Here is a 288358-nt window from a genome sequence, read left to right as displayed (position 1 = left end):
GAAACCTCCAGATGTGCTTCGGAAAGTACTACTGGAGTTCCAGGAATCGATCAAAGAGTACACAGTTTGAGACATTACTCCCATGGAGCAAAGTCCGCATGTTGCCCGTTATATTCAATCCCGATGCAATTTCTGTCTTTCATCATAACTATGAACGTCCACAGATAACAGGAAGCCTCCAGATGTGCTTCGGAAAGAGTAGACAGTTTGAGACATTACTCCCATGGAGAAAAGTCCGCATTTGTCCCGTTATATTCAATCCCGATGCAATTTCTGTCTTTCATCAAAACTCTGAAGGTCCACAAATTACAGGAAGCCTCCAGATGTGCTTCGGAAACTACTACTGGTGTTCCAGGAATCGATCAAAGAGTAGACAGTTTGAGACATTACTCCCATGAGGAAAAGTCCTCATGGTGCCTGTTATATTCAATTCCGATGCAATTTCTGTCTTTCATCAAAACTCTGAACGTCCACAGATTACAGGATGCCTCCAGATGTGCTTCGGAAACTACTACTGGTGTCCCAGGAATCGATCAAAGAGTAGACAGTTTGAGTCATTACTCCCATGGAGAAAAGTTCGCATGGTGCCCGTTATATTCAATCCCGATGCAATTTCTCTCTTTCATCAAAACTCTGAACGTCCACAGATTACAGGAAGCTTCCAGATGTGCTTTGGAAACTACTACTGGTGTCCCAGGAAGCGATCAAATAGTAGACAGTTTGAGACATTAATCCCATGGAGAAAAGTCCGCATGGTGCCCGTTATATTCAACTGCGATGCACTTTCTGTCTTTCATCAAAACTCTGAACGTTCACAGATTACAGGAAGAATCCAGTTGTGCTTCGGAAACTACTACTGGTGTCCCAGGTATCGATCATAGAGTAGACAGTTTGAGACATTACTCCCATGGAGAAAAGTCCGCATGGTGCCCGTTATATTCAATCCCGATGCAATTTCTGTCTTTCATCAAAACCCTTAACATCCACACATTACAGGAAGCCTCCAGATGTGCTTTGGAAAGTACTACTGGTGTCCCAGGAAGCGATGAAAGAGTAGACAGTTTGAGACATTACTCCCATGGAGAAAAGTCCGCATGGTGAGCGTTATATTCAATCCCGATGCAATTTCTCTCTTTCATAAATCCTATGAACGTCCACAGATTACAGGAAGCCTCCAGATGTGCTTCGGAATCTACTACTGGTGTTCCAGGAATCGATCAAAGAGTAGACAGTATGAGACATTACACCGATGAAAAAAAGTCATCATGGTGCCCGTTATATTCAATCCCGATGCAATTTCTGTCTTTCATCAAAACTCTGAAGGTCCACAAATTACAGGAAGCCTCCAGATGTGCTTCGGAAACTACTACTGGTGTTCCAGGAATCGATCAAAGAGTAGAGAGTTTGAGACATTACTCCCATGAGGAAAAGTCCTCATGGTGCCTGTTATATTCAATCCCGATGCAATTTCTGTCTTTCATCCAAACTCTGAACGTCCACAGATTACAGGATGCCTCCAGATGTGCTTCGGAAACTACTACCGGTGTCCCAGGAATCGATCAAAGAGTAGACAGTTTGAGTCATTACTCCCATGCAGAAAAGTCCTCATGTTGCCCGTTATATTCAATCCCGATGCAATTTCTGTCTTTCATCATAACTATGAACGTCCACAGATAACAGGAAGCCTCCAGATGTGCTTCGGAAAGAGTAGACAGTTTGAGACATTACTCCCATGGAGAAAAGTCCGCATTTGTCCCGTTATATTCAATCCCGATGCAATTTCTGTCTTTCATCAAAACTCTGAAGGTCCACAAATTACAGGAAGCCTCCAGATGTGCTTCGGAAACTACTACTGGTGTTCCAGGAATCGATCAAAGAGTAGACAGTTTGAGACATTACTCCCATGAGGAAAAGTCCTCATGGTGCCTGTTATATTCAATCCCGATGCAATTTCTGTCTTTCATCCAAACTGTGAACGTCCACAGATTACAGGAAGCCTCCAGATGTGCTTTGGAAAGTACTACTGGTGTCCCAGGATGAGATGAAAGAGTAGACAGTTTGAGACACTACTCCCATGGAGAAAAGTCCGCATGGTGAGCGTTATATTCGATCCCGATGCAATTTCTCTCTTTCATAAAACCTGTGAACGTCCACAGATTACAGGAAGCCTCCAGATGTGCTTCGGAATCTACTACTGGTGTTCCAGGAATCGATCAAAGAGTAGACAGTATGAGACATTACCCCCATGAAAAAAAGTCATCATGGTGCCCGTTACATTCAATCCCGATGCAATTTCTGTCTTTCATCGAAACTCTGAACGTCCACAGATTACAGGAAGCCTCCAAATGTGCTTCGGAAACTACTACTGGTGTCCCAGGAATCAATCAAATAGTAGACAGTTTGAGTCATTACTCCCATGGAGAAAAGTCCACATGGTGCCCGTTATATTCAATCCCGATGCAATTTCTGTCTTTCATTAAAACTCTGAACGTCCACAGATTACAGGAAGCCTCCAGATGTGCTTCGGAAACTACTACTGGTGTCCCAGGAAGCGATCAAAGAGTAGACAGTTTGAGACATTACTCCTATGGAGGAAAGTCCGCATGGTGCCCGTTATATTCCACCCCGATGCACTTTCTGTCTTTCATCACAACTCTGAACGTCCACAGATTACAGGAAGCCTCCAGATGTGCTTCGGAAACTACTACTGGTGTTCCAGGAATCGATCAAAGAGTAGAGAGTTTGAGACACTACTCCCATGGCGAAAAGTCCGAATGGTGCCCGATGGCGATGCAATATCTGTCTTTCATCAAAACTCTGAACGTCCACAGATTACAGGAAGCCTCCAGATGTGCTTCGGAAACTACTACTGGTGTTCCAGGAATCGATCAAAGAGTAGAGAGTTTGAGACACTACTCCCATGGCGAAAAGTCCGAATGGTGCCATATGGCGATGCAATTTCTGCCTTTCATCAAAACTCTGAACGTCCACAGATTACAGGAAACCTCCAGATGTGCTTCGGAAAGTACTACAGGAGTTCCAGGAATCGATCAAAGAGTACACAGTTTGAGACATTACTCCCATGGAGAAAAGTCCGCATGTTGCCCGTTATACTCAATCCCGATGCAATTTCTGTCTTTCATTAAAACTCTGAAAGTCCACAGATTAGAGGAAGCCTCCAGATGTGCTTTGGAAACTACTACTGGTGTCCCAGGAATCAATCAAATAGTATACAGTTTGAGTCATTACTCCCATGGAGAAACGTCCACATGGTGCCCGTTATATTCTATCCCGATGCAATTTCTGTCTTTCATTAAAACTCTGAAAGTCCACAGATTAGAGGAAGCCTCCAGATGTGCTTCGGAAACTACTACTGGTGTCCCAGGAAGCGATCAAAGAGTAGACAGTTTGAGACATTACTCCTATGGAGAAAAGTCCGCATAGTGCCCATTATATTCAATCCCGTTTCAATTTCTGTCTTTCATCAAAACTCTGAACGTCCACAGATTACAGGAAGCCTCCACATGTGCTTTGGAAACTACTACTGGTGCTCCAGGAATCGATCAAAGAGTAGCCAGTTTGAGACATTACTCCCATGGAGAAAAGTCCGCATGTTGCCCGTTATATTCAATCCCGATGCAATTTCTGTCTTCCATCATAACTATGAACGTCCACAGATTACAGGAAGCCTCCAGATGTGCTTCGGAAACTACTACTGGTGTCCCAGGAATCGATCAAAGAGTAGACAGTTTGAGTCATTACTCCAATGGAGAAAAGTCCGCATGGTGCCCGTTATATTCAATCCCGATGCAATTTCTGTCTTTCATCAAAACTCTGAACGTCCACAGATTACAGGAAGCCTCCAGATGTGCTTCGGAAACTACTACTGTTGTCCAATGAATCGATCAAAGAGTACACAGCTTGAGACATTACTCCCATGGAGAAAAGTTCCCATGGTGCCCGTTATATTCAATCCCGATGCAATTTCTGTCTTTCATCAAAACTCTGAACGTCCACAGATGACAGGAAGCCTCCAGATGTGCTTCGGAAACTACTACTGGTGTCTTAGGAACCGATCAAAGAGTAGACAGTTTGAGACATTACTCCCATGGGGAAAAGTCCGAATGGTGCACTTTATATTCACTCCCGACGCAATTTCTGTCTTTCATCAAAACTCTGAACGTCCACAGATTACAGGAAGCCTCCAGATGTGCTTCGGAAACTACTACTAACGTTCCAGGAATCGATCAAAGAGTAGACAGTTTGAGACATTACTCCCATGGAGAAAAGTCCGCATGGTGCCCTTTATATTCAACCCCGATGCACTTTCTGTCTTTCATCAAAACTCTGAACGTCCACAGATTACAGGAAGCCTCCAGATGAACTTCGGAAATTACTACTGGTGTCCCAGGAATCGATCAAAGAGTAGTCAGTTTGAGACCTTACTCCCATGGTGAAAAGTCCCCATGGTGCCCGTTATATTCAATCCCGATGCAATTTCTGTCTTTCATCAAAACTCTGAACGTCCACAGTTTACTTGAAGCCTCCAGACGTGCTCGGAAACTAGTACTGGTGTTCCAGGAATCGATCAAAGAGTAGACAGTTTGAGACATTACTTCTATGGAGAAGAGTCCGCATGGTGCCCGTTATATTCAATCCCGATGCAATTTCTGTCTTTCATAAAAACTCCGAACGTCCACAGATTACAGGAAGCATCCAGATGTGCTTCGGAAACTACTACTGGTGTTCCAGGAATCGATCAAAGAGTAGACAGTTTGAGACATTACTCCAATGGAGAAATGTCCGCATGGTGCCCGTAATATTCAATCCCGATGCAATTTCTGTCTTTCATCAAAACTCTGAACGTCCACAGATTACAGGAAGCCTCCAGAGGTGCTTCGGAAACTACTACTGGTGTTCCAGGAATCGATCAAAGAGTAGACAGTATGAGACCGTACTCCCATGAAGAAAAGTCTTCATGGTGCCCGTTATATTTAATCCCGATGCAATTTCTGTCTTTCATGAAAACTCTGAACGTCCACAGATTACAGGAAGCCTCCAGATGTGCTTCGGAAACTACTACTGGTGTCCCAGGAATCAATCAAAGAGTAGACAGTTAGAGTCATTGCTCCCATGGAGAAAAGTCCGCATGGTGCCCGTTATATTTAATCCCGATGCAATTTCTGTCTTTCATGAAAACTCGGAAAGTCCACAGATTACAGGAAGCCTCCAGATGTGCTTCGGAAACTACTACTGGTGTCCCAGGAATCGATCAAAGAGTAGACAGTTTGAGACATTACTCCCCTGGAGAAAAGTCCCCATGGGTCCCGTTATATTCAATCCCGATGCAATATCTGTCTTTCATCAAAACTCTTAACGTCCACAGTTTACTTGAAGCCTCCAGATGTGCTTCGGAAACTAGTACTGGTGTTCCAGGAATCGATCAAAGAGTAGACAGTTTGAGACATTACTCCATGAGGAAAAGTCTCCATAGTGCCCGTTACATTCAATCCCGATGCAATTTCTGTCTTTCATCAAAACTCTGAACGTCCACAGGTTACAGGAAGGCTCCAGATGTGCTTCGGACTACTACTACTGGTGTCCCAGGAATCAAAGAGTAGACAGTTTGAGTCATTGCTCCCATGGAGAAAAGTCCGCATGGTGCCCGTTATATTCAACCCCGATGCAATTTCTGTCTTTCATCAAAACTCTGAACGTCCACAGATTACAGGAAGCCTCCAGATGTGCTTTGGAAACTACTACTGGTGTCCCAGGAAGCGATCAAAGAGTAGACAGTTTGAGACATTACTCCCATATTGAAAAGTCCCCATGGTGCCCGTTATATTCAATCCCGATGCAGTTTCTGTCTTTCTTCAAAACTCTGAACGTCCACAGTTTAATTGAAGACTCCAGACGTGCTTCGGAAACTAGTACTGGTGTTCCAGGAATCGATCAAAGAGTAGACAGTTTGAGACATTACTCCCATGGAGAAAAGTCCGCATGGTGCCCGTTATATTCAATCCCGATGCCTTTTCTGTCTTTCATCAAAACTCTGAACGTCTACAGATTACAGGAAACCTCCAGATGTGCTTCGGAAACTACTACTGGTGTTCCAAGAGCCGATCAAAGAGTAGACAGTTTGAGACATTACTCCCATGGAGAAAATTCCGCATGGTGCCAGTTATATTCAATCGCAATGCAATTTCTGTCTTTCATCAAAACTCTGAACGTCCACAGATTACATGAAGCCTCCAGATGTGCTTCGGAAACTACTACTGGTGTTCCAGGAATCGATCAAAGAGTTGGAAAGTTTGAGACATTACTCCCATGGAGAAAAATCCGCATGGTGCCCGTTACATTCAATCCTGATGCAATTTCTGTCTTTCATCAAAACTCTGAACGTCCACAGATTACAGGAAGCCTCCAGATGTGCTTCGGAAACTACTACTGTTGTCCAATGAATCGATCAAAGAGTACACAGCTTGAGACATTACTCCCATGGAGAAAAGTTCCCATGGTGCCCGTTATATTCAATCCCGATGCAATTTCTGTCTTTCATCAAAACTCTGAACGTCCACAGATGACAGGAAGCTTCCAGATGTGCTTCGGAGACTACTACTGGTGTCTTAGGAACCGATCAAAGAGTAGACAGTTTGAGACATTACTCCCATGGGGAAAAGTCCGAATGGTGCACTTTATATTCACTCCCGATGCAATTTCTGTCTTTCATCAAAACTCTGAACGTCCACAGATTACAGGAAGCCTCCAGATGTGCTTCAGAAACTACTACTGGTGTTCCAGGAATCGATTAAAGAGTAGACACTTTGAGACATTACTCCCATGGGGAAAAGTCCGCATGTTGCCCGATGTCGATGCAATTTCTGTCTTTCATCAAAACTCTGAACGTGCACAGATTACAGGAAGCCTCCAGATGTGCTTCGGAAACTACTACTAATGTTCCAGGAATCGATCAAAGAGTAGACAGTTTGAGACATTACTCCCATGGAGAAAAGTCCGCATGGTGCCCTTTATATTCAACCCCGATGCACTTTCTGTCTTTCATCAAAACTCTGAACGTCCAAAGATTACAGGAAGCCTCCAGATGAACTTCGGAAATTACTACTGGTGTCCCAGGAATCGACCAAAGAGTAGTCAGTTTGAGACCTTACTCCCATGGTGAAAAGTCCCCATGGTGCCCGTTATATTCAATCCCGATGCAATTTCTGTCTTTCATCAAAACTCTGAACGTCCACAGTTTACTTGAAGCCTCCAGACGTGCTCGGAAACTAGTACTGGTGTTCCAGGAATCGATCAAAGAGTAGACAGTTTGAGACATTACTCCCATGGAGAAGAGTCCGCATGGTGCCCGTTATATTCAATCCCGATGCAATTTCTGTCTTTCATAAAAACTCCGAACGTCCACAGATTACAGGAAGCATCCAGATGTGCTTCGGAAACTACTACTGGTGTTCCAGGAATCGATCAAAGAGTAGACAGTTTGAGACATTACTCCAATGGAGAAATGTCCGCATGGTGCCCGTAATATTCAATCCCGATGCAATTTCTGTCTTTCATCAAAACTCTGAACGTCCACAGAATACAGGAAGCCTCCAGAGGTGCTTCGGAAACTACTACTGGTGTTCCAGGAATCGATCAAAGAGTAGACAGTATGAGACCGTACTCCCATGAAGAAAAGTCTTCATGGTGCCCGTTATATTTAATCCCGATGCAATTTCTGTCTTTCATGAAAACTCTGAACGTCCACAGATTACAGGAAGCCTCCAGATGTGCTTCGGAAACTACTACTGGTGTCCCAGGAATCAATCAAAGAGTAGACAGTTAGAGTCATTGCTCCCATGGATAAAAGTCCGCATGGTGCCCGTTATATTTAATCCCGATGCAATTTCTGTCTTTCATTAAAACTCGGAAAGTCCACAGATTACAGGAAGCCTCCAGATGTGCTTCGGAAACTACTACTGGTGTCCCAGGAATCGATCAAAGAGTAGACAGTTTGAGACATTACTCCCCTGGAGAAAAGTCCCCATGGGTCCCGTTATATTCAATCCCGATGCAATTTCTGTCTTTCATCAAAACTCTGAACGTCCACAGTTTACTTGAAGCCTCCAGATGTGCTTCGGAAACTAGTACTGGTGTTCCAGGAATCGATCAAAGAGTAGACAGTTTGAGACATTACTCCATGAGGAAAAGTCATCATAGTGCCCGTTACATTCAATCCCGATGCAATTTCTGTCTTTCATCAAAACTCTGAACGTCCACAGATTACAGGAAGGCTCCAGATGTGCTTCGGACTACTACTACTGGTGTCCCAGGAATCAAAGAGTAGACAGTTTGAGTCATTGCTCCCATGGAGAAAAGTCCGCATGGTGCCCGTTATATTCAACCCCGATGCAATTTCTGTCTTTCATCAAAACTCTGAACGTCCACAGATTACAGGAAGCCTCCAGATGTGCTTTGGAAACTACTACTGGTGTCCCAGGTAGCGATCAAAGAGTAGACAGTTTGAGACATTAATCCCATGGAGAAAAGTCAGCATGGTGCCCGTTATATTCAACTCCGATGCACTTTCTGTCTTTCATCAAAACTCTGAACGTTCACAGATTACAGGAAGAATCCAGATGTGCTTCGGAAACTACTACTGGTGTCCCAGCAATCGATCGAAGAGTAGACAGTTTGAGACATTACTCCCATGGAGAAAAGTCCGCATGGTGCCCGTTATATTCAATCCCGATGCAATTTCTTTCTTTCATCAAAACCCTTAACGTCCACAGATTACAGGAAGCCTCCAGATGTTCTTCGGAAACTACTACTGGTGTCCCAGGTATCGATCATAGAGTAGACAGTATGAGACATTACTCCCATGGAGAAAAGTCCGCATGGTGCCCGTTATATTAAATCCCGATGCAATTTCTGTCTTTCATCAAAACTTTGAACGTGCACAGATTACAGGAAGCCTCCGGATGTGCTTCAGAAACTACTATTGGTGTTCCAGGAATCGATGAAAGAGTAGACAGTTTGAGACATAACTCCCATGGAGAAAAGTCCGCATGGTACCCGATGCCGATGCAATTTCTGTCTTTCATCAAAACTCTGAAAATCCACAGATTACAGGAAGCCTCCAGATGTGCTTCGGAAACTACTACTGGTGTTCCAGGAATCGATCAAAGAGTAGACAGTTTGAGACATTACTCCCATGGGGAGAAGTCCGCATGGTACCCGTTATATTCAACCCCGATGCAATTTCAGTCTTTCATCAAAACTCTGAACGTCCACAGATTACATGAAGCCTCCAGATCTGCTTCGGAAACTACTACTGGTGTTCCAGGAATCGATCAAAGAGTAGACAGATTGAGACATTACTCCCATATTGAAAAGTCCCCATGGTGCCCGTTATATTCAATCCCGATGCAATTTCTGTCTTTCTTCAAAACTCTGAACGTCCACAGTTTAATTGAAGACTCCAGACGTGCTTCGGAAACTAGTACTGGTGTTCCAGGAATCGATCAAAGAGTAGACAGTTTGAGACATTACTCCCATGGAGAAAAGTCCGCATGGTGCCCGTTATATTCAATCCCGATGCCTTTTCTGTCTTCCATCAAACCTCTGAACGTCTACAGATTACAGGAAACCTCCAGATGTGCTTCGGAAACTACTACTGGTGTTCCAAGAGCCGATCAAAGAGTAGACAGTTTGAGACATTACTTCCATGGAGAAAATTCCGCATGGTGCCAGTTATATTCAATCGCAATGCAATTTCTGTCTTTCATCAAAACTCTGAACGTCCACAGATTACATGAAGCCTCCAGATGTGCTTCGGAAACTACTACTGGTGTTCCAGGAATCGATCAAAGAGTTGGAAAGTTTGAGACATTACTCCCATGGAGAAAAATCCGCATGGTGCCCGTTACATTCAATCCTGATGCAATTTCTGTCTTTCATCAAAACTCTGAACGTCCACAGATTACAGGAAGCCTCCAGATGTGCTTCGGAAACTACTACTGGTGTTCCAGGAATCGATCAAAGAGTAGACAGTATGAGACATTACCCCCATGAAGAAAAGTCATCATGGTTCCCGTTATATTCAATCCCGATGCAATTTCTGTCTTTCATCAAAACTCTGAACGTCCACAGATTACAGGAAGCCTCCAGATGTGCTTCGGAAACTACTACTGGTGTCCCAGGAATCAATCAAATAGTAGACAGTTTGAGTCATTACTCCCATGGAGAAAAGTCTACATGGTGCCCGTTATATTCAATCCCCATGCAATTTCTGTCTTTCATTAAAACTCTGAACGTCCACAGATTACAGGAAGCCTCCAGATGTGCTTCGGAAACTACTACTGGTGTCCCAGGAATCAATCAAATAGTAGACACTTTGAGTCATTACTCCCATGGAGAAAAGTCCACATGGTGCCCGTTGTATTACACCCCGATGCACTTTCAGTCTTTCATCAAAACTCTGAACGTGCACAGATTACAGGAAGAATCCAGATGTGCTTCGGAAACTACTACTGGTGTTCCAGGAATCGATCAAAGAGTAGAGAGTTTGAGACATTACTCCCATGGCGAAAAGTCCGAATGGTGCCCGATGCGATGCAATTTCTGTCTTTCATCAAAACTCTGAACGTCCACATATTACAGGAGGCCTCCAGATGTGCTTCGGAAACCTCTATTGGTGTTCCAGGAATCGATCAAAGAGTAGACAGTTTGAGACATTACTCCCATGGAGAAAAGTCCGCATGGTGCCCGTTATATTCAATCCCGTTTCAATTTCTGTCTTACATCAAAACTCTGAATGTCTACAGATTACATTAAGAATCCACATGTGCTTTGGAAACTACTACTGGTGTCACAGGAATCGACCAAAGAGTAGACAGTTTCAGACATTAATCCCATGTAGATAAGTCCGCATGGTTCCCATTATATTCAATCTCGACGCAATTTCTGTCTTTCATCAAAACTCTGACCGTCCACAGATTAGAGGAAACCTCCAGATGTGCTTCGGAAACTACTACTGGTGTTCCAGGAATCGATCAAAGAGTACACAGTTTGAGACATTACTCCCATGGAGAAAAGTCCGCAGGTTGCCCGTTATATTCAATCCCGATGCAATTTCTGTCTTTCATCATAACTATGAACGTCCACAGATTACAGGAAGCCTCCAGATGTGCTTCGGAAAGCGTAGACAGTTTGAGACATTACTCCCATGGAGAAAAGTCCGCATTTGTCCCGTAATATTCAATCCCGATGCAATTTCTGTCTTTCATCAAAACTCTGAACGTCCACAGATTACAGGAAGCCTCCAGATGTGCTTCGGAAACTACTACTGGTGTCCCAGGAATAAATCAAAGAGTAGACAGTTTGAGTCATTGCTCCCATGGAGAAAAGTCCGCATGGTGCCCGTTATATTTAATCCCGATGCAATTTCCGTCTTTCACTAAAACTCTGAACATCCACAGATTACAGGAAGCCTCCAGATGTGCTTCGGAAACTACTACTGGTGTTCCAGGAATCGATCAAGGAGTACACAGTTTGAGACATTACTCCCATGGAGAAAAGTCCCCATGGGTCCCGTTATATTCAATCCCGATGCAATTTCTGTCTTTCATCAAAACTCTGAACGTCCACAGTTTACTTGAAGCCTCCAGATGTGCTTCGGAAACTAGTACTGGTGTTCCAGGAATCGATCAAAGTGTAGACAGTTTGAGACATTACTCCATGAGGAAAAGTCTTCATAGTGCCCGTTACATTCAATCCCGATGCAATTTCTGTCTTTCATCAAAACTCTGAACGTCCACAGATTACAGGAAGCCTCCAGATGTGCTTCGGAAACTACTACTGGTGTCCCAGGAATCAATCAAAGAGTAGACAGTTTGAGTCATTGCTCCCATGGAGAAAAGTCCGCATGGTGCCCGGTATATTCAATCCCGATGCAATTTCTGTCTTTCATCAAAACTCTGAACGTCAACAGACTACAGGAAGCCTCCAGATGTGCTTCAGAAACTACTACTGGTGTTCCAGGAATCGATCAAAGAGTAGACAGTTTGAGACATTACTCCCATGGTGAAAAGTCCCCATGGTGCCCGTTATATTCAATCCCGATGCAATTTCTGTCTTTCATCAAAACTCTGAACGTCCACAGTTTAATTGAAGACTCCAGACGTGCTTCGGAAACTAGTACTGGTGTTCCAGGAATCGATCAAAGAGTAGACAGTTTGAGACATTACTCCCATGGAGAAAAGTCCGCATGGTGCCCGTTATATTCAATCCCGATGCAATTTCTGTCTTTCATCAAAACTCTGAACGTCTACAGATTACAGGAAACCTCCAGATGTGCTTCGGAAACTACTACTGGTGTTCCAAGAGTCGATCAAAGAGTAGACAGTTTGAGACATTAGTCCCATGGAGAAAATTCCGCATGGTGCCCGTTATATTCAATCCCAATGCAATTTCTGTCTTTCATCAAAACTTTGAACGTCCACAGATTACAGGAAGCCTCCGGATGTGCTTCAGAAACTACTATTGGTGTTCCAGGAATCGATCAAAGAGTAGACAGTTTGAGACATAACTCCAATGGAGAAAAGTCCGCATGGTGCCCGATGCCGATGCAATTTCTGTCTTTCATCAAAACTCTGAAAATCCACAGATTACAGGAAGCCTCCAGATGTGCTTTGGAAACTACTACTGGTGTTCCAGGAATCGATCAAAGAGGAGACAGTTTGAGACATTACTCCCATGGGGAAAAGTCCGCATGGTGCCCGTTATATTCAACCCCGATGCAATTTCAGTCTTTCATGAAAACTCTGAACGTCCACAGATTACATGAAGCCTCCAGATATGCTTCGGAAACTACTACTGGTGTTCCAGGAATCGATCAAAGAGTAGACAGTTTGAGACATTACTCCCATGGAGAGAAGTCCGCATGGTGCCCGTTATATTCAATCCCAATGCAATTTCTGTCTTTCATCAAAACTCTGAACGTCCACAGACTACAGGAAGCCTCCAGATGTGCTTCGGAAACTACTACTGGTGTTCCAGGAATCGATCAAAGAGTAGACAGTTTGAGACATTACTCCCATGGTGAAAAGTCCCCATGGTGCCCGTTATATTCAATCCCGATGCAATTTCTGTCTTTCATCAAAACTCTGAACGTCCACAGTTTAATTGAAGACTCCAGACGTGCTTCGGAAACTAGTACTGGTGTTCCAGGAATCGATCAAAGAGTAGACAGTTTGAGACATTACTCCCATGGAGAAAAGTCCGCATGGTGCCCGTTATATTCAATCCCGATGCAATTTCTGTCTTTCATCAAAACTCTGAACGTCTACAGATTACAGGAAACCTCCAGATGTGCTTCGGAAACTACTACTGGTGTTCCAGGAATCGATCAAGGAGTACACAGTTTGAGACATTACTCCCATGGAGAAAAGTCCCCATGGGTCCCGTTATATTCAATCCCGATGCAATTTCTGTCTTTCATCAAAACTCTGAACGTCCACAGTTTACTTGAAGCCTCCAGATGTGCTTCGGAAACTAGTACTGGTGTTCCAGGAATCGATCAAAGTGTAGACAGTTTGAGACATTACTCCATGAGGAAAAGTCTTCATAGTGCCCGTTACATTCAATCCCGATGTAATTTCTGTCTTTCATCAAAACTCTGAACGTCCACAGATTACAGGAAGCCTCCAGATGTGCTTCGGAAACTACTACTGGTGTCCCAGGAATCAATCAAAGAGTAGACAGTTTGAGTCATTGCTCCCATGGAGAAAAGTCCGCATGGTGCCCGGTATATTCAATCCCGATGCAATTTCTGTCTTTCATCAAAACTCTGAACGTCCACAGACTACAGGAAGCCTCCAGATGTGCTTCAGAAACTACTACTGGTGTTCCAGGAATCGATCAAAGAGTAGACAGTTTGAGACATTACTCCCATGGTGAAAAGTCCCCATGGTGCCCGTTATATTCAATCCCGATGCAATTTCTGTCTTTCATCAAAACTCTGAACGTCCACAGTTTAATTGAAGACTCCAGACGTGCTTCGGAAACTAGTACTGGTGTTCCAGGAATCGATCAAAGAGTAGACAGTTTGAGACATTACTCCCATGGAGAAAAGTCCGCATGGTGCCCGTTATATTCAATCCCGATGCAATTTCTGTCTTTCATCAAAACTCTGAACGTCTACAGATTACAGGAAACCTCCAGATGTGCTTCGGAAACTACTACTGGTGTTCCAAGAGTCGATCAAAGAGTAGACAGTTTGAGACATTAGTCCCATGGAGAAAATTCCGCATGGTGCCCGTTATATTCAATCCCAATGCAATTTCTGTCTTTCATCAAAACTTTGAACGTCCACAGATTACAGGAAGCCTCCGGATGTGCTTCAGAAACTACTATTGGTGTTCCAGGAATCGATCAAAGAGTAGACAGTTTGAGACATAACTCCCATGGAGAAAAGTCCGCATGGTGCCCGATGCCGATGCAATTTCTGTCTTTCATCAAAACTCTGAAAATCCACAGATTACAGGAAGCCTCCAGATGTGCTTTGGAAACTACTACTGGTGTTCCAGGAATCGATCAAAGAGGAGACAGTTTGAGACATTACTCCCATGGGGAAAAGTCCGCATGGTGCCCGTTATATTCAACCCCGATGCAATTTCAGTCTTTCATGAAAACTCTGAACGTCCACAGATTACATGAAGCCTCCAGATATGCTTCGGAAACTACTACTGGTGTTCCAGGAATCGATCAAAGAGTAGACAGTTTGAGACATTACTCCCATGGAGAGAAGTCCGCATGGTGCCCGTTATATTCAATCCCAATGCAATTTCTGTCTTTCATCAAAACTCTGAACGTCCACAGACTACAGGAAGCCTCCAGATGTGCTTCGGAAACTACTACTGGTGTTCCAGGAATCGATCAAAGAGTAGACAGTTTGAGACATTACTCCCATGGTGAAAAGTCCCCATGGTGCCCGTTATATTCAATCCCGATGCAATTTCTGTCTTTCATCAAAACTCTGAACGTCCACAGTTTAATTGAAGACTCCAGACGTGCTTCGGAAACTAGTACTGGTGTTCCAGGAATCGATCAAAGAGTAGACAGTTTGAGACATTACTCCCATGGAGAAAAGTCCGCATGGTGCCCGTTATATTCAATCCCGATGCAATTTCTGTCTTTCATCAAAACTCTGAACGTCTACAGATTACAGGAAACCTCCAGATGTGCTTCGGAAACTACTACTGGTGTTCCAGGAATCGATCAAAGAGTTGGAAAATTTGAGACGTTACTCCCATGGAGGAAAGTCCGCATGGTGCCCGTTACATTCAATCCCGATGCAATTTCTGTCTTTCATCAAAACTCTGAACGTCCACAGATTACAGGAAGCCTCCAGATGTGCTTCGGAAACTACTACTGGTGTACCAGGAATCGATCAAAGAGTAGACAGTTTGAGTCATTACTCCCATGGTGAAAAGTCCACATGGTGCCCGTTATATTCAATCCCTATGCAATTTCTGTCTTTCATTAAAACTCTGAACGTCCACAGATTAGAGGAAGCCTCCAGATGTGCTTCGGAAACTACTACTGGTGTCCCAGGAAGCGATCAAAGAGTAGACAGTTTGAGACATTACTCCTATGGAGAAAAGTCCGCATGGTGCCAGTTATATTCAATCCCGATGCACTTTGAGTCTTTCATCAAAACTCTGAACGTCCACAGATTACAGGAAGCCTCCAGATGTGCTTCGGAAACTACTACTGGTGTTCCAGGAATCGATCAAAGAATAGAGAGTTTGGGACATTACTCCAATGGCGAAAAGTCCGGATGGTGCCCGATGGCGATGCAATTTCTCTCTTTCATAAAAACTCTGAACATCCACAGATTACAGGAGGCCTCCAGATGTGCTTCGGAAACTTATATTGGTGTTCCAGGAATCGATCAAAGAGTAGACAGTTTGAGACATTACTCCCATGGAGAAAAGTCCGCATGGTGCCCGTTATATTCAACCCCTTTTTCAATTTCTGTCTTTCATCATAACTCTGAACGTCCACAGATTACAGGAAGCCTCCACATGTGCTTTGGAAACTACTACTGGTGTCCCAGGAATCGACCAAAGAGTAGACAGTTTGAGACATTACTCCCATGTAGATAAGTCCGCATGGTGCCCATTATATTCAATCCCGATGTAATTTCTGTCTTTCATCAAAACTCTGAACGTCCGCAGATTACAGGAAACCTCCAGATGTCCTTCGGAAACTACTACTGGTGTTCCAGGAATCGATCAAAGAGTACACAGTTTGAGACTTTACTCCCATGGAGAAAAGTCCGCATGTTGCCCGTTATATTCAATCCCGATGCAATTTCTGTCTTTCATCATAACTATGAACGTCCACAGATTACAGGAATCCTCCAGATGTGCTTCGGAAAGAGTAGACCGTTTGAGACATTACTCCCATGGAGAAAAGTCCGCATTTGTCCCGTTATACTCAATCCCGATGCAATTTCTGTCTTTCATCAAAACTCTGAAGGTCCACAAATTACAGGAAGCCTCCAGATGTGCTTCGGAAACTACTACTGGTGTTCCAGGAATCGATCAAAGAGTAGACAGTTTGAGACATTACTCCCATGAGGAAAAGTCCTCATGGTGCCTGTTATATTCAATCCCGATGCAATTTCTGTCTTTCATCAAAACTCTGAACGTCCACAGATTACAGGAAGCCTCCAGATGTGCTTCGGAAACTACTACTGGTGTCCCAGGAATCGATCAAAGAGTAGACACTTTGAGACATTACTCCCATGGAGAAAAGTCCGCATGGTGCCCGTTATATTCAATCCCGATGCAATTTCTGTCTTTCATCAAAACCCTTAACGTCCACAGATTACAGGAAGCCTCCAGATGTGCTTTGGAAACTACTACTGGTGTCCCAGGAAGCGATCAAAGAGTACACAATTTGAGACATTAATCCCATGGAGAAAAGTTCGCATGGTGCCCGTTATATTCAACTCCGATATACTTTCTGTCTTTCATCAAAACTCTGAACGTTCACAGATTACAGGAAGAATCCAGTTGTGGTTCGGAAACTACTACTGGTGTCCCAGGAATCGATCATAGAGTAGACAGTTTGAGACATTACTCCCATGGAGAAAAGTCCGCATGGTGCCCGTTGTATTCAATCCCGATGCAATTTCTGTCTTTCATCAAAACCCTTAACGTCCACAGATTACAGGAAGCCTCCAGATGTGCTTCGGAAAGTACTACTGGTGTCCCAGGAAGCGATGAAAGAGTAGACAGTTTGAGACATTACTCCCATGGAGAAAAGTCCGCATGGTGAGCGTTATATTCAATCCCGATGCAATTTCTCTCTTCCATAAAAACTGTGGACGTCCTCAGATTACAGGAAGACTCCAGATGTGCTTCGGAAACTACTACTGGTGACCCAGGAATCGATCAAAGAGTAGACAGTTTGAGACATTACTCCCATGGAGAAAAGTCCGCATGGTGAGCGTTATATTCAATCCATATGCAATTTCTCTCTTTCATAAAAACTGTGAACGTCCTCAGATTACAGGAAGCCTCGAGATGTGCTTCGGAAACTACTACTGGTGACCCAGGAATCGATCAAAGTGTAGACAGTTTGAGACATTACTCCCATGGAGAAAAGTCCGCATGGTGAGCGTTATATTCCGTCCCGATGCAATTTCTCTCTTTCATAAAAACTGTGAACGTCCACAGATTACAGGAAGCCTCCAGATGTGCTTCGGAAACTACTACTGGTGACCCAGGAATCGATCAAAGTGTAGACAGTTTGAGACATTACTCCCATGGAGAAAAGTCCGCATGGTGAGCGTTATATTCAATCCATATGCAATTTCTCTCTTTCATAAAAACTGTGAACGTCCTCAGATTACAGGAAGCCTCCAGATGTGCTTCGGAAACTACTACTGGTGACCCAGGAATCGATCAAAGTGTAGACAGTTTGAGACATTACTCCCATGGAGAAAAGTCCGCATGGTGAGCGTTATATTCCGTCCCGTTGCAATTTCTCTCTTTCATAAAAACTGTGAACGTCCTCAGATTACAGGAAGCCTCCAGATGTGCTTCGGAAACTACTACTGGTGACCCAGGAATCGATTAAAGTGTAGACAGTTTGAGACATTACTCCCATGGAGAAAAGTCCGCATGGTGAGCGTTATATTCCGTCCCGATGCAATTTCTCTCTTTCATAAAAACTGTGAACGTCCTCAGATTACAGGAAGCCTCCAGATGTGCTTCGGAAACTACTAATGGTGAACCAGGAATCGATCAAAGCGTAGACAGTTTGAGACATTACTCCCATGGAGAAAAGTCCGCATGGTGAGCGTTATATTCCGTCCCGATGCAATTTCCCTCTCTCATAAAAACTGTGAACGTCCACAGATTACAGGAAGCCTCCAGATGTGCTTCGGAAAGTACTACTGGTGTCCCAGGAAGCGATGAAAGAGTAGACAGTTTGAGACATTACTCCCATGGAGAAAAGTCCGCATGGTGAGCGTTATATTCAACTCCGATGCACTTTCTGTCTTTCATCAAAACTCTGAACGTTCACAGATTACAGGAAGAATCCAGTTGTGCTTCGGAAACTACTACTGGTGTCCCAGGAATCGATCATAGAGTAGACAGTTTGAGACATGACTCCCATGGAGAAAAGTCCGCATGGTGAGCGTTATATTCAATCCCGATGCAATTTCTCTCTTTCATAAAAACTGTGAACGTCCACAGATTACAGGAAGCCTCCAGATGTGCTTTGGAAACTACTACTGGTGACCGAGGAATCGATCAAAGCGTAGACAGTTTGAGACATTACTCCCATGGAGAAAAGTCCGCATGGTGAGCGTTATATTCAATCCCGATGCAATTTCTCTCTTTCATAAAAACTGTGAACGTCCACAGATTACAGGAAGCCTCCAGATGTGCTTTGGAAACTACTACTGGTGACCGAGGAATCGATCAAAGCGTAGACAGTTTGAGACATTACTCCCATGGAGAAAAGTCCGCATGGTGAGCGTTATATTCAATCCCGATGCAATTTCTCTCTTTCATAAAAACTGTGAACGTCCACAGATTACAGGAAGCCTCCAGATGTGCTTTGGAAACTACTACTGGTGTCCCAGGAATCGATCATAGAGTAGACAGTTTGAGACATTACTCCCATGGAGAAAAGTCCGCATGGTGCCCGTTATATTCAATCCCGATGCAATTTCTCTCTTTCATAAAAACTGTGAACGTCCACAGATTACAGGAAGCCTCCAGTTGTGCGTCGGAAACTACTACTGGTGTCCCAGGAATCGATCATAGAGTAGACAGTTTGAGACATTACTCCCATGGAGAAAAGTCCGCATGGTGCCCGTTATATTCAATCCCGATGCAATTTCTCTCTTTCATAAAAAATGTGAACGTCCACAGATTACAGGAAGCCTCCAGATGTGCTTTGGAAACTACTACTGGTGACCGAGGAATCGATCAAAGCGTAGACAGTTTGAGACATTACTCCCATGGAGAAAAGTCCGCATGGTGAGCGTTATATTCAATCCCGAAGCAATTTCTCTCTTTCATAAAAACTGTGAACGTCCACAGATTACAGGAAGCCTCCAGTTGTGCGTCGGAAACTACTACTGGTGTCCCAGGAATCGATCATAGAGTAGACAGCTTGAGACATTACTCCCATGGAGAAAAGTCCGCATGGTGCCCGTTATATTCAATCCCGATGCAATTTCTCTCTTTCATAAAAACTGTAAACGTCCACAGATTACAGGAAGCCTCCAGATGTGCTTTGGAAACTACTACTGGTGACCGAGGAATCGATCAAAGCGTAGACAGTTTGAGACATTACTCCCATGGAGAAAAGTCCGCATGGTGAGCGTTTATTCAATCCAAATGCAATTTCTCTCTTTCATAAAAACTGTGAACGTCCACAGATTACAGGAAGCCTCCAGATGAGCTTTGGAAACTACTACTGGTGACCGAGGAATCGATCAAAGCGTAGACAGTTTGAGACATTACTCCCATGGAGAAAAGTCCGCATGGTGAGCGTTACATTCAATCCCGATGCAATTTCTCTCTTTCATAAAAACTGTGAACGTCCACAGATTACAGGAAGCCTCCAGTTGTGCTTCGGAAACTACTACTGGTGTCCCAGGAATCGATCATAGAGTAGACAGTTTGAGACATTACTCCCATGGAGAAAAGTCCGCATGGTGCCCGTTATATTCAATCCCGATGCAATTTCTCTCTTTCATAAAAACTGTGAACGTCCACAGATTACAGGAAGCCTCCAGATGTGCTTTGGAAACTACTACTGGTGACCGAGGAATCGATCAAAGCGTAGACAGTTTGAGACATTACTCCCATGGAGAAAAGTCCGCATGGTGCCCGTTATATTCAATCCCGATGCAATTTCTCTCTTTCATAAAAACTGTGAAAGTCCACAGATTACAGGAAGCCCCCAGATGTGCTTCGGAAACTACTACTGGTGTCCCAGGAATCGATCAAAGCGTAGACAGTTTGAGACATTACTCCCATGGAGAAAAGTCCGCATGGTGCCCGTTATATTCAATCCCGATGCAATTTCTCTCTTTCATAAAAACTGTGAACGTCCACAGATTACAGGAAGCCTCCAGTTGTGCTTCGGAAACTACTACTGGTGTCCCAGGAATCGATCAAATAGTAGACAGTTTGAGACATTACTCCCATGGAGAAAAGTCTGCATGGTGCCCGTTATATTCAGTCCCGATGCAATTTCTGTCTTTCATAAAAACTGTGAACGTCCACAGATTACAGGAAGCCTCCAGTTGTGCTTCGGAAACTACTACTGGTGTCCCAGGAATCGATCATAGAGTAGACAGTTTGATACATTACTCCCATGGAGAAAAGTCCGCATGGTGCCCGTTATATTCAATCCCGATGCAATTTCTCTCTTTCATAAAAACTGTGAACGTCCACAGATTACAGGAAGCCTCCGGATGTGCTTTGGAAACTACTACTGGTGACCGAGGAATCGATCAAAGCGTAGACAGTTTGAGACATTACTCCCATGGAGAAAAGTCCGCATGGTGAGCGTTATATTCAATCCCGATGCAATTTCTCTCTTTCATAAAAACTGTGAACGTCCACAGATTACAGGAAGCCTCCAGATGTGCTTCGGAAACTACTACTGGTGACCGAGGAATCGATCAAAGAGTAGACAGTTTGAGACATTACTCCCATGGAGAAAAGTCCGCATGGTGCCTGTTGTATTCAATCCCGATGCATTTTCTCTCTTTCATAAAAACTGTGAACGTCCACAGATTACAGGAAGCCTCCAGATGTGCTTTGGAAACTACTACTGGTGACCGAGGAATCGATCATAGAGTAGACGGTTTGAGACATTACTCCCATGGAGAAAAGTCCGCATGGTGAGCGTTATATTCAATCCCGATGCAATTTCTCTCTTTCATAAAAACTGTGAACGTCCACAGATTACAGGAAGCCTCCAGATGTGGTTTGGAAACTATTACTGGTGACCGAGGAATCGATCAAAGAGTAGACAGTTTGAGACATTACTCCCATGGAGAAAAGTCCGCATGGTGAGCGTTATATTCAATCCCGATGCAATTTCTCTCTTTCATAAAAACTGTGAACGTCCACAGATTACAGGAAGCCTCCAGATGTGCTTTGTAAACTACTACTGGTGTCCCAGGAAGCGATGAAAGAGTAGACAGTTTGAGACATTACTCCCATGGAGAAAAGTCCGCATGATGCCCGTTATATTCAATCCCGATGCAATTTCTCTCTTTCATAAAAACTGTGAACGTCCACAGATTACAGGAAGCCTCCAGATGTGCTTCGGAAACTACTACTGGTGACCCAGGAATCGATCAAAAAGTAGACTGTTTGAGACATTACTCCCATGGAGAAAAGTCCGCATGGTGAGCTTTATATTCAACTCCGATGCACTTTCTGTCTTTCATCAAAACTCTGAACGTTCACAGATTACAGGAAGAATCCAGTTGTGCTTCGGAAACTACTACTGGTGTCCCAGGAATCGATCATAGAGTAGACAGTTTGAGACATTACACCCATGGAGAAAAGTCCGCATGGTGAGCGTTATATTCAATCCCGATGCAATTTCTCTCTTTCATAAAAACTGTGAACGTCCACAGATTACAGGAAGTCTCCAGATGTGCTTCGGAAACTACTACTGGTGGCCGAGGAATCGATCAAAGAGTAGACAGTTTGAGACATTACTCCCATGGAGAAAAGTCCGCATGGTGAGCGTTATATTCAATCCCGATGCAATTTCTCTCTTTCATAAAAACTGTGAACGTCCTCAGATTACAGGAAGCCTCCAGATGTGCTTCGGAAACTACTACTGGTGACCGAGGAATCGATCAAAGAGTAGACAGTTTGAGACATTACTCCCATGGAGAAAAGTCCGCATGGTGAGCGTTATATTCAATCCCGATGCAATTTCTCTCTTTCATAAAAACTGTGAACTTCCACAGATTACAGGAAGCCTCCATATGTGCTTCGGAAAGTACTACTGGTGTCCCAGGAATCGATCAAAGAGTAGACAGTTTGAGACATTACTCCCATGGAGAAAAGTCCGCATGGTGCCCGTTATATTCAATCCCGATGCAATTTCTCTCTTTCATAAAAACTGTGAACGTCCACAGATTACAGGAAGCCTCCAGATGTGCTTTGGAAACTACTACTGGTATCCCAGGAAGCGATGAAAGAGTAGACAGTTTGAGACATTACTCCCATGGATAAAAGTCCGCATGGTGCCCGTTATATTCAATCCCGATGCAATTTCTCTCTTTCATAAAAACTGTGAACGTCCACAGATTACAGGAAGCCTCCAGATGTGCTTCGGTAACTACTACTGGTGACCCAGGAATCGATCAAAGAGTAGACAGTTTCAGACATTACTCCCATGGAGAAAAGTCCGCATGGTGAGCGTTATATTCAATCCCGATGCAATTTCTCTCTTTCATAAAAACTGTGAACGTCCACAGATTACAGGAAGCCTCCAGATGTGCTTCGGAAAGTACTACTGGTGTCCCAGGAAGCGATGAAAGAGTAGACAGTTTGAGACATTACTCCCATGGAGAAAAGTCCGCAAGGTGAGCGTTATATTCAATCCCGATGCAATTTCTCTCTTTCATAAAAACTGTGAACGTCCACAGATTACAGGAAGCCTCCAGATGTGCTTCGGAAACTACTACTGGTGACCGAGGAATCGATCAAAGAGTAGACAGTTTGAGACATTACTCCCATGGAGAAAAGTCCGCATGGTGAGCGTTATATTCAACTCCGATGCACATTCTGTCTTTCATCAAAACTCTGAACGTTCACAGATTACAGGAAGAATCCAGTTGTGCTTCGGAAACTACTACTGGTGTCCCAGGAATCGATCATAGAGTAGACAGTTTGAGACATTACTCCCATGGAGAAAAGTCCGCATGGTGAGCGTTATATTCAACTCCGATGCACTTTCTGTCTTTCATCAAAACTCTGAACGTTCACAGATTACAGGAAGAATCCAGTTGTGCTTCGGAAACTACTACTGGTGTCCCAGGAATCGATCATAGAGTAGACAGTTTGAGACATTACTCCCATGGAGAAAAGTCCGCATGGTGCCCGTTATATTCAATCCCGATGCAATTTCTCTCTTTCATAAAAACTGTGAACGTCCACAGATTACAGGAAGCCTCCAGATGTGCTTCGGAAACTACTACTGGTGACCGAGGAATCGATCAAAGAGTAGACAGTTTGAGACATTACTCCCATGGAGAAAAGTCCGCATGGTGAGCGTTATATTCAATCCCAATGCAATTTCTCTCTTTCATATAAACTGTGAACGTCCACAGATTACAGGAAGCCTCCAGATGTGCTTCGGAAAGTACTACTGGTGTCCCAGGAAGCGATGAAAGAGTAGACAGTTTGAGACATTACTCCCATGGAGAAAAGTCCGCATGGTGAGCGTTATATTCAATCCCGATGCAATTTCTCTCTTTCATAAAAACTGTGAACGTCCACAGATTACAGGAAGCCTCCAGATGTGCTTCGGAAACTACTACTGGTGACCGAGGAATCGATCAAAGAGTAGACAGTTTGAGACATTACTCCCATGGAGAAAAGTCCGCATGGTGAGCGTTATATTCAACTCCGATGCACTCTCTGTCTTTCATCAAAACTCTGAACGTTCACAGATTACAGGAAGAATCCAGTTGTGCTTCGGAAACTACTACTGGTGTCCCAGGAATCGATCATAGAGTAGACAGTTTGAGACATTACTCCCATGGAGAAAAGTCCGCATGGTGCCCGTTATATTCAATCCCGATGCAATTTCTCTCTTTCATAAAAACTGTGAACGTCCACAGATTACAGGAAGCCTCCAGATGTGCTTCGGAAACTACTACTGGTGACCCAGGAATCGATCAAAGAGTAGACAGTTTGAGACATTACTCCCATGGAGAAAAGTCCGCATGGTGAGCGTTATATTCAATCCCGATGCAATTTCTCTCTTTCATAAAAACTGTGAACGTCCACAGATTACAGGAAGCCTCCAGATGTGCTTCGGAAAGAACTACTGGTGTCCCAGGAAGCGATGAAAGAGTAGACAGTTTGAGACATTACTCCCACGGAGAAAAGTCCGCATGGTGAGCGTTATATTCAATCCCGATGCAATTTCTCTCTTTCATAAAAACTGTGAACGTCCACAGATTACAGGAAGCCTCCAGATGTGCTTCGGAAACTACTACTGGTGACCGAGGAATCGATCAAAGAGTAGACAGTTTGAGACATTACTCCCATGGAGAAAAGTCCGCATGGTGAGCGTTATATTCAACTCCGATGCACTTTCTGTCTTTCATCAAAACTCTGAACGTTCACAGATTACAGGAAGAATCCAGTTGTGCTTCGGAAACTACTACTGGTGTCGAAGGAATCGATCATAGAGTGGACAGTTTGAGACATTACTCCCATGGAGAAAAGTCCGCATGGTGCCCGTTATATTCAATCCCGATGCAATTTCTCTCTTTCATAAAAACTGTGAACGTCCACAGATTACAGGAAGCCTCCAGATGTGCTTCGGAAACTACTACTGGTGACCCAGGAATCGATCAAAGAGTAGACTGTTTGAGACATTACTCCCATGGAGAAAAGTCCGCATGGTGAGCTTTATATTCAACTCCGATGCACTTTCTGTCTTTCATCAAAACTCTGAACGTTCACAGATTACAGGAAGAATCCAGTTGTGCTTCGGAAACTACTACTGGTGTCCCAGGAATCGATCATAGAGTAGACAGTTTGAGACAATACTCCCATGGAGAAAAGTCCGCATGGTGAGCGTTATATTCAATCCCGATGCAATTTCTCTCTTTCATAAAAACTGTGAACGTCCACAGATTACAGGAAGCCTCCAGATGTGCTTCGGAAACTACTACTGGTGACCGAGGAATCGATCAAAGAGTAGACAGTTTGAGACATTACTCCCATGGAGAAAAGTCCGCATGGTGAGCGTTATATTCAATCCCGATGCAATTTCTCTCTTTCATAAAAACTGTGAACGTCCAGAGATTACAGGAAGCCTCCAGATGTGCTTTGGAAACTACTACTGGTGTCCCAGGAAGCGATGAAAGAGTAGACAGTTTGAGACATTACTCCCATGGACAAAAGTCCGCATGGTGCCCGTTATATTCAATCCCGATGCAATTTCTCTCTTTCATAAAAACTGTGAACGTCCACAGATTACAGGAAGCCTCCAGATGTGCTTCGGAAACTACTACTGGTGACCCAGGAATCGATCAAAGAGTAGACAGTTTGAGACATTACTCCCATGGTGAAAAGTCCGCATGGTGAGCGTTATATTCAATCCCGATGCAATTTCTCTCTTTCATAAAAACTGTGAACGTCCACAGATTACAGGAAGCCTCCAGATGTGCTTCGGAAAGTACTACTGGTGTCCCAGGAAGCGATGAAAGAGTAGACAGTTTGAGACATTACTCCCATGGAGAAAAGTCCGCATGGTGAGCGTTATATTCAATCCCGATGCAATTTCTCTCTTTCATAAAAACTGTGAACGTCCACAGATTACAGAAAGCCTCCAGATGTGCTTCGGAAACTACTACTGGTGACCGAGGAATCGATCAAAGAGTAGACAGTTTGAGACATTACTCCCATGGAGAAAAGTCCGCATGGTGAGCGTTATATTCAACTCCGATGCACTTTCTGTCTTTCATCAAAACTCTGAACGTTCACAGATTACAGGAAGAATCCAGTTGTGCTTCGGAAACTACTACTGGTGTCCCAGGAATCGATCAAAGAGTAGACAGTTTGAGACATTACTCCCATGGAGAAAAGTCCGCATGGTGAGCGTTATATTCAATCCCGATGCAATTTCTCTCTTTCATAAAAACTGTGAACGTCCACAGATTACAGGAAGCCTCCAGATGTGCTTCGGAAACTACTACTGGTGACCGAGGAATCGATCAAAGAGTAGACAGTTTGAGACATTACTCCCATGGAGAAAAGTCCGCATGGTGAGCGTTATATTCAACTCCGATGCACTTTGTGTCTTTCATCAAAACTCTGAACGCTCACAGATTACAGGAAGAATCCACTTGCGCTTCGGAAACTACTACTGGTGTCCCAGGAATCGATCATAGAGTAGACAGTTTGAGACATTACTCCCATGGAGAAAAGTCCGCATGGTGAGCGTTATATTCAACTCCGATGCACTTTCTGTCTTTCATCAAAACTCTGAACGTTCACAGATTACAGGAAGAATCCAGTTGTGCTTCGGAAACTACTACTGGTGTCCCAGGAATCGATCATAGAGTAGACAGTTTGAGACATTACTCCCATGGAGAAAAGTCCGCATGGTGAGCGTTATATTCAATCCCGATGCAATTTCTCTCTTTCATAAAAACTGTGAACGTCCACAGATTACAGGAAGCCTCCAGATGTGCTTCGGAAACTACTACTGGTGACCGAGGAATCGATCAAAGAGTAGACAGTTTGAGACATTACTCCCATGGAGAAAAGTCCGCATGGTGAGCGTTATATTCAACTCCGATGCACTTTCTGTCTTTCATCAAAACTCTGAACGTTCACAGATTACAGGAAGAATCCAGTTGTGCTTCGGAAACTACTACTGGTGTCCCAGGAATCGATCATAGAGTAGACAGTTTGAGACATTGCTCCCTTGGAGAAAAGTCCGCATGGTGAGCGTTATATTCAATCCCGATGCAATTTCTCTCTTTCATAAAAACTGTGAACGTCCACAGATTACAGGAAGCCTCCAGATGTGCTTCGGAAACTACTACTGGTGACCGAGGAATCGATCAAAGAGTAGACAGTTTGAGACATTACTCCCATGGAGAAAAGTCCGCATGGTGAGCGTTTTATTCAATCCCGATGCAATTTCTCTCTTTCATAAAAACTGTGAACGTCCACAGATTACAGGAAGCCTCCAGATGTGCTTCGGAAACTACTACTGGTGGCCGAGGAATCGATCAAAGAGTAGACAGTTTGAGACATTACTCCCATGGAGAAAAGTCCGCATGGTGAGCGTTATATTCAACTCCGATGCACTTTCTGTCTTTCATCAAAACTCTGAACGTTCACAGATTACAGGAAGAATCCAGTTGTGCTTCGGAAACTACTACTGGTGTCCCAGGAATGGATCATAGAGTAGACAGTTTGAGACATTACTCCCATGGAGAAAAGTCCGCATGGTGCCCGTTATATTCAAAACCGATGCAATTTCTCTCTTTCATAAAAACTGTGAACGTCCACAGATTACAGGAAGCCTCCAGATGTGCTTCGGAAAGTACTACTGGTGTCCCAGGAAGCGATGAAAGAGTAGACAGTTTGAGACATTACACCCATGGAGAAAAGTCCGCATGGTGAGCGTTATATTCAATCCCGATGCAATTTCTCTCTTTCATAAAAACTGTGAACGTCCACAGATTACAGGAAGTCTCCAGATGTGCTTCGGAAACTACTACTGGTGGCCGAGGAATCGATCAAAGAGTAGACAGTTTGAGACATTACTCCCATGGAGAAAAGTCCGCATGGTGAGCGTTATATTCAATCCCGATGCAATTTCTCTCTTTCATAAAAACTGTGAACGTCCACAGATTACAGGAAGCCTCCAGATGTGCTTCGGAAACTACTTCTGGTGACCCAGGAATCGATCAAAGAGTAGACAGTTTGAGACATTACTCCCATGGAGAAAAGTCCGCATGGTGAGCGTTATATTCAATCCCGATGCAATTTCTCTCTTTCATAAAAACTGTGAACGTCCACAGATTACAGAAAGCCTCCAGATGTGCTTCGGAAACTACTACTGGTGACCCAGGAATCGATGAAAGAGTAGACAGTTTGAGACATTACTCCCATGGAGAAAAGTCCGCATGGTGCCCGTTATATTCAAAACCGATGCAATTTCTCTCTTTCATAAAAACTGTGAACGTCCACAGATTACAGGAAGCCTCCAGATGTGCTTCGGAAACTACTACTGGTGACCGAGGAATCGATCAAAGAGTAGACAGTTTGAGACATTACTCCCATGGAGAAAAGTCCGCATGGTGCCCGTTATATTCAAAACCGATTCAATTTCTCTCTTTCATAAAAACTGTGAACGTCCACAGATTACAGGAAGCCTCCAGATGTGCTTCGGAAAGTACTACTGGTGTCCCAGGAAGCGATGAAAGAGTAGGCAGTTTGAGACATTACTCCCATGGAGAAAAGTCCGCATGGTGAGCGTTATATTCAATCCCGAAGCAATTTCTCTCTTTCATAAAAACTGTGAACGTCCACAGATTACAGGAAGCCTCCAGATGTTCTTCGGAAACTACTTCTGGTGACCCAGGAATCGATCAAAGAGTAGACAGCTTGAGACATTACTCCCATGGAGAAAAGTCCGCATGGTGAGCGTTATATTCAATCCCGATGCAATTTCTCTCTTTCATAAAAACTGTGAACGTCCACAGATTACAGAAAGCCTCCAGATGTGCTTCGGAAAGTACTACTGGTATCCCAGGAAGCGATGAAAGAGTAGACAGTTTGAGACATTACTCCCATGGAGAAAAGTCCGCATGGTGCCCGTTATATTCAATCCCGATGCAATTTCTCTCTTTCATAAAAACTGTGAACGTCCACAGATTACAGGAAGCCTCCAGATGTGCTTCGGAAACTACTACTGGTGACCGAGGAATCGATCAAAGAGTAGACAGTTTGAGACATTACTCCCATGGAGAAAAGTCCGCATGGTGAGCGTTATATTCAATCCCGATGCAATTTCTCTCTTTCATAAAAACTGTGAACGTCCACAGATTACAGGAAGCCTCCAGATGTGCTTCGGAAACTACTTCTGGTGACCCAGGAATCGATCAAAGAGTAGACAGTTTGAGACATTACTCCCATGGAGAAAAGTCCGCATGGTGAGCGTTATATTCAATCCCGATGCAATTTCTCTCTTTCATAAAAACTGTGAACGTCCACAGATTACAGAAAGCCTCCAGATGTGCTTCGGAAAGTACTACTGGTATCCCAGGAAGCGATGAAAGAGTAGACAGTTTGAGACATTACTCCCATGGAGAAAAGTCCGCATGGTGCCCGTTATATTCAATCCCGATGCAATTTCTCTCTTTCATAAAAACTGTGAACGTCCACAGATTACAGGAAGCCTCCAGATGTGCTTCGGAAACTACTTCTGGTGACCCAGGAATCGATCAAAGAGCAGACAGTTTGAGACATTACTCCCATGGAGAAAAGTCCGCATGGTGAGCGTTATATTCAATCCCGATGCAATTTCTCTCTTTCATAAAAACTGTGAACGTCCACAGATTACAGAAAGCCTCCAGATGTGCTTCGGAAAGTACTACTGGTATCACAGGAAGCGATGAAAGAGTAGACAGTTTGAGACATTACTCCCATGGAGAAAAGTCCGCATGGTGCCCGTTATATTCAATCCCGATGCAATTTCTCTCTTTCATAAAAACTGTGAACGTCCACAGATTACAGGAAGCCTCCAGATGTGCTTCGGAAACTACTACTGGTGACCGAGGAATCGATCAAAGAGTAGACAGTTTGAGACATTACTCCCATGGAGAAAAGTCCGCATGGTGAGCGTTATATTCAATCCCGATGCAATTTCTCTCTTTCATAAAAACTGTGAACGTCCACAGATTACAGGAAGCCTCCAGATGTGCTTCGGAAACTACTTCTGGTGACCCAGGAATCGATCAAAGAGTAGACAGTTTGAGACATTACTCCCATGGAGAAAAGTCCGCATGGTGAGCGTTATATTCAATCCCGATGCAATTTCTCTCTTTCATAAAAACTGTGAACGTCCACAGATTACAGAAAGCCTCCAGATGTGCTTCGGAAAGTACTACTGGTATCCCAGGAAGCGATGAAAGAGTAGACAGTTTGAGACATTACTCCCATGGAGAAAAGTCCGCATGGTGCCCGTTATATTCAATCCCGATGCAATTTCTCTCTTTCATAAAAACTGTGAACGTCCACAGATTACAGGAAGCCTCCAGATGTGCTTCGGAAACTACTTCTGGTGACCCAGGAATCGATCAAAGAGTAGACAGTTTGAGACATTACTCCCATGGAGAAAAGTCCGCATGGTGAGCGTTATATTCAATCCCGATGCAATTTCTCTCTTTCATAAAAACTGTGAACGTCCACAGATTACAGAAAGCCTCCAGATGTGCTTCGGAAAGTACTACTGGTATCACAGGAAGCGATGAAAGAGTAGACAGTTTGAGACATTACTCCCATGGAGAAAAGTCCGCATGGTGCCCGTTATATTCAATCCCGATGCAATTTCTCTCTTTCATAAAAACTGTGAACGTCCACAGATTACAGGAAGCCTCCAGATGTGCTTCGGAAACTACTACTGGTGACCCAGGAATCGATCAAAGAGTAGACAGTTTGAGACATTACTCCCATGGAGAAAAGTCCGCATGGTGAGCGTTATATTCAATCCCGATGCAATTTCTCTCTTTCATAAAAACTGTGAACGTCCACAGATTACAGGAAGCCTCCAGATGTGCTTCGGAAACTACTTCTGGTGACCCAGGAATCGATCAAAGAGTAGACAGATTGAGACATTACTCCCATGGAGAAAAGTCCGCATGGTGAGCGTTATATTCAATCCCGATGCAATTTCTCTCTTTCATAAAAACTGTGAACGTCCACAGATTACAGAAAGCCTCCAGATGTGCTTCGGAAAGTACTACTGGTATCCCAGGAAGCGATGAAAGAGTAGACAGTTTGAGACATTACTCCCATGGAGAAAAGTCCGCATGGTGCCCGTTATATGCAATCCCGATGCAATTTCTCTCTTTCATAAAAACTGTGAACGTCCACAGATTACAGGAAGCCTCCAGATGTGCTTCGGAAACTGCTACTGGTGACCCAGGAATCGATCAAAGAGTAGACAGTTTGAGACATTACTCCCATGGAGAAAAGTCCGCATGGTGAGCGTTATATTCAACTCCGATGCACTTTCTGTCTTTCATCAAAACTCTGAACGTTCACAGATTACAGGAAGAATCCAGTTGTGCTTCGGAAACTACTACTGGTGTCCCAGGAATCGATCATAGAGTAGACAGTTTGAGACATTACTCCCATGGAGAAAAGTCCGCATGGTGCCCGTTATATTCAATCCCGATGCAATTTCTCTCTTTCATAAAAACTGTGAACGTCCACAGATTACAGGAAGCCTCCAGATGTGCTTCGGAAACTACTACTGGTGACCGAGGAATCGATCAAAGAGTAGACAGTTTGAGACATTACTCCCATGGAGAAAAGTCCGCATGATGAGCGTTATATTCAATCCCGATGCAATTTCTCTCTTTCATAAAAACTGTGAACGTCCACAGATTACAGGAAGCCTCCAGATGTGCTTCGGAAACTACTTCTGGTGACCCAGGAATCGATCAAAGAGTAGACAGTTTGAGACATTACTCCCATGGAGAAAAGTCCGCATGGTGAGCGTTATATTCAATCCCGATGCAATTTCTCTCTTTCATAAAAACTGTGAACGTCCACAGATTACAGAAAGCCTCCAGATGTGCTTCGGAAAGTACTACTGGTATCCCAGAAAGCGATGAAAGAGTAGACAGTTTGAGACATTACTCCCATGGAGAAAAGTCCGCATGGTGCCCGTTATATTCAATCCCGATGCAATCTCTCTTTCATAAAAACTGTGAACGTCCACAGATTACAGGAAGCCTCCAGATGTGCTTCGGAAACTACTTCTGGTGACCCAGGAATCGATCAAAGAGTAGACAGTTTGAGACATTACTCCCATGGAGAAAAGTCCGCATGGTGAGCGTTATATTCAATCCCGATGCAATTTCTCTCTTTCATAAAAACTGTGAACGTCCACAGATTACAGAAAGCCTCCAGATGTGCTTCGGAAAGTACTACTGGTATCCCAGGAAGCGATGAAAGAGTAGACAGTTTGAGACATTACTCCCATGGAGAAAAGTCCGCAAGGTGCCCGTTATATTCAATCCCGATGCAATTTCTCTCTTTCATAAAAACTGTGAACGTCCACAGATTACAGGAAGCCTCCAGATGTGCTTCGGAAACTGCTACTGGTGACCCAGGAATCGATCAAAGAGTAGACAGTTTGAGACATTACTCCCATGGAGAAAAATCCGCATGGTGAGCGTTATATTCAACTCCGATGCACTTTCTGTCTTTCATCAAAACTCTGAACGTTCACAGATTACAGGAAAAATCCAGTTGTGCTTCGGAAACTACTACTGGTGTCCCAGGAATCGATCATAGAGTAGACAGTTTGAGACATTACTCCCATGGAGAAAAGTCCGCATGGTGCCCGTTATATTCAATCCCGATGCAATTTCTCTCTTTCATAAAAACTGCGAACGTCCACAGATTACAGGAAGCCTCCAGATGTGCTTCGGAAACTACTACTGGTGACCGAAGAATCGATCAAAGAGTAGACAGTTTGAGACATTACTCCCATGGAGAAAAGTCCGCATGGTGAGCGTTATATTCAATCCCGATGCAATTTCTCTCTTTCATAAAAACTGTGAACGTCCACAGATTACAGGAAGCCTCCAGATGTGCTACGGAAACTACTACTGGTGACCCAGGAATCGATCAAAGAGTAGACAGTTTGAGACATTACTCCCATGGAGAAAAGTCCGCATGGTGAGCGTTATATTCAATCCCGATGCAATTTCTCTCTTTCATAAAAACTGTGAACGTCCACAGATTACAGGAAGCCTCCAGATGTGCTTCGGAAACTACTTCTGGTGACCCAGGAATCGATCAAAGAGTAGACAGATTGAGACATTACTCCCATGGAGAAAAGTCCGCAAGGTGAGCGTTATATTCAATCCCGATGCAATTTCTCTCTTTCATAAAAACTGTTAACGTCCACAGATTACAGAAAGCCTCCAGATGTGCTTCGGAAACTACTACTGGTGACCGAGGAATCGATCAAAGAGTAGACAGTTTGAGACATTACTCCCATGGAGAAAAGTCCGCATGGTGCCCGTTATATTCAATCCCGATGCAATTTCTCTCTTTCATAAAAACTGTGAACGTCCACAGATTACAGGAAGCCTCCAGATGTGCTTCGGAAACTGCTACTGGTGACCCAGGAATCGATCAAAGGGTAGATAGTTTGAGACATTACTCCCATGGAGAAAAGTCCGCATGGTGAGCGTTATATTCAACTCCGATGCACTTTCTGTCTTTTATCAAAACTCTGAACGTTCACAGATTACAGGAAAAATCCAGTTGTGCTTCGGAAACTACTACTGGTGTCCCAGGAATCGATCATAGAGTAGACAGTTTGAGACATTACTCCCATGGAGAAAAGTCCGCATGGTGCCCGTTATATTCAATCCCGATGCAATTTCTCTCTTTCATAAAAACTGTGAACGTCCACAGATTACAGGAAGCCTCCAGATGTGCTTCGGAAACTACTACTGGTGACCGAGGAATCGATCAAAGAGTAGACAGTTTGAGACATTACTCCCATGGAGAAAAGTCCGCATGGTGAGCGTTATATTCAATCCCGATGCAATTTCTCTCTTTCATAAAAACTGTGAACGTCCACAGATTACAGGAAGCCTCCAGATGTGCTTCGGAAACTACTACTGGTGACCGAGGAATCGATCAAAGAGTAGACAGTTTGAGACATTACTCCCATGGAGAAAAGTCCGCATGGTGAGCGTTATATTCAATCCCGATGCAATTTCTCTCTTTCATAAAAACTGTGAACGTCCACAGATTACAGGAAGCCTCCAGATGTGCTTCGGAAACTACTACTGGTGACCGAGGAATCGATCAAAGAGTAGACAGTTTGAGACATTACTCCCATGGAGAAAAGTCCGCATGGTGAGCGTTATATTCAATCCCGATGCAATTTCTCTCTTTCATAAAAACTGTGAACGTCCACAGATTACAGGAAGCCTCCAGATGTGCTTCGGAAGCTACTACTGGTGACCGAGGAATCGATCAAAGAGTAGACAGTTTGAGACATTACTCCCATGGAGAAAAGTCCGCATGGTGAGCGTTATATTCAATCCCGATGCAATTTCTCTCTTTCATAAAAACTGTGAACGTCCACAGATTACAGGAAGCCTCCAGATGTGCTTCAGAAACTACTACTGGTGACCGAGGAATCGATCAAAGAGTAGACAGTTTGAGACATTACTCCCATGGAGAAAAGTCCGCATGGTGAGCGTTATATTCAATCCCGATGCAATTTCTCTCTTTCATAAAAACTGTGAACGTCCACAGATTACAGGAAGCCTCCAGATGTGCTTCGGAAACTACTACTGGTGACCGAGGAATCGATCAAAGAGTAGACAGTTTGAGACATTACTCCCATGGAGAAAAGTCCGCATGGTGAGCGTTATATTCAATCCCGATGCAATTTCTCTCTTTCATAAAAACTGTGAACGTCCACAGATTACAGGAAGCCTCCAGATGTGCTTCGGAAAGTACTACTGGTGTCCCAGGAATCGATCAAAGAGTAGACAGTTTGAGACATTACTCCCATGGAGAAAAGTCCGCATGGTGAGCGTTATATTCAACTCCGATGCACTTTCTGTCTTTCATCAAAACTCTGAACGTTCACAGATTACAGGAAGAATCCAGTTGTGCTTCGGAAACTACTACTGGTGTCCCAGGAATCGATCATAGAGTAGACAGTTTGAGACATTACTCCCATGGAGAAAAGTCCGCATGGTGCCCGTTATATTCAATCCCGATGCAATTTCTCTCTTTCATAAAAACTGTGAACGTCCACAGATTACAGGAAGCCTCCAGATGTGCTTCGGAAACTACTACTGGTGACCGAGGAATCGATCAAAGAGTAGACAGTTTGAGACATTACTCCCATGGAGAAAAGTCCGCATGATGAGCGTTATATTCAATCCCGATGCAATTTCTCTCTTTCATAAAAACTGTGAACGTCCACAGATTACAGGAAGCCTCCAGATGTGCTTCGGAAACTACTTCTGGTGACCCAGGAATCGATCAAAGAGTAGACAGTTTGAGACATTACTCCCATGGAGAAAAGTCCGCATGGTGAGCGTTATATTCAATCCCGATGCAATTTCTCTCTTTCATAAAAACTGTGAACGTCCACAGATTACAGAAAGCCTCCAGATGTGCTTCGGAAAGTACTACTGGTATCCCAGAAAGCGATGAAAGAGTAGACAGTTTGAGACATTACTCCCATGGAGAAAAGTCCGCATGGTGCCCGTTATATTCAATCCCGATGCAATCTCTCTTTCATAAAAACTGTGAACGTCCACAGATTACAGGAAGCCTCCAGATGTGCTTCGGAAACTACTTCTGGTGACCCAGGAATCGATCAAAGAGTAGACAGTTTGAGACATTACTCCCATGGAGAAAAGTCCGCATGGTGAGCGTTATATTCAATCCCGATGCAATTTCTCTCTTTCATAAAAACTGTGAACGTCCACAGATTACAGAAAGCCTCCAGATGTGCTTCGGAAAGTACTACTGGTATCCCAGGAAGCGATGAAAGAGTAGACAGTTTGAGACATTACTCCCATGGAGAAAAGTCCGCAAGGTGCCCGTTATATTCAATCCCGATGCAATTTCTCTCTTTCATAAAAACTGTGAACGTCCACAGATTACAGGAAGCCTCCAGATGTGCTTCGGAAACTGCTACTGGTGACCCAGGAATCGATCAAAGAGTAGACAGTTTGAGACATTACTCCCATGGAGAAAAATCCGCATGGTGAGCGTTATATTCAACTCCGATGCACTTTCTGTCTTTCATCAAAACTCTGAACGTTCACAGATTACAGGAAAAATCCAGTTGTGCTTCGGAAACTACTACTGGTGTCCCAGGAATCGATCATAGAGTAGACAGTTTGAGACATTACTCCCATGGAGAAAAGTCCGCATGGTGCCCGTTATATTCAATCCCGATGCAATTTCTCTCTTTCATAAAAACTGCGAACGTCCACAGATTACAGGAAGCCTCCAGATGTGCTTCGGAAACTACTACTGGTGACCGAAGAATCGATCAAAGAGTAGACAGTTTGAGACATTACTCCCATGGAGAAAAGTCCGCATGGTGAGCGTTATATTCAATCCCGATGCAATTTCTCTCTTTCATAAAAACTGTGAACGTCCACAGATTACAGGAAGCCTCCAGATGTGCTACGGAAACTACTACTGGTGACCCAGGAATCGATCAAAGAGTAGACAGTTTGAGACATTACTCCCATGGAGAAAAGTCCGCATGGTGAGCGTTATATTCAATCCCGATGCAATTTCTCTCTTTCATAAAAACTGTGAACGTCCACAGATTACAGGAAGCCTCCAGATGTGCTTCGGAAACTACTTCTGGTGACCCAGGAATCGATCAAAGAGTAGACAGATTGAGACATTACTCCCATGGAGAAAAGTCCGCATGGTGAGCGTTATATTCAATCCCGATGCAATTTCTCTCTTTCATAAAAACTGTTAACGTCCACAGATTACAGAAAGCCTCCAGATGTGCTTCGGAAACTACTACTGGTGACCGAGGAATCGATCAAAGAGTAGACAGTTTGAGACATTACTCCCATGGAGAAAAGTCCGCATGGTGCCCGTTATATTCAATCCCGATGCAATTTCTCTCTTTCATAAAAACTGTGAACGTCCACAGATTACAGGAAGCCTCCAGATGTGCTTCGGAAACTGCTACTGGTGACCCAGGAATCGATCAAAGAGTAGATAGTTTGAGACATTACTCCCATGGAGAAAAGTCCGCATGGTGAGCGTTATATTCAACTCCGATGCACTTTCTGTCTTTTATCAAAACTCTGAACGTTCACAGATTACAGGAAAAATCCAGTTGTGCTTCGGAAACTACTACTGGTGTCCCAGGAATCGATCATAGAGTAGACAGTTTGAGACATTACTCCCATGGAGAAAAGTCCGCATGGTGCCCGTTATATTCAATCCCGATGCAATTTCTCTCTTTCATAAAAACTGTGAACGTCCACAGATTACAGGAAGCCTCCAGATGTGCTTCGGAAACTACTACTGGTGACCGAGGAATCGATCAAAGAGTAGACAGTTTGAGACATTACTCCCATGGAGAAAAGTCCGCATGGTGAGCGTTATATTCAATCCCGATGCAATTTCTCTCTTTCATAAAAACTGTGAACGTCCACAGATTACAGGAAGCCTCCAGATGTGCTTCGGAAACTACTACTGGTGACCCAGGAACCGATCAAAGAGTAGACAGTTTGAGACATTACTCCCATGGAGAAAAGTCCGCATGGTGAGCGTTATATTCAATCCCGATGCAATTTCTCTCTTTGATAAAAACTGTGAACGTCCACAGATTACAGGAAGCCTCCAGATGTGCTTCGGAAACTACTACTGGTGACCGAGGAATCGATCAAAGAGTAGACAGTTTGAGACATTACTCCCATGGAGAAAAGTCCGCATGGTGAGCGTTATATTCAATCCCGATGCAATTTCTCTCTTTCATAAAAACTGTGAACGTCCACAGATTACAGGAAGCCTCCAGATGTGCTTCGGAAACTACTACTGGTGACCGAGGAATCGATCAAAGAGTAGACAGTTTGAGACATTACTCCCATGGAGAAAAGTCCGCATGGTGAGCGTTATATTCAATCCCGATGCAATTTCTCTCTTTCATAAAAACTGTGAACGTCCACAGATTACAGGAAGCCTCCAGATGTGCTTCGGAAGCTACTACTGGTGACCGAGGAATCGATCAAAGAGTAGACAGTTTGAGACATTACTCCCATGGAGAAAAGTCCGCATGGTGAGCGTTATATTCAATCCCGATGCAATTTCTCTCTTTCATAAAAACTGTGAACGTCCACAGATTACAGGAAGCCTCCAGATGTGCTTCAGAAACTACTACTGGTGACCGAGGAATCGATCAAAGAGTAGACAGTTTGAGACATTACTCCCATGGAGAAAAGTCCGCATGGTGAGCGTTATATTCAATCCCGATGCAATTTCTCTCTTTCATAAAAACTGTGAACGTCCACAGATTACAGGAAGCCTCCAGATGTGCTTCGGAAACTACTACTGGTGACCGAGGAATCGATCAAAGAGTAGACAGTTTGAGACATTACTCCCATGGAGAAAAGTCCGCATGGTGAGCGTTATATTCAATCCCGATGCAATTTCTCTCTTTCATAAAAACTGTGAACGTCCACAGATTACAGGAAGCCTCCAGATGTGCTTCGGAAAGTACTACTGGTGTCCCAGGAAGCGATGAAAGAGTAGACAGTTTGAGACATTACTCCCATGGAGAAAAGTCCGCATGGTGCCCGTTATATTCAATCCCGAGGCAATTTCTCTCTTTCATAAAAACTGTGAACGTCCACAGATTACAGGAAGCCTCCAGATGTGCTTCGGAAACTACTACTGGTGACCGAGGAATCGATCAAAGAGTAGACAGTTTGAGACATTACTCCCATGGAGAAAAGTCCGCATGGTGAGCGTTATATTCAATCCCGATGCAATTTCTCTCTTTCATAAAAACTGTGAACGTCCACAGATTACAGGAAGCCTCCAGATGTGCTTCGGAAACTGCTACTGGTGACCCAGGAATCGATCAAAGAGTAGACAGTTTGAGACATTACTCCCATGGAGAAAAGTACGCATGGTGAGCGTTATATTCAACTCCGATGCACTTTCTGTCTTTCATCAAAACTCTGAACGTTCACAGATTACAGGAAGAATCCAGTTGTGCTTCGGAAACTACTACTGGTGTCCCAGGAATCGATCATAGAGTAGACAGTTTGAGACATTACTCCCATGGAGAAAAGTCCGCATGGTGCCCGTTATATTGAATCCCGATGCAATTTCTCTCTTTCATAAAAACTGTGAACGTCCACAGATTACAGGAAGCCTCCAGATGTGCTTCGGAAACTACTACTGGTGACCGAGGAATCGATCAAAGAGTAGACAGTTTGAGACATTACTCCCATGGAGAAAAGTCCGCATGGTGAGCGTTATATTCAATCCCGATGCAATTTCTCTCTTTCATAAAAACTGTGAACGTCCACAGATTACAGGAAGCCTCCAGATGTGCTTCGGAAGCTACTACTGGTGACCGAGGAATCGATCAAAGAGTAGACAGTTTGAGACATTACTCCCATGGAGAAAAGTCCGCATGGTGAGCGTTATATTCAATCCCGATGCAATTTCTCTCTTTCATAAAAACTGTGAACGTCCACAGATTACAGGAAGCCTCCAGATGTGCTTCAGAAACTACTACTGGTGACCGAGGAATCGATCAAAGAGTAGACAGTTTGAGACATTACTCCCATGGAGAAAAGTCCGCATGGTGAGCGTTATATTCAATCCCGATGCAATTTCTCTCTTTCATAAAAACTGTGAACGTCCACAGATTACAGGAAGCCTCCAGATGTGCTTCGGAAACTACTACTGGTGACCGAGGAATCGATCAAAGAGTAGACAGTTTGAGACATTACTCCCATGGAGAAAAGTCCGCATGGTGAGCGTTATATTCAATCCCGATGCAATTTCTCTCTTTCATAAAAACTGTGAACGTCCACAGATTACAGGAAGCCTCCAGATGTGCTTCGGAAAGTACTACTGGTGTCCCAGGAAGCGATGAAAGAGTAGACAGTTTGAGACATTACTCCCATGGAGAAAAGTCCGCATGGTGCCCGTTATATTCAATCCCGAGGCAATTTCTCTCTTTCATAAAAACTGTGAACGTCCACAGATTACAGGAAGCCTCCAGATGTGCTTCGGAAACTACTACTGGTGACCGAGGAATCGATCAAAGAGTAGACAGTTTGAGACATTACTCACATGGAGAAAAGTCCGCATGGTGAGCGTTATATTCAATCCCGATGCAATTTCTCTCTTTCATAAAAACTGTGAACGTCCACAGATTACAGGAAGCCTCCAGATGTGCTTCGGAAACTGCTACTGGTGACCCAGGAATCGATCAAAGAGTAGACAGTTTGAGACATTACTCCCATGGAGAAAAGTACGCATGGTGAGCGTTATATTCAACTCCGATGCACTTTCTGTCTTTCATCAAAACTCTGAACGTTCACAGATTACAGGAAGAATCCAGTTGTGCTTCGGAAACTACTACTGGTGTCCCAGGAATCGATCATAGAGTAGACAGTTTGAGACATTACTCCCATGGAGAAAAGTCCGCATGGTGCCCGTTATATTGAATCCCGATGCAATTTCTCTCTTTCATAAAAACTGTGAACGTCCACAGATTACAGGAAGCCTCCAGATGTGCTTCGGAAACTACTACTGGTGACCGAGGAATCGATCAAAGAGTAGACAGTTTGAGACATTACTCCCATGGAGAAAAGTCCGCATGGTGAGCGTTATATTCAATCCCGATGCAATTTCTCTCTTTCATAAAAACTGTGAACGTCCACAGATTACAGGAAGCCTCCAGATGTGCTTCGGAAACTACTACTGGTGACCCAGGAATCGATCAAAGAGTAGACAGTTTGAGACATTACTCCCATGGAGAAAAGTCCGCATGGTCAGCGTTATATTCAATCCCGATGCAATTTCTCTCTTTCATAAAAACTGTGAACGTCCACAGATTACAGGAAGCCTCCAGATGTGCTTCGGAAAGTACTACTGGTGTCCCAGGAAGCGATGAAAGAGTAGACAGTTTGAGACATTACTCCCATGGAGAAAAGTCCGCATGGTGCCCGTTATATTCAATCCCGAGGCAATTTCTCTCTTTCATAAAAACTGTGAACGTCCACAGATTACAGGAAGCCTCCAGATGTGCTTCGGAAACTACTACTGGTGACCGAGGAATCGATCAAAGAGTAGACAGTTTGAGACATTACTCCCATGGAGAAAAGTCCGCATGGTGAGCGTTATATTCAATCCCGATGCAATTTCTCTCTTTCATAAAAACTGTGAACGTCCACAGATTACAGGAAGCCTCCAGATGTGCTTCGGAAACTACTACTGGTGACCGAGGAATCGATCAAAGAGTAGACAGTTTGAGACATTACTCCCATGGAGAAAAGTCCGCATGGTGAGCGTTATATTCAATCCCGATGCAATTTCTCTCTTTCATAAAAACTGTGAACGTCCACAGATTACAGGAAGCCTCCAGATGTGCTTCGGAAACTACTACTGGTGACCGAGGAATCGATCAAAGAGTAGACAGTTTGAGACATTACTCCCATGGAGAAAAGTCCGCATGGTGAGCGTTATATTCAATCCCGATTCAATTTCTCTCTTTCATAAAAACTGTGAACGTCCACAGATTACAGGAAGCCTCCAGATGTGCTTCGGAAAGTACTACTGGTGTCCCAGGAAGCGATGAAAGAGTAGACAGTTTGAGACATTACTCCCATGGAGAAAGGTCCGCATGGTGCCCGTTATATTCAATCCCGATGCAATTTCTCTCTTTCATAAAAACTGTGAACGTCCACAGATTACAGGAAGCCTCCAGATGTGCTTCGGAAACTACTACTGGTGACCGAGGAATCGATCAAAGAGTAGACAGTTTGAGACATTACTCCCATGGAGAAAAGTCCGCATGGTGAGCGTTATATTCAATCCCGATGCAATTTCTCTCTTTCATAAAAACTGTGAACGTCCACAGATTACAGGAAGCCTCCAGATGTGCTTCGGAAACTACTACTGGTGACCGAGGAATCGATCAAAGAGTAGACAGTTTGAGACATTACTCCCATGGAGAAAAGTCCGCATGGTGAGCATTATATTCAATCCCGATGCAATTTCTCTCTTTCATAAAAACTGTGAACGTCCACAGACTACAGGAAGCCTCCAGATGTGCTTCGGAAACTACTACTGGTGACCGAGGAATCGATCAAAGAGTAGACAGTTTGAGACATTACTCCCATGGAGAAATGTCCGCATGGTGAGCGTTATATTCAATCCCGATGCAATTTCTCTCTTTCATAAAAACTGTGAACGTCCACAGATTACAGGAAGCCTCCAGATGTGCTTCGGAAACTACTACTGGTGACCGAGGAATCGATCAAAGAGTAGACAGTTTGAGACATTACTCCCATGGAGAAAAGTCCGCATGGTGCCCGTTATATTCAATCCCGATGCAATTTCTCTCTTTCATAAAAACTGTGAACGTCCACAGATTACAGGAAGCCTCCAGATGTGCTTCAGAAAGTACTACTGGTGTCCCAGGAAGCGATGAAAGAGTAGACAGTTTGAGACATTACTCCCATGGAGAAAAGTCCGCATGGTGCCCGTTATATTCAATCCCGAGGCAATTTCTCTCTTTCATAAAAACTGTGAACGTCCACAGATTACAGGAAGCCTCCAGATGTGCTTCGGAAACTACTACTGGTGACCGAGGAATCGATCAAAGAGTAGACAGTTTGAGACATTACTCCCATGGAGAAAAGTCCGCATGGTGAGCGTTATATTCAATCCCGATTCAATTTCTCTCTTTCATAAAAACTGTGAACGTCCACAGATTACAGGAAGTCTCCAGATGTGCTTCGGAAACTACTACTGGTGACCGAGGAATCGATCAAAGAGTAGACAGTTTGAGACATTACTCCCATGGAGAAAAGTCCGCATGGTGAGCGTTATATTCAATCCCGATGCAATTTCTCTCTTTCATAAAAACTGTGAACGTCCACAGATTACAGGAAGCCTCCAGATGTGCTTCGGAAACTACTACTGGTGAACGAGGAATCGATCAAAGAGTAGACAGTTTGAGACATTACTCCCATGGAGAAAAGTCCGCATGGTGAGCGTTATATTCAATCCCGATGCAATTTCTCTCTTTCATAAAAACTGTGAACGTCCACAGATTACAGGAAGCCTCCAGATGTGCTTCGGAAACTACTACTGGTGACCCAGGAATCGATCAAAGAGTAGACAGTTTGAGACATTACTCCCATGGAGAAAAGTCCGCATGGTGAGCGTTATATTTAACTCCGATGCACTTTCTGTCTTTCATCTAAACTCTGAACGTTCACAGATTGCAGGAAGAATCCAGTTGAGCTTCGGAAACTACTACTGGTGTCAATGGAATCGATCATAGAGTAGACAGTTTGAGACATTACTCCCATGGAGAAAAGTCCGCATGGTGAGCGTTATATTCAATCGCAATGCAATTTCTCTCTTTCATAAAAACTGTGAACGTCCACAGATTACAGGAAGCCTCCAGATGTGCTTCGGAAACTACTACTGGTGACCCAGGAATCTATCAAAGGGTAGACAATTTGAGACATTACTCCCATGGAGAAACGTCCGCATGGTGAGCGTTATATTCAATCCCGATGCAATTTCTCTCTTTCATAAAAACTGTGAACGTCCACAGATTACAGGAAGCCTCCAGATGTGCTTCGGAAAGTACTACTGGTGTCCCAGGAAGCGATGAAAGAGTAGACAGTTTGAGACATTACTCCCATGGAGAAAAGTCCGCATGGTGAGCGTTATATTCAACTCCGATGCACTTTCTGTCTTTCATCAAAACTCTGAACGTTCACAGATTACAGGAAGAATCCAATTGTGCTTCGGAAACTACTACTGGTGTCCCAGGAATCGATCATAGAGTAGACAGTTTGAGACATTACTCCCATGGAGAAAAGTCCGCATGGTGAGCGTTATATTCAATCCCGATGCAATTTCTCTCTTTCATAAAAACTGTGAACGTCCACAGATTACAGGAAGCCTCCAGATGTGCTTCGGAAACTACTACTGGTGACCCAGGAATCGATCAAAGAGTAGACAGTTTGAGACATTACTCCCATGGAGAAAAGTCCGCATGGTGAGCGTTATATTCAATCCCAATGCAATTTCTCTCTTTCATAAAAACTGTGAACGTCCACAGATTACAGGAAGCCTCCAGATGTGCTTCGGAAACTACTACTGGTGACCCAGGAATCGATCAAAGAGTAGACAGTTTGAGACATTACTCCCATGGAGAAAAGAACGCATGGTGAGCGTTATATTCAATCCCGATGCAATTTCTCTCTTTCATAAAAACTGTGGACGTCCACAGATTACAGGAAGCCTCCAGATGTGCTTCGGAAAGTACTACTGGTGTCCCAGGAAGCGATGAAAGAGTAGACAGTTTGAGACATTACTCCCATGGAGAAAAGTCCGCATGGTGCCCGTTATATTCAATCCCGACGCAATTTCTCTCTTTCATAAAAACTGTGAACGTCCACAGATTACAGGAAGCCTCCAGATGTGCTTCGGAAACTACTACTGGTGACCGAGGAATCGATCAAAGAGTAGACAGTTTGAGACATTACTCCCATGGAGAAAAGTCCGCATGGTGAGCGTTATATTCAATCCCGATGCAATTTCTCTCTTTCATAAAAACTGTGAACGTCCACAGATTACAGGAAGCCTCCAGATGTGCTTCGGAAACTACTACTGGTGACCGAGGAATCGATCAAAGAGTAGACAGTTTGAGACATTACTCCCATGGAGAAAAGTCCGCATGGTGAGCGTTATATTCAATCCCGATTCAATTTCTCTCTTTCATAAAAACTGTGAACGTCCACAGATTACAGGAAGCCTCCAGATGTGCTTCGGAAAGTACTACTGGTGTCCCAGGAAGCGATGAAAGAGTAGACAGTTTGAGACATTACTCCCATGGAGAAAAGTCCGCATGGTGCCCGTTATATTCAATCCCGATGCAATTTCTCTCTTTCATAAAAACTGTGAACGTCCACAGATTACAGGAAGCCTCCAGATGTGCTTCGGAAACTACTACTGGTGACCGAGGAATCGATCAAAGAGTAGACAGTTTGAGACATTACTCCCATGGAGAAAAGTCCGCATGGTGAGCGTTATATTCAATCCCGATGCAATTTCTCTCTTTCATAAAAACTGTGAACGTCCACAGATTACAGGAAGCCTCCAGATGTGCTTCGGAAACTACTACTGTTGACCGAGGAATCGATCAAAGAGTAGACAGTTTGAGACATTACTCCCATGGAGAAAAGTCCGCATGGTGAGCGTTATATTCAATCCCGATTCAATTTCTCTCTTTCATAAAAACTGTGAACGTCCACAGATTACAGGAAGCCTCCAGATGTGCTTCGGAAAGTACTACTGGTGTCCCAGGAAGCGATGAAAGAGTAGACAGTTTGAGACATTACTCCCATGGAGAAAAGTCCGCATGGTGCCCGTTATATTCAATCCCGATGCAATTTCTCTCTTTCATAAAAACTGTGAACGTCCACAGATTACAGGAAGCCTCCAGATGTGCTTCGGAAACTACTACTGGTGACCCAGGAATCGATCAAAGAGTAGACAGTTTGAGACATTACTCCCATTGAGAAAAGTCCGCATGGTGAGCGTTATATTCAACTCCGATGCACTTTCTGTCTTTTATCAAAACTCTGAACGTTCACAGATTACAGGAAGCCTCCAGTTGTGCTTCGGAAACTACTACTGGTGTCCCAGGAATCGATCATAGAGTAGACAGTTTGGGACATTACTCCCATGGAAAAAAGTCCGCATGGTGAGCGTTATATTCAACTCCGATGCACTTTCTGTCTTTCATCAAAACTCTGAACTTTCACAGATTACAGGAAGAATCCAGTTGTGCTTCGGAAACTACTACTGGTGTCCCAGGAATCGATCATAGAGTAGACAGTTTGAGACATTACTCCCATGGAGAAAAGTCCGCATGGTGCCCGTTATATTCAACCCTGATGCAATTTCTGTCTTTCATCAGACTCAGAAGGTCCACAGATTACAGGAAGCCTCCAGATGTGCTTCGGAAACTACTACTGGTGTCCCAGGAACCGATCAAAGAGTAGACAGTTTGAGACATTACTCCCCTGGAGAAAAGTCCGCATGGTGCCCGTTATATTCAACCCTGATGCAATTTCTGTCTTTCATCAGACTCAGAACGTCCACAGATTACAGGAAGCCTCCAGATGTGCTTCGAAAACTACTACTGGTGTCCCAGGAATCGAGCAAAGAGTAGACAGATTGAGACATTACTCCCATGGAGAAAAGTCCGCATGGTGCCCGTTATATTCAACCCTGATGCAATTTCTGTCTTTCATCAGACTCAGAACGTCCACAGATTACAGGAAGCCTCCAGATGTGCTTCGGAAACTACTACTGGTGTCCCAGGTATCGAGCAAAGAGTAGACAGATTGAGAAATTACTCCCATGGAGAAAAGTCCGCATGGTGCCCGTTATATTCAATCCCGATGCAATTTCTCTCTTTCATAAAAACTGTGAACGTCCACAGATTACAGGAAGCCTCCAGATGTGCTTCGGAAACTACTACAGGTGACCGAGGAATCGATCAAAGAGTAGACAGTTTGAGACATTACTCCCATGGAGAAAAGTCCGCATGGTGAGCGTTATATTCAATCCCGATTCAATTTCTCTCTTTCATAAAAACTGTGAACGTCCACAGATTACAGGAAGCCTCCAGATGTGATTCGGAAAGTACTACTGGTGTCCCAGGAAGCGATGAAAGAGTAGACAGTTTGAGACATTACTCCCATGGAGAAAAGTCGGCATGGTGCGCGTTATATTCAACCCTGATGCAATTTCTGTCTTTCATCAGACTCAGACCGTCCACAGATTACAGGAAGCCTCCAGATGTGCTTCGGAAACTACTACTGGTGTTCCAGGAATCGATCAGAGGGTAGACAGTTTGAGACATTACTCACATGTAGAAAAGTCCGCATGGTGCCCGTTATATTCAATCCCGATGCAATTTTCGTCTTTCATCAAAACTCTGAACGTCCATAGTATTACAGGAAGCCTCCAGATGTGCTTCGGAAGCTACTACTAGTGTTCCAGGAATCGATCAAAGAGTAGACAGTTTGAACCATTACTCCCATGGAGAAAAGTCCGCATGGTGCCCGTTATATTCAACCCTGATGCAATTTCTGTCTTTCATCAGACTCAGAACGTCCACAGATTACAGGAAGCCTCCAGATGTGCTTCGGAAACTACTACTGGTGTTCCCGGAATCGACCAAAGAGTAGACAGATTGAGACATTACTCCCATGGAGAAAAGTCCGCATGGTGCCCGTTATATTCAATCCCGATGCAATTTCTGTCTTTCATCAAAACTCTGAACGTCCACAGATTACTGGAAGCCTCCAGATGTGCTTCGGAAACTACTACTGGTGTCCCAGGAACCGACCAAAGAGTAGACAGTTTGAGACATTACTCCTATGGGGAAAAGTCCGCATGGTGCCCGTTATATTCAACCCTGATGCAATTTCTGTCTTTCATCAGACTCAGAACGTCCACAGATTACAGGAAGCCTCCAGATGTGCTTCGGAAACTACTACTGGTGTTCCAGGAATCGATCACAGAGTAGACAGTTTGAGACATTACTCACATGTAGAAAAGTCCGCATGGTGCCCGTTATATTCAATCCCGATGCAATTTTCGTCTTTCATCAAAACTCTGAACGTCCATAGTATTACAGGAAGCCTCCAGATGTGCTTCGGAAGCTACTACTGGTGTTCCAGGAATCGATCAAAGAGTAGACAATTTTAGACATTACTCCCATGGAGAAAAGTCCGCATGGTGCCCGTTATATTCAACCCTGATGCAATTTCTGTCTGTCATCAGACTCAGAACGTCCACAGATTACAGGAAGCCTCAAGATGTGCTTTGGAAACTACTACTGGTGTCCCAGGAACCGATCAAAGAGTAGACAGTTTGAGACATTACTCACATGTAGAAAAGTCCGCATGGTGCCCGTTATATTCAATCCCGTACAATTTTCGTCTTTCATCAAAACTCTGAACGTCCATAGTATTACAGGAAGCCTCCAGATGTGCTTCGGAAGCTACTACTGGTGTTCCAGGAATCGATCAAAGAGTAGAAAGTTTGAGACATTACTCCCATGTAGAAAAGTCCGCATGGTGCCCGTTATATTCAACCCTGATGCAATTTCTGTCTTTCATCAGACTCAGAACGTCCACAGATTACAGGAAGCCTCCAGATGTGCTTCGTAAACTACTACTGGTGTTCCAGGAATCGATCAGAGAGTAGACAGTTTGAGACATTACTCACATGTAGAAAAGTACGCATGGTGCCCGTCATATTCAATCCCGATGCAATTTTCGTCTTTCATCAAAACTCTGAACGTCCATAGTATTACAGGAAGCCTCCAGATGTGCTTCGGAAGCTACTACTGGTGTTCCAGGAATCGATCAAAGAGTAGACAGTTTGAGACATTACTCCCATGTAGAAAAGTCCGCATGGTGCCCGTTATATTCAACCCTGATGCAATTTCTGTCTTTCATCAGACTCAGAACGTCCACAGATTACAGGAAGCCTCCAGATGTGCTTCGGAAACTACTACTGGTGTCCCAGGAACCGATCAAAGAGTAGACAGTTTGAGACATTACTCCCATGGAGAAAAGTCCGCATGGTGCCCGTTATATTCAACCCTGATGCAATTTCTGTCTTTCATCAGACTCAGAACGTCCACAGATTACAGGAAGCCTCCAGATGTGCTTCGGAAACTACTACTGGTGTCCCAGGAACCGATCAAAGAGTAGACAGTTTGAGACATTACTCACATGTAGAAAAGTCCGCATGGTGCCCGTTATATTCAATCCCGATGCAATTTTCGTCTTTCATCAAAACTCTGAACGTCCATAGTATTACAGGAAGCCTCCAGATGTGCTTCGGAAGCTACTACTGGTGTTCCAGGAATCGATCAAAGAGTAGACAGTTTGAGACATTACTCCCATGTAGAAAAGTCCGCATGGTGCCCGTTATATTCAACCCTGATGCAATTTCTGTCTTTCATCAGACTCAGAACGTCCACAGATTACAGGAAGCCTCCAGATGTGCTTCGTAAACTACTACTGGTGTTCCAGGAATCGATCAGAGAGTAGACAGTTTGAGACATTACTCACATGTAGAAAAGTACGCATGGTGCCCGTTATATTCAATCCCGATGCAATTTTCGTCTTTCATCAAAACTCTGAACGTCCATAGTATTACGGGAAGCCTCCAGATGTGCTTCGGAAGCTGCTACTGGTGTTCCAGGAATCGATCAAAGAGTAGACAGTTTGAGACATTACTCCCATGGAGAAAAGTCCGCATGGTGCGCGTTATATTCAACCCTGATGCAATTTCTGTCTTTCATCAGACTCAGACCGTCCACAGATTACAGGAAGCCTCCAGATGTGCTTCGGAAACTACTACTGGTGTTCCAGGAACCGACCAAAGAGTAGACAGTTTGAGACATTACTCCTATGGGGAAAAGTCCGCATGGTGCCCGTTATATTCAACCCTGATGCAATTTCTGTCTTTCATCAGACTCAGAACGTCCACAGATTACAGGAAGCCTCCAGATGTGCTTCGGAAACTACTACTGGTGTTCCAGGAATCGATCAGAGAGTAGACAGTTTGAGACATTACTCACATGTAGAAAAGTCCGCATGGTGCCCGTTATATTCAATCCCGATGCAATTTTCGTCTTTCATCAGACTCAGAACGTCCACAGATTACAGGAAGCCTCCAGATGTGCTTCGTAAACTACTACTGGTGTTCCAGGAATCGATCAGAGAGTAGACAGTTTGAGACATTACTCACATGTAGAAAAGTCCGCATGGTGCCCGTTATATTCAATCCCGATGCAATTTTCGTCTTTCATCAAAACTCTGAACGTCCATAGTATTACAGGAAGCCTCCAGATGTGCTTCGGAAGCTACTACTGGTGTTCCAGGAATCGATCAAAGAGTAGACAGTTTTAGACATTACTCCCATGGAGAAAAGTCCGCATGGTGCCCGTTATATTCAACCCTGATGCAATTTCTGTCTTTTATCAGACTCATAACGTCCACAGATTACAGGAAGCCTCCAGATGTGCTTCGGAAGCTAAAACTGGTGTTCCAGGAATCGATCAAAGAGTAGACAGTTTTAGACATTACTCCCATGGAGAAAAGTCCGCATGGTGCCCGTTATATTCAATCCCGATGCAATTTTCGTCTTTCATCAAAACTCTGAACGTCCATAGTATTACAGGAAGCCTCCAGATGTGCTTCGGAAGCTACTACTGGTGTTCCAGGAATCGATCAAAGAGTAGACAGTTTGAGACATTACTCCCATGGAGAAAAGTCCGCATGGTGCGCGTTATATTCAACCCTGATGCAATTTCTGTCTTTCATCAGACTCAGACCGTCCACAGATTACAGGAAGCCTCCAGATGTGCTTCGGAAACTACTACTGGTGTTCCAGGAATCGATCAGAGGGTAGACAGTTTGAGACATTACTCCCATGGAGAAAAGTCCGCATTGTGCCCGTTATATTCAATCCCGATGCAATTTTCGTCTTTCATCAAAACTCTGAACGTCCATAGTATTACAGGAAGCCTCCAGATGTGCTTCGGAAGCTACTACTGGTGTTCCAGGAATCGATCAAAGAGTAGACAGTTTGAGACATTACTCCCATGGAGAAAAGTCCGCATGGTGCCCGTTATATTCAACCCTGATGCAATTTCTGTCTTTCATCAGACTCAGAAAGTCCACAGATTACAGGAAGCCTCCAGATGTGCTTCGGAAGCTACTACTGGTGTTCCAGGAATCGATCAAAGAGTAGACAGTTTGAGACATTACTCCCATGGAGAAAAGTCCGCATGGTGCCCGTTATATTCAATCCCGATGCAATTTTCGTCTTTCATCAAAACTCTGAACGTCCATAGTATTACAGGAAGCTTCCAGATGTGCTTCGGAAGCTACTACTGGTGTTCCAGGAATCGATCAAAGAGTAGACAGTTTGAGACATTACTCCCATGGAGAAAAGTCCGCATGGTGCGCGTTATATTCAACCCTGATGCAATTTCTGTCTTTCATCAGACTCAGAACGTCCACAGATTACAGGAAGCCTCCAGATGTGCTTCGGAAGCTACTACTGGTGTCCCAGGAACCGACCAAAGAGTAGACAGTTTAAGACATTACTCCCCTGGAGAAAAGTCCGCATGGTGCGCGTTATATTCAACCCTGATGCAATTTCTGTCTTTCATCAGACTCAGAACGTCCACAGATTACAGGAAGCCTCCAGATGTGCTTCGGAAACTACTACTGGTGTCCCAGGAATCGAGCAAAGTGTAGACAGTTTGAAACATTACTCCCATGTAGAAAAGTCCGCATGGTGCGCGTTATATTCAACCCTGATGCAATTTCTGTCTTTCATCAGACTCAGAACGTCCACAGATTACAGGAAGCCTCCAGATGTGCTTCGGAAACTACTACTGGTGTTCCAGGAATGGATCAGAGAGTAGACAGTTTGAGACATTACTCCCCTGGAGAAAAGTCCGCATAGTGCCCGTTATATTCAATCCCGATGCAATTTTCGTCTTTCATCAAAACTCTGAACGTCCATAGTATTACAGGAAGCCTCCAGATGTGCTTCGGAAGCTACTACTGGTGTTCCAGGAATCGATCAAAGAGTAGACAGTTTGAGACATTACTCCCATGTAGAAAAGTCCGCATGGTGCCCGTTATATTCAACCCTGATGCAATTTCTGTCTTTCATCAGACTCAGAACGTCCACAGATTACAGGAAGCCTCCAGATGTGCTTCGGAAACTACTACTGGTGTTCCAGGAATCGATCAGAGAGTAGACAGTTTGAGACATTACTCATATGTAGAAAAGTCCGCATGGTGCCCGTTATATTCAATCCCGATGCAATTTTCGTCTTTCATCAAAACTCTGAACGTCCATAGTATTACAGGAAGCCTCCAGATGTGCTTCGGAAACTACTACTGGTGTCCCAGGAATCGAGCAAAGTGTAGACAGTTTGAGACATTACTCCCATGGAGAAAAGTCCGCATGGTGCCCGTTATATTCAATCCCGATGCAATTTTCGTCTTTCATCAAAACTCTGAACGTCCATAGTATTACAGGAAGCCTCCAGATGTGCTTCGGAAGCTACTACTGGTGTTCCAGGAATCGATCAAAGAGTAGACAGTTTGAGACATTACTCACATGGAGAAAAGTCCGCATGGTGCCCATTATATTCAACCCTGATGCAATTTCTGTCTTTCATCAGACTCAGAACGTCCACAGATTACAGGAAGCCTCCAGATGTGCTTCGGAAGCTACTACTGGTGTCCTAGGAACCGACCAAAGAGTAGACAGTTTGAGACATTACTCCCCTGGAGAAAAGTCCGCATGGTGCGCGTTATATTCAACCCTGATGCAATTTCTGTCTTTCATCAGACTCAGAACGTCCACAGAATACAGGAAGCCTCCAGATGTGCTTCGGAAACTACTACTGGTGTCCCAGGAATCGAGCAAAGTGTAGACAGTTTGAGACATTACTCCCATGTAGAAAAGTCCGCATGGTGCGCGTTATATTCAACCCTGATGCAATTTCTGTCTTTCATCAGACTCAGAACGTCCACAGATTACAGGAAGCCTCCAGATGTGCTTCGGAAACTACTACTGGTGTTCCAGGAATCGATCAGAGAGTAGACAGTTTGAGACATTACTCCCCTGGAGAAAAGTCCGCATGGTGCCCGTTATATTCAATCCCGATGCAATTTTCGTCTTTCATCAAAACTCTGAACGTCCATAGTATTACAGGAAGCATCCAGATGTGCTTCGGAAGCTACTACTGGTGTTCCAGGAATCGATCAAAGAGTAGACAGTTTGAGACATTACTCCCATGGAGAAAAGTCCGCATGGTGCCCATTATATTCAACCCTAATGCAATTTCTGTCTTTCATCAGACTCAGAACGTCCACAGATTACAGGAAGCCTCCAGATGTGCTTCGGAAACTACTACTGGTGTCCCAGGAATCGAGCAAAGTGTAGACAGTTTGAGACATTACTCCCCTGGAGAAAAGTCCGCATGGTGCGCGTTATATTCAACCCTGATGCAATTTCTGTCTTTCATCAGACTCAGAACGTCCACAGATTACAGGAAGCCTCCAGATGTGCTTCGGAAACTACTACTGGTGTTCCAGGAATCGATCAGAGAGTAGACAGTTTGAGACATTACTCATATGTAGAAAAGGCCGCATGGTGCCCGTTATATTCAATCCCGATGCAATTTTCGTCTTTCATCAAAACTCTGAACGTCCATAGTATTACAGGAAGCCTCCAGATGTGCTTCGGCAGCTACTACTGGTGTTCCAGGAATCGATCAAAGAGTAGACAGTTTGAGACATTACTCCCATGGAGAAAAGTCCGCATGGTGCCCGTTATATTCAATCCCGATGCAGTTTTCGTCTTTCATCAAAACTCTGAACGTCCATAGTATTACAGGAAGCCTCCAGATGTGCTTCGGAAGCTACTACTGGTGTTCCAGGAATCGATCAAAGAGTAGACAGTTTGAGACATTACTCCCATGGAGAAAAGTCCGCATGGTGCGCGTTATATTCAACCCTGATGCAATTTCTGTCTTTCATCAGACTCAGACCGTCCACAGATTACAGGAAGCCTCCAGATGTGCTTCGGAAACTACTACTGGTGTTCCAGGAATCGATCAGAGGGTAGACAGTTTGAGACATTACTCACATGTAGAAAAGTCCGCATGGTGAGCGTTATATTCAATCCCGATTCAATTTCTCTCTTTCATAAAAACTGTGAACGTCCACAGATTACAGGAAGCCTCCAGATGTGCTTCGGAAAGTACTACTGGTGTCCCAGGAAGCGATGAAAGAGTAGACAGTTTGAGACATTACTCCCATGGAGAAAAGTCCGCATGGTGCCCGTTATATTCAATCCCGATGCAATTTCTCTCTTTCATAAAAACTGGGAACGTCCACAGATTACAGGAAGCCTCCAGATGTGCTTCGGAAACTACTACTGGTGACCCAGGAATCGATCAAAGAGTAGACAGTTTGAGACATTACTCCCATTGAGAAAAGTCCGCATGGTGAGCGTTATATTCAACTCCGATGCACTTTCTGTCTTTCATCAAAACTCTGAACGTTCACAGATTACAGGAAGCCTCCAGTTGTGCTTCGGAAACTACTACTGGTGTCCCAGGAATCGATCATAGAGTAGACAGTTTGGGACATTACTCCCATGGAAAAAAGTCCGCATGGTGAGCGTTATATTCAACTCCGATGCACTCTCTGTCTTTCATCAAAACTCTGAACTTTCACAGATTACAGGAAGAATCCAGTTGTGCTTCGGAAACTACTACTGGTGTCCCAGGAATCGATCATAGAGTAGACAGTTTGAGACATTACTCCCATGGAGAAAAGTCCGCATGGTGCCCGTTATATTCAACCCTGATGCAATTTCTGTCTTTCATCAGACTCAGAAGGTCCACAGATTACAGGAAGCCTCCAGATGTGCTTCGGAAACTACTACTGGTGTCCCAGGAACCGATCAAAGAGTAGACAGTTTGAGACATTACTCCCCTGGAGAAAAGTCCGCATGGTGCCCGTTATATTCAACCCTGATGCAATTTCTGTCTTTCATCAGACTCAGAACGTCCACAGATTACAGGAAGCCTCCAGATGTGCTTCGAAAACTACTACTGGTGTCCCAGGAATCGAGCAAAGAGTAGACAGATTGAGACATTACTCCCATGGAGAAAAGTCCGCATGGTGCCCGTTATATTCAACCCTGATGCAATTTCTGTCTTTCATCAGACTCAGAACGTCCACAGATTACAGGAAGCCTCCAGATGTGCTTCGGAAACTACTACTGGTGTCCCAGGAATCGAGCAAAGAGTAGACAGATTGAGACATTACTCCCATGGAGAAAAGCCCGCATGGTGCCCGTTATATTCAATCCCGATGCAATTTCTCTCTTTCATAAAAACTGTGAACGTCCACAGATTACAGGAAGCCTCCAGATGTGCTTCGGAAACTACTACTGGTGACCGAGGAATCGATCAAAGAGTAGACAGTTTGAGACATTACTCCCATGGAGAAAAGTCCGCATGGTGAGCGTTATATTCAATCCCGATTCAATTTCTCTCTTTCATAAAAACTGTGAACGTCCACAGATTACAGGAAGCCTCCAGATGTGCTTCGGAAAGTACTACTGGTGTCCCAGGAAGCGATGAAAGAGTAGACAGTTTGAGACATTACTCCGATGGAGAAAAGTCCGCATGGTGCGCGTTATATTCAACCCTGATGCAATTTCTGTCTTTCATCAGACTTAGACCGTCCACAGATTACAGGAAGCCTCCAGATGTGCTTCGGAAACTACTACTGGTGTTCCAGGAATCGATCAGAGGGTAGACAGTTTGAGACATTACTCACATGTAGAAAAGTCCGCATGGTGCCCGTTATATTCAATCCCGATGCAATTTTCGTCTTTCATCAAAACTCTGAACGTCCATAGTATTACAGGAAGCTTCCAGATGTGCTTCGGAAGCTACTACTAGTGTTCCAGGAATCGATCAAAGAGTAGACAGTTTGAGACATTACTCCCATGGAGAAAAGTCCGCATGGTGCCCGTTACATTCAACCCTGATGCAATTTCTGTCTTTCATCAGACTCAGAACGTCCACAGATTACAGGAAGCCTCCAGATGTGCTTCGGAAACTACTACTGGTGTTCCAGGAATCGACCAAAGAGTAGACAGATTGAGACATTACTCCCATGGAGAAAAGTCCGCATGGTGCCCGTTATATTCAATCCCGATGCAATTTCTGTCTTTCATCAAAACTCTGAACGTCCACAGATTACTGGAAGCCTCCAGATGTGCTTCGGAAACTACTACTGGTGTCCCAGGAACCGACCAAAGAGTAGACAGTTTGAGACATTACTCCTATGGGGAAAAGTCCGCATGGTGCCCGTTATATTCAACCCTGATGCAATTTCTGTCTTTCATCAGACTCAGAACGTCCACAGATTACAGGAAGCCTCCAGATGTGCTTCGGAAACTACTACTGGTGTCCCAGGAACCGATCAAAGAGTAGACAGTTTGAGACATTACTCACATGTAGAAAAGTCCTCATGGTGCCCATTATATTCAATCCCGATGCAATTTTCGTCTTTCATCAAAACTCTGAACGTCCATAGTATTACAGGAAGCCTCCAGATGTGCTTCGGAAGCTACTACTGGTGTTCCAGGAATCGATCAAAGAGTAGACAGTTTGAGACATTACTCCCATGTAGAAAAGTCCGCATGGTGCCCGTTATATTCAACCCTGATGCAATTTCTGTCTTTCATCAGACTCAGAACGTCCACAGATTACAGGAAGCCTCCAGATGTGCTTCGGAAACTACTACTGGTGTTCCAGGAATCGATCAGAGAGTAGACAGTTTGAGACATTACTCACATGTAGAAAAGTACGCATGGTGCCCGTCATATTCAATCCCGATGCAATTTTCGTCTTTTATCAAAACTCTGAACGTCCATAGTATTACAGGAAGCCTCCAGATGTGCTTCGGAAGCTACTGCTGGTGTTCCAGGAATCAATCAAAGAGTAGACAGTTTGAGACATTACTCCCATGTAGAAAAGTCCGCATGGTGCCCGTTATATTCAACCCTGATGCAATTTCTGTCTTTCATCAGACTCAGAACGTCCACAGATTACAGGAAGCCTCCAGATGTGCTTCGGAAACTACTACTGGTGTCCCAGGAACCGATCAAAGAGTAGACAGTTTGAGACATTACTCCCATGGAGAGAAGTCCGCATGGTGCCCGTTATATTCAACCCTGATGCAATTTCTGTCTTTCATCAGACTCAGAACGTCCACAGATTACAGGAAGCCTCCAGATGTGCTTCGGAAACTACTACTGGTGTCCCAGGAACCGATCAAAGAGTAGACAGTTTGAGACATTACTCACATGTAGAAAAGTCCGCATGGTGCCCGTTATATTCAATCCCGATGCAATTTTCGTCTTTCATCAAAACTCTGAACGTCCATAGTGTTACAGGAAGCCTCCAGATGTGCTTCGGAAGCTACTACTGGTGTTCCAGGAATCGATCAAAGAGTAGACAGTTTGAGACATTACTCCCATGTAGAAAAGTCCGCATGGTGCCCGTTATATTCAACCCTGATGCAATTTCTGTCTTTCATCAGACTCAGAACGTCCACAGATTACAGGAAGCCTCCAGATGTGCTTCGGAAACTACTACTGGTGTCCCAGGAATCGAGCAAAGTGTAGACAGTTTGAGACATTACTCCCATGGAGAAAAGTCCGCATGGTGCGCGTTATATTCAACCCTGATGCAATTTCTGTCTTTCATCAAAACTCTGAACGTCCACAGATTACTGGAAGCCTCCAGATGTGCTTCGGAAACTACTACTGGTGTCCCAGGAACCGACCAGAGAGTAGACAGTTTGAGACATTACTCCTATGGGGAAAAGTCCGCATGGTGCCCGTTATATTCAACCCTGATGCAATTTCTGTCTTTCATCAGACTCAGAACGTCCACAGATTACAGGAAGCCTCCAGATGTGCTTCGGAAACTACTACTGGTGTTCCATGAATCAATCAGAGAGTAGACAGTTTGAGACATTACTCACATGTAGAAAAGTCCGCATGGTGCCCGTTATATTCAATCCCGATGCAATTTTCGTCTTTCATCAAAACTCTGAACGTCCATAGTATTACAGGAAGCCTCCAGATGTGCTTCGGAAGCTACTACTGGTGTTCCAGGAATCGATCAAAGAGTAGACAGTTTGAGACATTACTCCCATGTAGAAAAGTCCGCATGGTGCCCGTTATATTCAACCCTGATGCAATTTCTGTCTTTCATCAGACTCAGAACGTCCACAGATTACAGGAAGCCTCCAGATGTGCTTCGTAAACTACTACTGGTGTTCCAGGAATCGATCAGAGAGTAGACAGTTTGAGACATTACTCACATGTAGAAAAGTCCGCATGGTGCCCGTTATATTCAATCCCGATGCAATTTTCGTCTTTCATCAAAACTCTGAACGTCCATAGTATTACAGGAAGCCTCCAGATGTGCTTCGGAAGCTACTACTGGTGTTCCAGGAATCGATCAAAGAGTAGACAGTTTTAGACATTACTCCCATGGAGAAAAGTCCGCATGGTGCGCGTTATATTCAACCCTGATGCAATTTCTGTCTTTCATCAGACTCAGACCGTCAACAGATTACAGGAAGCCTCCAGATGTGCTTCGGAAACTACTACTGGTGTTCCAGGAATCGATCAGAGGGTAGACAGTTTGAGACATTACTCCCATGGAGAAAAGTCCGCATGGTGCCCGTTATATTCAATCGCGATGCAATTTTCGTCTTTCATCAAAACTCTGAACGTCCATAGTATTACAGGAAGCCTCCAGATGTGCTTTGGAAGCTACTACTGGTGTTCCAGGAATCGATCAAAGAGTAGACAGTTTGAGACATTACTCCCATGGAGAAAAGTCCGCATGGTGCCCGTTATATTCAACCCTGATGCAATTTCTGTCTTTCATCAAACTCAGAACGTCCACAGATTACAGGAAGCCTCCAGATGTGCTTCGGAAGCTACTACTGGTGTTCCAGGAATCCATCAAAGAGTAGACAGTTTGAGACATTACTCCCATGGAGAAAAGTCCGCATGGTGCCCGTTATATTCAATCCCGATGCAATTTTCGTCTTTCATCAAAACTCTGAACGTCCATAGTATTACAGGAAGCCTCCAGATGTGCTTCGGAAGCTACTACTGGTGTTCCAGGAATCGATCAAAGAGTAGACAGTTTGAGACATTACTCCCATGTAGAAAAGTCCGCATGGTGCCCGTTATATTCAACCCTGATGCAATTTCTGTCTTTCATCAGACTCAGAACGTCCACAGATTACAGGAAGCCTCCAGATGTGCTTCGTAAACTACTACTGGTGTTCCAGGAATCGATCAGAGAGTAGACAGTTTGAGACATTACTCACATGTAGAAAAGTCCGCATGGTGCCCGTTATATTCAATCCCGATGCAATTTTCGTCTTTCATCAAAACTCTGAACGTCCATAGTATTACAGGAAGCCTCCAGATGTGCTTCGGAAGCTACTACTGGTGTTCCAGGAATCGATCAAAGAGTAGACAGTTTGAGACAGTACTCCCATGGAGAAAAGTCCGCATGGTGCCCGTTATATTCAACCCTGATGCAATTTCTGTCTTTCATCAGACTCAGAACGTCCACAGATTACAGGAAGCCTCCAGATGTGCTTCGAAAACTACTACTGGTGTCCCAGGAATCGATCAAAGAGTAGACAGTTTGAGACATTACTCCCCTGGAGAAAAGTCCGCATGGTGCCCGTTATATTCAACCCTGATGCAATTTCTGTCTTTCATCAGACTCAGAACGTCCACAGATTACAGGAAGCCTCCAGATGTGCTTCGAAAACTACTACTGGTGTCCCAGGAATCGAGCAAAGAGTAGACAGATTGAGACATTACTCCCATGGAGAAAAGTCCGCATGGTGCCCGTTATATTCAACCCTGATGCAATTTCTGTCTTTCATCAGACTCAGAACGTCCACAGATTACAGGAAGCCTCCAGATGTGCTTCGGAAACTACTACTGGTGTCCCAGGAATCGAGCAAAGAGTAGACAGATTGAGACATTACTCCCATGGAGAAAAGTCCGCATGGTGCCCGTTATATTCAATCCCGATGCAATTTCTCTCTTTCATAAAAACTGTGAACGTCCACAGATTACAGGAAGCCTCCAGATGTGCTTCGGAAACTACTACTGGTGACCGAGGAATCGATCAAAGAGTAGACAGTTTGAGACATTACTCCCATGGAGAAAAGTCCGCATGGTGAGCGTTATATTCAATCCCGATTCAATTTCTCTCTTTCATAAAAACTGTGAACGTCCACAGATTACAGGAAGCCTCCAGATGTGCTTCGGAAAGTACTACTGGTGTCCCAGGAAGCGATGAAAGAGTAGACAGTTTGAGACATTACTCCGATGGAGAGAAGTCCGCATGGTGCGCGTTATATTCAACCCTGATGCAATTTCTGTCTTTCATCAGACTCAGACCGTCCACAGATTACAGGAAGCCTCCAGATGTGCTTCGGAAACTACTACTGGTGTTCCAGGAATCGATCAGAGGGTAGACAGTTTGAGACATTACTCACATGTAGAAAAGTCCGCATGGTGCCCGTTATATTCAATCCCGATGCAATTTTCGTCTTTCATCAAAACTCTGAACGTCCATAGTATTACAGGAATCTTCCAGATGTGCTTCGGAAGCTACTACTAGTGTTCCAGGAATCGATCAAAGAGTAGACAGTTTGAGACATTACTCCCATGGAGAAAAGTCCGCATGGTGCCCGTTACATTCAACCCTGATGCAATTTCTGTCTTTCATCAGACTCAGAACGTCCACAGATTACAGGAAGCCTCCAGATGTGCTTCGGAAACTACTACTGGTGTTCCAGGAATCGACCAAAGAGTAGACAGATTGAGACATTACTCCCATGGAGAAAAGTCCGCATGGTGCCCGTTATATTCAATCCCGATGCAATTTCTGTCTTTCATCAAAACTCTGAACGTCCACAGATTACTGGAAGCCTCCAGATGTGTTTCGGAAACTACTACTGGTGTCCCAGGAACCGACCAAAGAGTAGACAGTTTGAGACATTACTCCTATGGGGAAAAGTCCGCATGGTGCCCGTTATATTCAACCCTGATGCAATTTCTGTCTTTCATCAGACTCAGAACGTCCACAGATTACAGGAAGCCTCCAGATGTGCTTCGGAAACTACTACTGGTGTCCCAGGAACCGATCAAAGAGTAGACAGTTTGAGACATTACTCACATGTAGAAAAGTCCGCATGGTGCCCGTTATATTCAATCCCGATGCAATTTTCGTCTTTCATCAAAACTCTGAACGTCCATAGTATTACAGGAAGCCTCCAGATGTGCTTCGGAAGCTACTACTGGTGTTCCAGGAATCGATCAAAGAGTAGACAGTTTGAGACATTACTCCCATGTAGAAAAGTCCGCATGGTGCCCGTTATATTCAACCCTGATGCAATTTCTGTCTTTCATCAGACTCAGAACGTCCACAGATTACAGGAAGCCTCCAGATGTGCTTCGGAAACTACTACTGGTGTTCCAGGAATCGATCAGAGAGTAGACAGTTTGAGACATTACTCACATGTAGAAAAGTACGCATGGTGCCCGTCATATTCAATCCCGATGCAATTTTCGTCTTTCATCAAAACTCTGAACGTCCATAGTATTACAGGAAGCCTCCAGATGTGCTTCGGAAGCTACTACTGGTGTTCCAGGAATCAATCAAAGAGTAGACAGTTTGAGACATTACTCCCATGTAGAAAAGTCCGCATGGTGCCCGTTATATTCAACCCTGATGCAATTTCTGTCTTTCATCAGACTCAGAACGTCCACAGATTACAGGAAGCCTCCAGATGTGCTTCGGAAACTACTACTGGTGTCCCAGGAACCGATCAAAGAGTAGACAGTTTGAGACATTACTCCCATGGAGAGAAGTCCGCATGGTGCCCGTTATATTCAACCCTGATGCAATTTCTGTCTTTCATCAGACTCAGAACGTCCACAGATTACAGGAAGCCTCCAGATGTGCTTCGGAAACTACTACTGGTGTCCCAGGAACCGATCAAAGAGTAGACAGTTTGAGACATTACTCACATGTAGAAAAGTCCGCATGGTGCCCGTTATATTCAATCCCGATGCAATTTTCGTCTTTCATCAAAACTCTGAACGTTCATAGTGTTACAGGAAGCCTCCAGATGTGCTTCGGAAGCTACTACTGGTGTTCCAGGAATCGATCAAAGAGTAGACAGTTTGAGACATTACTCCCATGTAGAAAAGTCCGCATGGTGCCCGTTATATTCAACCCTGATGCAATTTCTGTCTTTCATCAGACTCAGAACGTCCACAGATTACAGGAAGCCTCCAGATGTGCTTCGGAAACTACTACTGGTGTTCCAGGAATCAATCAGAGAGTAGACAGTTTGAGACATTACTCACATGTAGAAAAGTCCGCATGGTGCCCGTTATATTCAATCCCGATGCAATTTTCGTCTTTCATCAAAACTCTGAACGTCCATAGTATTACAGGAAGCCTCCAGATGTGCTTCGGAAGCTACTACTGGTGTTCCAGGAATCGATCAAAGAGTAGACAGTTTGAGACATTACTCCCATGTAGAAAAGTCCGCATGGTGCCCGTTATATTCAACCCTGATGCAATTTCTGTCTTTCATCAGACTCAGAACGTCCACAGATTACAGGAAGCCTCCAGATGTGCTTCGTAAACTACTACTGGTGTTCCAGGAATCGATCAGAGAGTAGACAGTTTGAGACATTACTCACATGTAGAAAAGTCCGCATGGTGCCCGTTATATTCAATCCCGATGCAATTTTCGTCTTTCATCAAAACTCTGAACGTCCATAGTATTACAGGAAGCCTCCAGATGTGCTTCGGAAGCTACTACTGGTGTTCCAGGAATCGATCAAAGAGTAGACAGTTTGAGACATTACTCCCATGGAGAAAAGTCCGCATGGTGCCCGTTATATTCAACCCTGATGCAATTTCTGTCTTTCATCAGACTCAGAACGTCCACAGATTACAGGAAGCCTCCAGATGTGCTTCGGAAGCTGCTACTGGTGTTCCAGGAATCGATCAAAGAGTAGACAGTTATAGACATTACTCCCATGGAGAAAAGTCCGCCTGGTGCCCGTTATATTCAATCCCGATGCAATTTTCGTCTTTCATCAAAACTCTGAACGTCCATAGTATTACAGGAAGCCTCCAGATGTGCTTCGGAAGCTACTACTGGTGTTCCAGGAATCGATCAAAGAGTAGACAGTTTGAGACAGTACTCCCATGGAGAAAAGTCCGCATGGTGCGCGTTATATTCAACCCTGATGTAATTTCTGTCTTTCATCAGACTCAGAACGTCCACAGATTACAGGAAGCCTCCAGATGTGCTTCGGAAACTACTACTGGTGTTCCAGGAATCGATCAGAGAGTAGACAGTTTGAGACATTACTCACATGTAGAAAAGTACGCATGGTGCCCGTCATATTCAATCCCGATGCAATTTTCGTCTTTCATCAAAACTCTGAACGTCCATAGTATTACAGGAAGCCTCCAGATGTGCTTCGGAAGCTACTACTGGTGTTCCAGGAATCAATCAAAGAGTAGACAGTTTGAGACATTACTCCCATGTAGAAAAGTCCGCATGGTGCCCGTTATATTCAACCCTGATGCAATTTCTGTCTTTCATCAGACTCAGAACGTCCACAGATTACAGGAAGCCTCCAGATGTGCTTCGGAAACTACTACTGGTGTCCCAGGAACCGATCAAAGAGTAGACAGTTTGAGACATTACTCCCATGGAGAGAAGTCCGCATGGTGCCCGTTATATTCAACCCTGATGCAATTTCTGTCTTTCATCAGACTCAGAACGTCCACAGATTACAGGAAGCCTCCAGATGTGCTTCGGAAACTACTACTGGTGTCCCAGGAATCGAGCAAAGTGTAGACAGTTTGAGACATTACTCCCATGGAGAAAAGTCCGCATGGTGCGCGTTATATTCAACCCTGATGCAGTTTCTGTCTTTCATCAAAACTCTGAACGTCCACAGATTACTGGAAGCCTCCAGATGTGCTTCGAAACTACTACTGGTGTCCCAGGAACCGACCAAAGAGTAGACAGTTTGAGACATTACTCCTATGGGGAAAAGTCCGCATGGTGCCCGTTATATTCAACCCTGATGCAATTTCTGTCTTTCATCAGACTCAGAACGTCCACAGATTACAGGAAGCCTCCAGATGTGCTTCGGAAACTACTACTGGTGTTCCAGGAATCAATCAGAGAGTAGACAGTTTGAGACATTACTCACATGTAGAAAAGTCCGCATGGTGCCCGTTATATTCAATCCCGATGCAATTTTCGTCTTTCATCAAAACTCTGAACGTCCATAGTATTACAGGAAGCCTCCAGATGTGCTTCGGAAGCTACTACTGGTGTTCCAGGAATCGATCAAAGAGTAGACAGTTTGAGACATTACTCCCATGTAGAAAAGTCCGCATGGTGCCCGTTATATTCAACCCTGATGCAATTTCTGTCTTTCATCAGACTCAGAACGTCCACAGATTACAGGAAGCCTCCAGATGTGCTTCGTAAACTACTACTGGTGTTCCAGGAATCGATCAGAGAGTAGACAGTTTGAGACATTACTCACATGTAGAAAAGTCCGCATGGTGCCCGTTATATTCAATCCCGATGCAATTTTCGTCTTTCATCAAAACTCTGAACGTCCATAGTATTACAGGAAGCCTCCAGATGTGCTTCGGAAGCTACTACTGGTGTTCCAGGAATCGATCAAAGAGTAGACAGCTTGAGACATTACTCCCATGGAGAAAAGTCCGCATGGTGCCCGTTATATTCAACCCTGATGCAATTTCTGTCTTTCATCAGACTCAGAACGTCCACAGATTACAGGAAGCCTCCAGATGTGCTTCGGAAGCTACTACTGGTGTTCCAGGAATCGATCAAAGAGTAGACAGTTATAGACATTACTCCCATGGAGAAAAGTCCGCCTGGTGCCCGTTATATTCAATCCCGATGCAATTTTCGTCTTTCATCAAAACTCTGAACGTCCATAGTATTACAGGAAGCCTCCAGATGTGCTTCGGAAGCTACTACTGGTGTTCCAGGAATCGATCAAAGAGTAGACAGTTTGAGACAGTACTCCCATGGAGAAAAGTCCGCATGGTGCGCGTTATATTCAACCCTGATGCAATTTCTGTCTTTCATCAGACTCAGACCGTCAACAGATTACAGGAAGCCTCCAGATGTGCTTCGGAAACTACTACTGGTGTTCCAGGAATCGATCAGAGGGTAGACAGTTTGAGACATTACTCCCATGGAGAAAAGTCCGCATGGTGCCCGTTATATTCAATCGCGATGCAATTTTCGTCTTTCATCAAAACTCTGAACGTCCATAGTATTACAGGAAGCCTCCAGATGTGCTTTGGAAGCTACTACTGGTGTTCCAGGAATCGATCAAAGAGTAGACAGGTTGAGACATTACTCCCATGGAGAAAAGTCCGCATGGTGCCCGTTATATTCAACCCTGATGCAATTTCTGTCTTTCATCAAACTCAGAACGTCCACAGATTACAGGAAGCCTCCAGATGTGCTTCGGAAGCTACTACTGGTGTTCCAGGAATCCATCAAAGAGTAGACAGTTTGAGACATTACTCCCATGGAGAAAAGTCCGCATGGTGATCGTTATATTCAACCCTGATGTAATTTCTGTCTTTCATCAGACTCAGAACGTCCACAGATTACAGGAAGCCTCCAGATGTGCTTCGGAAGCTACTACTGGTGTCCTAGGAACCGACCAAAGAGTAGACAGTTTGAGACATTACTCCCCTGGAGAAAAGTCCGCATGGTGCGCGTTATATTCAACCCTGATGCAATTTCTGTCTTTCATCAGACTCAGAACGTCCACAGATTACAGGAAGCCTCCAGATGTGCTTCGGAAACTACTACTGGTGTCCCAGGAATCGAGCAAAGTGTAGACAGTTTGAGACATTACTCCCATGTAGAAAAGTCCGCATGGTGCGCGTTATATTCAACCCTGATGCAATTTCTGTCTTTCATCAGACTCAGAACGTCCACAGATTACAGGAAGCCTCCAGATGTGCTTCGGAAACTACTACTGGTGTTCCAGGAATCGATCAGAGAGTAGACAGTTTGAGACATTACTCCCCTGGAGAAAAGTCCGCATGGTGCCCGTTATATTCAATCCCGATGCAATTTTCGTCTTTCATCAAAACTCTGAACTTCCATAGTATTACAGGAAGCCTCCAGATGTGCTTCGGAAGCTACTACTGGTGTTCCAGGAATCGATCATAGAGTAGACAGTTTGAGACATTACTCCCATGGAGAAAAGTCCGCATGGTGGCCATTATATTCAACCCTAATGCAATTTCTGTCTTTCATCAGACTCAGAACGTCCACAGATTACAGGAAGCCTCCAGATGTGCTTCGGAAACTACTACTGGTGTCCCAGGAATCGAGCAAAGTGTAGACAGTTTGAGACATTACTCCCCTGGAGAAAAGTCCGCATGGTGCGCGTTATATTCAACCCTGATGCTATTTCTGTCTTTCATCAGACTCAGAACGTCCACAGATTACAGGAAGCCTCCAGATGTGCTTCGGAAACTACTACTGGTGTTCCAGGAATCGATCAGAGAGTAGACAGTTTGAGACATTACTCATATGTAGAAAAGTCCGCATGGTGCCCGTTATATTCAATCCCGATGCAATTTTCGTCTTTCATCAAAACTCTGAACGTCCATAGTATTACAGGAAGCCTCCAGATGTGCTTCGGCAGCTACTACTGGTGTTCCAGGAATCGATCAAAGAGTAGACAGTTTGAGACATTACTCCCATGGAGAAAAGTCCGCATGGTGCCCGTTATATTCAATCCCGATGCAGTTTTCGTCTTTCATCAAAACTCTGAACGTCCATAGTATTACAGGAAGCCTCCAGATGTGCTTCGGAAGCTACTACTGGTGTTCCAGGAATCGATCAAAGAGTAGACAGTTTGAGACATTACTCCCATGGAGAAAAGTCCGCATGGTGCCTGTTATATTCAACCCTGATGCAATTTCTGTCTTTCATCAGACTCAGACCGTCCACAGATTACAGGAAGCCTCCAGATGTGCTTCGGAAACTACTACTGGTGTTCCAGGAATCGATCAGAGGGTAGACAGTTTGAGACATTACTCACATGTAGAAAAGTCCGCATGGTGCCCGTTATATTCAATCCCGATGCAATTTTCGTCTTTCATCAAAACTCTGAACGTCCATAGTATTACAGGAAGCCTCCAGATGTGCTCTGGAAGCTACTACTGGTGTTCCAGGAATCGATCAAAGAGTAGACAGTTTGAGACATTACTCCCATGGAGAAAAGTCCGCAAGGTGCCCGTTATATTCAACCCTGATGCAATTTCTGTCTTTCATCAGACTCAGAACGTCCACAGATTACAGGAAGCCTCCAGATGTGCTTCGTAAACTACTACTGGTGTTCCAGGAATCGATCAGAGAGTAGACAGTTTGAGACATAACTCACATGTAGAAAAGTCCGCATGGTGCCCGTTATATTCAATCCCGATGCAATTTTCGTCTTTCATCAAAACTCTGAACGTCCATAGTATTACAGGAAGCCTCCAGATGTGCTTCGGAAGCTACTACTGGTGTTCCAGGAATCGATCAAAGAGTAGACAGTTTGAGACATTACTCCCATTTAGAAAAGTCCGCATGGTGCCCGTTATATTCAACCCTGATGCAATTTCTGTCTTTCATCAAACTCAGAACGTCCACAGATTACAGGAAGCCTCCAGATGTGCTTCGGAAGCTACTACTGGTGTTCCAGGAATCCATCAAAGAGTAGACAGTTTGAGACATTACTCCCATGGAGAAAAGTCCGCATGGTGCCCGTTATATTCAATCCCGATGCAATTTTCGTCTTTCATCAAAACTCTGAACGTCCATAGTATTACAGGAAGCCTCCAGATGTGCTTCGGAAGCTACTACTGGTGTTCCAGGAATCGATCAAAGAGTAGACAGTTTGAGACATTACTCCCATGGAGAATAGTCCGCATGGTGCGCGTTATATTCAACCCTGATGTAATTTCTGTCTTTCATCAGACTCAGAACGTCCACAGATTACAGGAAGCCTCCAGATGTGCTTCGGAAGCTACTACTGGTGTCCCAGGAACCGACCAAAGAGTAGACAGTTTAAGACATTACTCCCCTGGAGAAAATTCCGCATGGTGCGCGTTATATTCAACCCTGATGCAATTTCTGTCTTTCATCAGACTCAGAACGTCCACAGATTACAGGAAGCCTCCAGTTGTGCTTCGGAAACTACTACTGGTGTTCCAGGAATCGATCAGAGAGTAGACAGTTTGAGACATTACTCATATGTAGAAAAGTCCGCATGGTGCCCGTTATATTCAATCCCGATGCAATTTTCGTCTTTCATCAAAACTCTGAACGTCCATAGTATTACAGGAAGCCTCCAGATGTGCTTCGGAAACTACTACTGGTGTCCCAGGAATCGAGCAAAGTGTAGTCAGTTTGAGACATTACTCCCATGGAGAAAAGTCCGCATGGTGCCCGTTATATTCAATCCCGATGCAATTTTCGTCTTTCATCAAAACTCTGAACGTCCATAGTATTACAGGAAGCCTCCAGATGTGCTTCGGAAGCTACTACTGGTGTTCCAGGAATTGATCAAAGAGTAGACAGTTTGAGACATTACTCCCATGGAGAAAAGTCCGCATGGTGCGCGTTATATTCAACCCTGATGCAATTTCTGTCTTTCATCAGACTCAGAACGTCCACAGATTACAGGAAGCCTCCAGATGTGCTTCGGAAGCTACTACTGGTGTCCTAGGAACCGACCAAAGAGTAGACAGTTTGAGACATTACTCCCCTGGAGAAAAGTAAGCATGGTGCGCGTTATATTCAACCCTGATGCAATTTCTGTCTTTCATCAGACTCAGAACGTCCACAGATTACAGGAAGCCTCCAGATGTGCTTCGGAAACTACTACTGGTGTCCCAGGAATCGAGCAAAGTGTAGACAGTTTGATACATTACTCCCATGTAGAAAAGTCCGCATGGTGCGCGTTATATTCAACCCTGATGCAATTTCTGTCTTTCATCAGACTCAGAACGTCCACAGATTACAGGAAGCCTCCAGATGTGCTTCGGAAACTACTACTGGTGTTCCAGGAATCGATCAGAGAGTAGACAGTTTGAGACATTACTCCCCTGGAGAAAAGTCCGCATGGTGCCCGTTATATTCAATCCCGATGCAATTTTCGTCTTTCATCAAAACTCTGAACGTCCATAGTATTACAGGAAGCCTCCAGATGTGCTTCGGAAACTACTACTGGTGTTCCAGGAATCGATCAAAGAGTAGACAGTTTGAGACATTACTCCCATGGAGAAAAGTCCGCATGGTGCCCATTATATTCAACCCTAATGCAATTTCTGTTTTTCATCAGACTCAGAACGTCCACAGATTACAGGAAGCCTCCAGATGTGCTTCGGAAACTACTACTGGTGTCCCAGGAATCGAGCAAAGTGTAGACAGTTTGAGACATTACTCCCCTGGAGAAAAGTCCGCATGGTGCGCGTTATATTCAACCCTGATGCAATTTCTGTCTTTCATCAGACTCAGAACGTCCACAGATTACAGGAAGCCTCCAGATGTGCTTCGGAAACTACTACTGGTGTTCCAGGAATCGATCAGAGAGTAGACAGTTTGAGACATTACTCATATGTAGAAAAGTCCGCATGGTGCCCGTTATATTCAATCCCGATGCAATTTTCGTCTTTCATCAAAACTCTGAACGTCCATAGTATTACAGGAAGCCTCCAGATGTGCTTCGGCAGCTACTACTGGTGTTCCAGGAATCGATCAAAGAGTAGACAGTTTGAGACATTACTCCCATGGAGAAAAGTCCGCATGGTGCCCGTTATATTCAATCCCGATGCAGTTTTCGTCTTTCATCAAAACTCTGAACGTCCATAGTATTACAGGAAGCCTCCAGATGTGCTTCGGAAGCTACTACTGGTGTTCCAGGAATCGATCAAAGAGTAGACAGTTTGAGACATTACTCCCATGGAGAAAAGTCCGCATGGTGCGCGTTATATTCAACCCTGATGCAATTTCTGTCTTTCATCAGACTCAGACCGTCCACAGATTACAGGAAGCCTCCAGATGTGCTTCGGAAACTACTACTGGTGTTCCAGGAATCGATCAGAGGGTAGACAGTTTGAGACATTACTCACATGTAGAAAAGTCCGCATGGTGCCCGTTATATTCAATCCCGATGCAATTTTCGTCTTTCATCAAAACTCTGAACGTCAATAGTATTACAGGAAGCCTCCAGATGTGCTCTGGAAGCTACTACTGGTGTTCCAGGAATCGATCAAAGAGTAGACAGTTTGAGACATTACTCCCATGGAGAAAAGTCCGCATGGTGCCCGTTATATTCAACCCTGATGCAATTTCTGTCTTTCATCAGACTCAGAACGTCCACAGATTACAGGAAGCCTCCAGATGTGCTTCGGAAACTACTACTGGCGTTCCAGGAATCGACCAAAGAGTAGACAGATTGAGACATTACTCCCATGGAGAAAAGTCCGCATGGTGCCCGTTATATTCAATCCCGATGCAATTTCTGTCTTTCATCAAAACTCTGAACGTCCACAGATTACTGGATGCCTCCAGATGTGCTTCGGAAACTACTACTGGTGTCCCAGGAATCGAGCAAAGTGTAGACAGTTTGAGACATTACTCCCCTGGAGAAAAGTCCGCATGGTGCGCGTTATATTCAACCCTGATGCAATTTCTGTCTTTCATCAGACTCAGAACGTCCACAGATTACAGGAAGCCTCCAGATGTGCTTCGGAAACTACTACTGGTGTCCCAGGAATCGAGCAAAGTGTAGACAGTTTGAGACATTACTCCCCTGGAGAAAAGTCCGCATGGTGCGCGTTATATTCAACCCTGATGCAATTTCTGTCTTTCATCAGACTCAGAACGTCCACAGATTACAGGAAGCCTCCAGATGTGCTTCGGAAACTACTACTGGTGTCCCAGGAATCGAGCAAAGTGTAGACAGTTTGAGACATTACTCCCCTGGAGAAAAGTCCGCATGGTGCGCGTTATATTCAACCCTGATGCAATTTCTGTCTTTCATCAGACTCAGAACGTCCACAGATTACAGGAAGCCTCCAGATGTGCTTCGGAAACTACTACTGGTGTTCCAGGAATCGATCAGAGAGTAGACAGTTTGTGACATTACTCATATGTAGAAAAGTCCGCATGGTGCCCGTTATATTCAATCCCGATGCAATTTTCGTCTTTCATCAAAACTCTGAACGTCCATAGTATTACAGGAAGCCTCCAGATGTGCTTCGGAAGCTACTACTGGTGTTCCAGGAATCGATCAAAGAGTAGACAGTTTGAGACATTACTCCCATGGAGAAAAGTCCGCATGGTGCCCGTTATATTCAATCGCGATGCAATTTTCGTCTTTCATCAAAACTCTGAACGTCCATAGTATTACAGGAAGCCTCCAGATGTGCTCTGGAAGCTACTACTGGTGTTCCAGGAATCGATCAAAGAGTAGACAGTTTGAGACATTACTCACATGGAGAAAAGTCCGCATGGTGCCCATTATATTCAACCCTGATGCAATTTCTGTCTTTCATCAGACTCAGAACGTCCACAGATTACAGGAAGCCTCCAGATGTGCTTCGGAAACTACTACTGGTGTCCCAGGAATCGAGCAAAGTGTAGACAGTTTGAGACATTACTCCCCTGGAGAAAAGTCCGCATGGTGCGCGTTATATTCAACCCTGATGCAATTTCTGTCTTTCATCAGACTCAGAACGTCCACAGATTACAGGAAGCCTCCAGATGTGCTTCGGAAACTACTACTGGTGTTCCAGGAATCGATCAGAGAGTAGACAGTTTGAGACATTACTCATATGTAGAAAAGTCCGCATGGTGCCCGTTATATTCAATCCCGATGCAATTTTCGTCTTTCATCAAAACTCTGAACGTCCATAGTATTACAGGAAGCCTCCAGATGTGCTTCGGCAGCTACTACTGGTGTTCCAGGAATCGATCAAAGAGTAGACAGTTTGAGACATTACTCCCATGGAGAAAAGTCCGCATGGTGCCCGTTATATTCAATCCCGATGCAGTTTTCGTCTTTCATCAAAACTCTGAACGTCCATAGTATTACAGGAAGCCTCCAGATGTGCTTCGGAAGCTACTACTGGTGTTCCAGGAATCGATCAAAGAGTAGACAGTTTGAGACATTACTCCCATGGAGAAAAGTCCGCATGGTGCGCGTTATATTCAACCCTGATGCAATTTCTGTCTTTCATCAGACTCAGACCGTCCACAGATTACAGGAAGCCTCCAGATGTGCTTCGGAAACTACTACTGGTGTTCCAGGAATCGATCAGAGGGTAGACAGTTTGAGACATTACTCACATGTAGAAAAGTCCGCATGGTGCCCGTTATATTCAATCCCGATGCAATTTTCGTCTTTCATCAAAACTCTGAACGTCCATAGTATTACAGGAAGCCTCCAGATGTGCTCTGGAAGCTACTACTGGTGTTCCAGGAATCGATCAAAGAGTAGACAGTTTGAGACATTACTCCCATGGAGAAAAGTCCGCATGGTGCCCGTTATATTCAACCCTGATGCAATTTCTGTCTTTCATCAGACTCAGAACGTCCACAGATTACAGGAAGCCTCCAGATGTGCTTCGGAAACTACTACTGGCGTTCCAGGAATCGACCAAAGAGTAGACAGATTGAGACATTACTCCCATGGAGAAAAGTCCGCATGGTGCCCGTTATATTCAATCCCGATGCAATTTCTGTCTTTCATCAAAACTCTGAACGTCCACAGATTACTGGATGCCTCCAGATGTGCTTCGGAAACTACTACTGGTGTCCCAGGAATCGAGCAAAGTGTAGACAGTTTGAGACATTACTCCCCTGGAGAAAAGTCCGCATGGTGCGCGTTATATTCAACCCTGATGCAATTTCTGTCTTTCATCAGACTCAGAACGTCCACAGATTACAGGAAGCCTCCAGATGTGCTTCGGAAACTACTACTGGTGTCCCAGGAATCGAGCAAAGTGTAGACAGTTTGAGACATTACTCCCCTGGAGAAAAGTCCGCATGGTGCGCGTTATATTCAACCCTGATGCAATTTCTGTCTTTCATCAGACTCAGAACGTCCACAGATTACAGGAAGCCTCCAGATGTGCTTCGGAAACTACTACTGGTGTCCCAGGAATCGAGCAAAGTGTAGACAGTTTGAGACATTACTCCCCTGGAGAAAAGTCCGCATGGTGCGCGTTATATTCAACCCTGATGCAATTTCTGTCTTTCATCAGACTCAGAACGTCCACAGATTACAGGAAGCCTCCAGATGTGCTTCGGAAACTACTACTGGTGTTCCAGGAATCGATCAGAGAGTAGACAGTTTGTGACATTACTCATATGTAGAAAAGTCCGCATGGTGCCCGTTATATTCAATCCCGATGCAATTTTCGTCTTTCATCAAAACTCTGAACGTCCATAGTATTACAGGAAGCCTCCAGATGTGCTTCGGAAGCTACTACTGGTGTTCCAGGAATCGATCAAAGAGTAGACAGTTTGAGACATTACTCCCATGGAGAAAAGTCCGCATGGTGCCCGTTATATTCAATCGCGATGCAATTTTCGTCTTTCATCAAAACTCTGAACGTCCATAGTATTACAGGAAGCCTCCAGATGTGCTCTGGAAGCTACTACTGGTGTTCCAGGAATCGATCAAAGAGTAGACAGTTTGAGACATTACTCACATGGAGAAAAGTCCGCATGGTGCCCATTATATTCAACCCTGATGCAATTTCTGTCTTTCATCAGACTCAGAACGTCCACAGATTACAGGAAGCCTCCAGATGTGCTTCGGAAACTACTACTGGTGTCCCAGGAATCGAGCAAAGTGTAGTCAGTTTGAGACATTACTCCCCTGGAGAAAAGTCGCATGGTGCGCGTTATATTCAACCCTGATGCAATTTCTGTCTTTCATCAGACTCAGAACGTCCACAGATTACAGGAAGCCTCCAGATGTGCTTCGGAAACTACTACTGGTGTTCCAGGAATCGATCAGAGAGTAGACAGTTTGTGACATTACTCATATGTAGAAAAGTCCGCATGGTGCCCGTTATATTCAATCCCGATGCAATTTTCGTCTTTCATCAAAACTCTGAACGTCCATAGTATTACAGGAAGCCTCCAGATGTGCTTCGGAAGCTACTACTGGTGTTCCAGGAATCGATCAAAGAGTAGACAGTTTGAGACATTACTCCCATGGAGAAAAGTCCGCATGGTGCCCGTTATATTCAATCGCGATGCAATTTTCGTCTTTCATCAAAACTCTGAACGTCCATAGTATTACAGGAAGCCTCCAGATGTGCTTCGGAAGCTACTACTGGTGTTCCAGGAATCGATCAAAGAGTAGACAGTTTGAGACATTACTCATATGTAGAAAAGTCCGCATGGTGCCCGTTATATTCAATCCCGATGCAATTTTCGTCTTTCATCAAAACTCTGAACGTCCATAGTATTACAGGAAGCCTCCAGATGTGCTTCGGAAGCTACTACTGGTGTCCCAGGAACCGACCAAAGAGTAGACAGTTTAAGACATTACTCCCATGGAGAAAAGTCCGCATGGTGCCCGTTATATTCAATCCCGATGCAATTTTCGTCTTTCATCAAAACTCTGAACGTCCATAGTATTACAGGAAGCCTCCAGATGTGCTTCGGAAGCTACTACTGGTGTTCCAGGAATTGATCAAAGAGTAGACAGTTTGAGACATTACTCCCATGGAGAAAAGTCCGCATGGTGCGCGTTATATTCAACCCTGATGCAATTTCTGTCTTTCATCAGACTCAGAACGTCCACAGATTACAGGAAGCCTCCATATGTGCTTCGGAAGCTACTACTGGTGTCCTAGGAACCGACCAAAGAGTAGACAGTTTGAGACATTACTCCCCTGGAGAAAAGTCCGCATGGTGCGCGTTATATTCAACCCTGATGCAATTTCTGTCTTTCATCAGACTCAGAACGTCCACAGATTACAGGAAGCCTCCAGATGTGCTTCGGAAACTACTACTGGTGTCCCAGGAATCGAGCAAAGTGTAGACAGTTTGATACATTACTCCCATGTAGAAAAGTCCGCATGGTGCGCGTTATATTCAACCCTGATGCAATTTCTGTCTTTCATCAGACTCAGAACGTCCACAGATTACAGGAAGCCTCCAGATGTGCTTCGGAAACTACTACTGGTGTTCCAGGAATCGATCAGAGAGTAGACAGTTTGAGACATTACTCCCCTGGAGAAAAGTCCGCATGGTGCCCGTTATATTCAATCCCGATGCAATTTTCGTCTTTCATCAAAACTCTGAACGTCCATAGTATTACAGGAAGCCTCCAGATGTGCTTCGGAAGCTACTACTGGTGTTCCAGGAATCGATCAAAGAGTAGACAGTTTGAGACATTACTCCCATTTAGAAAAGTCCGCATGGTGCCCGTTATATTCAACCCTGATGCAATTTCTGTCTTTCATCAAACTCAGAACGTCCACAGATTACAGGAAGCCTCCAGATGTGCTTCGGAAGCTACTACTGGTGTTCCAGGAATCCATCAAAGAGTAGACAGTTTGAGACATTACTCCCATGGAGAAAAGTCCGCATGGTGCCCGTTATATTCAATCCCGATGCAATTTTCGTCTTTCATCAAAACTCTGAACGTCCATAGTATTACAGGAAGCCTCCACATGTGCTTCGGAAGCTACTACTGGTGTTCCAGGAATCGATCAAAGAGTAGACAGTTTGAGACATTACTCCCATGGAGAATAGTCCGCATGGTGCGCGTTATATTCAACCCTGATGTAATTTCTGTCTTTCATCAGACTCAGAACGTCCACAGATTACAGGAAGCCTCCAGATGTGCTTCGGAAGCTACTACTGGTGTCCCAGGAACCGACCAAAGAGTAGACAGTTTAAGACATTACTCCCCTGGAGAAAAGTCCGCATGGTGCGCGTTATATTCAACCCTGATGCAATTTCTGTCTTTCATCAGACTCAGAACGTCCACAGATTACAGGAAGCCTCCAGTTGTGCTTCGGAAACTACTACTGGTGTTCCAGGAATCGATCAGAGAGTAGACAGTTTGAGACATTACTCATATGTAGAAAAGTCCGCATGGTGCCCGTTATATTCAATCCCGATGCAATTTTCGTCTTTCATCAAAACTCTGAACGTTCATAGTATTACAGGAAGCCTCCAGATGTGCTTCGGAAACTACTACTGGTGTCCCAGGAATCGAGCAAAGTGTAGACAGTTTGAGACATTACTCCCATGGAGAAAAGTCCGCATGGTGCCCGTTATATTCAATCCCGATGCAATTTTCGTCTTTCATCAAAACTCTGAACGTCCATAGTATTACAGGAAGCCTCCAGATGTGCTTCGGAAGCTACTACTGGTGTTCCAGGAATTGATCAAAGAGTAGACAGTTTGAGACATTACTCCCATGGAGAAAAGTCCGCATGGTGCGCGTTATATTCAACCCTGATGCAATTTCTGTCTTTCATCAGACTCAGAACGTCCACAGATTACAGGAAGCCTCCAGATGTGCTTCGGAAGCTACTACTGGTGTCCTAGGAACCGACCAAAGAGTAGACAGTTTGAGACATTACTCCCCTGGAGAAAAGTAAGCATGGTGCGCGTTATATTCAACCCTGATGCAATTTCTGTCTTTCATCAGACTCAGAACGTCCACAGATTACAGGAAGCCTCCAGATGTGCTTCGGAAACTACTACTGGTGTTCCAGGAATCGATCAGAGAGTAGACAGTTTGAGACATTACTCCCCTGGAGAAAAGTCCGCATGGTGCCCGTTATATTCAATCCCGATGCAATTTTCGTCTTTCATCAAAACTCTGAACGTCCATAGTATTACAGGAAGCCTCCAGATGTGCTTCGGAAGCTACTACTGGTGTTCCAGGAATCGATCAAAGAGTAGACAGTTTGAGACATTACTCCCATGGAGAAAAGTCCGCATGGTGCCCATTATATTCAACCCTAATGCAATTTCTGTCTTTCATCAGACTCAGAACGTCCACAGATTACAGGAAGCCTCCAGATGTGCTTCGGAAACTACTACTGGTGTCCCAGGAATCGAGCAAAGTGTAGACAGTTTGAGACATTACTCCCCTGGAGAAAAGTCCGCATGGTGCGCGTTATATTCAACCCTGATGCAATTTCTGTCTTTCATCAGACTCAGAACGTCCACAGATTACAGGAAGCCTCCAGATGTGCTTCGGAAACTACTACTGGTGTTCCAGGAATCGATCAGAGAGTAGACAGTTTGAGACATTACTCATATGTAGAAAAGTCCGCATGGTGCCCGTTATATTCAATCCCGATGCAATTTTCGTCTTTCATCAAAACTCTGAACGTCCATAGTATTACAGGAAGCCTCCAGATGTGCTTCGGCAGCTACTACTGGTGTTCCAGGAATCGATCAAAGAGTAGACAGTTTGAGACATTACTCCCATGGAGAAAAGTCCGCATGGTGCCCGTTATATTCAATCCCGATGCAGTTTTCGTCTTTCATCAAAACTCTGAACGTCCATAGTATTACAGGAAGCCTCCAGATGTGCTTCGGAAGCTACTACTGGTGTTCCAGGAATCGATCAAAGAGTAGACAGTTTGAGACATTACTCCCATGGAGAAAAGTCCGCATGGTGCGCGTTATATTCAACCCTGATGCAATTTCTGTCTTTCATCAGACTCAGACCGTCCACAGATTACAGGAAGCCTCCAGATGTGCTTCGGAAACTACTACTGGTGTTCCAGGAATCGATCAGAGGGTAGACAGTTTGAGACATTACTCACATGTAGAAAAGTCCGCATGGTGCCCGTTATATTCAATCCCGATGCAATTTTCGTCTTTCATCAAAACTCTGAACGTCCATAGTATTACAGGAAGCCTCCAGATGTGCTCTGGAAGCTACTACTGGTGTTCCAGGAATCGATCAAAGAGTAGACAGTTTGAGACATTACTCCCATGGAGAAAAGTCCGCATGGTGCCCGTTATATTCAACCCTGATGCAATTTCTGTCTTTCATCAGACTCAGAACGTCCACAGATTACAGGAAGCCTCCAGATGTGCTTCGGAAACTACTACTGGCGTTCCAGGAATCGACCAAAGAGTAGACAGATTGAGACATTACTCCCATGGAGAAAAGTCCGCATGGTGCCCGTTATATTCAATCCCGATGCAATTTCTGTCTTTCATCAAAACTCTGAACGTCCACAGATTACTGGATGCCTCCAGATGTGCTTCGGAAACTACTACTGGTGTCCCAGGAATCGAGCAAAGTGTAGACAGTTTGAGACATTACTCCCCTGGAGAAAAGTCCGCATGGTGCGCGTTATATTCAACCCTGATGCAATTACTGTCTTTCATCAGACTCAGAACGTCCACAGATTACAGGAAGCCTCCAGATGTGCTTCGGAAACTACTACTGGTGTCCCAGGAATCGAGCAAAGTGTAGACAGTTTGAGACATTACTCCCCTGGAGAAAAGTCCGCATGGTGCGCGTTATATTCAACCCTGATGCAATTTCTGTCTTTCATCAGACTCAGAACGTCCACAGATTACAGGAAGCCTCCAGATGTGCTTCGGAAACTACTACTGGTGTCCCAGGAATCGAGCAAAGTGTAGACAGTTTGAGACATTACTCCCCTGGAGAAAAGTCCGCATGGTGCGCGTTATATTCAACCCTGATGCAATTTCTGTCTTTCATCAGACTCAGAACGTCCACAGATTACAGGAAGCCTCCAGATGTGCTTCGGAAACTACTACTGGTGTTCCAGGAATCGATCAGAGAGTAGACAGTTTGTGACATTACTCATATGTAGAAAAGTCCGCATGGTGCCCGTTATATTCAATCCCGATGCAATTTTCGTCTTTCATCAAAACTCTGAACGTCCATAGTATTACAGGAAGCCTCCAGATGTGCTTCGGAAGCTACTACTGGTGTTCCAGGAATCGATCAAAGAGTAGACAGTTTGAGACATTACTCCCATGGAGAAAAGTCCGCATGGTGCCCGTTATATTCAATCGCGATGCAATTTTCGTCTTTCATCAAAACTCTGAACGTCCATAGTATTACAGGAAGCCTCCAGATGTGCTCTGGAAGCTACTACTGGTGTTCCAGGAATCGATCAAAGAGTAGACAGTTTGAGACATTACTCACATGGAGAAAAGTCCGCATGGTGCCCATTATATTCAACCCTGATGCAATTTCTGTCTTTCATCAGACTCAGAACGTCCACAGATTACAGGAAGCCTCCAGATGTGCTTCGGAAACTACTACTGGTGTCCCAGGAATCGAGCAAAGTGTAGACAGTTTGAGACATTACTCCCCTGGAGAAAAGTCCGCATGGTGCGCGTTATATTCAACCCTGATGCAATTTCTGTCTTTCATCAGACTCAGAACGTCCACAGATTACAGGAAGCCTCCAGATGTGCTTCGGAAACTACTACTGGTGTTCCAGGAATCGATCAGAGAGTAGACAGTTTGTGACATTACTCATATGTAGAAAAGTCCGCATGGTGCCCGTTATATTCAATCCCGATGCAATTTTCGTCTTTCATCAAAACTCTGAACGTCCATAGTATTACAGGAAGCCTCCAGATGTGCTTCGGAAGCTACTACTGGTGTTCCAGGAATCGATCAAAGAGTAGACAGTTTGAGACATTACTCCCATGGAGAAAAGTCCGCATGGTGCCCGTTATATTCAATCGCGATGCAATTTTCGTCTTTCATCAAAACTCTGAACGTCCATAGTATTACAGGAAGCCTCCAGATGTGCTTCGGAAGCTACTACTGGTGTTCCAGGAATCGATCAAAGAGTAGACAGTTTGAGACATTACTCATATGTAGAAAAGTCCGCATGGTGCCCGTTATATTCAATCCCGATGCAATTTTCGTCTTTCATCAAAACTCTGAACGTCCATAGTATTACAGGAAGCCTCCAGATGTGCTTCGGAAGCTACTACTGGTGTCCCAGGAACCGACCAAAGAGTAGACAGTTTAAGACATTACTCCCATGGAGAAAAGTCCGCATGGTGCCCGTTATATTCAATCCCGATGCAATTTTCGTCTTTCATCAAAACTCTGAACGTCCATAGTATTACAGGAAGCCTCCAGATGTGCTTCGGAAGCTACTACTGGTGTTCCAGGAATTGATCAAAGAGTAGACAGTTTGAGACATTACTCCCATGGAGAAAAGTCCGCATGGTGCGCGTTATATTCAACCCTGATGCAATTTCTGTCTTTCATCAGACTCAGAACGTCCACAGATTACAGGAAGCCTCCATATGTGCTTCGGAAGCTACTACTGGTGTCCTAGGAACCGACCAAAGAGTAGACAGTTTGAGACATTACTCCCCTGGAGAAAAGTCCGCATGGTGCGCGTTATATTCAACCCTGATGCAATTTCTGTCTTTCATCAGACTCAGAACGTCCACAAATTACAGGAAGCCTCCAGATGTGCTTCGGAAACTACTACTGGTGTCCCAGGAATCGAGCAAAGTGTAGACAGTTTGATACATTACTCCCATGTAGAAAAGTCCGCATGGTGCGCGTTATATTCAACCCTGATGCAATTTCTGTCTTTCATCAGACTCAGAACGTCCACAGATTACAGGAAGCCTCCAGATGTGCTTCGGAAACTACTACTGGTGTTCCAGGAATCGATCAGAGAGTAGACAGTTTGAGACATTACTCCCCTGGAGAAAAGTCCGCATGGTGCCCGTTATATTCAATCCCGATGCAATTTTCGTCTTTCATCAAAACTCTGAACGTCCATAGTATTACAGGAAGCCTCCAGATGTGCTTCGGAAGCTACTACTGGTGTTCCAGGAATCGATCAAAGAGTAGACAGTTTGAGACATTACTCCCATGGAGAAAAGTCCGCATGGTGCCCATTATATTCAACCCTAATGCAATTTCTGTCTTTCATCAGACTCAGAACGTCCACAGATTACAGGAAGCCTCCAGATGTGCTTCGGAAACTACTACTGGTGTCCCAGGAATCGAGCAAAGTGTAGACAGTTTGAGACATTACTCCCCTGGAGAAAAGTCCGCATGGTGCGCGTTATATTCAACCCTGATGCAATTTCTGTCTTTCATCAGACTCAGAACGTCCACAGATTACAGGAAGCCTCCAGATGTGCTTCGGAAACTACTACTGGTGTTCCAGGAATCGATCAGAGAGTAGACAGTTTGAGACATTACTCATATGTAGAAAAGTCCGCATGGTGCCCGTTATATTCAATCCCGATGCAATTTTCGTCTTTCATCAAAACTCTGAACGTCCATAGTATTACAGGAAGCCTCCAGATGTGCTTCGGCAGCTACTACTGGTGTTCCAGGAATCGATCAAAGAGTAGACAGTTTGAGACATTACTCCCATGGAGAAAAGTCCGCATGGTGCCCGTTATATTCAATCCCGATGCAGTTTTCGTCTTTCATCAAAACTCTGAACGTCCATAGTATTACAGGAAGCCTCCAGATGTGCTTCGGAAGCTACTACTGGTGTTCCAGGAATCGATCAAAGAGTAGACAGTTTGAGACATTACTCCCATGGAGAAAAGTCCGCATGGTGCGCGTTATATTCAACCCTGATGCAATTTCTGTCTTTCATCAGACTCAGACCGTCCACAGATTACAGGAAGCCTCCAGATGTGCTTCGGAAACAACTACTGGTGTTCCAGGAATCGATCAGAGGGTAGACAGTTTGAGACATTACTCACATGTAGAAAAGTCCGCATGGTGCCCGTTATATTCAATCCCGATGCAATTTTCGTCTTTCATCAAAACTCTGAACGTCCATAGTATTACAGGAAGCCTCCAGATGTGCTCTGGAAGCTACTACTGGTGTTCCAGGAATCGATCAAAGAGTAGACAGTTTGAGACATTACTCCCATGGAGAAAAGTCCGCATGGTGCCCGTTATATTCAACCCTGATGCAATTTCTGTCTTTCATCAGACTCAGAACGTCCACAGATTACAGGAAGCCTCCAGATGTGCTTCGGAAACTACTACTGGCGTTACAGGAATCGACCAAAGAGTAGACAGATTGAGACATTACTCCCATGGAGAAAAGTCCGCATGGTGCCCGTTATATTCAATCCCGATGCAATTTCTGTCTTTCATCAAAACTCTGAACGTCCACAGATTACTGGATGCCTCCAGATGTGCTTCGGAAACTACTACTGGTGTCCCAGGAACCGACCAATGAGTAGACAGTTTGAGACATTACTCCTATGGGGAAAAGTCCGCATGGTGCCCGTCATATTCAACCCTGATGCAATTTCTGTCTTTCATCAAAACTCTGAACGTCCACAGATTACAGGAAGCCTCCAGATGTGCTTCGGAAACTACTACTGATGTTCCAGGAATCGATCAGAGAGTAGACAGTTTGAGATATTACTCACATGTAGAAGAGTCCGCATGGTGCCCGTTATATTCAATCCCGATGCAATTTTCGTCTTTCATCAAAACTCTGAACGTCCATAGTATTACAGGAAGCCTCCAGATGTGCTTCGGAAGCTACTACTGGTGTTCCAGGAATCGATCAAAGAGTAGACAGTTTGAGACATTACTCACATGGAGAAAAGTCCGCATGGTGCCCATTATATTCAACCCTGATGCAATTTCTGTCTTTCATCAGACTCAGAACGTCCACAGATTACAGGAAGCCTCCAGATGTGCTTCGGAAACTACTACTGGTGTCCCAGGAATCGAGCAAAGTGTAGACAGTTTGAGACATTACTCCCCTGGAGAAAAGTCCGCATGGTGCGCGTTATATTCAATCCCGATGCAGTTTTCGTCTTTCATCAAAACTCTGAACGTCCATAGTATTACAGGAAGCCTCCAGATGTGCTTCGGAAGCTACTACTGGTGTCCCAGGAACCGACCAAAGAGTAGACAGTTTAAGACATTACTCCCCTGGAGAGAAGTCCGCATGGTGCGCGTTATATTCAACCCTGATGCAATTTCTGTCTTTCATCAGACTCAGAACGTCCACAGATTACAGGAAGCCTCCAGTTGTGCTTCGGAAACTACTACTGGTGTTCCAGGAATCGATCAGAGAGTAGACAGTTTGAGACATTACTCATATGTAGAAAAGTCCGCATGGTGCCCGTTATATTCAATCCCGATGCAATTTTCGTCTTTCATCAAAACTCTGAACGTCCATAGTATTACAGGAAGCCTCCAGATGTGCTTCGGAAACTACTACTGGTGTCCCAGGAATCGAGCAAAGTGTAGACAGTTTGAGACATTACTCCCATGGAGAAAAGTCCGCATGGTGCCCGTTATATTCAATCCCGATGGAATTTTCGTCTTTCATCAAAACTCTGAACGTCCATAGTATTACAGGAAGCCTCCAGATGTGCTTCGGAAGCTACTACTGGTGTTCCAGGAAATGATCAAAGAGTAGACAGTTTGAGACATTACTCCCATGGAGAAAAGTCCGCATGGTGCTCGTTATATTCAACCCTGATGCAATTTCTGTCTTTCATCAGACTCAGAACGTCCACAGATTACAGGAAGCCTCCAGATGTGCTTCGGAAGCTACTACTGGTGTCCTAGGAACCGACCAAAGAGTAGACAGTTTGAGACATTACTCCCCTGGAGAAAAGTCCGCATGGTGCGCGTTATATTCAACCCTGATGCAATTTCTGTCTTTCATCAGACTCAGAACGCCCACGGATTACAGGAAGCCTCCAGATGTGCTTCGGAAACTACTACTGGTGTCCCAGGAATCGAGCAAAGTGTAGACAGTTTGATACATTACTCCCATGTAGAAAAGTCCGCATGGTGCGCGTTATATTCAACCCTGATGCAATTTCTGTCTTTCATCAGACTCAGAACGTCCACAGATTACAGGAAGCCTCCAGATGTGCTTCGGAAACTACTACTGGTGTTCCAGGAATCGATCAGAGAGTAGACAGTTTGAGACATTACTCCCCTGGAGAAAAGTCCGCATGGTGCCCGTTATATTCAATCCCGATGCAATTTTCGTCTTTCATCAAAACTCTGAACGTCCATAGTATTACAGGAAGCCTCCAGATGTGCTTCGGAAGCTACTACTGGTGTTCCAGGAATCGATCAAAGAGTAGACAGTTTGAGACATTACTCCCATGGAGAAAAGTCCGCATGGTGCCCATTATATTCAACCCTGATGCAATTTCTGTCTTTCATCAGACTCAGAACGTCCACAGATTACAGGAAGCCTCCAGATGTGCTTCGGAAACTACTACTGGTGTCCCAGGAATCGAGCAAAGTGTAGACAGTTTGAGACATTACTCCCCTGGAGAAAAGTCCGCATGGTGCGCGTTATATTCAACCCTGATGCAATTTCTGTCTTTCATCAGACTCAGAACGTCCACAGATTACAGGAAGCCTCCAGATGTGCTTCGGAAACTACTACTGGTGTTCCAGGAATCGATCAGAGAGTAGACAGTTTGAGACATTACTCATATGTAGAAAAGTCCGCATGGTGCCCGTTATATTCAATCCCGATGCAATTTTCGTCTTTCATCAAAACTCTGAACGTCCATAGTATTACAGGAAGCCTCCAGATGTGCTTCGGCAGCTACTACTGGTGTTCCAGGAATCGATCAAAGAGTAGACAGTTTGAGACATTACTCCCATGGAGAAAAGTCCGCATGGTGCCCGTTATATTCAATTCCGATGCAGTTTTCGTCTTTCATCAAAACTCTGAACGTCCATAGTATTACAGGAAGCCTCCAGATGTGCTTCGGAAGCTACTACTGGTGTTCCAGGAATCGATCAAAGAGTAGACAGTTTGAGACATTACTCCCATGGAGAAAAGTCCGCATGGTGCGCGTTATATTCAACCCTGATGCAATTTCTGTCTTTCATCAGACTCAGACCGTCCACAGATTACAGGAAGCCTCCAGATGTGCTTCGGAAACTACTACTGGTGTTCCAGGAATCGATCAGAGGGTAGACAGTTTGAGACATTACTCACATGTAGAAAAGTCCGCATGGTGCCCGTTATATTCAATCCCGATGCAATTTTCGTCTTTCATCAAAACTCTGAACGTCCATAGTATTACAGGAAGCCTCCAGATGTGCTCTGGAAGCTACTACTGGTGTTCCAGGAATCGATCAAAGAGTAGACAGTTTGAGACATTACTCCCATGGAGAAAAGTCCGCATGGTGCCCGTTATATTCAACCCTGATGCAATTTCTGTCTTTCATCAGACTCAGAACGTCCACAGATTACAGGAAGCCTCCAGATGTGCTTCGGAAACTACTACTGGCGTTCCAGGAATCGACCAAAGAGTAGACAGATTGAGACATTACTCCCATGGAGAAAAGTCCGCATGGTGCCCGTTATATTCAATCCCGATGCAATTTCTGTCTTTCATCAAAACTCTGAACGTCCACAGATTACTGGATGCCTCCAGATGTGCTTCGGAAACTACTACTGGTGTCCCAGGAACCGACCAATGAGTAGACAGTTTGAGACATTACTCCTATGGGGAAAAGTCCGCATGGTGCCCGTTATATTTAACCCTGATGCAATTTCTGTCTTTCATCAAAACTCTGAACGTCCACAGATTACAGGAAGCCTCCAGATGTGCTTCGGAAACTACTACTGATGTTCCAGGAATCGATCAGAGAGTAGACAGTTTGAGACATTACTCACATGTAGAAGAGTCCGCATGGTGCCCGTTATATTCAATCCCGATGCAATTTTCGTCTTTCATCAAAACTCTGAACGTCCATAGTATTACAGGAACCCTCCAGATGTGCTTCGGAAGCTACTACTGGTTTTCCAGGAATCGATCAAAGAGTAGACAGTTTGAGACATTACTCCCATGTAGAAAAGTCCGCATGGTGCCCGTTATATTCAACCCTGATGCAATTTCTGTCTTTCATCAGACTCAGAACGTCCACAGATTACAGGAAGCCTCCAGATGTGCTTCGTAAACTACTACTGGTGTTTTAGGAATCGATCAGAGGGTAGACAGTTTGAGACATTACTCACATGTAGAAAAGTACGCATGGTGCCCGTTATATTCAATCCGGATGCAATTTTCGTCTTTCATCAAAACTCTGAACGTCCATAGTATTACAGGAAGCCTCCAGATGTGCTTCGGAAGCTACTACTGGTGTTCCAGGAATCGATCAAAGAGTAGACAGTTTGAGACATTACTCACATGGAGAAAAGTCCGCATGGTGCCCATTATATTCAACCCTGATGCAATTTCTGTCTTTCATCAGACTCAGAACGTCCACAGATTACAGGAAGCCTCCAGATGTGCTTCGGAAACTACTACTGGTGTCCCAGGAATCGAGCAAAGTGTAGACAGTTTGAGACATTACTCCCCTGGAGAAAAGTCCGCATGGTGCGCGTTATATTCAACCCTGATGCAATTTCTGTCTTTCATCAGACTCAGAACGTCCACAGATTACAGGAAGCCTCCAGATGTGCTTCGGAAACTACTACTGGTGTTCCAGGAATCGATCAGAGAGTAGACAGTTTGAGAAATTACTCATATGTAGAAAAGTCCGCATGGTGCCCGTTATATTCAATCCCGATGCAATTTTCGTCTTTCATCAAAACTCTGAACGTCCATAGTATTACAGGAAGCCTCCAGATGTGCTTCGGAAGCTACTACTGGTGTTCCAGGAATCGATCAAAGAGTAGACAGTTTGAGACATTACTCCCATGGAGAAAAGTCCGCATGGTGCCCGTTATATTCAATCGCGATGCAATTTTCGTCTTTCATCAAAACTCTGAACGTCCATAGTATTACAGGAAGCCTCCAGATGTGCTTCGGAAGCTACTATTGGTGTTCCAGGAATCGATCAAAGAGTAGACAGTTTGAGACATTACTCCCATGGAGAAAAGTCCGCATGGTGCCCGTTATATTCAATCCTGATGCAATTTCTGTCTTTCATCAGACTCAGAAAGTCCACAGATTACAGGAAGCCTCCAGATGCGCTTCGGAAGCTACTACTGGTGTTCCAGGAATCGATCAAAGAGTAGACAGTTTGAGACATTACTCCCATGGAGAAAAGTCCGCATGGTGCCCGTTATATTCAACCCTGATGCAATTTCTGTCTTTCATCAGACTCAGAACGTCCACAGATTACAGGAAGCCTCCAGATGTGCTTCGGAAACTACTACTGGCGTTCCAGGAATCGACCAAAGAGTAGACAGATTGAGACATTACTCCCATGGAGAAAAGTCCGCATGGTGCCCGTTATATTCAATCCCGATGCAATTTCTGTCTTTCATCAAAACTCTGAACGTCCACAGATTACTGGATGCCTCCAGATGTGCTTCGGAAACTACTACTGGTGTCCCAGGAACCGACCAAAGAGTAGACAGTTTGAGACATTACTCCCATGGAGAAAAGTCCGCATGGTGCCCGTTATATTCAATCCTGATGCAATTTCTGTCTTTCATCAGACTCAGAAAGTCCACAGATTACAGGAAGCCTCCAGATGCGCTTCGGAAGCTACTACTGGTGTTCCAGGAATCGATCAAAGAGTAGACAGTTTGAGACATTACTCCCATGGAGAAAAGTCCGCATGGTGCCCGTTATATTCAACCCTGATGCAATTTCTGTCTTTCATCAGACTCAGAACGTCCACAGATTACAGGAAGCCTCCAGATGTGCTTCGGAAACTACTACTGGCGTTCCAGGAATCGACCAAAGAGTAGACAGATTGAGACATTACTCCCATGGAGAAAAGTCCGCATGGTGCCCGTTATATTCAATCCCGATGCAATTTCTGTCTTTCATCAAAACTCTGAACGTCCACAGATTACTGGATGCCTCCAGATGTGCTTCGGAAACTACTACTGATGTTCCAGGAATCGATCAGAGAGTAGACAGTTAGCGACATTTCCCACATGTAGAAGAGTCCGCATGGTGCCCGTTATATTCAATCCCGATGCAATTTTCGTCTTTCATCAAAACTCTGAACGTCCATAGTATTACAGGAAGCCTCCAGATGTGCTTCGGAAGCTACTACTGGTTTTCCAGGAATCGATCAAAGAGTAGACAGTTTGAGACATTACTCCCATGTAGAAAAGTCCGCATGGTGCCCGTTATATTCAACCCTGATGCAATTTCTGTCTTTCATCAGACTCAGAACGTCCACAGATTACAGGAAGCCTCCAGACGTGCTTTGTAAACTACTACTGGTGTTCCAGGAATCGATCAGAGAGTAGACAGTTTGAGACATTACTCACATGTAGAAAAGTACGCATGGTGCCCGTTATATTCAATCCCGATGCAATTTTCGTCTTTCATCAAAACTCTGAACGTCCATAGTATTACAGGAAGCCTCCAGATGTGCTTCGGAAGCTACTACTGGTGTTCCAGGAATCGATCAAAGAGTAGACAGTTTGAGACATTACTCCCATGGAGAAAAGTCCGCATGGTGCCCGTTATATTCAATCGCGATGCAATTTTCGTCTTTCATCAAAACTCTGAACGTCCATAGTATTACAGGAAGCCTCCAGATGTGCTTCGGAAGCTACTATTGGTGTTCCAGGAATCGATCAAAGAGTAGACAGTTTGAGACATTACTCCCATGGAGAAAAGTCCGCATGGTGCCCGTTATATTCAATCCTGATGCAATTTCTGTCTTTCATCAGACTCAGAAAGTCCACAGATTACAGGAAGCCTCCAGATGCGCTTCGGAAGCTACTACTGGTGTTCCAGGAATCGATCAAAGAGTAGACAGTTTGAGACATTACTCCCATGGAGAAAAGTCCGCATGGTGCCCGTTATATTCAACCCTGATGCAATTTCTGTCTTCCATCAGACTCAGAACGTCCACAGATTACAGGAAGCCTCCAGATGTGCTTCGGAAACTACTACTGGCGTTCCAGGAATCGACCAAAGAGTAGACAGATTGAGACATTACTCCCATGGAGAAAAGTCCGCATGGTGCCCGTTATATTCAATCCCGATGCAATTTCTGTCTTTCATCAAAACTCTGAACGTCCACAGATTACTGGATGCCTCCAGATGTGCTTCGGAAACTACTACTGATGTTCCAGGAATCGATCAGAGAGTAGACAGTTTGCGACATTACTCACATGTAGAAGAGTCCGCATGGTGCCCGTTATATTCAATCCCGATGCAATTTTCGTCTTTCATCAAAACTCTGAACGTCCATAGTATTACAGGAAGCCTCCAGATGTGCTTCGGAAGCTACTACTGGTTTTCCAGGAATCGATCAAAGAGTAGACAGTTTGAGACATTACTCCCATGTAGAAAAGTCCGCATGGTGCCCGTTATATTCAACCCTGATGCAATTTCTGTCTTTCATCAGACTCAGAACGTCCACAGATTACAGGAAGCCTCCAGATGTGCTTCGTAAACTACTACTGGTGTTCCAGGAATCGATCAGAGAGTAGACAGTTTGAGACATTACTCACATGTAGAAAAGTACGCATGGTGCCCGTTATATTCAATCCCGATGCAATTTTCGTCTTTCATCAAAACTCTGAACGTCCATAGTATTACAGGAAGCCTCCAGATGTGCTTCGGAAGCTACTACTGGTGTTCCAGGAATCGATCAAAGAGTAGACAGTTTGAGACATTACTCACATGGAGAAAAGTCCGCATTGTGCGCGTTATATTCAACCCTGATGCAATTTCTGTCTTTCATCAGACTCAGAACGTCCACAGATTACAGGAAGCCTCCAGATGTGCTTCGGAAACTACTACTGGTGTCCCAGGAATCGAGCAAAGTGTAGACAGTTTGAGACATTACTCCCATGTAGAAAAGTCCGCATGGTGCGCGTTATATTCAACCCTGCTGCAATTTCTGTCTTTCATCAGACTCAGAACGTCCACAGATTACAGGAAGCCTCCAGATGTGCTTCGGAAACTACTACTGGTGTTCCAGGAATCGATCAGAGAGTAGACAGTTTGAGACATTACTCCCCTGGAGAAAAGTCCGCATGGTGCCAGTTATATTCAATCCCGATGCAATTTTCGTCTTTCATCAAAACTCTGAACGTCCATAGTATTACAGGAAGCCTCCAGATGTGCTTCGGAAGCTACTTCTGGTGTTCCAGGAATCGATCAAAGAGTAGACAGTTTGAGACATTACTCCCATGTACAAAAGTCCACATGGTGCCCGTTATATTCAACCCTGATGCAATTTCTGTCTTTCATCAGACTCAGAACGTCCACAGATTACAGGAAGCCTCCAGATGTGCTTCGTAAACAACTACTGGTGTTCCAGGAATCGATCAGAGAGTAGACAGTTTGAGACATTACTCCCATGTAGAAAAGTACGCATGGTGCCCCTTATATTCAACCCTGATGCAATTTCTGTCTTTCACCAGACTCAGAACGTCCACAGATTACAGGAAGCCTCCAGATGTGCTTCGGAAGCTACTACTGGTGTTCCAGGAATCGATCAAAGAGTAGACAGTTTGAGACATTACTCCCATGGAGAAAAGTCCGCATGGTGCGCGTTATATTCAACCCTGATGCAATTTCTGTCTTTCATCAGACTCAGAACGTCCACAGATTACAGGAAGCCTCCAGATGTGCTTCGTAAACAACTACTGGTGTTCCAGGAATCGATCAGAGAGTAGACAGTTTGAGACATTACTCACATGTAGAAAAGTACGCATGGTGCCCCTTATATTCAACCCTGATGCAATTTCTGTCTTTCACCAGACTCAGAACGTCCACAGATTACAGGAAGCCTCCAGATGTGCTTCGGAAGCTACTACTGGTGTTCCAGGAATCGATCAAAGAGTAGACAGTTTGAGACATTACTCCCATGGAGAAAAGTCCGCATGGTGCGCGTTATATTCAACCCTGATGCAATTTCTGTCTTTCATCAGACTCAGAACGTCCACAGATTACAGGAAGCCTCCAGATGTGCTTCGGAAGCTACTACTGGTGTCCTAGGAACCGACCAAAGAGTAGACAGTTTGAGACATTACTCCCCTGGAGAAAAGTCCGCATGGTGCGCGTTATATTCAACCCTGATGCAATTTCTGTCTTTCATCAGACTCAGAACGTCCACAGATTACAGGAAGCCTCCAGATGTGCTTCGGAAACTACTACTGGTGTCCCAGGAATCGATCAGAGAGTAGACAGTTTGAGACATTACTCACATGTAGAAAAGTACGCATGGTGCCCCTTATATTCAACCCTGATGCAATTTCTGTCTTTCACCAGACTCAGAACGTCCACAGATTACAGGAAGCCTCCAGATGTGCTTCGGAAGCTACTACTGGTGTTCCAGGAATCGATCAAAGAGTAGACAGTTTGAGACATTACTCCCATGGAGAAAAGTCCGCATGGTGCGCGTTATATTCAACCCTGATGCAATTTCTGTCTTTCATCAGACTCAGAACGTCCACAGATTACAGGAAGCTTCCAGATGTGCTTCGTAAACAACTACTGGTGTTCCAGGAATCGATCAGAGAGTAGACAGTTTGAGACATTACTCACATGTAGAAAAGTACGCATGGTGCCCCTTATATTCAACCCTGATGCAATTTCTGTCTTTCACCAGACTCAGAACGTCCACAGATTACAGGAAGCCTCCAGATGTGCTTCGGAAGCTACTACTGGTGTTCCAGGAATCGATCAAAGAGTAGACAGTTTGAGACATTACTCCCATGGAGAAAAGTCCGCATGGTGCGCGTTATATTCAACCCTGATGCAATTTCTGTCTTTCATCAGACTCAGAACGTCCACAGATTACAGGAAGCCTCCAGATGTGCTTCGGAAGCTACTACTGGTGTCCTAGGAACCGACCAAAGAGTAGACAGTTTGAGACATTACTCCCCTGGAGAAAAGTCCGCATGGTGCGCGTTATATTCAACCCTGATGCAATTTCTGTCTTTCATCAGACTCAGAACGTCCACAGATTACAGGAAGCCTCCAGATGTGCTTCGGAAACTACTACTGGTGTCCCAGGAACCGACCAAAGAGTAGACAGTTTGAGACATTACTCCCCTGGAGAAAAGTACGCATGGTGCCCCTTATATTCAACCCTGATGCAATTTCTGTCTTTCACCAGACTCAGAACGTCCACAGATTACAGGAAGCCTCCAGATGTGCTTCGGAAGCTACTACTGGTGTTCCAGGAATCGATCAAAGAGTAGACAGTTTGAGACATTACTCCCATGGAGAAAAGTCCGCATGGTGCGCGTTATATTCAACCCTGATGCAATTTCTGTCTTTCATCAGACTCAGAACGTCCACAGATTACAGGAAGCCTCCAGATGTGCTTCGTAAACAACTACTGGTGTTCCAGGAATCGATCAGAGAGTAGACAGTTTGAGACATTACTCACATGTAGAAAAGTACGCATGGTGCCCCTTATAATCAACCCTGATGCAATTTCTGTCTTTCACCAGACTCAGAACGTCCACAGATTACAGGAAGCCTCCAGATGTGCTTCGGAAGCTACTACTGGTGTTCCAGGAATCGATCAAAGAGTAGACAGTTTGAGACATTACTCCCATGGAGAAAAGTCCGCATGGTGCGCGTTATATTCAACCCTGATGCAATTTCTGTCTTTCATCAGACTCAGAACGTCCACAGATTACAGGAAGCCTCCAGATGTGCTTCGTAAACAACTACTGGTGTTCCAGGAATCGATCAGAGAGTAGACAGTTTGAGACATTACTCACATGTAGAAAAGTACGCATGGTGCCCCTTATATTCAACCCTGATGCAATTTCTGTCTTTCACCAGACTCAGAACGTCCACAGATTACAGGAAGCCTCCAGATGTGCTTCGGAAGCTACTACTGGTGTTCCAGGAATCGATCAAAGAGTAGACAGTTTGAGACATTACTCCCATGGAGAAAAGTCCGCATGGTGCGCGTTATATTCAACCCTGATGCAATTTCTGTCTTTCATCAGACTCAGAACGTCCACAGATTACAGGAAGCCTCCAGATGTGCTTCGGAAGCTACTACTGGTGTTCCAGGAATCGATCAAAGAGTAGACAGTTTGAGACATTACTCCCATGGAGAAAAGTCCGCATGGTGAGCGTTATATTCAACCCTGATGCAATTTCTGTCTTTCATCAGACTCAGAACGTCCACAGATTACAGGAAGCCTCCAGATGTGCTTCGTAAACAACTACTGGTGTTCCAGGAATCGATCAGAGAGTAGACAGTTTGAGACATTACTCACATGTAGAAAAGTACGCATGGTGCCCCTTATATTCAACCCTGATGCAATTTCTGCCTTTCACCAGACTCAGAACGTCCACAGATTACAGGAAGCCTCCAGATGTGCTTCGGAAGCTACTACTGGTGTTCCAGGAATCGATCAAAGAGTAGACAGTTTGAGACATTACTCCCATGGAGAAAAGTCCGCATGGTGCGCGTTATATTCAACCCTGATGCAATTTCTGTCTTTCATCAGACTCAGAACGTCCACAGATTACAGGAAGCCTCCAGATGTGCTTCGGAAGCTACTACTGGTGTCCTAGGAACCGACCAAAGAGTAGACAGTTTGAGACATTACTCCCCTGGAGAAAAGTCCGCATGGTGCGCGTTATATTCAACCCTGATGCAATTTCTGTCTTTCATCAGACTCAGAACGTCCACAGATTACAGGAAGCCTCCAGATGTGCTTCGGAAACTACTACTGGTGTCCCAGGAATCGAGCAAAGTGTAGACAGTTTGAGACATTACTCCCATGTAGAAAAGTCCGCATGGTGCGCGTTATATTCAACCCTGATGCAATTTCTGTCTTTCATCAGACTCAGAACGTCCACAGATTACAGGAAGCCTCCGGTTGTGCTTCGGAAACTACTACTGGTGTTCCAGGAATCGATCAGAGAGTAGACAGTTTGAGACATTACTCCCCTGGAGAAAAGTCCGCATGGTGCCCGTTATATTCAATCCCGATGCAATTTTCGTCTTTCATCAAAACTCTGAACGTCCATAGTATTACAGGAAGCCTACAGATGTGCTTCGGAAGCTACTACTGGTGTTCCAGGAATCGATCAAAGAGTAGACAGTTTGAGACATTACTCCCATGGAGAAAAGTCCGCATGGTGCCCGTTATATTCAACCCTGATGCAATTTCTTTCTTTCATCAGACTCAGAACGTCCACAGATTACAGGAAGCCTCCAGATGTGCTTCGGAAACTACTACTGGTGTTCCAGGAATCGATCAGAGAGTAGACAGTTTGAGACATTACTCACATGTAGAAAAGTACGCATGGTGCCCGTTATATTCAATCCCGATGCAATTTTCGTCTTTCATCAAAACTCTGAACGTCCATAGTATTACAGGAAGCCTCCAGATGTGCTTCGGAAGCTACTACTGGTGTTCCAGGAATCGATCAAAGAGTAGACAGTTTGAGACATTACTCACATGGAGAAAAGTCCGCATGGTGCCCATTATATTCAACCCTGATGCAATTTCTGTCTTTCATCAGACTCAGAACGTCCACAGATTACAGGAAGCCTCCAGATGTGCTTCGGAAACTACTACTGGTGTCCCAGGAATCGAGCAAAGTGTAGACAGTTTGAGACATTACTCCCCTGGAGAAAAGTCCGCATGGTGCTCGTTATATTCAACCCTGATGCAATTTCTGTCTTTCATCAGACTCAGAACGTCCACAGATTACAGGAAGCCTCCAGATGTGCTTCGGAAACTACTACTGGTGTTCCAGGAATCGATCAGAGGGTAGACAGTTTGAGACATTACTCCCCTGGAGAAAAGTCCGCATGGTGCCCGTTATATTCAATCCCGATGCAATTTTCGTCTTTCATCAAAACTCTGAACGTCCATAGTATTACAGGAAGCCTCCAGATGTGCTCTGGAAGCTACTACTGGTGTTCCAGGAATCGATCAAAGAGTAGACAGTTTGAGACATTACTCCCATGGAGAAAAGTCCGCATAGTGCCCGTTATATTCAACCCTGATGCAATTTCTGTCTTTCATCAGACTCAGAACGTCCACAGATTACAGGAAGCCTCCAGATGTGCTTCGGAATCTACTACTGGCGTTCCAGGAATCGACCAAAGAGTAGACAGATTGAGACATTACTCCCATGGAGAAAAGTCCGCATGGTGCCCGTTATATTCAATCCCGATGCAATTTCTGTCTTTCATCAAAACTCTGAACGTCCACAGATTACTGGATGCCTCCAGATGTGCTTCGGAAACTACTACTGGTGTCCCAGGAACCGACCAAAGAGTAGACAGTTTGAGACATTACTCCTATGGGGAAAAGTCCGCATGGTGCCCGTTATATTCAACCCTGATGCAATTTCTGTCTTTCATCAAAACTCTGAACGTCCACAGATTACAGGAAGCCTCCAGATGTGCTTCGGAAACTACTACTGGTGTTCCAGGAATCGATCAGAGAGTAGACAGTTTGAGACATTACTCACATGTAGAAGAGTCCGCATGGTGCCCGTTATATTCAATCCCGATGCAATTTTCGTCTTTCATCAAAACTCTGAACGTCCATAGTATTACAGGAAGCTTCCAGATGTGCTTCGGAAGCTACTACTGGTTTTCCAGGAATCGATCAAAGAGTAGACAGTTTGAGACATTACTCCCATGGAGAAAAGTCCGCATGGTGCCCGTTATATTCAACCCTGATGCAATTTCTGTCTTTCATCAGACTCAGAACGTCAACAGATTACAGGAAGCCTCCAGATGTGCTTCGTAAACTACTACTGGTGTTCCAGGAATCGATCAGAGAGTAGACAGTTTGAGACATTACTCACATGTAGAAAAGTACGCCTGGTGCCCGTTATATTCAATCCCGATGCAATTTTCGTCTTTCATCAAAACTCTGAACGTCCATAGTATTACAGGAAGCCTCCAGATGTGCTTCGGAAGCTACTACTGGTGTTCCAGGAATCGATCAAAGAGTAGACAGTTTGAGACATTACTCACATGGAGAAAAGTCCGCATGGTGCCCATTATATTCAACCCTGATGCAATTTCTGTCTTTCATCAGACTCAGAACGTCCACAGATTACAGGAAGCCTCCAGATGTGCTTCGGAAACTACTACTGGTGTCCCAGGAATCGAGCAAAGTGTAGACAGTTTGAGACATTACTCCCCTGGAGAAAAGTCCGCATGGTGCGCGTTATATTCAACCCTGATGCAATTTCTGTCTTTCATCAGACTCAGAACGTCCACAGATTACAGGAAGCCTCCAGATGTGCTTCGGAAACTACTACTGGTGTTCCAGGAATCGACCAAAGAGTAGACAGATTGAGACATTACTCCCATGGAGAAAAGTCCGCATGGTGCCCGTTATATTCAATCCCGATGCAATTTCTGTCTTTCATCAAAACTCTGAACGTCCACAGATTACTGGATGCCTCCAGATGTGCTTCGGAAACTACCACTGGTGTCCCAGGAACCGACCAAAGAGTAGACAGTTTGAGACATTACTCCTATGGGGAAAAGTCCGCATGGTGCCCGTTATATTCAACCCTGATGCAATTTCTGTGTTTCATCAAAACTCTGAATGTCCACAGATTACAGGAAGCCTCCAGATGTGCTTCGGAAACTACTACTGGTGTTCCAGGAATCGATCAGAGAGTAGACAGTTTGAGACATTACTCACATGTAGAAAAGTCCGCATGGTGCCCGTTATATTCAATCCCGATGCAATTTTCGTCTTTCATCAAAACTCTGAACGTCCATAGTATTACAGGAAGCCTCCAGATGTGCTTCGGAAGCTACTACTGGTTTTCCAGGAATCGATCAAAGAGTAGACAGTTTGAGACATTACTCCCATGTAGAAAAGTCCGCATGGTGCCCGTTATATTCAACCCTGATGCAATTTCTGTCTTTCATCAGACTCAGAACGTCCACAGATTACAGGAAGCCTCCAGATGTGCTTCGTAAACTACTACTGGTGTTACAGGAATCGATCAGAGAGTAGACAGTTTGAGACATTACTCACATGTAGAAAAGTACGCATGGTGCCCGTTATATTCAATCCCGATGCAATTTTCGTCTTTCATCAAAACTCTGAACGTCCATAGTATTACAGGAAGCCTCCAGATGTGCTTCGGAAGCTACTACTGGTGTTACAGGAATCGATCAAAGTGTAGACAGTTTGAGACATTACTCACATGGAGAAAAGTCCGCATGGTGCCCATTATATTCAACCCTGATGCAATTTCTGTCTTTCATCAGTCTCAGAACGTCCACAGATTACAGGAAGCCTCCAGATGTGCTTCGGAAACTACTACTGGTGTCCCAGGAATCGAGCAAAGTGTAGACAGTTTGAGACATTACTCCCCTGGAGAAAAGTCCGCATGGTGCGCGTTATATTCAACCCTGATGCAATTTCTGTCTTTCATCAGACTCAGAACGTCCACAGATTACAGGAAGCCTCCAGATGTGCTTCGGAAACTACTACTGGTGTTCCAGGAATCGATCAGAGAGTAGACAGTTTGAGACATTACTCATATGTAGAAAAGTCCGCATGGTGCCCGTTATATTCAATCCCGATGCAATTTTCGTCTTTCATCAAAACTCTGAACGTCCATAGTATTACAGGAAGCCTCCAGATGTGCTTCGGAAGCTACTACTGGTGTTCCAGGAATCGATCAAAGAGTAGACAGGTTTAGACATTACTCCCATGGAGAAAAGTCCGCATGGTGCCAGTTATATTCAATCCCGATGCAATTTTCGTCTTTCATCAAAACTCTGAACGTCCATAGTATTACAGGAAGCCTCCAGATGTGCTTCGGAAGCTACTACTGGTGTTCCAGGAATCGATCAAAGAGTAGACAGTTTGAGACATTACTCCCATGGAGAAAAGTCCGCATGGTGCGCGTTATATTCAACCCTGATGCAATTTCTATCTTTCATCAGACTCAGACCGTCCACAGATTACAGGAAGCCTACAGATGTGCTTCGGAAACTACTACTGGTGTTCCAGGAATCGATCAGAGGGTAGACAGTTTGAGACATTACTCCCATGGAGAAAAGTCCGCATGGTGCCCGTTATATTCAATCGCGATGCAATTTTCGTCTTTCATCAAAACTCTGAACGTCCATAGTATTACAGGAAGCCTCCAGATGTGCTTCGGAAGCTACTACTGGTGTTCCAGGTATCCATCAAAGAGTAGACAGTTTGAGACATTACTCCCATGGAGAAAAGTCCGCATGGTGCCCGTTATATTCAATCCCGATGCAATTTTCGTCTTTCATCAAAACTCTGAACGTCCATAGTATTACAGGAAGCCTCCAGATGTGCTTCGGAAGCTACTACTGGTGTTCCAGGAATCGATCAAAGAGTAGACAGTTTGAGACATTACTCCCATGTAGAAAAGTCCGCATGGTGCCCGTTATATTCAACCCTGATGCAATTTCTGTCTTTCATCAGACTCAGAACGTCCACAGATTACAGGAAGCCTCCAGATGTGCTTCGTAAACAACTACTGGTGTTCCAGGAATCGATCAGAGAGTAGACAGTTTGAGACATTACTCACATGTAGAAAAGTACGCATGGTGCCCGTTATATTCAACCCTGATGCAATTTCTGTCTTTCATCAGACTCAGAACGTCCACAGATTACAGGAAGCCTCCAGATGTGCTTCGGAAACTACTACTGGTGTCCCAGGAATCGAGCAAAGTGTAGACAGTTTGAGACATTACTCCCCTGGAGAAAAGTCCGCATGGTGCGCGTTATATTCAACCCTGATGCAATTTCTGTCTTTCATCAGACTCAGAACGTCCACAGATTACAGGAAGCCTCCAGATGTGCTTCGGAAGCTACTACTGGTGTTCCAGGAATCGATCAAAGAGTAGACAGTTTGAGACATTACTCCCATGGAGAAAAGTCCGCATGGTGCGCGTTATATTCAACCCTGATGCAATTTCTGTCTTTCATCAGACTCAGAACGTCCACAGATTACAGGAAGCCTCCAGATGTGCTTCGGAAGCTACTACTGGTGTCCTAGGAACCGACCAAAGAGTAGACAGTTTGAGACATTACTCCCATGGAGAAAAGTCCGCATGGTGCGCGTTATATTCAACCCTGATGCAATTTCTGACTTTCATCAGACTCAGAACGTCCACAGATTACAGGAAGCCTCCAGATGTGCTTCGGAAACTACTACTGGTGTCCCAGGAATCGAGCAAAGTGTAGACAGTTTGAGACATTACTCCCATGTAGAAAAGTCCGCATGGTGCGCGTTATATTCAACCCTGATGCAATTTCTGTCTTTCATCAGACTCAGAACGTCCACAGATTACAGGAAGCCTCCGGTTGTGCTTCGGAAACTACTACTGGTGTTCCAGGAATCGATCAGAGAGTAGACAGTTTGAGACATTACTCCCCTGGAGAAAAGTCCGCATGGTGCCCGTTATATTCAATCCCGATGCAATTTTCGTCTTTCATCAAAACTCTGAACGTCCATAGTATTACAGGAAGCCTCCAGATGTGCTTCGGAAGCTACTACTGGTGTTCCAGGAATCGATCAAAGAGAAGACAGTTTGAGACATTACTCCCATGGAGAAAAGTCCGCATGGTGCCCGTTATATTCAACCCTGATGCAATATCTGTCTTTCATCAGACTCAGAACGTCCACAGATTACAGGAAGCCTCCAGATGTGCTTCGGAAACTACTACTGGTGTTCCAGGAATCGATCAGAGAGTAGACAGTTTGAGACATTACTCACATGTAGAAAAGTACGCATGGTGCCCGTTATATTCAATCCCGATGCAATTTTCGTCTTTCATCAAAACTCTGAACGTCCATAGTATTACAGGAAGCCTCCAGATGTGTTTCGGAAGCTACTACTGGTGTTCCAGGAATCGATCAAAGAGTAGACAGTTTGAGACATTACTCACATGGCGAAAAGTCCGCATGGTGCCCATTATATTCAACCCTGATGCAATTTCTGTCTTTCATCAGACTCAGAACGTCCACAGATTACAGGAAGCCTCCAGATGTGCTTCGGAAACTACTACTGGTGTCCCAGGAATCGAGGAAAGTGTAGACAGTTTGAGACATTACTCCCCTGGAGAAAAGTCCGCATGGTGCACGTTATATTCAACCCTGATGCAATTTCTGTCTTTCATCAGACTCAGAACGTCCACATAGTACAGGAAGCCTCCAGATGTGCTTCGGAAACTACTACTGGTGTTCCAGGAATCGATCAGAGAGTAGACAGTTTGAGACATTACTCATATGTAGAAAAGTCCGCATGGTGCCCGTTATATTCAATCCCGATGCAATTTTCGTCTTTCATCAAAACTCTGAACGTCCATAGTATTACAGGAAGCCTCCAGATGTGCTTCGGAAGCTACTACTGGTGTTCCAGGAATCGATCAAAGAGTAGACAGTTTGAGACATTACTCCCATGGAGAAAAGTCCGCATGGTGCGCGTTATATTCAACCCTGATGCAATTTCTGTCTTTCATCAGACTCAGACCGTCCACAGATTACAGGAAGCCTCCAGATGTGCTTCGGAAACTACTACTGGTGTTCCAGGAATCGATCAGAGGGTAGACAGTTTGAGACATTACTCCCATGGAGAAAAGTCCGCATGGTGCCCGTTATATTCAATCCCTATGCAATTTTCGTCTTTCATCAAAACTCTGAACGTCCATAGTATTACAGGAAGCCTCCAGATGTGCTTCGGAAGCTACTACTGGTGTTCCAGGAATCGATCAAAGAGTAGACAGTTTGAGACATTACTCCCATGGAGAAAAGTCCGCATGGTGCCCGTTATATTCAACCCTGATGCAATTTCTGTCTTTCATCAGACTCAGAAAGTCCACAGATTACAGGAAGCCTCCAGATGTGCTTCGGAAGCTACTACTGGTGTTCCAGGAATCCATCAAAGAGTAGACAGTTTGAGACATTACTCCCATGGAGAAAAGTCCGCATGGTGCCCGTTATATTCAATCCCGATGCAATTTTCGTCTTTCATCAAAACTCTGAAGGTCCATAGTATTACAGGAAGCCTCCAGATGTGCTTCGGAAGCTACTACTGGTGTTCCAGGAATCGATCAAAGAGTAGACAGTTTGAGACATTACTCCCATGGAGAAAAGTCCGCATGGTGCGCGTTATATTCAACCCTGATGCAATTTCTGTCTTTCATCAGACTCAGAACGTCCACAGATTACAGGAAGCCTCCAGATGTGCTTCGGAAGCTACTACTGGTGTCCCAGGAACCGACCAAAGAGTAGACAGTTTGAGACATTACTCCCCTGGAGAAAAGTCCGCATGGTGCGCGTTATATTCAACCCTGATGCAATTTCTGTCTTTCATCAGACTCAGAACGTCCACAGATTACAGGAAGCCTCCAGATGTGCTTCGGAAACTACTACTGGTGTTCCAGGAATCGATCAGAGAGTAGACAGTTTGAGACATTACTCCCCTGGAGAAAAGTCCGCATGGTGCCCGTTATATTCAATCCCGATGCAATTTTCGTCTTTCATCAAAACTCTGAACGTCCATAGTATTACAGGAAGCCTCCAGATGTGCTTCGGAAGCTACTACTGGTGTCCAATGAATCGACCAAAGAGTAGACTGTTTGAGACATTACTCCCATGTAGAAAACTCCGCATGGTGCCCGTTATATTCAATCCCGATGCAATTTTCGTCTTTCATCAAAACTCTGAACGTCCATAGTATTACAGGAAGCCTCCAGATGTGCTTCGGAAGCTACTACTGGTGTTCCAGGAATCGATCAAAGAGTAGACAGTTTGAGACATTACTCACATGGCGAAAAGTCCGCATGGTGCCCATTATATTCAACCCTGATGCAATTTCTGTCTTTCATCAGACTCAGAACGTCCACAGATTACAGGAAGCCTCCAGATGTGCTTCGGAAACTGCTACTGGTGTCCCAGGAATCGAGCAAAGTGTAGACAGTTTGAGACATTACTCACCTGGAGAAAAGTCCGCATGGTGCGCGTTATATTCAACCCTGATGCAATTTCTGTCTTTCATCAGACTCAGAACGTCCACAGATTACAGGAAGCCTCCAGATGTGCTTCGGAAACTACTACTGGTGTTCCAGGAATCGATCAGAGAGTAGACAGTTTGAGACATTACTCATATGTAGAAAAGTCCGCATGGTGCCCGTTATATTCAATCCCGATGCAATTTTCGTCTTTCATCAAAACTCTGAACGTCCATAGTATTACAGGAAGCCTCCAGATGTGCTTCGGAAGCTACTACTGGTGTTCCAGGAATCGATCAAAGAGTAGACAGTTTGAGACATTACTCCCATGGAGAAAAGTCCGCATGGTGCCCGTTATATTCAATCCCGATGCAATTTTCGTCTTTCATCAAAACTCTGAACGTCCATAGTATTACAGGAAGCCTCCAGATGTGCTTCGGAAGCTACTACTGGTGTTCCAGGAATCGATCAAAGAGTAGACAGTTTGAGACATTACTCCCATGGAGAAAAGTCCGCATGGTGCGCGTTATATTCAACCCTGATGCAATTTCTGTCTTTCAACAGACTCAGACCGTCCACAGATTACAGGAAGCCTCCAGATGTGCTTCGGAAACTACTACTGGTGTTCCAGGAATCGATCAGAGGGTAGACAGTTTGAGACATTACTCCCATGGAGAAAAGTCCGCATGGTGCCCGTTATATTCAATCCCTATGCAATTTTCGTCTTTCATCAAAACTCTGAACGTCCATAGTATTACAGGAAGCCTCCAGATGTGCTTCGGAAGCTACTACTGGTGTTCCAGGAATCGATCAAAGAGTAGACAGTTTGAGACATTACTCCCATGGAGAAAAGTCCGCATGGTGCCCGTTATATTCAACCCTGATGCAATTTCTGTCTTTCATCAGACTCAGAAAGTCCACAGATTACAGGAAGCCTCTAGATGTGCTTCGGAAGCTACTACTGGTGTTCCAGGAATCCATCAAAGAGTAGACAGTTTGAGACATTACTCCCATGGAGAAAAGTCCGCATGGTGCCCGTTATATTCAATCCCGATGCAATTTTCGTCTTTCATCAAAACTCTGAACGTCCATAGTATTACAGGAAGCCTCCAGATGTGCTTCGGAAGCTACTACTGGTGTTCCAGGAATCGATCGAAGAGTAGACAGTTTGAGACATTACTCCCATGGAGAAAAGTCCGCATGGTACGCGTTATATTCAACCCTGATGCAATTTCTGTCTTTCATCAGACTCAGAACGTCCACAGATTACAGGAAGCCTCCAGATGTGCTTCGGAAGCTACTACTGGTGTCCCAGGAACCGACCAAAGAGTAGACAGTTTGAGACATTACTTCCCTGGAGAAAAGTCCGCATGGTGTGCGTTATATTCAACCCTGATGCAATTTCTGTCTTTCATCAGACTCAGAACGTCCACAGAAGACAGGACGCCTCCAGATGTGCTTCGGAAACTACTACTGGTGTCCCAGGAACCGACCAAAGAGTAGACAGGTTGAGACATTACTCCCCTGGAGAAAAGTCCGCATGGTGCCCGTTATATTCAATCCTGATGCAATTTCTGTCTTTCATCAAACTCAGAACGTCCACAGATTACAGGAAGCCTCCAGATGTGCTTCGGAAGCTACTACTGGTGTTCCAGGAATCGATCAAAGAGTAGACAGTTTGAGACATTACTCCCATGGAGAAAAGTCCGCATGGTACGCGTTATATTCAACCCTGATGCAATTTCTGTCTTTCATCAGACTCAGAAAGTCCACAGATTACAGGAAGCCTCTAGATGTGCTTCGGAAGCTACTACTGGTGTTCCAGGAATCCATCAAAGAGTAGACAGTTTGAGACATTACTCCCATGGAGAAAAGTCCGCATGGTGCCCGTTATATTCAATCCCGATGCAATTTTCGTCTTTCATCAAAACTCTGAACGTCCATAGTATTACAGGAAGCCTCCAGATGTGCTTCGGAAGCTACTACTGGTGTTCCAGGAATCGATCAAAGAGTAGACAGTTTGAGACATTACTCCCATGGAGAAAAGTCCGCATGGTGCGCGTTATATTCAACCCTGATGCAATTTCTGTCTTTCAACAGACTCAGACCGTCCACAGATTACAGGAAGCCTCCAGATGTGCTTCGGAAACTACTACTGGTGTTCCAGGAATCGATCAGAGGGTAGACAGTTTGAGACATTACTCCCATGGAGAAAAGTCCGCATGGTGCCCGTTATATTCAATCCCTATGCAATTTTCGTCTTTCATCAAAACTCTGAACGTCCATAGTATTACAGGAAGCCTCCAGATGTGCTTCGGAAGCTACTACTGGTGTTCCAGGAATCGATCAAAGAGTAGACAGTTTGAGACATTACTCCCATGGAGAAAAGTCCGCATGGTGCCCGTTATATTCAACCCTGATGCAATTTCTGTCTTTCATCAGACTCAGAAAGTCCACAGATTACAGGAAGCCTCTAGATGTGCTTCGGAAGCTACTACTGGTGTTCCAGGAATCCATCAAAGAGTAGACAGTTTGAGACATTACTCCCATGGAGAAAAGTCCGCATGGTGCCCGTTATATTCAATCCCGATGCAATTTTCGTCTTTCATCAAAACTCTGAACGTCCATAGTATTACAGGAAGCCTCCAGATGTGCTTCGGAAGCTACTACTGGTGTTCCAGGAATCGATCAAAGAGTAGACAGTTTGAGACATTACTCCCATGGAGAAAAGTCCGCATGGTACGCGTTATATTCAACCCTGATGCAATTTCTGTCTTTCATCAGACTCAGAACGTCCACAGATTACAGGAAGCCTCCAGATGTGCTTCGGAAGCTACTACTGGTGTCCCAGGAACCGACCAAAGAGTAGACAGTTTGAGACATTACTTCCCTGGAGAAAAGTCCGCATGGTGTGCGTTATATTCAACCCTGATGCAATTTCTGTCTTTCATCAGACTCAGAACGTCCACAGAAGACAGGACGCCTCCAGATGTGCTTCGGAAACTACTACTGGTGTCCCAGGAACCGACCAAAGAGTAGACAGGTTGAGACATTACTCCCCTGGAGAAAAGTCCGCATGGTGCCCGTTATATTCAATCCTGATGCAATTTCTGTCTTTCATCAAACTCAGAACGTCCACAGATTACAGGAAGCCTCCAGATGTGCTTCGGAAACTACTACTGGAGTTCCAGGAATCGATCAGAGAGTAGACAGTTTGAGACATTACTCCCATGGAGAAAAGTCCGCATGGTGCCCATAATGTTCAATCCCGATAAAGTTTCTGTCTTTCATCAAAACTCTGAACGTCCACAGATTACAGGAAGCTTCCAGATGTGCTTTGGAAACTACTACTGGTGTTCCAGGAATCGATCAAACAGTAGACAGTTTGAGACATTACTCCCATGGAGAAAAGTCCGCATGGCGCAGATTATATTCAATCGCGATGCAATTTCTGTCTTTCATAAAAACTCAGAACGTCCACAGTTTACAGGAATCCTACAGATGTGCTTCAGAAACTACTACTGGTGTTCCAGGATCGATCAAAGAGTAGACAGTTTGAGACATTACTCCAATGGAGAAAAGTCCGCATGGTTCCCGTTATATTCAATCCCGATGCAATTTCTGTCTTTCATCAGAACTCTGAACGTCAACAGATTACAGGGAGCCTCCAGATGTGCTTCGGAAAGTACTACTGGTGTTCCAGGAATCGATAAGAGAGTAGACAGTTTGAGACATTACTCCCATGTAGAAAAGTCCGCATGGTGCCCGTTATATTCAATCCCGATGCAATTTTCGTCTTTCATCAAAACTCTGAACGTCCATAGTATTACAGGAAGCCTCCAGATGTGCTTCGGAAGCTACTACTGGTATACCAGGAATCGATCAAAGAGTAGACAGTTTGAGACATTACTCCCCTGGAGAAAAGTCCGCATGGTGCGCGTTATATTCAACCCTGATGCAATTTCTGTCTTTCATCAGACTCAGAACGTCCACAGATTACAGGAAGCCTCCAGATGTGCTTCGGAAACAACTACTGGTGTTCCAGGAATCGATCAGATAGTAGACAGTTTGAGACATTACTCCCATGTAGAAAAGTCCGCATGGTGCCCGTTATATTCAATCACGATGCAATTTTCGTCTTTCATCAAAACTCTGAACGTCCATAGTATTACAGGAAGCCTCCAGATGTGCTTCGGAAGCTACTAATGGTGTTCCAGGAATCGATCAAAGAGTAGACAGTTTGAGACATTACTCCCATGTAGAAAAGTCCGCATGGTGCCCGTTATATTCAATCCCGATGCAATTTCTGTCTTTCATCAAAACTCTGAACGCCCATAGTATTACAGGAATTCTCCAGTTGTGCTTCGGAAGCTACTACTGGTGTTCCAGGAATCGATCAAAGAGTAGACAGTTTGAGACATTACTCCCCTGGAGAAAAGTCCGCATGGTGCGCGTTATATTCAACCCTGATGCAATTTCTGTCTTTCATCAGACTCAGAACGCCCACAGATTACAGGAAGCCTCCAGATGTGCTTCGGAAACTACTACTGGTGTTCCAGGAGTCGATCAGAGAGTAGACAGTTTGAGACATTACTCCCCTGGAGAAAAGTCCGCATGGTGCGCGTTATATTCAACCCTGATGCAATTTCTGTCTTTCATCAGACTCAGAACGCCCACAGATTACAGGAAGCCTCCAGATGTGCTTCGGAAGCTACTACTGGTGTTCCAGGAATCGATCAAAGAGTAGACAGTTTGAGACATTACTCCCATGTAGAAAAGTCCGCATGGTGCCCGTTATATTCAATCCCGATGCAATTTTCGTCTTTCATCATAACTCTGAACGTCCATAGTATTACAGGAAGCCTCCAGATGTGCTTCGGAAACTACTGCTGGTGTTCCAGGAATCGATCAAAGAGTAGACAGTTTGAGACATTACTCACATGGAGAAAAGTCAGCATCATGCCCGTTATATACAATCCCGATGCAATTTCTGTCTTTCATCAAAACTCTGAACGTCCACGGATTACTGGAAGCCTCCAGATGTGCTTCGGAAGCTACTACTGGTGTTCCAGGAATCGATCAAAGAGTAGACAGTTTGAGACATTACTCCCATGTAGAAAAGTCCGCATGGTGCCCGTTATATTCAATCCCGATGCAATTTCTGTCTTTCATCAAAACTCTGAACGTCCACAGATTACAGGAAGCCTCCAGATGTGCTTCGGAAACTACTACTGGTGTTCCAGGAATCGATCAGAGAGTAGACAGTTTGAGACATTACTCCCATGTAGAAAAGTCCGCATGGTGCCCGTTATATTCAATCCCGATGCAATTTTCGTCTTTCATCAAAACTCTGAACGTCCATAGTATTACAGGAAGCCTCCAGATGCGCTTCGGAAGCTACTACTGGTGTTCCAGGAATCGATCAAAGAGTAGTCAGTTTGAGACATTACTCCCCTGGAGAAAAGTCAGCATGGTGCGCGTTATATTCAACCCTGATGCAATTTCTGTCTTTCATCAGACTCAGAACGTCCACAGATTACAGGAAGCCTCCAGATGTGCTTCGGAAACTACTACTGGTGTTCCAGGAATCGATCAGAGAGTAGACAGTTTGAGACATTACTCATATGTAGAAAAGTCCGCATGGTGCCCGTTATATTCAATCCCGATGCAATTTTCGTCTTTCATCAAAACTCTGAACTTCCATAGTATTACAGGAGGAATCCAGATGTGCTTCGGAAGCTACTACTGGTGTTCCAGGAATCGATCAAAGAGTAGACAGTTTGAGACATTACTCCCCTGGAGAAAAGTCCACATGGTGCGCGTTATATTCAACCCTGATGCAATTTCTGTCTTTCATCAGACTCAGAACGTCCACAGATTACAGGAAGCCTCCAGATGTCCTTCGGAAACTACTACTGGTGTTCCAGGAATCGATCAGAGAGTAGACAGTTTGAGACATTACTCCCATGTAGAAAATTCCGCATGGTGCCCATAATGTTCAATCCCGATGGAATTTTCGTCTTTCATCAAAACCCTGAACTTCCATAGTATTACAGGAGGCCTCCAGAAGTGCTTCAGAAGCTACTACTAGTGTTCCAGGAATCGATCAAAGAGTAGACAGTTTGAGACATTACTCCCCTGGAGAAAAGTCCGCATGGTGCGCGTTATATTCAACCCTGATGCAATTTCTGTCTTTCATCAGACTCAGAACGTCCACAGATTACAGGAAGCCTCCAGATGTGCTTCGGAAACTACTACTGGTGTTCCAGGAATCGATCAGAGAGTAGACAGTTTGAGACATTACTCCCATGTAGAAAAGTCCGCATGGTGCCCGTTATATTCAATCCCGATGCAATTTTCGTCTTTCATCAAAACTCTGAACTTCCATAGTATTACAGGAAGCCTCCAGATGCGCTTCGGAAGCTACTACTGGTGTTCCAGGAATCGATCAAAGAGTAGACAGTTTGAGACATTACTCCCCTGGAGAAAAGTCCGCATGGTGCGCGTTATATTCAACCCTGATGCAATTTCTGTCTTTCATCAGACTCAGAACGTCCACAGATTACAGGAAGCCTCCAGATGTGCTTCGGAAACTACTACTGGTGTTCCAGGAATCGATCAGAGAGTAGACAGTTTGAGACATTACTCCCATGTAGAAAAGTCCGCATGGTGCCCGTTATATTCAATCCCGATGCAATTTTCGTCTTTCATCAAAACTCTGAACGTCCATAGTATTACAGGAAGCCTCCAGATGTGCTTCGGAAGCTACTACTGGTGTTCCAGGAATCGATTAAAGAGTAGACAGTTTGAGACATTACTCACATGGAGAAAAGTCCGCATGGTGCCCGGTATATTCAATCCCGATGCAATTTCTGTCTTTCATCAAAACTCTGAACGTCCACAGATTACAGGAAGCCTCCAGATGTGCTTCGGAAACTACTACTGGTGTTCCAGGAATCGATCAGAGAATAGACAGTTTGAGACATTACTCCCATGTAGAAAAGTCCGCATGGTGCCCGTTATATTCAATCCCGATGCAATTTTCGTCTTTCATCAAAACTCTGAACGTCCATAGTACTACAGGAAGCCTCCAGATGTGCTTCGGAAGCTATTACTGGTGTTCCAGGAATCGATCAAAGAGTAGACAGTTTGAGACATTACTCCCCTGGAGAAAAGTCCGCATGGTGCGCGTTATAATCAACCCTGATTCAATTTCTGTCTTTCATCAGACTCAGAACGTCCACAGATTACAGGAAGCCTCCAGATGTGCTTCGGAAACTACTACTGGTGTTCCAGGAATCGATCAGTGAGTAGACAGTTTGAGACATTACTCCCATGGAAAAAAATCCGCATGGCGCCCGATGCCGAGGCAATTTCTGTCTTTCATCAAACCTCTGAACGTCCACAGATTACAGGAAGCCTCCAGATGTGCTTCGGAAACTACTACTGGTGTCCAATGAATCGACCAAAGAGTAGACTGTTTGAGACATTACTCCCATGTAGAAAAGTCCGCATGGTGCCCGTTATATTCAATCCCGATGCAATTTTCGTCTTTCATCAAAACTCTGAACGTCCATAGTATTACAGGAAGCCTCCAGATGTGCTTCGGAAACTACTACTGGTGTTCCAGGAATCGATCAAAGAGTAGACAGTTTGAGACATTACTCACATGGAGAAAAGTCCGCATGGTGGCCGTTATATACAATCCCGATGCAATTTCTGTCTTTCATCAAAACTCTGAACGTGCACAGATTACTGGAAGCCTCCAGATGTGCTTCGGAAGCTACTACTGGTGTTCCAGGAATCGATCAAATAGTAGACAGTTTGAGACATTACTCCCATGTAGAAAAGTCCGCATGGTGCCCGTTATATTCAATCCCGATGCAATTTCTGTCTTTCATAAAAACTCTGAACGTCCACAGATTACAGGAAGCCTCCAGATGTGCTTCGGAAACTACTACTGGTGTTCCAGGAATCGATCAGAGAGTAGACAGTTTGAGACATTACTCCCATGTGGAAAAGTCCGCATGGTGCCCGTTATATTCAATCCCGATGCAATTTTCGTCTTTCATCAAAACTCTGAACGTCCATAGTATTACAGGAAGCCTCCAGATGTGCTTCGGAAGCTACTACTGGTGTTCCAGAAATCGATCAAAGAGTAGACAGTTTGAGACATTACTCCCCTGGAGAAAAGTCCGCATGGTGCGCGTTATATTCAACCCTGATGCAATTTCTGTCTTTCATCAGACTCAGAACGTCCACAGATTACAGGAAGCCTCCAGATGTGCTTCGGAAACTACTACTGGTGTTCCAGGAATCGATCAGAGAGTAGACAATTTGAGACATTACTCCCATGTAGAAAAGTCGACATGGTGCCCGTTATATTCAATCCCGATGCAATTTTCGTCTTTCATCAAAACTCTGAACGTCCATAGTATTACAGGAAGCCTCCAGATGTGCTTCGGAAGCTACTACTGGTGTTCCAGGAATCGATCAAAGAGTAGACAGTTTGAGACATTACTCCCCTGGAGAAAAGTCCGCATGGTGCGCGTTATATTCAACCCTGATGCAATTTCTGTCTTTCATCAGACTCAGAACGTCCACAGATTACAGGAAGCGTCCAGATGTGCTTCGGAAACTACTACTGGTGTTCCAGGAATCGATCAGAGAGTAGACAGTTTGAGACATTACTCCCATGTAGAAAAGTCCGCATGGTGCCCGTTATATTCAATCCCGATGCAATTTTCGTCTTTCATCAAAACTCTGAACGTCCATAGTATTACAGGAAGCCTCCAGATGTGCTTCGGAAGCTACTACTGGTGTTCCAGGAATCGATCAAAGAGTAGACAGTTTGAGACATTACTCCCATGTAGAAAAGTCCGCATGGTGCCCGTTATATTCAATCCCGATGCAATTTCTGTCTTTCATCAAAACTCTGAACGTCCACATATTACTGGAAGCCTCCAGATGTGCTTCGGAAACTACTACTGGTGTTCCAGGAATCGACCAAAGAGTAGATAGTTTGAGACATTACACCCATGGAGAAAAGGAAGCATGGTGCCCGTTATATTCAATCCCGATGCAATTTCTGTCTTTCATCAAAACTCTGAACGTCCACAGATGACAGGATGCCTCCAGATGTGCTTCGGAAACTACTACTGGTGTCCCAGGAACCGACCAAAGAGTAGACAGTTTGAGACATTACTCCCCTGGAGAAAAGTCCGCATGGTGCCCGTTATATTGAATCCTGATGCAATTTCTGTCTTTCATCAAACTCAGAACGTCCACAGATTACAGGAAGCCTCCAGATGTGCTTCGGAAACTACTACTGGAGTTCCAGGAATCGATCAGAGAGTAGACAGTTTGAGACATTACTCCCATGGAGAAAAGTCCGCATTGCGCAGGTTATAAACAATCGCGATGCAATTTCTGTCTTTCATCAAAACTCAGAACGTCCACAGTTTACAGGAATCCTACTGATGTGCTTCAGAAACTACTACTGGTGTTCCAGGATCGATCAAAGAGTAGACAGTTTGAGACATTACTCCAATTGAGAAAAGTCCGCATGGTTCCCGTTATATTCAATCCCGATGCAATTTCTGTCTTTCATCAGAACTCTGAACGTCAACAGATTACAGGGAGCCTCCAGATGTGCTTCGGAAACTACTACTGGTGTTCCAGGATTCGATCAGAGAGTAGACAGTTTGAAACATTACTCCCATGTAGAAAAGTCCGCATGGTGCCCGTTATATTCAATCCCGATGCAATTTTCGTCTTTCATCAAAACTCTGAACGTCCATAGTATTACAGGAAGCCTCCAGATGTGCTTCGGAAGCTACTACTGGTATTCCAGGAATCGATCAAAGAGTAGACAGTTTGAGACATTACTCCGCTGGAGAAAAGTCCGCATGGTGCGCGTTATATTCAACCCTGATGCAATTTCTGTCTTTCATCAGACTCAGAACGTCCACAGATTACAGGAAGCCTCCAGATGTGCTTCGGAAACTACTACTGGTGTTCCAGGAAACGATCAGATAGTAGACAGTTTGAGACATTACTCCCATGTAGAAAAGTCCGCATAGTGCCCGTTATATTCAATCCCGATGCAATTTTCGTCTTTCATCAAAACTCTGAACGTCCATAGTATTACAGGAAGCCTCCAGATGTGCTTCGGAAGCTACTAATGGTGTTCCAGGAATCGATCAAAGAGTAGACAGTTTGAGACATTACTCCCCTGGAGAAAAGTCCGCATGGTGCGCGTTATATTCAACCCTGATGCAATTTCTGTCTTTCATCAGACTCAGAACGTCCACAGATTACAGGAACCTCCAGATGTGCTTCGGAAACTACTACTGGTGTTCCAGGAATCGATCAGAGAGTAGACAGTTTGAGACATTACTCCCATGGAGAAAAGTCCGCATGGTGCCCGTTATATTCAATCCCGATGCAATTTTCGTCTTTCATCAAAACTCTGAACGTCCATAGTATTACAGGAAGCCTCCAGATGTGCATCGGAATCTACTACTGGTGTTCCAGGAATCGATCAAAGAGTAGACAGTTTGAGACATTACTCCCATGTAGAAAAGTCCGCATGTTGCCCGTTATATTCAATCCCGATGCAATTTGTGTCTTTCATCAAAGCTCTGAACGTCCACAGATTACAGGAAGCCTCCAGATGTGTTTCGGAAACTACTACTGGTGTTCCAGGAATCGATCAGAGAGTAGACAGTTTGAGACATTACTCCCATGTAGAAAAGTCCGCATGGTGCCCGTTATATTCAATCCCGATGCAATTTCTGTCTTTCATCAAAACTCTGAACGTCCATAGGATTACAGGAAGCCTCCAGTTGTGCTTCGGAAGCTACTACTGGTGTTCCAGGAATCGATCAAAGAGTAGACAGTTTGAGACATTACTCCCCTGGAGAAAAGTCCGCATGGTGCGCGTTATATTCAACCCTGATGCAATTTCTGTCTTTCATCAGACTCAGAACGCCCACAGATTACAGGAAGCCTCCAGATGTGCTTCGGAAACTACTACTGGTGTTCCAGGAATCGATCAGAGAGTAGACAGTTTGAGACATTACTCCCATGGAGAAAAGTCCGCATGGTGCCCGATGCCGAAATAATTTCTGGCTTTCATCAAACCTCTGAACGTCCACAGATTACAGGAAGCCTCCAGATGTGCTTCGGAAGCTACTACTGGTGTTCCAGGAATCGATCAAAGAGTAGACAGTTTGAGACATTACTCCCATGTAGAAAAGTCCGCATGGTGCCCGTTATATTCAATCCCGATGCAATTTTCGTCTTTCATCAAAACTCTGAACGTCCATAGTATTACAGGAAGCCTCCAGATGTGCTTCGGAAACTACTGCTGGTGTTCCAGGAATCGATCAAAGAGTAGACAGTTTGAGACATTACTCACATGGAGAAAAGTCAGCATGGTGCCCGTTATATACAATCCCGATGCAATTTCTGTCTTTCATCAAAACTCTGAACGTCCACGGATTACTGGAAGCCTCCAGATGTGCTTCGGAAGCTACTACTGGTGTTCCAGGAATCGATCAAAGAGTAGACAGTTTGAGACATTACTCCCATGTAGAAAAGTCCGCATGGTGCCCGTTATATTCAATCCCGATGCAATTTCTGTCTTTCATCAGAACTCTGAACGTCCACAGTTTATAGGAATCCTACAGATGTGCTTCAGAAACTACTACTGGTGTTCCAGGAATCGATCAAAGAGTAGACAGTTTGAGACATTACTCCAATGGAGAAAAGTCAACATGGTTCCCGTTATATTCAATCCCGATGCAATTTCTGTCTTTCATCAGAACTCTGAACGTCAACAGATTACAGGGAGCCTCCAGATGTGCTTCGGAAACTACTACTGGTGTTCCAGGAATCGATCAGAGAGTAGACAGTTTGAGACATTACTCCCATGTAGAAAAGTCCGCATGGTGCCCGTTATATTCAATCCCGATGCAATGTTCGTCTTTCATCAAAACTCTGAACGTCCATAGTATTACAGGAAGCCTCCAGATGTGCTTCGGAAGCTACTACTGGTGTTCCAGGAATCGATCAAAGAGTAGACAGTTTGAGACATTACTCCCCTGGAGAAAAGTCCGCATGGTGCGCGTTATAATCAACCCTGATGCAATTTCTGTCTTTCATCAGACTCAGAACGTGCACAGATTACAGGAAGCCTCCAGATGTGCTTCGGAAACTACTACTGGTGTTCCAGGAATCGATCAGAGAGTAGACAGTTTGAGACATTACTCCCATGTAGAAAAGTCCGCATGGTGCCCGTTATATTCAATCCCGATGCAATTTTCATCTTTCATCAAAACTCTGAACGTCCATAGTATTACAGGAAGCCTCCAGATGTGCTTCGGAAGCTACTACTGGTGTTCCAGGAATCGATCAAAGAGTAGACAGTTTGAGACATTACTCCCCTGGAGAAAAGTCCGCATGGTGCGCGTTATATTCAACCCTGATGCAATTTCTGTCTTTCATCAGACTCAGAACGTACACAGATTACAGGAAGCCTCCAGATGTGCTTCGCAAACTACTACTGGTGTTCCAGGAATCGATCAGAGAGTAGACAGTTTGAGACATTACTCCCATGTAGAAAAGTCCGCATGGTGCCCGTTATATTCAATCCCGATGCAATTTTCGTCTTTCATCAAAACTCTGAACGTCCATAGTATTACAGGAAGCCTCCAGATGTGCTTCGGAAGCTACTACTGGTATTCCAGGAATCGATCAAAGAGTAGACAGTTTGAGACATTACTCCCCTGGAGAAAAGTCCGCATGGTGCGCGTTATATTCAACCCTGATGCAATTTCTGTCTTTCATCAGACTCAGAACGTCCACAGATTACAGGAATCCTCCAGATGTGCTTCGGAAACTACTACTGGTGTTCCAGGAATCGATCAGATAGTAGACAGTTTGAGACATTACTCCCATGTAGAAAAGTCCGCATGGTGCCCGTTATATTCAATCCCGATGCAATTTTCGTCTTTCATCAAAACTCTGAACGTCCATAGTATTACAGGAAGCCTCCAGATGTGCTTCGGAAGCTACTAATGGTGTTCCAGGAATCGATCAAAGAGTAGACAGTTTGAGACATTACTCCCCTGGAGAAAAGTCCGCATGGTGCGCGTTATATTCAACCCTGATGCAATTTCTGTCTTTCATCAGACTCAGAACGTCCACAGATTACAGGAACCTCCAGATGTGCTTCGGAAACTACTACTGGTGTTCCAGGAATCGATCAGAGAGTAGACAGTTTGAGACATTACTCCCATGGAGAAAAGTCCGCATGGTGCCCGTTATATTCAATCCCGATGCAATTTTCGTCTTTCATCAAAACTCTGAACGTCCATAGTATTACAGGAAGCCTCCAGATGTGCTTCGGAATCTACTACTGGTGTTCCAGGAATCGATCAAAGAGTAGACAGTTTGAGACATTACTCCCATGTAGAAAAGTCCGCATGGTGCCCGTTATATTCAATCCCGATGCAATTTCTGTCTTTCATCAAAACTCTGAACGTCCATAGTATTACAGGAAGCCTCCAGTTGTGCTTCGGAAGCTACTACTGGTGTTCCAGGAATCGATCAAAGAGTAGACAGTTTAAGACATTACTCCCCTGGAGAAAAGTCCGCATGGTGCGCGTTATATTCAACCCTGATGCAATTTCTGTCTTTCATCAGACTCAGAACGCCCACAGATTACAGGAAGCCTCCAGATGTGCTTCGGAAACTACTACTGGTGTTCCAGGAATCGATCAGAGAGTAGACAGTTTGAGACATTACTCCCATGGAGAAAAGTCCGCATGGTGCCCGATGCCGATGCAATTTCTGTCTTTCATCAAACCTCTGAACGTCCACAGATTACAGGAAGCCTCCAGATGTGCTTCGGAAGCTACTACTGGTGTTCCAGGAATCGATCAAAGAGTAGACAGTTTGAGACATTACTCCCATGTAGAAAAGTCCGCATGGTGCCCGTTATATTCAATCCCGATGCAATTTTCGTCTTTCATCAAAACTCTGAACGTCCATAGTATTACAGGAAGCCTCCAGATGTGCTTCGGAAACTACTGCTGGTGTTCCAGGAATCGATCAAAGAGTAGACAGTCTGAGACATTACTCACATGGAGAAAAGTCAGCATGGTGCCCGTTATATACAATCCCAATGCAATTTCTGTCTTTCATCAAAACTCTTAACGTCCACGGATTACTGGAAGCCTCCAGATGTGCTTCGGAAGCTACTACTGGTGTTCCAGGAATCGATCAAAGAGTAGACAGTTTGAGACATTACTCCCATGTAGAAAAGTCCGCATGGTGATCGTTATATTCAATCCCGATGCAATTTCTGTCTTTCATCAAAACTCTGAACGTCCACAGATTACAGGAAGCCTAAAGATGTGCTTCGGAAACTACTACTGGTGTACCAGGAATCGATCAGAGAGTAGACAGTTTGAGACATTACTCCCATGTAGAAAAGTCCGCATGGTGCCCGTTATATTCAATCCCGATGCAATTTTCGTCTTTCATCAAAACTCTGAACGTCCATAGTATTACAGGAAGCCTCCAGATGCGCTTCGGAAGCTACTACTGGTGTTCCAGGAATCGATCAAAGAGTAGACAGTTTGAGACATTACTCCCCTGGAGAAAAGTCAGCATGGTGCGCGTTATATTCAACCCTGATGCAATTTCTGTCTTTCATCAGACTCAGAACGTCCACAGATTACAGGAAGCCTCCAGATGTGCTTCGGAAACTACTACTGGTGTTCCAGGAATCGATCAGAGAGTAGACAGTTTGAGACATTACTCCCATGTAGAAAAGTCCGCATGGTGCCCGTTATATTCAATCCCGATGCAATTTTCGTCTTTCATCAAAATTCTGAACTTCCATAGTATTACAGGAAGCCTCCAGATGTGCTTCGGAAGCTACTACTGGTGTTCCAGGAATCGATCAAAGAGTAGACAGTTTGATACATTACTCCCCTGGAGAAAAGTCCGCATGGTGCGCGTTATATTCAACCCTGATGCAATTTCTGTCTTTCATCAGACTCAGAACGTCCACAGATTACAGGAAGCCTCCAGATGTGCTTCGGAAACTACTACTGGTGTTCCAGGAATCGATCAGAGAGTAGACAGTTTGAGACATTACTCCCATGGAGAAAAGTCCGCATGGTGCCCGTTATATTCAATCCCGATGCAATTTTCGTCTTTCATCAAAACTCTGAACGTCCATAGTATTACAGGAAGCCTCCAGATGTGCTTCGGAAACTACTACTGGTGTTCCAGGAATGGATCAAAGAGTAGACAGTTTGAGACATTACTCACATGGAGAAAAGTCCGCATGGTGACCGTTATATTCAATCCCGATGCAATTTCTGTCTTTCATCAAAACTCTGAACGTCCACATATTACTGGAAGCCTCCAGGTGTGCTTCGGAAACTACTACTGGTGTTCCAGGAATCGACCAAAGAGTAGACTGTTTGAGACATTACTCCCATGGAGAATAGTCCGCATGGTGCCCGTTACATTCAATCCCGATGCAATTTCTGTCTTTCATCAAAACTCTGAACGTCCACAGATGACAGGATGCCTCCAGATGTGCTTCGGAAACTACTACTGGTGTCCCAGGAACCGACCAAAGAGTAGACAGTTTGAGACATTACTCCCCTGGAAAAAAGTCCGCATGGTCCCCTTTATATTCAATCCTGATGCAATTTCTGCCTTTAATCAAACTCAGAACGTCCACAGATTACAGGAAGCCTCCAGATGTGCTTCGGAAACTACTACTGGAGTTCCAGGAATCGATCAGAGAGTAGACAGTTTGAGACATTACTCCCATGGAGAAAAGACCGCATGGTGCCCATAATGTTCAATCCCGATAAAATTTCTGTCTTTCATCAAAACTCTGAACGTCCACAGATTACAGGAAGCTTCCAGATGTGCTTCGGAAACTACTACTGGTGTTCCAGGAATCGATCAAACAGTAGACAGTTTGAGACATTACTCCCATGGAGAAAAGTCCGCATGGCGCCCGTTATATTCAATCGCGATGCAATTTCTGTCTTTCATCAAAACTCAGAACGTCCACAGTTTACAGGAATCCTACAGATGTGCTTCAGAAACTACTACTGGTGTTCCAGGAATCGATCAAAGAGTAGACAGTTTGAGACATTACTCCAATGGAGAAAAGTCAACATGGTTCCCGTTATATTCAATCCCGATGCAATTTCTGTCTTTCATCAGAACTCTGAACGTCAACAGATTACAGGGAGCCTCCAGATGTGCTTCGGAAACTACTACTGGTGTTCCAGGAATCGATCAGAGAGTAGACAGCTTGAGACATTACTCCCATGTAGAAAAGTCCGCATGGTGCCCGTTATATTCAATCCCGATGCAATTTTCGTCTTTCATCAAAACTCTGAACGTCCATAGTATTACAGGAATTCTCCAGATGTGCTTCGGAAGCTACTACTGGTGTTCCAGGAATCGATCAAATAGTAGACAGTTTGAGACATTACTCCCCTGGAGAAAAGTCCGCATGGTGCGCGTTATATTCAACCCTGATGCAATTTCTGTCTTTCATCAGACTCAGAACGTCCACAGATTACAGGAAGCCTCCAGATGTGCTTCGCAAACTACAACTGGTGTTCCAGGAATCGATCAGAGAGTAGACAGTTTGAGACATTACTCCCATGTAGAAAAGTCCGCATGGTGCCCGTTATATTCAATCCCGATGCAATTTTCGTCTTTCATCAAAACTCTGAACGTCCATAGTATTACAGGAAGCCTCCAGATGTGCTTCGGAAGCTACTACTGGTGTTCCAGGAATCGATCAAAGAGTAGACAGTTTGAGACATTACTCCCCTGGAGAAAAGTCCGCATGGTGCGCGTTATATTCAACCCTGATGCAATTTCTGTCTTTCATCAGACTCAGAACGTCCACAGATTACAGGAAGCCTCAAGATGTGCTTCGGAAACTACTACTGGTGTTCCAGGAATCGATCAGAGAGTAGACAGTTTGAGACATTACTCCCATGGAGAAAAGTCCGCTTGGTGCCCGATGCCGATGCAATTTCTGTCTTTCATCAAACCTCTGAACGTCCACAGATTACAGGAAGCCTCCAGATGTGCTTCGGAAGCTACTACTGGTGTTCCTGGAATCTATCAAAGAGTAGACAGTTTGAGACATTACTCCCATGTAGAAAAGTCCGCATGGTGCCCGTTATATTCAATCCCGATGCAATTTTCGTCTTTCATCAAAACTCTGTACGTCCATAGTATCACAGGAAGCCTCCAGATGTGCTTCGGAAACTACTACTGGTGTTCCAGGAATCGATCAAAGAGTAGACAGTTCGAGACATTACTCACATGGAGAAAAGTCAGCATGGTGCCCGTTATATACAATCCCGATGCAATTTCTGTCTTTCATCAAAACTCTGAACGTCCACAGATTACTGGAAGCCTCCAGATGTGCTTCGGAAGCTACTACTGGTGTTCCAGGAATCGATCAAAGAGTAGACAGTTTGAGACATTACTCCCATGTAGAAAAGTCCGCATGGTGCCCGTTATATTCAATCCCGATGCAATTTCTGTCCTTCATCAAAACTCTGAACGTCCACAGATTACAGGAAGCCTCCAGATGTGCTTCGGAAACTACTACTGGTGTTCCAGGAATCGATCAGAGAGTAGACAGTTTGAGACATTACTCCCATGTAGAAAAGTCCGCATGGTGCCCGTTATATTCAATCCCGATGCAATTTTCAACTTTCATTAAAACTCTGAACTTCCATAGTATTACAGGAAGCCTCCAGATGTGCTTCGGAAGCTACTACTGGTGTTCCAGGAATCGATCAAAGAGTAGACAGTTTGAGACATTACTCCCCTGGAGAAAAGTCCGCATGGTGCGCGTTATATTCAACCCTGATGCAATTTCTGTCTTTCATCAGACTCAGAACGTCCACAGATTACAGGATGCCTCCAGATGTGCTTCGGAAACTACTACTGGTGTTCCAGGAATCGATCAGAGAGTAGACAGTTTGAGACATTACTCCCATGTAGAAAATTCCGCATGGTGCCCGTTATATTCAATCCCGATGCAATTTTCGTCTTTCATCAAAACTCTGAACGTCCATAGTATTACAGGAAGCCTCCAGATGTGCTTCGGAAGCTACTTCTGGTGTTCCAGGAATGGATCAAAGAGTAGACAGTTTGAGACATTACTCACATGGAGAAAAGTCCGCATGGTGCCCGTTATATTCAATCCCGATGCAATTTCTGTATTTCATCAAAACTCTGAACGTCCACAGATTACAGGAAGGCTCCACATGTGCTTCGGAAACTACTACTGGTGTTCCAGGAATCGGGCAAAGAGTAGACAGTTTGAGACATTACTCTAAGAGTAGACAGTTTGAGACATTACTCCCATGGAGAAAAGTCCGCATGGTGCCCGTTATATTCAATCCCGATGCAATTTTCGTCTTTCATCAAAACTCTGTACGTCCATAGTATCACAGGAAGCCTCCAGATGTGCTTCGGAAACTACTACTGGTGTTCCAGGAATCGATCAAAGAGTAGACAGTTCGAGACATTACTCACATGGAGAAAAGTCAGCATGGTGCCCGTTATATACAATCCCGATGCAATTTCTGTCTTTCATCAAAACTCTGAACGTCCACAGATTACTGGAAGCCTCCAGATGTGCTTCGGAAGCTACTACTGGTGTTCCAGGAATCTATCAAAGAGTAGACAGTTTGAGACATTACTCCCATGTAGAAAAGTCCGCATGGTGCCCGTTATATTCAATCCCGATGCAATTTTCGTCTTTCATCAAAACTCTGTACGTCCATAGTATCACAGGAAGCCTCCAGATGTGCTTCGGAAACTACTACTGGTGTTCCAGGAATCGATCAAAGAGTAGACAGTTCGAGACATTACTCACATGGAGAAAAGTCAGCATGGTGCCCGTTATATACAATCCCGATGCAATTTCTGTCTTTCATCAAAACTCTGAACGTCCACAGATTACTGGAAGCCTCCAGATGTGCTTCGGAAGCTACTACTGGTGTTCCAGGAATCGATCAAAGAGTAGACAGTTTGAGACATTACTCCCATGTAGAAAAGTCCGCATGGTGCCCGTTATATTCAATCCCGATGCAATTTCTGTCCTTCATCAAAACTCTGAACGTCCACAGATTACAGGAAGCCTCCAGATGTGCTTCGGAAACTACTACTGGTGTTCCAGGAATCGATCAGAGAGTAGACAGTTTGAGACATTACTCCCATGTAGAAAAGTCCGCATGGTGCCCGTTATATTCAATCCCGATGCAATTTTCAACTTTCATTAAAACTCTGAACTTCCATAGTATTACAGGAAGCCTCCAGATGTGCTTCGGAAGCTACTACTGGTGTTCCAGGAATCGATCAAAGAGTAGACAGTTTGAGACATTACTCCCCTGGAGAAAAGTCCGCATGGTGCGCGTTATATTCAACCCTGATGCAATTTCTGTCTTTCATCAGACTCAGAACGTCCACAGATTACAGGATGCCTCCAGATGTGCTTCGGAAACTACTACTGGTGTTCCAGGAATCGATCAGAGAGTAGACAGTTTGAGACATTACTCCCATGTAGAAAATTCCGCATGGTGCCCGTTATATTCAATCCCGATGCAATTTTCGTCTTTCATCAAAACTCTGAACGTCCATAGTATTACAGGAAGCCTCCAGATGTGCTTCGGAAGCTACTTCTGGTGTTCCAGGAATGGATCAAAGAGTAGACAGTTTGAGACATTACTCACATGGAGAAAAGTCCGCATGGTGCCCGTTATATTCAATCCCGATGCAATTTCTGTCTTTCATCAAAACTCTGAACGTCCACATATTACTGGAAGCCTCCAGATGTGCTTCGGAAACTACTACTGGTGTTCCAGGAATCGACCAAAGAGTAGACTGTTTGAGACATTACTCCCTGGAGAAAAGTCTGCATGGTGCCCGTTATATTCAATGCTGATGCAATTCCTGTCTTTCATCAAACTCAGAACGTCCACAGATTACAGGAAGCCTCCAGATGTGCTTCGGAAACTACTACTGGAGTTCCAGGAATCGATCAGAGAGTAGACAGTTTGAGACATTACTCCCATGGAGAAAAGTCCGCATGGTGCCCATAATGTTCAATCCCGATAAAATTTCTGTCTTTCATCAAAACTCTGAACGTCCACAGATTACAGGAAGCTTCCAGATGTGCTTCGGAAACTACTACTGGTGTTCCAGGTATCGATCAAACAGTAGACAGTTTGAGACATTACTCCCATGGAGGAAAGTCCGCATGGCGCCCGTTATATTCAATCGCGATGCAATTTCTGTCTTTCATCAAAACTCAGAACGTCCACAGTTTACAGGAATCCTATAGATGTGCTTCAGAAACTACTACTGGTGTTCCAGGAATCGATCAAAGAGTAGACAGTTTGAGACATTACTCCCATGTAGAAAAGTCCGCATGGTGCCCGTTATATTCAATCCCGATGCAATTTTCGTCTTTCATCAAAACTCTGAACGTCCATAGTATTACAGGAAGCCTCCAGATGTGCTTCGGAAGCTACTACTGGTGTTCCAGGAATCGATCAAAGAGTAGACAGTTTGAGACATTACTCCCATGTAGAAAAGTCCGCATGGTGCCCGTTATATTCAATCCCGATGCAATTTTCGTCTTTCATCAAAACTCTGAACGTCCATAGTATTACAGGAAGCCTCCAGATGTGCTTCGGAAGCTACTAATGGTGTTCCAGGAATCGATCAAAGAGTAGACAGTTTGAGACATTACTCCCCTGGAGAAAAGTCCGCATGGTGCGCGTTATATTCAACCCTGATGCAATTTCTGTCTTTCATCAGACTCAGAACGTCCACAGATTACAGGAACCTCCAGATGTGCTTCGGAAACTACTACTGGTGTTCCAGGAATCGATCAGAGAGTAGACAGTTTGAGACATTACTCCCATGGAGAAAAGTCCGCATGGTGCCCGTTATATTCAATCCCGATGCAATTTTCGTCTTTCATCAAAACTCTGAACGTCCATAGTATTACAGGAAGCCTCCAGATGTGCTTCGGAATCTACTACTGGTGTTCCAGGAATCGATCAAAGAGTAGACAGTTTGAGACATTACTCCCATGTAGAAAAGTCCGCATGGTGCCCGTTATATTCAATCCCGATGCAATTTCTGTCTTTCATCAAAACTCTGAACGTCCATAGTATTACAGGAAGCCTCCAGTTGTGCTTCGGAAGCTACTACTGGTGTTCCAGGAATCGATCAAAGAGTAGACAGTTTAAGACATTACTCCCCTGGAGAAAAGTCCGCATGGTGCGCGTTATATTCAACCCTGATGCAATTTCTGTCTTTCATCAGACTCAGAACGCCCACAGATTACAGGAAGCCTCCAGATGTGCTTCGGAAACTACTACTGGTGTTCCAGGAATCGATCAGAGAGTAGACAGTTTGAGACATTACTCCCATGGAGAAAAGTCCGCATGGTGCCCGATGCCGATGCAATTTCTGTCTTTCATCAAACCTCTGAACGTCCACAGATTACAGGAAGCCTCCAGATGTGCTTCGGAAGCTACTACTGGTGTTCCAGGAATCGATCAAAGAGTAGACAATTTGAGACATTACTCCCATGTAGAAAAGTCCGCATGGTGCCCGTTATATTCAATCCCGATGCAATTTTCGTCTTTCATCAAAACTCTGAACGTCCATAGTATTACAGGAAGCCTCCAGATGTGCTTCGGAAACTACTGCTGGTGTTCCAGGAATCGATCAAAGAGTAGACAGTCTGAGACATTACTCACATGGAGAAAAGTCAGCATGGTGCCCGTTATATACAATCCCAATGCAATTTCTGTCTTTCATCAAAACTCTTAACGTCCACGGATTACTGGAAGCCTCCAGATGTGCTTCGGAAGCTACTACTGGTGTTCCAGGAATCGATCAAAGAGTAGACAGTTTGAGACATTACTCCCATGTAGAAAAGTCCGCATGGTGCCCGTTATATTCAATCCCGATGCAATTTCTGTCTTTCATCAAAACTCTGAACGTCCACAGATTACAGGAAGCCTAAAGATGTGCTTCGGAAACTACTACTGGTGTACCAGGAATCGATCAGAGAGTAGACAGTTTGAGACATTACTCCCATGTAGAAAAGTCCGCATGGTGCCCGTTATATTCAATCCCGATGCAATTTTCGTCTTTCATCAAAACTCTGAACGTCCATAGTATTACAGGAAGCCTCCAGATGCGCTTCGGAAGCTACTACTGGTGTTCCAGGAATCGATCAAAGAGTAGACAGTTTGAGACATTACTCCCCTGGAGAAAAGTCAGCATGGTGCGCGTTATATTCAACCCTGATGCAATTTCTGTCTTTCATCAGACTCAGAACGTCCACAGATTACAGGAAGCCTCCAGATGTGCTTCGGAAACTACTACTGGTGTTCCAGGAATCGATCAGAGAGTAGACAGTTTGAGACATTACTCCCATGTAGAAAAGTCCGCATGGTGCCCGTTATATTCAATCCCGATGCAATTTTCGTCTTTCATCAAAATTCTGAACTTCCATAGTATTACAGGAAGCCTCCAGATGTGCTTCGGAAGCTACTACTGGTGTTCCAGGAATCGATCAAAGAGTAGACAGTTTGAGACATTACTCCCATGGAGAAAAGTCCGCATGGCGCCCGTTATATTCAATCGCGATGCAATTTCTGTCTTTCATCAAAACTCAGAACGTCCACAGTTTACAGGAATCCTACAGATGTGCTTCAGAAACTACTACTGGTGTTCCAGGAATCGATCAAAGAGTAGACAGTTTGAGACATTACTCCAATGGAGAAAAGTCAACATGGTTCCCGTTATATTCAATCCCGATGCAATTTCTGTCTTTCATCAGAACTCTGAACGTCAACAGATTACAGGGAGCCTCCAGATGTGCTTCGGAAACTACTACTGGTGTTCCAGGAATCGATCAGAGAGTAGACAGCTTGAGACATTACTCCCATGTAGAAAAGTCCGCATGGTGCCCGTTATATTCAATCCCGATGCAATTTTCGTCTTTCATCAAAACTCTGAACGTCCATAGTATTACAGGAATCCTCCAGATGTGCTTCGGAAGCTACTATTGGTGTTCCAGGAATCGATCAAATAGTAGACAGTTTGAGACATTACTCCCCTGGAGAAAAGTCCGCATGGTGCGCGTTATATTCAACCCTGATGCAATTTCTGTCTTTCATCAGACTCAGAACGTCCACAGATTACAGGAAGCCTCCAGATGTGCTTCGCAAACTACTACTGGTGTTCCAGGAATCGATCAGAGAGTAGACAGTTTGAGACATTACTCCCATGTAGAAAAGTCCGCATGGTGCCCGTTATATTCAATCCCGATGCAATTTTCGTCTTTCATCAAAACTCTGAACGTCCATAGTATTACAGGAAGCCTCCAGATGTGCTTCGGAAGCTACTACTGGTGTTCCAGGAATCGATCAAAGAGTAGACAGTTTGAGACATTAGTCCCCTGGAGAAAAGTCCGCATGGTGCGCGTTATATTCAACCCTGATGCAATTTCTGTCTTTCAACAGACTCAGAACGTCCACAGATTACAGGAAGCCTCAAGATGTGCTTCGGAAACTACTACTGGTGTTCCAGGAATCGATCAGAGAGTAGACAGTTTGAGACATTACTCCCATGGAGAAAAGTCCGCTTGGTGCCCGATGCCGATGCAATTTCTGTCTTTCATCAAACCTCTGAACGTCCACAGATTACAGGAAGACTCCAGATGTGCTTCGGAAGCTACTACTGGTGTTCCAGGAATCTATCAAAGAGTAGACAGTTTGAGACATTACTCCCATGTAGAAAAGTCCGCATGGTGCCCGTTATATTCAATCCCGATGCAATTTTCGTCTTTCATCAAAACTCTGTACGTCCATAGTATCACAGGAAGCCTCCAGATGTGCTTCGGAAACTACTACTGGTGTTCCAGGAATCGATCAAAGAGTAGACAGTTCGAGACATTACTCACATGGAGAAAAGTCAGCATGGTGCCCGTTATATACAATCCCGATGCAATTTCTGTCTTTCATCAAAACTCTGAACGTCCACAGATTACTGGAAGCCTCCAGATGTGCTTCGGAAGCTACTACTGGTGTTCCAGGAATCGATCAAAGAGTAGACAGTTTGAGACATTACTCCCATGTAGAAAAGTCCGCATGGTGCCCGTTATATTCAATCCCGATGCAATTTCTGTCCTTCATCAAAACTCTGAACGTCCACAGATTACAGGAAGCCTCCAGATGTGCTTCGGAAACTACTACTGGTGTTCCAGGAATCGATCAGAGAGTAGACAGTTTGAGACATTACTCCCATGTAGAAAAGTCCGCATGGTGCCCGTTATATTCAATCCCGATGCAATTTTCAACTTTCATCAAAACTCTGAACTTCCATAGTATTACAGGAAGCCTCCAGATGTGCTTCGGAAGCTACTACTGGTGTTCCAGGAATCGATCAAAGAGTAGACAGTTTGAGACATTACTCCCCTGGAGAAAAGTCCGCATGGTGCGCGTTATATTCAACCCTGATGCAATTTCTGTCTTTCATCAGACTCAGAACGTCCACAGATTACAGGATGCCTCCAGATGTGCTTCGGAAACTACTACTGGTGTTCCAGGAATCGATCAGAGAGTAGACAGTTTGAGACATTACTCCCATGTAGAAAATTCCGCATGGTGCCCGTTATATTCAATCCCGATGCAATTTTCGTCTTTCATCAAAACTCTGAACGTCCATAGTATTACAGGAAGCCTCCAGATGTGCTTCGGAAGCTACTTCTGGTGTTCCAGGAATGGATCAAAGAGTAGACAGTTTGAGACATTACTCACATGGAGAAAAGTCCGCATGGTGCCCGTTATATTCAATCCCGATGCAATTTCTGTCTTTCATCAAAACTCTGAACGTCCACATATTACTGGAAGCCTCCAGATGTGCTTCGGAAACTACTACTGGTGTTCCAGGAATCGACCAAAGAGTAGACTGTTTGAGACATTACTCCCTGGAGAAAAGTCTGCATGGTGCCCGTTATATTCAATGCTGATGCAATTCCTGTCTTTCATCAAACTCAGAACGTCCACAGATTACAGGAAGCCTCCAGATGTGCTTCGGAAACTACTACTGGAGTTCCAGGAATCGATCAGAGAGTAGACAGTTTGAGACATTACTCCCATGGAGAAAAGTCCGCATGGTGCCCATAATGTTCAATCCCGATAAAATTTCTGTCTTTCATCAAAACTCTGAACGTCCACAGATTACAGGAAGCTTCCAGATGTGCTTCGGAAACTACTACTGGTGTTCCAGGTATCGATCAAACAGTAGACAGTTTGAGACATTACTCCCATGGAGGAAAGTCCGCATGGCGCCCGTTATATTCAATCGCGATGCAATTTCTGTCTTTCATCAAAACTCAGAACGTCCACAGTTTACAGGAATCCTATAGATGTGCTTCAGAAACTACTACTGGTGTTCCAGGAATCGATCAAAGAGTAGACAGTTTGAGACATTACTCCCATGTAGAAAAGTCCGCATGGTGCCCGTTATATTCAATCCCGATGCAATTTTCGTCTTTCATCAAAACTCTGAACGTCCATAGTATTACAGGAAGCCTCCAGATGTGCTTCGGAAGCTACTACTGGTGTTCCAGGAATCGATCAAAGAGTAGACAGTTTGAGACATTACTCCCATGTAGAAAAGTCCGCATGGTGCCCGTTATATTCAATCCCGATGCAATTTCTGTTTTTCATCAAAACTCTGAACGTCCACAGATGACAGGTTGCCTCCAGATGTGCTTCGGAAACTACTACTGGTGTCCCAGGAACCGACCAAAGAGTAGACAGTTTGAGACATTACTCCCCTGGAGAAAAGTCCGCATGGTGCCCGTTATATTCAATCCTGATGCAATTTCTGTCTTTCATCAAACTCAGAACGTCCACAGATTACAGGAAGCCTCCAGATGTGCTTTGGAAACTACAACTGGGGTTCCAGGAATCGATCAGAGAGTAGACAGTTAGAGACATTACTCCCATGGAGAAAAGTCCGCATGGTGCCCATAATGTTCAATCCCGATAAAATTTCTGTCTTTCATCAAAACTCTGAACGTCCACAGATTACAGGAAGCTTCCAGATGTGCTTCGGAAACTACTACTGGTGTTCCAGGAATCGATCAAAGAGTAGACAGTTTGAGACATTACTCCCATTGAGAAAAGTCCGCATGGCGCCCGTTATATTCAATCGCGATGCAATTTCTGTCTTTCATCAAAACTCAGAACGTCCACAGTTTACAGGAATCCTACAGATGTGCTTCAGAAACTACTACTGGTGTTCCAGGAATCGATCAAAGAGTAGACAGTTTGAGACATTACTCCAATGGAGAAAAGTCCGCATGGTTCCCGTTATATTCAATCCCGATGCAATTTCTGTCTTTCATCAGAACTCTGAACGTCAACAGATTACAGGGAGCCTCCAGATGTGCTTCGGAAACTACTACTGGTGTTCCAGGAATCGATCAGAGAGTAGACAGTTTGAGACATTACTCCCATGTAGAAAAGTCCGCATGGTGCCCGTTATATTCAATCCCGATGCAATTTTCGTCTTTCATCAAAACTCTGAACGTCCATAGTATTACAGGAAGCCTCCAGATGTGCTTCGGAAGCTACTACTGGTATTCCAGGAATCGATCAAAGAGTAGACAGTTTGAGACATTACTCCCCGGGAGAAAAGTCCGCATGGTGCGCGTTATATTCAACCCTGATGCAATTTCTGTCTTTTATCAGACTCAGAACGTTCACAGATTACAGGAAGCCTCCAGATGTGCTTCGGAAACTACTACTGGTGTTCCAGGAATCGATCAGAGAGTAGACAGTTTGAGACATTACTCCCATGTAGAAAAGTCCGCATGGTGCCCGTTATATTCAATGCCGATGCAATTTTCGTCTTTCATCAAAACTCTGAACGTCCATAGTATTACAGGAAGCCTCCAGATGTGCTTCGGAAGCTACTACTGGTGTTCCAGGAATCGATCAAAGAGTAGACAGTTTGAGACATTACTCCCCTGGAGAAAAGTCCGCATGGTGCGCGTTATATTCAACCCTGATGCAATTTCTGTCTTTCATCAGACTCAGAACGTCCACAGATTACAGGAAGCCTCAAGATGTGCTTCGGAAACTACTACTGGTGTTCCAGGAATCGATCAGAGAGTAGACAGTTTGAGACATTACTCCCATGGAGAAAAGTCCGCATGGTGCCCGTTATATTCAATCCCGATGCAATTTTCGTCTTTCATCAAAACTCTGAACGTCCATAGTATTACAGGAAGCCTCCAGATGTGCTTCGGAAGCTACTACTGGTGTTCCAGGAATCGATCAAAGAGTAGACAGTTTGAGACATTACTCCCCTGGAGAAAAGCCCGCATGGTGCCCGTTATATTCAATCCTGATGCAATTTCTGTCTTTCATCAAACTCAGAACGTCCACAGATTACAGGAAGCCTCCAGATGTGCTTCGGAAACTACTACTGGAGTTCCAGGAATCGATCAGAGAGTAGACAGTTTGAGACATTACTCCAATGGAAAAAATTCCGCATGGTGCCCACAATGTTCAATCCCGATAAAATTTCTGTCTTTCATCAAAACTCTGAACGTCCACAGATTACAGGAAGCTTCCAGATGTGCTTCGGAAACTACTACTGGTGTTCCAGGAATCGATCAAACAGTAGACAGTTTGAGACATTACTCCCATTGAGAAAAGTCCGCATGGCGCCCGTTATATTCAATCGCGATGCAATTTCTGTCGTTCATCAAAACTCAGAACATCCACAGTTTACAGGAATCCTACAGATGTGCTTCAGAAACTACTACTGGTGTTCCAGGAATCGATCAAAGAGTAGACAGTTTGAGACATTACTCCAATGGAGAAAAGTCCGCATGGATCCCGTTATATTCAATCCCGATGCAATTTCTGTCTTTCATCAGAACTCTGAACGTCAACAGATTACAGGGAGCCTCCAGATGTGCTTCGGAAACTACTACTGGTGTTCCAGGAAACGATCAGATAGTAGACAGTTTGAGACATTAATCCCATGTAGAAAAGTCCGCATGGTGCCCGTTATATTCAATCTCGATGCAATTTTCGTCTTTCATCAAAACTCTGAACGTCCATAGTATTACAGGAAGCCTCCAGATGTGCTTCGGAAGCTACTACTGGTGGTCCAGGAATCGATCAAAGAGTAGACAGTTTGAGACATTACTCCCCTGGAGAAAAGTCCGCATGGTGCGCGTTATATTCAACCCTGATGCAATTTCCGTCTTTCATCAGACTCAGAACGTCCACAGATTACAGGAAGCCTCCAGATGTGCTTCGGAAACTACTACTGGTGTTCCAGGAATCGATCAGAGAGTAGACAGTTTGAGACATTACTCCCATGTAGAAAAGTCCGCATGGTGCCCGTTATATTCAATCCCGATGCAATTTTCGTCTTTCATCAAAACTCTGAACGTCCATAGTATTACAGGAAGCCTCCAGATGTGCTTCGGAAGCTACTACTGGTGTTCCAGGAATCGATCAAATAGTAGACAGTTTGAGACATTACTCCCCTGGAGAAAAGTCCGCATGGTGCGCGTTATATTCAACCCTGATGCAATTTCTGTCTTTCATCAGACTCAGAACGTCCACAGATTACAGGAAGCCTCAAGATGTGCTTTGGAAACTACTACTGGTGTTCCAGGAATCGATCAGAGAGTAGACAGTTTGAGACATTACTCCCATGGAGAAAAGTCCGCATGGTGCCCGTTATATTCAATCCCGATGCAATTTTCGTCTTTCATCAAAACTCTGAACGTCTATAGTATTACAGGAAGCCTCCAGATGTGCTTCGGAAGCTACTACTGGTGTTCCAGGAATCGATCAAAGAGTAGACAGTTTGAGACATTACTCCCATGTAGAAAAGTCCGCATGGTGCCCGTTATATTCAATCCCGATGCAATTTTCGTCTTTCATCAAAACTCTGAACGTCCACAGATTACAGGAAGCCTCCAGATGTGCTTCGGAAACTACTACTGGGGTTCCAGGAATCGATCAGAGAGTAGACAGTTTGAGACATTAGTCCCATGTAGAAAAGTCCGCATGGTGCCCGTTATATTCAATCCCGATGCAATTTTCGTCTTTAGTCAAAACTCTGAAGGTCCATAGTATTACAGGAAGCCTCCAGATGTGCTTCGGAAGCTACTACTGGTGTTCCAGGAATCGATCAAAGAGTAGACAGTTTCAGACATTACTCCCCTGGAGAAAAGTCCGCCTGGTGCGCGTTATATTCAACCCTGATGCAATTTCTGTCTTTCATCAGACTCAGAACGTCCACAGATTACAGGAAGCCTCCAGATGTGCTTCGGAAACTACTACTGGTGTTCCAGGAATCGATCAAAGGGTAGACAGTTTGAGACACTACTCCCATGGAGAAAAGTCCGCATGGTGCCCGATGCCGATGCAATTTCTGTCTTTCATCAAACCTCTGAACGTCCACAGATTACAGGAAGCCTCCAGATGTGCTTCGGAAACTACTACTGGTGTCCAATGAATCGACCAAAGAGTAGACGGTTTGAGACATTACTCCCATGTAGAAAAGTCCGCATGGTGCCCGTTATATTCAATCCCGATGCAATTTCCGTCTTTCATCAAAACTCTGATCGTCCATAGTATTACAGGAAGCCTCCAGATGTGCTTCGGAAACTACTACTGGTGTTCCAGGAATCGATCAAAGAGTAGACAGTTTGAGACATTACTCACATGGAGAAAAGTCCGCATGGTGCCCGTTATATACAATCCCGATGCAATTTCTGTCTTTCATCAAAACTCTGAACGTCCACAGATTACTGGAAGCCTCCAGATGTGCTTCGGAAGCTACTACTGGTGTTCCAGGAACCGATCAAAGAGTAGACAGTTTGAGACATTACTCCCATGTAGGAAAGTCCGCATGGTTCAGGTTATATTCAATCCCGATGCAATTTCTGTCTTTCATCAAAACTCTGAACGTCCACAGATTACAGGAAGCCTCCAGATGTGCTTCGGAAACTACTACTGGTGTTCCAGGAATCGATCAGAGAGTAGACAGTTTGAGACATTACTCCCATGTAGAAAAGTCCGCATGGTGCCCGTTATATTCAATCCCGATGCAATTTTCGTCTTTCATCAAAACTCTGAACGTCCATAGTATTACAGGAAGCCTCCAGATGTGCTTCGGAAGCTACTACTGGTGTTCCAGGAATCGATCAAAGAGTAGACAGTTTGAGACATTACTCCCCTGGAGAAAAGTCCGCATGGTGCGCGTTATATTCAACCCTGATGCAATTTCTGTCTTTCATCAGACTCAGAACGTCCACAGATTACAGGAAGCCTCCAGATGTGCTTCGGAAACTACTACTGGTGTTCCAGGAATCGATCAGAGAGTAGACAGATTGAGACATTACTCCCATGTAGAAAAGTCCGCATGGTGACCGTTATATTCAATCCCGATGCAATTTTCGTCTTTCATCAAAACTCTGATCTTCCATAGTATTACAGGAAGCCTCCAGATGTGCTTCGGAAGCTACTAATGGTGTTCCAGGAATCGATCAAAGAGTAGACAGTTTGAGACATTACTCCCCTGGAGAAAAGTCCGCATGGTGCGCGTTATATTCAACCCTGATGCAATTTCTGTCTTTCATCAGACTCAGTACGTCCACAGATTACAGGAAGCCTCCAGATGTGCTTCGGAAACTACTACTGGTGTTCCAGGAATCGATCAGAGAGTAGACAGTTTGAGACATTACTCCCATGTAGAAAAGTCCGCATGGTGCCCGTTATATTCAATCCCGATGCAATTTTCGTCTCTCATCAAAACTCTGAACGTCCATAGTATTACAGGAAGCCTCCAGATGTGCTTCGGAAGCTACTACTGGTGTTCCAGGAATCGATCAAAGAGTAGACAGTTTGAGACATTACTCCCCTGGAGAAAAGTCCGCATGGTGCGCGTTATATTCAACCCTGATGCAATTTCCGTCTTTCATCAGACTCAGAACGTCCACAGATTACAGGAAGCCTCCAGATGTGCTTCGGAAACTACTACTGGTGTTCCAGGAATCGATCAGAGAGTAGACAGTTTGAGACATTACTCCCATGTAGAAAAGTCCGCATGGTGAACGTTATATTCAATCCCGATGCAATTTTCGTCTTTCATCAAAACTCTGAACGTCCATAGTATTACAGGAAGCCTCCAGATGTGCTTCGGAAGCTACTACTGGTGTTCCAGGAATCGATCAAATAGTAGACAGTTTGAGACATTACTCTCCTGGAGAAAAGTCCGCATGGTGCGCGTTATATTCAACCCTGATGCAATTTCTGTCTTTCATCAGACTCAGTACGTCCACAGATTACAGGAAGCCTCCAGATGTGCTTCGGAAACTACTACTGGTGTTCCAGGAATCGATCAGAGAGTAGACAGTTTGAGACATTACTCCCATGTAGAAAAGTCCGCATGGTGCCCGTTATATTCAATCCCGATGCAATTTTCGTCTTTCATCAAAACTCTGAACGTCCATAGTATTACAGGAAGCCTCCAGATGTGCTTCGGAAGCTACTACTGGTGTTCCAGGAATCGATCAAAGAGTAGACAGTTTGAGACATTACTCCCCTGGAGAAAAGTCCGCATGGTGCGCGTTATATTCAACCCTGATGCAATTTCCGTCTTTCATCAGACTCAGAACGTCCACAGATTACAGGAAGCCTCCAGATGTGCTTCGGAAACTACTACTGGTGTTCCAGGAATCGATCAGAGAGTAGACAGTTTGAGACATTACTCCCATGTAGAAAAGTCCGCATGGTGAACGTTATATTCAATCCCGATGCAATTTTCGTCTTTCATCAAAACTCTGAACGTCCATAGTATTACAGGAAGCCTCCAGATGTGCTTCGGAAGCTACTACTGGTGTTCCAGGAATCGATCAAATAGTAGACAGTTTGAGACATTACTCCCCTGGAGAAAAGTCCGCATGGTGCGCGTTATATTCAACCCTGATGCAATTTCTGTCTTTCATCAGACTCAGAACGTCCACAGATTACAGGAAGCCTCAAGATGTGCTTTGGAAACTACTACTGGTGTTCCAGGAATCGATCAGAGAGTAGACAGTTTGAGACATTACTCCCATGGAGAAAAGTCCGCATGGTGCCCGTTATATTCAATCCCGATGCAATTTTCGTCTTTCATCAAAACTCTGAACGTCCATAGTATTACAGGAAGCCTCCAGATGTGCTTCGGAAACTACTACTGGTGTTCCAGGAATCGATCAGAGAGTAGACAGTTTGAGACATTACTCCCATGTAGAAAAGTCCGCATGGTGCCCGTTATATTCAATCCCGATGCAATTTTCGTCTTTCATCAAAACTCTGAACGTCCATAGTATTACAGGAAGCCTCCAGATGTGCTTCGGAAGCTACTACTGGTGTTCCAGGAATCGATCAAATAGTAGACAGTTTGAGACATTACTCCCATGTAGAAAAGTCCGCATGGTGCCCGTTATATTCAATCCCGATGCAATTTTCGTCTTTCATCAAAACTCTGAACGTCCACAGATTACAGGAAGCCTCCAGATGTGCTTCGGAAACTACTACTGGGGTTCCAGGAATCGATCAGACAGTAGACAGTTTGAGACATTACTCCCATGTAGAAAAGTCCGCATGGTGCCCGTTATATTCAATCCCGATGCAATTTTCGTCTTTCGTCAAAACTCTGAAGGTCCATAGTATTACAGGAAGCCTCCAGATGTGCTTCGGAAGCTACTACTGGTGTTCCAGGAATCGATCAAAGAGTAGACAGTTTCAGACATTACTCCCCTGGAGAAAAGTCCGCCTGGTGCGCGTTATATTCAACCCTGATGCAATTTCTGTCTTTCATCAGACTCAGAACGTCCACAGATTACAGGAAGACTCCAGATGTGCTTCGGAAACTACTACTGGTGTTCCAGGAATCGATCAAAGGGTAGACAGTTTGAGACACTACTCCCATGGAGAAAAGTCCGCATGGTGCCCGATGCCGATGCAATTTCTGTCTTTCATCAAACCTCTGAACGTCCACAGATTACAGGAAGCCTCCAGATGTGCTTCGGAAACTACTACTGGTGTCCAATGAATCGACCAAAGAGTAGACGGTTTGAGACATTACTCCCATGTAGAAAAGTCCGCATGGTGCCCGTTATATTCAATCCCGATGCAATTTCCGTCTTTCATCAAAACTCTGATCGTCCATAGTATTACAGGAAGCCTCCAGATGTGCTTCGGAAACTACTACTGGTGTTCCAGGAATCGATCAAAGAGTAGACAGTTTGAGACATTACTCACATGGAGAAAAGTCCGCATGGTGCCCGTTATATACAATCCCGATGCAATCTCTGTCTTTCATCAAAACTCTGAACGTCCACAGATTACTGGAAGCCTCCAGATGTGCTTCGGAAGCTACTACTGGTGTTCCAGGAACCGATCAAAGAGTAGACAGTTTGAGACATTACTCCCATGTAGAAAAGTCCGCATGGTGCCCGTTATATTCAATCCCGATGCAATTTCCGTCTTTCATCAAAACTCTGATCGTCCATAGTATTACAGGAAGCCTCCAGATGTGCTTCGGAAACTACTACTGGTGTTCCAGGAATCGATCAAAGAGTAGACAGTTTGAGACATTACTCACATGGAGAAAAGTCCGCATGGTGCCCGTTATATTCAATCCCGATGCAATTTTCGTCTTTCATCAAAACTCTGAACGTCCACAGATTACAGGAAGTCTCCAGATGTGCTTCAGAAACTACTACTGGTGTTCCAGGAATCGATCAAAGAGTAGACAGTTTGAGACATTACTCCAATGGAGAAAAGTCCGCATGGTTCCCGTTATATTCAATCCCAATGCAATTTCTGTCTTTCATCAGAACTCTGAACGTCAACAGATTACAGGGAGCCTCCAGATGTGCTTCGGAAACTACTACTGGTGTTCCAGGAATCGATCAGAGAGTTGACAGTTTGAGACATTACTCCCATGTAGAAAAGTCCGCATGGTGCCCGTTATATTCAATCCCGATGCAATTTTCGTCTTTCATCAAAACTCTGAACGTCCATAGTATTACAGGAAGCCTCCAGATGTGCTTCGGAAGCTACTACTGGTATTCCAGGAATCGATCAAAGAGTAGACAGTTTCAGACATTACTCCCCGGGAGAAAAGTCCGCATGGTGCGCGTTATATTGAACCCTGATGCAATTTCTGTCTTTTATCAGACTCAGAACGTCCACAGATTACAGGAAGCCTCCAGATGTGCTTCGGAAACTACTACTGGTGTTCCAGGAATCGATCAGAGAGTAGACAGTTTGAGACATTACTCCCATGTAGAAAAGTCCGCATGGTGCCCGTTATATTCAATGCCGATGCAATTTTCGTCTTTCATCAAAACTCTGAACGTCCATAGTATTACAGGAAGCCTCCAGATGTGCTTCGGAAGCTACTACTGGTGTTCCAGGAATCGATCAAAGAGTAGACAGTTTGAGACATTACTCCCCTGGAGAAAAGTCCGCATGGTGCGCGTTATATTCAACCCTGATGCAATTTCTGTCTTTCATCAGACTCAGAACGTCCACAGATTACAGGAAGCCTCAAGATGTGCTTCGGAAACTACTACTGGTGTTCCAGGAATCGATCAGAGAGTAGACAGTTTGAGACATTACTCCCATGGAGAAAAGTCCGCATGGTGCCCGTTATATTCAATCCCGATGCAATTTTCGTCTTTCATCAAAACTCTGAACGTCCATAGTATTACAGGAAGCCTCCAGATGTGCTTCGGAAGCTACTACTGGTGTTCCAGGAATCGATCAAAGAGTAGACAGTTTGAGACATTACTCCCCTGGAGAAAAGTCCGCATGGTGCCCGTTATATTCAATCCTGATGCAATTTCTGTCTTTCATCAAACTCAGACCGTCCACAGATTACAGGAAGCCTCCAGATGTGCTTCGGAAACTACTACTGGAGTTCCAGGAATCGATCAGAGAGTAGACAGTTTGAGACATTACTCCCATGGAGAAAAGTCCGCATGGTGCCCATAATGTTCAATCCCGATAAAATTTCTGTCTTTCATCAAAACTCTGAACGTCCACAGATTACAGGAAGCTTCCAGATGTGCTTCGGAAACTACTACTGGAGTTCCAGGAATCGATCAGAGAGTAGACAGTTTGAGACATTACTCCCATGGAGAAAAGTCCGCATGGTGCCCATAATGTTCAATCCCGATAAAATTTCTGTCTTTCATCAAAACTCTGAACGTCCACAGATTACAGGAAGCTTCCAGATGTGCTTCGGAAACTACTACTGGTGTTCCAGGAATCGATCAAACAGTAGACAGTTTGAGACATTACTCCCATTGAGAAAAGTCCGCATGGCGCCCGTTATATTCAATCGCGATGCAATTTCTGTCGTTCATCAAAACTCAGAACATCCACAGTTTACAGGAATCCTACAGATGTGCTTCAGAAACTACTACTGGTGTTCCAGGAATCGATCAAAGAGTAGACAGTTTGAGACATTACTCCAATGGAGAAAAGTCCGCACGGATCCCGTTATATTCAATCCCGATGCAATTTCTGTCTTTCATCAGAACTCTGAACGTCAACAGATTACAGGGAGCCTCCAGATGTGCTTCGGAAACTACTACTGGTGTTCCAGGAAACGATCAGATAGTAGACAGTTTGAGACATTAATCCCATGTAGAAAAGTCCTCATGGTGCCCGTTATATTCAATCCCGATGCAATTTCCGTCTTTCATCAGACTCAGAACGTCCACAGATAACAGGAAGCCTCCAGATGTGCTTCGGAAACTACTACTGGTGTTCCAGGAATCGACCAGAGAGTAGACAGTTTGAGACATTACTCCCATGTAGAAAAGTCCGCATGGTGCCCGTTATATTCAATCCCGATGCAATTTTCGTCTTTCATCAAAACTCTGAACGTCCATAGTATTACAGGAAGCCTCCAGATGTGCTTCGGAAGCTACTACTGGTGTTCCAGGAATCGATCAAATAGTAGACAGTTTGACACATTACTCCCCTGGAGAAAAGTCCGCATGGTGCGCGTTATATTCAACCCTGATGCAATTTCTGTCTTTCATCAGACTCAGAACGTCCACAGATTACAGGAAGCCTCAAGATGTGCTTTGGAAACTACTACTGGTGTTCCAGGAATCGATCAGAGAGTAGACAGTTTGAGACATTACACCCATGGAGAAAAGTCCGCATGCTGCCCGTTATATTCAATCCCGATGCAATTTTCGTCTTTCATCAAAACTCTGAACGTCCATAGTATTACAGGAAGCCTCCAGATGTGCTTCGGAAGCTACTACTGGTGTTCCAGGAATCGATCAAAGAGTAGACAGTTTGAGACATTACTCCCATGTAGAAAAGTCCGCATGGTGCCCGTTATATTCAATCCCGATGCAATTTTCGTCTTTCATCAAAACTCTGAACGTCCACAGATTACAGGAAGCCTCCAGATGTGCTTCGGAAACTACTACTGGTGTTCCAGGAATCGATCAAGGAGTAGACAGTTTGAGACATTACTCACATGGAGAAAAGTCCGCATGGTGCCCGTTATATACAATCCCGATGCAATTTCTGTCTTTCATCAAAACTCTGAACGTCCACAGATTACTGGAAGCCTCCAGATGTGCTTCAGAAGCTACTACTGGTGTTCCAGTAATCGATCAAAGAGTAGACAGTTTGAGACATTACTCCCATGTAGATAAGTCCGCATGGTGCCCGTTATATACAATCCCGATGCAATTTCTGTCTTTCATCAAAACTCTGAACGTCCACAGATTACTGGAAGCCTCCAGATGTGCTTCAGAAGCTACTACTGGTGTTCCAGTAATCGATCAAAGAGTAGACAGTTTGAGACATTACTCCCATGTAGATAAGTCCGCATGGTGCCCGTTATATACAATCCCGATGCAATTTCTGTCGTTCATCAAAACTCAGAACATCCACAGTTTACAGGAATCCTACAGATGTGCTTCAGAAACTACTACTGGTGTTCCAGTAATCGATCAAAGAGTAGACAGTTTGAGACATTACTCCCATGTAGAAAAGTCCGCATGGTGCCCGTTATATTCAATCCCGATGCAATTTTCGTCTTTCGTCAAAACTCTGAAGGTCCATAGTATTACAGGAAGCCTCCAGATGTGCTTCAGAAGCTACTACTGGTGTTCCAGGAATCGATCAAAGAGTAGACAGTTTCAGACATTACTCCCCTGGAGAAAAGTCCGCCTGGTGCGCGTTATATTCAACCTTGATGCAATTTCTGTCTTTCATCAGACTCAGAACGTCCACAGATTACAGGAAGCCTCCAGATGTGCTTCGGAAACTACTACTGGTGTTCCAGGAATCGATCAAAGGGTAGACAGTTTGAGACACTACTCCCATGGAGAAAAGTCCGCATGGTGCCCGATGCCGATGCAATTTCTGTCTTTCATCAAACCTCTGAACGTCCACAGATTACAGGATGCCTCCAGATGTGCTTCGGAAACTACTACTGGTGTCCAATGAATCGACCAAAGAGTAGACGGTTTGAGACATTACTCCCATGTAGAAAAGTCCGCATGGTGCCCGTTATATTCAATCCCGATGCAATTTCCGTCTTTCATCAAAACTCTGATCGTCCATAGTATTACAGGAAGCCTCCAGATGTGCTTCGGAAACTACTACTGGTGTTCCAGGAATCGATCAAGGAGTAGACAGTTTGAGACATTACTCACATGGAGAAAAGTCCGCATGGTGCCCGTTATATACAATCCCGATGCAATTTCTGTCTTTCATCAAAACTCTGAACGTCCACAGATTACTGGAAGCCTCCAGATGTGCTTCAGAAGCTACTACTGGTGTTCCAGTAATCGATCAAAGAGTAGACAGTTTGAGACATTACTCCCATGTAGATAAGTCCGCATGGTGCCCGTTATATTCAATCCCGATGCAATTTTCGTCTTTTATCAAAACTCTGAACGTCCATAGTATTACAGGAAGCCTCCAGATGTGCTTCGGAAGCTACTACTGGTGTTCCAGGAATCGATCAAAGAGTAGACAGTTTGAGACATTACTCCCCTGGAGAAAAGTCCGCATGGTTCGCGTTATATTCAACCCTGATGCAATTTCTGTCTTTCATCAGACTCAGAACGTCCACAGATTACAGGAAGCCTCCAGATGTGCTTCGGAAACTACTACTGGTGTTCCAGGAATCGATCAGAGAGTAGACAGATTGAGACATTACTCCCATGTAGAAAGTCCGCATGGTGACCGTTATATTCAATCCCGATGCAATTTTCGTCTTTCATCAAAACTCTGAACTTCCATAGTATTACAGGAAGCCTCCAGATGTGCTTCGGAAGCTACTGCTGGTGTTCCAGGAATCGATCAAAGACTAGACAGTTTGAGACATTACTCCCCTGGAGAAAAGTCCGCATGGTGCGCGTTATATTCAACACTGATGCAATTTCTGTCTTTAATCAGACTCAGAACGTCCACAGATTACAGGAAGCCTCCAGATGTGCTTCGGAAACTACTACTGGTGTTCCAGGAATCGATCAGAGAGTAGACAGTTTGAGACATTACTCCCATGTAGAAAAGTCCGCACGGTGCCTGTTATATTCAATCCCGATGCAATTTTCGTCTTTCATCAAAACTCTGAACGTCCATAGTATTACAGGAAGCCTTCAGATGTGCTTCGAAAGCTACTACTGGTGTTCCAGGAATCGATCAAAGAGTAGACAGTTTGAGACATTACTCCCCTGGAGAAAAGTCCGCATGGTGCCCGTTATATTCAATCCAGATGCAATTTCTGTCTTTCATCAAAACTCTGAACGTCCACAGATGACAGGATGCCTCCAGATGTGCTTCGGAAACTACTACTGGTGTCCCAGGAACCGACCAAAGAGTAGACAGTTTGAGACATTACTCCCCTGGAGAAAAGTCCGCATGGTGCCCGTTATATTCAATCCTGATGCAATTTCTGTCTTTCATCAAACTCAGAACGTCCACAGATTACAGGAAGCCTCCAGATGTGCTTCGGAAACTACTACTGGAGTTCCAGGAATCGATCAGAGAGTAGACAGTTTGAGACATTACTCCCATGGAGAAAAGTCCGCATGGTGCCCATAATGTTCAATCCCGATAAAATTTCTGTCTTTCATCAAAACTCTGAACGTCCACAGATTACAGGAAGCTTCCAGATGTGCTTCGGAAACTACTACTGGTGTTCCAGGAATCGATCAAACAGTAGACAGTTTGAGACATTACTCCCATGGAGAAAAGTCCGCAAGGCGCCCGTTATATTCAATCGCGATGCAATTTCTGTCTTTCATCAAAACTCAGAACGTCCACAGTTTACAGGAATCCTACAGATGTGCTTCAGAAACTACTACTGGTGTTCCAGGAATCGATCAAAGAGTAGACAGTTTGAGACATTACTCCAATGGAGAAAAGTCCGCATGGTTCCCGTTATATTCAATCCCGATGCAATTTCTGTCTTTCATCAGAACTCTGAACGTCAACAGATTACAGGGAGCCTCCAGATGTGCTTCGGAAACTACTACTGGTGTTCCAGGAATCGATCAAATAGTAGACAGTTTGAGACATTACTCCTATGGAGAAAAGTTTGCATTGTGCCCGTGATATTCAATCCCGATGCAATTTCTGTCTTTCATCAAAACTCTGAACGTCCACAGATTACAGGAAGTCACCAGTTGTGCTTCGGAAATTACTACTGGTGTTCCAGGAATCGATCAAAGAGTAGACAGTTTGAGACATTACTCCCATTGAGAAAAGTCCTCTTTGTGCCCGTTATATTCAATCCCGATGCAATTTCTGTCTTTCATCAAAACTCTGAACGTCCACAGATTACAGGAGGCCTCCAGATGTGCTTCGGAAACTACTACTGGTGTTCCAGGAATCGATCAAATAGTAGACAGTTTGAGACATTACTCCCATGGAGAAAAGTCCTACTGGTGCCTGTTATATTCAATCCCGATGCAATTTCCGTCTTTCATCAAAATCTGAACGTCCACAGATTACAGGAAGCCAACAGAAGTGCTTCGGAAACTACTACTGGTGTCCCAGGAATCGATCAAAGAGTAGACAGTTTCAGACATTACTCCCATGGAGAAAAGTCCGCATGGTGCCCGACGCCGATGCTATTTCTGACTTTCATCAAAACTCTGAACGTCCACAGATTACAGGAAGCCTCCAGATGTGCTTCGGAAACTACTACTGGTGTTCCAGGAATCGATCAAAGAGTAGACGGTTTGAGACATTACTCCCATGGAGAAAAGTCTGCATGGTGCCCGTTATATTCAATCCCGATGCAATTTCTAACCTTCATCGAAACTCTGAACGTCCACAGATTACAGGAAGCCTCCAGATGTGCTTCGGAAACTACTACTGGTGTTCCAGGAATCGATCAAACAGTAGACAGTTTGAGACATTACTCCCATTGAGAAAAGTCCGCATGGCGCCCGTTATATTCAATCGCGATGCAATTTCTGTCGTTCATCAAAACTCAGAACATCCACAGTTTACAGGAATCCTACAGATGTGCTTCAGAAACTACTACTGGTGTTCCAGGAATCGATCAAAGAGTAGACAGTTTGAGACATTACTCCAATGGAGAAAAGTCCGCACGGATCCCGTTATATTCAATCCCGATGCAATTTCTGTCTTTCATCAGAACTCTGAACGTCAACAGATTACAGGGAGCCTCCAGATGTGCTTCGGAAACTACTACTGGTGTTCCAGGAAACGATCAGATAGTAGACAGTTTGAGACATTAATCCCATGTAGAAAAGTCCTCATGGTGCCCGTTATATTCAATCCCGATGCAATTTCCGTCTTTCATCAGACTCAGAACGTCCACAGATAACAGGAAGCCTCCAGATGTGCTTCGGAAACTACTACTGGTGTTCCAGGAATCGACCAGAGAGTAGACAGTTTGAGACATTACTCCCATGTAGAAAAGTCCGCATGGTGCCCGTTATATTCAATCCCGATGCAATTTTCGTCTTTCATCAAAACTCTGAACGTCCATAGTATTACAGGAAGCCTCCAGATGTGCTTCGGAAGCTACTACTGGTGTTCCAGGAATCGATCAAATAGTAGACAGTTTGACACATTACTCCCCTGGAGAAAAGTCCGCATGGTGCGCGTTATATTCAACCCTGATGCAATTTCTGTCTTTCATCAGACTCAGAACGTCCACAGATTACAGGAAGCCTCAAGATGTGCTTTGGAAACTACTACTGGTGTTCCAGGAATCGATCAGAGAGTAGACAGTTTGAGACATTACACCCATGGAGAAAAGTCCGCATGCTGCCCGTTATATTCAATCCCGATGCAATTTTCGTCTTTCATCAAAACTCTGAACGTCCATAGTATTACAGGAAGCCTCCAGATGTGCTTCGGAAGCTACTACTGGTGTTCCAGGAATCGATCAAAGAGTAGACAGTTTGAGACATTACTCCCATGTAGAAAAGTCCGCATGGTGCCCGTTATATTCAATCCCGATGCAATTTTCGTCTTTCATCAAAACTCTGAACGTCCACAGATTACAGGAAGCCTCCAGATGTGCTTCGGAAACTACTACTGGTGTTCCAGGAATCGATCAAGGAGTAGACAGTTTGAGACATTACTCACATGGAGAAAAGTCCGCATGGTGCCCGTTATATACAATCCCGATGCAATTTCTGTCTTTCATCAAAACTCTGAACGTCCACAGATTACTGGAAGCCTCCAGATGTGCTTCAGAAGCTACTACTGGTGTTCCAGTAATCGATCAAAGAGTAGACAGTTTGAGACATTACTCCCATGTAGATAAGTCCGCATGGTGCCCGTTATATACAATCCCGATGCAATTTCTGTCTTTCATCAAAACTCTGAACGTCCACAGATTACTGGAAGCCTCCAGATGTGCTTCAGAAGCTACTACTGGTGTTCCAGTAATCGATCAAAGAGTAGACAGTTTGAGACATTACTCCCATGTAGATAAGTCCGCATGGTGCCCGTTATATACAATCCCGATGCAATTTCTGTCGTTCATCAAAACTCAGAACATCCACAGTTTACAGGAATCCTACAGATGTGCTTCAGAAACTACTACTGGTGTTCCAGTAATCGATCAAAGAGTAGACAGTTTGAGACATTACTCCCATGTAGAAAAGTCCGCATGGTGCCCGTTATATTCAATCCCGATGCAATTTTCGTCTTTCGTCAAAACTCTGAAGGTCCATAGTATTACAGGAAGCCTCCAGATGTGCTTCAGAAGCTACTACTGGTGTTCCAGGAATCGATCAAAGAGTAGACAGTTTCAGACATTACTCCCCTGGAGAAAAGTCCGCCTGGTGCGCGTTATATTCAACCTTGATGCAATTTCTGTCTTTCATCAGACTCAGAACGTCCACAGATTACAGGAAGCCTCCAGATGTGCTTCGGAAACTACTACTGGTGTTCCAGGAATCGATCAAAGGGTAGACAGTTTGAGACACTACTCCCATGGAGAAAAGTCCGCATGGTGCCCGATGCCGATGCAATTTCTGTCTTTCATCAAACCTCTGAACGTCCACAGATTACAGGATGCCTCCAGATGTGCTTCGGAAACTACTACTGGTGTCCAATGAATCGACCAAAGAGTAGACGGTTTGAGACATTACTCCCATGTAGAAAAGTCCGCATGGTGCCCGTTATATTCAATCCCGATGCAATTTCCGTCTTTCATCAAAACTCTGATCGTCCATAGTATTACAGGAAGCCTCCAGATGTGCTTCGGAAACTACTACTGGTGTTCCAGGAATCGATCAAGGAGTAGACAGTTTGAGACATTACTCACATGGAGAAAAGTCCGCATGGTGCCCGTTATATACAATCCCGATGCAATTTCTGTCTTTCATCAAAACTCTGAACGTCCACAGATTACTGGAAGCCTCCAGATGTGCTTCAGAAGCTACTACTGGTGTTCCAGTAATCGATCAAAGAGTAGACAGTTTGAGACATTACTCCCATGTAGATAAGTCCGCATGGTGCCCGTTATATTCAATCCCGATGCAATTTTCGTCTTTTATCAAAACTCTGAACGTCCATAGTATTACAGGAAGCCTCCAGATGTGCTTCGGAAGCTACTACTGGTGTTCCAGGAATCGATCAAAGAGTAGACAGTTTGAGACATTCCTCCCTGGAGAAAAGTCCGCATGGTTCGCGTTATATTCAACCCTGATGCAATTTCTGTCTTTCATCAGACTCAGAACGTCCACAGATTACAGGAAGCCTCCAGATGTGCTTCGGAAACTACTACTGGTGTTCCAGGAATCGATCAGAGAGTAGACAGATTGAGACATTACTCCCATGTAGAAAGTCCGCATGGTGACCGTTATATTCAATCCCGATGCAATTTTCGTCTTTCATCAAAACTCTGAACTTCCATAGTATTACAGGAAGCCTCCAGATGTGCTTCGGAAGCTACTGCTGGTGTTCCAGGAATCGATCAAAGACTAGACAGTTTGAGACATTACTCCCCTGGAGAAAAGTCCGCATGGTGCGCGTTATATTCAACACTGATGCAATTTCTGTCTTTAATCAGACTCAGAACGTCCACAGATTACAGGAAGCCTCCAGATGTGCTTCGGAAACTACTACTGGTGTTCCAGGAATCGATCAGAGAGTAGACAGTTTGAGACATTACTCCCATGTAGAAAAGTCCGCACGGTGCCTGTTATATTCAATCCCGATGCAATTTTCGTCTTTCATCAAAACTCTGAACGTCCATAGTATTACAGGAAGCCTTCAGATGTGCTTCGAAAGCTACTACTGGTGTTCCAGGAATCGATCAAAGAGTAGACAGTTTGAGACATTACTCCCCTGGAGAAAAGTCCGCATGGTGCCCGTTATATTCAATCCAGATGCAATTTCTGTCTTTCATCAAAACTCTGAACGTCCACAGATGACAGGATGCCTCCAGATGTGCTTCGGAAACTACTACTGGTGTCCCAGGAACCGACCAAAGAGTAGACAGTTTGAGACATTACTCCCCTGGAGAAAAGTCCGCATGGTGCCCGTTATATTCAATCCTGATGCAATTTCTGTCTTTCATCAAACTCAGAACGTCCACAGATTACAGGAAGCCTCCAGATGTGCTTCGGAAACTACTACTGGAGTTCCAGGAATCGATCAGAGAGTAGACAGTTTGAGACATTACTCCCATGGAGAAAAGTCCGCATGGTGCCCATAATGTTCAATCCCGATAAAATTTCTGTCTTTCATCAAAACTCTGAACGTCCACAGATTACAGGAAGCTTCCAGATGTGCTTCGGAAACTACTACTGGTGTTCCAGGAATCGATCAAACAGTAGACAGTTTGAGACATTACTCCCATGGAGAAAAGTCCGCAAGGCGCCCGTTATATTCAATCGCGATGCAATTTCTGTCTTTCATCAAAACTCAGAACGTCCACAGTTTACAGGAATCCTACAGATGTGCTTCAGAAACTACTACTGGTGTTCCAGGAATCGATCAAAGAGTAGACAGTTTGAGACATTACTCCAATGGAGAAAAGTCCGCATGGTTCCCGTTATATTCAATCCCGATGCAATTTCTGTCTTTCATCAGAACTCTGAACGTCAACAGATTACAGGGAGCCTCCAGATGTGCTTCGGAAACTACTACTGGTGTTCCAGGAATCGATCAAATAGTAGACAGTTTGAGACATTACTCCTATGGAGAAAAGTTTGCATTGTGCCCGTGATATTCAATCCCGATGCAATTTCTGTCTTTCATCAAAACTCTGAACGTCCACAGATTACAGGAAGTCACCAGTTGTGCTTCGGAAATTACTACTGGTGTTCCAGGAATCGATCAAAGAGTAGACAGTTTGAGACATTACTCCCATTGAGAAAAGTCCTCTTTGTGCCCGTTATATTCAATCCCGATGCAATTTCTGTCTTTCATCAAAACTCTGAACGTCCACAGATTACAGGAGGCCTCCAGATGTGCTTCGGAAACTACTACTGGTGTTCCAGGAATCGATCAAATAGTAGACAGTTTGAGACATTACTCCCATGGAGAAAAGTCCTACTGGTGCCTGTTATATTCAATCCCGATGCAATTTCCGTCTTTCATCAAAATCTGAACGTCCACAGATTACAGGAAGCCAACAGAAGTGCTTCGGAAACTACTACTGGTGTCCCAGGAATCGATCAAAGAGTAGACAGTTTCAGACATTACTCCCATGGAGAAAAGTCCGCATGGTGCCCGACGCCGATGCTATTTCTGACTTTCATCAAAACTCTGAACGTCCACAGATTACAGGAAGCCTCCAGATGTGCTTCGGAAACTACTACTGGTGTTCCAGGAATCGATCAAAGAGTAGACGGTTTGAGACATTACTCCCATGGAGAAAAGTCTGCATGGTGCCCGTTATATTCAATCCCGATGCAATTTCTAACCTTCATCGAAACTCTGAACGTCCACAGATTACAGGAAGCCTCCAGATGTGCTTCGGAAACTACTACTGGTGTTCCAGGAATCGATCAGAGAGTAGACAGTTTGAGACATTACTCCCATGTAGAAAAGTCCGCATGGTGCCCGTTATATTCAATCCCGATGCAATTTTCGTCTTTTATCAAAACTCTGAACGTCCATAGTATTACAGGAAGCCTCCAGATGTGCTTCGGAAGCTACTACCGGTGTTCCAGGAATCGATCAAAGAGTAGACAGTTTGAGACATTACTCCCCTGGAGAAAAGTCCGCATGGTTCGCGTTATATTCAACCCTGATGCAATTTCTGTCTTTCATCAGACTCAGAACGTCCACAGATTACAGGAAGCCTCCAGATGTGCTTCGGAAACTACTACTGGTGTTCCAGGAATCGATCAGAGAGTAGACAGATTGAGACATTACTCCCATGTAGAAAGTCCGCATGGTGACCGTTATATTCAATCCCGATGCAATTTTCGTCTTTCATCAAAACTCTGAACTTCCATAGTATTACAGGAAGCCTCCAGATGTGCTTCGGAAGCTACTGCTGGTGTTCCAGGAATCGATCAAAGAGTAGACAGTTTGAGACATTACTCCCCTGGAGAGAAGTCCGCATGGTGCGCGTTATATTCAACCCTGATGCAATTTCTGTCTTTCATCAGACTCAGAACGTCCACAGATTACAGGAAGCCTCCAGATGTGCTTCGGAAACTACTACTGGTGTTCCAGGAATCGATCAGAGAGTAGACAGTTTGAGACATTACTCCCATGTAGAAAAGTCCGCACGGTGCCCGTTATATTCAATCCCGATGCAATTTTCGTCTTTCATCAAAACTCTGAACGTCCATAGTATTACAGGAAGCCTTCAGATGTGCTTCGAAAGCTACTACTGGTGTTCCAGGAATCGATCAAAGAGTAGACAGTTTGAGACATTACTCCCCTGGAGAAAAGTCCGCATGGTGCCCGTTATATTCAATCCAGATGCAATTTCTGTCTTTCATCAAAACTCTGAACGTCCACAGATGACAGGATGAATCCAGATGTGCTTCGGAAACTACTACTGGTGTCCCAGGAACCGACCAAAGAGTAGACAGTTTGAGACATTACTCCCCTGGAGAAAAGTCCGCATGGTGCCCGTTATATTCAATCCCGATGCAATTTCTGTCTTTCATCAAACTCAGAACGTCCACAGATTACAGGAAGCCTCCAGATGTGCTTCGGAAACTACTACTGGTGTTCCAGGAATCGATCAAAGAGTAGACAGTTTGAGACATTACTCCAATGGAGAAAAGTCCGCATGGTTCCCATTATATTCAATCCCGATGCAATTTCTGTCTTTCATCAGAACTCTGAACGTCAACAGATTACAGGGAGCCTCCAGATGTGCTTCGGAAACTACTACTGGTGTTCCAGGAATCGATCAAATAGTAGACAGTTTGAGACATTACTCCTATGGAGAAAAGTTTGCATTGTGCCCGTGATATTCAATCCCGATGCAATATCTGTCTTTCATCAAAACTCTGAACGTCCACAGATTACAGGAAGTCACCAGTTGTGCTTCGGAAATTACTACTGGTGTTCCAGGAATCGATCAAAGAGTAGACAGTTTGAGACATTACTCCCATTGAGAAAAGTCCTCTTGGTGCCCGTTATATTCAATCCCGATGCAATTTCTGTCTTTCATCAAAACTCTGAACGTCCACAGATTACAGGAGGCCTCCAGATGTGCTTCGGAAACTACTACTGGTGTTCCAGGAATCGATCAAATAGTAGAGAGTTTGAGACATTACTCCCATGGAGAAAAGTCCTACTGGTGCCTGTTATATTCAATCCCGATGCAATTTCCGTCTTTCATCAAAATCTGAACGTCCACAGATTACAGGAAGCCACCAGAAGTGCTTCGGAAACTACTACTGGTGTCCCAGGAATCGATCAAAGAGTAGACAGTTTGAGACATTACTCCCATGGAGAAAAGTCCGCATGGTGCCCATAATGTTCAATCCCGATAAAATTTCTGTCTTTCATCAAAACTCTGAACGTCCACAGATTACGGGAAGCTTCCAGATGTGCTTCGGAAACTACTACTGGTGTTCCAGGAATCGATCAAACAGTAGACAGTTTGAGACATTACTCCCATGGAGAAAAGTCCGCAAGGCGCCCGTTATATTCAATCGCGATGCAATTTCTGTCTTTCATCAAAACTCAGAACGTCCACAGTTTACAGGAATCCTACAGATGTGCTTCAGAAACTACTACTGGTGTTCCAGGAATCGATCAAAGAGTAGACAGTTTGAGACATTACTCCAATGGAGAAAAGTCCGCATGGTTCCCATTATATTCAATCCCGATGCAATTTCTGTCTTTCATCAGAACTCTGAACGTCAACAGATTACAGGGAGCCTCCAGATGTGCTTCGGAAACTGCTACTGGTGTTCCAGGAATCGATCAAATAGTAGACAGTTTGAGACATTACTCCTATGGAGAAAAGTTTGCATTGTGCCCGTGATATTCAATCCCGATGCAATATCTGTCTTTCATCAAAACTCTGAACGTCCACAGATTACAGGAAGTCACCAGTTGTGCTTCGGAAATTACTACTGGTGTTCCAGGAATCGATCAAAGAGTAGACAGTTTGAGACATTACTCCCATTGAGAAAAGTCCTCTTGGTGCCCGTTATATTCAATCCCGATGCAATTTCTGTCTTTCATCAAAACTCTGAACGTCCACAGATTACAGGAGGCCTCCAGATGTGCTTCGGAAACTACTACTGGTGTTCCAGGAATCGATCAAATAGTAGAGAGTTTGAGACATTACTCCCATGGAGAAAAGTCCTACTGGTGCCTGTTATATTCAATCCCGATGCAATTTCCGTCTTTCATCAAAATCTGAACGTCCACAGATTACAGGAAGCCACCAGAAATGCTTCGGAAACTACTACTGGTGTCCCAGGAATCGATCAAAGAGTAGACAGTTTCAGACATTACTCCCATGGAGAAAAGTCCGCATGGTGCCCGACGCCGATGCTATTTCTGACTTTCATCAAAACTCTGAACGTCCACAGATTACAGGAAGCCTCCAGATGTGCTTCGGAAACTACTACTGGTGTTCCAGGAATCGATCAAAGAGTAGACGGTTTGAGACATTACTCCGATGGAGAAAAGTCTGCATGGTGCCCGTTATATTCAATCCCGATGCAATTTCTAACCTTCATCGAAACTCTGAACGTCCACAGATTACAGGAAGCCTCCAGATGTGCTTCATAAACTACTACTGGTGTTCCAGAAATCGATCAAAGAGTAAACAGTATGAGACATTACTCCTATGGAGAAAAGACTGCATGGTGCCCGTTATATTCAATCCCAATGCAATTTCTGTCTTTCGTCCAAACTCTGAACGTCCACAGATTACAGGAAGCCTCCAGATGTGCTTCGGAAACTACTACTGGTGTTCCAGAAATCAATCAAAGGGTAAACAGTTTGAGACATTACTCCTTTGAAGAAATGTCTGCTTGGTTCCCGTTATATTCAATCCTAATGCAATTTCTGTCTTTCGTCAAAACTCTGAACGTCCACAGATTACAGGAAGCCTCCAGATGAGCTTCGCAAACTACTACTGGTGTTCCAGGAATCGTTTAAAGAGTAGACAGTTTGAGACATTACTCCCATGGAGAAAAGTCCGCATGGTTCCCGTTATATTCAATCCCGATTCAATTTTTGTCTTTCATCAAAACTCTGAACGTCCACAGATTACAGGAAGCCACCACATGTGCATCGGAAACTACTACTGGTGTCCCAGGAATCGATCAAGGAGTAGACAGTTTGAGACATTACTCCCATGGAGAGAAGTCCGCATGGTGCCCATTATATTCAATCCCGATGCAATTTCTGTATTTCATCAAAACTCTGATCCTCCACAGATTACAGGAAGCCTCCAGATGTGGTTTGGAAACTACTACTGGTGTTTCAGGAATCGATCAAAGAGTAGACAGTTTGAGACATTATTCAAATGGAGAAAAGTCCGCATGGTGCCCGATGATGATGCAATTTCTGTCTTTCATCAAAACTCTGAACGTCCACAGATTACAGGAAGCCTCCAGATGTGCTTCGGAAACTACTACTGGTGTTCCAGGAATCGATCAAACAGTAGACAGTTTGAGACACTACTCCCATGGAGAAAAGTCTGCATGGCGCCCGTTATATTCAATCCCGATGCAAATTCTGTCTTTCATCAAAAGTCTGAACGTCCACAGATTACAGGAAGACTCCAGATGTGCTTCAGAAACTACTGCTGGTGTTCCAGGAATCGATCAAAGAGTAGACAGTTTGAGACATCACTCAATGGAGAATAGTCCGCATGGTACCCGTTATATTCAATCCCGATGCAATTTCTGTCTCTCATCAAAACTCTGAACGTCCGCAGTATTACAGGAATCCTCCAGATGTGCTCCGGAAACTACTACTGGTGTTCCAGGAATCGATCAAAGAGTAGATAGTTTGAGACATTACTCACATGGAGAAAAGTCCGCATGGTTCCCGTTATATTCAAACCCGATGCAATTTCTGTCTTTCATCAAAACTCTGAACGTCCACAGATTATTGGAAGCCATCATATGTGCTTCGGAAACTACTACTGGCGTCCAATGAATCGATCAAAGAGTAGACAGTTTGAGACATTACTCCCATGGAGAAACGTAAGCATGGTGCCCGTTATATTCAATCCCGATGCAATTTCTGTCTTTCAACAAAACTCTGAACGTCCACAGATGACAGGAAGCCTCCAGATGTGCTTCGGAAACTACTACTGGTGTCCCAGGAACCGACCAAAAAGAAGACAGTTTGAGACATTACTCCCCTGGAGAAAAGTCCGCATGGTGCCCGTTATATTCGATCCTGATGCAATTTCTGTCTTTCATTAAAACTCAGAACGTCCACAGATTACAGGAAGCCTCCATATGTGCTTCGGAAACTACTACTGGTGTTCCAGGAATCGATCAAAGAGTAGACAGTTTGAGACATTACTCCCATGGAGAAAAGTCCGCATGGTGCTTGTTATAGTCAATCCCGATGCAATTTCTGTCTTTCATCAATACTCTGAACGTGCACAGATTACAGGAAGCCTCCAGATGTGCATCGGAAACTACTACTGGTGTTCCAGGAATCGATCAAAGAGTAGACAGTTTGAGACATTACTCCCATGGAGAAAAGTCCGCATGGTGCCCGTTATATTCAATCCCGATGCAATTTCTGTATTTCATCAAAACTCTGAACGTCCACAGATTACAGGAAGGCTCCACATGTGCTTCGGAAACTACTACTGGTGTTCCAGGAATCGAGCAAAGAGTAGACAGTTTGAGACATTACTCCCATGGAGAAAAGTCCGCATGGTGCCCGTTATATTCAATCCCGATGGAATTTCTGTTTTTCATCAATACTCTGAACGTGCACAGATTACAGGAAGCCTCCAGATGTGCATCGGAAACTACTACTGGTGTCCCAGGAATCGATCAAAGAGTAGACAGTTTGAGACATTACTCCCATTTAGAGAAGTCCGCATCGTGCCCATTATATTCAATCCCGATGCAATTTCTGTATTTCATCAAAACTCTGATCCTCCGCAGATTACAGGAAGCCTCCAGATGTGCTTTGGAAACTACTACTGGTGTTCCAGGAATCGATCAAAGAGTTGACACTTTGAGACATTACTCCCATGGAGAAAAGTCCACATGGTGCCCGTTATATTCAATCCCGATGCAATTTCTGTCTTTCATCAGAACTCTGAACGTCCACAGATTACAGGAAGCCCCCAGATGTGCTTCGGAAACTACTACTGGTGTTTCAGGAATCGATCAAAGAGTAGACAGTTAGGGACATTACTCCCATGGAGAAAAGTCCGCATGGTGCCCGTTATATTCAATCCCGATACAATTCCTGTCTTTCATCAAAACTCTGAACGTCCACAGATTACAGGAAGCCTCCAGATTTGCTTCGGAAACTACTACTGGTGTTCCAGGAATCGACCAAACAGTAGACAGTTTGAGACATTACTCACATGGAGAAAAGTCCGCATGGCGCCCGTTATATTCAATCCCGATGCAATTTCTGTATTTCATCGAAACTCTGAACGTCCACAGTTTACAGGAAGCCTGCAGAAGTGCTTCAGAAACTACTACAGGTGTTCCAGGAATCGATCAAATAGTAGACAGTTTGAGACATTACTCCAATGGAGAAAAGTCCGCATGGTTCCCGTTATATTCAATCCCGATGCAATTTCTGTCTTTCACCAAAACTCTGAGCGTCCACAGTATTACAGGAACCCTCCAGATGTGCTTTGGAAACTACTACTGGTGTTCCAGGAATCGATCAAAGAGTAGACAGTTCGAGACATTACTCCCACGGAGAAAACTCGGCATGGTGCCGGTATATTCAACCCCGATGCAATTTCTGTCTTTCATCAAAAGTCTGAACGTCCACAGATTACAGGAAGCCCCCAGATGTGCTTCGGAAACTACTACTGGTGTCCCGGAATCGATCAAAGAGTAGACAGTTTGAGACATTACTCCCATGGAGAAAAGTCCGCATGGTGCCCGTTATATTCAATCCCGATGCAATTTCTGTCTTTCATCAAAACTCTGAACGTCCACAGATTACAGGAAGCCTCCAGATGTGCTTCGGAAACTACTACTGGTGTTCCAGGAATCGATCAAAGAGTAGACAGTTTGAGACATTACTATAATGGAGAATAGTCCGCATGGTACCCGTTATATTCAATCCCGATGCAATTTCTGTCTTTCATCAAAACTCTGAACGTCCACAGTATTACAGGAAGCCTCCAGATGTGCTCCGGATACTACTACTGGTGTTCCAGGAATCGATCAAAGAGTAGATAGTTTGAGACATTACTCACATTTAGAAGAGTCCGCATGGTTCCCGTTATATTCAATCCCGATGCAATTTCTGTCTTTCATCAAAACTCTGAACGTCCACAGATTACAGGAAGCCTCCAGATGTGCTTCGGAGACTACTACTGGTGTTCCAGGAATAGATCAAAGAGTAGACAGTTTGAGACATTACTCCCATGGAGAAAAGTCGGCATGGTGCCGGTATTTTCAACCCCGATGCAATTTCTGTCTTTCATCAAAACTCTGAACGTCAACAGATTACAGGAAGCCTACAGATGTGCTTCGGAATCTACTACTGGTGTTCCAGGAATCGATCAAACAGTAGACAGTTTGAGACATTACTCCCATGGAGAAAAGTCCGCATGGTGCCCGTTATATTCAATCCCGATGCAATTTCTGTCTTTCATCAAAACTCTGAACGTCCACAGATTACAGGAAGCCTCCAGATGTGCTTCGGAAACTACTACTGGTGTTCCAAGAATCGATCAAACAGTAGACAGTTTGAGACATTACTATAATGGAGAATAGTCCGCATGGTACCCGTTATATTCAATCCCGATGCAATTTCTGTCTTTCATCAAAACTCTGAACGTCCACAGTATTACAGAAAGCCTCCAGATGTGCTCCGGAAACTACTACTGGTGTTCCAGGAATCGATCAAAGAGTAGATAGTTTGAGACATTACTCACATGGAGAAGAGTCCGCATGGTTCCCGTTATATTCAATCCCGATGCAATTTCTGTCTTTCATCAAAACTCTGAACGTCCACAGATTATTGGAAGCCTCCATATGTGCTTCGGAAACTACTACTGGTGTCCAATGAATCGATCAAAGAGTAGACAGTTTGAGACATTACTCCCATGGAGAAACATCCGCATGTTGCCCGTTATATTCAATCCCGATGCAATTTCGGTCTTTCAACAAAACTCTGAACGTCCACAGATGACAGTAAGCCTCCAGATGTGCTTGGGAAACTACTACTGGTGTCCCAGAAAGGGACCAAAGAGTAGACAGTTTGAGACATTACTCCCATGGAGAAAAGTCCGCATGGTGCCCGTTATATTCAATCCTGATGCAATTTCTGCCTTTCATGAAAACTCTGAACGTCCACAGATTACAGGAAGCCTCCAGATGTGCTTTGGAAACTACTACTGGTGTTCCAGGAGTCGATCAAAGAGTAGACAGTTTGAGACATTACTCCCATGAAGAAAAGTCCGCATGGTGACTGTGATATTCAATCCCGATGCAATTTCTCTCTTTCATCAAAACTCTGAACGTCCACAGATTACTCGAAGCCTCCAGATGTGCTTCGCAAACTACTACTGATGTCCAATGAATCGATCAAAGGGTAGACTGTTTGAGACATTACTCCCATGGAGAAAAGTCCGCATGGTGCTCGTTATATTCAACCCCGATGCAATTTCTGTCTTTCATCAAAACTCCGAACGTCCACAGATGACAGGATGCCTCCTGATGTGCTTCGGAAACTACTACTGGTGTCCCAGGAACCGACCAAACAGTAGACAGTTTGAGACATTACTCCCCTGGAGAAAAGTCCGCATGGTGAACGTTATATTCAATCCTGATGCAATTTCTGTCTTTCATCAAAACTCAAACGTCCACAGATTACGGGAAGCCTCCAGATGTGCTTCGGAAACTACTACAGGTGTTCCAGGAATCGATCAAAGAGTAGACAGTTTGAGACATTACTCCCATGGAGAAAAGTCCGCATGGTGCCCGATGCCGATGCAATTTCTGTCTTTCATCAAAACTCTGAACGTCCACAGATTACAGGAAGCCTCCAGATGTGCATCGGAAACTACTACTGGTGTTCCAGGAATCGATCAAACAGTAGACAGATTGAGACATTACTCCCATGGAGAAAAGTCCGCATGGTTCCCGTTATATTCAATCCCGATGCAATTTCTGTCTTTCATCAAAACTCTGAACGTCCACAGTTTACAGGAAGCCTCCAGATGAGCTTCGCAAACTACTACTGGTGTTCCAGGAATCGATCAAAGGGTAGACAGTTTGAGACATTACTCCCATGGTGAAAAGTCCGCATGGTTCCCGTTATATTCAATCCCGAAGCAATTTCTGTCTTTCATCAAAACTCTGAACGTCCACAGTTTACAGGAAGCCTCCAGATGTGCTTCGGAAACTACTACTGGTGTTCCAGGAATTGATCAAATAGTAGACAGTTTGACACATTACTCCCATGGAGAAAAGTCCACATGGTGCCCGTTATATTCAATCCCGATGCAATTTCTGTCTTTCATCAGAACTCTGAACGTCCACAGATTACAGGAAGCCCCCAGATGTGCTTCGGAAACTACTACTGGTGTTCCAGGAATCGATCAAAGAGTAGACAGTTTGAGACATTACTCCCATGGAGAAAAGTCCGCATGGTGCCCGTTATATTCAATCCTGATACAATTCCTGTCTTTCATCAAAACTCTGAACGTCCACAGATTACAGGAAGCCTCCAGATGTGCTTAGGAAACTACTACTGGTGTTCCAGGAATCGATCAAAGAGTAGATAGTTTGAGACATTACTCCCATGGTGAAAAGTCCGCATGGTTCCCGTTATATTCAATCCAGAAGCAATCTCTGTCTTTCATCAAAACTCTGAACGTCCACAGTTTACAGGAAGCCTCCAGAAGTGCTTCGGAAACTACTACTGGTGTGCCGGGAATTGATCAAAGAGTAGACAATTTGAGACACTAATCCCGTGGAGAAAAGTCCACATGGTGCCCATTATATTCAATCCCGATGCAATTTCTGTCTTTCATCAAAACTCTGAACGTCCATAGATTACACGAAGCCCCCAGATGTGCTTCGGAAACTAATACTGGTGTTCCAGGGATCGATCAAAGAGTAGACAGTTTGAGACATTACTCCCATGGAGAAAAGTCCGCATGGTGCCCGTTATATTCAATCCCGATACAATTCCTGTCTTTCATCAAAACGCTGAACGTCCACAGATTACAGGAAGCCTCCAGATGTGCTTCGGAAACTACTACTGGTGTTCCAGGAATCGATCAAACAGTAGACAGTTTGAGTCATTACTCCCATGGAGAAAAGTCCGCATGGCGCCCGTTATATTCAGTCCCGATGCAATTTCTGTGTTTCATCAAAACTCCGAACGTCCACAGTTTACAGGAAGTCTCCACATGTGCTTCACAAACTACTACAGGTGTTCCAGGAATCGATCAAATAGTAGACAGTTTGAGACATTACTCCAATGGAGAAAAGTCCGCATGATGCCCGTTATATTCAATCCCGATGCAATTTCTGTCTTTCATCAAAACTCTGAACGTCCACAGATTACAGGAAGCCTCCAGATGTGCTGCGGAAACTACTACTGGTGTTCCAGAAATCGATCAAATAGTAGACAGTTTGAGACATTACTCCCATGGAGAAAAGTCCTCATGGTGCCTGTTATATTCAATTCCGATGCAATTTCCGTCATTCATCAAAATCTGAACGTCCACAGATTACAGGAAGCCACCAGATGTGCTTCGGAAACTACTACTGATGTCCCAGGAATCGATCAAAGAGTAGACAGTTTGAGACATTACTCCCATGGAGAAAAGTCCGCATGGTGCCCGACGCCGATGCAATATCTGTCTCTTCATCAAACCTCTGAACGTCCACAGATTACAGGAAGCCTCCAGACGTGCTTCGGAAACTACTACTGGTGTTCCAGGAATCGATCAAAGAGTAGACGGTTTGAGACATTACTCCTATGGAGAAAAGTCTCCATGGTGCCCGTTATATTCAATCCCGATGCAATTTCTAACTTTCATCAAAACTCCGAACGTCCACAGATTACAGGAAGCCTCCAGATGTGCTTCGGAAACTACTACTGGTGTTCCAGAGATCGATCAAAGGGTAAACAGTTTGAGACATTACTCCTATGGAGAAAAGTCTGCATGGTGCCCGTTATATTCAATCCCAATGCAATTTCTGTCTTTCGTCAAAACTCTGAACGTCCACAGATTACAGGAAGCCTCCAGATGTGCTTCGCAAACTACTACTTGTGTTCCAGGAATCGATCAAAGAGTAGACAGTTTGATACATTACTCCCATGGAGCAAAGTCCGCATGGTGCCCGATGCCGATGCAATATCTGTCTTTCATCAAAACTCAGAACGTCCACAGATTACAGGAAGCCTCCAGACGTGCTTCGGAAACTACTACTGGTGTTCCAGGAATCGATCAAAGAGTAGACAGTTTGAGACATTACTCCCGCGGAGAAAAGTCCGCATGGTTCCCGTTATATTCAATCCCGATGCAATTTCTGTCTTTCATCAAACTCTGAACGTCCACAGATTACAGGAAGCTACCAGATGTGCATCGGTAACTACGACTGGCGTCCCAGGAATCGATCAAAGAGTAGACAGTTTGAGACATTACTCCCATGGAGAGAAGTCTGCATGGTGCCCATTATATTCAATCCCGATGCAATTTCTGTATTTCATCAAAACTCTGATCCTCCACAGATTACAGGAAGCCTCCAGATGTGCTTTGGAAACTACTACTGGTGTTCCAGGAATCGATCAAAGAGTAGATAGTTTGAGACATTACTCCCATGGAGAAAAGTCCGCATGGTGCCCGATGCCGATGCAATTTCTGTATTTCATCAAAACTCTGAACGTCCACAGATTACAGGAAGCCTCCATATGTGCTTCGGAAACTACTACTGGTGTTCCAGGAATCGATCAAAGAGTAGACAGTTTGAGACATTACTCCCATGGAGAAAAGTCCGCATGGTGCTCGTTATATTCAACCCCTATGCAATTTCTGTCTTTCATCAAAACTCTTAACGTCCACAGATTACAGGAAGCTACCAGATGTGCATCGGAAACAACGACTGGCGTCCCAGGAATCGATCAAAGAGTAGACAGTTTGAGACATTACTCCCATGGAGAGAAGTCTGCATGGTGCCCATTATATTCAATCCCGATGCAATATCTGTATTTCATCAAAACTCTGATCCTCCACAGATTACAGGAAGCCCCCAGATGTGCTTTGGAAACTACTACATGTGTTACAGGAAACGATCAAAGAGTAGACAGTTTGAGACATTACTCCCATGGAGAAAAGTCCGCATGGTGCTCGTTATATTCAACCCCGATGCAATTTCTGTCTTTCATCAAAACTCTGAACGTCCACAGATTACAGGAAGCCTCCAGATGTGCTTCGGAAACTACTACTGGTGTTCCAGGAATCGATCAAACAGTAGACAGTTTGAGTCATTACTCCAATGGAGAAAAGTCCGCAAGGTTCCCGTTACATTCAATCCCGATGCAATTTCTGTCTTTCATCAAAACTCTTAGCGTCCACAGTATTACAGGAACCCTCCAGATGTGCTACGGAAACTACTACCGGTGTTCCTGGAATCGATCAAAGAGTAGACAGTTTGAGACATTACTCCAATGGAGAAAAGTCCGCATTGGTTCCCGTTATATTCAATAACGATGCAATATCTGTCTTTCATCAGAACTCTGAACGTCAACAGATTACAAGGAGCCTCCAGATGTGCTTCGGAAACTACTACTGGTTTTCCAGGAATCTATCAAAGAGTAGACAGATTGAGACATTACTCCCATGGAGAAAAGTTTACATTGTGCCCGTGATATTCAATCCCGATGCAATTTCTGTCTTTCATTAAAACTCTCAACGTCCACAGATTACTAGAAGCCTCCAGATGTGCTTCGGAAACTACTACGTGTGTGAGAGGAATTGATCAAAGAGTAGACAGTTCGAGACATTACTCCCATTGAGAAAAGTCCGCATGGTGCCCGTTATATTCAATCCCGATGCAATTTCTGTCTTTCATCAAAACTCTGAACGTCCACAGATTACAGGAAGCCTCCAGATGTGCTTCGGAAGCTACTACTGGTGTTCCAGAAATCGATCAAAGAGTAGACAGTTTGAGACATTACTCCCATGGAGAAAAGTCTGCATGGTGCCCGTTATATTCAATCCCGATGCAATTTCTGTCTTTCGTCAAAACTCTGAACATCTACAGATTACAGGAAGCCTCCAGATGTGCTGCGGAAACTACTACTGGTGTTCCAGAAATCGATCAAATAGTAGACAGTTTGAGACATTACTCCTATGGAGAAAAGTCCTCATGGTGCCTGTTATATTCAATCCCGATGCAATTTCCGTCATTCATCAAAATCTGAACGTCCACAGATTACAGGAAGCCACCAAATGTGCTTCGGAAACTACTACTGATGTCCCAGGAATCGATCAAAGAGTAGACAGTTTGAGACGTTACTCCCATGGAGAAAAGTCCGCATGGTGCCCGACGCCGATGCAATTTCTGTCTCTTCATCAAAACTCTGAACGTCCACAGATTACAGGAAGCCTCCAGACGTGCTTCGGAAACTACTAGTGGTGTTCCAGGAATCGATCAAAGAGTAGACGGTTTGAGACATTACTCCCATGGAGAAAAGTCTGCATGGTGCCCGTTATATTCAATCCCGATGCAATTTCTAACTTTCATCAAAACTCTGAACGTCCACAGATTACAGGAAGCCTCCAGATGTGCTTCGGAAACTACTACTGGTGTTCCAGAGATCGATCAAAGGGTAAACAGTTTGAGACATTACTCCTACGGAGAAAAGTCGGCATGGTGCCCGTTATATTCAATCCCAATGCGATTTCTGTCTTTCGTCAAAACTCTGAACGTCCACAGATTACAGGAAGCCTCCAGACGTGCTTCGCAAATTACTACTGGTGTTCCAGGAATCGATCAAAGAGTAGACAGTTTGAGACGTTACTCCCATGGAGAAAAGTCCGCATGGTGCCCGACGCCGATAAATTTCTGTCTCTTCATCAAAACTCTGAACGTCCACAGATTACAGGAAGCCTCCAGATGTGCTTCGGAAACTACTACTGGTGTTCCAGGAATCGATCAAAGAGTAGACGGTTTGAGACATTACTCCCATGGAGAAAAGTCTGCATGGTGCCCGTTATATTCAATCCCGATGCAATTCCTAATTTTCATCAAAACTCTGAACGTCCACAGGTTACAGGAAGCCTCCAGATGTGCTTCGGAAACTACTACTGGTGTTCCAGAGATCGTTCAATGGGTAAACAGTTTGAGACATTACTCCTATGGAGAAAAGTCTGCATGGTGCCCGGTATATTCAATCCCAATGCAATTTCTGTCTTTCGTCAAAACTCTGAACGTCCACAGATTACAGGAAGCCTCCAGATGTGATTCGCAAACTACTACTGGTATCCCAGGAAGCGATCACAGAGTAGACAGTTTGAGACATTACTCCCATGGAGAAAAGTCCGCATGGTGCCCGATGCCGATGCAATTTCTGTATTTCATCTAAACTCTGAACGACCACAGATTACAGGAAGCCACCAGATGTGCTTCGGAAACTACTACTGATGTCCCAGGAATCGATCAAAGAGTAGACAGTTTGAGACGTTACTCCCATGGAGAAAAGTCCGCATGGTGCCCGACGCCGATGCAATTTCTGTCTCTTCATCAAAACTCTGAACGTCCACAGATTACAGGAAGACTCCAGACGTGCTTCGGAAACTACTAGTTGTGTTCCAGGAATCGATCAAAGAGTAGACGGTTTGAGACATTACTCCCATGGAGAAAAGTCTGCATGGTGCCCGTTATATTCAATCCCGATGCAATTTCTAACTTTCATCAAAACTCTGAACGTCCACAGATTACAGGAAGCCTCCAGATGTGCTTCGGAAACTACTACTGGTGTTCCAGAGATCGATCAAAGGGTAAACAGTTTGAGACATTACTCCTATGGAGAAAAGTCTGCATGGTGCCCGTTATATTCAATCCCGATGCAATTTCTAACTTTCATCAAAACTCTGAACGTCCACAGATTACAGGAAGCCTCCAGATGTGCTTCGGAAACTACTACTGGTGTTCCAGAGATCGATCAAAGGGTAAACAGTTTGAGACATTACTCCTATGGAGAAAAGTCTGCATGGTGCCCGTTATATTCAATCCCAATGCAATTTCTGTCTTTCGTCAAAACTCTGAACGTCCACAGATTACAGGAAGCCTCCAGATGTGCTTCGGAAACTACTACTGGTGTTCCAGAGATCGTTCAATGGGTAAACAGTTTGAGACATTACTCCAATGGAGAGAAGTCTGCATGGTGACCATTATATTCAATCCCGATGCAATTACTGTATTTCATCAAAACTCTGATCCTCCACAGATTACAGGAAGCCTCCAGATGTGCTTTGGAAACTACTACTGGTGTTCCAGGAATCGATCAAAGAGTAGACAGTTTGAGACATTACTCCCATGGAGAAAAGTCCGCATGGTGCCCGATGCCGATGCAATTTCTGTATTTCATCTAAACTCTGAACGTCCACAGATTACAGGAAGCCACCAGATGTGCTTCGGAAACTACTACTGATGTCCCAGGAATCGATCAAAGAGTAGACAGTTTGAGACGTTACTCCCCTGAAGAAAAGTCCGCATGGTGCCCGTTATATTCGATCCTGATGCAATTTCTGTCTTTCATTAAAACTCAGAACGTCCACAGATTACAGGAAGCCTCCATATGTGCTTCGGAAACTACTACTGGTGTTCCAGGAATCGATCAAAGAGTAGACAGTTTGAGACATTACTCCCATGGAGAAAAGTCCGCATGGTGCTTGTTATAGTCAATCCCGATGCAATTTCTGTCTTTCATCAATACTCTGAACGTGCACAGATTACAGGAAGCCTCCAGATGTGCATCGGAAACTACTACTGGTGTTCCAGGAATCGATCAAAGAGTAGACAGTTTGAGACATTACTCCCATGGAGAAAAGTCCGCATGGTGCCCGTTATATTCAATCCCGATGCAATTTCTGTATTTCATCAAAACTCTGAACGTCCACAGATTACAGGAAGGCTCCACATGTGCTTCGGAAACTACTACTGGTGTTCCAGGAATCGAGCAAAGAATAGACAGTTTGAGACATTACTCCCATGGAGAAAAGTCCGCATGGTGCCCGTTATATTCAATCCCGATGGAATATCTGTTTTTCATCAATACTCTGAACGTGCACAGATTACAGGAAGCCTCCAGATGTGCATCGGAAACTACTACTGGTGTCCCAGGAATCGATCAAAGAGTAGACAGTTTGAGACATTACTCCCATTTAGAGAAGTCCGCATCGTGCCCATTATATTCAATCCCGATGCAATTTCTGTATTTCATCAAAACTCTGATCCTCCGCAGATTACAGGAAGCCTCCAGATGTGCTTTGGAAACTACTACTGGTGTTCCAGGAATCGATCAAAGAGTAGACACTTTGAGACATTACTCCCATGGAGAAAAGTCCACATGGTGCCCGTTATATTCAATCCCGATGCAATTTCTGTCTTTCATCAGAACTCTGAACGTCCACAGATTACAGGAAGCCCCCAGATGTGCTTCGGAAACTACTACTGGTGTTTCAGGAATCGATCAAAGAGTAGACAGTTAGGGACATTACTCCCATGGAGAAAAGTCCGCATGGTGCCCGTTATATTCAATCCCGATACAATTCCTGTCTTTCATCAAAACTCTGAACGTCCACAGATTACAGGAAGCCTCCAGATTTGCTTCGGAAACTACTACTGGTGTTCCAGGAATCGACCAAACAGTAGACAGTTTGAGACATTACTCACATGGAGAAAAGTCCGCATGGCGCCCGTTATATTCAATCCCGATGCAATTTCTGTATTTCATCGAAACTCTGAACGTCCACAGTTTACAGGAAGCCTGCAGAAGTGCTTCAGAAACTACTACAGGTGTTCCAGGAATCGATCAAATAGTAGACAGTTTGAGACATTACTCCAATGGAGAAAAGTCCGCATGGTTCCCGTTATATTCAATCCCGATGCAATTTCTGTCTTTCACCAAAACTCTGAGCGTCCACAGTATTACAGGAACCCTCCAGATGTGCTTTGGAAACTACTACTGGTGTTCCAGGAATCGATCAAAGAGTAGACAGTTCGAGACATTACTCCCATGGAGAAAACTCGGCATGGTGCCGGTATATTCAACCCCGATGCAATTTCTGTCTTTCATCAAAAGTCTGAACGTCCACAGATTACAGGAAGCCCCCAGATGTGCTTCGGAAACTACTACTGGTCTCCCGGAATCGATCAAAGAGTAGACAGTTTGAGACATTACTCCCATGGAGAAAAGTCCGCATGGTGCCCGTTATATTCAATCCCGATGCAATTTCTGTCTTTCATCAAAACTCTGAACGTCCACAGATTACAGGAAGCCTCCAGATGTGCTTCGGAAACTACTACTGGTGTTCCAGGAATCGATCAAAGAGTAGACAGTTTGAGACATTACTATAATGGAGAATAGTCCGCATGGTACCCGTTATATTCAATCCCGATGCAATTTCTGTCTTTCATCAAAACTCTGAACGTCCACAGTATTACAGGAAGCCTCCAGATGTGCTCCGGATACTACTACTGGTGTTCCAGGAATCGATCAAAGAGTAGATAGTTTGAGACATTACTCACATGGAGAAGAGTCCGCATGGTTCCCGTTATATTCAATCCCGATGCAATTTCTGTCTTTCATCAAAACTCTGAACGTCCACAGATTACAGGAAGCCTCCAGATGTGCTTCGGAGACTACTACTGGTTTTCCAGGAATAGATCAAAGAGTAGACAGTTTGAGACATTACTCCCATGGAGAAAAGTCGGCATGGTGCCGGTATTTTCAACCCCGATGCAATTTCTGTCTTTCATCAAAACTCTGAACGTCGACAGATTACAGGAAGCCTCCAGATGTGCTTCGGAAACTACTACTGGTGTTCCAGGAATCGATCAAACAGTAGACAGTTTGAGACATTACTCCCATGGAGAAAAGTCCGCATGGTGCCCGTTATATTCAATCCCGATGCAATTTCTGTCTTTCATCAAAACTCTGAACGTCCACAGATTACAGGAAGCCTCCAGATGTGCTTCGGAAACTACTACTGGTGTTCCAAGAATCGATCAAACAGTAGACAGTTTGAGACATTACTATATTGGAGAATAGTCCGCATGGTACCCGTTATATTCAATCCCGATGCAATTTCTGTCTTTCATCAAAACTCTGAACGTCCACAGTATTACAGAAAGCCTCCAGATGTGCTCCGGAAACTACTACTGGTGTTCCAGGAATCGATCAAAGAGTAGATAGTTTGAGACATTACTCACATGGAGAAGAGTCCGCATGGTTCCCGTTATATTCAATCCCGATGCAATTTCTGTCTTTCATCAAAACTCTGAACGTCCACAGATTATTGGAAGCCTCCATATGTGCTTCGGAAACTACTACTGGTGTCCAATGAATCGATCAAAGAGTAGACAGTTTGAGACATTACTCCCATGGAGAAACATCCGCATGTTGCCCGTTATATTCAATCCCGATGCAATTTCGGTCTTTCAACAAAACTCTGAACGTCCACAGATGACAGTAAGCCTCCAGATGTGCTTGGGAAACTACTACTGGTGTCCCAGAAAGGGACCAAAGAGTAGACAGTTTGAGACATTACTCCCATGGAGAAAAGTCCGCATGGTGCCCGTTATATTCAATCCTGATGCAATTTCTGCCTTTCATGAAAACTCTGAACGTCCACAGATTACAGGAAGCCTCCAGATGTGCTTTGGAAACTACTACTGGTGTTCCAGGAGTCGATCAAAGAGTAGACAGTTTGAGACATTACTCCCATGAAGAAAAGTCCGCATGGTGCCTGTGATATTCAATCCCGATGCAATTTCTCTCTTTCATCAAAACTCTGAACGTCCACAGATTACTCGAAGCCTCCAGAAGTGCTTCGCAAACTACTACTGATGTCCAATGAATCGATCAAAGGGTAGACTGTTTGAGACATTACTCCCATGGAGAAAAGTCCGCATGGTGCTCGTTATATTCAACCCCGATGCAATTTCTGTCTTTCATCAAAACTCCGAACGTCCACAGATGACAGGATGCCTCCAGATGTGCTTCGGAAACTACTACTGGTGTCCCAGGAACCGACCAAACAGTAGACAGTTTGAGACATTACTCCCCTGGAGAAAAGTCCGCATGGTGAACGTTATATTCAATCCTGATGCAATTTCTGTCTTTCATCAAAACTCAAACGTCCACAGATTACGGGAAGCCTCCAGATGTGCTTCGGAAACTACTACAGGTGTTCCAGGAATCGATCAAAGAGTAGACAGTTTGAGACATTACTCCCATGGAGAAAAGTCCGCATGGTGCCCGATGCCGATGCAATTTCTGTCTTTCATCAAAACTCTGAACGTCCACAGATTACAGGAAGCCTCCAGATGTGCATCGGAAACTACTACTGGTGTTCCAGGAATCGATCAAACAGTAGACAGATTGAGACATTACTCCCATGGAGAAAAGTCCGCATGGTTCCCGTTATATTCAATCCCGATGCAATTTCTGTCTTTCATCAAAACTCTGAACGTCCACAGTTTACAGGAAGCCTCCAGATGAGCTTCGCAAACTACTACTGGTGTTCCAGGAATCGATCAAAGGGTAGACAGTTTGAGACATTACTCCCATGGTGAAAAGTCCGCATGGTTCCCGTTATATTCAATCCCGAAGCAATTTCTGTCTTTCATCAAAACTCTGAACGTCCACAGTTTACAGGAAGCCTCCAGATGTGCTTCGGAAACTACTACTGGTGTTCCAGGAATTGATCAAATAGTAGACAGTTTGAGACATTACTCCCATGGAGAAAAGTCCACATGGTGCCCGTTATATTCAATCCCGATGCAATTTCTGTCTTTCATCAGAACTCTGAACGTCCACAGATTACAGGAAGCCCCCAGATGTGCTTCGGAAACTACTACTGGTGTTCCAGGAATCGATCAAAGAGTAGACAGTTTGAGACATTACTCCCATGGAGAAAAGTCCGCATGGTGCCCGTTATATTCAATCCTGATACAATTCCTGTCTTTCATCAAAACTCTGAACGTCCACAGATTACAGGAAGCCTCCAGATGTGCTTAGGAAACTACTACTGGTGTTCCAGGAATCGATCAAAGAGTAGATAGTTTGAGACATTACTCCCATGGTGAAAAGTCCGCATGGTTCCCGTTATATTCAATCCAGAAGCAATCTCTGTCTTTCATCAAAACTCTGAACGTCCACAGTTTACAGGAAGCCTCCAGAAGTGCTTCGGAAACTACTACTGGTGTGCCGGGAATTGATCAAAGAGTAGACAATTTGAGACACTAATCCCGTGGAGAAAAGTCCACATGGTGCCCATTATATTCAATCCCGATGCAATTTCTGTCTTTCATCAAAACTCTGAACGTCCATAGATTACACGAAGCCCCCAGATGTGCTTCGGAAACTAATACTGGTGTTCCAGGGATCGATCAAAGAGTAGACAGTTTGAGACATTACTCCCATGGAGAAAAGTCCGCATGGTGCCCGTTATATTCAATCCCGATACAATTCCTGTCTTTCATCAAAACGCTGAACGTCCACAGATTACAGGAAGCCTCCAGATGTGCTTCGGAAACTACTACTGGTGTTCCAGGAATCGATCAAACAGTAGACAGTTTGAGTCATTACTCCCATGGAGAAAAGTCCGCATGGCGCCCGTTATATTCAGTCCCGATGCAATTTCTGTGTTTCATCAAAACTCCGAACGTCCACAGTTTACAGGAAGCCTCCACATGTGCTTCACAAACTACTACAGGTGTTCCAGGAATCGATCAAATAGTAGACAGTTTGAGACATTACTCCAATGGAGAAAAGTCCGCATGATGCCCGTTATATTCAATCCCAATGCAATTTCTGTCTTTCGTCAAAACTCTGAACGTCCACAGATTACAGGAAGCCTCCAGATGTGCTTCGGAAACTACTACTGGTGTTCCAGAGATCGATCAAAGGGTAAACAGTTTGAGACATTACTCCTATGGAGAAAAGTCTGCATGGTGCCCGTTATATTCAATCCCAATGCAATTTCTGTCTTTCGTCAAAACTCTGAACGTCCACAGATTACAGGAAGCCTCCAGATGTGCTTCGCAAACTACTACTTGTGTTCCAGGAATCGATCAAAGAGTAGACAGTTTGATACATTACTCCCATGGAGCAAAGTCCGCATGGTGCCCGATGCCGATGCAATTTCTGTCTTTCATCAAAACTCAGAACGTCCACAGATTACAGGAAGCCTCCAGACGTGCTTCGGAAACTACTACTGGTGTTCCAGGAATCGATCAAAGAGTAGACAGTTTGAGACATTACTCCCGCGGAGAAAAGTCCGCATGGTTCCCGTTATATTCAATCCCGATGCAATTTCTGTCTTTCATCAAACTCTGAACGTCCACAGATTACAGGAAGCTACCAGATGTGCATCGGTAACTACGACTGGCGTCCCAGGAATCGATCAAAGAGTAGACAGTTTGAGACATTACTCCCATGGAGAGAAGTCTGCATGGTGCCCATTATATTCAATCCCGATGCAATTTCTGTATTTCATCAAAACTCTGATCCTCCACAGATTACAGGAAGCCTCCAGATGTGCTTTGGAAACTACTACTGGTGTTCCAGGAATCGATCAAAGAGTAGATAGTTTGAGACATTACTCCCATGGAGAAAAGTCCGCATGGTGCCCGATGCCGATGCAATTTCTGTATTTCATCAAAACTCTGAACGTCCACAGATTACAGGAAGCCTCCATATGTGCTTCGGAAACTACTACTGGTGTTCCAGGAATCGATCAAAGAGTAGACTGTTTGAGACATTACTCCCATGGAGAAAAGTCCGCATGGTGCTCGTTATATTCAACCCCGATGCAATTTCTGTCTTTCATCAAAACTCTGAACGTCCACAGATTACAGGAAGCTACCAGATGTGCATCGGAAACAACGACTGGTGTCCCAGGAATCGATCAAAGAGTAGACAGTTTGAGACATTACTCCCATGGAGAGAAGTCTGCATGGTGCCCATTATATTCAATCCCGATGCAATATCTGTATTTCATCAAAACTCTGATCCTCCACAGATTACAGGAAGCCCCCAGATGTGCTTTGGAAACTACTACATGTGTTACAGGAATCGATCAAAGAGTAGACAGTTTGAGACATTACTCCCATGGAGAAAAGTCCGCATGGTGCTCGTTATATTCAACCCCGATGCAATTTCTGTCTTTCATCAAAACTCTGAATGTCCACAGATTACAGGAAGCCTCCAGATGTGCTTCGGAAACTACTACTGGTGTTCCAGGAATCGATCAAACAGTAGACAGTTTGAGTCATTACTCCAATGGAGAAAAGTCCGCAAGGTTCCCGTTACATTCAATCCCGATGCAATTTCTGTCTTTCATCAAAACTCTTAGCGTCCACAGTATTACAGGAACCCTCCAGATGTGCTACGGAAACTACTACCGGTGTTCCAGGAATCGATCAAAGAGTAGACAGTTTGAGACATTACTCCAATGGAGAAAAGTCCGCATTGGTTCCCGTTATATTCAATAACGATGCAATATCTGTCTTTCATCAGAACTCTGAACGTCAACAGATTACAAGGAGCCTCCAGATGTGCTTCGGAAACTACTACTGGTTTTCCAGGAATCTATCAAAGAGTAGACAGATTGAGACATTACTCCCATGGAGAAAAGTTTACATTGTGCCCGTGATATTCAATCCCGATGCAATTTCTGTCTTTCATTAAAACTCTCAACGTCCACAGATTACTAGAAGCCTCCAGATGTGCTTCGGAAACTACTACGTGTGTGAGAGGAATTGATCAAAGAGTAGACAGTTCGAGATATTACTCCCATTGAGAAAAGTCCGCATGGTGCCCGTTATATTCAATCCCGATGCAATTTCTGTCTTTCATCAAAACTCTGAACGTCCACAGATTACAGGAAGCCTCCAGATGTGCTTCGGAAGCTACTACTGGTGTTCCAGAAATCGATCAAAGAGTAGACAGTTTGAGACATTACTCCCATGGAGAAAAGTCTGCATGGTGCCCGTTATATTCAATCCCGATGCAATTTCTGTCTTTCGTCAAAACTCTGAACATCTACAGATTACAGGAAGCCTCCAGATGTGCTGCGGAAACTATTACTGGTGTTCCAGAAATCGATCAAATAGTAGACAGTTTGAGACATTACTCCTATGGAGAAAAGTCCTCATGGTGCCTGTTATATTCAATCCCGATGCAATTTCCGTCATTCATCAAAATCTGAACGTCCACAGATTACAGGAAGCCACCTGATGTGCTTCGGAAACTATTACTGATGTCCCAGGAATCGATCAAAGAGTAGACAGTTTGAGACGTTACTCCCATGGAGAAAAGTCCGCATGGTGCCCGACGCCGATGCAATTTCTGTCTCTTCATCAAAACTCTGAACGTCCACAGATTACAGGAAGCCTCCAGACGTGCTTCGGAAACTACTAGTGGTGTTCCAGGAATCGATCAAAGAGTAGACGGTTTGAGACATTACTCCCATGGAGAAAAGTCTGCATGGTGCCCGTTATATTCAATCCCGATGCAATTTCTAACTTTCATCAAAACTCTGAACGTCCACAGATTACAGGAAGCCTCCAGATGTGCTTCGGAAACTACTACTGGTGTTCCAGATATCGATCAAAGGGTAAACAGTTTGAGACATTACTCCTATGGAGAAAAGTCTGCATGGTGCCCGTTATATTCAATCCCAATGCAATTTCTGTCTTTCGTCAAAACTCTGAACGTCCACAGATTACAGGAAGCCTCCAGACGTGCTTCGCAAATTACTACTGGTGTTCCAGGAATCGATCAAAGAGTAGACAGTTTGAGACGTTACTCCCATGGAGAAAAGTCCGCATGGTGCCCGACGCCGATGCAATTTCTGTCTCTTCATCAAAACTCTGAACGTCCACAGATTACAGGAAGCCTCCAGATGTGCTTCGGAAACTACTACTGGTGTTCCAGGAATCGATCAAAGAGTAGACGGTTTGAGACATTACTCCCATGGAGAAAAGTCTGCATGGTGCCCGTTATATTCAATCCCGATGCAATTTCTAATTTTCATCAAAACTCTGAACGTCCACAGATTACAGGAAGCCTCCAGATGTGCTTCGGAAACTACTACTGGTGTTCCAGAGATCGTTCAATGGGTAAACAGTTTGAGACATTACTCCTATGGAGAAAAGTCTGCATGGTGCCCGGTATATTCAATCCCAATGCAATTTCTGTCTTTCGTCAAAACTCTGAACGTCCACAGATTACAGGAAGCCTCCAGATGTGCTTCGCAAACTACTACTGGTATCCCAGGAAGCGATCACAGAGTAGACAGTTTGAGACATTACTCCCATGGAGAAAAGTCCGCATGGTGCCCGATGCCGATGCAATTTCTGTATTTCATCTGAACTCTGAACGTCCACAGATTACAGGAAGCCACCAGATGTGCTTCGGAAACTACTACTGATGTCCCAGGAATCGATCAAAGAGTAGACAGTTTGAGACGTTACTCCCATGGAGAAAAGTCCGCATGGTGCCCGACGCCGATGCAATTTCTGTCTCTTCATCAAAACTCTGAACGTCCACAGATTACAGGAAGACTCCAGACGTGCTTCGGAAACTACTAGTGGTGTTCCAGGAATCGATCAAAGAGTAGACGGTTTGAGACATTACTCCCATGGAGAAAAGTCTGCATGGTGCCCGTTATATTCAATCCCGATGCAATTTCTAACTTTCATCAAAACTCTGAACGTCCACAGATTACAGGAAGCCTCCAGATGTGCTTCGGAAACTACTACTGGTGTTCCAGAGATCGATCAAAGGGTAAACAGTTTGAGACATTACTCCTATGGAGAAAAGTCTGCATGGTGCCCGTTATATTCAATCCCGATGTAATTTCTAACTTTCATCAAAACTCTGAACGTCCACAGATTACAGGAAGCCTCCAGATGTGCTTCGGAAACTACTACTGGTGTTCCAGAGATCGATCAAAGGGTAAACAGTTTGAGACATTACTCCTATGGAGAAAAGTCTGCATGGTGCCCGTTATATTCAATCCCAATGCAATTTCTGTCTTTCGTCAAAACTCTGAACGTCCACAGATTACAGGAAGCCTCCAGATGTGCTTCGGAAACTACTACTGGTGTTCCAGAGATCGTTCAATGGGTAAACAGTTTGAGACATTACTCCAATGGAGAGAAGTCTGCATGGTGACCATTATATTCAATCCCGATGCAATTACTGTATTTCATCAAAACTCTGATCCTCCACAGATTACAGGAAGCCTTCAGATGTGCTTCGGAAACTACTACTGATGTCCCAGGAATCGATCAAAGAGTAGACAGTTTGAGACGTTACTCCCATGGAGAAAAGTCCGCATGGTGCCCGATGCCGATGCAATTTCTGTATTTCATCTAAACTCTGAACGTCCACAGATTACAGGAAGCCACCAGATGTGCTTCGGAAACTACTACTGATGTCCCAGGAATCGATCAAAGAGTAGACAGTTTGAGACGTTACTCCCATGGAGAAAAGTCCGCATGGTGCCCGACGCCGATGCAATTTCTGTCTCTTCATCAAAACTCTGAACGTCCACAGATTACAGGAAGACTCCAGACGTGCTTCGGAAACTACTAGTGGTGTTCCAGGAATCGATCAAAGAGTAGACGGTTTGAGACATTACTCCCATGGAGAAAAGTCTGCATGGTGCCCGTTATATTCAATCCCGATGCAATTTCTAACTTTCATCAAAACTCTGAACGTCCACAGATTACAGGAAGCCTCCAGATGTGCTTCGGAAACTACTACTGGTGTTCCAGAGATCGATCAAAGGGTAAACAGTTTGAGACATTACTCCTATGGAGAAAAGTCTGCATGGTGCCCGTTATATTCAATCCCAATGCAATTTCTGTCTTTCGTCAAAACTCTGAACGTCCACAGATTACAGGAAGCCTCCAGATGTGCTTCGGAAACTACTACTGGTATCCCAGGAAGCGATCACAGAGTAGACAGTTTGAGACATTAGTCCCATGGAGAGAAGTCTGCATGGTGCCCATTATATTCAATCCCGATGCAATTTCTGTATTTCATCAAAACTCTGATCCTCCACAGATTACAGGAAGCCTCCAGATGTACTTTGGAAACTACTACTGGTGTTCCAGGAATCGATCAAAGAGTAGACAGTTTGAGACATTACTCCCATGGAGAAAAGTCCGCATGGTGCCCGATGCCGATGCAATTTCTGTCTTTCATCAAAACTCTGAACGTCCACAGATTACAGGAAGCCTCCAGATGTGCTACGGAAACTACTACTGGTGTTCCAGGAATCGATCAAAGAGTAGACAGATTGAGACATTACTCGCATGGAGAAAAGTTTACATTGTGCCCGTGATATTCAATCCCGATGCAATTTCTGTCTTTCATCAAAACACTGATCCTCCACAGATTACAGGAAGCCTCCAGATGTACTTTGGAAACTACTACTGGTGTTCCAGGAATCGATCAAACAGTAGACAGTTTGAGACATTACTCCCATGGAGAAAAGTCCGCATGGTGCTCGTTATAATCAACCCCGATGCTATTTCTGTCTTTCATCAAAACTCTGAACGTCCACAGATTACAGGAAGCTACCAGATGTGCATCGGAAACTACGACTGGCGTCCCAGGAATCGATCAAAGAGTAGACAGTTTGAGACATTACTCCCATGGAGAAAAGTCCGCATGGTGCCCGATGCCGATGCAATTTCTGTCTTTCATCAAAACTCTGAACGTCCACAGATTACAGGAAGCCTCCAGATGTGCTACGGAAACTACTACTGGTGTTCCAGGAATCGATCAAAGAGTAGACAGTTTGAGACATTACTCCCATGGAGCAAAGTCCGCATGGTGCCCGATGCCGATGCAATTTGTGTCTTTCATCAAAACTCTGAACGTCCACAGATTACAGGAAGCCTCCAGATGTGCTTCGGAAACTACTACTGGTGTTCCAGGAATCGATCAAAGAGTAGACAGTTTGAGACATTACTCCCATGGAGAGAAGTCCGCATGGTTCCCGTTATATTCAATCCCGATGCAATTTCTGTCTTTCATCAAAACTCTGAACGTCCACAGATTACAGGAAGCTACCAGATGTGCATCGGAAACTACGACTGGCGTCCCAGGAATCGATCAAAGAGTAGACAGTTTGAGACATTACTCCCATGGAGAGAAGTCTGCATGGTGACCATTATATTCAATCCCGATGCAATTTCTGTATTTCATCAAAACTCTGATCCTCAACAGATTACAGGAAGCCTCCAGATGTGCTTTGGAAACTACTACTGGTGTTCCAGGAATCGATCAAAGAGTAGACAGTTTGAGACATTACTCCCATGGAGAAAAGTCCGCATGTTGCCCGATGCCGATGCAATTTCTGTATTTCATCAAAACTCTGAACGTCCACAGATTACAGGAAGCCTCCATATGTGCTTCGGAAACTACTACTGGTGTTCCAGGAATCGATCAAAGAGTAGACAGTTTGAGACATTACTCCCATGGAGAAAAGTAAGCATGGTGCTCGTTATAATCAACCCCGATGCAATTTCTGTCTTTCATCAAAACTCTGAACGTCCACAGATTACAGGAAGCTACCAGATGTGCATCGGAAACTAAAACTGGCGTCCCAGGAATCGATCAAAGAGTAGACAGTTTGAGACATTACTCCCATGGAGAGAAGTCTGCATGGTGCCCATTATATTCAATCCCGATGCAATTTCTGTATTTCATCAAAACTCTGATCCTCCACAGATTACAGGAAGCCTCCAGATGTACTTTGGAAACTACTACTGGTGTTCCAGGAATCGATCAAAGAGTAGACAGTTTGAGACATTACTCCCATGGAGAAAAGTCCGCATGGTGCCCGATGCCGATGCAATTTCTGTATTTCATCAAAACTCTGAAAGTCCACAGTTTACAGGAAGCCTCCAGAAGTGCTTCGGAAACTACTACTGGTGTGCCAGGAATTGATCAAAGAGTAGACAGATTGAGACATTAATCCCGTGGACAAATGTCCGCATGGTGCTCGTTATATTCAACCCCGATGCAATTTCTGTCTTTCATCAAAACTCTGAACGTCCACAGATTACAGGAAGCCTCCAGATGTGCTTCGGAAACTACTACTGGTGTTCCAGGAATCGATCAAACAGTAGACAGTTTGAGTCATTACTCCAATGGAGAAAAGTCCGCAAGGTTCCCGTTACATTCAATCCCGATGCAATTTCTGTCTTTCATCAAAACTCTTAGCGTCCACAGTATTACAGGAACCCTCCAGATGTGCTACGGAAACTACTACCGGTGTTCCAGGAATCGATCAAAGAGTAGACAGTTTGAGACATTACTCCAATGGAGAAAAGTCCGCATTGGTTCCCGTTATATTCAATAACGATGCAATATCTGTCTTTCATCAGAACTCTGAACGTCAACAGATTACAAGGAGCCTCCAGATGTGCTTCGGAAACTACTACTGGTTTTCCAGGAATCTATCAAAGAGTAGACAGATTGAGACATTACTCCCATGGAGAAAAGTTTACATTGTGCCCGTGATATTCAATCCCGATGCAATTTCTGTCTTTCATTAAAACTCTCAACGTCCACAGATTACTAGAAGCCTCCAGATGTGCTTCGGAAACTACTACGTGTGTGAGAGGAATTGATCAAAGAGTAGACAGTTCGAGACATTACTCCCATTGAGAAAAGTCCGCATGGTGCCCGTTATATTCAATCCCGATGCAATTTCTGTCTTTCATCAAAACTCTGAACGTCCACAGATTACAGGAAGCCTCCAGATGTGCTTCGGAAGCTACTACTGGTGTTCCAGAAATCGATCAAAGAGTAGACAGTTTGAGACATTACTCCCATGGAGAAAAGTCTGCATGGTGCCCGTTATATTCAATCCCGATGCAATTTCTGTCTTTCGTCAAAACTCAGAACATCACACAGATTACAGGAAGCCTCCAGATGTGCTGCGGAAACTACTACTGGTGTTCCAGAAATCGATCAAATAGTAGACAGTTTGAGACATTACTCCTATGGAGAAAAGTCCTCATGGTGCCTGTTATATTCAATCCCGATGCAATTTCCGTCATTCATTAAAATCTGAACGTCCACAGATTACAGGAAGCCACCAGATGTGCTTCGGAAACTACTACTGATGTCCCAGGAATCGATCAAAGAGTAGACAGTTTGAGACGTTACTCCCATGGAGAAAAGTCCGCATGGTGCCCGACGCCGATGCAATTTCTGTCTCTTCATCAAAACTCTGAACGTCCACAGATTACAGGAAGCCTCCAGACGTGCTTCGGAAACTACTAGTGGTGTTCCAGGAATCGATCAAAGAGTAGACGGTTTGAGACATTACTCCCATGGAGAAAAGTCTGCATGGTGCCCGTTATATTCAATCCCGATGCAATTTCTAACTTTCATCAAAACTCTGAACGTCCACAGATTACAGGAAGCCTCCAGATGTGCTTCGGAAACTACTACTGGTGTTCCAGAGATCGATCAAAGGGTAAACAGTTTGAGACATTACTCCTATGGAGAAAAGTCTGCATGGTGCCCGTTATATTCAATCCCAATGCAATTTCTGTCTTTCGTCAAAACTCTGAACGTCCACAGATTACAGGAAGCCTCCAGACGTGCTTCGCAAATTACTACTGGTGTTCCAGGAATCGATCAAAGAGTAGACAGTTTGAGACGTTACTCCCATGGAGAAAAGTCCGCATGGTGCCCGACGCCGATGCAATTTCTGTCTCTTCATCAAAACTCTGAACGTCCACAGATTACAGGAAGCCTCCAGATGTGCTTCGTAAACTACTACTGGTGTTCCAGGAATCGATCAAAGAGTAGACGGTTTGAGACATTACTCCCATGGAGAAAAGTCTGCATGGTGCCCGTTATATTCAATCCCGATGCAATTTCTAACTTTCATCAAAACTCTGAACGTCCACAGATTACAGGAAGCCTCCAGATGTGCTTCGGAAACTACTACTGGTGTTCCAGAGATCAATCAAAGGGTAAACAGTTTGAGACATTACTCCTATGGAGAAAAGTCTGCATGGTGCCCGTTATATTCAATCCCGATGCAATTTCTAACTTTCATCAAAACTCTGAACGTCCACAGATTACAGGAAGCCTCCAGATGTGCTTCGGAAACTACTACTGGTGTTCCAGAGATCGATCAAAGGGTAAACAGTTTGAGACATTACTCCTATGGAGAAAAGTCTGCATGGTGCCCGTTATATTCAATCCCAATGCAATTTCTGTCTTTCGTCAAAACTCTGAACGTCCACAGATTACAGGAAGCCTCCAGATGTGCTTCGGAAACTACTACTGGTGTTCCAGAGATCGTTCAATGGGTAAACAGTTTGAGACATTACTCCAATGGAGAGAAGTCTGCATGGTGACCATTATATTCAATCCCGATGCAATTACTGTATTTCATCAAAACTCTGATCCTCCACAGATTACAGGAAGCCTTCAGATGTGCTTCGGAAACTACTACTGATGTCCCAGGAATCGATCAAAGAGTAGACAGTTTGAGACGTTACTCCCATGGAGAAAAGTCCGCATGGTGCCCGATGCCGATGCAATTTCTGTATTTCATCTAAACTCTGAACGTCCACAGATTACAGGAAGCCACCAGATGTGCTTCGGAAACTACTACTGATGTCCCAGGAATCGATCAAAGAGTAGACAGTTTGAGACGTTACTCCCATGGAGAAAAGTCCGCATGGTGCCCGACGCCGATGCAATTTCTGTCTCTTCATCAAAACTCTGAACGTCCACAGATTACAGGAAGACTCCAGACGTGCTTCGGAAACAACTAGTGGTGTTCCAGGAATCGATCAAAGAGTAGACGGTTTGAGACATTACTCCCATGGAGAAAAGTCTGCATGGTGCCCGTTATATTCAATCCCGATGCAATTTCTAACTTTCATCAAAACTCTGAACGTCCACAGATTACAGGAAGCCTCCAGATGTGCTTCGGAAACTACTACTGGTGTTCCAGAGATCGATCAAAGGGTAAACAGTTTGAGACATTACTCCTATGGAGAAAAGTCTGCATGGTGCCCGTTATATTCAATCCCGATGCAATTTCTAACTTTCATCAAAACTCTGAACGTCCACAGATTACAGGAAGCCTCCAGATGTGCTTCGGAAACTACTACTGGTGTTCCAGAGATCGATCAAAGGGTAAACAGTTTGAGACATTACTCCTATGGAGAAAAGTCTGCATGGTGCCCGTTATATTCAATCCCAATGCAATTTCTGTCTTTCGTCAAAACTCTGAACGTCCACAGATTACAGGAAGCCTCCAGATGTGCTTTGGAAACTACTACTGGTATCCCAGGAAGCGATCACAGAGTAGACAGTTTGAGACATTAGTCCCATGGAGAGAAGTCTGCATGGTGCCCATTATATTCAATCCCGATGCAATTTCTGTATTTCATCAAAACTCTGATCCTCCACAGATTACAGGAAGCCTCCAGATGTACTTTGGAAACTACTACTGGTGTTCCAGGAATCGATCAAAGAGTAGACAGTTTGAGACATTACTCCCATGGAGAAAAGTCCGCATGGTGCCCGATGCCGATGCAATTTCTGTCTTTCATCAAAACTCTGAACGTCCACAGATTACAGGAAGCCTCCAGATGTGCTACGGAAACTACTACTGGTGTTCCAGGAATCGATCAAAGAGTAGACAGATTGAGACATTACTCGCATGGAGAAAAGTTTACATTGTGCCCGTGATATTCAATCCCGATGCAATTTCTGTCTTTCATCAAAACACTGATCCTCCACAGATTACAGGAAGCCTCCAGATGTACTTTGGAAACTACTACTGGTGTTCCAGGAATCGATCAAACAGTAGACAGTTTGAGACATTACTCCCATGGAGAAAAGTCCGCATGGTGCTCGTTATAATCAACCCCGATGCAATTTCTGTCTTTCATCAAAACTCTGAACGTCCACAGATTACAGGAAGCTACCAGATGTGCATCGGAAACTACGACTGGCGTCCCAGGAATCGATCAAAGAGTAGACAGTTTGAGACATTACTCCCATGGAGAAAAGTCCGCATGGTGCCCGATGCCGATGCAATTTCTGTCTTTCATCAAAACTCTGAACGTCCACAGATTACAGGAAGCCTCCAGATGTGCTACGGAAACTACTACTGGTGTTCCAGGAATCGATCAAAGAGTAGACAGTTTGAGACATTACTCCCATGGAGCAAAGTCCGCATGGTGCCCGATGCCGATGCAATTTGTGTCTTTCATCAAAACTCTGAACGTCCACAGATTACAGGAAGCCTCCAGATGTGCTTCGGAAACTACTACTGGTGTTCCAGGAATCGATCAAAGAGTAGACAGTTTGAGACATTACTCCCATGGAGAGAAGTCCGCATGGTTCCCGTTATATTCAATCCCGATGCAATTTCTGTCTTTCATCAAAACTCTGAACGTCCACAGATTACAGGAAGCTACCAGATGTGCATCGGAAACTACGACTGGCGTCCCAGGAATCGATCAAAGAGTAGACAGTTTGAGACATTACTCCCATGGAGAGAAGTCTGCATGGTGACCATTATATTCAATCCCGATGCAATTTCTGTATTTCATCAAAACTCTGATCCTCAACAGATTACAGGAAGCCTCCAGATGTGCTTTGGAAACTACTACTGGTGTTCCAGGAATCGATCAATGAGTAGACAGTTTGAGACATTACTCCCATGGAGAAAAGTCCGCATGTTGCCCGGTGCCGATGCAATTTCTGTATTTCATCAAAACTCTGAACGTCCACAGATTACAGGAAGCCTCCATATGTGCTTCGGAAACTACTACTGGTGTTCCAGGAATCGATCAAAGAGTAGACAGTTTGAGACATTACTCCCATGGAGAAAAGTAAGCATGGTGCTCGTTATAATCAACCCCGATGCAATTTCTGTCTTTCATCAAAACTCTGAACGTCCACAGATTACAGGAAGCTACCAGATGTGCATCGGAAACTAAAACTGGCGTCCCAGGAATCGATGAAAGAGTAGACAGTTTGAGACATTACTCCCATGGAGAGAAGTCTGCATGGTGCCCATTATATTCAATCCCGATGCAATTTCTGTATTTCATCAAAACTCTGATCCTCCACAGATTACAGGAAGCCTCCAGATGTACTTTGGAAACTACTACTGGTGTTCCAGGAATCGATCAAAGAGTAGACAGTTTGAGACATTACTCCCATGGAGAAAAGTCCGCATGGTGCCCGATGCCGATGCAATTTCTGTATTTCATCAAAACTCTGAAAGTCCACAGTTTACAGGAAGCCTCCAGAAGTGCTTCGGAAACTACTACTGGTGTGCCAGGAATTGATCAAAGAGTAGACAGATTGAGACATTAATCCCGTGGACAAAAGTCCGCATGGTGCTCGTTATATTCAACCCCGATGCAATTTCTGTCTTTCATCAAAACTCTGAACGTCCACAGATTACAGGAAGCCTCCAGATGTGCTTCGGAAACTACTACTGGTGTTCCAGGAATCGATCAAACAGTAGACAGTTTGAGTCATTACTCCAATGGAGAAAAGTCCGCAAGGTTCCCGTTACATTCAATCCCGATGCAATTTCTGTCTTTCATCAAAACTCTTAGCGTCCACAGTATTACAGGAACCCTCCAGATGTGCTACGGAAACTACTACCGGTGTTCCAGGAATCGATCAAAGAGTAGACAGTTTGAGACATTACTCCAATGGAGAAAAGTCCGCATTGGTTCCCGTTATATTTAATAACGATGCAATATCTGTCTTTCATCAGAACTCTGAACGTCAACAGATTACAAGGAGCCTCGAGATGTGCTTCGGAAACTACTACTGGTTTTCCAGGAATCTATCAAAGAGTAGACAGATTGAGACATTACTCCCATGGAGAAAAGTTTACATTGTGCCCGTGATATTCAATCCCGATGCAATTTCTGTCTTTCATTAAAACTCTCAACGTCCACAGATTACTAGAAGCCGCCAGATGTGCTTCGGAAACTACTACGTGTGTGAGAGGAATTGATCAAAGAGTAGACAGTTCGAGACATTACTCCCATTGAGAAAAGTCCGCATGGTGCCCGTTATATTCAATCCCGATGCAATTTCTGTCTTTCATCAAAACTCTGAACGTCCACAGATTACAGGAAGCCTCCAGATGTGCTTCGGAAGCTACTACTGGTGTTCCAGAAATCGATCAAAGAGTAGACAGTTTGAGACATTACTCCCATGGAGAAAAGTCTGCATGGTGCCCGTTATATTCAATCCCGATGCAATTTCTGTCTTTCGTCAAAACTCAGAACATCTACAGATTACAGGAAGCCTCCAGATGTGCTGCGGAAACTACTACTGGTGTTCCAGAAATCGATCAAATAGTAGACAGTTTGAGACATTACTCCTATGGAGAAAAGTCCTCATGGTGCCTGTTATATTCAATCCCGATGCAATTTCCGTCATTCATCAAAATCTGAACGTCCACAGATTACAGGAAGCCACCAGATGTGCTTCGGAAACTACTACTGATGTCCCAGGAATCGATCAAAGAGTAGACAGTTTGAGACGTTACTCCCATGGAGAAAAGTCCGCATGGTGCCCGACGCCGATGCAATTTCTGTCTCTTCATCAAAACTCTGAACGTCCACAGATTACAGGAAGCCTCCAGACGTGCTTCGGAAACTACTAGTGGTGTTCCAGGAATCGATCAAAGAGTAGACGGTTTGAGACATTACTCCCATGGAGAAAAGTCTGCATGGTGCCCGTTATATTCAATCCCGATGCAATTTCTAACTTTCATCAAAACTCTGAACGTCCACAGATTACAGGAAGCCTCCAGATGTGCTTCGGAAACTACTACTGGTGTTCCAGAGATCGATCAAAGGGTAAACAGTTTGAGACATTACTCCTATGGAGAAAAGTCTGCATGGTGCCCGTTATATTCAATCCCAATGCAATTTCTGTCTTTCGTCAAAACTCTGAACGTCCACAGATTACAGGAAGCCTCCAGACGTGCTTCGCAAATTACTACTGGTGTTCCAGGAATCGATCAAAGAGTAGACAGTTTGAGACGTTACTCCCATGGAGAAAAGTCCGCATGGTGCCCGACGCCGATGCAATTTCTGTCTCTTCATCAAAACTCTGAACGTCCACAGATTACAGGAAGCCTCCAGATGTGCTTCGGAAACTACTACTGGTGTTCCAGGAATCGATCAAAGAGTAGACGGTTTGAGACATTACTCCCATGGAGAAAAGTCTGCATGGTGCCCGTTATATTCAATCCCGATGCAATTTCTAATTTTCATCAAAACTCTGAACGTCCACAGATTACAGGAAGCCTCCAGATGTGCTTCGGAAACTACTACTGGTGTTCCAGAGATCGTTCAATGGGTAAACAGTTTGAGACATTACTCCTATGGAGAAAAGTCTGCATGGTGCCCTATATATTCAATCCCAATGCAATTTCTGTCTTTCGTCAAAACTCTGAACGTCCACAGATTACAGGAAGCCTCCAGATGTGCTTCGCAAACTACTACTGGTATCCCAGGAAGCGATCACAGAGTAGACAGTTTGAGACATTACTCCCATGGAGAAAAGTCCGCATGGTGCCCGATGCCGATGCAATTTCTGTATTTCATCTAAACTCTGAACGTCCACAGATTACAGGAAGCCACCAGATGTGCTTCGGAAACTACTACTGATGTCCCAGGAATCGATCAAAGAGTATACAGTTTGAGACGTTACTCCCATGGAGAAAAGTCCGCATGGTGCCCGACGCCGATGCAATTTCTGTCTCTTCATCAAAACTCTGAACGTCCACAGATTACAGGAAGACTCCAGACGTGCTTCGGAAACTACTACTGGTGTTCCAGGAATCGATCAAAGAGTAGACGGTTTGAGACATTACTCCCATGGAGAAAAGTCTGCATGGTGCCCGTTATATTCAATCCCGATGCAATTTCTAACTTTCATCAAAACTCTGAACGTCCACAGATTACAGGAAGCCTCCAGATGTGCTTCGGAAACTACTACTGGTGTTCCAGAGATCGATCAAAGGGTAAACAGTTTGAGACATTACTCCTATGGAGAAAAGTCTGCATGGTGCCCGTTATATTCAATCCCGATGCAATTTCTAACTTTCATCAAAACTCTGAACGTCCACAGATTACAGAAAGCCTCCAGATGTGCTTCGGAAACTACTACTGGTGTTCCAGAGATCGATCAAAGGGTAAACAGTTTGAGACATTACTCCTATGGAGAAAAGTCTGCATGGTGCCCGTTATATTCAATCCCAATGCAATTTCTGTCTTTCGTCAAAACTCTGAACGTCCACAGATTACAGGAAGCCTCCAGATGTGCTTCGGAAACTACTACTGGTGTTCCAGAGATCGTTCAATGGGTAAAGAGTTTGAGACATTACTCCAATGGAGAGAAGTCTGCATGGTGACCATTATATTCAGTCCCGATGCAATTACTGTATTTCATCAAAACTCTGATCCTCCACAGATTACAGGAAGCCTCCAGATGTGCTTTGGAAACTACTACTGGTGTTCCAGGAATCGATCAAAGAGTAGACAGTTTGAGACATTACTCCCATGGAGAAAAGTCCGCATGGTGCCCGATGCCGATGCAATTTCTGTATTTCATCTAAACTCTGAACGTCCACAGATTACAGGAAGCCACCAGATGTGCTTCGGAAACTACTACTGATGTCCCAGGAATCGATCAAAGAGTAGACAGTTTGAGACGTTACTCCCATGGAGAAAAGTCCGCATGGTGCCCGACGCCGATGCAATTTCTGTCTCTTCATCAAAACTCTGAACGTCCACAGATTACAGGAAGACTCCAGACGTGCTTCGGAAACTACTAGTGGTGTTCCAGGAATCGATCAAAGAGTAGACGGTTTGAGACATTACTCCCATGGAGAAAAGTCTGCATGGTGCCCGTTATATTCAATCCCGATGCAATTTCTAACTTTCATCAAAACACTGAACGTCCACAGATTACAGGAAGCCTCCAGATGTGCTTCGGAAACTACTACTGGTGTTCCAGAGATCGATCAAAGGGTAAACAGTTTGAGACATTACTCCTATGGAGAAAAGTCTGCATGGTGCCCGTTATATTCAATCCCGATGCAATTTCTAACTTTCATCAAAACTCTGAACGTCCACAGATTACAGGAAGCCTCCAGATGTGCTTCGGAAACTACTACTGGTGTTCCAGAGATCGATCAAAGGGTAAACAGTTTGAGACATTGTCCTATGGAGAAAAGTCTGCATGGTGCCCGTTATATTCAATCCCAATGCAATTTCTGTCTTTCGTCAAAACTCTGAACGTCCACAGACTACAGGAAGCCTCCAGATGTGCTTCGGAAACTACTACTGGTATCCCAGGAAGCGATCACAGAGTAGACAGTTTGAGACATTAGTCCCATGGAGAGAAGTCTGCATGGTGCCCATTATATTCAATCCCGATGCAATTTCTGTATTTCATCAAAACTCTGATCCTCCACAGATTACAGGAAGCCTCCAGATGTACTTTGGAAACTACTACTGGTGTTCCAGGAATCGATCAAAGAGTAGACAGTTTGAGACATTACTCCCATGGAGAAAAGTCCGCATGGTGCCCGATGCCGATGCAATTTCTGTCTTTCATCGAAACTCTGAACGTCCACAGATTACAGGAAGCCTCCAGATGTGCTACGGAAACTACTACTGGTGTTCCAGGAATCGATCAAAGAGTAGACAGATTGAGACATTACTCGCATGGAGAAAAGTTTACATTGTGCCCGTGATATTCAATCCCGATGCAATTTCTGTCTTTCATCAAAACACTGATCCTCCACAGATTACAGGAAGCCTCCAGATGTACTTTGGAAACTACTACTGGTGTTCCAGGAATCGATCAAACAGTAGACAGTTTGAGACATTACTCCCATGGAGAAAAGTCCGCATGGTGCTCGTTATAATCAACCCCGATGCAATTTCTGTCTTTCATCAAAACTCTGAACGTCCACAGATTACAGGAAGCTACCAGATGTGCATCGGAAACTACGACTGGCGTCCCAGGAATTGATCAAAGAGTAGACAGTTTGAGACATTACTCCCATGGAGAAAAGTCCGCATGGTGCCCGATGCCGATGCAATTTCTGTCTTTCATCAAAACTCTGAACGTCCACAGATTACAGGAAGCCTCCAGATGTGCTACGGAAACTACTACTGGTGTTCCAGGAATCGATCAAACAGTAGACAGTTTGAGACATTACTCCCATGGAGCAAAGTCCGCATGGTGCCCGATGCCGATGCAATTTGTGTCTTTCATCAAAACTCTGAACGTCCACAGATTACAGGAAGCCTCCAGATGTGCTTCGGAAACTACTACTGGTGTTCCAGGAATCGATCAAAGAGTAGACAGTTTGAGACATTACTCCCATGGAGAGAAGTCCGCATGGTTCCCGTTATATTCAATCCCGATGCAATTTCTGTCTTTCATCAAAACTCTGAACGTCCACAGATTACAGGAAGCTACCAGATGTGCATCGGAAACTACGACTGGCGTCCCAGGAATCGATCAAAGAGTAGACAGTTTGAGACATTACTCCCATGGAGAGAAGTCTGCATGGTGACCATTATATTCAATCCCGATGCAATTTCTGTATTTCATCAAAACTCTGATCCTCCACAGATTACAGGAAGCCTCCAGATGTACTTTGGAAACTACTACTGGTGTTCCAGGAATCGATCAAAGAGTAGACAGTTTGAGACATTACTCCCATGGAGAAAAGTCCGCATGGTGCCCGATGCCGATGCAATTTCTGTATTTCATCAAAACTCTGAAAGTCCACAGTTTACAGGAAGCCTCCAGAAGTGCTTCGGAAACTACTACTGGTGTGCCAGGAATTGATCAAAGAGTAGACAGATTGAGACATTAATCCCGTGGACAAAAGTCCACATGGTGCCCGTTATATTCAATCCCGATGCAATTTCTGTCTTTCATCAAAACTCTGAACGTCCACAGATTACATGAAGCCCCCAGATGTGCTTCGGAAACTAATACTGGTGTTCCAGGGATCGATCAAAGAGTAGACAGTTTGAGACATTACTCCCATGTAGAAAAGTCCGCATGGTGCCCGTTATATTCAATCCCGATACAATTCCTGTCTTTCATCAAAACTCTGAACGTCCACAGATTACAGGAAGCCTCCAGATGTGCTTCGGAAACTACTACTGGTGTTCCAGGAATCGATCAAACAGTAGACAGTTTGAGTCATTACTCCCATGGAGAGAAGTCCGCATGGCGCCCGTTATATTCAGTCCCGATGCAATTTCTGTGTTTCATCAAAACTCTGAACGTCCACAGTTTACAGGAAGCCTCCAGATGTACTTCAGAAACTACTACAGGTGTTCCAGGAATCGATCAAATAGTAGACAGTTTGAGACATTACTCCAATGGAGAAAAGTCCGCATGGTTCCCGTTATATTCAATCCCGATGCAATTTCTGTCTTTCATCAAAAGTCTGAGCGTCCACAGTATTACAGGAACCCTCCAGATGTGCTACGGAAACTACTACTGGTGTTCCAGGAATCGATCAAAGAGTAGACAGTTTGAGACATTACTCCAATGGAGAAAAGTCCGCATTGGTTCCCGTTATATTCAATAACGATGCAATTTCTGTCTTTCATCAGAACTCTGAACGTCAACAGATTACAAGGAGCCTCCAGATGTGCTTCGGAAACTACAACTGGTTTTCCAGGAATCGATCAAAGAGTAGACAGATTGAGACATTACTCGCATGGAGAAAAGTTTACATTGTGCCCGTGATATTCAATCCCGATGCAATATCTGTCTTTCATCAAAACTCTCAACGTCCACAGATTACTAGAAGCCTCCTAATGTGCTTCGGAAACTACTACGTGTGTGAGAGGAATTGATCAAAGAGTAGACAGTTCGAGACATTACTCCCATTGAGAAAAGTCCGCATGGTGCCCGTTATATTAAATCCCGATGCAATTTCTGTCTTTCATCAAAACTCTGAACGTCCACAGATTACAGGAAGCCTTTAGATGTGCTGCCTAAACTACTACTGGTGTTCCAGAAATCGATCAAATAGTAGACAGTTTGAGACATTACTCCCATGGGGAAAAGTCCTCATGGTGCCTGTTATATTCAATCCCGATGCAATTTCCGTCATTCATCAAAATCTGAACGTCCACAGATTACAGGAAGCCACCAGATGTGCTTCGGAAACTACTACTGATGTCCCAGGAATCGATCAAAGAGTAGACAGTTTGAGACATTACTCCCATGGAGAAAAGTCCGCATGGTGCCCGACGCCGATGCAATTTCTGTCTCTTCATCAAAACTCGGAACGTCCACAGATTACAGGAAGCCTCCAGACGTGCTTCGGAAACTACTACTGGTGTTCCAGGAATCGATCAAAGAGTAGACGGTTTGAGACATTACTCCCATGGAGAAAAGTATGCATGGTGCCCATTATAATCAATCCCGATGCAATTTCTGTATTTCATCAAAACTCTGATCCTCCACAGATTACAGGAAGCCTCCAGATGAGCTTTGGAAACTACTACTGGTGTTCCAGGAATCGATCAAATAGTAGACAGTTTGAGACATTACTCCCATGGAGAAAAGTCCGCATGGTGCCCGATGCCGATGCAATTTCTGTATTTCATCAAAACTCTGAACGTCCACAGATTACAGGAAGCCTCCAGATGTGCTTCGGAAACTACTACTGGTGTTCCAGGAATCGATCAAAGAGTAGACAGTTTGAGACATTACTCCCATGGAGAAAAGTCCGCATGGTGCTCGTTATATTCAACCCCGATGCAATTTCTGTCTTTCATCAAAACTCTGAACGTCAACAGATTACAGGAAGCCTCCAGATGTGCTTCGGAAACTACTACTGGTGTTCCAGGAATCGATCAAACAGTAGACAGTTTGAGACATTACTCCCATGGAGAAAAGTCCGCATGGTGCCCGTTATATTCAATCCCGATGCAATTTCTGTCTTTCATCAAAAGTCTGAACGTCCACAGATTACAGGAAGCCCCCAGATGTGCTTCGGAAACTACTACTGGTGTTCCAGGAATCGATCAAAGAGTAGACGGTTTGAGACATTACTCCCATGGAGAAAAGTCCGCATGGTGCCCGTTATATTCAATCCCGATGCAATTTCTGTCTTTCATCAAAACTCTGAACGTCCACAGATTACAGGAAGCCTCCAGATGTGCTTCGGAAACTACTACTGGTGTTCCAGGAATCGATCAAACAGTAGACAGTTTGAGACATTACTCCCATGGAGAAAAGTCCGCATGGCGCCCGTTATATTCAATCCCGATGCAATTTCTGTATTTCATCAAAACTCTGAACGTCCACAGTTTACAGGAAGCCTCCAGATGTGCTTCAGAAACTACGACAGGTGTTCCAGGAATCGATCAAATAGTAGACAGTTTGAGACATTACTCCAATGGAGAAAAGTCCGCATGGTTCCCGTTATATTCAATCCCGATGCAATTTCTGTCTTTCATCAAAACTCTGAGCGTCCACAGTATTACAGTAACCCTCCAGATGTGCTACGGAAACTACTACTGGTGTTCCAGGAATCGAACAAAGAGAAGACAGTTTGAGACGTTACTCCCACGGAGAAAAGACCGCATGGTGCCCGTTATATTCAATCCCGATGCAATTTCTGTCTTTCATCAAAACTCTGAACGTCCACAGATTACAGGAAGCCACCAGATGTGTTTCGGAAACTACAACTGGTGTTCCAGGAATCGATCAAAGAGTAGACAGTTTGAGATATTACTCCCATGGAGAAAAGTCCGCATGGTGCCCATTATATTCAATCCCGATGCAATTTCTGTCTTTCATCAAAACTCTGAACGTCCACAGATTACAGGAAACCTCCAGATGTGCTTCGGAAACTACTACTGGTGTCCAATGAATCGATCAAACAGTAGACAGTTTGAGACACTACTCCCATGGAGAAACGTCCGCATGGTGCCCGTTATATTCAATCCCGATGCAATTTCTGTCTTTCAACAAAACTCTGAACGTCCACAGATGACAGGAAGCCTCCAGATGTGCTTCGGATACTACTACTGGTGTCCCAGAAATGGACCAAAGAGTAGACAGTTTGAGACATTACCCCCATGGAGAAAAGTCCGCATGGTGCCCGTTATATTCAATCCTGATGTAATTTCTGTCTTTCATGAAAACTCAGAACGTCCACAGATTACAGGAAGCCTCCAGATGTGCTTTGGAAACTACTACTGGTGTTCCAGGACTCGATCAAAGAGTAGACAGTTTGAGACATTACTCCCATGGAGAAAAGTCCGCATGGTGCCTGTGATATTTAATCCCGATTCAATTTCTGTCTTTCATCAAAACTCTGAACGTCCACAGATTACTCGAAGCCTCCAGATGTGCTTCGCAAACTACTACTGGTGTCCAATGAATCGATCAAAGGGTAGACTGTTTGAGACATTACTCCCGTGGAGAAAAGTCCGCATGGTGCCCTTTATATTCAATCCCGATGCAATTTCTGTCTTTCATCAAAACTCTGAACGTCCACAGTTTACAGGAAGCCTCCAGATGAGCTTCGGAAACTACTACTGGTGTTCCAGGAATCAATCAAAGAGTAGACAGTTTGAGACATTACTCCCATGGAGAAAAGTTTGCATTGTGCCCGTGATATTCAATCCCGATGCAATTTCTGTCTTTCATCAAAACTCTGAACGTCGACAGATTACAGGAAGCCTCCAGATGTGCTTCGGAAATTACTACTGGTGTTCCAGGAATCGATCAAAGAGTAGACAGTTTGAGACATTACTCCCATTGAGAAAAGTCCGCATGGTGCCTGTTACATTCAATCCCGATGCAATTCCTGTCTTTCATCAAAACTCTGAACGTCCACAGAATACAGGAAGCCTCCAGATGTGCTTCGGAAACTACTACTGGTGTTCCAGGAATCGATCAAAGAGTAGACAGTTTGAGACATTACTCCCATGTATAAAAGTCCGCATGGTGCCTGTTATATTGAATCCCGATGCAATATCTGTCTTTCATCAAAACTCTGAACGTCCACAGATTACAGGAAGCCTCCAGATGTGCTTCGGAACCTACTACTGGTGTTCCAGGAATCGATCAAGGAGTACACAGTTTGAGACATTACTCCTATGGAGAAAAGTCCGCATGTTGCCCTATATATGTAATCACAATGCAATTTCTGTCTTTCATCAAAACTCTGAACGTCCACAGATTACAGGAAGCCTCCAGATGTGCTTCGGAAACTTCTACTAGTGTTTCAGGAATCGATCAAAGAGTAGACAGTTTGAGACATTACTCCCACGGAGAAAAGTCCTCATGGTGCCCGTTATATTCAATCCCGATGCAATTTCTGTCTTTCTTCAAAACTCTGAACGTCCACAGATTACAGGAAGCCTCCAGATGTGCTTCGGAAACTACTACTGGTGTCCCAGGAATCGATCAAAGTGTAGACTGTTTGAGACATTACTCCCATGGAGAAAAGTCCGCATGGTGCCTGTGATATTCAATCCCGATGCAATTTCTCTCTTTCATCAAAACTTTGAACGTCCACAGATTACTCGAAGCCTCCAGGTGTGCTTCGCAAACTACTACTGGTGTCCAATGAATCGATCAAAGGGTAGACTGTTTGAGACATTACTCCCATGGAGAAAAGTCCGCATGGTGCCCGTTATATTCAATCCCGATGCAATTTCTGTCATTCATCAAAACTCTGAACGTCCACAGATGACAGGATGCCTCCAATTGTGCTTCGGAAACTACTACTGGTGTCCCAGGAACCGACCAAAGAGTAGACAGTTTGAGACATTACTCCCCTGGAGGAAAGTCCGCATGGTGCCCGTTACATTCAATCCTGATGCAATGTCTGTCTTTCATCAAAACTCAGAACGTCCACAGATTACAGGAAGCCTCCAGATGTGCTTCGGAAACTACTACTGTTGTTCCAGGAATCGATCAAAGAGTAGACAGTTTGAGACATTACTCCCATGGAGAAAAGTCCGCATGGAGCCAATTATATTCAATCCCGATGCAATTTCTGTCTTTCATCAAAACTCTGACTGTCCACAGATTACAGGAAGCCTCCAGATGTGCTTCGGAAACTACTACTGGTGTTCCAGGAACCGATCAAAGAGTAGACAGTTTGAGACATTACTCCCATGGAGAAAAGTCCGCATGGTGCCTATAATGTTCAATCCCGATGCAATTTCTGTCTTTCATCAAAACTCTGAACGTCCACAGATTACAGGAAGCCTCCAGATGTGCTTCGGAAACTACTACTAGTGTTTCAGGAATCGATCAAAGAGTAGACAGTTTGAGACATTACTCCCACGGAGAAAAGTCCGCATGGTGCCCGGTATATTCAATCCCGATGCAATTTCTGTCTTTCATCAGAACTCTGAACGTCAACAGATTACAGGGAGCCTCCAGATGTGTTTCGGAAACTACTACTGGTGTTCCAGGAATCAATCAAAGAGTAGACAGTTTGAGACATTACTCCCATGGAGAAAAGTTTGCATTGTACCCGTGATATTCAATCCCGATGCAATTCCTGTCTTTCATCAAAACTCTGAACGTCGACAGATTACAGGAAGCCTCCAGATGTGCCTCAGAAATTACTACTGGTGTTCCAGGAATCGATCAAAGAGTGCACAGTTTGAGACATTACTCCCATTGAGAAAAGACCGCATGGTGCCCGTTACATTCAATCCCGATGCAATTCCTGTCTTTCATCAAAATTCTGAACGTCCACAGATTACAGGAAGCCTCCAGATGTGCTTCGGAAACTACTACTGGTGTCCCAGGAATCGACCAAAGAGTATACAGTTTGAGACATTTCTCCCATGTAGAAAAGTCCGCAAGGTGCCCGTTATATTCAATCCCGATGCAATTTCTGTCTTTCATCAAAACTCTGAACGTCCACAGTATTACAGGAAGCCTCCAGATGTGCTTCGGACACTACTACTGGTGTTCCAGGAATCGATCAAAGAGTAGACAGTTTGAAACATTACTCCCATGTAGAAAAGTCCGCATGGTGCCTGTTATATTCAATCCCGATGCAATTTCTGTCTTTCATTTCTTTCATCAAAACTCTGATCGTCCACAGTATTACAGGAAGCCTCCAGATGAGCTTTGGAAACTACTACCGGTGTTCCAGGAATCGATCAAATAGTAGACAGTTTGAGACATTACTCCCATGGAGAAAAGTCCGCATGGTGCCCGATGCCGATGCAATTTCTGTATTTCATCAAAACTCTGAACGTCCACAGATTACAGGAAGCCTCCAGATGTGCTTCGGAAACTACTACTGGTGTTCCAGGAATCGATCAAAGAGTAGACAGTTTGAGACATTACTCCCATGGAGAAAAGTCCGCATGGTGCCCGTTATATTCAAACCCGATGCAATTTCTGTCTTTCATCAAAAGTCTGAACGTCCACAGATTACAGGAAGCCCCTAGATGTGCTTCGGAAACTACTACTGGTGTTCCAGAAATCGATCAAAGAGTAGACGGTTTGAGACATTACTCCCATGGAGAAAAGTCCGCATGGTGCCCGTTATATTCAATCCCGATGCAATTTCTTTCTTTCATCAAAACTCTGAACGTCCACAGATTACAGGAAGCCTCCAGATGTGCTTCGGAAACTACTACTGGTGTTCCAGGAATCGATCAAACAGTAGACAGTTTGAGACATTACTCCCATGGAGAAAAGTCCGCATAGCGCCCGTTATATTCAATCCCGATGCAATTTCTGTGTTTCATCAAAACTCTGAACGTCCACAGTTTACAGGAAGCCTCCAGATGTGCTTCAGAAACTACTACAGGTGTTCCAGGAATCGATCAAATAGTAGACAGTTTGAGACATTACTCCCATGGAGAAAAGTCCGCATGGTGCCTGTGATATTCAATCCCGATGCAATTTCTCTCTTTCATCAAAACTTTGAACGTCCACAGATTACTCGAAGCCTCCAGGTGTGCTTCGCAAACTACTACTGGTGTCCAATGAATCGATCAAAGGGTAGACTGTTTGAGACATTACTCCCATGGAGAAAAGTCCGCATGGTGCCCGTTATATTCAATCCCGATGCAATTTCTGTCATTCATCAAAACTCTGAACGTCGACAGATTACAGGAAGCCTCCAGATGTGCCTCAGAAATTACTACTGGTGTTCCAGGAATCGATCAAAGAGTGCACAGTTTGAGACATTACTCCCATTGAGAAAAGACCGCATGGTGCCCGTTACATTCAATCCCGATGCAATTCCTGTCTTTCATCAAAATTCTGAACGTCCACAGATTACAGGAAGCCTCCAGATGTGCTTCGGAAACTACTACTGGTGTCCCAGGAATCGACCAAAGAGTAGACAGTTTGAGACATTTCTCCCATGTAGAAAAGTCCGCAAGGTGCCCGTTATATTCAATCCCGATGCAATTTCTGTCTTTCATCAAAACTCTGAACGTCCACAGTATTACAGGAAGCCTCCAGATGTGCTTCGGACACTACTACTGGTGTTCCAGGAATCGATCAAAGAGTAGACAGTTTGAGACATTACTCCAATGGAGAAAAGTCCGCATGGTTCCCGTTATATTCAATCCCGATGCAATTTCTGTCTTTCATCAAAACTCTGAGCGTCCACAGTATTACAGTAACCCTCCAGATGTGCTACGGAAACTACTACTGGTGTTCCAGGAACCGAACAAAGAGAAGACAGTTTGAGACGTTACTCCCACGGAGAAAAGACCGCATGGTGCCCGTTATATTCAATCCCGATGCAATTTCTGTCTTTCATCAAAACTCTGAACGTCCACAGATTACAGGAAGCCACCAGATGTGTTTCGGAAACTACAACTGGTGTTCCAGGAATCGATCAAAGAGTAGACAGTTTGAGATATTACTCCCATGGAGAAATGTCCGCATGGTGCCCATTATATTCAATCCCGATGCAATTTCTGTCTTTCATCATAACTCTGAACGTCCACAGATTACAGGAAACCTCCAGATGTGCTTCGGAAACTACTACTGGTGTCCAATGAATCGATCAAACAGTAGACAGTTTGAGACACTACTCCCATGGAGAAACGTCCGCATGGTGCCCGTTATATTCAATCCCGATGCAATTTCTGTCTTTCAACAAAACTCTGAACGTCCACAGATGACAGGAAGCCTCCAGATGTGCTTCGGAAACTACTACTGGTGTCCCAGAAATGGACCAAAGAGTAGACAGTTTGAGACATTACTCCCATGGAGAAAAGTCCGCATGGTGCCCGTTATATTCAATCCTGATGTAATTTCTGTCTTTCATGAAAACTCAGAACGTCCACAGATAACAGGAAGCCTCCAGATGTGCTTTGGAAACTACTACTGGTGTTCCAGGACTCGATCAAAGAGTAGACAGTTTGAGACATTACTCCCATGGAGAAAAGTCCGCATGGTGCCTATGATATTCAATCCCGATGCAATTTCTGTCTTTCATCAAAATTCTGAACGTCCACAGATTACTCGAAGCCTCCAGATGTGCTTCGCAAACTACTACTGGTGTCCAATGAATCGATCAAAGGGTAGACTGTTTGAGACATTACTCCCGTGGAGAAAAGTCCGCATGGTGCCCTTTATATTCAATCCCGATGCAATTTCTGTCTTTCATCAAAACTCTGAACGTCCACAGTTTACAGGAAGCCTCCAGATGAGCTTCGGAAACTACTACTGGTGTTCCAGGAATCAATCAAAGAGTAGACAGTTTGAGACATTACTCCCATGGAGGAAAGTTTGCATTGTGCCCGTGATATTCAATCCCGATGCAATTTCTGTCTTTCATCAAAACTCTGAACGTCGACAGATTACAGGAAGCGTCCAGATGTGCTTCGGAAATTACTACTGGTGTTCCAGGAATCGATCAAAGAGTAGACAGTTTGAGACATTACTCCCATTGAGAAAAGTCCGCATGGTGGCTGTTACATTCAATCCCGATGCAATTCCTGTCTTTCATCAAAACTCTGAACGTCCACAGAATACAGGAAGCCTCCAGATGTGCTTCGGAAACTACTACTGGTGTTCCAGGAATCGATCAAAGAGTAGACAGTTTGAGACATTACTCCCATGTATAAAAGTCCGCATGGTGCCTGTTATATTCAATCCCGATGCAATATCTAACTTTCATCAAAACTCTGAACGTCCACAGATTACAGGAAGCCTCCAGATGTGCTTCGGAACCTACTACTGGTGTTCCAGGAATCGATCAAGGAGTACACAGTTTGAGACATTACTCCCATGGAGAAAAGTCCGCATGTTGCCCTATATATGTAATCACGATGCAATTTCTGTCTTTCATCAAAACTCTGAACGTCCACAGATTACAGGAAGCCTCCAGATGTGCTTCGGAAACTTCTACTAGTGTTTCAGGAATCGATCAAAGTGTAGACAGTTTGAGACATTACTCCCACGGAGAAAAGTCCTCATGGTGCCCGTTATATTCAATCCCGATGCAATTTCTGTCTTTCTTGAAAACTCTGAACGTCCACAGATTACAGGAAGCCTCCAGATTTGCTTCGGAAACTACTACTGGTGTCCCAGGAATCGATCAAAGTGTAGACTGTTTGAGACATTACTCCCATGGAGAAAAGTCCGCATGGTGCCTGTGATATTCAATCCCGATGCAATTTCTCTCTTTCATCAAAACTTTGAACGTCCACAGATTACTCGAAGCCTCCAGGTGTACTTCGCAAACTACTACTGGTGTCCAATGAATCGATCAAAGGGTAGACTGTTTGAGACATTACTCCCATGGAGAAAAGTCCGCATGGTGCCCGTTATATTCAATCCCGATGCAATTTCTGTCATTCATCAAAACTCTGAACGTCCACAGATGACAGGATGCCTCCAGATGTGCTTCGGAAACTACTACTGGTGTCCCAGGAACCGACCAAAGAGTAGACAGTTTGAGACATTACTCCCCTGGAGGAAAGTCCGCATGGTGCCCGTTACATTCAATCCTGATGCAATGTCTGTCTTTCATCAAAACTCAGAACGTCCACAGATTACAGGAAGCCTCCAGATGTGCTTCGGAAACTACTACTGGTGTTCCAGGAATCGATCAAAGGGTAGACAGTTTGAGACATTACTCCCATGGAGAAAAGTCCGCATGGAGCCAATTATATTCAATCCCGATGCAATTTCTGTCTTTCATCAAAACTCTGACTGTCCACAGATTACAGGAAGCCTCCAGATGTGCTTCGGAAACTACTACTGGTGTTCCAGTAACCGATCAAAGAGTAGACAGTTTGAGACATTACTCCCATGGAGATAAGTCCGCATGGTGCCCATAATGTTCAATCCCGATGCAATTTCTGTCTTTCATCAAAACTCTGAACGTCCACAGATTACAGGAAGCCTCCAGATGTGCTTCGGAAACTACTACTAGTGTTTCAGGAATCGATCAAAGAATAGACAGTTTGAGACATTACTCCCACGGAGAAAAGTCCGCATGGTGCCCGGTATATTCAATCCCGATGCAATTTCTGTCTTTCATCAGAACTCTGAACGTCAACAGATTACAGGGAGCCTCCAGATGTGTTTCGGAAACTACTACTGGTGTTCCAGGAATCAATCAAAGAGTAGACAGTTTGAGACATTACTCCCATGGAGAAAAGTTTGCATTGTACCCGTGATATTCAATCCCGATGCAATTCCTGTCTTTCATCAAAACTCTGAACGTCGACAGATTACAGGAAGCCTCCAGATGTGCCTCAGAAATTACTACTGGTGTTCCAGGAATCGATCAAAGAGTGCACAGTTTGAGACATTACTCCCATTGAGAAAAGACCGCATGGTGCCCGTTACATTCAATCCCGATGCAATTCCTGTCTTTCATCAAAATTCTGAACGTCCACAGATTACAGGAAGCCTCCAGATGTGCTTCGGAAACTACTACTGGTGTCCCAGGAATCGACCAAAGAGTAGACAGTTTGAGACATTTCTCCCATGTAGAAAAGACCGCAAGGTGCCCGTTATATTCAATCCCGATGCAATTTCTGTCTTTCATCAAAACTCTGAACGTCCACAGTATTACAGGAAGCCTCCAGATGTGCTTCGGACACTACTACTGGTGTTCCAGGAATCGATCAAAGAGTAGACAGTTTGAAACATTACTCCCATGTAGAAAAGTCCGCATGGTGCCTGTTATATTCAATCCCGATGCAATTTCTGTCTTTCATTTCTTTCATCAAAACTCTGATCGTCCACAGATTACAGGGAGCCTCCAGATGTGCTTCGGAAACTACTACTGGTGTTTCAGGAATCGATCAAAGAGTAGACAGTTTGAGACATAACTCCCACGGAGAAAAGTCCGCATGGTGCCCGTTATATTCAATCCCGATGCAATTTCTGTCTTTCATCAAAACTCTGATCGTCCACAGATTACAGGAAGCCTCCAGATGTGCCTCGGAAACTACTACTGGTATCCCAGGAGTCGATCAAAGAGTAGACAGTTTGAGACATTACTCCCATGGAGAAAAGTCCGCATGGTGCCCGTTACATACAACACCGATGCAATTTCTGCCTTTCATCAAAACTCTGAACGTCCACAGATTACAGGAAGCCTCCAGATGTGCTTCGGAAACTACTACTGGTGTCCCAGGAATCGATCAAAGAGTAGACAGTTTGGGACATTACTCCCATGGAGAAAAGTCCGCATGGTTCCCGTTATATTCAATCCCGATGCAATTTCTGTCTTTCATCAAAACTCTGAACGTCCACAGATTACAGGAAGCCTCCAGATGTGCTTCGGAAACTACTACTGGTGTTTCAGGAATCGATCAAAGAGTATACAGTTTGAGACTTTACTCCCATGGAGAAAAGTCCGCATGGTGCCCGTTATATACAACACCGATGCAATTTCTGCCTTTCATCAAAACTCTGAACGTCCACAGATAACAGGAAGCCTCCAGATGTGCTTCAGAAACTACTACTGGCGTTCCAGATATCGATCAAAGGGTAGACAGTTTGAGACATTACACCCAATGGAGAAAAGTCCGCATGGTGCCCGTTATATTCAATCCCGATGCAATTTCTGTCTTTCATCAAAACTCTGAACGTCCACAGATTACAGGAAGCCTAGAGCTGTGCTTCGGAAACTACTACTGGTGTTCCAGGAATCGATCAAAGAGTAGACAGTTTGAGACATTACTCCCACGGAAAAAAGTCCGCATGGTGCCCGTTATATACAATCCCGATGCAATTTCTGTCTTTCATCAAAACTCTGAACGTCCACAGATTACAGGAAGCCTCCAGATGTGCTTCGGAAACTACTACTGGTGTTTCAGGAATCGATCAAAGTGTAGGCAGTTTGAGACATTACTCCCACGGAGAAAAGTCCGCATGGTGCCCGTTATATTCAAGCCGGATGCAATTTCTGTCTTTCATCAAAACTCTGAACGTCCACAGATTACAGGAAGCCTCCAGATGTTCTTCGGAAACTACTACTGGCGTTCCAGATATCGATCAAAGGGTAGACAGTTTGAGACATTACTCCATTGGGGAAAAGTCCGCATGGTGCGCGTTATATACAATCGCGATGCACTTTCTGTCTTTCATCAAAACTCTGCACGTCCACAGATTACAGGAAGCCTCCAGCTGTGCTTGGGAAACTACTACTGGTGTCCCAGGAATCGATCAAAGAGTAGACAGTTTGAGACTTTAGTCCCATGGAGAAAAGTCCTCATGGTGCCCGTTCTATTCAACCCGATGCAATTTCTGTCTTTCATCAAAACTCTGAACGTCCACAGATTACAGGAAGCCTCCAGATGTGCTTCGGAAACTACTACTGGTGTCCCAGGAAGCGATCAAAGTGTAGACAGTTTGAGACATTACTCCCATGGAGAAAAGTCCGCATTGTTCCCGTTATATTCAACCCCGATGCAATTTCTGTCTTTCATCAAAACTCTGAACGTCCACAGATTACAGGAAACCTCCAGATGTGCTTCGGAAACTACTACTCGTGTCCTAGGAAGCGATAAAAGTGTAGACAGTTTGAGACATTACTCCCATGGAGAAAAGTCCGCATGGTGCCCGTTATATTCAACCCCGACGCAATTTCTGTCTTTCATCAAAACTCTGAACGTCCACAGATTACAGGAAGCCTCCCGATGTGCTTCGGCAACTACTACTGGTGTTCCAGAAATCGATCAAAGAGTAGACAGTTTGAGACATTACTCCCATGGAGAAAAGTCCGCATGGTGCCCGTTATATTCAATCCCGATGCAATTTCTCTCTTTCATCAAAACTCTGAAAGTCCACAGATTACAGGAAGCTTCCAGATGTGCTTTGGAAACTACTACTATTTTTCCAGGAATCGAGCAAAGAGTAGACAGTTTGAGACATTACTCCCATGGAGAAAAGTCCGCATGGTGCCCGTTATATTCAATCCCGATGGAATTTCTGTCTTTCATCAATACTATGAACGTGCACACATTACAGGAAGCCTCCAGATGTCCTTCGGAAACTACTACTGGTGTCCCAGGAAGCGATCAAAGAGTAGACAGTTTGAGACATTACTCCCATGGAGAAAATTCCGCATGGTGCCCGTTATATACAACCCCGATGCAATTTCTGTCTTTCATCAAAACTCTGAACTTCCACAGATTACAGGAAGCCTCCAGATGTGCTTCGGAAACTAATACTGGTGTCCGAGGAATCGATCAAAGAGTAGACAGTTTGAGGCATTACTCCCATGGAGAAAAGTCCGCATGGTGCCCGTTATATTCAATCCCGATGCAATATCTGTCTTTCGTCAAAACTCTAAACGTCCACAGATTACAGGAACGCTTTGGATGTGCTTCGGAGACTACTACTGGTGTTCCAGGAATCGAGCAAAGAGTAGAATGTTTGAGACATTACTCCCATGGTGAAAAGTCCGCATGGTGCCCGTTATATTCAATCCCGATGCAATTTCTGTCTTTCATCAAAACTCTGAACGTCCACAGATTACAGGAAGCCTCCAAATGTGCTTCGGAAACTACTACTGGTGTTCCAGGTAACGATCAAAGAGTAGTCAGTTTGAGACATTACTCCCATGGAGAAAAGTCCTGATGGGCCCGTTATATTGAATCCCGATGTAATTTCTGTCTTTCGTCAAAACTCTTAACGTCCACAGATTACAGGAAACCTCCAGATGTGCTTCGGAAACTACTACTGGAGTTCCAGGAATCGATCAGAGAGTAGACAGTTTGAGACATTACTCCCATGGAGAAAAGTCCTCATGGTGCCCGTTATATTCAATCCCGATGCAATTTCTGTCTTTCATCAAAACTCTGAACGTCCACAGTTTACAGGAAGCCTCCAGATGTGCTTCGGAAACTACTACTGCTGTCCCAGGAATCGATCAAAGAGTAGACAGTTTGAGACATTACTCCCATGGAGAAAAGTCCGCATGGTGCCCGTTATATTCAACCCCGATGCAAGTTCTGTCTTTCATCAAAACTCTGAACGTCCACAGATTACAGGAAGAATCCAGATGAGCTTCGGAAACTACTACTGGTGTCCCAGGAATCGATCAAAGAGTAGACAGTTTGAGACATTACTCAAATTGAGAAAAGTCCGCATGGTGCCCGTTATATTAAATCCCGATGGAATTTCTAGCTTTCACCAAAACTCTAAACGTCCAAGATTACAGGAAGCCTCCAGATGTGCTTCGGAAACTACTACGTGTGTGAGAGGAATCGATCAAAGAGTAGTTAGTTCGAGACATTACTCCCATGGAGAAAAGTCCACATGGTGCCCGTTATATTCAATCCCGATGCAATTTCTGTGTTTCGTCAAAACTCTGAATGTCCACAGATTACAGAAAGGCTCGAGATGTGCTTCGGAGACTACTACAGGTGTTCCAGGAATCGAGCAAAGAGTAGACAGTTTGAGACATTACTCCCATGGAGAAAAGTCCGCATGGTGCCCGTTATATTCAATCCCGATGCAATTTCTGTCTTTCATCAAAACTCTAAACGTCCACAGAATACAGGAAGGCTCGAGATGTGCTTCGGAAACTACTACTGGTGTCCCAGGAATCGATCAAAGAGTAGACAGTTTGAGACATTACTCCCATGGAGAAAAGTCCGCATGGTGCCCGTTATATTCAATCCCGATGCAATTTCTATCTTTCATCAAAACTCTAAACGTCCAAAATTACAGGAAGCCTCCAGATGTGCTTCGGAAACTACTACTGGTGTTCCAGGAATCGATCAAAGAGTAGACAGTTTGAGACATTACTCCCATGGAGAAAAGTCCGCATGGTGCCCGTTATATTCAACCCCGATGCAATTTCTGTCTTTCATGAAAACTCTGAACGTCCACAGACTACAGGAAGCCTCCAGATGTGCATCGGAAACTACTACGTGTGTGAGAGGAATTGATCAAAGAGTAGACAGTTCGAGACATTACTCCTATGGAGAAAAGTCCGCATGGTGCGCGTTATATTCAATCCCGATGCAATTTCTGTCTTTCATCAAAACTCTGAACGTCCACAGATTACTGGAAGCCTCCAATTGTGCTTCGGAAACTATTACTGGTGTTCCAGGAATCGATCAAAGAGTAGACAGTTTGAGATATTACTCCCATGGAGGAAAGTTCGCATGGTGCCCGTTATATTCAATCCCGATGCAATTTCTATCTTCCATCAAAACTCTGAACGTCCACAGTATTACAGGAAGCCTCCAGATGTGCTTCGGAATCTACTACTGGTGTTCCAGGAATCGATCAAAGAGTAGACAGTTTGAGACATTACTCCCATGGAGAAAAGTCCGCATGGTTTCCGTTATATTCAACACCGATGCAATTTCTGTCTTTCATCAAAACTCTGAACGTCCACAGATTACAGGAAGCCGCCAGATGTGCTTCGGAAACTACTACGTGTGTGAGAGGAATTGATCAAAGAGTAGACAGTTCGAGACATTACTCCCATGGAGAGAAGTCCGCATGGTGCTTGTTATAGTCAATCCCGATGCAATTTCTGTCTTTCATCAATAATCTGAACGTGCACAGATTACAGGATGCCTCCAAATGTGCTTCGGAAACTACTACTGGTGTTCCAGGAGTCGATCAAAGAGTAGACAGTTTGAGACATTACTCCCATGGAGAAAAGTCCGCATGGTGCCCGTTATATTCAACCCCGATGCAATTTCTGTCTTTCATCAAAACTCTGAACGTCCACAGACTACAGGAAGCCTCCAGATATGCTTCGGAAACTACTACTGGTGTTCCAGGAATCGATCAGAGAGTAGACAGTTTGAGAGATTACTCCCATGGAGAAAAGTCCGCATGGTGCCCGTTATATTCAACCCCGATGCAATTTCTGTCTTTCATCAATAATCTGAACGTCCACAGATTACTGGAAGCCTCCAATTGTGCTTCGGAAACTATTACTGGTGTTCCAGGAATCGATCAAAGAGTAGACAGTTTGAGACATTACTCCTATGGAGAAAAGTCCGCATGGTTTCCGTTATATTCAATCCCGATGCAATTTCTGTCTTTCATCAAAACTCTGAACGTCCACAGATTACAGGAAGCCTCCAGATGTGCTTCGGAAACTACTACTCGTGTCCCAAGAATCCATCAAAGAGTAGACAGTTTGAGACATTACTCCCATGGAGAAAAGTCCGCATGGTGGCCGTTATATTCAACACCGATGCAATTTCTGTCTTTCATCAAAACTCTCAACGTCCACAGATTACAGGAAGGCTCTAGATGTGCTTCGGAGACTACTACTGGTGTTCCAGGAATCGAGCAAAGAGTAGACAGTTTGAGACATTACTCCCATGGTGAAAAGTCTGCATGGTGCCCGTTATATTCAATCCCGATGCAATTTCTGTCTTACATCAAAACTCTGAACGTCCACAGATTACAGGATGCCTCCAAATGTGCTTCGGAAACTACTACTGGTGTTCCAGGAGTCGATCAAAGAGTAGACAGTTTGAGACATTACTCCCATGGAGAAAAGTCCGCATGGTGCCCGTTATATTCAACCCCGATGCAATTTCTGTCTTTCATCAAAACTCTGAACGTCCACAGACTACAGGAAGCCTCCAGATATGCTTCGGAAACTACTACTGGTGTTCCAGGAATCGATCAGAGAGTAGACAGTTTGAGAGATTACTCCCATGGAGAAAAGTCCGCATGGTGCCCGTTATATTCAATCCCGATACAATTTCTGTCTTTCGTCAAAACTCTGAACGTCCACAGATTACAGAAAGGCTCGAGATGTGCTTCGGAGGCGACTACTGGTGTTCCAGGAATCGAGCAAAGAGTAGACAGTTTGAGACATTACTCCCATGGAGAAAAGTCCGCATGGTGCCCGTTATATTCAATCCCGATGCAATTTCTGTCTTTCATCAAAACTCTGAACGTCCACAGAATACAGGAAGGCTCGAGATGTGCTTCGGAAACTACTACTGGTGTCCCAGGAATCGATCAAAGAGTAGACAGTTTGAGACATTACTCCCATGGAGAAAAGTCCGCATGGTGCGCGTTATATTCAATCCCGATGCAATTTCTATCTTTCATCAAAACTCTAAACGTCCAAAATTACAGGAAGCCTCCAGATGTGCTTCGGAAACTACTACTGGTGTTCCAGGAATCGATCAAAGAGTAGACAGTTTGATACATTACTCCCATGGAGAAAAGTCCGCATGGTGCCCGTTATATTCAATCCCGATGTAATTTCTATCTTTCATCAAAACTCTAAACGTCCAAAATTACAGGAAGCCTCCAGATGTGCCTCGGAAACTACTACTGGTGTTCCAGGAATCGAGCAAAGAGTAGACAGTTCGAGACATTACTCTCATGGAGAAAAGTCCGCATGGTGCCCGTTATATTCAATCCCGATGGAATTTCTGTCTTTCATCAATACTCTGAACGTGCACAGATTACAGGAAGCCTCCAGATGTGCCTCGGAAACTACTACTGGTGTTCCAGGAATCGAGCAAAGAGTAGACAGTTCGAGACATTACTCTCATGGAGAAAAGTCCGCATGGTGCCCGTTATATTCAATCCCGATGGAATTTCTGTCTTTCATCAATACTCTGAACGTGCACAGATTACAGGAAGCCTCCAGATGTGCTTCGGAAACCACTACTGGTGTCCCAGGAATCGATCAAAGAGTAGACAGTTTGAGACATTACTCCCATGGAGAAAAGTCCGCATGGTGCCCGTTATATTCAATCCCGATGATATTTCTGTATTTCATCAAAACACTGAACGTCCACAGATTACTGGAAGCCTCCAATTGTGCTTCGGAAACTACTACTGGTGTTCCAGGAATCGATCAAAGAGTAGACAGTTTGAGATATTACTCCCATGGAGAAAAGTTCGCATGGTGCCCGTTGTATTCAATCCCGATGCAATTTCTGCCTTTCATCAAAACTCTAAACGTCCAAAATTACAGGAAGCCTCCAATTGTGCTTCGGAAACTACTACTGGTGTTCCAGGAATCGATCAAAGAGTATACAGTTTGAGATATTACTCCCATGGAGAAAAGTTCGCATGGTGCCCGTAAAAATTCAATCCCGATGCAATTTCTGTCTTTCATCAAAACTCTGAACGTCCACTGATTACAGGAAGCCTCCAGATGTGCATCGGAAACTACTACTGGTGTGAGAGGAATTGATCAAAGAGTAGACAGTTCGAGACATTACTCCCATGGAGATAAGTCCGCATGGTGCGCGTTATATTCAACCCCGATGTAATTTCTGTCTTTCATCAAAACTCTGAACGTCCACAGATTACAGGAAGGCTCCACATGTACTTCGGAAACTACTACTGGTGTTCCAGGAATCGAGCAAAGAGTAGACAGTTTGAGACATTACTCCCATGGAGAAAAGTCCGCATGGTGCCCGTTATATTCAATCCCGATGGAATTTCTGTCTTTCATCAATACTCTGAACGTGCACAGATTACAGGAAGCCTCCAGATGTGCTTCGGAAACTACTACTGGTGTCACAGGAATCGATCAAAGAGTAGACAGTTTGAGACATTACTCCCATGGAGAAAAGTCCGCATGGTGCCCGTTATATTCAATCCCGATGCAATTTCTGTATTTCATCAAAACTCTGAACGTCCACAGATTACTGGAAGCCTCCAATTGTGCTTCGGAAACTACTACTGGTGTTCCAGGAATCGATCAAAGAGTATACAGTTTGAGATATTACTCCCATGGAGAAAAGTTCGCATGGTGCCCGTAAAAATTCAATCCCGATGCAATTTCTGTCTTTCATCAAAACTCTGAACGTCCACTGATTACAGGAAGCCTCCAGATGTGCATCGGAAACTACTACTGGTGTTCCAGGAATCGATCAAAGAGTAGACAGTTTGAGACATTACTCCCATGGAGAAAGGTCCGCATGGTGCTTGTTATAGTCAATCCCGATGCAATTTCTGTCTTTCATCAATACTCTGAACGTGCACAGATTACAGGAAGCCTCCAGATGTGCATCGGAAACTACTACTGGTGTTCCAGGAATCGATCAAAGAGTAGACAGTTTGCGACATTACTCCCATGGAGAAAAGTCCGCATGGTGCCCGTTATATTCAATCCCGATGCAATTTCTGTCTTTCATCAAAACTCTGAACGTCCACAGATTACAGGAAAGCTCCACATGTGCTTCGGAAACTACTACTGGTGTTCCAGGAATCGAGCAAAGGGTAGACAGTTTGAGACATTACTCCCATGGAGAAAAGTCCGCATGGTGCTCGTTATATTCAATCCCGATGCAATTTCTGTATTTCATCAAAACTCTGAACGTCCACAGATTACAGGAAGGCTCCACATGTGCTTCGGAAACTACTACCGGTGTTCCAGGAATCGAGCAAAGAGTAGACAGTTTGAGACATTACTCCCATGGAGAAAAGTCCGCATGGTGCCCGTTATATTCAATCCCGATGGAATTTCTGTCTTTCATCAATACTCTGAACGTGCACAGATTACAGGAAGCCTCCAGATGTGCTTCGGAAACCACTACTGGTGTCCCAGGAATCGATCAAAGAGTAGACAGTTTGAGACATTACTCCCATGGAGAAAAGTCCGCATGGTGCCCGTTATATTCAATCCCGATGATATTTCTGTATTTCATCAAAACACTGAACGTCCACAGATTACTGGAAGCCTCCAATTGTGCTTCGGAAACTACTACTGGTGTTCCAGGAATCGATCAAAGAGTAGACAGTTTGAGATATTACTCCCATGGAGAAAAGTTCGCATGGTGCCCGTTGTATTCAATCCCGATGCAATTTCTGCCTTTCATCAAAACTCTAAACGTCCAAAATTACAGGAAGCCTCCAATTGTGCTTCGGAAACTACTACTGGTGTTCCAGGAATCGATCAAAGAGTATACAGTTTGAGATATTACTCCCATGGAGAAAAGTTCGCATGGTGCCCGTAAAAATTCAATCCCGATGCAATTTCTGTCTTTCATCAAAACTCTGAACGTCCACTGATTACAGGAAGCCTCCAGATGTGCATCGGAAACTACTACTGGTGTGAGAGGAATTGATCAAAGAGTAGACAGTTCGAGACATTACTCCCATGGAGATAAGTCCGCATGGTGCGCGTTATATTCAACCCCGATGTAATTTCTGTCTTTCATCAAAACTCTGAACGTCCACAGATTACAGGAAGGCTCCACATGTACTTCGGAAACTACTACTGGTGTTCCAGGAATCGAGCAAAGAGTAGACAGTTTGAGACATTACTCCCATGGAGAAAAGTCCGCATGGTGCCCGTTATATTCAATCCCGATGGAATTTCTGTCTTTCATCAATACTCTGAACGTGCACAGATTACAGGAAGCCTCCAGATGTGCTTCGGAAACTACTACTGGTGTCACAGGAATCGATCAAAGAGTAGACAGTTTGAGACATTACTCCCATGGAGAAAAGTCCGCATGGTGCCCGTTATATTCAATCCCGATGCAATTTCTGTATTTCATCAAAACTCTGAACGTCCACAGATTACTGGAAGCCTCCAATTGTGCTTCGGAAACTACTACTGGTGTTCCAGGAATCGATCAAAGAGTATACAGTTTGAGATATTACTCCCATGGAGAAAAGTTCGCATGGTGCCCGTAAAAATTCAATCCCGATGCAATTTCTGTCTTTCATCAAAACTCTGAACGTCCACTGATTACAGGAAGCCTCCAGATGTGCATCGGAAACTACTACTGGTGTTCCAGGAATCGATCAAAGAGTAGACAGTTTGAGACATTACTCCCATGGAGAAAGGTCCGCATGGTGCTTGTTATAGTCAATCCCGATGCAATTTCTGTCTTTCATCAATACTCTGAACGTGCACAGATTACAGGAAGCCTCCAGATGTGCATCGGAAACTACTACTGGTGTTCCAGGAATCGATCAAAGAGTAGACAGTTTGCGACATTACTCCCATGGAGAAAAGTCCGCATGGTGCCCGTTATATTCAATCCCGATGCAATTTCTGTCTTTCATCAAAACTCTGAACGTCCACAGATTACAGGAAAGCTCCACAGGTGCTTCGGAAACTACTACTGGTGTTCCAGGAATCGAGCAAAGGGTAGACAGTTTGAGACATTACTCCCATGGAGAAAAGTCCGCATGGTGCTCGTTATATTCAATCCCGATGCAATTTCTGTATTTCATCAAAACTCTGAACGTCCACAGATTACAGGAAGGCTCCACATGTGCTTCGGAAACTACTACCGGTGTTCCAGGAATCGAGCAAAGAGTAGACAGTTTGAGACATTACTCCCATGGAGAAAAGTCCGCATGGTGCCCGTTATATTCAATCCCGATGCAATTTCTGTATTTCATCAAAACTCTGAACGTCCACAGATTACAGGAAGGCTCCACATGTGCTTCGGAAACTACTACCGGTGTTCCAGGAATCGAGCAAAGAGTAGACAGTTTGAGACATTACTCCCATGGAGAAAAGTCCGCATGGTGCCCGTTATATTCAATCCCGATGCAATTTCTGTATGTCATGAAAACTCTGAACGTCCACAGATTACAGGAAGGCTCCACATGTGCTTCGGAAACTACTACTGGTGTTCCAGGAATCGAGCAAAGAGTAGACAGTTTGAGATATTACTCCCATGGAGAAAAGTCCGCATGGTGCCCGTTATATTCAATCCCGATGGAATTTCTGTCTTTCATCAATACTCTGAACGTGCACAGATTACAGGAAGCCTCCAGATGTGCTTCGGAAACTACTACTGGTGTCCCAGGAATCGATCAAAGAGTAGACAGTTTGAGACATTACTCCCATGGAGAAAAGTCCGCATGGTGCCCGTTATATTCAACCCCGATGCAATTTCTGTCTTTCATCAAAACTCTGAACGTCCACAGACTACAGGAAGCCTCCAGATATGCTTCGGAAACTACTACTGGTGTTCCAGGAATCGAGCAAAGAGTAGACAGTTTGAGACATTACTCCCATGGAGAAAAGTCCGCATGGTGCCCGTTATATTCAATCCCGATGGAATTTCTGTCTTTCATCAATACTCTGAACGTGCACAGATTACAGGAAGCCTCCAGATGTGCTTCGGAAACTACTACTGGTGTCCCAGGAATCGATCAAAGAGTAGACAGTTTGAGACATTACTCCCATGGAGAAAAGTCCGCATGGTGCCCGTTATATTCAATCCCGATGGAATTTCTGTCTTTGATCAATACTCTGAACGTGCACAGATTACAGGAAGCCTCCAGATGTGCTTCGGAAACTACTACTGGTGTCCCAGGAATCGATCAAAGAGTAGACAGTTTGAGACATTACTCCCATGGAGAAAAGTCCGCATGGTGCGCGTTATATTCAACCCCGATGCAATTTCTGTCTTTCATCAAAACTCTGAACGTCCACAGACTACAGGAAGCCTCCAGATATGCTTCGGAAACTACTACGTGTGTGAGAGGAATTGATCAAAGAGTAGACAGTTCGAGACATTACTCCCATTGAGAAAAGTCCGCATGGTGCCCGTTATATTCAATCCCGATGCAATTTCTGTCTTTCATCAATACTCTGAACGTGCACAGATTACAGGAAGCCTCCAGATGTGCATGGGAAACTACTACTGGTGTTCCAGGAATCGATCAAAGAGTAGACAGTTTGAGACATTACTCCCATGGAGAAAAGTCCGCATGGTGCCCGTTATATTCAATCCCGATGCAATTTCTGTATTTCATCAAAACTCTGAACGTCCACAGATTACTGGAAGCCTCCAATTGTGCTTCGGAAACTACTACTGGTGTTCCAGGAATCGATCAAAGAGTAGACAGTTTGAGATATTACTCCCATGGAGAAAAGTTCGCATGGTGCCCGTAAAAATTCAATCCCGATGCAATTTCTGTCTTTCATCAAAACTCTGAACGTCCACTGATTACAGGAAGCCTCCAGATGTGCAACGGAAACTACTACTGGTGTTCCAGGAATCGATCAATGAGTAGACAGTTTGAGACATTACTCCCATGGAGAAAAATCCGCATGGTGCCCGTTATATTCAATCCCGATGCAATTTCTGTATTTCATCAAAACTCTGAACGTCCACAGATTACTGGAAGCCTCCAATTGTGCTTCGGAAACTACTACTGGTGTTCCAGGAATCGATCAAAGAGTAGACAGTTTGAGATATTACTCCCATGGAGAAAAGTTCGCATGGTGCCCGTTGTATTCAATCCCGATGCAATTTCTGTCTTTCATCAAAACTCTAAACGTCCAAAATTACAGGAAGCCTCCAGATGTGCTTCGGAAACTACTACTGGTGTCCCAGGAATCGATCAAAGAGTAGACAGTTTGAGACATTACTCCCATGGAGAAAAGTCCGCATGGTGCCCGTTAAATTCAACCCCGATGCAATTTCTGTCTTTCATCAAAACTCTGAACGTCCACAGACTACAGGAAGCCTCCAGATATGCTTCGGAAACTACTACGTGTGTGAGAGGAATTGATCAAAGAGTAGACATTTCGAGACATTACTCCCATGGAGATAAGTTCGCATGGTGCGCGTTATATTCAACCCCGATGTAATTTCTGTCTTTCATCAAAACTCAGAACGTCCACAGATTACAGGAAGGCTCCACATGTGCTTCGGAAACTACTACTGGTGTTCCAGGAATCGAGCAAAGAGTAGACAGTTTGAGACATTACTCCCATGGAGAAAAGTCCGCATGGTGCCCGTTATATTCAATCCCGATGGAATTTCTGTCTTTCATCAATACTCTGAACGTGCACAGATTACAGGAAGCCTCCAGATGTGCTTCGGAAACTACTACTGGTGTCACAGGAATCGATCAAAGAGTAGACAGTTTGAGACATTACTCCCATGGAGAAAAGTCCGCATGGTGCCCGTTATATTCAATCCCGATGCAATTTCTGTATTTCATCAAAACTCTGAACGTCCACAGATTACTGGAAGCCTCCAATTGTGCTTCGGAAACTACTACTGGTGTTCCAGGAATCGATCAAAGAGTAGACAGTTTGAGATATTACTCCCATGGAGAAAAGTTCGCACGGTGCCCGTAAAAATTCAATCCCGATGCAATTTCTGTCTTTCATCAAAACTCTGAACGTCCACTGATTACAGGAAGCCTCCAGATGTGCATCGGAAACTACTACTGGTGTTCCAGGAATCGATCAAAGAGTAGGCAGTTTGAGACATTACTCTCATGGAGAAAAGTCCGCATGGTGCTTGTTATAGTCAATCCCGATGCAATTTCTGTCTTTCATCAATACTCTGAACGTGCACAGATTACAGGAAGCCTCCAGATGTGCATCGGAAACTACTACTGGTGGTCCAGGAATCGATCAAAGAGTAGACAGTTTGAGACATTACTCCCATGGAGAAAAGTCCGCATGGTGCCCGTTATATTCAATCCCGATGCAATTTCTGTATTTCATCAAAACTCTGAACGTCCACAGATTACAGGAAGGCTCCACATGTGCTTCGGAAACTACTACTGGTGTTCCAGGAATCGAGCAAAGAGTAGACAGTTTGAGACATTACTCCCATGGAGAAAAGTCCGCGTGGTGCTTGTTATAGTCAATCCCGATGCAATTTCTGTCTTTCATCAATACTATGAACGTGCACAGATTACAGGAAGCCTCCAGATGTGCTTCGGAAACTACTACTGGTGTCCCAGGAATCGATCAAAGAGTAGACAGTTTGAGACATTACTCCCATGGAGAAAAGTCCGCGTGGTGCCCGTTATATTCAATCCCGATGCAATTTCTGTATTTCATCAAAACTCTGAACGTGCACAGATTACAGGAAGGCTCCAGATGTGCTTCGGAAACTACTACTGGTGTTCCAGGAATCGAGCAAAGAGTAGACAGTTTGAGACATTACTCCCATGGAGAAAAGTCCGCATGGTGCCCGTTATATTCAATCCCGATGCAATTTCTGTATTTCATCAAAACTCTGAACGTCCACAGATTACAGGAAGGCTCCACATGTGCTTCGGAAACTACTACTGGTGTTCCAGGAATCGAGCAAAGGGTAGACAGTTTGAGACATTACTCCCATGGAGAAAAGTCCGCATATTGCTCGTTATATTCAATCCCGATGCAATTTCTGTATTTCATCAAAACTCTGAACGTCCACAGATTACAGGAAGGTTCCACATGTGCATCGGAAACTACAACTGGTGTTCCAGGAATCGAGCAAAGAGTAGACAGTTTGAGACATTACTCCCATGGAGAAAAGTCCGCATGGTGCCCATTATATTCAATCCCGATGGAATTTCTGTCTTTCATCAATACTCTGAACGTGCACAGATTACAGGAAGCCTCCAGATGTGCTTCGGAAACTACTACTGGTGTCCCAGGAATCGATCAAAGAGTAGACAGTTTGAGACATTACTCCCATGGAGAAAAGTCCGCATGGTGCCCATTATATTCAATCCCGATGCAATTTCTGTATTTCATCAAAACTCTGAACGTCTACAGATTACTGGAAGCCTCCAATTGTGCTTCGGAAACTACTACTGGTGTTCCAGGAATCGAGCAAAAAGTAGACAGATTGAGACATTACTCCCATGGAGAAAAGTCCGCATGGTGCTTGTTATAGTCAATCCCGATGCAATTTCTGTCTTTCATCAATACTCTGAACGTGCACAGATTACAGGAAGCCTCCAGATGTGCATCGGAAACTACTACTGGTGTTCCAGGAATCGATCAAAGAGTAGACAGTTTGAGACATTACTCCCATGGAGAAAAGTCCGCATGGTGCACGTTATTTTCAATCCCGATGCAATTTCTGTATGTCATGAAAACTCTGAACGTCCACAGATTACAGGAAGGCTCCACATGTGCTTCGGAAACTACTACTGGTGTTCCAGGAATCGAGCAAAGAGTAGACAGTTTGAGACATTACTCCCATGGAGAAAAGTCCGCATGGTTCCCGTTATATTAAATCCCGATGGAATTTCTGTCTTTCATCAATACTCTGAACGTGCACAGATTACAGGAAGCCTCCAGATGTGCTTCGGAAACTACTACTGGTGTCCCAGGAATCGATCAAAGAGTAGACAGTTTCAGACATTACTCCCATGGAGAAAAGTCCGCATGGTGCCCGTTATATTCAACCCCGATGCAATTTCTGTCTTTCATCAAAACTCTGAACGTCCACAGACTACAGGAAGCCTCCAGATATGCTTTGGAAACTACTACTGGTGTTCCAGGAATCGAGCAAAGAGTAGACAGTTTGAGACATTACTCCCATGGAGAAAAGTCCGCATGGTGCCCGTTATATTCAATCCCGATGGAATTTCTGTCTTTCATCAATACTCTGAACGTGCACAGATTACAGGAAGCCTCCAGATGTGCTTCGGAAACTACTACTGGTGTCCCAGGAATCGATCAAAGAGACATTACTCCCATGGAGAAAAGTCCGCATGGTGCCCGTTATATTCAACCCCGATGCAATTTCTGTCTTTCATCAAAACTCTGAACGTCCACAGATTACAGGAAGCCTCCAGATGTGCTTCGGAAACTACTACTGGTGTCCCAGGAATCGATCAAAGAGTAGACAGTTTGAGACATTACTCCCATGGAGAAAAGTCCGCATGGTGCCCGTTATATTGAATCCCGATGGAATTTCTGTCTTTCATCAATACTCTGAACGTCCATAGTATTACAGGAAGCCTCCAGATGTGCTTCGGAAACTACTACTGGTGCCCAGGAATCGATCAAAGAGTAGACAGTTTGAGACATTACTCCCATGGAGAAAAGTCCGCATGGTGCCCGTTATATTCAATCCCGATGCAATTTCTGTATTTCATCAAAACTCTGAACGTCCACAGATTACAGGAAGGCTCGAGATGTTTTTCGGAGACTACTACTGGTGTTCCAGGAATCGAGCAAAGAGTAGACAGTTTGAGACATTACTCCCATGGAGAAAAGTCCGCATGGTGCCCGTTATATTCAATCCCGATGGAATTTCTGTCTTTCATCAATACTCTGAACGTGCACAGATTACAGGAAGCCTCCAGATGTGCTTCGGAAACTACTACTGGTGTCCCAGGAATCGATCAAAGAGACATTACTCCCATGGAGAAAAGTCCGCATGGTGCCCGTTATATTCAACCCCGATGTAATTTCTGTCTTTCATCAAAACTCTGAACGTCCACAGACTACAGGAAGCCTCCAGATATGCTTCGGAAACTACTACGTGTGTGAGAGGAATTGATCAAAGAGTAGACAGTTCGAGACATTACTACCATGGAGAAAAGTCCGCATGGTGCGCGTTATATTCAACCCCGATGTAATTTCTGTCTTTCATCAAAACTCTGAACGTCCACAGATTACAGGAAGGCTCCACATGTGCTTCGGAAACTACTACTGGTGTTCCAGGAATCGAGCAAAGAGTAGACAGTTTGAGACATTACTCCCATGGAGAAAAGTCCGCATGGTGCCCGTTATATTCAATCCCGATGGAATTTCTGTCTTTCATCAATACTCTGAACGTGCACAGATTACAGGAAGCCTCCAGATGTGCTTCGGAAACTACTACTGGTGTTCCAGGAATCGATCAAAGAGTAGACAGTTTGAGACATTACTCCCATGGAGAAAAGTCCGCATGGTGCTTGTTATAGTCAATCCCGATGCAATTTCTTTCTTTCATCAATACTCTGAACGTGCACAGATTACAGGAAGCCTCCAGATGTGCATCGGAAACTACTACTGGTGTTCCAGGAATCGATCAAAGAGTAGACAGTTTGAGACATTACTCCCATGGAGAAAAGTCCGCATGGTGCCCGTTATATTCAATCCCGATGCAATTTCTGTATTTCATCAAAACTCTGAACGTCCACATATTACTGGAAGCCTCCAATTGTGCTTCGGAAACTACTACTGGTGTTCCAGGAATCGATCAAAGAGTAGACAGTTTGAGATATTACTCCCATGGAGAAAACTTCGCATGGTGCCCGTTATATTCAATCCCGATGCAATTTCTGTCTTTCATCAAAACTCTGAACGTCCACTGATTACAGGAAGCCTCCAGATGTGCATCGGAAACTACTACTGGTGTTCCAGGAATCGATCAATGAGTAGACAGTTTGAGACATTACTCCCATGGAGAAAAGTCCGCATGGTGCTTGTTATAGTCAATCCCGAGGCAATTCCTGTCTTTCATCAATACTCTGAACGTGCACAGATTACAGGAAGGCTCCACATGTGCTTCGGAAACTACTACTGGTGTTCCAGGAATCGAGCAAAGAGTAGACAGTTTGAGACATTACTCCCATGTAGAAAAGTCCGCATGGTGCCCGTTATATTCAATCCCGATGCAATTTCTGTATTTCATCAAAACTCTGAACGTCCACAGATTACAGGAAGGCTCCACATGTGCTTCGGGAACTACTACTGGTGTTCCAGGAATCGAGCAAAGAGTAGACAGTTTGAGACATTACTCCCATGGAGAAAAGTCGGCATGGTGCCCGTTATATTCAATCCCGATGGAATTTCTGTCTTTCATCAATACTCTGAACGTGCACAGATTACAGGAAGCCTCCAGATGTGCTTCGGAAACTACTACTGGTGTCCCAGGAATCGATCAAAGAGTAGACAGTTTGAGACATTACTCCCATATAGAAAAGTCCGCATGGTGCCCGTCATATTCAATCCCGATGCAATTTCTGTATTTCATCAAAACTCTGAACGTCCACAGATTACTGGAAGCCTCCAATTGTGCTTCGGAAACTACTACTGGTGTTCCAGGAATCGATCAAAGAGTAGACAGTTTGAGATATTACTCCCATGGAGAAAAGTTCGCATGGTAACCGTTATATTCAATCCCGATGCAATTTCTGTCTTTCATCAAAACTCTGAACGTCAACTGATTACAGGAAGCCTCCAGATGTGCATCGGAAACTACTACTGGTGTTCCAGGAATCGATCAAAGAGTAGACAGTTTGAGACATTACTCCCATGGAGAAAAGTCCGCATGGTGCTTGTTATAGTCAATCCCGATGCAATTTCTGTCTTTCAACAATACTCTGAACGTGCACAGATTACAGGAAGGCTCCACATGTGCTTCGGAAACTACTACTGGTGTTCCAGGAATCGAGCAAAGAGTAGACAGTTTGAGACATTACTCCCATGGAGAAAAGTCCGCATGGTGCCCGTTATATTCAATCCCGATGCAATTTCTGTCTTTCATCAAAACTCTGAACGTCCACAGAATACAGGAAGGCTCGAGATGTGCTTCGGAAACTACTACTGGTGTCCCAGGAATCGATCAAAGAGTAGACAGTTTGAGACATTACTCCCATGGAGAAAAGTCCGCATGGTGCCCGTTATATTCAACCCCGATGCAATTTCTGTCTTTCATCAAATTCTGAACGTCCACAGACTACAGGAAGCCTCCAGATATTCTTCGGAAACTACTACGTGTGTGAGAGGAATTGATCAAAGAGTAGACAGTTCGAGACATTACACCCATGGAGAAAAGTCCGCATGGTGCGCGTTATATTCAACCCCGATGTAATTTCTGTCTTTCATCAAAACTCTGAACGTCCACAGATTACAGGAAGGCTCCACATGTGCTTCGGAAACTACTACTGGTGTTCCAGGAATCGAGCAAAGAGTAGACAGTTTGAGACATTACTCCCATGGAGAAAAGTCCGCATGGTGCCCGTTATATTCAATCCCGATGGAATTTCTGTCTTTCATCAATACTCTGAACGTGCACAGATTACAGGAAGCCTCCAGATGTGCTTCGGAACTACTACTGGTGTCCCAGGAATCGATCAAAAAATAGACAGTTTGAGACATTACTCCCATGGAGAAAAGTCCGCATGGTGCCCATTATATTCAATCCCGATGCAATTTCTGTATTTCATGAAAACTCTGAACGTCCACAGATTACTGGAAGCCTCCAATTGTGCTTCGGAAACTACAACTGGTGTTCCAGGAATCGATCAAAGAGTAGACAGTTTGAGATATTACTCCCATGGAGAAAAGTTCGCATGGTGCCCGTTATATTCAATCCCGATGCAATTTCTGTCTTTCATCAAAACTCTGAACGTCCACAGATTACAGGAAGCCTCCAGATGTGCATCGGAAACTACTACTGGTGTTCCAGGAATCGATCAAAGAGTAGACAGTTTGAGACATTACTCCCATGGAGAAAAGTCCGCATGGTGCCCGTTATATTCAATCCCGATGCAATTTCTGTATTTCATCAAAACTCTGAACGTCCACAGATTACAGGAAGGCTCCACATGTGCTTCGGAAACTACTACTGGTGTTCCAGGAATCGATCAAAGAGTAGACAGTTTGAGATATTACTCCCATGGAGAAAAGTTCGCATGGTGCCCGTTATATTCAATCCCGATGCAATTTCTGTCTTTCACCAAAACTCTGAACGTCCACTGATTACAGGAAGCCTCCAGATGTGCATCGGAAACTACTACTGGTGTTCCAGGAATCGATCAAAGAGTAGACAGTTTGAGACATTACTCCCATGGAGAAAAGTCTGCATGGTGCTTGTTATAGTCAATCCCGATGCAATTTCTGTCTTTCATCAATACTCTGAACGTGCACAGATTACAGGAAGCCTCCAGATGTGCATCGGAAACTACTACTGGTGTTCCAGGAATCGATCAAAGAGTAGACAGTTTGAGACATTACTCCCATGGAGAAAAGTCCGCATGGTGCCCGTTATATTCAATCCCGATGGAATTTCTGTCTTTCATCAATACTCTGAACGTGCACAGATTACAGGAAACCTCCAGATGTGCTTCGGAAACTACTACTGGTGTCCCAGGAATCGATCAAAGAGTAGACAGTTTGAGACATTACTCCCATGGAGAAAAGACCGCATGGTGCCCGTTATATTCAATCCCGATGCAATTTCTGTATTTCATCAAAACTCTGAACGTCCACAGATTACTGGAAGCCTCCAATTGTGCTTCGGAAACTACTACTGGTGTTCCAGGTATCGATCAAAGAGTAGACAGTTTGAGATATTACTCCCATGGAGAAAAGTTCGCATGGTGCCCGTTATATTCAATCCCGATGCAATTTCTGTCTTTCATCAAAACTCTGAACGTCCACTGAATACAGGAAGCCTCCAGATGTGCATCGGAAACTACTACTGGTGTTCCAGGAATCGATCAAAGAGTAGACAGTTTGAGACATTACTCCCATGGAGAAAAGTCCGCATGGTGCTTGTTATAGTCAATCCCGATGCTATTTCTGTCTTTCAACAATACTCTGAACGTGCACAGATTACAGGAAGGCTCCACATGTGCTTCGGAAACTACTACTGTTGTTCCAGGAATCGAGCAAAGAGTAGACAGTTTGAGACATTACTCCCATGGAGAAAAGTCCGCATGGTGCCCGTTATATTCAATCCCGATGCAATTTCTGTCTTTCATCAAAACTCTGAACGTCCACAGAATACAGGAAGGCTCGAGATGTGCTTCGGAAACTACTACTGGTGTCCCAGGAATCGATCAAAGAGTAGACAGTTTGAGACATTACTCCCATGGAGAAAAGTCCGCATGGTGCCCGATATATTCAACCCCGATGCGATTTCTGTCTTTCATCAAAACTCTGAACGACCACAGACTACAGGAAGCCTCCAGATATTCTTCGGAAACTACTACGTGTGTGAGAGGAATTGATCAAAGAGTAGACAGTTCGAGACATTACACCCATGGAGAAAAGTCCGCATGGTGCGCGTTATATTCAACAACGATGTAATTTCTGTCTTTCATCAAAACTCTGAACGTCCACAGATTACAGGAAGGCTCCACATGTGCTTCGGAAACTACTACTGGTGTTCCAGGAATCGAGCAAAGAGTAGACAGTTTGAGACATTACTCCCATGGAGAAAAGTCCGCATGGTGCCCGTTATATTCAATCCCGATGGAATTTCTGTCTTTCATCAATACTCTGAACGTGCACAGATTACAGGAAGCCTCCAGATGTGCTTCGGAAACTACTACTGGTGTCCCAGGAATCGATCAAAGAGTAGACAGTTTGAGACATTACTCCCATGGAGAAAAGTCCGCATGGTGCCCGTTATATTCAATCCCGATGCAATTTCTGTCTTTCATCAAAACTCTGAACGTCCACTGATTACAGGAAGCCTCCAGATGTGCATCGGAAACTACTACTGGTGTCCCAGGAATCGATCAAAGAGTAGACAGTTTGAGACATACTCCCATGGAGAAAAGTCCGCATGGTGCTTGTTATAGTCAATCCCGATGCAATTTCTGTCTTTCATCAATACTCTGAACGTGCACAGATTACAGGAAGCCTCCAGATGTGCATCGGAAACTACTACTGGTGTTCCAGGAATCGATCAAAGAGTAGACAGTTTGAGACATTACTCCCATGGAGAAAAGTCCGCATGGTGCCCGTTATATTCAATCCCGATGCAATTTCTGTATTTCATCAAAACTCTGAACGTCCACAGATTACAGGAAGGCTCCACATGTGCTTCGGAAACTACTACTGGTGTTCCAGGAATCGGGCAAAGAGTAGACAGTTTGAGACATTACTCTAAGAGTAGACAGTTTGAGACATTACTCCCATGGAGAAAAGTCCGCATGGTGCTTGTTATAGTCAATCCCGATGCAATTTCTGTCTTTCATCAATACTATGAACGTGCACAGATTACAGGAAGCCTCCAGATGTGCTTCGGAAACTACTACTGGTGTCCCAGGAATCGATCAAAGAGTAGACAGTTTGAGACATTACTCCCATGGAGAAAAGTCCGCATGGTGCCCGTTATATTCAATCCCGATGCAATTTCTGTATTTCATCAAAACTCTGAACGTCCACAGATTACAGGAAGGCTCCAGATGTGCTTCGGAAACTACTACTGGTGTTCCAGGAATCGAGCAAAGAGTAGACAGTTTGAGACATTACTCCCATGGAGAAAAGTCCGCATGGTGCCCGTTATATTCAATCCCGATGCAATTTCTGTATTTCATCAAAACTCTGAACGTCCACAGATTACAGGAAGGCTCCACATGTGCTTCGGAAACTACTACTGGTGTTCCAGGAATCGAGCAAATGGTAGACAGTTTGAGACATTACTCCCATGGAGAAAAGTCCGCATGGTGCTCGTTATATTCAATCCCGATGCAATTTCTGTATTTCATCAAAACTCTGAACGTCCACAGATTACAGAAAGGCTCCACATGTGCTTCGGAAACTACAACTGGTGTTCCAGGAATCGAGCAAAGAGTAGACAGTTTGAGACATTACTCCCATGGAGAAAAGTCCGCATGGTGCCCGTTATATTCAATCCCGATGGAATTTCTGTCTTTCATCAATACTCTGAACGTGCACAGATTACAGGAAGCCTCCAGATGTGCTTCGGAAACTACTACTGGTGTCCCAGGAATCGATCAAAGAGTAGACAGTTTGAGACATTACTCCCATGGAGAAAAGTCCGCATGGTGCCCATTATATTCAATCCCGATGCAATTTCTGTATTTCATCAAAACTCTGAACGTCCACAGATTACTGGAAGCCTCCAATTGTGCTTCGGAAACTACTACTGGTGTTCCAGGAATCGATCAAAGAGTAGACAGTTTGAGATATTACTCCCATGGGGAAAAGTTCGCATGGTGCCCGTTATATTCAATTCCGATGCAATTTCTGTCTTTCATCAAAACTCCGAACGTCCACAGATTACAGGAAGCCTCCAGATGTGCATCGGAAACTACTACTGGTGTTCCAGGAATCGATCAAAGAGTAGACAGTTTGAGACATTACTCCCATGGAGAAAAGTCCGCATGGTGCCCGTTATATTCAATCCCGATGCAATTTCTGTACTTCATCAAAACTCTGAACGTCCACAGATTACAGGAAGGCTCCACATGTGCTTCGGAAACTACTACTGGTGTTCCAGGAATCGAGCAAAGAGTAGACAGTTTGAGACATTACTCCCATGGAGAAAAGTCCGCATGGTGCTTGTTATAGTCAATCCCGATGCAATTTCTGTCTTTCATCAATACTCTGAACGTGCACAGATTACAGGAAGCCTCCAGATGTGCATCGGAAACTACTACTGGTGTTCCAGGAATCGATCAAAGAGTAGACAGTTTGAGACATTACTCCCATGGAGAAAAGTCCGCATGGTGCCCGTTATATTCAATCCCGATGCAATTTCTGTATGTCATGAAAACTCTGAACGTCCACAGATTACAGGAAGGCTCCACATGTGCTTCGGAAACTACTACTGGTGTTCCAGGAATCGAGCAAAGAGTAGACAGTTTGAGACATTACTCCCATGGAGAAAAGTCCGCATGGTTCCCGTTATATTAAATCCCGATGGAATTTCTGTCTTTCATCAATACTCTGAACGTGCACAGATTACAGGAAGCCTCCAGATGTGCTTCGGAAACTACTACTGGTGTCCCAGGAATCGATCAAAGAGTAGACAGTTTGAGACATTACTCCCATGGAGAAAAGTCGCATGGTGCCCGTTATATTCAACCCCGATGCAATTTCTGTCTTTCATCAAAACTCTGAACGTCCACAGACTACAGGAAGCCTCCAGATATGCTTCGGAAACTACTACTGGTGTTCCAGGAATCGAGCAAAGAGTAGACAGTTTGAGACATTACTCCCATGGAGAAAAGTCCGCATGGTGCCCGTTATATTCAATCCCGATGGAATTTCTGTCTTTCATCAATACTCTGAACGTGCACAGATTACAGGAAGCCTCCAGATGTGCTTCGGAAACTACTACTGGTGTCCCAGGAATCGATCAAAGAGTAGACAGTTTGAGACATTACTCCCTTGGAGAAAAGTCCGCATGGTGCCCGTTATATTGAATCCCGATGGAATTTCTGTCTTTCATCAATACTCTGAACGTCCATAGTATTACAGGAAGCCTCCAGATGTGCTTCGGAAACTACTACTGGTGCCCAGGAATCGATCAAAGAGTAGACAGTTTGAGACATTACTCCCATGGAGAAAAGTCCGCATGGTGCCCGTTATATTCAATCCCGATGCAATTTCTGTATTTCATCAAAACTCTGAACGTCCACAGATTACGGGAAGGCTCGAGATGTTTTTCGGAGACTACTACTGGTGTTCCAGGAATCGAGCAAAGAGTAGACAGTTTGAGACATTACTCCCATGGAGAAAAGTCCGCATGGTGCCCGTTATATTCAATCCCGATGCAATTTCTGTATTTCATCAAAACTCTGAACGTCCAAAGATTACAGGAAGGCTCCACATGTGCTTCGGAAACTACTACTGGTGTTCCAGGAATCGAGCAAAGAGTAGACAGTTTGAGACATTACTCCCATGGAGAAAAGTCCGCATGGTGCCCGTTATATTCAATCCCGATGGAATTTCTGTCTTTCATCAATACTCTGAACGTGCACAGATTACAGGAAGCCTGCAGATGTGCTTCGGAAACTACTACTGGTGTCCCAGGAATCGATCAAAGAGTAGACAGTTTGAGACATTACTCCCATGGAGAAAAGTCCGCATGTTGCCCGTTATATTCAACCCCGATGCAATTTCTGTCTTTCATCAAAACTCTGAACGTCCACAGACTACAGGAAGCCTCCAGATATGCTTCGGAAACTACTACGTGTGTGAGAGGAATTGATCAAAGAGTAGACAGTTCGAGACATTACTCCCATGGAGAAAAGTCCGCATGGTGCGCGTTATATTCAACCCCGATGTAATTTCTGTCTTTCATCAAAACTCTGAACGTCCACAGATTACAGGAAGGCTCCACATGTGCTTCGGAAACTACTACTGGTGTTCCAGGAATCGAGCAAAGAGTAGACAGTTTGAGACATTACTCCCATGGAGAAAAGTCCGCATGGTGCCCGTTATATTCAATCCCGATGGAATTTCTGTCTTTCATCAATACTCTGAACGTGCACAGATTACAGGAAGCCTCCAGATGTGCTTCGGAAACTACTACTGGTGTCCCAGGAATCGATCAAAGAGTAGACAGTTTGAGACATTACTCCCATGGAGAAAAGTCCGCATGGTGCCCGTTATATTCAATCCCGATGCAATTTCTGTATTTCATCAAAACTCTGAACGTCCACAGATTACTGGAAGCCTCCAATTGTGCTTCGGAAACTACTACTGGTGTTCCAGGAATCGATCAAAGAGTAAACAGTTTGAGATATTACTCCCATGGAGAAAAGTTCGCATGGTGCCCGTTATATTCAATCCCGATGCAATTTCTGTCTTTCATCAAAACTCTGAACGTCCACTGATTACAGGAAGCCTCCAGATGTGCATCGGAAACTACTACTGGTGTTCCAGGAATCGATCAAAGAGTAGACAGTTTGAGACATTACTCCCATGGAGAAAAGTCCGCATGGTGCTTGTTATAGTCAATCCCGAGGCAATTCCTGTCTTTCATCAATACTCTGAACGTGCACAGATTACAGGAAGGCTCCACATGTGCTTCGGAAACTACTACTGGTGTTCCAGGAATCGAGCAAAGAGTAGACAGTTTGAGACATTACTCCCATGGAGAAAAGTCCGCATGGTGCCCGTTATATTCAATCCCGATGCAATTTCTGTATTTCATCAAAACTCTGAACGTCCACAGATTACAGGAAGGCTCCACATGTGCTTCGGGAACTACTACTGGTGTTCCAGGAATCGAGCAAAGAGTAGACAGTTTGAGACATTACTCCCATGGAGAAAAGTCCGCATGGTGCCCGTTATATTCAATCCCGATGGAATTTCTGTCTTTCATCAATACTCTGAACGTGCACAGATTACAGGAAGCCTCCAGATGTGCTTCGGAAACTACTACTGGTGTCCCAGGAATCGATCAAAGAGTAGACAGTTTGAGACATTACTCCCATATAGAAAAGTCCGCATGGTGCCCGTCATATTCAATCCCGATGCAATTTCTGTATTTCATCAAAACTCTGAACGTCCACAGATTACTGGAAGCCTCCAATTGTGCTTCGGAAACTACTACTGGTGTTCCAGGAATCGATCAAAGAGTAGACAGTTTGAGATATTACTCCCATGGAGAAAAGTTCGCATGGTGCCCGTTATATTCAATCCCGATGCAATTTCTGTCTTTCATCAAAACTCTGAACGTCCACTGATTACAGGAAGCCTCCAGATGTGCATCGGAAACTACTACTGGTGTTCCAGGAATCGATCAAAGAGTAGACAGTTTGAGACATTACTCCCATGGAGAAAAGTCCGCATGGTGCTTGTTATAGTCAATCCCGATGCAATTTCTGTCTTTCAACAATACTCTGAACGTGCACAGATTACAGGAAGGCTCCACATGTGCTTCGGAAACTACTACTGGTGTTCCAGGAATCGAGCAAAGAGTAGACAGTTTGAGACATTACTCCCATGGAGAAAAGTCCGCATGGTGCCCGTTATATTCAATCCCGATGCAATTTCTGTCTTTCATCAAAAGTCTGAACGTCCACAGAATACAGGAAGGCTCGAGATGTGCTTCGGAAACTACTACTGGTGTCCCAGGAATCGATCAAAGAGTAGACAGTTTGAGACATTACTCCCATGGAGAAAAGTCCGCATGGTGCCCGTTATATTCAACCCCGATGCAATTTCTGTCTTTCATCAAATTCTGAACGTCCACAGACTACAGGAAGCCTCCAGATATTCTTCGGAAACTACTACGTGTGTGAGAGGAATTGATCAAAGAGTAGACAGTTCGAGACATTACACCCATGGAGAAAAGTCCGCATGGTGCGCGTTATATTCAACCCCGATGTAATTTCTGTCTTTCATCAAAACTCTGAACGTCCACAGATTACAGGAAGGCTCCACATGTGCTTCGGAAACTACTACTGGTGTTCCAGGAATCGAGCAAAGAGTAGACAGTTTGAGACATTACTCCCATGGAGAAAAGTCCGCATGGTGCCCGTTATATTCAATCCCGATGGAATTTCTGTCTTTCATCAATACTCTGAACGTGCACAGATTACAGGAAGCCTCCAGATGTGCTTCGGAAACTACTACTGGTGTCCCAGGAATCGATCAAAAAATAGACAGTTTGAGACATTACTCCCATGGAGAAAAGTCCGCATGGTGCCCATTATATTCAATCCCGATGCAATTTCTGTATTTCATGAAAACTCTGAACGTCCACAGATTACTGGAAGCCTCCAATTGTGCTTCGGAAACTACTACTGGTGTTCCAGGAATCGATCAAAGAGTAGACAGTTTGAGATATTACTCCCATGGAGAAAAGTTCGCATGGTGCCCGTTATATTCAATCCCGATGCAATTTCTGTCTTTCATCAAAACTCTGAACGTCCACAGATTACAGGAAGCCTCCAGATGTGCATCGGAAACTACTACTGGTGTTCCAAGAATCGATCAAAGAGTAGACAGTTTGAGACATTACTCCCATGGAGAAAAGTCCGCATGGTGCCCGTTATATTCAATCCCGATGCAATTTCTGTATTTCATCAAAACTCTGAACGTCCACAGATTACAGGAAGGCTCCACATGTGCTTCGGAAACTACTACTGGTGTTCCAGGAATCGATCAAAGAGTAGACAGTTTGAGATATTACTCCCATGGAGAAAAGTTCGCATGGTGCCCGTTATATTCAATCCCGATGCAATTTCTGTCTTTCATCAAAACTCTGAACGTCCACTGATTACAGGAAGCCTCCAGATGTGCATCGGAAACTACTACTGGTGTTCCAGGAATCGATCAAAGAGTAGACAGTTTGAGACATTACTCCCATGGAGAAAAGTCAGCATGGTGCTTGTTATAGTCAATCCCGATGCAATTTCTGTCTTTCATCAATACTCTGAACGTGCACAGATTACAGGAAGCCTCCAGATGTGCATCGGAAACTACTACTGGTGTTCCAGGAATCGAACAAAGAGTAGACAGTTTGAGACATTACTCCCATGGAGAAAAGTCCGCATGGTGCCCGTTATATTCAATCCCGATGGAATTTCTGTCTTTCATCAATACTCTGAACGTGCACAGATTACAGGAAGCCTCCAGATGTGCTTCGGAAACTACTACTGGTGTCCCAGGAATCGATCAAAGAGTAGACAGTTTGAGACATTACTCCCATGGAGAAAAGTCCGCATGGTGCCCGTTATATTCAATCCCGATGCAATTTCTGTATTTCATCAAAACTCTGAACGTCCACAGATTACTGGAAGCCTCCAATTGTGCTTCGGAAACTACTACTGGTGTTCCAGGAATCGATCAAAGAGTAGACAGTTTGAGATATTACTCCCATGGAGAAAAGTTCGCATGGTGCCCGTTATATTCAATCCCGATGCAATTTCTGTCTTTCATCAAAACTCTGAACGGCCACTGATTACAGGAAGCCTCCAGATGTGCATCGGAAACTACTACTGGTGTTCCAGGAATCGATCAAAGAGTAGACAGTTTGAGACATTACTCCCATGGAGAAAAGTCCGCATGGTGCTTGTTATAATCAATCCCGATGCAATTTCTGTCTTTCAACAATACTCTGAACGTGCACAGATTACAGGAAGGCACCACATGTGCTTCGGAAACTACTACTGTTGTTCCAGGAATCGAGCAAAGAGTATACAGTTTGAGACATTACTCCCATGGAGAAAAGTCCGCATGGTGCCCGTTATATTCAATCCCGATGCAATTTCTGTCTTTCATCAAAACTCTGAACGTCCACAGAATACAGGAAGGCTCGAGATGTGCTTCGGAAACTACTACTGGTGTCCCAGGAATCGATCAAAGAGTAGACAGTTTGAGACATTACTCCCATGGAGAAAAGTCCGCATGGTGCCCGTTATATTCAACCCCGATGCAATTTCTGTCTTTCATCAAAAGTCTGAACGTCCACAGATTACAGGAAGCCTCCAGATATTCTTCGGAAACTACTACGTGTGTGAGTGGAATTGATCAAAGAGTAGACAGTTCGAGACATTACACCCATGGAGAAAAGTCCGCATGGTGGTGTTATATTCAACCCCGATGTAATTTCTGTCTTTCATCAAAACTCTGAACGTCCACAGATTACAGGAAGGCTCCACATGTGCTTCGGAAACTACTACTGGTGTTCCAGGAATCGAGCAAAGAGTAGACAGTTTGAGACATTACTCCCATGGAGAAAAGTCCGCATGGTGCCCGTTATATTCAATCCCGATGGAATTTCTGTCTTTCATCAAAACTCTGAACGTGCACAGATTAAAGGAAGCCTCCAGATGTGCTTCGGAAACTACTACTGGTGTCCCAAGAATCGATGAAAAAGTAGACAGTTTGAGACATTACTCCCATGGAGAAAAGTCCGCATGGTGCCCGTTATATTCAATCCCGATGCAATTTCTGTATTTCATCAAAACTCTGAAGGTCCACAGATTACTGGAAGCCTCCAATTGTGCTTCGGAAACTACTACTGGTGTTCCAGGAATCGATCAAAGAGTAGACAGTTTGAGATATTACTCCCATGGAGAAAAGTTCGCATGGTGCCCGTTATATTCAATCCCGATGCAATTTCTGTCTTTCATCAAAACTCTGAACGTCCACTGATTACAGGAAGCCTCCAGATGTGCATCGGAAACTACTACTGGTGTTCCCGGAATCGATCAAAGAGTAGACAGTTTGAGACATTACTCCCATAGAGAAAAGTCCGCATGGTGCTTGTTATAGTCAATCCCGATGCAATTTCTGTCTTTCATCAATACTCTGAACGTGCACAGATTACAGGAAGCCTCCACATGTGCTTCGGAAACTACTACTGGTGTTCCAGGAATCGAGCAAAGGGTAGACAGTTTGAGACATTACTCCCATGGAGAAAAGTCCGCATGGTGCGCGCTATATTCAATCCCGATGCAATTTCTGTATTTCATCAAAACTCTGAACGTCCACAGATTACAGGAAGGCTCCACATGTGCTTCGGAAACTACTACTGGTGTTCCAGGAATCGAGCAAAGAGTAGACAGTTTGAGACATTACTCCCATGGAGAAAAGTCCGCATCGTGCCCGTTATATTCAATCCCGATGGAATTTCTGTCTTTCATCAATACTCTGAACGTGCACAGATTACAGGAAGGCTCCAGATGTGCTTCGGAAACTACTACTGGTGTCCCAGGAATCGATCAAAGAGTAGACAGTTTGAGACATTACTCCCATGGAGAAAAGTCCGCATGGTGCCCGTTATATTCAATCCCGATGCAATTTCTGTATTTCATCAAAACTCTGAACGTCCACAGATTACAGGAAGGCTCCACATGTGCTTCGGAAACTACTACTGGTGTTCCAGGAATCGATCAAAGAGTAGACAGTTTGAGATATTACTCCCATGGAGAAAAGTTCGCATGGTGCCTGTTATATTCAATCCCGATGCAATTTCTGTCTTTCATCAAAACTCTGAACGTCCACTGATTACAGGAAGCCTCCAGATGTGCATCGGAAACTACTACTGGTGTTCCAGGAATCGATCAAAGAGTAGACAGTTTGAGACATTACTCCCATGGAGAAAAGTCCGCATGGTGCTTGTTATGGTCAATCCCGATGGAATTTCTGTCTTTCATCAATACTCTGAACGTGCACAGATTACAGGAAGCCTCCAGATGTGCATCGGAAACTACTACTGGTGTTCCAGGAATCGATCAAAGAGTAGACAGTTTGAGACATTACTCCCATGGAGAAAAGTCCGCATGGTGCCCGTTATATTCAATCCCGATGCAATATCTCTATTTCATCAAAACTCTGAACGTCCACAGATTACTGGAAGCCTCCAATTGTGCTTCGGAAACTACTACTGGTGTTCCAGGAATCGATCAAAGAGTAGACAGTTTGAGATATTACTCCCATGGAGAAAACTTCGCATGGTGCCCATTATATTCAATCCCGATGCAATTTCTGTCTTTCATAAAAACTCTGAACGTCCACTGATTACAGGAAGCCTCCAGATATGCATCGGAAACTACTACTGGTGTTCCAGGAATCGATCAATGAGTAGACAGTTTGAGACATTACTCCCATGGAGAAAAGTCCGCATGGTGCCCGTTATATTCAATCCCGATGCAATTTCTGTATTTCATCAACACTCTGAACGTCCACAGATTACAGGAAGGCTCCACATGTGCTTCGGAATCTACTACTGGTGTTCCAGGAATCGATCAAAGAGTAGACAGTTTGAGATATTACTCCCATGGAGAAAAGTTCGCATGGTGCCCGTTATATTCAATCCCGATGCAATTTCTGTCTTTCATCAAAACTCTGAACGTCCACTGATTACAGGAAGCCTCCAGATGTGCATCGGAAACTACTACTGGTGTTCCAGGAATCGATCAAAGAGTAGACAGTTTGAGACATTACTCCCATGGAGAAAAGTCCGCATGGTGCTTGTTATAGTCAATCCCGATGCAATTTCTGTCTTTCATCAATACTCTGAACGTGCACAGATTACAGGAAGCCTCCAGATGTGCATCGGAAACTACTACTGGTGTTCCAGGAATCGAACAAAGAGTAGACAGTTTGAGACATTACTCCCATGGAGAAAAGTCCGCATGGTGCCCGTTATATTCAATCCCGATGGAATTTCTGTCTTTCATCAATACTCTGAACGTGCACAGATTACAGGAAGCCTCCAGATGTGCTTCGGAAACTACTACTGGTGTCCCAGGAATCGATCAAAGAGTAGACAGTTTGAGACATTACTCCCATGGAGAAAAGTCCGCATGGTGCCCGTTATATTCAATCCCGATGCAATTTCTGTATTTCATCAAAACTCTGAACGTCCACAGATTACTGGAAGCCTCCAATTGTGCTTCGGAAACTACTACTGGTGTTCCAGGAATCGATCAAAGAGTAGACAGTTTGAGATATTACTCCCATGGAGAAAAGTTCGCATGGTGCCCGTTATATTCAATCCCGATGCAATTTCTGTCTTTCATCAAAACTCTGAACGGCCACTGATTACAGGAAGCCTCCAGATGTGCATCGGAAACTACTACTGGTGTTCCAGGAATCGATCAAAGAGTAGACAGTTTGAGACATTACTCCCATGGAGAAAAGTCCGCATGGTGCTTGTTATAATCAATCCCGATGCAATTTCTGTCTTTCAACAATACTCTGAACGTGCACAGATTACAGGAAGGCACCACATGTGCTTCGGAAACTACTACTGTTGTTCCAGGAATCGAGCAAAGAGTATACAGTTTGAGACATTACTCCCATGGAGAAAAGTCCGCATGGTGCCCGTTATATTCAATCCCGATGCAATTTCTGTCTTTCATCAAAACTCTGAACGTCCACAGAATACAGGAAGGCTCGAGATGTGCTTCGGAAACTACTACTGGTGTCCCAGGAATCGATCAAAGAGTAGACAGTTTGAGACATTACTCCCATGGAGAAAAGTCCGCATGGTGCCCGTTATATTCAACCCCGATGCAATTTCTGTCTTTCATCAAAAGTCTGAACGTCCACAGATTACAGGAAGCCTCCAGATATTCTTCGGAAACTACTACGTGTGTGAGTGGAATTGATCAAAGAGTAGACAGTTCGAGACATTACACCCATGGAGAAAAGTCCGCATGGTGGTGTTATATTCAACCCCGATGTAATTTCTGTCTTTCATCAAAACTCTGAACGTCCACAGATTACAGGAAGGCTCCACATGTGCTTCGGAAACTACTACTGGTGTTCCAGGAATCGAGCAAAGAGTAGACAGTTTGAGACATTACTCCCATGGAGAAAAGTCCGCATGGTGCCCGTTATATTCAATCCCGATGGAATTTCTGTCTTTCATCAAAACTCTGAACGTGCACAGATTACAGGAAGCCTCCAGATGTGCTTCGGAAACTACTACTGGTGTCCCAAGAATCGATGAAAAAGTAGACAGTTTGAGACATTACTCCCATGGAGAAAAGTCCGCATGGTGCCCGTTATATTCAATCCCGATGCAATTTCTGTATTTCATCAAAACTCTGAAGGTCCACAGATTACTGGAAGCCTCCAATTGTGCTTCGGAAACTACTACTGGTGTTCCAGGAATCGATCAAAGAGTAGACAGTTTGAGATATTACTCCCATGGAGAAAAGTTCGCATGGTGCCCGTTATATTCAATCCCGATGCAATTTCTGTCTTTCATCAAAACTCTGAACGTCCACTGATTACAGGAAGCCTCCAGATGTGCATCGGAAACTACTACTGGTGTTCCAGGAATCGATCAAAGAGTAGACAGTTTGAGACATTACTCCCATAGAGAAAAGTCCGCATGGTGCTTGTTATAGTCAATCCCGATGCAATTTCTGTCTTTCATCAATACTCTGAACGTGCACAGATTACAGGAAGGCACCACATGTGCTTCGGAAACTACTACTGTTGTTCCAGGAATCGAGCAAAGAGTATACAGTTTGAGACATTACTCCCATGGAGAAAAGTCCGCATGGTGCCCGTTATATTCAATCCCGATGCAATTTCTGTCTTTCATCAAAACTCTGAACGTCCACAGAATACAGGAAGGCTCGAGATGTGCTTCGGAAACTACTACTGGTGTCCCAGGAATCGATCAAAGAGTAGACAGTTTGAGACATTACTCCCATGGAGAAAAGTCCGCATGGTGCCCGTTATATTCAACCCCGATGCAATTTCTGTCTTTCATCAAAAGTCTGAACGTCCACAGATTACAGGAAGCCTCCAGATATTCTTCGGAAACTACTACGTGTGTGAGTGGAATTGATCAAAGAGTAGACAGTTCGAGACATTACACCCATGGAGAAAAGTCCGCATGGTGGTGTTATATTCAACCCCGATGTAATTTCTGTCTTTCATCAAAACTCTGAACGTCCACAGATTACAGGAAGGCTCCACATGTGCTTCGGAAACTACTACTGGTGTTCCAGGAATCGAGCAAAGAGTAGACAGTTTGAGACATTACTCCCATGGAGAAAAGTCCGCATGGTGCCCGTTATATTCAATCCCGATGGAATTTCTGTCTTTCATCAAAACTCTGAACGTGCACAGATTACAGGAAGCCTCCAGATGTGCTTCGGAAACTACTACTGGTGTCCCAAGAATCGATGAAAAAGTAGACAGTTTGAGACATTACTCCCATGGAGAAAAGTCCGCATGGTGCCCGTTATATTCAACCCCGATGCAATTTCTGTCTTTCATCAAAAGTCTGAACGTCCACAGATTACAGGAAGCCTCCAGATATTCTTCGGAAACTACTACGTGTGTGAGTGGAATTGATCAAAGAGTAGACAGTTCGAGACATTACACCCATGGAGAAAAGTCCGCATGGTGGTGTTATATTCAACCCCGATGTAATTTCTGTCTTTCATCAAAACTCTGAACGTCCACAGATTACAGGAAGGCTCCACATGTGCTTCGGAAACTACTACTGGTGTTCCAGGAATCGAGCAAAGAGTAGACAGTTTGAGACATTACTCCCATGGAGAAAAGTCCGCATGGTGCCCGTTATATTCAATCCCGATGGAATTTCTGTCTTTCATCAAAACTCTGAACGTGCACAGATTACAGGAAGCCTCCAGATGTGCTTCGGAAACTACTACTGGTGTCCCAAGAATCGATGAAAAAGTAGACAGTTTGAGACATTACTCCCATGGAGAAAAGTCCGCATGGTGCCCGTTATATTCAATCCCGATGCAATTTCTGTATTTCATCAAAACTCTGAAGGTCCACAGATTACTGGAAGCCTCCAATTGTGCTTCGGAAACTACTACTGGTGTTCCAGGAATCGATCAAAGAGTAGACAGTTTGAGATATTACTCCCATGGAGAAAAGTTCGCATGGTGCCCGTTATATTCAATCCCGATGCAATTTCTGTCTTTCATCAAAACTCTGAACGTCCACTGATTACAGGAAGCCTCCACATGTGCTTCGGAAACTACTACTGGTGTTCCAGGAATCGAGCAAAGGGTAGACAGTTTGAGACATTACTCCCATGGAGAAAAGTCCGCATGGTGCGCGCTATATTCAATCCCGATGCAATTTCTGTATTTCATCAAAACTCTGAACGTCCACAGATTACAGGAAGGCTCCACATGTGCTTCGGAAACTACTACTGGTGTTCCAGGAATCGAGCAAAGAGTAGACAGTTTGAGACATTACTCCCATGGAGAAAAGTCCGCATCGTGCCCGTTATATTCAATCCCGATGGAATTTCTGTCTTTCATCAATACTCTGAACGTGCACAGATTACAGGAAGGCTCCAGATGTGCTTCGGAAACTACTACTGGTGTCCCAGGAATCGATCAAAGAGTAGACAGTTTGAGACATTACTCCCATGGAGAAAAGTCCGCATGGTGCCCGTTATATTCAATCCCGATGCAATTTCTGTATTTCATCAAAACTCTGAACGTCCACAGATTACAGGAAGGCTCCACATGTGCTTCGGAAACTACTACTGGTGTTCCAGGAATCGATCAAAGAGTAGACAGTTTGAGATATTACTCCCATGGAGAAAAGTTCGCATGGTGCCTGTTATATTCAATCCCGATGCAATTTCTGTCTTTCATCAAAACTCTGAACGTCCACTGATTACAGGAAGCCTCCAGATGTGCATCGGAAACTACTACTGGTGTTCCAGGAATCGATCAAAGAGTAGACAGTTTGAGACATTACTCCCATGGAGAAAAGTCCGCATGGTGCTTGTTATGGTCAATCCCGATGGAATTTCTGTCTTTCATCAATACTCTGAACGTGCACAGATTACAGGAAGCCTCCAGATGTGCATCGGAAACTACTACTGGTGTTCCAGGAATCGATCAAAGAGTAGACAGTTTGAGACATTACTCCCATGGAGAAAAGTCCGCATGGTGCCCGTTATATTCAATCCCGATGCAATATCTCTATTTCATCAAAACTCTGAACGTCCACAGATTACTGGAAGCCTCCAATTGTGCTTCGGAAACTACTACTGGTGTTCCAGGAATCGATCAAAGAGTAGACAGTTTGAGATATTACTCCCATGGAGAAAACTTCGCATGGTGCCCATTATATTCAATCCCGATGCAATTTCTGTCTTTCATAAAAACTCTGAACGTCCACTGATTACAGGAAGCCTCCAGATATGCATCGGAAACTACTACTGGTGTTCCAGGAATCGATCAATGAGTAGACAGTTTGAGACATTACTCCCATGGAGAAAAGTCCGCATGGTGCCCGTTATATTCAATCCCGATGCAATTTCTGTATTTCATCAACACTCTGAACGTCCACAGATTACAGGAAGGCTCCACATGTGCTTCGGAATCTACTACTGGTGTTCCAGGAATCGAGCAAAGAGTAGACAGTTTGAGACATTACTCCCATGGAGAAAAGTCCGCATGGTGCCCGTTATATTCAATCCCGATGCAATTTCTGTCTTTCATCAAAACTCTGAACGTCCACAGAATACAGGAAGGCTCGAGATGTGCTTCGGAAACTACTACTGGTGTCCCAGGAATCGATCAAAGAGTAGACAGTTTGAGACATTACTCCCATGGAGAAAAGTCCGCATGGTGCCCGTTATATTCAACCCCGATGCAATTTCTGTCTTTCATCAAAACTCTGAACGTCCACAGACTACAGGAAGCCTCCAGATATTCTTCGGAAACTACTACGTGTGTGAGAGGAATTGATCAAAGAGTAGACAGTTCGAGACATTACACCCATGGAGAAAAGTCCGCATGGTGCGCGTTATATTCAACCCCGATGTAATTTCTGTCTTTCATCAAAACTCTGAACGTCCACAGATTACAGGAAGGCTCCACATGTGCTTCGGAAACTACTACTGGTGTTCCAGGAATCGAGCAAATAGTAGACAGTTTGAGACATTACTCCCATGGAGAAAAGTCCGCATGGTGCCCGTTATATTCAATCCCGATGCAATTTCTGTCTTTCATCAATACTCTGAACGTGCACAGATTACAGGAAGATTCCAGATGTGCTTCGGAAACTACTACTGGTGTTCCAGGAATCGAGCAAATAGTAGACAGTTTGAGACATTACTCCCATGGAGAAAAGTCCGCATGGTGCCCGTTATATTCAATCCCGATGGAATTTCTGTCTTTCATCAATACTCTGAACGTGCACAGATTACAGGAAGCCTCCAGATGTGCTTCGGAAACTACTACTGGTGTCCCAGGAATCGATCAAAAAATAGACAGTTTGAGACATTACTCCCATGGAGAAAAGTCCGCATGGTGCCCATTATATTCAATCCCGATGCAATTTCTGTATTTCATCAAAACTCTGAAGGTCCACAGATTACTGGAAGCCTCCAATTGTGCTTCGGAAACTACTACTGGTGTTCCAGGAATCGATCAAAGAGTAGACAGTTTGAGATATTACTCCCATGGAGAAAAGTTCGCATGGTGCCCATTATATTCAATCCCGATGCAATTTCTGTCTTTCATCAAAACTCTGAACGTCCACAGATTACAGGAAGCCTCCATATGTGCATCGGAAACTACTACTGGTGTTCCAGGAATCGATCAAAGAGTAGACAGTTTGAGACATTACTCCCATGGAGAAAAGTCCGCATGGTGCCCGTTATATTCAATCCCGATGCAATTTCTGTATTTCATCAAAACTCTGAACGTCCACAGATTACAGGAAGGCTCCACATGTGCTTCGGAAACTACTACTGGTGTTCCAGGAATCGAGCAAAGGGTAGACAGTTTGAGACATTACTCCCATGGAGAAAAGTCCGCATGGTGCTTGTTATAGTCAATCCCGATGCAATTTCTGTCTTTCATCAATACTCTGAACGTGCACAGATTACAGGAAGCCTCCAGATGTGCATCGGAAACTACTACTGGTGTTCCAGGAATCGATCAAAGAGTAGACAGTTTGAGACATTACTCCCATGGAGAAAAGTCCGCATGGTGCCCGTTATATTCAATCCCGATGCAATTTCTGTATTTCATCAAAACTCTGAACGTCCACAGATTACAGGAAGGCTCCACATGTGCTTCGGAAACTACTACTGGTGTTCCAGGAATCGAGCAAAGGGTAGACAGTTTGAGACATTACTCCCATGGAGAAAAGTCCGCATGGTGCGCGTTATATTCAATCCCGATGCAATTTCTGTATTTCATCAAAACTCTGAACGTCCACAGATTACAGGAAGGCTCCACATGTGCTTCGGAAACTACTACTGGTGTTCCAGGAATCGAGCAAAGAGTAGACAGTTTGAGACATTACTCCCATGGAGAAAAGTCCGCATGGTGCCCGTTATATTCAATCCCGATGGAATTTCTGTCTTTCATCAATACTCTGAACGTGCACAGATTACAGGAAGCCACCAGATGTGCTTCGGAAACTACTACTGGTGTCCCAGGAATCGATCAAAGAGTAGACAGTTTGAGACATTACTCCCATGGAGAAAAGTCCGCATGGTGCCCGTTATATTCAATCCCGATGCAATTTCTGTATTTCATCAAAACTCTGAACGTCCACAGATTACAGGAAGGCTCCACATGTGCTTCGGAAACTACTACTGGTGTTCCAGGAATCGAGCAAAGAGTAGACAGTTTGAGACATTACTCCCATGGAGAAAAGTCCGCATGGTGCCCGTTATATTCAATCCCGATGGAATTTCTGTCTTTCATCAATACTCTGAACGTGCACAGATTACAGGAAGCCTCCAGATGTGCTTCGGAAACTACTACTGGTGTCCCAGGAATCGATCAAAGAGTAGACAGTTTGAGACATTACTCCCATGGAGAAAAGTCCGCATGGTGCCCGTTATATTCAATCCCGATGGAATTTCTGTATTTCATCAAAACTCTGAACGTCCACAGATTACTGGAAGCCTCCAATTGTGCTTCGGAAACTACTACTGGTGTTCCAGGAATCGATCAAAGAGTAGACAGTTTGAGATATTACTCCCATGGAGAAAAGTTCGCATGGTGCCCGTTATATTCAATCCCGATGCAATTTCTGTCTTTCATCAAAACTCTGAACGTCCACTGATTACAGGAAGCCTCCAGATGTGCATCGGAAACTACTACTGGTGTTCCAGGAATCGATCAAAGAGTAGACAGTTTGAGACATTACTCCCATGGAGAAAAGTCCGCACGGTGCTTGTTATAGTCAATCCCGATGCAATTTCTGTCTTTCAACAATACTCTGAACGTGCACAGATTACAGGAAGGCTCCACATGTGCTTCGGAAACTACTACTGGTGTTCCAGGAATCGAGCAAAGAGTAGACAGTTTGAGACATTACTCCCATGGAGAAAAGTCCGCATGGTGCCCGTTATATTAAATCCCGATGCAATTTCTGTCTTTCATCAAAACTCTGAAAGTCCACAGAATACAGGAAGGCTCGAGATGTGCTTCGGAAACTAATACTGGTGTCCCAGGAGTCGATCAAAGAGTAGACAGTTTGAGACATTACTCCCATGGAGAAATGTCCGCATGGTGCCCGTTATATTCAACCCCGATGCAATTTCTGTCTTTCATCAAAACTCTGAACGTCCACAGACTACAGGAAGCCTCCAGATATTCTTCGGAAACTACTACGTGTGTGAGAGGAATTGATCAAAGAGTAGACAGTTCGAGACATTACACCCATGGAGAAAAGTCCGCATGGTGCGCGTTATATTCAACCCCGATGTAATTTCTGTCTTTCATCAAAACTCTGAACGTCCACAGATTACAGGAAGGCTCCACATGTGCTTCGGAAACTACTACTGGTGTTCCAGGAATCGAGGAAAGAGTAGACAGTTTGAGACATTACTCCCATGGAGAAAAGTCCGCATGGTGCCCGTTATATTCAATCCCGATGGAATTTCTGTCTTTCATCAATACTCTGAACGTGCACAGATTACAGGAAGCCTCCAGATGTGCTTCGGAAACTACTACTGGTGTCCCAGGAATCGATCAAAGAGTAGACAGTTTGAGACATTACTCCCATGGAGAAAAGTCCGCATGGTGCCCGTTATATTCAATCCCGATGCAATTTCTGTATTTCATCAAAACTCTGAACGTCCACAGATTACTGGAAGCCTCCAATTGTGCTTCGGAAACTACTACTGGTGTTCCAGGAATCGATCAAAGAGTAGACAGTTTGAGATATTACTCCCATGGAGAAAAGTTCGCATGGTGCCCGTTATATTCAATCCCGATGCAATTTCTGTCTTTCATCAAAACTCCGAACGTCCACTGATTACAGGAAGCCTCCAGATGTGCATCTGAAACTACTACTGGTGTTCCAGGAATCGATCAAAGAGTAGACAGTTTGAGACATTACTCCCATAGAGAAAAGTCCGCATGGTGCTTGTTATAGTCAATCCCGATGCAATTTCTGTCTTTCATCAATACTCTGAACGTGCACAGATTACAGGAAGCCTCCAGATGTGCATCGGAAACTACTACTGGTGTTCCAGGAATCGATCAAAGAGTAGACAGTTTGAGAAATTACTCCCATGGAGAAAAGTCCGCATGGTGCCCGTTATATTCAATCCCGATGCAAATTCTGTATTTCATCAAAACTCTGAACGTCCACAGATTACAGGAAGGCTCCACATGTGCTTCGGAAACTACTACTGGTGTTCCAGGAATCGAGCAAAGGGTAGACAGTTTGAGACATTACTCCCATGGAGAAAAGTCCGCATGGTGCGCGTTATATTCAATCCCGATGCAATTTCTGTATTTCATCAAAACTCTGAACGTCCACAGATTACAGGAAGGCTCCACATGTGCTTCGGAAACTACTACTGGTGTTCCAGGAATCGAGCAAAGAGTAGACAGTTTGAGACATTACTCCCATGGAGAAAAGTCCGCATGGTGCCCGTTATATTCAATCCCGATGGAATTTCTGTCTTTCATCAATACTCTGAACGTGCACAGATTACAGGAAGCCTCCAGATGTGCTTCGGAAACTACTACTGGTGTCCCAGGAATCGATCAAAAAATAGACAGTTGGAGACATTACTCCCATGGAGAAAAGTCCGCATGGTGCCCATTATATTCAATCCCGATGCAATTTCTGTATTTCATCAAAACTCTGAAGGTCCACAGATTACTGGAAGCCTCCAATTGTGCTTCGGAAACTACTACTGGTGTTCCAGGAATCGATCAAAGAGTAGACAGTTTGAGACATTACTCCCATGGAGAAAAGTCCGCATGGTGCCCGTTATATTCAATCCCGATGCAATTTCTGTCTTTCATCAAAACTCTGAACGTCCACAGAATACAGGAAGGCTCGAGATGTGCTTCGGAAACTACTACTGGTGTCCCAGGAATCGATCAAAGAGTAGACAGTTTGAGACATTACTCCCATGGAGAAAAGTCCGCATGGTGCCCGTTATATTCAACCCCGATGCAATTTCTGTCTTTCATCAAAACTCTGAACGTCCACAGACTACAGGAAGCCTCCAGATATTCTTCGGAAACTACTACGTGTGTGAGAGGAATTGATCAAAGAGTAGACAGTTCGAGACATTACACCCATGGAGAAAAGTCCGCATGGTGCGCGTTATATTCAACCCCGATGTAATTTCTGTCTTTCATCAAAACTCTGAACGTCCACAGATTACAGGAAGGCTCCACATGTGCTTCGGAAACTACTACTGGTGTCCCAGGAATCGATCAAAAAATAGACAGTTTGAGACATTACTCCCATGGAGAAAAGTCCGCATGGTGCCCATTATATTCAATCCCGATGCAATTTCTGTATTTCATCAAAACTCTGAAGGTCCACAGATTACTGGAAGCCTCCAATTGTGCTTCGGAAACTACTACTGGTGTTCCAGGAATCGATCAAAGAGTAGACAGTTTGAGATATTACTCCCATGGAGAAAAGTTCGCATGGTGCCCGTTATATTCAATCCCGATGCAATTTCTGTCTTTCATCAAAACTCTGAACGTCCACAGATTACAGGAAGCCTCCAGATGTGCATCGGAAACTACTACTGGTGTTCCAGGAATCGATCAAAGAGTAGACAGTTTGAGACATTACTCCCATGGAGAAAAGTCCGCATGGTGCCCGTTATATTCAATCCCGATGCAATTTCTGTATTTCATCAAAACTCTGAACGTCCACAGATTACAGGAAGGCTCCACATGTGCTTCGGAAACTACTACTGGTGTTCCAGGAATCGAGCAAAGGGTAGACAGTTTGAGACATTACTCCCATGGAGAAAAGTCCGCATGGTGCTTGTTATAGTCAATCCCGATGCAATTTCTGTCTTTCATCAATACTCTGAACGTGCACAGATTACAGGAAGCCTCCAGATGTGCATCGGAAACTACTACTGGTGTTCCAGGAATCGATCAAAGAGTAGACAGTTTGAGACATTACTCCCATGGAGAAAAGTCCGCATGGTGCCCGTTATATTCAATCCCAATGCAATTTCTGTATTTCATCAAAACTCTGAACGTCCACAGATTACAGGAAGGCTCCACATGTGCTTCGGAAACTACTACTGGTGTTCCAGGAATCGAGCAAAGAGTAGACAGTTTGAGACATTACTCCCATGGAGAAAAGTCCGCATGGTGCGCGTTATATTCAATCCCGATGCAATTTCTGTATTTCATCAAAATTCTGAACGTCCACAGATTACAGGAAGGCTCCACATGTGCTTCGGAAACTACTACTGGTGTTCCAGGAATCGAGCAAAGAGTAGACAGTTTGAGACATTACTCCCATGGAGAAAAGTCCGCATGGTGCCCGTTATATTCAATCCCGATGGAATTTCTGTCTTTCATCAATACTCTGAACGTGCACAGATTACAGGAAGCCTCCAGATGTGCTTCGGAAACTACTACTGGTGTCCCAGGAATCGATCAAAGAGTAGACAGTTTGAGACATTACTCCCATGGAGAAAAGTCCGCATGGTGCCCATTATATTCAATCCCGATGGAATTTCTGTATTTCATCAAAACTCTGAACGTCCACAGATTACAGGAAGCCTCCACATGTGCTTCGGAAACTACTACTGGTGTTCCAGGAATCGAGCAAAGAGTAGACAGTTTGAGACATTACTCCCATGGAGAAAAGTCCGCATGGTGCCCGTTATATTCAATCCCGATGGAATTTCTGTCTTTCATCAATACTCTGAACGTGCAGAGATTACAGGAAGGCTCCAGATGTGCTTCGGAAACTACTACTGGTGTCCCAGGAATCGATCAAAGAGTAGACAGTTTGAGACATTACTCCCATGGAGAAAAGTCCGCATGGTGCCCGTTATATTCAATCCCGATGCAATTTCTGTATTTCATCAAAACTCTGAACGTCCACAGATTACAGGAAGGCTCCACATGTGCTTCAGAAACTACTACTGGTGTTCCAGGAATCGAGCAAAGAGTAGACAGTTTGAGACATTACTCCCATGGAGAAAAGTCCGCATGGTGCCCGTTATATTCAATCCCGATGGAATTTCTGTCTTTCATCAATACTCTGAACGTGCACAGATTACAGGAAGCCTCCAGATGTGCTTCGGAAACTACTACTGGTGTCCCAGGAATCGATCAAAGAGTAGACAGTTTGAGACACTACTCCCATGGAGAAAAGTCCGCATGGTGCCCGTTATATTCAATCCCGATGGAATTTCTGTCTTTCATCAATACTCTGAACGTGCACAGGTTACAGGAAGCCTCCAGATGTGCTTCGGAAACTACTACTGGTGTCCCAGGAATCGATCAAAGAGTAGACAGTTTGAGACATTACTCCCATGGAGAAAAGTCCGCATGGTGCCCGTTATATTCAATCCCGATGCAATTTCTGTATTTCATCAAAACTCTGAACGTCCACAGATTACAGGAAGGCTCCACATGTGCTTCGGAAACTACTACTGGTGTTCCAGGAATCGAGCAAAGAGTAGACAGTTTGAGACATTACTCCCATGGAGAAAAGTCCGCATGGTGCCCGTTATATTCAATCCCGATGCAATTTCTGTATTTCATCAAAACTCTGAACGTCCACAGATTACAGGAAGGCTCCACATGTGCTTCGGAAACTACTACTGGTGTTCCAGGAATCGAGCAAAGAGTAGACAGTTTGAGACATTACTCCCATGGAGAAAAGTCCGCATGGTGCCCGTTATATTCAATCCCGATGGAATTTCTGTCTTTCATCAATACTCTGAACGTGCACAGATTACAGGAAGCCTCCAGATGTGCTTCGGAAACTACTACTGGTGTCCCAGGAATCGATCAAAGAGTAGACAGTTTGAGACATTACTCCCATGGAGAAAAGTCCGCATGGTGCCCGTAATAATCAACCCCGATGCAATTTCTGTCTTTCATCAAAACTCTGAACGTCCACAGACTACAGAAAGCCTCCAGATATGCTCCGGACACTACTACGTGTGTGAGAGGAATTGATCAAAGAGTAGACAGTTCGAGAAATTACTCCCATGGAGAAAAGTCCGCATGGTGCGCGTTATATTCAACCCCGATGTAATTTCTGTCTTTCATCAAAACTCTGAACGTCCACAGATTACAGGAAGGCTCCACATGTGCTTCGGAAACTACTACTGGTGTTCCAGGAATCGAGCAAAGAGTAGACAGTTTGAGACATTACTCCCATGGAGAAAAGTCCGCATGGTGCCCGTTATATTCAATCCCGATGGAATTTCTGTCTTTCATCAATACTCTGAACGTGCACAGATTACAGGAAGCCTCCAGATGTGCTTCGGAAACTACTACTGGTGTTCCAGGAATCGATCAAAGAGTAGACAGTTTGAGACATTACTCTCATGGAGAAAAGTCCGCATGGTGCCCGTTATATTCAATCCCGATGGAATATCTGTATTTCATCAAAACTCTGAACGTCCACAGATTACTGGAAGCCTCCAATTGTGCTTCGGAAACTACTACTGGTGTTCCAGGAATCGATCAAAGTGTAGACAGTTTGAGATATTACTCCCATGGAGAAAAGTTCGCGTGGTGCCCGTTATATTCAATCCCGATGCAATTTCTGTCTTTCATCAAAACTCTGAACGTCCACAGATTACAGGAAGCCTCCAGATGTGCATCTGAAACTACTACTGGTGTTCCAGGAATCGATCAAAGAGTAGACAGTTTGAGACATTACTCCCATGGAGAAAAGACCGCATGGTGCTTGTTATAGTCAATCCCGATGCAATTTCTGTCTTTCATCAATACTCTGAACGTGCACAGATTACAGGAAGCCTCCAGATGTGCATCGGAAACTACTACTGGTGTTCCAGGAATCGATCAAAGAGTAGACAGTTTGAGACATTACTCCCATGGAGAAAAGTCCGCATGGTGCCCGTTATATTCAATCCCGATGCAATTTCTGTCTTTCATCAATACTCTGAACGTGCACAGATTACAGGAAGCCTCCAGATGTGCTTCGGAAACTACTACTGGTGTCCCAGGAATCGATCAAAGAGTAGACAGTTTGAGACATTACTCCCATGGAGAAAAGTCCGCATGGTGCTTGCTATAGTCAATCCCGATGCAATTTCTGTCTTTCATCAATACTCTGAACGTGCACAGATTACAGGAAGCCTCCAGATGTGCATCGGAAACTACTACTGGTGTTCCAGGAATCGATCAAAGAGTAGACAGTTTGAGACATTACTCCTATGGAGAAAAGTCCGCATGGTGCGCGTTATATTCAATCCCGATGCAATTTCTGTATTTCATCAAAACTCTGAACGTCCACAGATTACAGGAAGGCTCCACATGTGCTTCGGAAACTACTACTGGTGTTCCAGGAATCGAGCAAAGAGTAGACAGTTTGAGACATTACTCCCATGGAGAAAAGTCCGCATGGTGCCCGTTATATTCAATCCCGATGGAATTTCTGTCTTTCATCAATACTCTGAACGTGCACAGATTACAGGAAGCCTCCAGATGTGCTTCGGAATCTACTACTGGTGTCCCAGGAATCGATCAAAGAGTAGACAGTTTGAGACATTACTCCCATGGAGAAAAGTCGGCATGGTGCCCATTATATTCAATCCCGATGCAATTTCTGTATTTCATCAAAACTCTGAACGTCCACAGGTTACTGGAAGCCTCCAATTGTGCTTCGGAAACTACTACTGGTGTTCCAGGAATCAATCAAAGAGTAGACAGTTTGAGACATTACTCCCATGGAGAAAAGTCCGCATGGTGCGCGTTATATTCAATCCCGATGCAATTTCTGTATTTCATCAAAACTCTGAACGTCCACAGATTACAGGAAGGCTCCACATGTGCTTCGGAAACTACTACTGGTGTTCCAGGAATCGAGCAAAGAGTAGACAGTTTGAGACATTACTCCCATGGAGAAAAGTCCGCATGGTGCCCGTTATATTCAATCCCGATGGAATTTCTGTCTTTCATCAATACTCTGAACGTGCACAGATTACAGGAAGCCTCCAGATGTGCTTCGGAAACTACTACTGGTGTTCCAGGAATCGATCAAAGAGTAGACAGTTTGAGACATTACTCCCATGGAGAAAAGTCCGCATGGTGCCCGTTATATTCAATCCCGATGCAATTTCTGTATTTCATCAAAACTCTGAACGTCCACAGGTTACTGGAAGCCTCCAATTGTGCTTCGGAAACTACTACAGGTGTTCCAGGAATCAATCAAAGAGTAGACAGTTTGAGACATTACTCCCATGGAGAAAAGTCCGCATGGTGCGCGTTATATTCAATCCCGATGCAATATCTGTATTTCATCAAAACTCTGAACGTCCACAGATTACAGGAAGGCTCCACATGTGCTTCGGAAACTACTACTGGTGTTCCAGGAATCGAGCAAAGAGTAGACAGTTTGAGACATTACTCCCATGGAGAAAAGTCCGCATGGTGCCCGTTATATTCAATCCCGATGCAATTTCTGTCTTTCATCAATACTCTGAACGTGCACAGATTACAGGAAGCCTCCAGATGTGCTTCGGAAACTACTACTGGTGTCCCAGGAATCGATCAAAGAGTAGACAGTTTGAGACATTACTCCCATGGAGAAAAGTCGGCATGGTGCCCATTATATTCAATCCCGATGCAATTTCTGTATTTCATCAAAACTCTGAACGTCCACAGGTTACTGGAAGCCTCCAATTGTGCTTCGGAAACTACTACTGGTGTTCCAGGAATCGATCAAAGAGTAGACAGTTTGAGATATTACTCCCATGGAGAAAAGTCCGCATGGTGCTTGCTATAGTCAATCCCGATGCAATTTCTGTCTTTCATCAATACTCTGAACGTGCACAGATTACAGGAAGCCTCCAGATGTGCATCGGAAACTACTACTGGTGTTCCAGGAATCGATCAAAGAGTAGACAGTTTGAGACATTACTCCCATGGAGAAAAGTCCGCATGGTGCCCGTTATATTCAATCCCGATGCAATTTCTGTCTTTCATCAATACTCTGAACGTGCACAGATTACAGGAAGCCTCCAGATGTGCTTCGGAAACTACTACTGGTGTCCCAGGAATCGATCAAAGAGTAGACAGTTTGAGACATTACTCCCATGGAGAAAAGTCCGCATGGTGCCCGTTATATTCAATCCCGATGCAATTTCTGTCTTTCATCAATACTCTGAACGTGCACAGATTACAGGAAGGCTCCACATGTGCTTCGGAAACTACTACTGGTGTTCCAGGAATCGAGCAAAGAGTAGACAGTTTGAGACATTACTCCCATGGAGAAAAGTCCGCATGGTGCCCGTTATATTCAATCCCGATGCAATTTCTGTCTTTCATCAATACTCTGAACGTGCACAGATTACAGGAAGCCTCCAGATGTGCTTCGGAAACTACTACTGGTGTCCCAGGAATCGATCAAAGAGTAGACAGTTTGAGACATTACTCCCATGGAGAAAAGTCCGCATGGTGCTTGCTATAGTCAATCCCGATGCAATTTCTGTCTTTCATCAATACTCTGAACGTGCACAGATTACAGGAAGCCTCCAGATGTGCATCGGAAACTACTACTGGTGTTCCAGGAATCGATCAAAGAGTAGACAGTTTGAGACATTACTCCCATGGAGAAAAGTCCGCATGGTGCGCGTTATATTCAATCCCGATGCAATTTCTGTATTTCATCAAAACTCTGAACGTCCACAGATTACAGGAAGGCTCCACATGTGCTTCGGAAACTACTACTGGTGTTCCAGGAATCGAGCAAATAGTAGACAGTTTGAGACATTACTCCCATGGAGAAAAGTCCGCATGGTGCCCGTTATATTCAATCCCGATGGAATTTCTGTCTTTCATCAATACTCTGAACGTGCACAGATTACAGGAAGCCTCCAGATGTGCTTCGGAAACTACTACTGGTGTCCCAGGAATCGATCAAAGAGTAGACAGTTTGAGACATTACTCCCATGGAGAAAAGTCCGCATGGTGCCCGTTATATTCAATCCCGATGGAATTTCTGTCTTTCATCAAAACTCTGAACGTCCACAGATTACTGGAAGCCTCCAATTGTGCTTCGGAAACTACTACTGGTGTTCCAGGAATCGATCAAAGAGTAGACAGTTTGAGATATTACTCCCATGGAGAAAAGTTCGCGTGGTGCCCGTTATATTCAATCCCGATGCAATTTCTGTCTTTCATCAAAACTCTGAACGTCCACAGATTACAGGAAGCCTCCAGATGTGCATCTGAAACTACTACTGGTGTTCCAGGAATCGATCAAAGAGTAGACAGTTTGAGACATTACTCCCATGGTGAAAAGACCGCATGGTGCTTGTTATAGTCAATCCCGATGCAATTTCTGTCTTTCATCAATACTCTGAACGTGCACAGATTACAGGAAGCCTCCAGATGTGCATCGGAAACTACTACTGGTGTTCCAGGAATCGATCAAAGAGTAGATAGTTTGAGACATTACTCCCATGGAGAAAAGTCCGCATGGTGCCCGTTATATTCAATCCCGATGCAATTTCTGTATTTCATCAAAACTCTGAACGTCCACAGATTACAGGAAGGCTCCACATGTGCTTCGGAAACTACTACTGGTGTTCCAGGAATCGAGCAAAGAGTAGACAGTTTGAGACATTACTCCCACGGAGAAAAGTCCGCATGGTGCCCGTTATATTCAATCCCGATGGAATTTCTGTCTTTCATCAATACTCTGAACGTGCACAGATTACAGGAAGCCTCCAGATGTGCTTCGGAAACTACTACTGGTATCCCAGGAATCGATCAAAGACTAGACAGTTTGAGACATTACTCCCATGGAGAAAAGTCCGCATGGTGCTTGTTATAGTCAATCCCGATGCAATTTCTGTCTTTCATCAATACTCTGAACGTGCACAGATTACAGGAAGCCTCCAGATGTGCATCGGAAACTACTACTGGTGTTCCAGGAATCGATCAAAGAGTAGACAGTTTGAGACATTACACCCATGGAGAAAAGTCCGCATGGTGCTTGTTATAGTCAATCCCGATGCAATTTCTGTCTTTCATCAATACTCTGAACGTGCACAGATTACAGGAAGCCTCCAGATGTGCATCGGAAACTACTACTGGTGTTCCAGGAATCGATCAAAGAGTAGACAGTTTGAGACATTACTCCCATGGAGAAAAGTCCGCATGGTGCCCGTTATATTCAATCCCGATGCAATTTCTGTCTTTCATCAATACTATGAACGTGCACAGATTACAGGAAGCCTCCAGATGTGCTTCGGAAACTACTACTGGTGTCCCAGGAATCGATCAAAGAGTAGACAGTTTGAGACATTACTCCCATGGAGAAAAGTCCGCATGGTGCTTGCTATAGTCAATCCCGATGCAATTTCTGTCTTTCATCAATACTCTGAACGTGCACAGATTACAGGAAGCCTCCAGATGTGCATCGGAAACTACTACTGGTGTTCCAGGAATCGATCAAAGAGTAGACAGTTTGAGACATTACTCCCATGGAGAAAAGTCCGCATGGTGCCCGTTATATTCAATCCCGATGCAATTTCTGTATTTCATCAAAACTCTGAACGTCCACAGATTACAGGAAGCCTCCAGATGTGCTTCGGAAACTACTACTGGTGTTCCAGGAATCGATCAAAGAGTAGACAGTTTGAGACATTACTCCCATGGAGAAAAGTCCGCATGGTGCCCGTTATATTCAATCCCGATGCAATTTCTGTATTTCATCAAAACTCTGAACGTCCACAGGTTACTGGAAGCCTCCAATTGTGCTTCGGAAACTACTACAGGTGTTCCAGGAATCAATCAAAGAGTAGACAGTTTGAGACATTACTCCCATGGAGAAAAGTCCGCATGGTGCGCGTTATATTCAATCCCGATGCAATATCTGTATTTCATCAAAACTCTGAACGTCCACAGATTACAGGAAGGCTCCACATGTGCTTCGGAAACTACTACTGGTGTTCCAGGAATCGAGCAAAGAGTAGACAGTTTGAGACATTACTCCCATGGAGAAAAGTCCGCATGGTGCCCGTTATATTCAATCCCGATGCAATTTCTGTCTTTCATCAATACTCTGAACGTGCACAGATTACAGGAAGCCTCCAGATGTGCTTCGGAAACTACTACTGGTGTCCCAGGAATCGATCAAAGAGTAGACAGTTCGAGACATTACTCCCATGGAGAAAAGTCGGCATGGTGCCCATTATATTCAATCCCGATGCAATTTCTGTATTTCATCAAAACTCTGAACGTCCACAGGTTACTGGAAGCCTCCAATTGTGCTTCGGAAACTACTACTGGTGTTCCAGGAATCGATCAAAGAGTAGACAGTTTGAGATATTACTCCCATGGAGAAAAGTCCGCATGGTGCCCGTTATATTCAATCCCGATGCAATTTCTGTCTTTCATCAATACTCTGAACGTGCACAGATTACAGGAAGCCTCCAGATGTGCTTCGGAAACTACTACTGGTGTCCCAGGAATCGATCAAAGAGTAGACAGTTTGAGACATTACTCCCATGGAGAAAAGTCCGCATGGTGCTTGCTATAGTCAATCCCGATGCAATTTCTGTCTTTCATCAATACTCTGAACGTGCACAGATTACAGGAAGCCTCCAGATGTGCATCGGAAACTACTACTGGTGTTCCAGGAATCGATCAAAGAGTAGACAGTTTGAGACATTACTCCCATGGAGAAAAGTCCGCATGGTGCGCGTTATATTCAATCCCGATGCAATTTCTGTATTTCATCAAAACTCTGAACGTCCACAGATTACAGGAAGGCTCCACATGTGCTTCGGAAACTACTACTGGTGTTCCAGGAATCGAGCAAAGAGTAGACAGTTTGAGACATTACTCCCATGGAGAAAAGTCCGCATGGTGCCCGTTATATTCAATCCCGATGCAATTTCTGTCTTTCATCAATACTCTGAATGTGCACAGATTACAGGAAGCCTCCAGATGTGCTTCGGAAACTACTACTGGTGTCCCAGGAATCGATCAAAGAGTAGACAGTTTGAGACATTACTCCCATGGAGAAAAGTCCGCATGGTGCCCGTTATATTCAATCCCGATACAATTTCTGTATTTCATCAAAACTCTGAACGTCCACAGATTACAGGAAGGCTCCAGATATGCTCCGGAAACTACTACGTGTGTGAGAGGAATTGATCAAAGAGTAGACAGTTCGAGAAATTACTCCCATGGAGAAAAGTCCGCATGGTGCGCGTTATATTCAACCCCGATGTAATTTCTGTCTTTCATCAAAACTCTGAACGTCCACAGATTACAGGAAGGCTCCACATGTCCTTCGGAAACTACTACTGGTGTTCCAGGAATCGAGCAAAGAGTAGACAGTTTGAGACATTACTCCCATGGAGAAAAGTCCGCATGGTGCCCGTTATATTCAATCCCGATGCAATTTCTGTATTTCATCAAAACTCTGGACGTCCACAGATTACAGGAAGGCTCCACATGTGCTTCGGAAACTACTACTGGTGTTCCAGGAATCGAGCAAAGAGTAGACAGTTTGAGACATTACTCCCATGGAGAAAAGTCCGCATGGTGCCCGTTATATTCAATCCCGACGGAATTTCTGTCTTTCATCAATACTCTGAACGTGCACAGATTACAGGAAGCCTCCAGATGTGCTTCGGAAACTACTACTGGTGTCCCAGGAATCGAGCAAAGAGTAGACAGTTTGAGACACTACTCCCATGGAGAAAAGTCCGCATGGTGCCCGTTATATTCAAAACCGATGGAATTTCTGTCTTTCATCAATACTCTGAACGTGCACAGGTTACAGGAAGCCTCCAGATGTGCTTCGGAAACTACTACTGGTGTCCCAGGAATCGATCAAAGAGTAGACAGTTTGAGACATTACTCCCATGGAGAAAAGTCCGCATGGTGCCCGTTATATTCAATCCCGATACAATTTCTGTATTTCATCAAAACTCTGAACGTCCACAGATTACAGGAAGGCTCCACATGTGCTTCGGAAACTACTACTGGTGTTCCAGGAATCGAGCAAAGAGTAGACAGTTTGAGACATTACTCCCATGGAGAAAAGTCCGCATGGTGCCCGTTATATTCAATCCCGATGCAATTTCTGTATTTCATCAAAACTCTGAACGTCCACAGATTACAGGAAGGCTCCACATGTGCTTCGGAAACTACTACTGGTGTTCCAGGAATCGAGCAGAGAGTAGACAGTTTGAGACATTACTCCCATGGAGAAAAGTCCGCATGGTGCCCGTTATATTCAATCCCGATGGAATTTCTGTCTTTCATCAATACTCTGAACGTGCACAGATTACAGGAAGCCTCCAGATGTGCTTCGGAAACTACTACTGGTGTCCCAGGAATCGATCAAAGAGTAGACAGTTTGAGACATTACTCCCATGGAGAAAAGTCCGCATGGTGCCCGTAATATTCAACCCCGATGCAATTTCTGTCTTTCATCAAAACTCTGAACGTCCACAGACTACAGAAAGCCTCCAGATATGCTCCGGAAACTACTACGTGTGTGAGAGGAATTGATCAAAGAGTAGACAGTTCGAGAAATTACTCCCATGGAGAAAAGTCCGCATGGTGCGCGTTATATTCAACCCCGATGTAATTTCTGTCTTTCATCAAAACTCTGAACGTCCACAGATTACAGGAAGGCTCCACATGTGCTTCGGAAACTACTACTGGTGTTCCAGGAATCGAGCAAAGAGTAGACAGTTTGAGACATTACTCCCATGGAGAAAAGTCTGCATGGTGCCCGTTATATTCAATCCCGATGCAATTTCTGTCTTTCATCAAAACTCTGAACGTCCACAGATTACAGGAAGCCTCCAGATGTGCATCTGAAACTACTACTGGTGTTCCAGGAATCGATCAAAGAGTAGACAGTTTGAGACATTACTCCCATGGTGAAAAGACCGCATGGTGCTTGTTATAGTCAATCCCGATGCAATTTCTGTCTTTCATCAATACTCTGAACGTGCACAGATTACAGGAAGCCTCCAGATGTGCATCGGAAACTACTACTGGTGTTCCAGGAATCGATCAAAGAGTAGACAGTTTGAGACATTACTCCCATGGAGAAAAGTCCGCATGGTGCCCGTTATATTCAATCCCGATGCAATTTCTGTATTTCATCAAAACTCTGAACGTCCACAGATTACAGGAAGGCTCCACATGTGCTTCGGAAACTACTACTGGTGTTCCAGGAATCGAGCAAAGAGTAGACAGTTTGAGACATTACTCCCATGGAGAAAAGTCCGCATGGTGCCCGTTATATTCAATCCCGATGGAATTTCTGTCTTTCATCAATACTCTGAACGTGCACAGATTACAGGAAGCCTCCAGATGTGCTTCGGAAACTACTACTGGTATCCCAGGAATCGATCAAAGACTAGACAGTTTGAGACATTACTCCCATGGAGAAAAGTCCGCATGGTGCTTGTTATAGTCAATCCCGATGCAATTTCTGTCTTTCATCAATACTCTGAACGTGCACAGATTACAGGAAGCCTCCAGATGTGCATCGGAAACTACTACTGGTGTTCCAGGAATCGATCAAAGAGTAGACAGTTTGAGACATTACACCCATGGAGAAAAGTCCGCATGGTGCTTGTTATAGTCAATCCCGATGCAATTTCTGTCTTTCATCAATACTCTGAACGTGCACAGATTACAGGAAGCCTCCAGATGTGCATCGGAAACTACTACTGGTGTTCCAGGAATCGATCAAAGAGTAGACAGTTTGAGACATTACTCTCATGGAGAAAAGTCCGCATGGTGCCCGTTATATTCAATCCCGATGCAATTTCTGTCTTTCATCAATACTATGAACGTGCACAGATTACAGGAAGCCTCCAGATGTGCTTCGGAAACTACTACTGGTGTCCCAGGAATCGATCAAAGAGTAGACAGTTTGAGACATTACTCCCATGGAGAAAAGTCCGCATGGTGCTTGCTATAGTCAATCCCGATGCAATTTCTGTCTTTCATCAATACTCTGAACGTGCACAGATTACAGGAAGCCTCCAGATGTGCATCGGAAACTACTACTGGTGTTCCAGGAATCGATCAAAGAGTAGACAGTTTGAGACATTACTCCCATGGAGAAAAGTCCGCATGGTGCGCGTTATATTCAATCCCGATGCAATTTCTGTATTTCATCAAAACTCTGAACGTCCACAGATTACAGGAAGGCTCCACAAGTGCTTCGGAAACTACTACTGGTGTTCCAGGAATCGAGCAAAGGGTAGACAGTTTGAGACATTACTCCCATGGAGAAAAGTCCGCATGGTGCCCGTTATATTCAATCCCGATGGAATTTCTGTCTTTCATCAATACTCTGAACGTGCACAGATTACAGGAAGCCTCCAGATGTGCTTCGGAATCTACTACTGGTGTCCCAGGAATCGATCAAAGAGTAGACAGTTTGAGACATTACTCCCATGGAGAAAAGTCGGCATGGTGCCCATTATATTCAATCCCGATGCAATTTCTGTATTTCATCAAAACTCTGAACGTCCACAGGTTACTGGAAGCCTCCAATTGTGCTTCGGAAACTACTACTGGTGTTCCAGGAATCAATCAAAGAGTAGACAGTTTGAGACATTACTCCCATGGAGAAAAGTCCGCATGGTGCGCGTTATATTCAATCCCGATGCAATTTCTGTATTTCATCAAAACTCTGAACGTCCACAGATTACAGGAAGGCTCCACATGTGCTTCGGAAACTACTACTGGTGTTCCAGGAATCGAGCAAAGAGTAGACAGTTTGAGACATTACTCCCATGGAGAAAAGTCCGCATGGTGCCCGTTATATTCAATCCCGATGGAATTTCTGTCTTTCATCAATACTCTGAATGTGCACAGATTACAGGAAGCCTCCAGATGTGCTTCGGAAACTACTACTGGTGTTCCAGGAATCGATCAAAGAGTAGACAGTTTGAGACATTACTCCCATGGAGAAAAGTCCGCATGGTGCCCGTTATATTCAATCCCGATGCAATTTGTGTATTTCATCAAAACTCTGAACGTCCACAGGTTACTGGAAGCCTCCAATTGTGCTTCGGAAACTACTACTGGTGTTCCAGGAATCAATCAAAGAGTAGACAGTTTGAGACATTACTCCCATGGAGAAAAGTCCGCATGGTGCGCGTTATATTCAATCACGATGCAATATCTGTATTTCATCAAAACTCTGAATGTCCACAGATTACAGGAAGGCTCCACATGTGCTTCGGAAACTACTACTGGTGTTCCAGGAATCGATCAAAGAGTAGACAGTTTGAGACATTACTCCCATGGAGAAAAGTCCGCATGGTGCCCGTTATATTCAATCCCGATGCAATTTCTGTCTTTCATCAATACTCTGAACGTGCACAGATTACAGGAAGCCTCCAGATGTGCTTCGGAAACTACTACTGGTGTCCCAGGAATCGATCAAATAGTAGACAGTTTGAGACATTACTCCCATGGAGAAAAGTCGGCATGGTGCCCATTATATTCAATCCCGATGCAATTTCTGTATTTCATCAAAACTCTGAACGTCCACAGGTTACTGGAAGCCTCCAATTGTGCTTCGGAAACTACTACTGGTGTTCCAGGAATCGATCAAAGAGTAGACAGTTTGAGATATTACTCCCATGGATAAAAGTCCGCATGGTGCCCGTTATATTCAATCCCGATGCAATTTCTGTCTTTCATCAATACTCTGAACGTGCACAGATTACAGGAAGCCTCCAGATGTGCTTCGGAAACTACTACTGGTGTCCCAGGAATCGATCAAAGAGTAGACAGTTTGAGACATTACTCCCATGGAGAAAAGTCGGCATGGTGCCCATTATATTCAATCCCGATGCAATTTCTGTATTTCATCAAAACTCTGAACGTCCACAGGTTACTGGAAGCCTCCAATTGTGCTTCGGAAACTACTACTGGTGTTCCAGGAATCGAGCAAAGAGTAGACAGTTTGAGACATTACTCCCATGGAGAAAAGTCCGCATGGTGCCCGTTATATTCAATCACGATGCAATATCTGTATTTCATCAAAACTCTGAACGTCCACAGATTACAGGAAGGCTCCACATGTGCTTCGGAAACTATTACTGGTGTTCCAGGAATCGAGCAAAGAGTAGACAGTTTGAGACATTACTCCCATGGAGAAAAGTCCGCATGGTGCCCGTTATATTCAATCCCGACGGAATTTCTGTCTTTCATCAATACTCTGAACGTGCACAGATTACAGGAAGCCTCCAGATGTGCTTCGGAAACTACTACTGGTGTCCCAGGAATCGAGCAAAGAGTAGACAGTTTGAGACACTACTCCCATGGAGAAAAGTCCGCATGGTGCCCGTTATATTCAATCCCGATGCAATTTCTGTCTTTCATCAATACTCTGAACGTGCACAGATTACAGGAAGCCTCCAGATGTGCTTCGGAAACTACTACTGGTGTCCCAGGAATCGATCAAAGAGTAGACAGTTTGAGACATTACTCCCATGGAGAAAAGTCGGCATGGTGCCCATTATATTCAATCCCGATGCAATTTCTGTATTTCATCAAAACTCTGAACGTCCACAGGTTACTGGAAGCCTCCAATTGTGCTTCGGAAACTACTACTGGTGTTCCAGGAATCGATCAAAGAGTAGACAGTTTGAGATATTACTCCCATGGAGAAAAGTCCGCATGGTGCTTGCTATAGTCAATCCCGATGCAATTTCTGTCTTTCATCAATACTCTGAACGTGCACAGATTACAGGAAGCCTCCAGATGTGCATCGGAAACTACTACTGGTGTTCCAGGAATCGATCAAAGAGTAGACAGTTTGAGACATTACTCCCATGGAGAAAAGTCCGCATGGTGCCCGTTATATTCAATCCCGATGCAATTTCTGTCTTTCATCAATACTCTGAACGTGCACAGATTACAGGAAGCCTCCAGATGTGCTTCGGAAACTACTACTGGTGTCCCAGGAATCGATCAAAGAGTAGACAGTTTGAGACATTACTCCCATGGAGAAAAGTCCGCATGGTGCCCGTTATATTCAATCCCGATGCAATTTCTGTCTTTCATCAATACTCTGAACGTGCACAGATTACAGGAAGGCTCCAGATGTGCTTCGGAAACTACTACTGGTGTCCCAGGAATCGATCAAAGAGTAGACAGTTTGAGACATTACTCCCATGGAGAAAAGTCCGCATGGTGCTTGCTATAGTCAATCCCGATGCAATTTCTGTCTTTCATCAATACTCTGAACGTGCACAGATTACAGGAAGCCTCCAGATGTGCATCGGAAACTACTACTGGTGTTCCAGGAATCGATCAAAGAGTAGACAGTTTGAGACATTACTCCCATGGAGAAAAGTCCGCATGGTGCGCGTTATATTCAATCCCGATGCAATTTCTGTATTTCATCAAAACTCTGAACGTCCACAGATTACAGGAAGGCTCCACATGTGCTTCGGAAACTACTACTGGTGTTCCAGGAATCGAGCAAATAGTAGACAGTTTGAGACATTACTCCCATGGAGAAAAGTCCGCATGGTGCCCGTTATATTCAATCCCGATGGAATTTCTGTCTTTCATCAATACTCTGAACGTGCACAGATTACAGGAAGCCTCCAGATGTGCTTCGGAAACTACTACTGGTGTCCCAGGAATCGATCAAAGAGTAGACAGTTTGAGACATTACTCCCATGGAGAAAAGTCCGCATGGTGCCCGTTATATTCAATCCCGATGGAATTTCTGTCTTTCATCAAAACTCTGAACGTCCACAGATTACTGGAAGCCTCCAATTGTGCTTCGGAAACTACTACTGGTGTTCCAGGAATCGATCAAAGAGTAGACAGTTTGAGATATTACTCCCATGGAGAAAAGTTCGCGTGGTGCCCGTTATATTCAATCCCGATGCAATTTCTGTCTTTCATCAAAACTCTGAACGTCCACAGATTACAGGAAGCCTCCAGATGTGCATCTGAAACTACTACTGGTGTTCCAGGAATCGATCAAAGAGTAGACAGATTGAGACATTACTCCCATGGTGAAAAGACCGCATGGTGCTTGTTATAGTCAATCCCGATGCAATTTCTGTCTTTCATCAATACTCTGAACGTGCACAGATTACAGGAAGCCTCCAGATGTGCATCGGAAACTACTACTGGTGTTCCAGGAATCGATCAAAGAGTAGATAGTTTGAGACATTACTCCCATGGAGAAAAGTCCGCATGGTGCCCGTTATATTCAATCCCGATGCAATTTCTGTATTTCATCAAAACTCTGAACGTCCACAGATTACAGGAAGGCTCCACATGTGCTTCGGAAACTACTACTGGTGTTCCAGGAATCGAGCAAAGAGTAGACAGTTTGAGACATTACTCCCACGGAGAAAAGTCCGCATGGTGCCCGTTATATTCAATCCCGATGGAATTTCTGTCTTTCATCAATACTCTGAACGTGCACAGATTACAGGAAGCCTCCAGATGTGCTTCGGAAACTACTACTGGTATCCCAGGAATCGATCAAAGACTAGACAGTTTGAGACATTACTCCCATGGAGAAAAGTCCGCATGGTGCTTGTTATAGTCAATCCCGATGCAATTTCTGTCTTTCATCAATACTCTGAACGTGCACAGATTACAGGAAGCCTCCAGATGTGCATCGGAAACTACTACTGGTGTTCCAGGAATCGATCAAAGAGTAGACAGTTTGAGACATTACACCCATGGAGAAAAGTCCGCATGGTGCTTGTTATAGTCAATCCCGATGCAATTTCTGTCTTTCATCAATACTCTGAACGTGCACAGATTACAGGAAGCCTCCAGATGTGCATCGGAAACTACTACTGGTGTTCCAGGAATCGATCAAAGAGTAGACAGTTTGAGACATTACTCCCATGGAGAAAAGTCCGCATGGTGCCCGTTATATTCAATCCCGATGCAATTTCTGTCTTTCATCAATACTATGAACGTGCACAGATTACAGGAAGCCTCCAGATGTGCTTCGGAAACTACTACTGGTGTCCCAGGAATCGATCAAAGAGTAGACAGTTTGAGACATTACTCCCATGGAGAAAAGTCCGCATGGTGCTTGCTATAGTCAATCCCGATGCAATTTCTGTCTTTCATCAATACTCTGAACGTGCACAGATTACAGGAAGCCTCCAGATGTGCATCGGAAACTACTACTGGTGTTCCAGGAATCGATCAAAGAGTAGACAGTTTGAGACATTACTCCCATGGAGAAAAGTCCGCATGGTGCCCGTTATATTCAATCCCGATGCAATTTCTGTATTTCATCAAAACTCTGAACGTCCACAGATTACAGGAAGCCTCCAGATGTGCTTCGGAAACTACTACTGGTGTTCCAGGAATCGATCAAAGAGTAGACAGTTTGAGACATTACTCCCATGGAGAAAAGTCCGCATGGTGCCCGTTATATTCAATCCCGATGCAATTTCTGTATTTCATCAAAACTCTGAACGTCCACAGGTTACTGGAAGCCTCCAATTGTGCTTCGGAAACTACTACAGGTGTTCCAGGAATCAATCAAAGAGTAGACAGTTTGAGACATTACTCCCATGGAGAAAAGTCCGCATGGTGCGCGTTATATTCAATCCCGATGCAATATCTGTATTTCATCAAAACTCTGAACGTCCACAGATTACAGGAAGGCTCCACATGTGCTTCGGAAACTACTACTGGTGTTCCAGGAATCGAGCAAAGAGTAGACAGTTTGAGACATTACTCCCATGGAGAAAAGTCCGCATGGTGCCCGTTATATTCAATCCCGATGCAATTTCTGTCTTTCATCAATACTCTGAACGTGCACAGATTACAGGAAGCCTCCAGATGTGCTTCGGAAACTACTACTGGTGTCCCAGGAATCGATCAAAGAGTAGACAGTTCGAGACATTACTCCCATGGAGAAAAGTCGGCATGGTGCCCATTATATTCAATCCCGATGCAATTTCTGTATTTCATCAAAACTCTGAACGTCCACAGGTTACTGGAAGCCTCCAATTGTGCTTCGGAAACTACTACTGGTGTTCCAGGAATCGATCAAAGAGTAGACAGTTTGAGATATTACTCCCATGGAGAAAAGTCCGCATGGTGCCCGTTATATTCAATCCCGATGCAATTTCTGTCTTTCATCAATACTCTGAACGTGCACAGATTACAGGAAGCCTCCAGATGTGCTTCGGAAACTACTACTGGTGTCCCAGGAATCGATCAAAGAGTAGACAGTTTGAGACATTACTCCCATGGAGAAAAGTCCGCATGGTGCTTGCTATAGTCAATCCCGATGCAATTTCTGTCTTTCATCAATACTCTGAACGTGCACAGATTACAGGAAGCCTCCAGATGTGCATCGGAAACTACTACTGGTGTTCCAGGAATCGATCAAAGAGTAGACAGTTTGAGACATTACTCCCATGGAGAAAAGTCCGCATGGTGCGCGTTATATTCAATCCCGATGCAATTTCTGTATTTCATCAAAACTCTGAACGTCCACAGATTACAGGAAGGCTCCACATGTGCTTCGGAAACTACTACTGGTGTTCCAGGAATCGAGCAAAGAGTAGACAGTTTGAGACATTACTCCCATGGAGAAAAGTCCGCATGGTGCCCGTTATATTCAATCCCGATGCAATTTCTGTCTTTCATCAATACTCTGAATGTGCACAGATTACAGGAAGCCTCCAGATGTGCTTCGGAAACTACTACTGGTGTCCCAGGAATCGATCAAAGAGTAGACAGTTTGAGACATTACTCCCATGGAGAAAAGTCCGCATGGTGCCCGTTATATTCAATCCCGATACAATTTCTGTATTTCATCAAAACTCTGAACGTCCACAGATTACAGGAAGGCTCCAGATATGCTCCGGAAACTACTACGTGTGTGAGAGGAATTGATCAAAGAGTAGACAGTTCGAGAAATTACTCCCATGGAGAAAAGTCCGCATGGTGCGCGTTATATTCAACCCCGATGTAATTTCTGTCTTTCATCAAAACTCTGAACGTCCACAGATTACAGGAAGGCTCCACATGTCCTTCGGAAACTACTACTGGTGTTCCAGGAATCGAGCAAAGAGTAGACAGTTTGAGACATTACTCCCATGGAGAAAAGTCCGCATGGTGCCCGTTATATTCAATCCCGATGCAATTTCTGTATTTCATCAAAACTCTGGACGTCCACAGATTACAGGAAGGCTCCACATGTGCTTCGGAAACTACTACTGGTGTTCCAGGAATCGAGCAAAGAGTAGACAGTTTGAGACATTACTCCCATGGAGAAAAGTCCGCATGGTGCCCGTTATATTCAATCCCGACGGAATTTCTGTCTTTCATCAATACTCTGAACGTGCACAGATTACAGGAAGCCTCCAGATGTGCTTCGGAAACTACTACTGGTGTCCCAGGAATCGATCAAAGAGTAGACAGTTTGAGACATTACTCCCATGGAGAAAAGTCCGCATGGTGCCCGTTATATTCAATCCCGATACAATTTCTGTATTTCATCAAAACTCTGAACGTCCACAGATTACAGGAAGGCTCCACATGTGCTTCGGAAACTACTACTGGTGTTCCAGGAATCGAGCAGAGAGTAGACAGTTTGAGACATTACTCCCATGGAGAAAAGTCCGCATGGTGCCCGTTATATTCAATCCCGATACAATTTCTGTATTTCATCAAAACTCTGAACGTCCACAGATTACAGGAAGGCTCCACATGTGCTTCGGAAACTACTACTGGTGTTCCAGGAATCGAGCAAAGAGTAGACAGTTTGAGACACTACTCCCATGGAGAAAAGTCCGCATGGTGCCCGTTATATTCAATCCCGATGCAATTTCTGTATTTCATCAAAACTCTGGACGTCCACAGATTACAGGAAGGCTCCACATGTGCTTCGGAAACTACTACTGGTGTTCCAGGAATCGAGCAAAGAGTAGACAGTTTGAGACATTACTCCCATGGAGAAAAGTCCGCATGGTGCCCGTTATATTCAATCCCGACGGAATTTCTGTCTTTCATCAATACTCTGAACGTGCACAGATTACAGGAAGCCTCCAGATGTGCTTCGGAAACTACTACTGGTGTCCCAGGAATCGATCAAAGAGTAGACAGTTTGAGACATTACTCCCATGGAGAAAAGTCCGCATGGTGCCCGTTATATTCAATCCCGATACAATTTCTGTATTTCATCAAAACTCTGAACGTCCACAGATTACAGGAAGGCTCCACATGTGCTTCGGAAACTACTACTGGTGTTCCAGGAATCGAGCAGAGAGTAGACAGTTTGAGACATTACTCCCATGGAGAAAAGTCCGCATGGTGCGCGTTATATTCAACCCCGATGTAATTTCTGTCTTTCATCAAAACTCTGAACGTCCACAGATTACAGGAAGGCTCCACATGTGCTTCGGAAACTACTACTGGTGTTCCAGGAATCGAGCAAAGAGTAGACAGTTTGAGACATTACTCCCATGGAGAAAAGTCCGCATGGTGCCCGTTATATTCAATCCCGATACAATTTCTGTATTTCATCAAAACTCTGAACGTCCACAGATTACAGGAAGGCTCCACATGTGCTTCGGAAACTACTACTGGTGTTCCAGGAATCGAGCAGAGAGTAGACAGTTTGAGACATTACTCCCATGGAGAAAAGTCCGCATGGTGCCCGTTATATTCAATCCCGATGGAATTTCTGTCTTTCATCAATACTCTGAACGTGCACAGGTTACAGGAAGCCTCCAGATGTGCTTCGGAAACTACTACTGGTGTCCCAGGAATCGAGCAAAGAGTAGACAGTTTGAGACACTACTCCCATGGAGAAAAGTCCGCATGGTGCCCGTTATATTCAAAACCGATGGAATTTCTGTCTTTCATCAATACTCTGAACGTGCACAGGTTACAGGAAGCCTCCAGATGTGCTTCGGAAACTACTACTGGTGTCCCAGGAATCGATCAAAGAGTAGACAGTTTGAGACATTACTCCCATGGAGAAAAGTCCGCATGGTGCCCGTTATATTCAATCCCGATACAATTTCTGTATTTCATCAAAACTCTGAACGTCCACAGATTACAGGAAGGCTCCACATGTGCTTCGGAAACTACTACTGGTGTTCCAGGAATCGAGCAAAGAGTAGACAGTTTGAGACATTACTCCCATGGAGAAAAGTCCGCATGGTGCCCGTTATATTCAATCCCGATGCAATTTCTGTATTTCATCAAAACTCTGAACGTCCACAGATTACAGGAAGGCTCCACATGTGCTTCGGAAACTACTACTGGTGTTCCAGGAATCGAGCAGAGAGTAGACAGTTTGAGACATTACTCCCATGGAGAAAAGTCCGCATGGTGCCCGTTATATTCAATCCCGATGGAATTTCTGTCTTTCATCAATACTCTGAACGTGCACAGATTACAGGAAGCCTCCAGATGTGCTTCGGAAACTACTACTGGTGTCCCAGGAATCGATCAAAGAGTAGACAGTTTGAGACATTACTCCCATGGAGAAAAGTCCGCATGGTGCCCGTAATATTCAACCCCGATGCAATTTCTGTCTTTCATCAAAACTCTGAACGTCCACAGACTACAGAAAGCCTCCAGATATGCTCCGGAAACTACTACGTGTGTGAGAGGAATTGATCAAAGAGTAGACAGTTCGAGAAATTACTCCCATGGAGAAAAGTCCGCATGGTGCGCGTTATATTCAACCCCGATGTAATTTCTGTCTTTCATCAAAACTCTGAACGTCCACAGATTACAGGAAGGCTCCACATGTGCTTCGGAAACTACTACTGGTGTTCCAGGAATCGAGCAAAGAGTAGACAGTTTGAGACATTACTCCCATGGAGAAAAGTCTGCATGGTGCCCGTTATATTCAATCCCGATGCAATTTCTGTCTTTCATCAAAACTCTGAACGTCCACAGATTACAGGAAGCCTCCAGATGTGCATCTGAAACTACTACTGGTGTTCCAGGAATCGATCAAAGAGTAGACAGTTTGAGACATTACTCCCATGGTGAAAAGACCGCATGGTGCTTGTTATAGTCAATCCCGATGCAATTTCTGTCTTTCATCAATACTCTGAACGTGCACAGATTACAGGAAGCCTCCAGATGTGCATCGGAAACTACTACTGGTGTTCCAGGAATCGATCAAAGAGTAGACAGTTTGAGACATTACTCCCATGGAGAAAAGTCCGCATGGTGCCCGTTATATTCAATCCCGATGCAATTTCTGTATTTCATCAAAACTCTGAACGTCCACAGATTACAGGAAGGCTCCACATGTGCTTCGGAAACTACTACTGGTGTTCCAGGAATCGAGCAAAGAGTAGACAGTTTGAGACATTACTCCCATGGAGAAAAGTCCGCATGGTGCCCGTTATATTCAATCCCGATGGAATTTCTGTCTTTCATCAATACTCTGAACGTGCACAGATTACAGGAAGCCTCCAGATGTGCTTCGGAAACTACTACTGGTATCCCAGGAATCGATCAAAGACTAGACAGTTTGAGACATTACTCCCATGGAGAAAAGTCCGCATGGTGCTTGTTATAGTCAATCCCGATGCAATTTCTGTCTTTCATCAATACTCTGAACGTGCACAGATTACAGGAAGCCTCCAGATGTGCATCGGAAACTACTACTGGTGTTCCAGGAATCGATCAAAGAGTAGACAGTTTGAGACATTACACCCATGGAGAAAAGTCCGCATGGTGCTTGTTATAGTCAATCCCGATGCAATTTCTGTCTTTCATCAATACTCTGAACGTGCACAGATTACAGGAAGCCTCCAGATGTGCATCGGAAACTACTACTGGTGTTCCAGGAATCGATCAAAGAGTAGACAGTTTGAGACATTACTCTCATGGAGAAAAGTCCGCATGGTGCCCGTTATATTCAATCCCGATGCAATTTCTGTCTTTCATCAATACTATGAACGTGCACAGATTACAGGAAGCCTCCAGATGTGCTTCGGAAACTACTACTGGTGTCCCAGGAATCGATCAAAGAGTAGACAGTTTGAGACATTACTCCCATGGAGAAAAGTCCGCATGGTGCTTGCTATAGTCAATCCCGATGCAATTTCTGTCTTTCATCAATACTCTGAACGTGCACAGATTACAGGAAGCCTCCAGATGTGCATCGGAAACTACTACTGGTGTTCCAGGAATCGATCAAAGAGTAGACAGTTTGAGACATTACTCCCATGGAGAAAAGTCCGCATGGTGCGCGTTATATTCAATCCCGATGCAATTTCTGTATTTCATCAAAACTCTGAACGTCCACAGATTACAGGAAGGCTCCACAAGTGCTTCGGAAACTACTACTGGTGTTCCAGGAATCGAGCAAAGGGTAGACAGTTTGAGACATTACTCCCATGGAGAAAAGTCCGCATGGTGCCCGTTATATTCAATCCCGATGGAATTTCTGTCTTTCATCAATACTCTGAACGTGCACAGATTACAGGAAGCCTCCAGATGTGCTTCGGAATCTACTACTGGTGTCCCAGGAATCGATCAAAGAGTAGACAGTTTGAGACATTACTCCCATGGAGAAAAGTCGGCATGGTGCCCATTATATTCAATCCCGATGCAATTTCTGTATTTCATCAAAACTCTGAACGTCCACAGGTTACTGGAAGCCTCCAATTGTGCTTCGGAAACTACTACTGGTGTTCCAGGAATCAATCAAAGAGTAGACAGTTTGAGACATTACTCCCATGGAGAAAAGTCCGCATGGTGCGCGTTATATTCAATCCCGATGCAATTTCTGTATTTCATCAAAACTCTGAACGTCCACAGATTACAGGAAGGCTCCACATGTGCTTCGGAAACTACTACTGGTGTTCCAGGAATCGAGCAAAGAGTAGACAGTTTGAGACATTACTCCCATGGAGAAAAGTCCGCATGGTGCCCGTTATATTCAATCCCGATGGAATTTCTGTCTTTCATCAATACTCTGAATGTGCACAGATTACAGGAAGCCTCCAGATGTGCTTCGGAAACTACTACTGGTGTTCCAGGAATCGATCAAAGAGTAGACAGTTTGAGACATTACTCCCATGGAGAAAAGTCCGCATGGTGCCCGTTATATTCAATCCCGATGCAATTTCTGTATTTCATCAAAACTCTGAACGTCCACAGGTTACTGGAAGCCTCCAATTGTGCTTCGGAAACTACTACTGGTGTTCCAGGAATCAATCAAAGAGTAGACAGTTTGAGACATTACTCCCATGGAGAAAAGTTTGCATTGTGCCCGTGATATTCAATCACGATGCAATATCTGTATTTCATCAAAACTCTGAATGTCCACAGATTACAGGAAGGCTCCACATGTGCTTCGGAAACTACTACTGGTGTTCCAGGAATCGAGCAAAGAGTAGACAGTTTGAGACATTACTCCCATGGAGAAAAGTCCGCATGGTGCCCGTTATATTCAATCCCGATGCAATTTCTGTCTTTCATCAATACTCTGAACGTGCACAGATTACAGGAAGCCTCCAGATGTGCTTCGGAAACTACTACTGGTGTCCCAGGAATCGATCAAATAGTAGACAGTTTGAGACATTACTCCCATGGAGAAAAGTCGGCATGGTGCCCATTATATTCAATCCCGATGCAATTTCTGTATTTCATCAAAACTCTGAACGTCCACAGGTTACTGGAAGCCTCCAATTGTGCTTCGGAAACTACTACTGGTGTTCCAGGAATCGATCAAAGAGTAGACAGTTTGAGATATTACTCCCATGGATAAAAGTCCGCATGGTGCCCGTTATATTCAATCCCGATGCAATTTCTGTCTTTCATCAATACTCTGAACGTGCACAGATTACAGGAAGGCTCCACATGTGCTTCGGAAACTACTACTGGTGTTCCAGGAATCGAGCAAAGAGTAGACAGTTTGAGACTTTACTCCCATGGAGAAAAGTCGGCATGGTGCCCATTATATTCAATCCCGATGCAATTTCTGTCTTTCATCAATACTCTGAACGTGCACAGATTACAGGAAGCCTCCAGATGTGCTTCGGAAACTACTACTGGTGTCCCAGGAATCGATCAAATAGTAGACAGTTTGAGACATTACTCCCATGGAGAAAAGTCGGCATGGTGCCCATTATATTCAATCCCGATGCAATTTCTGTATTTCATCAAAACTCTGAACGTCCACAGGTTACTGGAAGCCTCCAATTGTGCTTCGGAAACTACTACTGGTGTTCCAGGAATCGATCAAAGAGTAGACAGTTTGAGATATTACTCCCATGGATAAAAGTCCGCATGGTGCCCGTTATATTCAATCCCGATGCAATTTCTGTCTTTCATCAATACTCTGAACGTGCACAGATTACAGGAAGCCTCCAGATGTGCTTCGGAAACTACTACTGGTGTCCCAGGAATCGATCAAAGAGTAGACAGTTTGAGACATTACTCCCATGGAGAAAAGTCGGCATGGTGCCCATTATATTCAATCCCGATGCAATTTCTGTATTTCATCAAAACTCTGAACGTCCACAGGTTACTGGAAGCCTCCAATTGTGCTTCGGAAACTACTACTGGTGTTCCAGGAATCGAGCAAAGAGTAGACAGTTTGAGACATTACTCCCATGGAGAAAAGTCCGCATGGTGCCCGTTATATTCAATCACGATGCAATATCTGTATTTCATCAAAACTCTGAACGTCCACAGATTACAGGAAGGCTCCACATGTGCTTCGGAAACTATTACTGGTGTTCCAGGAATCGAGCAAAGAGTAGACAGTTTGAGACATTACTCCCATGGAGAAAAGTCCGCATGGTGGCCGTTATATTCAATCCCGATGCAATTTCTGTCTTTCATCAATACTCTGAACGTGCACAGATTACAGGAAGCTTCCAGATGTGCTTCGGAAACTACTACTGGTGTCCCAGGAATCGATCAAAGAGTAGACAGTTTGAGACATTACTCCCATGGAGAAAAGTCCGCATGGTGCCTGTTATATTCAATCCCGATGCAATTTCTGTATTTCATCAAAACTCTGAACGTCCACAGATTACAGGAAGGCTCCACATGTGCTTCGGAAACTACTACTGGTGTTCCAGGAATCGAGCAAAGAGTAGACAGTTTGAGACATTACTCCCATGGAGAAAAGTCCGCATGGTGCCCGTTATATTCAATCCCGATGCAATTTCTGTCTTTCATCAATACTCTGAACGTGCACAGATTACAGGAAGCCTCCAGATGTGCTTCGGAAACTACTACTGGTGTCCCAGGAATCGATCAAATAGTAGACAGTTTGAGACATTACTCCCATGGAGAAAAGTCGGCATGGTGCCCATTATATTCAATCCCGATGCAATTTCTGTATTTCATCAAAACTCTGAACGTCCACAGGTTACTGGAAGCCTCCAATTGTGCTTCGGAAACTACTACTGGTGTTCCAGGAATCGATCAAAGAGTAGACAGTTTGAGATATTACTCCCATGGATAAAAGTCCGCATGGTGCCCGTTATATTCAATCCCGATGCAATTTCTGTCTTTCATCAATACTCTGAACGTGCACAGATTACAGGAAGCCTCCAGATGTGCTTCGGAAACTACTACTGGTGTCCCAGGAATCGATCAAAGAGTAGACAGTTTGAGACATTACTCCCATGGAGAAAAGTCGGCATGGTGCCCATTATATTCAATCCCGATGCAATTTCTGTATTTCATCAAAACTCTGAACGTCCACAGGTTACTGGAAGCCTCCAATTGTGCTTCGGAAACTACTACTGGTGTTCCAGGAATCGAGCAAAGAGTAGACAGTTTGAGACATTACTCCCATGGAGAAAAGTCCGCATGGTGCCCGTTATATTCAATCACGATGCAATATCTGTATTTCATCAAAACTCTGAACGTCCACAGATTACAGGAAGGCTCCACATGTGCTTCGGAAACTATTACTGGTGTTCCAGGAATCGAGCAAAGAGTAGACAGTTTGAGACATTACTCCCATGGAGAAAAGTCCGCATGGTGGCCGTTATATTCAATCCCGATGCAATTTCTGTCTTTCATCAATACTCTGAACGTGCACAGATTACAGGAAGCTTCCAGATGTGCTTCGGAAACTACTACTGGTGTCCCAGGAATCGATCAAAGAGTAGACAGTTTGAGACATTACTCCCATGGAGAAAAGTCCGCATGGTGCCTGTTATATTCAATCCCGATGCAATTTCTGTATTTCATCAAAACTCTGAATGTCCACAGATTACAGGAAGGCTCCACATGTGCTTCGGAAACTACTACTGGTGTTCCAGGAATCGAGCAAAGAGTAGACAGTTTGAGACATTACTCCCATGGAGAAAAGTCCGCATGGTGCCCGTTATATTCAATCCCGATGCAATTTCTGTCTTTCATCAATACTCTGAACGTGCACAGATTACAGGAAGCCTCCAGATGTGCTTCGGAAACTACTACTGGTGTCCCAGGAATCGATCAAATAGTAGACAGTTTGAGACATTACTCCCATGGAGAAAAGTCGGCATGGTGCCCATTATATTCAATCCCGATGCAATTTCTGTATTTCATCAAAACTCTGAACGTCCACAGGTTACTGGAAGCCTCCAATTGTGCTTCGGAAACTACTACTGGTGTTCCAGGAATCGATCAAAGAGTAGACAGTTTGAGATATTACTCCCATGGATAAAAGTCCGCATGGTGCCCGTTATATTCAATCCCGATGCAATTTCTGTCTTTCATCAATACTCTGAACGTGCACAGATTACAGGAAGCCTCCAGATGTGCTTCGGAAACTACTACTGGTGTCCCAGGAATCGATCAAAGAGTAGACAGTTTGAGACATTACTCCCATGGAGAAAAGTCGGCATGGTGCCCATTATATTCAATCCCGATGCAATTTCTGTATTTCATCAAAACTCTGAACGTCCACAGGTTACTGGAAGCCTCCAATTGTGCTTCGGAAACTACTACTGGTGTTCCAGGAATCGAGCAAAGAGTAGACAGTTTGAGACATTACTCCCATGGAGAAAAGTCCGCATGGTGCCCGTTATATTCAATCACGATGCAATATCTGTATTTCATCAAAACTCTGAACGTCCACAGATTACAGGAAGGCTCCACATGTGCTTCGGAAACTATTACTGGTGTTCCAGGAATCGAGCAAAGAGTAGACAGTTTGAGACATTACTCCCATGGAGAAAAGTCCGCATGGTGGCCGTTATATTCAATCCCGATGCAATTTCTGTCTTTCATCAATACTCTGAACGTGCACAGATTACAGGAAGCTTCCAGATGTGCTTCGGAAACTACTACTGGTGTCCCAGGAATCGATCAAAGAGTAGACAGTTTGAGACATTACTCCCATGGAGAAAAGTCCGCATGGTGCCTGTTATATTCAATCCCGATGCAATTTCTGTATTTCATCAAAACTCTGAACGTCCACAGATTACAGGAAGGCTCCACATGTGCTTCGGAAACTACTACTGGTGTTCCAGGAATCGAGCAAAGAGTAGACAGTTTGAGACTTTACTCCCATGGAGAAAAGTCCGCATGGTGCCCGTTATATTCAATCCCGATGCAATTTCTGTATTTCATCAAAACTCTGAACGTCCACAGATTACAGGAAGGCTCCACATGTGCTTCGGAAGCTACTACTGGTGTTGCAGGAATCGAGCAAAGGGTAGACAGTTTGAGACATTACTCCCATGGAGAAAAGTCCGCATGGTGCCCGTTATATTCAATCCCGATGGAATTTCTGTCTCTCATCAATACTCTGAACGTCCGCAGATTACAGGAAGCCTCCAGATGTGCTTCGGAAACTACTACTGGTGTCCCAGGAATCGATCAAAGAGTAGACAGTTTGAGACATTACTCCCATGGAGAAAAGTCCGCATGGTGCCCGTTATATTCAATCCCGATGGAATTTCTGTATTTCATCAAAACTCTGAACGTCCACAGATTACTGGAAGCCTCCAATTGTGCTTCGGAAACTACTACTGGTGTTCCAGGAATCGATCAAAGAGTAGACAGTTTGAGATATTACTCCCATGGAGAAAAGTTCGCATGGTGCCCGTTATATTCAATCCCGATGCAATTTCTGTCTTTCATCAAAACTCTGAACGTCCACAGATTACAGGAAGCCTCCAGATGTACTTCGGAAACTACTACTGGTGTTCCAGGAATCGATCAAAGAGTAGACAGTTTGAGACATTACTCCCATGGAAAAAAGTCCGCATGGTGCCCGTTATATTCAATCCCGATGCAATTTCTGTATTTCATCAAAACTCTGAACGTCCACAGGTTACAGGAAGGCTCCACATGTGCTTCGGAAACTACTACTGGTGTTCCAGGAATCGAGCAAAATGTAGACAGTTTGAGACATTACTCCCATGGAGAAAAGTCCGCATGGTGCTTGTTATAGTCAATCCCGATGCAATTTCTGTCTTTCATCAATACTCTGAACGTGCACAGATTACAGGAAGCCTCCAGATGTGCTTCGGAAACTACTACTGGTGTCCCAGGAATCGATCAAAGAGTAGACAGTTTGAGACATTACTCCCAGGGAGAAAAGTCCGCATGGTGCCCGTTATATTCAATCCCGATGCAATTTCTGTATTTCATCAAAACTCTGAACGTCCACAGATTACAGGAAGGCTCCACATGTGCTTCGGAAACTACTACTGGTGTTCCAGGAATCGAGCAAAGAGTAGACAGTTTGAGACATTACTCCCATGGAGAAAAGTCCGCATGGTGCCCGTTATATTCAATCCCGATGCAATTTCTGTCTTTCATCAATACTCTGAACGTGCACAGAATACAGGAAGCCTCCAGATGTGCTTCGGAAACTACTACTGGTGTCCCAGGAATCGATCAAAGAGTAGACAGTTTGAGACATTACTCCCATGGAGAAAAGTCCGCATGGTGCCCGTTATATTCAATCCCGATGGAATTTCTGTCTTTCATCAATACTCTGAACGTGCACAGATTACAGGAAGCCTCCAGATGTGCTTCGGAAACTACTACTGGTGTCCCAGGAATCGATCAAAGAGTAGACAATTTGAGACATTACTCCCATGGAGAAAAGTCCGCATGGTGCCCGTTATATTCAATCCCGATGCAATTTCTGTATTTCATCAAAACTCTGAACGTCCACAGATTACAGGAAGGCTCCACATGTGCTTCGGAAACTACTACTGGTGTTCCAGGAATCGAGCAAAGAGTAGACAGTTTGAGACATTACTCCCATGGAGAAAAGTCCGCATGGTGCCCGTTATATTCAATCCCGATGCAATTTCTGTCTTTCATCAATACTCAGAACGTGCACAGATTACAGGAAGCCTCCAGATGTGCTTCGGAAACTACTACTGGTGTCCCAGGAATCGATCAAAGAGTAGACAGTTTGAGACATTACTCCCATGGAGAAAAGTCCGCATGGTGCCCGTTATATTCAATCCCGATGCAATTTCTGTATTTCATCAAAACTCTGAACGTCCACAGATTACAGGAAGGCTCCACATGTGCTTCGGAAACTACTACTGGTGTTCCAGGAATCGAGCAAAGAGTAGACAGTTTGAGACATTACTCCCATGGAGAAAAGTCCGCATGGTGCCCGTTATATTCAATCCCGATGCAATTTCTGTATTTCATCAAAACTCTGAACGTCCACAGATTACAGGAAGGCTCCACATGTGCTTCGGAAACTACTACTGGTGTTCCAGGAATCGAGCAAAGAGTAGACAGTTTGAGACATTACTCCCATGGAGAAAAGTCCGCATGGTGCCCGTTATATTCAATCCCGATGGAATTTCTGTCTTTCATCAATACTCTGAACGTGCACAGATTACAGGAAGCCTCCAGATGTGCTTCGGAAACTACTACTGGTGTCCCAGGAATCGATCAAAGAGTAGACAGTTTGAGACATTACTCCCATGGAGAAAAGTCCGCATGGTGCCTGTTATATTCAATCCCGATGCAATTTCTGTATTTCATCAAAACTCTGAACGTCCACAGATTACAGGAAGGCTCCACATGTGCTTCGGAAACTACTACTGGTGTTCCAGGAATCGAGCAAAGAGTAGACAGTTTGAGACATTACTCCCATGGAGAAAAGTCCGCATGGTGCCCGTTATATTCAATCCCGATGGAATTTCTGTCTTTCATCAATACTCTGAACGTGCACAGATTACAGGAAGCCTCCAGATGTGCTTCGGAAACTACTACTGGTGTCAAAGGAATCGACCAAAGAGTAGACAGTTTGAGACATTACTCCCATGGAGAAAAGTCCGCATGGTGCCCGTTATATTCAATCCCGATGCAATTTCTGTATTTCATCAAAACTCTGAATGTCCACAGATTACAGGAAGGCTCCACATGTGCATCGGAAACTACTACTTTTGTTCCAGGAATCGAGCAAAGAGTAGACAGTTTGAGACATTACTCCCATGGAGAAAAGTCCGCATGGTGCCCGTTATATTCAATCCCGATGGAATTTCTGTCTTTCATCAATACTCTGAACGTGCACAGATTACAGGAAGCCTCCAGATGTGCTTCGGAAACTACTACTGGTGTCCCAGGAATCGATCAAAGAGTAGACAGTTTGAGACATTACTCCCATGGAGAAAAGTCCGCATGGTGCCCGTTATATTCAATCCCGATGCAATTTCTGTATTTCATCAAAACTCTGAACGTCCACAGATTACAGGAAGGCTCCACATGTGCTTCGGAAACTACTACTGGTGTTCCAGGAATCGATCAAAGAGTAGACAGTTTGAGACTTTACTCCCATGGAGAAAAGTCCGCATGGTGCCCGTTATATTCAATCCCGATGGAATTTCTGTCTCTCATCAATACTCTGAACGTGCACAGATTACAGGAAGCCTCCAGATATGCTTCGGAAACTACTACGTGTGTGAGAGGAATTGATCAAAGAGTAGACAGTTTGAGACATTACTCCCATGGAGAAAAATCCGCATGGTGCCCGTTATATTCAATCCCGATGCAATTTCTGTATTTCATCAAAACTCTGAACGTCCACAGATTACAGGAAGGCTCCACATGTGCTTTGGAAACTACTACTGGTGTTCCAGGAATCGAGCAAAGAGTAGACAGTTTGAGACATTTCTCCCATGGAGAAAAGTCCGCATGATGCCCGTTATATTCAATCCCGATGCAATTTCTGTATTTCATCAAAACTCTGAACGTCCACAGATTACAGGAAGGCTCCACATGTGCTTCGGATACTACTACTGGTGTTCCAGAAATCGAGCAAAGAGTAGACAGTTTGAGACATTACTCCCATGGAGAAAAGTCCGCATGGTGCCCGTTATATTCAATCCCGACGGAATTTCTGTCTTTCATCAATACTCTGAACGTGCACAGATTACAGGAAGCCTCCAGATGTGCTTCGGAAACTACTACTGGTGTCCCAGGAATCGATCAAAGAGTAGACAGTTTGAGACATTACTCCCATGGAGAAAAGTCCGCATGGTGCCCGTTATATTCAATCCCGATGCAATTTCTGTATTTCATCAAAACTCTGAACGTCCACAGATAACAGGAAGGCTCCACATGTGCTTCGGAAACTACTACTGGTGTTCCAGGAATCGAGCAAAGAGTAGACAGTTTGAGACTTTACTCCCATGGAGAAAAGTCCGCATGGTGCCCGTTATATTCAATCCCGATGGAATTTCTGTCTTTCATCCATACTCTGAACGTGCATAGATTACAGGAAGCCTCCAGATGTGCTTCGGAAACTACTACTGGTGTCCCAGGAATCGATGAAAGAGTAGACAGTTTGAGACATTACTCCCATGGAGAAAAGTCCGCATGGTGCCCGTTATATTCAATCCCGATGCAATTTCTGTATTTCATTAAAACTCTGAACGTCCACAGATTACTGGAAGCCTCCAATTGTGCTTCGGAAACTACTACTGGTGTTCCAGGAATCGATCAAAGAGTAGACAGTTTGAGATATTACTCCCATGGAGAAAAGTTCGCATGGTGCCCGTTATATTCAATTCCGATGCAATTTCTGTCTTTCATCAGAACTCTGAACGTCCACAGATTACAGGAAGCCTCCAGATGTGCATCGGAAACTACTACTGGTGTTCCAGGAATCGATCAAAGAGTAGACAGTTTGAGACATTACACCCATGGAGAAAAGTCCGCATGGTGCTTGTTATAGTCAATCCCGATGCAATTTCTGTCTTTCATCAATACTCTGAACGTGCACAGATTACAGGAAGGCTCCACATGTGCTGCGGAAACTACTACTGGTGTTCCAGGAATCGAGCAAAGGGTAGACAGTTTGAGACATTACTCCTATGGAGAAAAGTCCGCATGGTGCCCGTTATAGTCAATCCCGATGCAATTTCTGTCTTTCATCAATACTCTGAACGTGCACAGATTACAGGAAGGCTCCACATGTGCTGCGGAAACTACTACTGGTGTTCCAGGAATCGATCAAAGAGTAGACAGTTTGAGATATTACTCCCATGGAGAAAAGTTCGCATGGTGCCCGTTATATTCAATTCCGATGCAATTTCTGTCTTTCATCAGAACTCTGAACGTCCACAGATTACAGGAAGGCTCCACATGTGCATCGGAAATTACTACTGGTGTTCCAGGAATCGATCAAAGAGTAGACAGTTTGAGACATTACTCCCATGGAGAAAAGTCCGCATGGTGCCCGTTATATTCAATCCCCATGCAATTTCTGTATTTCATCAAAACTCTGAACGTCCACAGATTACAGGAAGGCTCCACATGTGCTGCGGAAACTACTACTGGTGTTCCAGGAATCGAGCAAAGGGTAGACAGTTTGAGACATTACTCCTATGGAGAAAAGTCCGCATGGTGCCCGTTATATTCAATCCCGATGCAATTTCTGTATTTCATCAAAACTCTGAACGTCCACAGATTACAGGAAGCCTCCAGATGTGCTTCGGAAACTACTACTGGTGTTCCAGGAATCGAGCAAAGAGTAGACAGTTTGAGACATTACTCCCATGGAGAAAAGTCCGCATGGTGCCCGTTATATTCAATCCCGATGGAATTTCTGTCTTTCATCAATACTCTGAACGTGCACAGATTACAGGAAGCCTCCAGATGTGCTTCGGAAACTACTACTGGTGTCCCAGGAATCGATCAAAGAGTAGACAGTTTGAGACATTACTCCCATGGAAAAAAGTCCGCATGGTGCCCTTTATATTCAATCATGATGCAATTTCTGTATTTCATCAAAACTCTGAACGTCCACAGATTACAGGAAGGCTCCACATGTGCTTCGGAAACTGCTACTGGTGTTCCAGGAATCGAGCAAAGAGTAGACAGTTTGAGACATTACCCCCATGGAGAAAAGTCCGCATGGTGCCCGTTATATTCAATCCCAATGGAATTTCTGTCTTTTATCAATACTCTGAACGTTCACAGATTACAGGAAGCCCCCAGATGTGCTTCGGAAACTACTACTGGTGTCCCAGGAATCGATCAAAGAGTAGACAGTTTGAGACATTACTCCCATGGAGAAAAGTCCGCATGGTGCCCGTTATATTCAATCCCGAAGCAATTTCTGTATTTCATCAAAACTCTGAACGTCCACAGATTACTGGAAGCCTCCAATTGTGCTTCGGAAACTACTACTGGTGTTCCAGGAATCGATCAAAGAGTAGACAGTTTGAGATATTACTCCCATGGAGAAAAGTTCGCATGGTGCCCGTTATATTCAATCCCGATGCAATTTCTGTCTTTCATCAAAACTCTGAACGTCCACTGATTACAGGAAGCCTCCAGATGTGCATCGGAAACTACTACTGGTGTTCCAGGAATCGATCAAAGAGTAGACAGTTTGAGACATTACTCCAATGGAGAAAAGTCCGCATGGTGCTTGTTATAGTCAATCCCGATGCAATTTCTGTCTTTCATCAATACTCTGAACGTGCACAGATTACAGGAAGGCTCCACATGTGCTTCGGAAACTACTACTGGTGTTCCAGGAATCGAGCAAAGAGTAGACAGTTTGAGACATTACTCCCATGTAGAAAAGTCCGCATGGTGCCCGTTATATTCAACCCCGATGCAATATCTGTCTTTCATCAAAACTCTGAACGTCCACAAACTACAGGAAGCCTCCAGATATGCTTCGGAAACTACTACGTGTGTGAGAGGAATTGATCAAAGAGTAGACAGTTCGAGACATTACTCCCATGGAGAAAAGTCCGCATGGTGCGCGTTATATTCAACCCCGATGTAGTTTCTGTCTTTCATCAAAACTCTGAACGTCCACAGATTACAGGAAGGCTCCACATGTGCTTCGGAAACTACTACTTGTCGTTCCAGGAATCGAGCAAAGAGTAGACAGTTTGAGACATTACTCCCATGGAGAAAAGTCCGCATGGTTCCCGTTATATTCAATCCCGATGGAATTTCTGTCTTTCATCAATACTCTGAACGTGCACAGATTACAGGAAGCCTCCAGATGTGCTTCGGAAACTACTACTGGTGTCCCAGGAATCGATCAAAGAGTAGACAGTTTGAGACATTACTCCCATGGAGAAAAGTCCGCATGGTGCCCATTATATTCAATCCCGATGCAATTTCTGTATTTCATCAAAACTCTGAACGTCCACAGACTACAGGAAGCCTCCAGATGTGCTTCGGAAACTACTACGTGTGTGAGAGGAATTGATCAAAGAGTAGACAGTTCGAGACATTACTCCCATGGAGAAAAGTCCGCATGGTGGCCGTTATATTCAACACCGATGCAATTTCTGTCTTTCATCAAAACTCTCAACGTCCACTGATTACAGGAAGGCTCTTGATGTGCTTCGGAGAGTACTACTGGTGTTCCAGGAATCGAGCAAAGAGTAGACAGTTTGAGACATTACTCCCATGGTGAAAAGTCTGCATGGTGCCCGTTATATTCAATCCCGATGCAATTTCTGTCTTTCATCAAAACTCTGAACGTCCACAGATTACAGGAAGCCTCCAAATGTGCTTCGGAAACTACTACTGGTGTTCCAGGTGTCGATCAAAGAGTAGACAGTTTGAGACATTACTCACATGGAGAAAAGTCAGCATGGTGCCCGTTATATTCAATCCCGATGCAATTTCTGTCTTTCATCAAAACCCTGAACGTCCACAGATTACAGGAAGAAAGCAGATGTGCTTCGGAAACTACTACTGGTGATCCAGGTATCGATCAAAGAGTAGACAGTTTGAGACATTACTCCAATGGCGAAAAGTCCTGATGGGCCCGTTATATTGAATCCCGATGTAATTTCTGTCTTTCATCAAAACTCTGAACGTCCACAGATTACAGGAAGGCTCGAGATGTGCTTCGGAAACTACTACTGGTGTTCCAGGAATCGATCAAAGAGTAGACAGTTTGAGACATTACTCCCATGGAGAAAAGTCCTCATGGTGCCCGTTATATTCAATCCCGATGCAATTTATGTCTTTCATCAAAACTCTGAACGTCCACAGATTACAGGAAGCCTCCAGATGTGCTTCAGAAACTACTACTGGTGTCCCAGGAATCGATCAAAGAGTAGACAGTTTGAGACTTTACTCCCATGGAGAAAAGTCCTCATGGTGCCCGTTATATTCAATCCCGATCCAATTTCTGTCTTTCATCAAAACTATGAACGTCCACAGATTACAGGAAGCCTCCAGATGTGCTTCGGAAACTACTACTGGTGTCCCAGGAATCGATCAAAGAGTAGACAGTTTGAGACATTACTCCCATGGAGAAAAGTCCGCATGGTGCCCATTATATTCAACCCGATGCAAGTTCTGTCTTTCATCAAAACTCTGAACGTCCACAGATTACAGGAAGAATCCAGATGTGCTTTGGAAACTACTACTGGTGTCCCAGGATTCGATCAAAGAGTGGACAGTTTGAGACATTACTCCCATGGAGAAAAGTCCGCATGGTGCACGTTATATTAAATCCCGATGCAATTTCTAGCTTTCACCAAAACTCTAAACGTCCAAGATTACAGGAAGCCTCCATATGTGCTTCAGAAACTACTACTGGTGTTCCAGGAATCGATCAAAGACTAGACAGTTTGAGACATTACTCCCATGGAGAAAAGTCTGCATGGTGCCCATTATATTCAACCCCGATGCAATTTCTGTCTTTCATCAAAACTCTGAACATCCACAGACTACACGAAGCCTCCAGATGTGCTTCGGAAACTACTACTGGGGTTCCAGGAATCGATCAAAAAGTAGACAGTTTGGGATATTACTCCCATGGAGAAAAGTTCGCATGGTGCCCGTTATATTCAATCCCGATGCAATTTCTGTCTTTCATCAAAACTCTGAACGTCCACTGATTACAGGAAGCCTCCAGATGTGCATCGGAAACTACTACTGGTGTTCCAGGAATCGATCAAAGAGTAGACAGTTTGAGACATTACTCCCATGGAGAAAAGTCCGCATGGTGCTTGTTATAGTCAATCCCGATGCAATTTCTGTCTTTCATCAATACTCTGAACGTGCACAGATTACAGGAAGGCTCCACATGTGCTTCGGAAACTACTACTGGTGTCCTAGGAATCGATCAGAGAGTAGACAGTTTGAGACATTACTCCCATGGAGAAAAGTCCGCATGGTGCCCGTAATATTCAATCCCGATGCAATTTCTATCTTTCATCAAAACTCTAAACGTCCAAAATTACAGGAAGCCTCCAGATGTGCCTCGGAAACTACTACTGGTGTTCCAGGAATCGATCAAAGAGTAGACAGTTTGAGACATTACTCCCATGGAGAAAAGTCCGCATGGTGCCCGTTATATTCAACCCCGATGCAATTTCTTTCTTTCATCAAAACTCTGAACGTCCACAAACTACATGAAGCCTCCAGATATGCTTCGGAAACTACTACGTGTGTGAGAGGAATTGATCAAAGAGTAGACAGTTCGAGACATTACTCCCATGGAGAAAAGTCCGCATGGTGCGCGTTATATTCAACCCCGATGTAGTTTCTGTCTTTCATCAAAACTCTGAACGTCCACAGATTACAGGAAGGCTCCACATGTGCTTCGGAAACTACTACTTGTCGTTCCAGGAATCGAGCAAAGAGTAGACAGTTTGAGACATTACTCCCATGGAGAAAAGTCCGCATGGTGCCCATTATATTCAACCCGATGCAAGTTCTGTCTTTCATCAAAACTATGAACGTCCACAGATTACAGGAAGCCTCCAGATGTGCTTCGGAAACTACTACTGGTGTTCCAGGAATCGATCAGAGAGTAGACAGTTTGAGACATTACTCCCATGGAGAAAAGTCCGCATGGTGGCCGTTATATTCAACACCGATGCAATATCTGTCTTTCATCAAAACTCTCAACGTCCACTGATTACAGGAGGGCTCTAGATGTGCTTCGGAGAGTACTACTGGTGTTCCAGGAATCGAGCAAAGAGTAGACAGTTTGAGACATTACTCCCATGGTGAAAAGTCTGCATGGTGCCCGTTATATTCAATCCCGATGCAATTTCTGTCTTTCATCAAAACTCTCAACGTCCACAGATTACAGGAAGGCTCCACATGTGCTTCGGAAACTGCTACTGGTGTTCCAGGAATCGAGCAAAGAGTAGACAGTTTGAGACATTACCCCCATGGAGAAAAGTCCGCATGGTGCCCGTTATATTCAATCCCAATGGAATTTCTGTCTTTTATCAATACTCTGAACGTTCACAGATTACAGGAAGCCCCCAGATGTGCTTCGGAAACTACTACTGGTGTCCCAGGAATCGATCAAAGAGTAGACAGTTTGAGACATTACTCCCATGGAGAAAAGTCCGCATGGTGCCCGTTATATTCAATCCCGAAGCAATTTCTGTATTTCATCAAAACTCTGAACGTCCACAGATTACTGGAAGCCTCCAATTGTGCTTCGGAAACTACTACTGGTGTTCCAGGAATCGATCAAAGAGTAGACAGTTTGAGATATTACTCCCATGGAGAAAAGTTCGCATGGTGCCCGTTATATTCAATCCCGATGCAATTTCTGTCTTTCATCAAAACTCTGAACGTCCACTGATTACAGGAAGCCTCCAGATGTGCATCGGAAACTACTACTCGTGTTCCAGGAATCGATCAAAGAGTAGACAGTTTGAGACATTACTCCAATGGAGAAAAGTCCGCATGGTGCTTGTTATAGTCAATCCCGATGCAATTTCTGTCTTTCATCAATACTCTGAACGTGCACAGATTACAGGAAGGCTCCACATGTGCTTCGGAAACTACTACTGGTGTTCCAGGAATCGAGCAAAGAGTAGACAGTTTGAGACATTACTCCCATGTAGAAAAGTCCGCATGGTGCCCGTTATATTCAACCCCGATGCAATATCTGTCTTTCATCAAAACTCTGAACGTCCACAAACTACAGGAAGCCTCCAGATATGCTTCGGAAACTACTACGTGTGTGAGAGGAATTGATCAAAGAGTAGACAGTTCGAGACATTACTCCCATGGAGAAAAGTCCGCATGGTGCGCGTTATATTCAACCCCGATGTAGTTTCTGTCTTTCATCAAAACTCTGAACGTCCACAGATTACAGGAAGGCTCCACATGTGCTTCGGAAACTACTACTTGTCGTTCCAGGAATCGAGCAAAGAGTAGACAGTTTGAGACATTACTCCCATGGAGAAAAGTCCGCATGGTGCCCGTTATATTCAATCCCGATGGAATTTCTGTCTTTCATCAATACTCTGAACGTGCACAGATTACAGGAAGCCTCCAGATGTGCTTCGGAAACTACTACTGGTGACCCAGGAATCGATCAAAGAGTAGACAGTTTGAGACATTACTCCCATGGAGAAAAGTCCGCATGGTGCCCATTATATTCAATCCCGATGCAATTTCTGTATTTCATCAAAACTCTGAACGTCCACAGACTACAGGAAGCCTCCAGATGTGCTTCGGAAACTACTACGTGTGTGAGAGGAATTGATCAAAGAGTAGACAGTTCGAGACATTACTCCCATGGAGAAAAGTCCGCATGGTGGCCGTTATATTCAACACCGATGCAATTTCTGTCTTTCATCAAAACTCTCAACGTCCACTGATTACAGGAAGGCTCTTGATGTGCTTCGGAGAGTACTACTGGTGTTCCAGGAATCGAGCAAAGAGTAGACAGTTTGAGACATTACTCCCATGGTGAAAAGTCTGCATGGTGCCCGTTATATTCAATCCCGATGCAATTTCTGTCTTTCATCAAAACTCTGAACGTCCACAGATTACAGGAAGCCTCCAAATGTGCTTCGGAAACTACTACTGGTGTTCCAGGTGTCGATCAAAGAGTAGACAGTTTGAGACATTACTCACATGGAGAAAAGTCAGCATGGTGCCCGTTATATTCAATCCCGGTGCAATTTCTGTCTTTCATCAAAACCCTGAACGTCCACAGATTACAGGAAGAAAGCAGATGTGCTTCGGAAACTACTACTGGTGATCCAGGTATCGATCAAAGAGTAGACAGTTTGAGACATTACTCCAATGGCGAAAAGTCCTGATGGGCCCGTTATATTGAATCCCGATGTAATTTCTGTCTTTCATCAAAACTCTGAACGTCCACAGATTACAGGAAGGCTCGAGATGTGCTTCGGAAACTACTACTGGTGTTCCAGGAATCGATCAAAGAGTAGACAGTTTGAGACATTACTCCCATGGAGAAAAGTCCTCATGGTGCCCGTTATATTCAATCCCGATGCAATTTATGTCTTTCATCAAAACTCTGAACGTCCACAGATTACAGGAAGCCTCCAGATGTGCTTCAGAAACTACTACTGGTGTCCCAGGAATCGATCAAAGAGTAGACAGTTTGAGACTTTACTCCCATGGAGAAAAGTCCTCATGGTGCCTGTTATATTCAATCCCGATCCAATTTCTGTCTTTCATCAAAACTATGAACGTCCACAGATTACAGGAAGCCTCCAGATGTGCTTCGGAAACTACTACTGGTGTCCCAGGAATCGATCAAAGAGTAGACAGTTTGAGACATTACTCCCATGGAGAAAAGTCCGCATGGTGCCCATTATATTCAACCCGATGCAAGTTCTGTCTTTCATCAAAACTCTGAACGTCCACAGATTACAGGAAGAATCCAGATGTGCTTTGGAAACTACTACTGGTGTCCCAGGATTCGATCAAAGAGTGGACAGTTTGAGACATTACTCCCATGGAGAAAAGTCCGCATGGTGCCCGTTATATTAAATCCCGATGCAATTTCTAGCTTTCACCAAAACTCTAAACGTCCAAGATTACAGGAAGCCTCCATATGTGCTTCAGAAACTACTACTGGTGTTCCAGGAATCGATCAAAGACTAGACAGTTTGAGACATTACTCCCATGGAGAAAAGTCTGCATGGTGCCCATTATATTCAACCCCGATGCAATTTCTGTCTTTCATCAAAACTCTGAACATCCACAGACTACACGAAGCCTCCAGATGTGCTTCGGAAACTACTACTGGGGTTCCAGGAATCGATCAAAAAGTAGACAGTTTGGGATATTACTCCCATGGAGAAAAGTTCGCATGGTGCCCGTTATATTCAATCCCGATGCAATTTCTGTCTTTCATCAAAACTCTGAACGTCCACTGATTACAGGAAGCCTCCAGATGTGCATCGGAAACTACTACTGGTGTTCCAGGAATCGATCAAAGAGTAGACAGTTTGAGACATTACTCCCATGGAGAAAAGTCCGCATGGTGCTTGTTATAGTCAATCCCGATGCAATTTCTGTCTTTCATCAATACTCTGAACGTGCACAGATTACAGGAAGGCTCCACATGTGCTTCGGAAACTACTACTGGTGTTCCAGGAATCGAGCAAAGAGTAGACAGTTTGAGACATTACTCCCATGGAGAAAAGTCCGCATGGTGCCCGTTATATTCAATCCCGATGCAATTTCTGTCTTTCATCAAAACTCTGAACGTCCACAGAATACAGGAAGGCTCGAGATGTGCTTCGGAAACTACTACTGGTGTCCTAGGAATCGATCAGAGAGTAGACAGTTTGAGACATTACTCCCATGGAGAAAAGTCCGCATGGTGCCCGTAATATTCAATCCCGATGCAATTTCTATCTTTCATCAAAACTCTAAACGTCCAAAATTACAGGAAGCCTCCAGATGTGCTTCGGAAACTACTACTGGTGTTCCAGGAATCGATCAAAGAGTAGACAGTTTGAGACATTACTCCCATGGAGAAAAGTCCGCATGGTGCCCGTTATATTCAACCCCGATGCAATTTCTTTCTTTCATCAAAACTCTGAACGTCCACAAACTACATGAAGCCTCCAGATATGCTTCGGAAACTACTACGTGTGTGAGAGGAATTGATCAAAGAGTAGACAGTTCGAGACATTACTCCCATGGAGAAAAGTCCGCATGGTGCGCGTTATATTCAACCCCGATGTAGTTTCTGTCTTTCATCAAAACTCTGAACGTCCACAGATTACAGGAAGGCTCCACATGTGCTTCGGAAACTACTACTTGTCGTTCCAGGAATCGAGCAAAGAGTAGACAGTTTGAGACATTACTCCCATGGAGAAAAGTCCGCATGGTGCCCATTATATTCAACCCGATGCAAGTTCTGTCTTTCATCAAAACTATGAACGTCCACAGATTACAGGAAGCCTCCAGATGTGCTTCGGAAACTACTACTGGTGTTCCAGGAATCGATCAGAGAGTAGACAGTTTGAGACATTACTCCCATGGAGAAAAGTCCGCATGGTGGCCGTTATATTCAACACCGATGCAATATCTGTCTTTCATCAAAACTCTCAACGTCCACTGATTACAGGAGGGCTCTAGATGTGCTTCGGAGAGTACTACTGGTGTTCCAGGAATCGAGCAAAGAGTAGACAGTTTGAGACATTACTCCCATGGTGAAAAGTCTGCATGGTGCCCGTTATATTCAATCCCGATGCAATTTCTGTCTTTCATCAAAACTCTCAACGTCCACAGATTACAGGAAGCCTCCAAATGTGCTTCGGAAACTACTACTGGTGTTCCAGGTGTCGATCAAAGAGTAGACAGTTTGAGACATTACTCACATGGAGAAAAGTCCGCATGGTGCCCGTTATATTGAATCCCGATGCAATTTCTGTCTTTCATCAAAACTATGAACGTCCACAGATTACAGGAAGCCTCCAGATGTGCTTCGGAAACTACTACTGGTGTCCCAGGAATCGATCAAAGAGTAGACAGTTTGAGACATTACTCCCATGGAGAAAAGTCTGCATGGTGCCCATTATATTCAACCCCGATGCAATTTCTGTCTTTCATCAAAACTCTGAACATCCACAGACTACACGAAGCTTCCAGATGTGCTTCGGAAACTACTACTGGTGTTCCAGGAATCGATCAAAGAGTAGACAGTTTGAGACATTACTCCCATGGAGAAAAGTCCGCATGGTGCTTGTTATAGTCAATCCCGATGCAATTTCTGTCTTTCGTCAATACTCTGAACGTGCACAGATTACAGGAAGGCTCCACATGTGCTTCGGAAACTACTACTGGTGTTCCAGGAATCGAGCAAAGAGTAGACAGTTTGAGACATTACTCCCATGTAGAAAAGTCCGCATGGTGCCCGTTATATTCAACCCCGATGCAATTTCTGTCTTTCATCAAAACTCTGAACGTCCACAAACTACAGGAAGCCTCCAGATATGCTTCGGAAACTACTACGTGTGTGAGAGGAATTGATCAAAGAGTAGACAGTTCGAGACATTACTCCCATGGAGAAAAGTCCGCATGGTGCGCGTTATATTCAACCCCGATGTAGTTTCTGTCTTTCATCAAAACTCTGAACGTCCACAGATTACAGGAAGGCTCCACATGTGCTTCGGAAACTACTACTTGTCGTTCCAGGAATCGAGCAAAGAGTAGACAGTTTGAGACATTACTCCCATGGAGAAAAGTCCGCATGGTGCCCGTTATATTCAATCCCGATGGAATTTCTGTCTTTCATCAATACTCTGAACGTGCACAGATTACAGGAAGCCTCCAGATGTGCTTCGGAAACTACTACTGGTGTCCCAGGAATCGATCAAAGAGTAGACAGTTTGAGACATTACTCCCATGGAGAAAAGTCTGCATGGTGCCCATTATATTCAATCCCGATGCAATTTCTGTATTTCATCAAAACTCTGAACGTCCACAGACTACAGGAAGCCTCCAGATGTGCTTCGGAAACTACTACGTGTGTGAGAGGAATTGATCAAAGAGTAGACAGTTCGAGACATTACTCCCATGGAGAAAAGTCCGTATGGTGGCCGTTATATTCAACACCGATGCAATTTCTGTCTTTCATCAAAACTCTCAACGTCCACTGATTACAGGAAGGCTCTTGATGTGCTTCGGAGAGTACTACTGGTGTTCCAGGAATCGAGCAAAGAGTAGACAGTTTGAGACATTACTCCCATGGTGAAAAGTCTGCATGGTGCCCGTTATATTCAATCCCGATGCAATTTCTGTCTTTCATCAAAACTCTGAACGTCCACAGATTACAGGAAGCCTCCAAATGTGCTTCGGAAACTACTACTGGTGTTCCAGGTGTCGATCAAAGAGTAGACAGTTTGAGACATTACTCACATGGAGAAAAGTCCGCATGGTGCCCGTTATATTCAATCCCGATGCAATTTCTGTCTTTCATCAAAACCCTGAACGTCCACAGATTACAGGAAGAAAGCAGATGTGCTTCGGAAACTACTACTGGTGATCCAGGTATCGATCAAAGAGTAGACAGTTTGAGACATTACTCCAATGGCGAAAAGTCCTGATGGGCCCGTTATATTGAATCCCGATGTAATTTCTGTCTTTCATCAAAACTCTGAACGTCCACAGATTACAGGAAGGCTCGAGATGTGCTTCGGAAACTACTACTGGTGTTCCAGGAATCGATCAAAGAGTAGACAGTTTGAGACATTACTCCCATGGAGAAAAGTCCTCATGGTGCCCGTTATATTCAATCCCGATGCAATTTATGTCTTTCATCAAAACTCTGAACGTCCACAGATTACAGGAAGCCTCCAGATGTGCTTCAGAAACTACTACTGGTGTCCCAGGAATCGATCAAAGAGTAGACAGTTTGAGACATTACTCCCATGGAGAAAAGTCCTCATGGTGCCCGTTATATTCAATCCCGATCCAATTTCTGTCTTTCATCAAAACTATGAACGTCCACAGATTACAGGAAGCCTCCAGATGTGCTTCGGAAACTACTACTGGTGTCCCAGGAATCGATCAAAGAGTAGACAGTTTGAGACATTACTCCCATGGAGAAAAGTCCGCATGGTGCCCGTTATATTCAATCCCGATGCAATTTCTGTCTTTCATCAAAACTCTGAACGTCCACAGAATACAGGAAGGCTCGAGATGTGCTTCGGAAACTACTACTGTTGTCCTAGGAATCGATCAGAGAGTAGACAGTTTGAGACATTACTCCCATGGAGAAAAGTCCGCATGGTGCCCATTATATTCAACCCGATGCAAGTTCTGTCTTTCATCAAAACTCTGAACGTCCACAGATTACAGGAAGAATCCAGATGTGCTTTGGAAACTACTACTGGTGTCCCAGGATTCGATCAAAGAGTGGACAGTTTGAGACATTACTCCCATGGAGAAAAGTCCGCATGGTGCCCGTTATATTAAATCCCGATGCAATTTCTAGCTTTCACCAAAACTCTAAACGTCCAAGATTACAGGAAGCCTCCATATGTGCTTCAGAAACTACTACTGGTGTTCCAGGAATCGATCAAAGACTAGACAGTTTGAGACATTACTCCCATGGAGAAAAGTCTGCATGGTGCCCATTATATTCAACCCCGATGCAATTTCTGTCTTTCATCAAAACTCTGAAAATCCACAGACTACACGAAGCCTCCAGATGTGCTTCGGAAACTACTACTGGGGTTCCAGGAATCGATCAAAAAGTAGACAGTTTGGGATATTACTCCCATGGAGAAAAGTTCGCATGGTGCCCGTTATATTCAATCCCGATGCAATTTCTGTCTTTCATCAAAACTCTGAACGTCCACTGATTACAGGAAGCCTCCAGATGTGCATCGGAAACTACTACTGGTGTTCCAGGAATCGATCAAAGAGTAGACAGTTTGAGACATTACTCCCATGGAGAAAAGTCCGCATGGTGCTTGTTATAGTCAATCCCGATGCAATTTCTGTCTTTCATCAATACTCTGAACGTGCACAGATTACAGGAAGGCTCCACATGTGCTTCGGAAACTACTACTGGTGTTCCAGGAATCGAGCAAAGAGTAGACAGTTTCAGACATTACTCCCATGGAGAAAAGTCCGCATGGTGCCCGTTATATTCAATCCCGATGCAATTTCTGTCTTTCATCAAAACTCTGAACGTCCACAGAATACAGGAAGGCTCGAGATGTGCTTCGGAAACTACTACTGGTGTCCTAGGAATCGATCAGAGAGTAGACAGTTTGAGACATTACTCCCATGGAGAAAAGTCCGCATGGTGCCCGTAATATTCAATCCCGATGCAATTTCTATCTTTCATCAAAACTCTAAACGTCCAAAATTACAGGAAGCCTCCAGATGTGCTTCGGAAACTACTACTGGTGTTCCAGGAATCGATCAAAGAGTAGACAGTTTGAGACATTACTCCCATGGAGAAAAGTCCGCATGGTGCCCGTTATATTCAACCCCGATGCAATTTCTTTCTTTCATCAAAACTCTGAACGTCCACAAACTACAGGAAGCCTCCAGATATGCTTCGGAAACTACTACGTGTGTGAGAGGAATTGATCAAAGAGTAGACAGTTCGAGACATTACTCCCATGGAGAAAAGTCCGCATGGTGCGCGTTATATTCAACCCCGATGTAGTTTCTGTCTTTCATCAAAACTCTGAACGTCCACAGATTACAGGAAGGCTCCACATGTGCTTCGGAAACTACTACTTGTCGTTCCAGGAATCGAGCAAAGAGTAGACAGTTTGAGACATTACTCCCATGGAGAAAAGTCCGCATGGTGCCCATTATATTCAACCCGATGCAAGTTCTGTCTTTCATGAAAACTATGAACGTCCACAGATTACAGGAAGCCTCCAGATGTGCTTCGGAAACTACTACTGGTGTTCCAGGAATCGATCAGAGAGTAGACAGTTTGAGACATTACTCCCATGGAGAAAAGTCCGCATGGTGGCCGTTATATTCAACACCGATGCAATATCTGTCTTTCATCAAAACTCTCAACGTCCACTGATTGCAGGAGGGCTCTAGATGTGCTTCGGAGAGTACTACTGGTGTTCCAGGAATCGAGCAAAGAGTAGACAGTTTGAGACATTACTCCCATGGTGAAAAGTCTGCATGGTGCCCGTTATATTCAATCCCGATGCAATTTCTGTCTTTCATCAAAACTCTCAACGTCCACAGATTACAGGAAGCCTCCAAATGTGCTTCGGAAACTACTACTGGTGTTCCAGGTGTCGATCAAAGAGTAGACAGTTTCAGACATTACTCACATGGAGAAAAGTCCGCATGGTGCCCGTTATATTGAATCCCGATGCAATTTCTGTCTTTCATCAAAACTATGAACGTCCACAGATTACAGGAAGCCTCCAGATGTGCTTCGGAAACTACTACTGGTGTCCCAGGAATCGATCAAAGAGTAGACAGTTTGAGACATTACTCCCATGGAGAAAAGTCCGCATGGTGCCCATTATATTCAACCCGATGCAATTTCTGTCTTTCATCAAAACTCTGAACGTCCACAGACTACAGGAAGCCGCCAGATGTGCTTCGGAAACTACTACGTGTGTGAGAGGAATTGATCAAAGAGTAGACAGTTCGAGACATTACTCCCATGGAGAAAAGTCCGCATGGTGGCCGTTATATTCAACACCGAT

This window comes from Schistocerca gregaria, chromosome 11 (genome assembly GCF_023897955.1).
Source record: "Schistocerca gregaria isolate iqSchGreg1 chromosome 11, iqSchGreg1.2, whole genome shotgun sequence".
In the NCBI taxonomy this organism is placed as follows: Eukaryota; Metazoa; Arthropoda; class Insecta; order Orthoptera; family Acrididae; genus Schistocerca; species Schistocerca gregaria.
The sequence above is the reverse complement of the archived record's forward strand: the minus strand, read 5'-3'. Positions refer to the sequence as shown.